At 42.6% G+C, this 288,358-nt stretch overlaps 1 protein-coding gene across 1 annotated transcript; it reads left to right on the top strand.

Annotated features, from left to right (window-relative positions):
* Positions 1-104,757: 104,757 nt before the first annotated feature.
* igsf9bb (immunoglobulin superfamily, member 9Bb) lies at positions 104,758-260,644 on the top strand. The gene is made up of 21 exons (XM_038988473.1): positions 104,758-104,848; positions 104,976-105,014; positions 135,503-135,694; positions 149,228-149,374; positions 174,846-174,997; positions 187,061-187,178; positions 195,038-195,179; positions 201,431-201,576; positions 210,686-210,828; positions 211,906-212,046; positions 212,217-212,336; positions 213,269-213,419; positions 218,137-218,248; positions 230,067-230,242; positions 230,578-230,804; positions 241,375-241,459; positions 245,326-245,490; positions 245,645-245,690; positions 254,553-256,214; positions 259,475-259,605; positions 260,430-260,644. The coding sequence occupies exons 1-21, from the start codon at positions 104,758-104,760 to the stop codon at positions 260,642-260,644; spliced, it is 4,401 nt and encodes a 1,466-aa protein (XP_038844401.1).
* Positions 260,645-288,358: the final 27,714 nt, after the last annotated feature.

Below are 288,358 nucleotides of genomic sequence, written 5' to 3'. Positions count from 1 at the left end.
CCAAGATAATCCATCCACCTGACAGGTGTGGGCTATCAAGAAGCTGATTAAACAGCATGATCATTACATCGGTGCACCTTGTGCTGGGGACAATAAAAGGCCACTGTAAAATGTGTAGTTTTGTCACACAACACAATTACACAGACGTTTTGAGGGAGTATGCAGATGGGATGCTAACTGCAAGAATGTCCACCAGAGCTGTTGACAGATACTTTTATGTTCATTTCTCTACCATAAGCCGCCTCCAATGTAATTTTAGAGAATTGGGCAGTACGTCCATCCAGCTTCACAACCGCAGACCACGTGTAACCATGCCAGCCCAGGACCTCCACATCCGTCTTTTTCACCTGCAGGATTGTCTGACACCAGCCACCTGGACAGCTGATGAGCCACCTGGACAGCTGATGAGGACAACCATCTCTGCAGCACTCTTCCAATCAGGCCTTTATTGTAGAGTGGCCAGACGGAAGCCACTCCTCAATAAAAGACACATGACAGCCCGCTTGGAGTTCACCAAAAGGCACCAAAAGACTCTCAGACCATGAGAAACAAGATTAGTTGTTCTGATGAAACCAAGATTGAACGCTTTGGCCTGAATGCCGAGCGTCACGTCTGGAGGAAACCTGGCACGATCACTACAGTGAAGCATGGTGGTTGCAGTATCATGCAGTGTGGATGTTTTTCAGGGACTGGGAGACTAGTCAGGATTGAGGCAAAGATGGAGCGCTCAGTACCTCAGACTGGGGTGAAAGTTCACCTTCCAACAGGACAACGACCCTAAGCACACCGCCAAGACAACGCAGGAGTGGCTTTGAGACAAGTCTCTGAATGTCCTTGAGTGGCCCAGCCAGAGTCAGGACTTGAACCTGATCGAACATCTCTGGATAGACCTGAAAATAGCTGTGCAGCGACGCTCCCCATCCAACCCGACAGAGCTTGAGAGGATCTGCAGAGAAGAATGGGAGAAACTCCCCAAATACAGGTGTGCCAAGCTTGTAGTGTCATACCCAAGAAGACTCGATGCTATAATCACTGCCAAAGGTGCTTAAACAAAGTACTGAGTAAAGGGTCTGAATACTTATGTAAATGTGATATTTCTTTTTTTTATATACATTGCAAACATTTCTACCTGTTTTTGCTTTATCATTATGGGGTATTGAGTGTAGATTGATTGAGGGGAAAAAACTATTTAATCAATTTTAGAATACGGCTGTAACATAACAAAATGTGGAAAAGTCAAGGTGTCTGAATACTTTCTGAAGGCACTGTATACACTAATCTTCCTTGGGTTCAAAAACTGAATGTGGCAATTTTCAGAATGACTCAAACCACAGTTTTCTTTCTTTCGTGTGTAAAGGCTCTCCTAAACTGTTTTTTTTATGATTCATAAATACTTTCCTAACTCTAAATAATCAACAAGATCAGATTATTAAAACTACCAATTGGTGTTGAAACAAAGACGAATATGCATATACATTACAAGACCAAAAGTATGTGGACACCTGCTCGCCGAACATCTCATTCCAAGGTCATGGGCATTAATATGAAGTTGGTCCCCCCTTTGCTTTCTGCTCGATGTTGGAACATTGCTGCGGGGACTTGCTTCCATTCAGCCACAAGAGCATTAGTGAGGTGGCACAGATGTTGGGCGATTAGGCCTGGCTCGCAGTCGGCGTTCCAGGTCATCCTAAAGGTGTTTGATGGGGTTGAGGTCAGGGCTCTGTGCAGGCCAATCAAGTTCTTCCACACCGATCTCGACAAACCATTTCTGTATTAAAATCTTCTGTTCTTTCGACCAATCGATTGGTCTACATTTTTAAGTGTATTTTTGACACACCCTATGTGTTTTAATGAAATCAACTACATGCGTTTAGCTTGTCTGATGCTTTAAGCTTTCAGTTAGATGAAATAATAAAAATGCCTCAAGAGGACGCCAGAGATCTAGCTAATCAGAAGAAAAAAACCTTAACCTGACCCAATTACGCTCCTCCAGCTCCTGCTGGCTTTCACAGATTATGTTATTACTCTCCCGAAGTTGCTGTTAATAGGCTACATGTGGAGTCTGCAACTTTTCTCATGTGAAATATCAATTTATCTCACCATTTCTGCTGATCTGCGTGCCAGTTATGGTTTTCATATGCCTATTTTCGTGAAACCGTTTCATAACATTTTTGTCACGTCTTCATATCTCAAAATCATTGTCATGTGGTTAATAAAAAATCTATTCATTCTAAACTAAAATGAAAGTAACTTCTACTGCCATTGCCAACTATGTAAAAATAGCATACATAAAGTCAACAAATAAAAACATTGCAGCCTGCAGGTAGAAAATATCCCGATTAAAAACAAATATCCCATAAATCACATTGGCTACAAATGGCCTGTCTGCAAATAACTTGAAATATTGTACAATCTATTAATTTGTGTCTGGCCTGAAGCTTGCGCTAGTGAATTTAAAACATTGTATACAGTGCCAAAAATATTCATCCCCCTTGGCGTTTTTCCTATGTTGTTGCATTACAACTTGTAATTTAAATGGATTTTTATTTGGATTTCATGTAATGGACATACACAAAATAGTCCAAATTGGTGAAGTGAAATAAAAATAAAAAACTTGTTTCCCCCTTTGCTATGAAGCCCCTAAATAAGATTTGGTGCAACCAATTACCTTCAGAAGTCACATAATTAGTTAAATAAAGTCCACCTGTGTGCAATCTAAGTGTCACATGATCTGTCACATATATATATATATACACCTGTTCTGAAAGGCCCCAGAATCTGCAACACCACTAAGCAAGGGGCACCACCAAGCAAGCGGCACCATGAAGACTAAGGAGCTCTCCAAACAGGTCAGGGACAAAGTTGTGGAGAAATACAGATCAGGGTTGGGTTATAAAAATATATCAGAAAATTTGAACATCCCACGGAGAACCATTAAATCCATTATTAAAAAATGGAAAGAATATGGCACCACAACAAACCTGCAAAGAGAGGTCCGCCCACCAAAACTCACAGACCAGGCAAGGAGGGCATTAATCAGAGAGGCAACAAAGAGACCAAAGATAATCCTGAAGGAGCTGCAAAGCTCCACAGCGGAGATTGGAGTATCTGTCCATAGGACCACTTTAAGCAGTACACTCCACAGAGCTGGGCTTTACGGAAGAGTGGCCAGAAAAAGCACACTCAAGTTTTCAGTTTTTTTGTGTTATTTCTTGTTAATTTGACAGTAAAAAATATTTTGCATCTTCAAAGTGGTAGGCATGTTGTGTAAATCAAATGATACAAACCCCCCAAAATCTATTTTAATTCGAGGTTGTAAGGCAACAATATAGGAAAAATGCCAAGGGGGGTCAATACTTTTGCAAGCCACTGTAAAATATTCTGGGCCCTCAGTTTCCTGGCACCCGGTGAGCTCAGGACAGACACAGCTCAGGTTATGAATGTGTCACTGCAACCTTAAAGGTCCTCAATGATGTCACCATTGCCCTTGATTCTAAGCAATGTTGTGCTGCTATTTTTATTGACTTGGCCAAAGCTTTTGATACGGTAGACCATTCCATTCTTGTGGGCCGGCTAAGGAGTATTGGTGTCTCTGAGAGGTCTTTGGCCTGGTTTGCTAACTACCTCTTTCAAAGAGTGCATGTATAAAGTCAGGAAATCTGCTGTCTCAGCCACTGCCTGTCACCAAGGGAGTACCCCAAGGCTCAATCCTAGGCTCCACTCTCTTCTCAATTTACATCAACAACATAGCTCATAGCTCAGGAAGCTCTCTCATCCATTTATATGCTGATGATACAGTCTAATACTTAGCTGGCCCCTCCCCAGATTTTGTGTTAAATGCTCTACAACAAAGCTTTCTTAGTGTCCAACAAGATTTCTCTACCCTTAACTTTGTTCTGAACACCTCCAAAACAAAGGTCATGGGGTTTGGTATGAAGAATGCCCCTAACCCCACAGATGTGATTACTACCTCTGAGGGTTTAGCATTTGAGGTAGTCACCTCATACAAGTACGTAGGAGTATGGCTGGACAGTAGTGTTATTCTCTCAGCACATATCAAAGCTGCAGGCTAAAGTTAAACCTAGACTGGGTTTCCTCTATCGTAATCGCTCCTCTTTCACCCCAGCTGCCAAATTAATCCAACCTATACTAGATTACGGCGACATGATTTATAGATCGGCAGGTAAGGGTGCTCTCGAGCGGCTAGATGTCCTTTACCATTCGGCCATCAGATTTGCCACCAATGCTCCTTATAGGACACATCACTGCACTCTGTACTCCTCTGTAAACTGGTCATCTCTGAATACCCGTCGCAAGACCCACTGGTTGATGCTTATTTATATAACCCTCTTAGGCCTCACTCCCCCCTCTCTGAGATATCTACTGCTGCTCTCATCCTCCACATACAACACCCGTTCTGACAGTCACATTCTGTTAAAGGTCCCCAAAGCACACACATCCCTGGGTCGCTTCTCTTTTCAGTTCGCTGCAACTAGCAACTGGAACGAGCTGCAACAAACACTCAAACTGGACAGTTTTATCTCAATCTCTTAATTCAAAGACTCAGTCATGGACACTCTTACTGACAGTTGTGGCTGCTTTGCGTGATGTATTGTTGTCTCTACCTTCTTGCCCTTTGTGCTGTTGTATGTGCCCAATCATGTTTGTACCATGTTTTGTGCTGCTACCATGTTGTGTTGCTACCATGTTGTTGTCTTGTTGTGTTGCTACCATGCTGCGTTGTCATGTGTTGCTGCCTTGCTATGTTGTTGTCTTAGGTCTCTCTTTATGTAGTGTGTGTTTTGTCCTATGTTTATATATTTTTAATCACAGCCCCCGTCCCCACAGGAGGCCTTTTGCCTTTTGGTAGGCCGTCATTGTAAATACGAATTTGTTATTAACTGACTTGCCTAGTTATATAAAGGTTAAAAATATATATATTTTAAATGTAGTTTCACGACTCAGGATATCACCCAGATGCAGACACAGGATGCAGATAGTACAGTTCTCAGATAATTTATTATAAACACAGGGCAGGCAAAGGGCAGGTCGAGGACAGGCAGAGGTTCGTGATCAGGTCAGAATCAGGCAGGTACAGGACGGCAGGCAGGCTCGGAGTCAGGGCAGGCAGAGGTTCATAATCAGGTCAGAGTCAGGCAGGTACAGGACGGCAGGCAGGCTCGGAGTCAGGGCAGGCAGAGGTTCATAATCAGGTCAGAGTCAGGCAGGTACAGGACGGCAGGCAGGCTCGGAGTCAGGGCAGGCAGAGGTTCATAATCAGGTCAGAGTCAGGCAGGTACAGGACGGCAGGCAGGCTCGGGGTCAGGGCAGGCAGAGGTTCATAATCAGGTCAGAGTCAGGCAGGTACAGGACGGCAGGCAGGCTCGGGGTCAGGGCAGGCAGAATGGTCAGAACCGGGAAAAACTAGAAAACAGAACTTGAGAAACAGGAAGACGGGAAAGCACGCAGGTAAGACCTGGCAAGAAAAGACGAACTGGCAACAGACAAACAGAAAACACAGGTATAAATACACACGGGATAATTGGGCAGATGGGAGGGGGGTGGAGACAAGCACAAAAACAGGTGAAACAGATCAGGGTGTGACATGTAGGCTATTTGCGCCAGGGATAAGAAGCAGTGGTTGACTTGGGCAGGAGCTCACTGGAGCTGAGTACCGACACCTCAAATGTTCTATTGCTTGATCTCCTGTTCCTCTTATAGAATATAAGCTCAAAAGTTTTGTGGAGCTCCTGCATCTAAATGTAAACAGTACCAACACCCAAAATGAGTACCGGAACCTATTTCAGTCCAAGTCAAGCACTGATAAGAAGTAATCAGGTAGGCCTATTTTATGACGTTTCCACTGGATCAGGGCATGACATTTTCCCTTTCATGCTGAGTAGTTATCGAAAGGGAGAGAGCTGGAATGACTTTTCAAATACATTGAGGAACTATTGTATTTCTCAATGGATGTAAAAACAGACTTTGTTTGCTTGCTGTTTGAGGTGAAGAAAACATTTACCTTGAGAAGCTCCACAGGTCATTAGTGGAAATACTATCAGATCCCCAAATGGGCACATTCATATGCCTATTTTAACGCGCAGGCCAGGTAGCCTATATGCGTACTCCTATACATGCGCATCCTTACTCAACATTGACAGGAGTGCTCCAAACAAAAGACAACTACTAAATTGACAAAACTAGTAAACAGAATGAAATAAACCAAAACTTGTTTCTCAAGTGTATTATAGGTTGTGCACCTTGCAAACAATGTGTCCACTCCGACAATGAGATTGGGAAGACTGGAATAATAATATTAAATACATTCAAATAAATTACCATAACCAAAGTAACAAACATTGTAGATTAGAAATGATAGGAATTAATGTTAAATGTAGGTGATATATGTAATGGGGAATTGATATACATTAACAATCAAACGCAAACAATTCACACAATGAAGTTATGAAACAATGAATGTGCACAAATTGGCAGTTTAGAGTGCATTCTGGAGAGTGAAGTGCATTGTGCTTCTGGGCACATGGACAAACCGAAGTCCGCATTGGCGTAGGGCGGCAGGTAGTCTAGTGGTTATAGGGTTGGACTAGTAACCGGAAAGGTTGCAAGATTGAATCCCCGAGCAACAAAAATCAGTTGTTCTGCCCCTGAACAACTGCAGTTAACCCACTGTTCCTAGGCTGTCATTGAAAATAAGAATTTGTTCTTAACTGACTTGCCTAGTTAAATAAAAGTTAAATAAAAAATAAATATGGCCTTAGTAATAGTTAGGGCATTCATGCTTCATGGAGCAGTGCAAAGCTGTTGTCAAGGAAGTGAGTTTGTATTTACACAGGATGTACCGCCCCCACCTACCATCAACCAATCATGTCAATGTGGAGCTATACAGAGCCCTCCTCATTGTTACAAATTCCGCAATTGCAATTGCGTCACAGCCTCCATATGGAGCCTCTGACCACATTTTCAGATCAAACATAAATTGGCTTATAGTCTAGGCCTCCGCAATGGATTAGTTCAGTAAGATGGACCCAAATATATATATATATATATATATCTGCTACTGCTCGATTAAAACAATCTCGGTCAACCAAAAGCCTGACAACCAAACAAAACTAATTGGGGTCAGCCCTAAATGGAACTAAGGGGCCTAGCCCAAACCATAAAAACAGCTCCAGACCATTATTCCTCCTCCCCTAAACTTTACAGTTGGCACTATGCATTAGGGCAGTTAGCGTTCTCCTTGCATCCACTAAACCCAGATTTGTGCGTCGGACTGCCAGATGGTGAAGCGTGATTCATCACACCTGAGAACGTGTTTCACTCCAGCCGACGCTTGGCTGCTTGGCCATGGAAACACATTTCAAGAAGCTCCCAATGAACAGTTCTTGTGCTGACATTGCTTCCAGAGGCAGTTTGGAACTTGGTAGGGAGTGTTGCAACCAAGGACAGACAATTTTTACTCTGTGAGCTTATGTGGCCTACCAATTCGCAGCTGAGCTGTTGTTGCTCCTTGATGTTTCCACTTCACAATAACAGCACTTACAGTTGACCGGGACAACTCTGGCAGGGCAGAATTGACGGTGCCAAGTTGAAAAGTCACTTAGCTCTTCAGATAGACGAACATTGCCAGTAGAATGGCCTGTGGAAATTGCATGGCTGTGTGCTCGATTTTATAAACCTGTCAGCAACGGGTGTGGCTGAAATAGCCAAATCCACTTAGGGGGGGTGTCCACATACTTTTGTATATACAGTGTATTTACAGTATTTACAGTTACAGAAGTCTGAAGTTTACATACACTTAGGTTGGAGTCATTAAAACTTGTTTTTCAACCACTCCATACATTTCTTGTTAACAAACTATAGTTTTGGCAAGTCGGTTAGGACATCTACTTTGTGCATGACACAAGTAATTTTTCCAACAATTATTTACAGACAGGTTATTTCACTTATAATTCACTGTATCACAATTCCAGTGGGTCAGACGTTTACATACACTAAGTTGACTGTGCCTTTAAACAGCTTGGAAAATTCCAGAAAATGATGTCATGGCTTTAGAAGCTTCTGATAGGCTAATTGACATACTTTGAGTCAATTGGAGGTGTACCTGTGGATGCATTTCAAGGCCTACCTTCAAACTCAGTGCCTCTTTGCTTGACATCATAGGAAAATCAAAAGAAATCAGCCAAGACCTCAGAAAAAACATTGTAGACCTCCACAAGTCTGGTTCATCCTTGGAAGCAATTTCCAAATGCCTGAAGAGACCACGTTCATCTGTACAAACAATAGTATGCAAGTATAAACACCATGGGACCACGCAGCCGTCATACCGCTCAGGAAGGAGACACATTCTGTCTCCTAGAGATGAACGTACTTTGGTGCGAAAAGTGCAAATCAATCCCAGAACAACAGCAAAGGACCTTGTGAAGATGCTGGAGGAAACAGGTACAAAAGTATCTATATCCACAGTAAAACGAGTCCCATATCGACATAACCTGAAAGGCCGCTCAGCAATGAAGGAGCCACTGCTCCAAATCCGCCATAAAAAAAGCCAGACTACGGTTTGCAACTGCACGTGGACAAAGATCGTACTTTTTGGAGAAATGTCCTCTGGTCTGATGAAACAAAAATAGAACTGTTTGGCCATAATGACCACCGTTATGTTTGGAGTTAAAAGGGGGAGGCTTGCAAGCCGAAGAACACCATCCCAACCGTGAAGCACGGGGGTGGCAGCATCATATTGTGGGGGTGCTTTGCTGCAGGAGGGATTGGTGCACTTCACAAAATAGATGGCATCATGAGGGAGGACAATTATGTGGATATATTGAAGCAACATCTCAAGACATCAGTCAGGAAATTAAAGCTTGGTCGCAAATGGGTCTTCCAAATGGACAATGACCCCAAGCATACTTCCAAAGTTGTGGCAAAATGGCTTAAGGACAACAAAGTCAAGGTATTGGAGTGGCCATCACAAAGCCCTGACCTCAATCCCATAAAAAATTTGTTGGCAGAACTGAAAAAGTGTGTGCTAGCAAGGAGGCCTACAAACCTGACTCCGTTACACCAGCTCTGTCAGGAGGAATGGGCCAAAATTCACCCAACTTATTGTGGGAAGCTTGTGGAAGGCTACTGTCACGCCCTGACCTTAGAGAGCCTTTTTATGTCTCTATTTGGTTTGGTCAGGGTGTGATCTGGGGTGGGCATTCTATGTTCTGATTTCTATGTTTTTGTATTTCTATGTTGTTGGCCGGGTATGGTTCTCAATCAGGGACAGCTGTCTATCGTTGTCTCTGATTGGGAATCATACTTAGGCAGCCTTTTTCCCTTTTGTCATTGTGGAAAGTTGTCTTTGTTAGGGGCACTATAGCCCTTGTAGCTTCACGGTTGTTTTTGTTATTTCTTGTTTTGTTGGCGACATTTGACAAATAAAAGAAAATGTAGTGTATAGACCAGATCTAGTATGCAGGGAAGATTTGGACATAAAGTATGGACATGATAGATTGGAGACTATATCATTTGATCCAGTTCTCATGCAATATTTCATACATTTATTATATTCTAACTCTTTATATCAGTATGTAAAAATGAATTCAGAACCTAATTAGGCCTAACATAAGTAATATTTCCTTTTAAAATCTCAAAATGAATCAAAAAGAGGCTTGAGATGATATTGTTGGATAAAGCTGTTACCAAAGTTATGCTCCGCCCTGTATGACCTTCACCTATACTTCATAAACAGTGTCAGAGGATGGGTTTGTGTTTGGGACCACCTGTGTAGACGTACCCTTCATATACAGAGCTGTGAGTCAGTCCTCTCCCCCACTCTGCTTGCTGTGCAGTCAGCAAACACGTAGAGTGAGAGGGAGGCAGAGTTTGAGTAGGGAGCTTCCCGCACAGTGCAGTGACGAACACGCTGGAACCCATGGCAACGCCGGGGAACAAATGTCAGCCATTCTTCATTCTCCATGTGAAACAGCCATACATTGACGGCGGGGCTGACCACCGTGTGCCATAGGTAGGTAGGTGGGTGGGCAGGGCTGCTGACTAACTCACCGTTGGGGGCTTCTCGATGAGTCCTTTATTCCTACACCTCCTCTGTACACAACAAGGGGGTTGAGGGAGTATGGAGGAGGGGTATAGTGACTCACTCACTGGATGAAGCACATTACAGTACGAAGCCGCCTGTTTTATTATATTTCACGGAGGAACAGATGGATTCAGTGGGTGGCTCACTATAAGACGTCAGGTAGAGTAGAGTACAGTTCACAATGTAGTGTGTGGGTGGGTGGTGGGTACATGACTGGTTAAGGGAAGGCTCGTGCTGTAAGAGGTTTTGAAAGACAATGTCTGGCGTCGTTGTTATTCGGTGTGGTTCTGATGAAAAAGGTCATTAGTCTTCATCAGTCATGGTCACAGCCCACTCATCAAAATATCATCCTTTGAGTCAAGGTACGTTTCTAGCAGGCTGCTATTTCAAATGGAGGAATACAAAATGTATTCATTCCCATGTGTTTCTCTGCACTAATAATGCTAACTTTTTTTTTCTTAAGTAAACAACATATTTTCCATATTTGTAAATACATAATGTACTGTATGTATTTATGTATTTCATAATGTAAACCTATAGTATTCATCTCCCACAGGATGAAAGCCTTTGCAAGATCATTCCACAGGCTCAAGATAGAAGTAATATTGTACCCAGACATGTACAACTTTTGCCAGAGAGAGAGAGCTGCAATTGGGACTCAAACCATGGCTACTACACATGTATATTGTGTTACAGTATTCCCCCTCAAGAAAGAAGCCGACACTGCGCCTCAAACTCGTACAAGTGCACGCTCCCCAACTCGTTCTGGAATGATCCCTCCACTGCCACCAATGTAGCGGGAGAGAAAAAGCTGCAACAGGAACTCGAAACAATGCAGAGGCAATAGTCCAATAGACTGTTCCACAAAAGCCCAGGCCTCTGGGCAGAGGCAGTACAACTATTACATACGTTGTGTTACACAAGCAACTGAAAATTAAGAAAAAGAGCAAACCTGGCATGACAGAGCTCACCCTCCTTGTTATTTTGTCTGCCCCCCAGGGCTCCATGTGCTACCACATGCCACCCCCCCAGAATATCAGAATCTGTCTCTCCTCTGAGTCCAGCGCGTTGGGGTATCCTGGAGTGTGCGTGAGTGGGCCCTCCAGCATAGGTCAAGACCATGGGCTGGGGGTGGAGGAGGCCAGTACACTCACCCAATGACTCATGGGTATGGTGAATGGCAGTACCTCTGCCTCACTCTACCAACCCCACTTTCTCCCCAGTAGTGTCCTTCAGGACTCATGCTGGCTGTGGTAACCGTATGCCGAGGGCAAGACGACGAGGAGTAGGTAAATCAATGCTCACCTGACATTCACTTCACTGTGGCAAATGTACAGTATCCATGTAGAGTGGCATTACCTGGAATGGAAGAGAGGTACGCATAAGAGCATCTTCTAAATAGCTAAAAAAGCAAATGTGTGAGGAGAAAGGAGATAAAGGAGGTGGTTTGTTGTCTAAATGGGAAAAAAATGTAATTTTTTACTAAGCAATATGCATAGAAGTTGGATATAAATGGATGTGCCTCACATTTATAAAATGTAAACACAACTAGAGACAAGCTAGCAAAAAAAAGTGCGAAAACAGTTCCTAACTAACTGTAAACAACTTTGACTAGACAACCATTTTGTCTAACTGTGAGGCGAAGCGATTCACTTTTTTAATAAGCAGCAGCAGCACCAGTCTTCGCTAGCAAATGTGATGCTAAACTACAAGTTGTCTCCAGTAATGTTTACCTTTTGACATTCTATGACGTCTATTGTCACTTAAATGATACAATTCTCAACCAAATGTTAATCTTACCGGAATCAATGTGAGGAATTATCCCCACACCTCCAATATGTAGCTATTGTACTTTCCGCTGCTAGATTATCTTCTAAAGATAATAGAATGGTTCTGCCCTCCATTATCGTAGCTGTTCCTTTAAGATCAGCTGGCAGAGGAACGAATAGTAATAACGCAACACAAACCATGTCTGAACAGAACTGGAAGTCATACATTATTGCACCCTGTTTGCTTAATAACCCATTCAGGCATGTTTGAGACGGATTTATTTTGATTTATTCCACCCCAACTATGCTATTTACCCAGTGTTCATATCAATAAATGACATGCTTCCCTCGAGACTGACACAGCACATGGTGGCTAATAGAATATGGCATTACCATAATCACTCCAAGACAGCATTACTGTACAGCACAATGCAACAAAAAACAATTTGGCGTTCTACATCTCCCTGGTGAATATTCAGGCATTCAAATTATGTGGGAGAGTTTGAGTTGCATTGGCCTATTTCAGTTCAAATGAAAGTTGAGTTGCATTGATCTCTTCTGTTCAAATGAAAGCAACTTTGTGTCATGTTTGCCATTTTGCCTTGTGTCCATCCAATCCAAACCTCTGTAAATATATTTACAGTAGGGTCCATAAATATTTGGACATTGACCAAGTTATTATTATTTTAGCTGTCTAACACAACTTGGTGCAGACGTTAAGCTTTAAAATGAAGGTATTTACGTCCAAATCCGGTGAACGGTGTAGGAATTACAGCACTTTTTATATGTGGTCCTACCCTTTTAAGGGACCAAAAGTAATTGGACAATTGGCTGCTCAGCTGTTCCATGGCCAGGTGTGTTATCCCTTCATTAGTTCATTTACAAGTAAGCAGATAAAAGGTCTAGAGTTGATTTCAAATGTGGCATTTGCATTCGGAATCTGTTGCTGTTAGTCCTCAATATGAAGCCCAAAGAGCTGTCACTGCCAGTGAAGCAAGCCATCATTAGGCTGAAAAATCGAAACAAACCCATTAGAGAGATGGCAAAAAAATTAGGTGTGGCCAAATCAACTATTTGGTACATTCTTAAAAAGAAAGAATGCACGCACTGGTGAGCTTAGAAACACCAAAACGCCCAGAAGACCACAGAAAACAACTGTGGTGGATGACAGAAGAATTCTTTCCCTGGTGAAGAAAAACCCCTTCACAACAGTTGGCCAGGTCAAGAATACCCTCCAGGAGGTATGCATATCTGTGTCAAAGTCAACATTCAAGAGAAGACTTTACCAGAGTAAATGCAGAGGGTTTACCACAAGATGTAAACCATTGGTACGCCTCAAAAACAGGAAGACCAGATTAGAGTTTGCCAAACAACATCTAAAAAAAGCCTGTCCAGTTCTGGAACAACATCCTGTGGACAGATGAGACAACGATCAACTTGTACCAGAATGAAGAGAAGAGTATGGAGAAGGGAAGGAACTGCTCATGATCCGAAGCATACCACCTCATCTGTGAATCATGGTGGAGGTAGTGTTATGGCGTGGGCATTTATGGCTGCCAATGGAACTGGTTCCCTTGTATTTATTGATGTGACTGCTGACAAAAGCAGCAGGATTAATTCTTAAGTGTTTAGGGCTATATTATCTTCTCTGATTCAGCCAAATGCTTCAAAACTCATCGGATGGCGCTTCAGTGCAGATGGACAATGACCTGAAGCATACTGCAAAAGCAACCCTATACTTTTTTAAGGCAAAGAAGTGGAATGTTATGCAATGGTCAAGTCAATCACCTGACCTGAATCCAATTGAGCATGCATTTCACTTGCTAAAAGCATAACTGAAGCCAAACTCCCCAAGAACAAGCAGGAACTGAAGACAGCTGCAGTAAAGGTCTGGCAGAGCATCACCAGGGAAGCAACCCAGCATCTGGCGATGTCTATGGGTTCCAGACTTCAGGCAGTCGTCGACTGCAAAGGATTTGCAGCCAAGTCTTTAAACTCACAATTTAATTTATGATTGTTTGTTTGACCAATTACTTTTGATCCCCTAAAATTGGGGGGACCACATATAAAAAGTGCTGTAATTCCTACACCGTTCACCCGATTTGGATGTAAATGCCCTCAAATTAAAGCTGAAAGTCTTTCAACTCATCAAAGATTGTTTCCTTTCAAATCCATTGTGGTGGCATAGAGCCAAAATAATAATAACTTGGTCAATGTCCAAATATTTATGGGCCTGACTGTATGTATGATATGACATGCCTTTTGCCTGAGGCACAACCCTAATTATTCCCTCCCTGGTATCCATTCATGTTTCATTGACCATTAAGAACAATCATCCAAAATGTAAAAAATGTATGAATTGTACTCGATAAAAGTGACAGGGCGATATTGTGGTCTAAAAACAGCCTGGGTGGGCAACCAGAATGGCCGTAATGTAGAGATTTTAACATGGGGCATAATCTCCTTTAAAACAGTGGAATCACTTATTGAGGGTGTGTGTCACGGCTGTTGAAAGGAGAGGACCAAGGTGCAGCGTGGTCAGCATACATTTTCTTTTATTTAATCAAAATGACGCCGAACAAAACAATAAACACTACAAAAACAAACCGTGAAGCACAAAGGCTATGTGCCCTAAACAAAGTCAACTTCCCACAAAGACAGGTGGAAAAAAGGGCTACCTAAGTATGGTTCTCAATCAGAGACAATGATAGACAGCTGCCTCTGATTGAGAACCACACACGGCCAAACACAAAGAAATAGAAAACATAGAAATAAAGAAACTAGAATGCCCACCCTAGTCACACCCTGGCCTAACCAAAATAGAGAATAAAAACCTCTCTATGGCCAGGGCGTGATAGTGTCTCTCTGTTTAGGGAGAATTTAGATATAATCTCTCTTAGCAAGGTCAGACTGTACACTGGCTTTCACTTAAAAAAGGAGATAATTTGGTACAGTAGGCCTAATTGAGCAGTTTGTGCGATCTGACCTATAAGGACTACTGTATTCCCTCTCCTCAACCTGTCCTGCTCTGAATGAGAGAAAAACAGTAGTGATATTAAACTTTTTTTTCTGATATGAAAATGACTTCTCTAATAATCAGTACCTTAGGTCTCATCTCATATTTACTGTTGTGCCTTGTCAATGAAGCTGTTATTTTGTATTGTGTATTTTCGGGGTAAACAGTGGTGATCTCTCTGGGCAAAATCTCAAAGAACACCCTATTCCCTAAGTCATCATCACTCATGGTCATATCATTCTTGTCAGTGTCGAATGCTCGAAGTTGGAATATGTGAACTGTAATCGAATACTTCATTGGTTGACCTGTGTAGCCAACACTAATATAACAATAAACAATAATCCGTTTTTATTTTGTAATTTTATTTTCATATGCAAACATTGGTGACAGGCTACACTTAATGAAATGCCTTATCTTCTTACAGGAAAAAACAATTGTGGCTCACCTCTGGCTAGTGATGCCTCCTCCATTCCCTGACACTTTAGGTGGTCCCAAATCGCCAGTTCCCATACTTTTCTCTTGTCTGCACTTTTATTTTCCTTCAGCTCCCATCCCCTTATGGTAATACATGTGGACAGGTCTATGATTAGATTTTAAACTCTTAGCTCCAGCGCCCCTAACCCTCTCTTCTTTGATCAACCTGTTCTCAGAGCATTTCGTATTATTATTTAAGAAAATCCGAGACACTCCATTTAGTATGATATGTTACGTTTCGGATTTACATTTACTATGTTACGTCTAGTCTATGAGACCAAGCTGCTTTGGTACATTTCTCCAATTCTCTCACTTTAACTACATGGGAGCTGCGTCCTGTGCTGCACCCTCCGATGCCTCCATTCCAGAGAATGACAGTGTAATATTTGCACCTGGTTTGCCTGGGCAGCGGCGTCCCTTCAAGGAGGCGCCGATGGCCTCGTTGATATTCTGAGTCTTGCCTCGGATCAGAGAAGGATCAGAGGAGATTGAGCGGCCCAACTTGAGGAAGTGACAGGCAGGAAGCAGGCTCTGCTGGGATAATGAAGATGACTGCTCTCCTTGAGTGTCTGTCCTACCCTTTACTGCCCCCTGGGAAATACGGTAACCATTTTTGTATCCCCCCCTCATAGTGCAGTGGTGTGTTCTGGTGTGTCCAGTTTTTCAGAGAGCTCCTATTGGAGCAGACGTCATGTCGACCCTCTTCTGCTGAGAAGGCCCTGAACCATGTTTGATGATGTCATGTAGTATTACAGTTGGAGCATAGGTATCACATATAATAATTTGGTTTATATTTGTCCTATTTCACACATGTACGAGCCAGGGTCACAGCCAGGGTCTGACATTATGAACAGCGACCCTGGAGCAATTAGGGTTGAGTGCCTTGCTCAAGGGCACGTCGTGGATTTGAACACTCTAACCACTAAGCTACCTGCCGCCCCTCCTAATATCATCAAGAGTTAGCTGGAGTACATCTTTACCCCTTCAAACAACCTTAAAAAGGACTGCAGAATAGAATGTTTTTTAGTGCAGTTGGCGTTATGCATGTATTAACATCTTTTAATATTTGGAGAGGTATCCGTCAATGTCACTATCTCAAGACTAATTGTCTTGGGAGCTTTGCACCTCCGAGTGACTTTGCAAAATCATTTTGTTCACAAAGGTTCTCTTATCATACATTTCCAACACATTTTTCTTGACAAGAGGAAGACTCAGGCCAGCGTAAAGGCATGGCTACAACATTGCTGTAATGTTCAAGGTGGAATCAGTGAGATAGTCTAGTGGATATTGGGGATAGAATATTCCTACTGTTGAAGGTAGATACTTAATGCCTGCTGCACCAATCTAGGTATTTGCATTTGATAATTGCATTACTGAATAATTTATTGGACAGTCACTGTGTGAGCCACGGCGTTTCGACACATTCTCAGTGTCATTACGGTGTGCACAGTTTGTAACACATGAAGGTTGAGGCTACAGCCAAAAGGAGATTAAGTGTCTGAAAAAGAAGGATTGAGATAATGGCTTTGATGATGGACAACCATGACCATTGTCCTTTGAAACACGCACCATATGTCCGGCTTTTGCATTGGCAGCTCATCCGAAAAGAGTTCACTCGAGTTCAGTTTTTTACAAACAATGATGAATGGGTCATCCAATTTCATACTGTACGTCATCATTTGGGTCTGTGTGGCCGTGGTCTTTCAAAACCTAGCTGACATACTGACATACAGGATCATCTTCCATCCAGACGTTTCAACCAATAAGGTGGTGTTCCAACCCCAGTGAGGTAGATCTGTATTCTTCCGCGTCCATAGAGAGAGCTCTGATAATATCAGTTAGGATCTATTAATGGAGAGTCCCAAAGTGTCCATATTTCCTTTAGGATAAGTTACATTAGTCTTGTGGTTTGAAGATAGTGTGATTATTGTCTTTGCATGCGATCCAGTAGTACTATCAGTGTCATCCTTATTTGTGGAGTAGTGCATTGTCTGATTCTGAAACAAAACAAATGCACATTTTCGTGGATTCACTTTCAGCTCAAGAAATTGAGGCCGATTTCAACCTCTTCGGCTCTTTCAAGTTTGATTAACTCACACAATCTGAGAATTAATTAGCTCGCTCAATCAAAGCCATCTCCCTCTTGACATTCTTTGTTTGCACTTAAAAGAGAATCGTATACTGGAGAGGGTACCCACCTCAGAACCACAACCACAAACCACTGGGCCCTATCCTACTTCGGTGATTAACCTGACTGGGTGACAGTGCATAGCTACTCTAGTTTACCTTCCATTGAGATTGATGGTGTGCTGTAATAAACCGCTCCTCCACTAAAATACATAATTCCCACCCCGTAAAGGAAATGGCTTCTTCACAGCCACTCTTAGCGTTGCCATGAGAGATGAGAGGACCCACTGGCTCTTGAATGGAGATAGAGCACGTCAATTAGTCCCCAGATAATTACTGAAGGAGATAGCAGTGCAAGGCCACAGATCATTCACATGCACACTCTAACACGCACGCGCACACACACACACACACACACACACACACACACACACACACACACACACACACACACACACACACACACACACACACTGCAACAACCCCGCTGCTGTCAAACGGTGTGTGGGGAGTTTGTGAGTAATAGAGTTTGTGGGAGTGTGGCGAGAATGTGAGTCAGTGTGTTGTGTGGATGGGTATTAGTGTTTGCATGAGGAATGTATGTGTGAATGGGTGTCATAATAATTAATGGTCTTTCTCAATTCATGGTCTCACTGTCTTATCTATGACTTGTGAACTTTCAAACCACTCATCTGTTGGTCTTCGCTTTAGTTTCAGCCCGTGTTGCCCTTCATGCCTCACAATCCTCCTTGTTTTATACAGGATTGCTTTGCTCAAACTCATGGTGCATATACCCACTGCTGCATTACTTCTACTGTACAGCACAATACAGTCGTGTGCGATGAAGATTGTGAGTGATCCTACCAAGAGATGAGGACTGGTCAGACTTTGACAGAGGGGAAAGAAGAGGTCAGCTGCATATCCCTATCATCATTGCCTCATACCCGTTCAGAAGCCTCACTGTCAGACGCAGCACCTTGAATTTGGGTGACAACACTGAATCGTTACGATTAGCAGCTTTAAGATGAATGAAATTCAGCCTCTCTGCGATCCCGCTCAGCATCTTGACGTAGCCTCATGGTAGCAGCTGTCAACAAGGCCCGCTCATCTCTTCTCCTGCCACCTTTGTTTTGTTTCATAAAAAAGGAGGTAGAGCTTCAAGGCGTATGGACAGGTGACAGAACATGTGAAGTCCAGTCGCCTATATTGTTCTGTTGCTGGACAACTGTCCTTGAAGATCGCTTGTCAAGCAGATTAGACGGTTTGGTAAGTCAGGTTTAGTGTTTGTTTGCGGTAAAAACCCTCATTGTAACAATCCAAAACCTAGAAATAGCGTGCAAGGAGTTTTACTATAATTTCGGCAATCCATGACCAGACGAACCAAGTCTCGGGCCCTGCAAAGCAACATTTTAAAGGCCACACCACTTGTCATCGGAGAGAGAATGTAGCAGTTTTCAAGCTAATTTCCTGCAATTCTACATGCCTCTTTTTTGGGAAAAGGGGATGGGCTTGGAGAAATGTAACCACTTTCAAATGCATAGACGGAGCTATGGATGCAAGGACTGATCATCCATGACATCAACATTATCGTTTTGACAATGTTTTGAGACTATATAGTGTTTGTTTACACTGTTTACAAACATTGGAGTAAAACAAATTTCTATTTTGGATTCTGATGGGTACCCCAGTTGAACTAAGAACATTTTATTACACCATCTAAACTTATTCCACTGATTTATATTTGAGATCTGGCCGAGGACCGCCTGCAGTACCTCCGCGGACCCCACTGAGAACTCCTGGACTAGAGGACAGCCTCCTTAGTCCGTAGCACATATGGACAAGAGCACAGCGTGGCCCGACAGGGTAATGTTAGCCCGCTGTGTCTCAGGATCATCTTTTTTTTTTTTTTTTTTTTTTTTTTTTTTTAATTATCCCATTCGCTAGTAATTACTATCTTGTCTCATCGCTACAACTCCCGTACGGGCTCGGGAGAGACGAAGGTTGAAAGCCATGCGTCCGCCGAAGCACAACCCAACCAAGCCGCACTGCTTCTTAACACAGCGCGCCTCCAACCCGGAAGCCAGCCGCACCAATGTGTCGGAGGAAACACTGTGTACCTGGCCCCCTTGGTTAGCGCGCACTGCGCCCGGCCCGCCACAGGAGTCGCTGGAGCGCGGTGAGACAAGGATATCCCTACCGGCCAAACCCTCCCTAACCCGGACGACGCTATGCCAATTGTGCGTCGCCCCACGGACCTCCCGGTCGCGGCCGGCTGCGACAGAGCCTGGGCGCGAACCCAGAGACTCTGGTGGCGCAGTTAGCACTGCGATGCAGTGCCCTAGACCACTGCGCCACCCGGGAGGCCTCAGGATCATCTTTTAAGCACTGTTTGTTTTTCTGCATAATTAAGCAGAGCGTCGCAACTGTCCGACGTACTGGATCATGTGGAGTCAGTCTGTCTACACTCCATCTCTCACCAAACACTTTTGCCTCCCTCTAACATTGGCCATCCATCTGGCCCAGGGGCCATTTGTCCACTTTAGTGTGTCCACTGCCAGACACTGGACCTTCATTAACCAACTTTTGATATTAGTTGCTGGAAATGAATGTACTTTTCTGTGCTTTTAGGCAACTATCAGAGATTACATATGATGTAGCCTGACTCTGACTGTCCAGGCTATACATAGACATATTGTATGATCATCATGACCATAGGGTTTGCTTATGTGCCAAAACCAAAACCCTCTCTTGGCTCTTCACTGAGCATGCCAACAATTCTGTGCATTGAGCATTTTTCAAAAGACACAACTTCCCACTTGTACGACCAGAATGACTTGAAGCTTGGCTGTGTATCATGCTTGTATTAGCTTGGGAAGTGTTATTAAGAATTATGAACATGTTATTAACCTACAGATACCCTGCATAAGAATATCATAACTACCCTGACATTGCCACCATAAGCTCTGGGCTTGGGACCAACGTCATTACAGGCCGTGACCTGTTGAAACAAGGACATGCACTCCATTCGCCCTGCTTATGTAGAAATGCATTACCTTAGACTGAGTAGATACAGCACACATATTTACGGTGCAAACAGAATTCCCATTTAAGCCATATCAAGGCTTTACTATCAACTGTTGGGACAGGGAGAAGCTGCCGTCCACTTTTGCGTACAGTATTTTGTACAGAAACTCAGCTCTGCTAAATCCTCTTCCAGGCCATTAGCCTGTGACGAGACAGACAGTGACATATTTCTCCTCCGCTGATTACGCATCGAAACTTGACCAGGGTGAGTGGGTAAATTGTAAGAGTAACTGATTCCATGCCAAGTCTCTGCCAGCGATTAAGCCATAGTTCTGCCTGTCATCAGGAAGGACCTAGTTGGTTGGCTGTCTTATAACCTTGTCATGGTGGTCACCTGACTTGAGATCAGCCAAGATGATGAATGGCACCATTAGAGAATTATTCTTTTGAAACCATCAATCACATTGGAAAGTATAACGCAAGAGTACGGTGACACAACTTCCATTAGCACACGTCCTAATATGGACACCGTATGAGAGTGAACATTCCTTTTGTGCTGATAGAAAGACTATAATTCAATACCAAATCTTTTTAAAACTGTTTCATGTCTTGAGATGTCTTCTGTTAAAGCTTAACTATGAGCTTAATTAACTGTATCACTTATTTTGATGTTTTATAGTCACTTTGTAAATCTATATGATTTCTTGTATTCTATTTATACAGTATAATAAGATATCCTTCCTTTCAACTGTCAGTCATTTCTGTTGAGGGGACACAGTGGTAATGCTCACATTTAATAATAAGTCATATTAAATTATCTACTCCTCTTCACTCTGAGACAGCTCACTGTCACCAAAACATATCACGAGCAGTGTGAGTACCCGATGCAAGACATTTATGCATACAAAAATAGAGCTGCTCACAGACTGTGCAAAACGAATGCATCTGAGTTGTCCAGAAATATCTGATTGTGATGACATGTACAAAATATATTCAAAAGTATGAGGACACCCCTTCAATTGAGTGAATTCGGCTATTTCAGCCACACCCATTGCTGACAGGTGTATAAAATCGAGCACACAGCTATGCAATCTCCATAGACAAACACTGGCAGTAGAATGGCATTACTGAAGAGCTCAGTGACTTTCCATGTGGCACCGTCATAGGATGCCACCTTTCCAACAAGTCAGTTCGTCAAATTTCTTCCCTGCTAAAGCTGCCCTGGTCAACTGTAAGTGCTGTTATTGTGAAGTGGAAACATCTAGGAGCAACAACGGCTCAGTCCTGAAGTGATAGGCCACACAAGCTCACAGAACGGGACCGAACAGTTCCAAACTGCCCCTGGAAGCAACATCAGCACAAGAACTGTTCATCGGGAGCTTCATGAAATGTGTTTCCATGGCCTAGCAGCCACACACAAGCCTAAGATCACCATGCGCAATGTCAAGCGTCAGCTGAAGTGGTGTAAAGCTTGCTGCCATTGGACTCTGGAGAAGTGGAAACACATTCTCAGGAGTGATGAATCACGCTTCACCATCTGGCAGTCCGACGGACAAATCTGGGTTTGGTGGATGCCAGGAGAACGCTAACTGCCCGAATGCATAGTGCCAACTGTTAAGTTTGGTGGAGGAGGAATAATGGTCTAGGGCTATTTTTCATGGTTTGGACTAGGCCCCTTCGTTCCAGTGAAGGGAAATCTTAACACTACAGCATACAATGACATTCTTGATGATTCTGTGCTTCCAACTTTGTGGCAACAGTTTGGGGAAGACTCTTTATATTCAGCATGACAATGCCCCTAGGCACAAAGCGAGGTTCATACATAAATGGTTTGTCGAGATTGGTGTGGAAGAACTTGAATGGCCTGCACAGAGCCCTGACCTCAACCCCATCGAACATCTTTGGGAGGAATTGGAACTCCGACTGCGAGCCAGGCCTAATCGCCCGACATCAGTGCCCGACCTCACTAATGCACTTGTGGCTGAATGGAAGCAAGTCCCCGCAGTAATGTTCCAACATCTAGTGGAAAGCCTTCCCAGTAGAGTGGAGGCTGTTATAGCAGCAAAGGGGGGACCAACTCCATATTAATGGCCATGATTTTTAAATGAGATGTTCGACGAGCATGTGTCCACATACTCTTGGTCATGTAGTGTATGTTGCAATTTAATCTTTTCCAAACTATTTTGACTGTTCATGACTTATGGAACAGTAGTGTTTTGGAAAATCCTAAATATACTCCATGAAGTTGTGTTATCGAGGATTTTGGAAGGACAGCCTTTAAAAATCGAACACACAGTATTTTTTTGCCCCAGTAAATAATTTCTGCTTTGTTTGTTACATTTCTTTTATCTTCCTACCCAATATCCATCCCCTTGTTTACCAGCCCCAGTCCCTCCACTCCTGTTACTATCATCACTGCGACCCTTCGGCTGTTTTGCACGGAAGTTCCCTCTTAACAAAAGGGATTTCTAAAATTAGTCAATGAAAATCTCTGGTCTGCTGCGATATCCCTCGCTATCCCTCCGATGCAAACGAGATGGCCACTCCAGCTTTCCCCACGGTAGCAATTAAGCCTAAGCACTGCCATAAAACATTAATCGTGGCCGCAAAGCATGCTGGGCTCTGATTTATAGGGCCGCTCTCCATTGAGAAAATGTGAATATTTTTGTGCTGGAAGTCCCCAGCTAAGATCCTAATAGAAGGCACTCTAGGGCTCTTAGCACAATGTTGACTATGACAGAGCTCCATCTCGTATATATTGTAAAATACTGGATGTATGTCCAGGGAGTTGACATAATATATACAGTATATAAATAATGATGTTGTTGGGTCCAGAGTGATGTGTGACTCCACTGTGTAGGTTTTCTTTTATATTTTATTGAACCTTTATTTCACTAGGCAAGTCAGCTAAGAACAAAATCTTAGTTACAATGACTGTCTACCCCGGCCAAACCTGGACGATGCTGGGCCAATTATGCGCCGCCCTATGGGAATTCCAATCACGGCCAGATGTGATACAGCCTGGATTCAAACCAGGGACTGTAGTGATGCCTCTTGCACTAAGATGCAGTGCCTTAGACCGCTGCGCCACTCGGGAGCCCTGGGGGTGGTGTGCCAAGGGGTGGTGTGGGGTGTGGGTTGGGGAGGAGGGGGGTTAGAGGATGATGTGCATATAAGCACATACATATTGAATGTCTGTGGTGTACACAGTGTTCACGTATGTGCAAACAAGAACACTGTGTATGCTACAGACAAACAAACTGATACTGCATTCATTCATACACATTATATGCTACCACTGGTTTATTATATTACCATGCTAACAGAATGTATATGTCACAGCGATTGCAGTGATTGATTTTATATCAAATGTCATATATTGCAATGTGCAACCCTCTCACGGACCGCTGACGATCGCGTTTAACATTTCTGAGATATGTTAAGGTTCGCCCACTGTCTCTGCCTTACTCAATTTATCTGGAAGTTGGAGAAATATAGTGAAATCCAATCATGTTTTCTGGACAGTGTATTTATTGAGGAACCTTGAACACATGCTAACTACATGTCCGATTCGGTCCTTATCGGGAGTTTGCATGTGAAATCCCATAAATCCATGAAGTGTTAGCCGAAGGGGTCTGTCATTAATCACTTTGTTGTGGACCCCCAAGAACACACACACACACACACACACAGCCCCTGACAGTGGAAGACAACTTAAACTGGCTGACTGGCGTTCTGAATCTGTCTGTAAGCTGCTTTGCAGTACAGGTATGCTTAGCTTGGACCTGACAACATGGAGTTCATTCATGAATTCCCTTATCTTTGGTGTAAAGCTCTGAGGCTTACACAAATCCATATCTTTCTCAGGTTTTCAGTACTTTCCCCAGACAAAATAGCCCCTACATTGAACTAAGCCACATTTAATTATGCTGCAAAGTGCACTTTGGGCTTTACAATAGCTCAACCAAATGGTGGTTTTAGTACCTATGAGTGAAAAGTTGTGTCAGGGCCAAATAAAACACATACTACATTAAACTGTAATTATGCGCTGGAGACATTGTGATAGCGCGTTCCAATACAGTGGACTGCAATGGTAATCACTCACGGAGAGCCAATGATAAACAGGCAGACAGCGTTATCAACATTGCTGGTTTCACAAGGCAGCCCAACAATGGAAGAAAGTGGAAGGAGTGAGGGAGAGTACTAAACAAGGGCTAGGTATAGGAGGGAGGGAGAGGTGGGATGATTTCTGTGCACAGGTGTTCTTAGCTCCAGGCACTACTTCTGAATTCTAAATCGACCCCTAAACCCTACCCCATAGGCACTCCTGTAGATCTGAAAGCATATTGAATAGGTTTTATACAATATGTAAATTGCTTGCCTTTGCCTTATATGGGCTGGGTGTAATTTTGTGCCATGTTGTGCTTACATCTATCCAATTGTTTTAGATCTTCCAAGATGAGTAACTGGGAGTTGGAGTAAATTTGCAATTCTGCATATCGATATCAATGATAGATGTAGATAGAAGCTGTTAGCAATAATCCATAGCGTTATACTTTTCATCATTATAGGGGAATTCCAACCAATAGGGTGTGCATACCTTGGTCCTAACCAAGTAACACACTTGGTTCAGATAATTGAGATCATTGAATCTTTCAGCTTTTGATCCCAGCCCTTGAGGTGAATCAGGTGTGTTAGTTAGTTATATATATTAGTATATTAGAAAAACTCTATCCTCAGGGCTGAGGGTTCAGGGGGTCCAGCAGAATTGAGATGTGCTGATAGTGCATCAGTAGCAGGGTGCTTGAGATTCACAGCAGCACGCGTCTGCCTCAGACACTGTCCCAAATGGCCAGCTGGGCTAAGGCAGCAGACTCACGTGTGATGAGAGAACTGTAATTACAATACCAAGGGCAGGGGGGGGGGCATCACTCTCTCTGCTGGTGACCACTTCTGTCAACTCAGCACAACTGGAGGGGGAAAATAAGAGAGGGAGAGAGAGGGCTCAGTCTGTAGGCTAATGTACAGGAGCAGTCTGGTGGTGCAGATATTCCATCTCACTCTCCTTGCCGAAATGACTTGAAGTGGTGAGAGTACTCACTACACACATATCGTTACCACCCTCTCCTCCTCAAACACTGATATTGTCCCCACGTGTTGATATGTGAAAAGGTAAGGTTAGAAGAAAGGTTAATAAGAAAAAAAGTGTGGTCAGGTGTATTTGTCAATTTTGCGCTTCAATGCAGTGTTAGACTACCATACGGTTCCTGTAGGACTTGACACAGTACTGCACAGGGAAGATGAATTGATTGGTTAATTGTATCATTCCAGATGGCTTTGTTGCAAACCTGCAAGGACTATGACAAACGTTTTACCTTTTGAATATGTCATAGTGTTTTGAATTGTGGCACCTAAAACCTTACACAATCAAACAAATGTTGGTGTCTGTCAAAAAAACATTTATTTGGTCTCAAACATTCCTCAAAATATCTTATTTGGTTCCTGATAATAGTATTTTGACAACAGAGTTTACACTTAAATGTTTTGTTTGTTACAAGTAAGTAAGACAGACAGACCAACAAGGGCAGGTTCTGTAACCTACTGTTAGGAGTGCTGCACTAGATTTGGAGTGTGTGAAGTCCCTTTCTCTAGTACTGCAATAAGAATACCTGCCCGTGCCCTCTCCCTATGGTATTTCATCCTTGATCTACCGTTTGGTTTGCTTTAACATGGTGGCACATCACACAAAACATCAAGTTCTGACTCTACAGGGTTACTAAAGTCGCATGGCATCCAAAGCAATGTTTTTGTTGTGCTAGCAAACAACACTGAGTGCCTAACTTCTCACAAGGAATATAAGGGAAAGAACAAGCTTACTCGCATAACTTCATTCTTGCATTTTTAACAACATAGATAGATGTCTAATATTAGTTGTAGATTCAGCTCACACATGGCCAATTGTGTATATTAAGTAAAATACTAAATATTTTGTTTGTTTGTGTGAAAGGAGACATTTAAATAAAATATAATCTGCTTCAATTTTGGGCAACTGTGACTCCAATGCATGTCAGAGAGGACTTTATATCCCACAAGTTCCTGCCCCTAAACAGGAATCACCAGGTGTGAACATTTAACAATCATCCTCATGCTCTGCTGCGGTCCACCCTGGGGAAATTGTTGAAAGAGCAAAACCTTTCTGGATCAAGAACAAGATATTGAGAATTGTAAGAATTGTTATTTAGTAGTTGGAGCATAAAGAATTCTAATCACTTAGGTTTTGCAACTAACAAACAGAGATTATGTTTTTACCGAAATATCCAAATGATGCATACTTAAGTGATAATGCCCGAGAAGCCAGTGTTTGGAGGATATATTGTCACGGGTTTTGTCAAAACGTCCCAATATATCCTCCAAACACCGGCTTTGAGGGCATTATCACTTTTATACAATGAGTTACCAACATATTCAAATAATGATTGACATATTTTCATTAAATAAAATTTATTTTGATGAATTAATTCATACTATTCCATCCTTCCACAAGATATAGTAAATCTAGGTTTGCTACCCAAGCCAGAGACGCGACCCAGTCGTTCATACTTTTTGCTCTGTATCTATGGATGCGATCCAGTCGTTCATTTTAAATGTTCCATTGCCATATTGGCTGGTAATATTCTTATCCCTTGCTTGTTAGCTAGCCAACTACGGCTAACTTAGAGTCACATCTAACAGTGCAGCCAGAATAACAACGAAGTAGGTTCATTTGCATTTATTTAAGCTGTTTCTAGTGACATTTATTTGGATACATCCATAACAATGTGCTAATAATGTGCGATTTCACCTGGCATAGAAAATGTGCTCTCGTTAGCACACAGTTGTTCAGGGAAGCTGGCCAGCACAGCTAACACAATCAGTTCAAACTGAAGCTGGAAAGACTTCAAACTAGCTGCACTTAGTTTCGTTTGACATGTTTTCTATTGATAGTTCTTTGTATATATCCATAAAAATGATGCTGATTCCTGATTTCGACTGGCTGAGAAAAGCTGCCTGCCTGTGTGTCTCATCCCGACACGTTCTTTACTATACAGCTGGAGATTGAATTTGAATATTGAAACAATGTTGCAGATGTCAGAGAGACAAACAGCAAGGTTTATACAAATCTCTGCTGTTGAAAACTAAATGTTAGTCTAAAAGAAATGAGACAATGTCTAGATGCTTTTTATAGTGGAGATAAAGTTTATAAATTGCCTGGCTGGTCTGATGAGGCAGTGGATTGCGCAGTCAGATGGAACAGAGTCAATAGGCATTTCCTAGTATGACAAGCTAAAGAAAATATAAATGTTTATGAAATGTTTGTTTACTTTTTGAAAAAAATTATATTAATGGACCAAAATACCAACACATCTCAAAATTGATAGGTAGATGCAAAAATGTAATTTCAGCCTGTGGTGCCTGGCCTTAAAGTGAAAAATCTGAGTCTCACTCTTACCGTGCATTTACGCTTACTGAGACTCCCACCATCGCTCTCTCTCGACGTTCACAGCTGCTGAGGAGGTGGGCAGCTGACGTCCTTTCTCATGTTCCATTAGCAAGCCAGTTACACCATCAGTCAACGACACAGAATGAGTAACAGGTAAGAGTGGAGTACGGGCAACTTATTTTCATTAGTGTCCTTAACAGTTGCATTCCATGACGTCCGTGAACGAATAATTGTAACTGTGTCATCCATCATCATTGACAGATGGCTGATATCAGAGAGCAATGTGACATTGGGAGTTTTCCGTTTAAAGACTGTATTCATATCAAGCAGCACCCTTTTTGATGTAATTTATTTTTTAAACTGTATTATAACCTCTTGTCATGTGAAGGTGTGCACTAAACCATTTTCATGTCAGTTTACAGGAAAATAACCACTTCAGGTCAGTTTTATTCCATTCACTACTTACAGCCAATCTGAAAACAGACAGCTCATTGGCACTGTACGTAGCCTGTGTTATAGCCACATTCAAATGTAGCCTATGCCTCCAAAACAGTAAGACCAGTTAACTATGTCCAAAGCCAGAGGCAACAGAAGTGAACACCTTTCCCCTGGTTGTGGTTCCTCCTGGTTCTCAAACGGCAGTGGATTTGTCCTAAGAACAGATATAGCCCTTGGTTCACCCCAGACTTGACTGCCCTTGACCAGCACAAAAACATCCTGTAGCGTACTGCATTAGCATCAAATCGCCCCCGCAATATGCAACTGTTCAGGGAAGTCAGGAACCAATATACACATAGCTTGTTCAAACAGAAATTTGCATCCTGTAGCACTAATTCCAAAAAGTTTTGGGACAATGTAAAGTTCATGGAGAATAAGAGCACCTCCTCCCAGCTGCCCACTGCGCTGAGGCTAGGAAACACTGTCACCACTGATAAATCTACGATAATCGATCATTTCTATAAGCATTTTTCTACGGCTGGCCATGCTTTCCACCTGGCTACCCCTACCCCGGCCAACAGCTCTGCAGCCCTTGCAGCAATTTGCCCAATTTGCCCCCCCCCCACTTCTCCTTCACCCAAATCCAGACAGCTGATGTTCTGAAAGAGCTGCAAAATCTGGATCCCTACAAATCAGCTGGGCTAGACAATCTGGACTCTCTCTTTCTAAAATTATCCGCCGAAATTGTTGCAACCCCTATTACTAGCCTGTTCAACCTCTCTTTCGTATCGTCTGAGATCCCCATAGATTGGAAAGCTGCCACGGTCATCCCCCTCTTCAAAGGGGGAGACACTCTAAACCCAAACTGTTATAGACCTACAGTTGAAGTCGGAAGTTTACATACACTTTGGTTGGAGTCAATAAAACTTGTTTTCCAACCACTCCACAAATTTCTTGTTAACAAACTATAGTTTTGGCAAGTGGGTTAGGACATCTACTTTGTGCATAACACAAGTCATTTTTCCAACAATTGTTTACAAACATATTATTTCACTGTATCACAATTCCACTGGGTCAGAGGCTTACATACACTAAGTTGACTATGCCTTTAAACAGCTTGGAAAATTCCAGAAAATGATGTCATGTCTTTAGAAGCCAGCCTTACGCATGGTGTCCCCGGGTTCGCCAACACAGCCCAGTGCGGGTTATTCCACCTCCCCGCACTGGTCGGGCTACGGGGAGCATTCAACCAGGTAAGGTTGGGCAGGCTCGGTGCTCAAGGGAGCCAGTACGCCTGCACGGTCCGGTATATCCGGCGCCACCTCCCCGCCCCAGCCCAGTACCACCAGTGCCAACACCACGCACCAGGCTTCCAGTGTGTCTCTAGAGCCCTGTTCCTCCTCCACGCACTCGCCCTGTGGTGCGTGTCTCCAGCCCAGTACCACCAGTGCCTACACCACGCACCAGGCTTCCAGTGCGTCTCCAGAGCCCTGTTCCTCCTCCACGCACTCGCCCTGTGGTGCGTGTCTCCAGCCCGGTACCACCAGTTCCGGCACCACGCACCAAGCCTCCTGTGCGTCTCCAGAGCCCTGTGCGTCCTGTTGCTGCTCCCCGCACTAGCCTTGAGGTGCGTGTCCTTAGCCCGGTACCACCAGTTCCGGCACCACGCACCAGGCCTACTGTGCGCCTCAGCCGGCCAGAGTCTGCCGTCTGCCCAGCGCCGTCTGCGCTGTCCGTCTGCCCAGCAGCCAGAGCCGCCCGCCAGTCAGGAGCAGCCAGAGCCGCCCGCCAATCAGGAGCCGCCAGAGCTGCCCGCCAGACAGGAGCCTCCAGAGCTCCTATATCGACATAACCTGAAAGGCCGCTAGGCAAGGAAGAAGCCACTGCTCCAAAACCGCCATAAAAAAGCCAGACTACAGTTTGCAACTGCACATGGAGACAAAGATCATACTTTTTGGAGAAATGTCCTCTGGTCTGATGAAACAAAAACAGAACTGTTTGGCCATAATGACCATCGCTATGTTTGGAGGAAAAAGGGGGAGGCTTGCAAGCCGAAGAACACCATCCCAACTGTGAAGCACGGGGGTGGCAGTATCATGTCGTGGGGGTGCATTGCTGCAGGAGGGACTGGTGCACTTCACAAAATAGATGGTATCATGAGGGAGGACAATTATGTGGATATAATGAAGGAACATCTCAAGACATCAGTCAGGAATTTAAAGTTTGGTCGCAAGTGGGTCTTCCAAATGGACAATGACCCCAAGCATACTTCCAAAGTTGTGGCAAAATGACTTAAGGACAACAAAGTCAAAGTATTGGAGTGGCCATCACAAAGCCCTGACCTCAGTCCCATAGAACATTTGTTGGCAGAACTGAAAAAGTGTGTGCGAGCAAGGAGGCCAACAAACCTGACTCAGTTACACCAGCTCTGTCAGGAGGAATGGGCCAAAATTCACCCAACTTATTGGGAAGCTTGTGGAAGGCTACCCAAAACGTTTGACCCAAGTTAAACAATTTAAAGGCAATGCTACCAAATACTAATTGAGTGTATCTAAACTTCTGACCCACTGGGAATGTGATGAAAGAAATAAAAGCTGAAATAAATCATTCTCTCTACTATTATTCTGACATTTCACATTCTTAAAATAAAGTGGCAATCCTAACTGACCTAAGACAGTGTCACGTTCCTGACCGGTTTTCTGTTATTTTGTATGTGTTTGACGGTCAGGGCGTGAGTTTGGGTGGGTAGTCTATGTTATGTGTTTCTATGTTTGTTTAGGGTGACCTGATATGGCTCTCAATTAGAGGCAGGTGGTTTTCATTTCCTCTGATTGAGAGTCATATTAAGGTAGGTGTTTTCACATTGTTTGTGGTGGGTGGTTGTCTCCTGTGTCTGTGTTATGTTACGCCACATGGGACTGTTTCGGTTTTGTTTGTTTGTTCGTTTTATGTAGTCAGTTTTCCTGTTATTGCGTTCTTCACGTTATATGTAAGTTCGTGTCCAGGTCTGTTGACTGCGTTTGTTATTTTGTAAATTCTCAAGTGTTTCGTGTTCGTCGTGTTTTCTGTTTGGTTTAATAAATAATATGTTGAATTCAAACGCTGCATTTTGGTTCAATCCCTGCTCCTCCTCTTCGGATGAAGAGGAGGAGGAACGCCGTTACAGACAGGGAATTTCTACTAGGATTAAATGTCAGGAATTGTGAAAAACTGAGTTTAAATGTATTTGTCTAAGGTGTATGTAAACTTCCGACTCCAACTTTATATCCATCCTGCCCTGCCTTTCTAAAATCATCGAAAGCCAAGTTAACAAACAGATCACCGACCATTTCGAATCCCACCGTACCTTCTCCACTATGCAATCTGGTTTCCGGGCTGGTCATGGGTGCACCTCAGCCACGCTCAAGGTCCTAAACGATATCATAACCGCCATCGATAAAAGACAGTACTGTGCAGCCATCTTCATCGACCTGGCCAAGGCTTTCGACTCAATCACCGTATTCTTAACTGCAGACTCAACAGCCTTGGTTTCTCAAATGACTGCCTCGCCTGGTTCACCAACTACTTCTCAGATAGAGTTATGTGTGTCAAATCGGAGGGCCTGTTGTCCGGACCTCTGGCAGTCTCTATGGGAGTGCCACAGGGTTCAATTCTCGGGCCGACTCTTTTCTCTATATACATCAATGATGTCGCTCTTGTGGCTGGTGATTCTCTGATCCACCTCTACGCAGACGACACCATTCTGTATACTTCTGGCCCTTCTTTGGACACTGTGTTAACTTCTTATGGCTGGGGGCAGTATTGAGTAGCTTGGATGAATAAGGTGCCCAGAGTAAACTGCCTGCTACTCAGGCCCAGTTGCTAATATATGCATATTATTAGTAGATTTTGATAGAAAACACTCGGAAGTTTCTAAAACTGTTTGAATGATGTCTGTGAGTATAACAGAACTCATATGGCAGGCAAAAACCTGAGAAAAAATCCAACCAGGAAGTGGGAAATCTGAGGTTTGTAGGTTTTCAACTCATCGCCTATTGAATATACAGTGGGATATTGGTCATATTGGTCTTCCTAAGGCTTCCACTAGATGTCAACAGTTTTTAGAACCTTGTTTAATGCTCCTACTGTGAAGGAGGGGGTAATGAGAGCTCTTTGAGTCATGGGTCTGGCAGAGTGCCATGAGCTGACCAGGTGCGTTCACGTGAGAGAGTTAGCTTGCGTTCCATTGCATTTCTGAAGACAAAGGAATTCTCCGGTTGGAACATTATTGAAGATTTATGTTAAAAACATCCTAAAGATTGATTCTATACTTCGTTTGACATGTTTCTACGAACTGTAATATGACTTTTTGTCTGAACATTTGCATGGACTTGCCCGCGCGTCGTGAGTTTGGATTGTGTACTGAACGCGCAAACAAAAAGGAGGTATTTGGACATAAATGATGGACTTTATGGAACAAATCAAACATTTATTGTGGAACTGAGATTCCTGGGAGTGCATTCTGATGAAGATCATCAAAGGTAAGTGAATATTTATAATGCTATTCTGACATCTGTTGACTCCACAACATTGTTTGGGCTCTGAGCGCTGTACTCAGATTATAGCATGATGTGCTTTTTCCGTAAAGTTTTTTGAAATCTGACACAGCGGTTGCATTAAGGAGAGGTTTATCTAAAGTTACATGTTTAATACTTGTATCTTTTATCAATGTTTCTTATGAGTATTTCTGTAAATTGATGTGGCTCTCTGCAAAATCACCGGATGTTTTGGAGGCAAAACATTACTGAACATAACGCGCCAATGTAAACTGAGATTTTTGGATATAAATATGAACTTTATCGAACAAAACATACATGTATTGTGTAACATGAAGTCCTATGAGTGTCATCTGATGAAGATCATCAAAGGTTAGTGATTCATTTTATCTCTATCTGCTTTTTGTGACTCCTCTCTTTGGCTGGAAAAATGGCTGTTTTTCTGTGAATAGGTGCTGACCTAACAAATCATTTTTTTTTATTTGTCACATACACATGGTTAGCAGATGTTAATGCGAGTGTAGCGAAATGCTTGTGCTTCTAGTTCCGACAATGCAGTAATAACCAACAAGTAATCTAACCTAACAATTCCACAACTACTACCTTATACACACAAGTGTAAAGGGATAAAGAATATGTACATAAAGATATATGAATGAGTGATGGTACAGAACGGCATAGGCAAGATGCAGTAGATGGTATAGAGTACAGTATATACATATGAGATGAGTAATGTAGGGTATGTAAACATAAAGTGGCATAGTTTAAAGTGGCTAGTGATACATGTATTACATAGAGATGGCAAGATGCAGTAGATGATATAGAGTACAGTATATACATATACATATGAGATGAGTAATGTAGGGTATGTAAACATTATATTAAGTGGCATTGTTTAAAGTGGCTAGTGGTACATTTTTACATAATTTCCATCAATTCCCATTATTAAAGTGGCTGGAGTTGAGTCAGTATGTTGGCAGCGGCCGCTAAATGTTAGTGGTGGCTGTTTAACAGTCTGATGGCCTTGAGATAGAAGCTGTTTTTCAGTCTCTCGGTCCCTGCTTTGATGCACCTGTACTGACCTCGCCTTCTGGATGATAGCGGGGTGAACAGGCAGTGGCTCGGGTGGTTGTTGTCCTTGATGATCTTTATGGCCTTCCTGTGACATCGGGTGGTGTAGGTGTCCTGGAGGGCAGGTAGTTTGCCCCCGGTGATGCGTTGTGCAGACCTCACTACCCTCTGGAGAGCCTTACGGTTGTGGGTGGAGCAGTTGCCGTACCAGGCGGTGATACAGCCCGACAGGATGCTCTCGATTGTGCATCTGTAGAAGTTTGTGAGTGCTTTTGGTGACAAGCCGAATTTCTTCAGCCTCCTGAGGTTGAAGAGGCGCTGCTGCGCCTTCTTCACAACGCTGTCTGTGTGGGTGGACCAATTCAGTTTGTCCGTGATGTGTACACCGAGGAACTTAAAACTTTCCACCTTCTCCACTACTGACCCGTCGATGTGGATAGGGGGGTGCTCCCTCTGCTGTTTCCTGAAGTCCACAATCATCTCCTTTGTTTTGTTGACATTGAGTGTGAGGTTATTTTCCTGACACCACACTCCGAGGGCCCTCACCTCCTCCCTGTAGGCCATCTCGTCGTTGTTGGTAATCAAGCCTACCACTGTAGTGTCATCCGCAAACTTGATGATTGAGTTGGAGGCGTGCATGGCCACGCAGTCGTGGGTGAACAGGGAGTACAGGAGAGGGCTCAGAACGCACCCTTGTGGGGCCCCAGTGTTGAGGATCAGCGGGGTGGAGATGTTGTTACCTACCCTCACCACCTGGGGGCGGCCCGTCAGGAAGTCCAGGACCCAGTTGCACAGGGCGGGGTCGAGACCCAGGGTCTCGAGCTTGATGACGAGTTTGGAGGGTACTATGGTGTTAAATGCTGAGCTGTAGTCGATGAACAGCATTCTCACATAGGTATTCCTCTTGTCCAGATGGGTTAGGGCAGTGTGCAGTGTGGTTGCGATTGCGTCGTCTGTGGACCTATTGGGTCGGTAAGCAAATTGGAGTGGGTCTAGGGTGTCCGGTAGGGTGGAGGTGATATGGTCCTTGACTAGTCTCTCAAAGCACTTCATGATGACGGAAGTGAGTGCTACGGGGCGGTAGTCGTTTAGCTCAGTTACCTTAGCTTTCTTGGGAACAGGAACAATGGTTGCCCTCTTGAAGCATGTGGGAACAGCAGACTGGGATAAGGATTGATTGAATATGTCCGTAAACACACCAGCCAGCTGGTCTGCGCATGCTCTGAGGACGCGGCTGGGAATGCCGTCTGGGCCTGCAGCCTTGCGAGGGTTAACACGTTTAAATGTTTTACTCACCTCGGCTGCAGTGAAGGAGAGCCCGCAGGTTTTGGTAGCGGGCCGTGTCAGTGGCACTGTATTGTCCTCAAAGCGAGCAAAAAAGTTATTAAGCCTGTCTGGGAGCAAGACATCCTGGTCCGCGACGGGGCTGGTTTTCTTTTTGTAATCCGTGATTGACTGTAGACCCTGCCACATACCTCTTGTGTCTGAGCTGTTGAATTGCGACTCAATTTTGTCTCTGTACTGGGACTTAGCTAGTTTGATTGCCTTGCGGAGAGAATAGCTACACTGTTTGTATTCGGTCATGTTTCCGGTCACCTTGCTCTGGTTAAAAGCAGTGGTTCGCGCTTTCAGTTTCACGCGAATGCTGCCGTCAATCCACGGTTTCTGGTTTGGGAATGTTTTAATCGTTGCTGTGGGTACGACATCGTCAATGCACTTTCTAATGAACTCGCTCACCGAATCAGCATATTCGTCAATGTTGTTGTTGGACGCAATGCGGAACATATTCCAATCCACGTGATCGAAGCAGTCTTGAAGCGTGGAATCAGATTGGTCGGACCAGCGTTGAACAGACCTGAGCGAGGGAGCTTGTTGTTTTAGTTTCTGTTTGTAGGCTGGAAGCAACAAAATGGAGTCGTGGTCAGCTTTTCCGAAAGAAGGGTGGGGGAGGGCCTTATATGCGTCGCGGAAGTTAGTGTAACAATGATCCAAGGTTTTACCAGCCCTGGTAGCACAATCGATATGCTGATAGAATTTAGGGAGTTTTGTTTTCAGATTGGCCTTGTTAAAATCCCCAGCTACATTGAATGCAGCCTCAGTGTGTGTGGTTTCCAGTTTACAAAGAGTCAGATAAAGTTCGTTCAGGGCCATCGTTGTGTCTGCTTGGGGGGGAATATATACGGCTGTGATTATAATCGAAGAGAATTCCCTTGGTAGATAATGCGGTCGACATTTGATTGTGAGGAGTTCTAGATCAGGTGAACAGAATGACTTGAGTTCCTGTATGTTGTTATGATCACACCACGTCTCGTTAATCATAAGGCATACCCCCCCGCCCCTCTTCTTACCAGAAAGATGTATGTTTCTGTCGGCGCGATGCGTGAAGAAACCAGCTGGCTGCACCGACTCCGTTAGCGTCTCTTGAGTTAGCCATGTTTCCGTGAAGCAGAGAACGTTACAATCTCTGATGTCCCTCTGGAATGTTACCCGTGCTCGGATTTCATCAACCTTATTGTCAAGAGACTGGACATTGGCGAGTAGTATGCTAGGGAGTGGAGCGCGATGTGCCCGTCTCCGAAGCCTGACCAGGAGACCGCTACGTTTGCCCCTTTTACGGCGTCGCATAGGGTCGCCGGCTGGGATCAGATCCATTGTATTGGGTGGAAGGCAAAACACTGGATCCATTTCGGGAAAGTCATATTCCTGGTTGGAACGACGGTGAGTTGACGTTGCTCTTATATTCAGTAGTTCCTCCCGACTGTATGTAATGAAACCTAAGATTACCTGGGGTACCAATGTAAGGAATAACACATAAAAAAACAAAATACTGCATATTTTCCAAGGAACGCGAAGCGAGGCGGCCATCTTGGTCGGCGCCGGAAGTCTATCCGGAAGTCTAACATAATGATATGTTGTGCTTTCGTCGTAAAGACTTTTTGAAATCGGACACTGTGGTGGGTTTAACAACAAGTTTATCTTTAAAATGGTGTAAAATACTTGTATGTCTGAGGAATTTTAATTATAAGATTTCTGTTGTTTTGAATTTGGCGCCCTGCACTTTCACTGGCTGTTGTCATATCGATCCTGTTAACGGGATCCCAGCCATAAGAAGTTAACTAACCTCCTGACCAGCTTCAATGCCATACAACACTCCTTCCGTGGCCTCCAACTGGTTTTAAATGCTATTAAAACTAAATGCATGCTCTTCAACCGATTGCTGCCCACACCCGCCCGACCGACTAGCATCACTACTCTGGACGGTTCTGACTTAGAATATGTGGACAACTACAAATACCTAGGTGTCTGGTTAAATTGTAAACTCTCCTTCCAGACTCACATTAAGCATCTTCAATCCAAAACTAAATCTAGAATCAGCTTCCTATTTCGCTACAAAGCGTCCTTCACTCATGCTGCTAAACATACCGTCGTAAAACTGACTATCCTACTGATCCTTGACTTCGGCGATGTCATTTACAAAATAGCCTCCAACACTCTACTCAGCAAACTGGATATAGTCTATCTGTCAGAGCTGCTAGGAGTACTGGGTGGAGGAGTCAAGCGCAGAGAGCAGGGTTTCAAGAAAGTGGATTTATTTTCCAATTGACAGGGAAAACGATCATGCCCTAAACACACGGGCGCATGAAAAGACGAGTCCAAAAACACCGGACTAAACTGTCCCGAGAAAATAATAAAATCCACATCACAATCCAACACCAAATAACAGATAAACAAGCCCGCACAAAAGCCAGCGGGCTACCTGCCCTTAAATAGCCTACCCACCAAACTAAACTCAAAACAGGTGCACCCAAACAGCCCAAACTAACAGAAACAAAAAGAAAAGAATCGATGGCAGCTAGTAGGCCAGTGACGACGACCGCCGAGCGCCGCCCGAACAGGAAGAGGCACCATCCTCGGCGGGATTCGTGACACTATCACAGTGCCATCCGTTTTGTCACCAAAGCCCCATATACTACCCACCACTGCGACCTGTATTCTCTCGTGGGCTGGCCCTCACTACATATTCGTCGCCAAACCCACTGGCTCCAGGTCATCTATAAGTCTTTGCTAGGTAAAGCCCCGCCTTATCTCAGCTCACTGGTCACCATAGCAACACCCACCCGTAGCACGCGCTCCAGTAGGTATATTGCACTGGTCATCCCCAAAGCCAACACTTCATTTGGTCGCCTTTCCTTCCCGTTCTCTGCTGCCAATGTTTGGAACGAATTGCAATAATCACTGAAGCTGGAGACTTATATCTCCCTCTCTAACTTTAAGCATCAGCTGTCAGATCAGCTTACCGATCACTGTACCTATGCACAGGCAATCTGTAAATAGCACACCCAACTTCCTCATCCTCAAATTGTTATATATCTTCTTGCTCTTTTGCACCCCAGTATCTCTACTTGCACATCATCATCTGCACATCTATCACCCTGGTCAAAAGTAGTTCATCATAAAGGGAATTGGGTGCCATTTGGGACAAAACCAGTGTAGTAGTTGCCGAGAAGATTGACTTAACCCCTGACCCATTTATGAAGACAGAGGGGTATAGTACGAAGGAAGGTAGATTTACTCAGTGTTTTCTAAAGCTAGCTAGCTTCAGTTAGCTTCACATTCCAACTCCGGCTTCATCCGTACTATGACGGTGGATATTGATTTTTCGTCTGCCGCCAACTCTAGCAGGCTTGTAACTGCACATGCATGTCGCACATGGCTTTTCGATTGCCGAAATATTCATTGAGAAAATGCTGAAAGATCAATCCATGGGTGAGTCAGTGACACATTTTTTGCCAAAATCAAAATGAAAGAAAAATTATCTCGCAAATTCAGCAGGTTATGGTGTGAAATAGGCTTTCACAAGTGCCGTATTTATTTTATTACTTATCCGTTAATGGAGTCTTTGGTGTGCTTATCAATGCACAGGCACCTTTTTTTCCATTCATACAGAAGTCGTACACACTTTTACTGTGTGTGAAGTTTTAAATGCATTCTGTCATTAGTAAATGTGTAATGTGATAACATTGCTATTTTTTACACACAAAAAAATATTTTACACACAAAAAAATATTTAATCAGTCGTCTTCCTCAAATGAAGGGGATGATGACCAATCTTTGCAAGAGGGAGGGATTTTCACTTCATTCAGGATAAATGGAGTTAGCCCAAAGTTAGCCTGCAGGTTAGTTCTGAAGGATTTGTTGCAATAGAAATGTACCTGGCTAAAAGGTGAGCCAATTTTGTGGTACTGGTTATCCCGAGTTGAACTCAGAGTTGACCAAGGTTACCTCGGAAACTTCTGAGACCTGATTCGTAGTATAGGGTCAATAACATGAAGCCAGACATTTATAACTAATTTCACCCCCAGATGGTACTCAGAGGTGTGTGTGTGTGTGTGTGTGTGTGTGCATGTGCAGGTACATGCACAGATGTAGTACACATGTCAATCATGAGCTCTCCATGGGCAGTCCCAGCAGTTGTCTTATATACGCTGTGGCGTACAGCAGGTCAGCCACCAGGGGGAGACTCGTCGAGGCCTCGTGACAGACGGCGTATACATCACAAGGCGATGGCTCCATCTGTTGGACGTGCCAGGTCTCGACGGGCTCTCCGCCCAGGACTTATTGGGGCTGATTAGGGAGTTGGTGAGTAATCATGGGCTGATTGCTCACCAGCTGTACAAGCCCCATAAAGCTGCCAGAAGGGCAGCACACAGGAGAGGACTGGGGAAGTAAGGTGACTTCCGTGTAGTTGGGGACGGGGCCCGAGCTAAGATGTTTGTGTGCCAAACAGGATACAGCAAGACCCGGAGCCCAGAAAACGGTATCCCGGAGAGGGTCTCATGGGGGAGACATGTCCTTTTCTTTTGATTTATTATTTAATAAACACCCTTGAAACCGAGCTAATCATACTCTGTCCGTGTCTGATCTGTGTAAACGTCTTGACCAAACCCCCTGGTCTGCCACAATATATATATATTTAACCAGGCAAGTCAGTTAAGAACAAAATCTTATTTTCAATGACGGAACAGTAGGTTAACTGCCTTGTTCAGGGGCAGAACGACAGAGTTTTACCTTGTCAGCTCAGGGATTCGAACTTGCAACTTTTCAGTTACAAGTCCAACGCTCTAACCACTAGGCTACCTGCCGCCCCAGATTGCTTTGTAGGTGACATTTTTCCTGTAGTCCTTTTGTCATTATATGCAGTAACACTTTATTTGGTTAGTCCATGTTACCTTATATTCTTTAAGTCCTGAATAGTGTTATTCTCTTGTCCTTTCCTTCATGATCGCTGATCTGAAGGGTATCTGATAGGTTCTAGCATGTTGCTTTTACCTATGTCCCTTTCCTTGAATGACCAGTCAACAGATATAGAGGAAAGGCCACAAGTTAAAGGACAGGCTTCCATCCCTACTGTATGTCCATAGCTTATTGTGTAAAGTCTTGGATGTGGACGCATCACGGTCCTGTCAGTAACACATAGGCCTACTGGTACACAACTCAGTCTGTCGACAGTATGTCAACGCATCACGGCCAGCTGCGAGCTTTTGCGTGTTACTCATCCACCTCCAACCACCCAGTCAGCAGTGTGGGATCCCACCTACTGGCTCAAACTGGCACCAAATATCAACCGTATCAACTGACATGTATCAGCACCCATGCGTTATTAAATACGACTGGATGATTTGAAATGGGAACCAAGTGCACAGTGTCCATATTAGGACAGCCTCAGGTTAACATAACGTATATAATAATCTAAGCACTATTTTAAGATTTACAGAGAGCAATCTCCAAAATAAAGAAATAGCACGTCTGAAATGGATGAGCGTCTCAGGTGGACGGCAGTGGATTTGAAAGCAAACATTCTTTGTCACTGACAGAAAACCAGATATTTTGACTCCTGGTTGAGAAACGTAGCTTTGGTATATAAAAGACTTTGCAATCGCAGTCCATTCTGGGCCACAGTATTCTCATTAGGCAACTGCGTCATGTAAGAATGATTGTCGGAGTTCAGTGTCTCAGCCATCCTCAAATTAAACACAAGCTTTACCTTTGCCATGGTTTAGAAATGTCACCACTGAAACGAGACAGACCCAGATCTCTAATCTCAATAAGTTTACCCTGTTTCTCTGCGAGAGAAAACAAAATCAACATGCAAGCGAGCGGCTTGCCTGCTCGACAGAAGAACCGCGGCTAACACATTGAACAAACTCATTTAAAACAAATCTATTCATGTACTATGAATGCACGGATGTGCAAATTGCAGAAAGAAACAAGTTTGTGCGTACGCCTGGGGGAGGTAATAATTTCAATATCTTCAAATAACAACTGCAAGTGGGACAAAGAGGGTCACATGAAGCCTGTTTTGTTCCAAGTTAGGCCTGTGTCTGAAGAGTTGGATTAAATTGGCACTGGCTATAGTTAACGTTGTGTGCTGCTCCTCTGTGGTAACATGGAGTTAGAGGAAAGACACGTGTTGATAGATATTACCATCCACTGTTGGTTTGTAAGGAAAAGATGGGGTATGAATAACACTGCAATTCAATCCAAAGAGCTCAACTCTGATGCTAGTGTATGTACTGTATTAGAAATGAAGGCTGTACTTCCAACAGTCTCTCTAAATTGCACTCAGTGGAGTCTAACCAACCAAGTGGCAGAGTAAGGTCTTTCAAAAGGTCCCCAAACTACAGGAAATGTCCTCTTTTTTTGGTTGGCCCTAATAAACTGTGAGTCAATGAGTTTGTGTAAAGCTTGAGATTTTGGCGAGTTTCAGTTCCAAAACTCGGTTGGAATAGACTTGAATTTGTCGTAACTGTTACGTAACCAGGTAACTCAATATTTTCCCTGAGTTTTGTTTTTCTATTAGTTTTCTACTTTCTATCCTTCTAATGTTTCAATGGGTTTGACACTTTGATGCTTGTTTTGAAATTCCAAGGGTGTCTTAATCACGTCCTACTGTAAATAGGGAGCTGGGCTGATCCCTTTTAAGGGGCCTAGTTGGCTGTGTTTAGAATCCTCAAAGTCCTTTTTGGCACTCTCTCCATTGTTGAGGCCAGAAGAAAGAAACAGCAGTGCTGGAATTAATCAGCAGTGGGAAAATGCTGCCACTTGACCAAGGCTGAACATTATTTGTAGTACAACTAACTGGCAACCTCATTTGGGATGGCTGGAAGATCTCTTTCCATGCTCTGTGAATTGTCCATCCAAGAGGATTTTATGCTTGATGGTGAGGTAAATTGAGCCAGTAGCTAAATAGTTATGTTTCCCATTTTGAGGCCCAATGACAGTGTAAGAGGTTTTCTCCAAACAGCCCCAAGTCCAGTGTGTCTTCCTGTGAGGGGACAACTACCATGTGTATTCTACTCCCTTCCATACTGAATCATGGTTCGTCACAGAGCTCTCCAAGGACGTTGCACGTCATTACAAAACCACTCGAGAACCCGACACACTCTAGTTAAAAAGAAATTGAAGACAGGTAATCCTATGCTCAGGGGCATAGCACTGCATGGCCATTTCCAAAGAGCAGGGCCATTGGGGAATGAATGTGTCAGCGTTATTCAAGATAAGCAACAAGGAAATGGCAATATTACATGCTTCTTCACCTGCAAGGATATAGATATTATGGTGAGAGCGGGAAACGGCTAGACAGGGCAGAGCCTGGACCGATTGCTATGAGTAAATCCTAAAGGTGAGTGGAGAAAGTCCATCTTGGGAAAAATACTATCTAATGCCACTGCTAGCACAATGGCCGCCGATGGCAAATCCCCTTGAAATGGGCTGAGAAAATGTATCTTATCACCACAGAGACAGACATGGCCCAATGACACGAGGGCAAGGAGGGGGAATTATGTCCAGAAAATGTATTATTTATTAACTGAAAATCCACAGGAGAGGTCTGACCGTCAGAGGTCTGACCGTGATTTTGCTTGAGAGGTCTGACCGTGTCTGACCGTTGTCTCAGACACATTGTACTGTATATATATTTTTTGTGGACTGATGGCCTACATCTGACGGGCAGTCTGAGGGGAGGGAGGTAGCAGCGGCGGGGCTGCCTCTCACCTGACTAACCGTCCCTCCGCTCTCCCTTCATTGAGAAATGGGACACTGGCTGCGTTTCAAACTCTTAAAAGACACACCCTATCCCCTCAGCCCTCAAATTAAGTGGATACTTCTGATGATGTATCATGACGTCGGACGAGTATACACTTGCAGGGCAAGGGGCGAGGGAGGAAGGAATGATTTTTAAATGTACCTCCCTTGCCTGGAAATTCGTCACTCGTTCATCCCGCGATGATTGTGTTTTCAGCCACCGGTAGCTTGTGGGTGCTTTATATGCGCTACAGTCAATTATGATTGCATGTCTACTTACATAAACTATATAATTAATAATATACGCATACTGTATGATAGCTAGCAAATTAATTAGCTAACTAACGTTAGCCTGCCTAGCTGGAACTTCTAAAGAAGGAAAATGTTTTATTTCTACAATTTCCAAAAGCTAACCAAACAAAAACATAATTACTTTTACGAGACGTGTTTGTGCCGTCATGTGCATTAGTAGCACAATTTCTAACCTTGTACACTCGCAAAACTCGATCAAAAACGAGGGCTGAGAGGCTTACGTTGCGAACTTCCCTTGTTTGGCTAATCGTTTGGAGCGACATCCAAGATGGTGACGGGGATTCCCCCAAGGGCATAAGGTGAGGGTAAGTGGACAAGGTTGTGTCTTTTCTGAGTTTGAAACGCAGCCACCGTCTTCCAGCTGATGGTGAAACTCAAGTCGTACTGCCTTATTTCTGCCTCATGCACCAATTCATGTTGTTACTCCTATGATCAGAGAAAGTTAAATATTCCTTGATATTAAAAAAGACACACGCCGCTAATAATAACAAGCTTATCGGAACACTTTGCTATACTCATTCATTGCAGCTGCAGTGCTGGTTGTAGGGGGAACGCGCATTTTATGGCTTATAAAAGTCTTGAACAAATTGTTGACAGTGCTGAAAAACAACTTAAACATGAACTTACTCATAAAACAGCAGCTCTTTGCTGTATTCGTTGACTCGCTCTCTAGCCACGGTTTTAAATAACTTTTGAAATCTCACAGTATCAACTTTGATGTGTGTTCGAGGCTTCTTTTTACAGTCTACGGCTCGAGGAAACTGTGCAAACACAGTGATCTGAACTATCTGATTGGCCAGCGGTAGGCCTATAGGTGCACTTGATTTGCTCTCTGGACCTGCCGGGTATGCTACCTAGAATACACAGGGTATCAACCACAGGGTATCAAGTATTTTAGTCAGGGGACTCCATGACAAACCATCTCTCCTGTCCTCCATCTGTAGAAAATCAAGGTAGAGTTGATACACACAGCACTGCTTACATTATCAATGGTTGTCAGGTGAATTCCAAGAGAGACAAGTGATAGTATTTTGATCTATGACCAGATCAAATGTGACCAACCTGAAGTGGGACTGGTGGCTGGCCACGTACTGCCTCTGCCTTCTGCTCCTGATTGTAGGGCGGTTCCCACAATGCTGCTGAACAACAAATCCACCAGGTTTTGTAAGTATCCTGTGAATTATACTGAACAAAAATATAAACGTAACATGTAAAATGTTGGTTCCTTGTTTCATGAGATGAAATAAAAGATCACAGAATTGTTCCATACGCACAAAAAAGCCTGTTTCTCTCAAATGTTGTCGACAGATTTGTTTACATTCCTGTTATTGAGCATTTCTCCTTTGCCAATGTAATCCATCCACCTGACAGGTGTGGCACATCAAGAAGCTGATTAAACAGCATGATCATTACACAGATGCACCTTGTGCTAGAAACAATAAAAGGCCACTCTAAAATGTGCAGTTTTGTCACACAACACAATCTTACAGATGTCTGAAATTTTGAGGGAGCGTGCAATTGGCAAGCCAGGGCCTGAGTTATCGAGAGCAAGTGCTAAGTAACCCAAACAACATGCCTGTTCTCATAAAAGTAGCAAGCTACCAAACTTGCAAATCAGCAATAGTTATCAAATTGTGTAATTTCAATTTTTTTCCCGAGTTGAAATTAATTGGCTAGCTAGTTAACGTTAGCTCGCAGAGATTTTCTTAGCGAGCCAGTTCGAGTTGAAACATTATCGATAGCAAGCTGGGTAACGTTACATCCTATCAAACCTTCTCGTCAGGTGCAACGTTAGCTATACAAATCTTTGTCTCTATGACATTCCATCTCATTACACGTTATGGAGAGGATACAGTATGTATTTATTTAGTTGCATCACAGTATCATAGCTAGCTAACTAGCTAGCTACTCAACACACACCAGTCACAGCCATTCCTTGCCATCTTGCACAATATTGTTGAAGAGTGCGTGCGTTGCAGACTTGACAACATGTTCACAACACATGGCAGCTGGGGGCAGACCACATCTTTTTCTCTGGGCATTCGTACATCATTGGCAAAGTGGGCATGTAAGTAATCCATACCCAACCCATCCATACCCATCGTGACGCACGCATACTCACTCGTTTTGGACGAGACTGACTTTATGACAGAGATTATTCTATTAAACTGAGCAAAAATATACACGCAACATGTAAAGTGTTGGTCCCATGTTCATGAGCTGAAATAAAAGATCCCAGAAATGTTGCAGTTCGACGTCGTAACCGTCTTCAGTGGACAAATGCTCACTGTCGATGGCCACTGGCATGCTGGGGAAGTGTGACCTTCACAGATGAATCCTGGTTTCAACAGTACCGGGCAAAGTGCCCCATGGTGGCAATGGGATTATGAAATGGGCAGGCATAAGCTACGGACAATGAACAAAGTTGCATTTTATTGATGCCTATTTGAATGCACAGAGATACCGTGACGAGATCCTGAGGCCCATTGTCGTGCCATTCATCCAGCAACATCACCTCATGTTTTAGCATGATAATGCACGGCACCATGTTGCAAGGATTTGTACACAATTCCTGGATGCTGAAAATGTACCTAGCCTGCATAATAACCAGGCGTGTCACCCACTGAGCATGTTTGGGATGCTCTGGATTGACGTGTACTACAGCGTGTTCCAGTTCCTGCTAATATCAAGCAACTTCGCACAGCCATTGAAAATAATTGGGACAACATTCCACAGGACACAATCAACACCCTGATAAACTCTATATGAAGGAGGTGAGTCTCGCTGTATGAGGCAAATGGTGGTCACACCAGATACTGACTGTTTTTTTTGATCCAAGCCCCTACTTTTTTTAAAGGTATTTGTGACCCACATATGCATATTTGTATTCCCAGTCATGTGAAATCCATAGATGAAGGCTTAATGAATATATTTAAACTGACTGATTTCCTTATAGGAACTGTATTACTCAGTATAATCTTTGAAATTGTTGCATGTTGAGTTTATATTTTTGTTCAGTGTAGCACTTCGTAGTCAAGTTTGACACAAATTCATGTTTCTGACTCATATCGATGCCACATAGGGTGTTTATAACCAGAGAAGTTGGCTCTAGGAGGCAGTTCCCATTGACGGGTTCAGTTTCTCATGTATTCAATCAGTATAGAAAGTTGTAAAAACTTAAATTATCCGATATGTAGCTGGCTTCTGTGCTTTGGCAGTAAGGCCAATTCACGTTGCCTGTAAATTCAGCTTATTCTTACACTGCAGTCCCTTGAATTCAGCCCCACTATATGCATATTCACTGACCATTCCTTTGTGATGAAATCATTTGAAAGGCAATGCAGTATTTCATACATCCTCTGCTGGCACAGCCAAGCAATTACAATGCTGTAGTGATGGAGGTGAAAATACATTGGGGAATAGGAATACATACAGAGCATAGAGTGCCTTCGGAAAGTATTCATACCCCTTGACTTTTTCCACATTTTGTTATGTTACAGCCTTACTCTAAAATTGATTAAATAGATTTTCTTTCTCAGCAATCTACACACAATATCTCATAATGACAAAGAGAAAACTGTTTTTTAGATTATGTTTTGTTTGTTGCATTATTTACCATAAATTAGTGTGGAAGTACCAGGTTGTTACTGTTACTGACGCTACACCCGTTTACACAGAGACACACATACACAGACACACAGCCACAAGGCAGTGCACAGACATTTCAGGGGGAAGGTGCAAAAATATATATATAAAAAAATAAAGAGTACCCACCATTTTTGAACATAGGGCTATTTATTTCTGCAACAACACACTCATCACTGATTGTGATCTTCGATGCTCTTAAATAATAGTTTCATAATATAATATTCTGAATCTTCTAACTCATTATACAGAGCCTTCGGAAAGTATTCAGACCCCTTCACTTTTTCCCCACCAAGTTTCACCTCGACTGGTGCTTTGGGCCTCATCAAGCAGCGCTTTAGAAAGACCAGAGTGAAGACTTTGTCTGAGATTGCAGGTGTTGTGAAAGACAGCACTATGACAGGGGTCAACTTCCCACAGCTGGTTGGACTGATGATGGTACGGTGCTGGTGGAAAGCTATGGCTGGCAACAACACCTGACTCCGTATTTCAGGCCGCTGCCACAGTTCAAGCAGTACCAGCACTTCAGGTCAAAATCATTTTCATTGCATTGTATGAGGGTATTCTGCTTATCTAAACTTGGGAGGTGAATTGATGTTGTGCAAGGTTGTAATGTCTTAATTGTTTGGGTTATTTCCTGTTTTACAGCTTCGATGCTCTTGAGCCTGGTGTTGTTGCCGCCAGGAAGCGTTCGGACTCAGTCGGGACCAAGTTTCAGCTGCTGCGCATCGCTGACATCCTTCACCCCATAGATGGTCTGCCAGTACAAGCATCACCTGGACTGAACACAGCTTGACAGAATTATGTTTTTGAGAAGATCGGGGAGTTTTGTGACGAAGAGGCTATGGACATCACATGCCCTGCACCAAAGTCAAGGGCAGGACAGAAACAGGCTCTCCGAATATAGATTCCCTTGTTCATGCGTGCTTCAGACAGACCAGTCATCAGCACTATCTGCAGTGCCTCTATTCAAATGACTCTCTTCTAACACACACGCCACACATTGCTGCTACTTTTTTCAATCCTGCTGCTCAGCTACTTTACCCCTGATTGTATGCATATAACTTCCTCATCTATCACTGACAGTGTTATTGATTTTGTTCTTGTACATGCTGTATATTATTTTATTTGTATTGACACTATCTATTTCTGATATTGCTACTATGCAAGTAACCATTTGGCTGTACCGTTTACACCTTCTGTAGAGACCCATCCACTAGGCAATATGTGAATGGGGGTTATAGCGTTTCTTTCACATGACCCATCAATTTAGACAAGTGTGTCTGTGTAAGCGTCATGTAATATTTATAAAATATTTTTATCTGGACACTTTCTGTTTAGCTGGAATTTTTCCTTATTGTAGACTACTACTTTTACCACTTTTAGTCTTAATCTTTACTACACTACTCACTGTTTAGCACATGACCTCATATGTGAATCCTTAAAGAGATGGGTGGTGCTGGCTTAAGAGGGTGTGAACAGTGCTGAAAGTGTGTAGACAAAGGAGAGCTCTCCAGTAGGTACCAAAACATTCAAAGGCAATTTTCTTAAAAGTGAGTTTACAAGTTTGTCAACTTTCAAAGCAGAATTACTTTCCCATTGTTCCTCAAATGCAGTGTATGATATACCATTTTGTAGCTCTGAGTCTCTACTTTTATCCAATGTAAAAAAAATACAATTTCTAATTTTGGTACATAAGACCGATTTGAGCCGGTCGGTCACATTTTGTTACGTTAAAGCCTAAAATTGATTAAATACAAAAAATTCCTCTGCAATCTACACACAATACCCAAGAATTACAAAGAGAACCAAGGTTTTTAGAAATGTTTGCACATTTAGTAAACATAAAAAACAGAAATACCTTATGACAGTTTGAGATTGCCATACATTTGTATATCCTCTCATGAGCTCCTCAAGCCAGAATGTTGAATACAATTTAATTTCAACTTACGCTACCAGTTTTCTGTGCAGTTTGTCCTTTTGTGGGTAGGAATCTGAGAATAAATATCCACAGGAAAGTATTGTTAAACCGACTTTGCATACATTCCATGTATGTACCCCCGTCTTGCGTGTGTGTGCTTCAGGTGATGAGCAAACAAATCATGATAGTCACACACAGAGAACGGCGTTTTGAAGAGGTTTAATAATACTTTCCTATGTCAAATGTCTACCCACAAAAGGGCTAAATCAGCTGACACCCGGTAAAGTCAGTTCAAATGGAATTTGGGGTTTTCGTCAATACAAATGAAAGTGATTATGTTGTCCAAGGGGCAATGCAGGCTAGCCTCGACGTTCCTATGTTATGAGAAGGTGTAACATCAAAATCATATGCATTTTATGCATTCTTTAGTTATCCCTTATGGTTACTGCGCCAATGTTTAAAAAGTATGTTGACTAGTATGGCCTTATTACAAGACATCCCTCTCTGTCAATCTCATTGACAGCTCTATTTGAAAAAAGTATTGGGGTTGGAAACTTGAGCATTAAATACATTGTTGATACTGACACACATATTTCTAGCTGAGTGGAGAGAATTCCAATCTTCCGTGCAGATATTGGCTTTCCTCCTGTCCAAACAGATTAGATAGAGTTATTATAAACAATTTAGAATGTGTTGCTTTCTGCACAGCAGGAGACATCACTTTGTCATGCACTTGGATAAAATGATCTAATAAAGTCCAATGACAGCTTGACATTAGGTTTACCCCTCCACCCCAAAATAGAAAGCTTAAATCCTCTTTCAGCATGTTTCAACAGCTTTTTATGATCACTGATATTTGCCAAGTGACAGATCACGACCCAAGCTTACCAGTGCTAACCTCCCTACCCATGATTCCCCAGATTACTGCTTTCTAATACTCTGCAGTAAACATCAAGAAGCCCTTTAACTCTGATGGGGGAGAAGGTTGTGGTGGCCGTTTTTTTCCAGTTGTCCTTTTTGGGGAAGTGCTTGAAGCCAAAAAAATGCAGAGTCAGGCACTCTACACTGTTGTTTTGGCTTCTCTGGGTATGATGAATGAGGTAAAGATCAATGTATTTGTTAGACTGATTCTTTGAAGGAATTATCACTGACAATAGAGTCCACCTTATTGCAATATTCATGATACTATATCCCATCCAGAGGCATCTCAACATAGTCAGAAATATCATGAGTAGCCTACAATGTTACAAATAAATAGACCTACTCTCTATAGATGGGTTGGTTGTGCGCAACTATAGGGAAAAACAGACTGGGTTGGCTTAGATTGTTGACAACATGTAAACTATATTTTGTCTCCAAATGTTTATTGAAAACATAAATACATTTGCACAATGAGTACTTGTCTCTCAAATACATTGTTACATTTGTTGGATAGCTAGGTAGCACAGTTTTGCCATATTAGCATAGACTTGACATGAGTCAAAACACCTCAAACAAGACATGGTATCAATTACACGACGTCATTTCTGAAACTAGCCACCTACTAATCAAATCAAATTTAATGAATCACATGCTTCGTAAACAACAGGCTTGGACTAAGAGCTTACTTATGGGCCCTTCCCAACAATGCAGAGCGAAAGAAAATAGAGAAATAATAGAAAACTAAAACCCGAAATAATAAAAAATAATTACAGATAAACAATTACTAATGATGACTTGGAAATAAACAAGGGGTACCAGTACCAAGGTGATGTGAAGGGGTACGAGATAATTGAGTTAGTATTCATATCCCTTGACTTATTCCACACTTTGTTGTTACAGCCTGAATTCAAAATGGATAAAATATATTTATTTCTCACCCATCTACACACAATACCCCATTATGACAAAGTGAAAACATGTTTTTAGAAATATTCCAAATATTCCAAATGAGCCAATACTTTATTGAAGCACCTTTGGCTGAGATTACAGCTTTGAGTCATATTGTGTTGGAAGTTGGATGGGGAGTGGCGGTGAAGCGCAATCTTCAAGTCTTTCCACAGATTTTAAATGGGATTCAAGTCCGGGCTTTGGCAGGGCCACTCAAGGACCTTCACATTTTTGTTCTGAAGCCATTCCAGCGTTGCTTTGGCTGCATGCTTAGGATCATTGTCCTGTTGGAATGTATATCTTCCCCCCAGTCTGTCGTTTGCACTGTAAAGCAGGTTTCATCAAGGATGTGTACTTTGCTCCGTTCATTTTCCCCTCGATCCTGACTAGTCTCCCAGTCCCTCCATTTGAAAAACATCCCCACAGCATGATGCTGCCACCACCATGCTTCATCGTAGGGATGGTGCCAGGTTTCCTCCAGACGTGACGCTTGGCATTCAGGCCAAAGAGTTCAATCTTGGTTTCATCAGACCAGATAATCTTGTTTCTGATGGTCTGAGAGTCCTTTAGGTGCCTTTTGGCAAACTCCAAGTGGGTTGTCATGTGCCCTTTACTGAGTAGAGGCTTCTGTTGGCCACTCTGCCATAAAAGCCTGATTGGTGGAGTTCTGCAGAAATGGTTGTCCTTCTGGAAAGTTCTCCCATCTCCACAGAGGAACTCTGGGACCAAGGCCCTTCTCCCCCGATTACTCAGTTTGGCCGGCGGCCAGCTCTAGGAGGAGTCTTGGTTGTTCCAAACTTCTTCCATTTAAGAATGATGGAGGCCGCTGTGTTCTTGGGGAACTTCAATGCTACAGACATTTTTTAGTACACTTCCCCAGATCTGTGCCTCAACACAATCCTGTCTCAGAGCTCTACAGACAATTCCTTTGACCTCATCGCTTGGTTTTTGCTCTGGCATGCACTGTCAACTGTGGGACCTTATATAGACAGCTGTGTGCCTTTCCAAATCATGTCCAATGAATTACATTTACCACAGGTGGACTCCATTCAAGTTGTAGAAACATCTCAAGGACTATCAATGAAAACAGGATGCACCTGAGCTCAATTTCAAGTCCCATAGCAAAGTGTCTGAATACTTATGCAAATATGATATTTCAGTTTTTTACATTTCCTTTTTTTTACATTTCTAAACCTTTCTAAACACCTGTTTTCACTTTGTCATTTGGGGGTAATGTGTGTAGATTGATGAGGGTAATTTAAAAAAAAAACATTTTCGAATAAGACTGTGACATAACAAAACGTGGAAACAGGGAAGTGGTCTGAATACTTTCCGAATGCACTGTACATATGACAAGTAATAATGTGACAGTAAACAGTAGCAGCAGCAAATGTGATGAGTCAAAGTTAGTGCAAAAAGGGTCAATGCAAATAGTCTGGGTAACTATTTGGTTAACTATTTAACTTACTATTTAGCAGTCTTATGGCTTGAGGGTAGAAGCTGTTCAGGGTCCTGTTGGTTCCATACTTGATGCATTGGTACCGCATGCCGTGTGGTAACAGAGAGAACAGTCTATAGCTAGGTTTTCGTCAAATTGGTGACAGATTTTTATGCAAATGTTTTAATATCTGCGTAATATCTGTGCATTTTCCTACCAGAGGTGAGTTTACATTAAATTGACTTGTTGCGGGTAAATGGCTGTGCGTGATGACGTAGTGCACATAGAAATCCCTAGCGTGGTTAAATTCCCATCTACTGAATAAAAAATAGTTACAGATTTTTTTTTTTCTTCGTTAAAGTTAAATGGGTTTCCATTGTATTTTCAACTATAATGATGGTTTTCTCACAAAATAAATTGCGTTATACACCTGCTCTTTCCATGACATAGACTGACCAGGTGAATCCAGGTGAAAGCTATGATCCCTTATTGATGTCACTTGTTAAATCCACATTTGAGTGTGTCAAGAACTGCAAAGCTGCTGGGGTTTTCACTCCTAACAGTTTCCCGTGTGTATCAAGAATGGCCCACCACCCAAAGGACATCCAGCCAACTTGACGCAACTGTGGGAAGCATTGGAGTCAACATGGGCCAGCATCCCTGTGGAATGCTTTTGACACCTTGTAGAGTCCATGCCCCGATGAATTGAGGCTGTTCTGAAGGCAAAAGGGAATACAACTCAATATGTTTTGTCCATTCAGTGTCTAGCAGGTGTGCCCATTCTGGTATTGGCACATGCACTCTAGCTAACAGCTCGCATATACAGTGTGGGTATAGCCTACATTAGAATATTATGGACAAAAGCAAGATTATTTTATTTGTCAAATGGCAGCCAAGCATCGATGATCATGTCACCAGAATAAGACCCTCAAAATGTATTGGAAAGGAGCATCAAGCTCATCACCATGCACTTTCACCACCCTGTGAAGTTCATCATAACTTATTTCATCTGTAGCCTAATGAACGAGTCTTAGTCAGAGGACCACACAACATGTCATCACGTAACTCCAAGTTTACGTCAATATGATGGTTATTATATCAATATTTGCGCATAAAAGCATTTCCACCGACATTTCTTGCATAACTAATTTTACAGAAACCTAAAGATCCCACCTTATCTTGCATAATTAGTTTTGAAAGTTTACAGACACATTTTCTGTTTCCATCTGGCCTGTCATGACATGTACTTTACTCGCATAAAAAGGATAGATGGAAACCTGGTTGGTGACATGGCAGTTTCTTGTCATTATTGCTAGCTATCTGACCATTCAGAATCATAACACCACACATCCTTCTGCCTCATCGATGCACGCACATCATTTTTATGATGTTGTCAGCCGACCCCAAATACCCCACGTTAACATACGTAGCTTAAGAAACAAGGTTCATGAAATTAATAACTTGCTAGTAACAGATTACATTCATATTCTGACTATCTCTGAAACTCCCTTAGATAATACCTTTGATGATACAGTGGTAGCAATACAAGGTTATAACATTTACAGACAAGACAGAAATGCCAATGGTGGAGGTGTTGCTGTTTATATTCAGAACCACATTCCTGTAAAGCTTAGAGAGGATCTCATGTTAAATACTGTTGAAGTAATATGGCTACAGGTTCATCTGCCTCACATAAAGCCCATTCTTGTGGGAAGCTGCTATAGACCACCCAGTGCTAACAATCAGTATCTGGATAACATATGTGAAATGCTTGATAATGTATGTGATATCAACAAGAGGTATATTTTCTGGGTGATTAAAATATTGACTAGCTTTCTTCAAAGCTGCCCACTCAAGAAAAAGTTTCAAACTGTAGTGCCAGCAACCAGTGCCTGCAACCTGGTTCAGGTTATCAGTCAACTTACCAGGGAAGTTAAAAACAGCACAGGAATTAAATCATCAACATGTATTGTTCACATCTTTACCAATGCTGCAGAAATTTGCTTGAAAGCAGTATCCAGATCCATTGGATGTAGAGATCACAATAGAGTAGCCATATCTAGGAAAACCAAAGTTACAAAGGCTGGACCTAATATAGTGTATAAGAGGTCATACAATAAGTTTTGTAGTGATTCCTATGTTGTTGATGTAAAGAATATTTGTTGGTCCGTGGTGTGTAATCAGGAGCAAACAGACACTGCACTTGACACATTTATAAAATTGCTTATCCCAGTTACTAATAAGCATGCACACATTAAGAAAATTACTGAAACAACTGTTAAATCCCCGTGGATTGATGAGGAATTGAAAAATGGTATGGTTGAGAAGGATGAGGCAAAAGGAATGGCAAATAAGTTTAGCTGCACAACCAATTGGCAAACGTACTGCAAATTGTGAAATCATGTGACTAAACTGAATAAAAAGAAGAAGAAACTACACTATGAAACAAAGATAAATGACAAAGAAAGACAGTAAAAAGCTTTGGAGCACCTTCAATGAAATTTTGGGAAAAAGGGTAAACTCAGCTCCATCATTCATTGAATCAGATGGCTCATTCATCACAAAACCCACTGATATTGCCAACTACTTGAATAATTTTTTCTTTGGCAAGATTAGCAAATTTAGGCATGACATTCCAGCAACAAATGCTGACACTACACATCCAAGTATATCGGACCAAATTATGAAAGACAGGCATTGTACTTTTGAATTCTGTAAAGTGAGTGTGGAAGCGGTGAAAAAATTATTGTTGTCTATCAACAATGACAAGCCACCGGAGTCTGACAACATGGATGGAAAATTACTGAGGATAATAGCGAACAATATTGCCACTCCAATTTGCCATATCTTCAATTTAAGCCTACTAGAAAGTGTCTGCCCTCAGGCCTGGAAGGAAGCAAAAGTCATTCCGCTACCTAAGAAAGTAAAGCCCCCTTTACTGGCTCAAATAGCCGACCAATCAGCCTGTTATCAACCCTTAGTAAACGTTCGGAAAAAATTGTGTTTGACCAGATACAATGCTATTTTAGTGTAAACGAATTGACAAGACTTTGAGTATGCTTATAGGGAAAGACATTCAAAAAGCACAGCACTTACACAAATGACTGATGATTGGCTGAGAGAAATTGATGATAAAATTGTGGGGGCTGACTTCAGTGTGGCTTTTGACATTATTGATCATAGTCTGCTGCTGAAAAAACGTGTGTGTTATGGCTTTACACCCCCTGCTATAATGTGGATAAAGAGTTACCTGTCTAACAGAACACAGAGGGTGTTCTTTAATGGAAGCCTCTCCAACATAATCCATGTTGAATCAGGAATTCCCAGGCCAGCTGTCTAGGCCCCTTACTTTTTTCAATCTTTACTAACAACATGCCACTGGCTTTGAGTAAAGCCAGTGTGCCTATGTATGCGGATGACTCAACACTATACACATCAGCTACTACAGCTACTCAACACTTAACAAAGAGCTGCAGTTAGTTTCAGAATGGGTGGCAAGGAATACGTTAGTCCTAAATATTTCAAAAAAATAAAACCATTGTATTTGGGACAAATCATTCACTAAACCCTAAACCTCAACTAAATCTTGTAATAAATAATGTGGACATTGAGTAAGTTGAGGTGACTAAACTGCTTGGAGTAACCCTGGATTGTAAACTGTCATGGTCAAAACATGTTGATACAACAGCAGCTAAGATGGGGAGATGTCTGTCCATAATAAAGTGCTGCTCTACCTTCTTAACAACACTATAAACAAGGCAGGTGCTACAGGCCCTAGTTTTGTCGTACCTGTAGGACTACTGTTCAGTGGTGTGGTTAGGTGCCACAAAGAGGGACGTTGGCTCAAAACAGGGCAGCACGGCTGGCCCTTGGACGTACACAGAGACCTAACATTAATCATATGCATGTCAATCTCTCCTGACTCAAAGTGGAAGAGAGATTGACTTCATCACTACTTGTATTTGTGAGAGGTATTGACATGTTGAATGCACTGAGCTGTCTGTTTGAACTACTGGCACACAGCTCACCCATGCATACCCCACAAGATATGCTACCAGAGGTCTCTTCACAGTCCCCAAATCCAGAGCAGACTATGGGAGGCGCACAGTACTACATAGAGCCATGACTACATGGAACTCTATTCCACATCAAGTAACTGATGCATGCAGTAAAATTATATTTAAAAAAGCAGATCAAATACACCTTATGGAACAGCAGGCAACACAAACATAGGCACAGACACATGCATACACACAAATTACAACATACGCACTATACACACACGTACACATGGATTTTGCGTTGTAGATATGTGGTAGTGGAGTAGGGACATGAGGGCACACACTTAGTGTGCTGTTGTGAATGTATTGTAATGTTTTTAAAATTGTGTAACTGCCTTAATTTTGCCGGACCCCAGGAAGAGTAGCTGCTGCCTAATTGGGATCCATAATAATTACAAATACAAATACAAACCTGTCTATGTATTGTTACATGTTTAGCAGAAGGCAGTTAAATGTGCGTACACCGCCACACCGTATTCAAATTACCACAAAATGAATGTCCATGTAAATGGACAATAAAGTATATTGTATCGTATTACACTTTAAATCTATCGTGGCCTCTATTCATTGGATTTATTTTGTTAACGTTGCTCCCATTGATTTTCCAACAGCCCTTCTAAAGAGCTCTCCGCTGGTGTTAAAGGAGATAAGGGGAGTGTTCACATTTCTATTTCATAGGCCTTTTTCTCCTTGGTGTGAGGTCACAAGAGAGATGTTATCATGTTCTGCCCCAGATTCCACGCTTTAGGCTTTCATGAGGTAATCGCACTGCTTTATGCTTGCCAACCCCCTTCCTCTCTCTTTATGCCCTCTCTCTCTCTCTCTCTCTCTCTCTCTCTCTCTCTCTCTCTCTCTCTCTCTCTCTCTCTCTCTCTCACTGTCTGTCTCTGTCCACTCCGTCCCCCTCTCTCCCTCTCTGTCTCTGATTTTTCTTCCCCCTCTCTCTTGCTCTATATTGCAGCCTCCCACGCACGTGTGCTATGTATCTCAGCCCCACCCCTCTCACTCTCCTCTCTTTGTCCCGTCTCTCTCCCTCCTCTCTCTGCCCCCCCTCTCTGTTCCCCCCTCTCTCTTTCTCTGTGTCTGACTTTTCATCCCCTTCAATGTGTCTACAGGCCCCTCTCTCTCACTTCCCCTCTTTCATGTTTCTGTGGCTCAGCATTTTTTGCGTTTAAAGATCCCTTCCTAAATAAACTCCAATTAGTGGTGCCTCCTCCAATAAATATATATAGGCCAGTGAGCTGGGAACCACCCATTAATCTTGGACTGGTGACAGCTCACTTCGTCCTGCAGCTGCTTCGTAAAGTGCTCAGGCCAGGGGTGGGGAGTGTAAGTGTGGGTGGGGTGGGAAGTGTGTGTGTGTCGGTTATGGGTGGGAGTGTCAACAGAGAGACTAACGCTGCACTTCTCTATCACGATGGCCACAAAAACAGGGAGGGACTACCTGGACTTGTCCAATAAGAAAAACAAATTTTTGTTTCCTTTTGCAAAACGCTTTTAATCATTTTCCGTTGCTTGTCCTAATGAACATGACCCTGGTCTACTCTCCATCATGACCACTGATCTGAAAGCACCTGATGACTGACAGCTCTATGGTTATAACCTATCTGCTTCTTTCATTTAACAGTGGATTTGATATCAGTTGATTCAATACAAGGAGAGCAGGATTGTCCAGAGGAATAATTTTCCATTGGGTGGTTCTCTAGAGTCTTCTGTTGTGCTATCCCCTGATACAGTGACAAGCTAGCTGAGAATTTGTAGGGTAAATAACAGCTTGCTTTTCCCATAAGGGACAGAGACTGCCGAGATATAATTTTCCAAAGGCTTCTGTCACGCAGTGTATTATTTCCATGTGAGCAGGTAAAGGAGGCCTGTGCAGAAGTGACATTGACATCTCTCCCTGTGCACTTTATCTTCCCTGAGCCATCATGTACAGTGCCTTCAGAAAGTATTCACACCCCTTGACTTTTTACACATTTTGTTGTTACAGCCTGAATTTAAAATGTATAAAATGTAGATTGTTTGTCAACACACAATACCCCATAATGTCAAAGGGGAATTATGTTTTATGTTATAAATTAATAAAAAATAAAAGCTGAAATGTCTTGAGTCAGGTATTCAACCCCTTTGTTATGGCAAGCCTAAATAAGTTCAAGAGTAAAACTTTGCTTAACAAGTCACGTAAGTTGCATGGACTCTGTGTGCAGTGATAGGTTTTCCAATGCCTCGCAAAGAAGGCACCTATTGGTAGATGGGCATGGTGAAGTTATTAATTACACTTTGGATGGTGTATCAATACACCCAGTCACTACAAAGATACAGGCGTCCTTCATAACTCAGTTGCTGGAGAGGAAGGAAACCGCTCAGGGATTTCACCATGAGGCCAATTGTGACGTTAAAACAGTTACAGAGTTTAAGGAGAAAACTGAGGATAGATCAACATTGTAGTTACTCGACCAAACTAACCTAATTGACAGAGTGAAAAGAAGGAAGCCTGTATAAAATACACACATTCCAAAACTTGCATCCTGTTTGCAATAAGGCATTAAAGTAAAACTGCAAAAAAAGTGTCAGAGAAATTAACTTTATGTCCTGTATTCCGCCATAAGCAAACAACGTGATCAAGACAAAGGAGATGATTGTGGACTACAGGAAAAAGAGGACCGAGCATGCCCCCATTCTCATCGACAAGGCTTGCAGTGGAGCAGGTTGAGAGCTTCAAGTTCCTTGGTGTCCACATCACCAACAAACTAACATGGTCCAAGCACACCAAGACAGTCGTGAAGAGGGCACGACAAAACCTATTCCCCCTCAGGAGACTGAAAAGATTTGGCATGGGTCCTCAGATCCTCAAAAGGTTTAACAGCTGCACCTTTGAGAGCATCCTGACTGGTTGCATCACAGCCTGGTATGGCAACTGCTCGACCTCCGACCGCAAGGCACTACAGAAGGTAGTGCCAACGGCCCAGTACATCACTGGGGCCAAGCTCCCTGCCATCCAGGAACTTTATACCAGGCGGTGTCAGAGGAAGGCCCTAAAAAATGTCAAAGACTCCAGCCACCCTAGTCACAGACTGTTCTCTCTGCTACCGCACGGCAAGCGGTACCAGAGCGCCACGTCTAGGTCCAAGAGGCTTCTAAACAGCTTCTACCCCCAAGCCATAAGACTGCTGAACATCTAGTTAAAGGGCTACCCAGGCTATTTGCAGTGCCCTATCCCCCCCATCCCCTCTCACCCCCTCTTTACACCACTGCTACTCTCTGTTGTCATCTATGCATAGTCATTTTAATAACTCTACCTACATGTACATACTACCTAAAATAACCGGTGCCCCCGCACATTGACTCTGTATCGGTACTGTTATTTCACTGCTGCTCTTTAATTACTTGTTACTTTTATCTCTTATTCTTATCTGTATTTCTTTGAAACGGCATTGTTGGTTAGGGGCTCGTAAGTAAGCATTTCACCTTAAGGTTGTATTCGGCGCATGTGACCAATAAAATTGTATTTGATTTGAATACAAAGCGTTATGTTTGGGGCAAATCCAACACTACACATCATTGAGTACTACTCTTCATATTTTCAAACATAGTGGAGGCTGCATCATGTTATGGCTATACTTGTAATCGTTAAGGACTGGGGAGTTTTTCAGGATATATTTTTTTTAAATTTTTATCCCATTTTCTCCCCAATTTTCGTGGTATCCAATCGCTAGTAATTACTATCTTGTCTCATCGCTACAACTCCCGTACGGGCTCGGGAGAGACGAAGGTCGAAAGCCATGCGTCCTCCGAAGCACAACCCAACCAAGCCGCATTGCTTCTTAACACAGCGCGCCTCCAACCCGAAAGCCAGCCACACCAATGTGTCGGAGGAAACACCGTGTACCTGGCCCCCTTGGTTAGCGCGCACTGCGCCCGGCCCGCCACAGGAGTCGCTGGAGCGCGATGAGACAAGGATATCCCTACCGGCCAAACCCTCCCTAACCCGGACGACGCTATGCCAATTGTGCGTCGCCCCACGGACCTCCCGGTCGCGGCCGGCTGCGACAGAGCCTGGGCGCGAACCCAGAGACTCTGGTGGCGCAGTTAGCACTGCGATGCAGTGCCCTAGACCACTGCGCCACCCGGGAGGCCCCCAGGATAAAAAATTAACGGAATGGAGCTAAGCATAGGCAAAATCCTAGAGGATAACATGCTTCAGTCTGCTTTCCAACATACACTGACATATTCACCTTTCAGCAGGACAATTACCTAAAACACAAGGCCAAATATACACCGGAGTTGCTTACCAAGACAACATTGAATGTTCCTGAGTGGCCTAGTTACTGTTTTGAATAAATCAAGGGGTACGAATACTTTCTGAAGGCACTGTATATGGTTTGTATACTGTATGTATACTCACATACAGCTTTCTCACTCTCTCTCTCACACACACACACACACACGAGAGAGACACTCAAGGCTGTGACTTAACACAACATGATGCAGTGATGCTCGGGAAACCTCCAGCCCACATAAAACAAACCTGGGTCAAAATACTATTCACCCCATTTCACAAGAACCAAGCATTTTTACAAAATCCTTAGGGCCGGTTTCCCAGACACATGGTCTAGTCCTGGACTAAGAAGAGCTTGCTTTTTACCCCAGGACTAGGCTTAATCTCTGTCCGGGAAACCGGCCCACTGTGTCTTTCTTGTTCACTATCTGTAGCTGGCTTCTGTGCTTTAGCCAACTCCTGTGACTATTGTGGCTAAAGCACACACAGTTCTAGGACCAGTGGTGTCCTAATAGCTCTACCTTGGATGGTCTTCGGGACATAATCTCTGTTCTGTCAGGTTGAGGGAGAATGATGAGACAAGGTTGTTGTTTTTATGTCTGGACTGATGAAAATAGATTTTTGTAATATCTAGACTAAGTTTCTGCTGTTCCAACCTGGTCTTTTAGCATTTCGTATTATTCTGTAAGTAAATCCGAGACACTCCATTCAGTATGATATGTTAGGTTTCGTATGGTATGTATTCATTTGTGGATGTCCATCATCAATTTCGTACGATATGTTATGAATTATAATTAATATTATATTTTACGAATACGCAAAACGTACAATATTGCAAAACGTATATGTTACGAGTAAGTAACCACCTGTCTTATGTAACCATACCAAACGTAACATATAATACTAATTTGACTGTGATGGATTTACATTTACTATGTTACGTCTAGTCTATGAGACCAGGCTGGCTGTTCTATATTGTGAACTACTTTTGACTGGGCCCAAAGGGCTCTGTTCCAAAGGAGTGCACTATATAGGGGATAGGGTGCCATTTGGTATGCCGACACTGTTGTCAAAACAGACAGTAGTGTCTGTGAGAAGGGATAGGAGGCCTTTTTGACAGAACACTGGGTTCTATCACCAAGTACACAGACAGACACCAAGATGGACACACTGTAAATCCATTCCTTTTGTTCATCCATACATTTGCATTTGTAGGAATTCATGCATCATTTCAAAGAGTCGGGCATGCATAGTGAGTGGACATGCATATGCAAATCGTACACGCTAGGTTTGAATATTTTCCCGGTATTTTACAAATGTCCCATCCTGACAATAAATCACTTTTCTCCCAGGTAACCCAATATTTCCCGCCAAAAATAAGTGTCATTCAAAAGCATTATAAAGCATATAAATATGTCCGGATTTGATGCGGAGCTTTGATCAGCATGAAAATTCTAACCTAATGCTACCTGAGCCTGATGAGCCATATATTAAATATATTTTATGAGCCCTACATTAACAACATTTATTGAGCCCAAGCCCAAAAAAGCCCAAATGATTGTGCTGTTATCCAATACATATATGATATAGGTTACTGCACATTATGCACAACAGAAAAACATAAAAGTCCATAGATAGCTACATGCTCTCTTGGGTAAATGAATGAAACTAGCTCTGGTAAGCTAATCTTTTTGAGTATGAACTGTATTACTGTACTGTATTGTATTATACTCGTTCAAACCATGATAAAGCAGAAGAGACATGTGATTCTGGTGTAGAATGTGCGGCTGCAATGTTACAAGTATAGGCTAGCGAATTTGATTTTAATTTTGAAATATAACACAGCTTATTTGTATAGGCTATTTAGTAGGCTGACGCATATATCCCTTTCATAATATTTCCCCAAATGTTATTAGCCTACCTCCTCTTTCTCTCTCCATTGTTGCTTCATTCCTTCCTAGCTTTCAACAGTTAAATGAAATATGTATCATTGTCCTTATCTATTAGCTAAATATAAGGCTAAATATTAGGCTAATAAGGCTAATACTACATTGCATTTATTTTCTGAAAGAGGTAGGCTAAGACATATATATTAGGCTATATAACAATCTAGAACAGGAGTATCTATCTTGAATGCAAGTTGAAGGGAATTGATGGAGAGAGAAAGACTGTGAGAGAGTGCTCGTGTGTACACCGATTTAAAGAAATGATATTCAAGCGATAGGCTGTTTTAAAACTCTGCAGCTGCAATTAAAAACCGAGGTGACCCCAAAAAGCCAGATGGAGATGGGTAAATTTGACACTTATTCGTTTTTTATATTACTGTAGCATAGGCTGTGCTGCAGCAAATGTAGGCCTACCTGTCACAAGAAAAAAAAGTGACCATGATGAGATGATACTGTAGGTCTACATGCATTGTGAACTGCGCTCCATACTGAGATGGGCTGTCTGTCCCCACCCTGAGCAGTAGTGCACCGGGAACATTTGCATTATGGACAAATGACATAGATAAGAGAAAAATAGACAAATCACCTTAAATGCTGTGGCCTTGAATGGCTGTATCTTATTCGCTGGTGTGTTGAGTCAATTGAGTGATATCAGCAGTGTTCTGAGTGACAGCTTGTGGATTGGGAAGTGACGTGGATCCATTTTACAGCTTTGGGCCTTTGATTGACACTATTGATTGTGTGCATTGACAATCAATCAATTGATTGTGTGTGGTTGCACCATTGACTGAATATAGTTTGTGTCTTGTGATTTAAGTCACATAAGGAGCCATTGCACTATGAATGAGACTAAAGTGATTAATTGGCCTTCACCTTGGCTCAGCATGGCTCGGGGTATAAAGTAGTTCAAAATGTGCAAATGATTATAAGATCCAGGACGTTATTGATCCCGGCCATTGGTAGCACTTTATAACTCTATGCTGGCATGCATGCCTCTCTGCAATATTATCAGATGCCATAATCAACTAATGCTAGTTAATTACAACAGAGTTCAGCTTGTGAGTTAGCCGACCTTCTAGCTATGAGCTAGCTTGCCAACTGCTGAATTTGACCATATCAGTGTTAGTAGTCCATTTGACCTATGCCGACACGGTTATGATATGACATATGTTTTCTCTGTAAGCTTATGACCGCGTAAATAAGGCACTCTGACAAAGGATTCAAACCAAGTGAACAGCCTTTTTGAATATGGTAGGTGGAGGATAGAGAGAAGTTCCCCTTTGGCATGGTGCCTGTCCGAAAGCCCAGTGGCTTAGATGTCTGGAGCTCAGTGAGACTGATGGAGAGTGATAGATGGAGAAAGAGGCCAATGTTTTATGCTTGTATTTGTTGCTATTTCACTCCTACTTCATTTAGTTCTGTCTTTGTTTCTTTTTCTTTATAAAAAAAAATCCTAAACTATTCAGTTGTTCTCCTCTCTCCTCACATCTCTCTCTCTCTCTCTCTCTCTCTCTCTCTCTCTCTCTCTCTCTCTCTCTCTCTCTCTCTCTCTCAGTGTCTCCTCTGTCTGAAACAATGCAGCACGAGACGCACCAGTCATCCAAGAAACAGCCAAGACTAGGAACTAACCAACACGTCAAAACATGGCATGTCAAAAGCTTTAAATGTAGCTTTGCACCCCACACAGTGCTCCAAGACCAATTTGGCTCACTTCAGAGCCCAGTAGACAGACAGATAGTCATGGAGCACTGCTGAAAAACAGGACTCTCAATGTTTCCCAACAGACATAGCCGTGTACTGTACTAAATTCCTAAATGGAGTGGCTTGGATTGTCGATTGTTGACATGTGTACTAAACCAGACTATGTGGATGTCCCAATCAATTCCGATTTGAATTAGTTGAACTGGTGAACTGAACTGATGAACTGAGTTGCACTTGTCCAATGTGCACTTATCAGGAGTGGAGTCGTTGTGCTCAAAGCACTGAATTCCCAATGTTTCCCAACAGAGTGTATTAATCCAAAAGCGTTATTGGTGGGTAGGTAGCACACACACTCACCACCCCCACACCTCTCGATCCAGGCAACCCAGAGGGGGTAGGAGTGTGAGCTTGGCCCACTCTCTATTTGACCTATTTAACTCACTCCCCCACTAAAACAATCCAGTGCCACACAATGAGTGTTTCATGCCAGTCTATCCCTGGGTACAAAGAAAACGGGGGGGTGAGGGGTGGAGCTGTGCCAGGCAAATGCGGAGCAAAGTCAGCCATCAGCTATGCAATTATTTGTTCAGCCCCAGACAGAATGAAGGGGGATTGCTCAGGCTTGGCTTGTTCGTTTGAAACGTTTCTAAAAGGTGCCCTTTGTGTTTTCGGACAGAGCAAGAGATACCTGTTGAAAAGTCACAAGGCGTGACGGTACAGCAACTGACACCCTGAAATTTTCTGATTTAAGACAATAAATCTTTAAAGGGTTACATGTATTTTTTTTTAAATTACCCCCTTTTTCTCCCCAATTCTGTGATTACGATCTTGTGTCATCGCTGCAACTCCCCAATGGGCTCGGTAGAGGAAACGGTCAAGTCATGCGTCCTCCGGGACATGACCCGCCAAGCTGTGCTTCTTAACACCCGCTCGCTGACCCAGAAGTCAGCTGCACCAATGTGTCGGAGGAAACACCTTTCAACTGACGACCGAAGTCAGCCTGCAGGAGCAACGGTTACATTTTTGCAATTAAAAAGGTTACGTGGCAGGAAATAATCTCCCCAAATGTCTCCCCTAAAAAGACGTCCTTACGTCCTTGCAAAACGTACTTACACAACCGCTGTATACAACTAGTATACAACCAGACCATTGTGTCATAAAATAAGTCATAATGGCATTATTGCAACCAGTTTTTCCCACTTTTGCATGGGAATAAACTTTGTTCATCGCAAACACTGCATTGGGCCTTCTTGGAATACATGTGTTTCTTGTGAGCTCCCTGCTGTGAGAAGTGGCTAGTGGAAGCAGCTTTACCACACGGCTAGAAGCACGCATTCCAAAAAAAGATCAATGTTCTTTCCCCCCCAGCAGAATTTCTCCCGCATTTTATCAATACGCTCCTAAAATGGTGCCAACACAGCACTCTCAAATTCCACAGCTCCTGTCTTCTCACAACAGTTTCCCCAGTAGTCCTAAATGCAAGACATTGAACTTGTGATTTTGCTGAAAGAGGTCAGTGAGGGTAAAAACATTTGAAAGCACAACTGTAATATGGCTTGGCTGTGATGCCTGTGTGGATGTTGTTTAATTAAGCAATAAGGCACAAGAGGCAGTGCTGTATCATGAGTAGCGGAGGGCCAGTCAACCCATTTGCCTGTGACTGTATTCATGATACAAGGGCTGTTCAGAGTACAAACAATGGCACCCGTAGTGTAATGACTCGTTCAATAAGAGAAAGTCCTGCAAAAATTACATTTATAATGGTCCAATGTCATATTATGTCATCCTGAAATTCAAGAGCAATTCAAGTCTTCCTCTCTAACACACAAGGTGTCCACAGGGTACCAGCTGAACTTGAAAAATGCCAGAATGAGAATTGTATTATTTTTCTTTATCATAGATCAATGCCGTCAGCCACATGGGCTGGTTTAGATCAATTTGTAATTTTTCTCTCTGAACGGTGCTGGGATTGTTGAGGAGTAACTCAAATAGAATGTCAACAGACAGAGAGAGAGAACAGACAGGCTGAACTGAAGGTAGAGACAGTCTGGACTGTGGGCAAACTCCATTGCATCAGAACCCAAACTGCAGGGATTCAGAGAACCCCATCTACCTCAATCAGAGGAATGCGGCTCCATTCCTGTTGTAACAGATTCCCTTGTAGCCAAGGAAGCACTGGGCTTAGCTTCAACCAGCTAGCCGGCAAGCTGTTTATGGCCCTCCCTTTATACAGTGCATTCGGAAAGTATTCAGACCCCTTGACCTTTTCCACATTTTGAAACGTTACAGCCTTATTCTAAAATTGATTAAATTGTTTTTTCCCCTCATCAATCTACACACAATATCCCATAATGACAAAGCACTTTTGGCAGCAATTACTGCCGTGAGTATTCTTGAGTAAGACTCTACAAGCTTGTGTCGTGACTTGACTTTCATTAATCTGATGACTGTTATTTATTTAATCCACTAACTATGTTTAATTGTTACCCAATTAAATTAATCATGTAACAATTAACTCATTAGGAATTTGGGGCACCACGGAAGAAGTTGTTTAATAGGTTACCATCTCCCGAATTAAACTCTGGAAGATATATACATTATATATCGATAACAGTCACTTATTAATCATTACCTCATATCAGTCTCATTCTGAACAGTCGTAACCTTCTTGGATCTGCAAGAACCCCAACTGTTACTCATCATTCAGTACTACACAAATTGATTCAATTATTTATTTACTAACTAACTAAATAATAACACAGAATACACATACATACACATACACACTTACATGAGAGATATGATATGACGGCTTATTACACAGAGATGGAGAAGGGTGTGGGGAAAATAGAGAAAGAGAAATAGGGACATGTTACGCGTAGAGAACACAGGGAACCTAAGAGCGGACTCAGATGCGGAAGCAGGGATGAATGAACCAAAATGTTTATTGTACACAGAGAGATATGGAGTGCAGAACCGGGGTAGCTCAGATGAGTTGCAGAAAACCCTGAAGTTGTAGAGTGAGGTTGAAGTTGACTGAGTGAACAGGGTAAACAGGTCCTGAGGTGAATCCAAGGTGGTGGTGGTGAGTGAAGTCCAGAGCAAGGTGGTGAGATGTGGTACAGGAGACAGGAGCCAGAGACAGAGCGGTAACTGCATCGAAAAGACAAAACGGTGTAAGGCAGGGAAACAAACACAGCAGGGCAATAGGATCTTGAGAACTGACAAAATGCTAGGATAACGACTGACTGAGCAGAGTTTACGATCTGGCAGAGTGGAGGTGGCAGGAATGCGTATATGTAGAGGTCTTGATTATGGGACAATTTGCAGCTGGTAGGGATCTGCTCTGACTCCAGCACACCTGTCTCCAACCACACAATCACACCGAGAGAGAGAGAGAGAGAGAGAGAGAGAGAGAGAGAGAGAGAGAGAGAGAGAGAGAGAGAGAGAGAGAGAGAGAGAGAGAGAGAGAGAGAGAGAGAGAGAGAGAGAGAGAGAGAGAGAGAGAGAGAGAGAGAGAGAGAGAGAGAGAGAGAGAGAGAGAGAGAGAGAGAGAGAGAGAGAGAGAGAGAGAGAGAGAGAGAGAGAGAGAGAGAGAGAGAGAGAGTTTACAGGGGGAGAACTGCAGGCTAGGACGACACCGGATGAACACCAGAGGGCATAGTGAGAGCAGATGTAACAGGACATTTATCATGGATACATTATATAACTATTCTCACGTTAATAATATACCTTGCATGAACCACCGCCCGTTTGGGGTAAGAAAATAACGAATGTATTTACGTGTTGAATTCTTCGTTAGTCGTCTATCTCGGTCAGAACAAAACCCTCTCGGAACGTTGTTTCAGGGGGCTCTGCCACGGGTATAAGGCTCTGATTGTCCGCCAGAGGTCACAATGTCCTTCTTCTTAGTTGTCTGTGCTTGTAGTGGAGTGTTTTCAAGGCAGATATTCAGATGCACCAACGATTATCTGAGATGGGATTATCTCCTTCCCACCTCGTATCTTTAATCAGTTTGAAGCACTTTAAATGCACAGCTGCAGACTGGCAATGTTCAGGTCTAGTCTGGGAGTTATCTTCTTCACCTCGGGTTGAGGTTAAGTTCTACTTATAACCATTTCCAACATGTAGCTAATGCTCCACGCTTTCCTGGTCTGGTATGTTAATTCTTAGCGAGTCCTTTTAAGCACTCTGGCCAAAGGGGGTGTTCCGTCATGCTGACAAAAACTCTGAACTCACTCGGGGCGTGGCTACTGTCATGACGTTGGCCTGTGGGTAAGGTTTATGACCCCCCCCCCCATAAATACCTTTCTCCCTTCCCTTTCTCTCTGACTCTACTGAGGGACTCTTGAATAGCCTTTGTTAAACATAGAGAGTCTGGGAACATCGAACAAGTGGAGGGAAAGGAACCATATTTCGGTAATAGAACCAGTTGAAAATATGTGTTGGTACTTAATGAAATTGATGTCAGTTCGGTTATCATCTGAGACATTATGACTGATGACAGGACGACATAAACTGTATCTGGGAAAGTCTACACATTATAGTTATCAGATTCACATGGAATTGTTGTGCAATTTAAATGCAATTTAAATTAAACTATTTGTGAAAAGATTAAATGTAATTTTAGCTTCCAAATTAGAGAATTGGGTTTTCATAAGATTAGAGCTCTGCTCAATCAGTGGCCCGCCCCTGTGAAGAGACATGGGTTATAAACTATGAAACACACCCTTCTCTCCCTCCACTATATAAGCCCTTGATGAAAATGTTACCTCCTGTTCCGGGTACATTAGGACGACGGTCCGATGTCAGAAGGATTCAGATAATAACTACAGAACGAAGCCAACCTCAGCTTGAGCTTTGGTTGCGAATGGTATGAACTTTGAACTCTTATTCGCTACAGAAGTGATACCTCCTAGCCCTTGAGTTAGCAGCGGCCGCTGTAAACATGGGCTAGGAGAGGACAGACAGAGTATCCCATCTACCACACAACGACGACACTACAACATTTCCTGTTCACCACCAGAGACACTCTTCAAAGGACAAAGGACTCTGTTGGGCAACACGGCCTTCCATCGACCACCAACCTATTGAAGCGCAGCTCAGATTAAATATTTATTGCATTTTCCTTTTCCAAATGGGCGGTAATTTAGAATGCATAAAATTCTTTATTTACGATAGAGTAGCTGCCTACGGCCCGATAGAGACATAGCTTCTCCCTTTGTTCTTCAGTCTTCCAGCTCTTTCACTCAAACCCAACCCCATTTTCTTTGTGTAACCAGCTGTCATGTCTGTTCCGTCCGCTAGGGACGTTTTCCTTTATGACATAATTTGTAATCAAGGTATGATTCATTCTGTGTGTATGTAATTCTGTGCGATTAGTTAGGTATTTAGTAAATAAATAATTAAACCCAATTTTGTATTGCTGATTCAACTTGTTAGCCAGGGTTCGTGAAGATAACCAAGAATTTACAACTTTCAGATGAGACTGAAATAAGGTGACGATTAATATTGACTGCTATTGATGTAAAATATTACTAGGTCTTTAAGAGTTTATTCGGAAGATAACTGCTCTATAAATATTATTTAGTGGAGCCCTGACTTTCTAGTTAATTACATGTTTAGCTCAATCAGGTAATATTAATTACAGAGAAATGATTTTATAGAATAGCATGTCATATCACTTAATCCGGCATAGCCAAAGACACGACACTAGTCACTGTGCATAGTTTACATGAAAAATTATTATCTCATTAGAAACTAAAATCACATTTCTATCTTAACAAAAATGGTTTAATCCATTTTCATATCACATAGACAACGTATTTGATGGAAACTTGACAGATAAAATGTGTATCTTTCCCTAGTAACAGTATTTTCTTGATACCATTCTTAATGACGTCACAAAATAATAAACAATGTGACATGATTATTCTTTAGATCCCCACTGACCATTCCAAACATTCGGATGTCAGAAATATTGTGCAGGTGTTTACTTTTTGGACGTTATTGTTTTGGTGGCAAAGGTCTTCTGTAGACAAAGTTCTATTTGGTTTATTAGGGGGTGGGGGGGGGGGGGTTTAAATCTCGCCATTTCCTCTGGGCTTTGTGCGGGATTGTTTTGTTTGCTGTCAGTTAGTTTTGGGTTGCGTGTTCTTGGGTTCCTGTGTAACAGGTGGGTTTTCCCTGGACTATGTCTGAGTGGTTTTTGAGGCTACTGTTGTAGTCTGGTTTCCTGTTATTTGGACTTGTTAAATAAACGCCCTTTTCGGAACTTGCTTTCTCCTGCACCTGACTCCACACCAACATCTCCTTGGGGAGAATCTGACAGTTGGACCACAGAGTGAAGGAAAAGCAGCCAAAAAGTGCTCAGCATATGTGGGAACTCCTTCAAGACTGTTGCAAAAGCATTCCATATGAATCTGGTTGAGAGACTTTGAAAAATCTCAAATGTATTTTGATTTGTTTAACACTTTTTTATTGTTACTACATGATTCCATATGTGTTATTTCATAGTTTTGATGTCTTCACTATTATTCTACAATGTAGAAAATAACAAAAAAAAATAAGAAAATCCCTGGAATGAGTAGGTGTGTCCAAACTTTTGACTGGTACTGTATGTAAATAAGGTATTTCTGTTTTTTATTTTTAATACATTTGCTAAACCTGTTTTTGTTTTGTCATTATGGGGTATTGTGTGTAAATTTATGCGGAAATAAAATGTATTTAATCAATTTTAGAATAAGGCTGTAATGTAACAAAATGTGGAAAAAGTCAAGGGATCTGAATACTTTCCTAGTGCACTGTATGTCTTGGACCCAACTGATTTGCATTATTCCATTTGTCGAGACGATGGCGGTTAACATTTCACCAGTGGCGTGTACTAATGCATTTCGCGAGGCACTGTCACAACTTCCGCCGAAGTTTGGTCCCTCTCCTTGTTCGGGCGGTGTTCGGCGGTCGACGTCACCGACCTTCTAGCCATCGCTGATCCATTTTTCATTTTTCATTGGTTTTGTCTTGTCTTCCATCACACCTGGTTTCAATCCCATCAATTACATGTTGTGTATTTAACCCTCTGTTTCCCCTCATGTCTTTGTTGGTGTTTGTTGTATGTTTTGTGCAAGTCATGTTCTGGTGTGCGACGGGTTTTGTACCCTTTTATATTATTTTTGTATATATTGGTTTTCTGAGTTTTTTGGCATTTATTAAACTGCTCCGTTTCTTCCAAGTTCACTCTCCTGTGCCTGACTTCCCTGCCACCAGCACGCACCCATTACAGGCACAGTTCGGCCTAAATGGATCCCTTAGCGTGGATAAGTGACGGAGTCGTGCAAGAGACTCATTCGCTGTCCTTTTGAAATATGAAAATCCTCTCAGTGTGGAAAAACACAGAACTTCGATCTATTGTACACGAAGAGACAAAAATGTTTACATCTCCTCCTCCGTAATTTCTGAATTGGCCCATTACCCGTGGGAGCTTCGTAGATCTGTATTTGCGATGTATGTACGTATTAAGTCCTTTACTTATTATATCGTAATGCTAACATGAAGGTCATCGTTTTAGGTTTATGTTTGGAGTTCTCATTTTACCAACATGGGACTTAGAGAAAATACTATGGTGAAATGCCAAAGCAGTATGAGAATGTTTAAGCTCCAACAGACATATTATGTTATGCAGGGTGAATATATCCAATACCTTGAAATCCCAGTTATGTATTTCATTTTTTTAAAGACAAACCTTTGTATAAACTGACCTGAAAAAGGTATTCCCTCTCAAGGGCAAAGTACTATACGCTTCTCTTTCTTATGGGCCTCCCATGTGCATGAAACTCCGGATTGGGGTTGAGGTGAGCAATCTGGATTGTCTGCTGGCTCTCTCCCCCTGGCCAGCCCAAAACCCAGGAGAGCAGAGGATCCAGCTGGCAAGAGGCCGTGGCGAGGTACCCCCACTCCCCTATGTCCCACTGCGGTGAGAGCACAGACTGAACAGCAGCTAACCCACACACACACACAAACAGACACACAGACACACACACAGATTCCAGGTCACACACACACACAAACACACACACAGATTCCAGGTCACACACAAACACAACTATGGCATGGTGACACATGCCTATGACAGACACTGGGATTCATTTCCACTGAGCCTCCCTATGTTGAGAGCAAACATAAGACATGGCCTGATTTCACATCCCCTGAACCTAGAGCCATATACAGTATATGGCTCATGGCTGAAGCTTGAGTTTATGAGCAAGTACAAAACCTGGTCTGTGGATCCTGTTTTGTAAGGGAGTGAACATTATTTATAATAAGGGTTACATGGAGAAAATTGGACCTCTGAAATGAAAATGGATGGCCCTTCCTTTAGCAAAATATATTGTTCCTAAACCCTCTTTGTACGCTTAGAAAAAGCAAGTGACCCTCCCCTATACCCAAAAGAATAATTAAAACATAAAGTGGATAGCAGAGAACATGTCTACCATTTACCCTCACTTCTTCGACAGACCAGAGCCTTAGATATGCAGTTTTAGAAACTGTCCTTCGTCCTGTAAGCATTACATGGCAACGTTTAATCCTTCGTCCTGTAAGCATTACATGGGAATGTTGATAGCACACAGGGCTACGGGACAGAAGGTTGTGGGTTAGCAGACCACCTTGGACACATCAATATACTATATAGCCTAATAAGCAACTAATTCTAAAACAGTGAGAAATATTGACATTTCATCAATTACAAATTACATGACCCTCCCCTGGACTAGATAACAAAAAAAAAACATTAAACCCTCCCCTTGACTAAAATTGAAAAAGCATGACCCTCAGCCATTTTCCTCCAGGTCCCCATAATGTACATTTCAATCCATCCCAAATGATGGGAGAGTATTGGTCCACACATATTTGTTGTCTCCCATGTTCTGTCTCGTACGTTTACACACAAGGCTAAGCAGTCAGGCTGTAGTTACAGTCCCATTGAAGACAATGGCTCAGCTCACAGCCAAGCACTTGTAAGGAACACAATCTCCAAAGTATGACCGCTGAAGTAGTGTCTGTTGAAGCGGCTCATATGTTTTGGGTCTTTTTGGCATTCCATTTTCAACACGCTCGGCTACGGCTGAATAGACTTGGATGTGAAGTTAGGACTTATTTGTCTGGCACCTGGGAGGTGGGGACGTGAGCTGTGTTGTCCTGATGAATCGTGTGAATGTTTCAGGCTCTGTGTCTAGAGTTCTTGTTAACCATAATGTACTGGGGGTTTGGGCTCACGGAAATGAAATTAAGGGCTGTAATATTACTGCTCTTACCTACAGGGTTGTCAGGGGAACGAGATTGTAGAGCGCCACTCAAACATAATAAAGGAAATGCTTTTTGCAAGTATTCTCCCACTTCAACTGCATGCAGATACAGTACAGAGACTTAGGCATGGGTGGAATAGCGAGGGTTGTGTTTTCATGGACTCCTATGTTTTTCAGGCTGTGTAACTGTACATCCTGAAGTTGAGTCATTTTCAACTATGTAAAACCACCCCCAAAACAATGCTTTTTAACCTTGGCTATTGCAATACCCCTAATGAACTGTTGGAATTTACCATCTCTCACTTTGGCAAATGCCAGCCATGTACTGTGCATATGTATTATGACTATTCATATTATTATCTATGTCATCTATTTTTATAGCATACAATGATAAATAATGAGTATGACTATTAACAGAGGTGGGATGCAAAAACATCAAGGGAACAGTTGAAGCCAAACTCATGACTTAAATTTTTTTTTAAATTAAGGACGAGTTACAGATGTAGAATCTTAATTTGAACCCACTGTTGCAGGAGCACTTTCCTGCAATACAGAACTTTTTTAACAATTGTACAATGGTGCCAGAGGGGATAGCGGATGATTTACGGGCTCTTAACCAACTGTGCTATTTTGTTAGTTTTTTCGCATTGTTTGTAACTTATTTTGTACATAATGTTGCTGCTACCGTCTCTTATAACCGAAAGGAGCTTCTGGACATCAGAACAGCGATTACTCACCTCGAACTGGACAAAGATTTCTTCTTTAATGAATCCGACGCAAAATATATACTGCTTTCCCGAGCAGGCACAAATCCCAGTCATTTACGCGAAGAAAAGACGGAGATACCGGGGGGGTGCCTTGTGAGAATTTCTTGGCGAGTGGGTAAACCGCCACTATCCTCTGTCCTATTAGCCAACTTGCAATCACTGGAAAATAAACTGGATGATCTACGATCAAGACTATCCTACCAATGGGACATTAAAAACTGTAACATCTTATGTTTCACGATGACGTGGCTGAACGACGACACGGATAATATAGAGCTGGCTGGGTTTTCTGTGCATCGGCAGGACAGAGCAGCTACGTCTGGTAAGACGAGGGGCTGGGGTGTGTGTCTATTTGTCAATACAGCTGGTGCGCGATGTCTAAAAAGTCTCAAGGTATTGCTCACCTGAGGTAGAGTACCTCATGATAAACTGTAGACCACACTATCTACCGAGAGATCTGTATTATTCGTAGCTGTCTATTTACCACCACAAACCGATGCTGGCACTAGAACCGCACTCAAAGAGCTGTATAAGGCCATAAGCAAACAAGAAAATGCTTATCCAGAAGCGGTGCTCCTAGTGGCGGGGGACTTTAATGCTGGCAAACTTAAATCTGTTTTACCAAATTTTTTACCAGCATATTACTACATGTGCAACCAGAGGGAAAAAAACTAGACCACATTTACTCCACACACAGAGACGCACTCCATTTGGCAAATCTGACCACAATTCTATCCTCCTGATTCCTGCTTACAAGCAAAATCTAAAGCAAGAAGTATCAGTGTCTCGCTCAATACGGAAGTGGTCAGATGACACGGATGCTACGCTACAGTCCTATTTTGCTAGCACAGACTGGAATATGTTCCGGGATTCATCCAATGGCATTGAGGAGTATACCACCTCAGTCACTAATCCGGACTCTTATAAGTAATTCCGCTATGCCCTCCAACAAACTATCAAACAGGCAAAGCATCAATACAGGACTAAGATTGAATCCTACTACACTGGCTTGTGGCAGGGCTTGCAAACTATTACAGACTACAAAGGTAAACCCAGCCGTGAGCTGTCCAGTGACGTGAGCCAACAAGACGAGCTAAATCCCTTTCATGCTTGCTTCAAGGCAAGCAACACTGAAGCATGCATGAGAGCACCAGCCGTTCCAGATGACTGTGTGATCATGCTCTCTGTTGCCGATGTGAGCAAGACTTTTAAACAGGTCAACATTCATAAGGCTGCGGAGCCAGATGGATTACCAGGACGTGTACTCAGAGTATACGCGAACCAACTGGCAAGTGTCTTCACTGACATTTTCAACTTCTCTCTGACCAAGTCTGTAATACCTACATGTTTCAAGCAGACCACCATAGTCCCTGTGCCCAATAACACTAAGGTAACCTGCCTAAATGACTACCGACCCGTAGCACTCATGTCAGTAGCCATGAAGTGCTTTGAAAGGCTGGTCATGGCTCACATCAACACTATCATCCCGGAAACCCTGGACCCACTCCAATTTGCATACCGCTCCAACAGATCCACAGATGATGCAATCTCAATAGCACTCCACACTGCTCTTTCCCACCTGGACAAAAGGAACACCTATGTGAGAATTCTGTTAATTGACTACAGCTCAGCGTTCAACACCATATTGCCCACAAAGCTCATCACTAAGCTAAGGACCCTGGAACTTAACACCTCCCTCTGCAACTGGATCTTGGACTTCCTGACGGGCCGCCCCCAGGTGGCAACAACACATCTCAACAATTCTCAGGATGGTAAGTTGGTGGTTGAAGATATCCCTCTAGTGGTGTGGGGGCTGTGCCTTGGCAAAGTGGGTGGGGTTATATCCTTCCTGTTTGGCCCTGTCCGGGGGTATCATCGGATGGGGCCACAGTGTCTCCTGACCCCCCCTGTCTCAGCCTCCAGTATTTATGCTGCATTAGTTTATGTGTCGGGGGGCTAGGGTCAGTTTGTTATATCTGGAGTACTTGTCCTGTCTTATCCGGTGTCCTGTGTGAATTTAAGTATGCTCTCTCTAATTCTCTCTTTCTCTCTTTATTTCTCTCTCTCGGAGGACCTGAGCCCTAGGACCATGCCTCAGGACGACCTGACATGATGACTCCTTGCTGTCCCCAGTCCACCTGTCCCCAGTCCACCTGGCCAACTGTTCTGCCTGCGGCTATGGAACCCTGACCTGTTCACCGGACGTGCTACCTGTCCCAGACCTGCTGTTTTCAACTCTCTAGAGACCGCAGGAGCGGTAGAGATACTCTTAATGATCGGGTATGAAAAGCCAACTGACATTTACTCCTGAGGTGCTGCACCCTCGACAACTACTGTGATTATTATTATTTGACCATGCTGGTCATTTATGAACATTTGAACATCTTGGCCATGTTCTGTTATAATCTCCACCCGGCACAGCCAGAAGAGGACTGGCCACCCCTCATAGCCTGGTTCCTCTCTAGGTTTCTTCCTAGGTTTTGGCCTTTCTAGGGAGTTTTTCTTAGCCCCCGTGCTTCTACACCTGCATTGCTTGCTGTTTGGGGTTTTAGGCTGGGTTTCTGTACAGCACTTTGAGATATCAGCTGATGTACGAAGGGCTATATAAATAAATTTGATTTGATTTTGATCTGCCATGATGATCCTCAGCACTGGGGCCCCTCAGGGGTGTGTGCTTAGTCCCCTCCTGTAGTCCCTGTTCCCCCACAACTGAGTGGCCAAGCACGACTCCAACACCATCGTTATGTTTGCCTGACGACACAACAGTGGTAGGCCTGATCACCGACAACGATGAGACAGCCTATAGGGAGGAGGTCAGAGACCTGGCAGTGTGGTGCCAAGACAACAACCTCACTCTCAATGTGAGCAAGACAAAGGAGCTGATTGTGGACTACAGGAAAAGGAGAACCGAACAGGCCCCCATTAACATCGACGGGGCTATACTGGAGTGGGTCGAGAGTTTCAAGTTCCTTGGTGTCCACATCACAAACATATTATCATGGTCCAAACACACCAGATCCTCAAGAAGTTATACAGCTGCACCATCGAGAGCATCCTGACTGGTTGCATCCCCACCTGGTAAGGCAACTGCTCAGCATTCGGCCTTAAGGCGCTGTAGAGGGTAGTGTGTGCGGCCCAGTACATCACAGGACCTATATACAAGGCGGTGTCAGAGGAAGGCCCAAACAATTCTCAGTCACCCAAGTCATGTTCTCTCTGCTACCGCACAGCATACCGGAGCGCCAAATCTAGGTCCAAACGGCTCATTAACAGCTACTACCCCCAAGCTATAAGACTGCTGAACAATAAATCAGATGGCCACCTGGACTATTTACATTGACACCCCCCCCCCCCCCCCCACCCCATTTGTTTTTACACTGCTGCTACTCACTGTTTATTATCTATGCATAGTCACTTCACCCCTACTTATATGTATAAATTACTTCGACTAACCTGTACCCCTATACATTGACTCAGTACCGGTACCCCCTCTAGAAAGCCTCGTTATTGTTATTTAATTGTGTCACTTTTTATTAAATTGTTTACTTTAGTTTATTTAGTCAATATTTTCTTAACTCTATTTCTTGAACTGCATTGTTGGTTAAGGGCTTGTAAGTAAGGTTGTATTCGGCGCATGTGACAAATACAATTGAATTTGATTTAAACGTGTAGTGTTTTTGACGTTTTAAAATACTTAATTTTCCCTTATGAAAAATCTATCAACCCCTACAACAATGTCTATTAATTATAATCCACATAATAATTCACATTTCCTGTTGTTGCAGGATTATTTTCCTGATGTAGCAAACTGGCTCAAATTAAGAGCCGTCATCTGTAGACGTAGCTCATTAGGCTACCAGCAGAGTATGAATCATTCCTTTAAAAGTTATGTCTTTGTATCTTGAGCTTGTTAAATGGCTTTATACTGTATAATCAATCACGTTAGGCTAACAGTGTGCGAAAATAAATCTTACATTATGACATGTTTACATTGATTAGGCACAATATTTAGTTTTGAAAGGGCTGTAGTTGTATAGGCCAATACAAATGTATTATATATTGTTATGCATTCAACTTTATTTGCAGAGTGCATTTTGATGCCAAATAACTCTTGGGCCCGGCTCGTAGAAATAAACATTGAAGATGAGAGCTACAGTGCATCCTAAGTGTCACCTGAGTGCTGCCCAGCTGTAAAATGTCATATAGAAAGCATTGGCAGTCCACCACTACTTCCATTAAAAACATTGGCTGAAATGGATTGCATAGCAAACCATTCCCACTGTAGGCCTAGTAGCTGTGGAAGAAAGATGCCACAATTACCACTGAAGTAATGTGTATTTAGGGATGATTTTGTATTGTTGTTTGCATAGAACTCCTTTGCAAATCATACACAAGTTCCTTTCCTACTTATTGTTTTAACAATAAATCCCAATTGTTTTTAAATTGTCTATTTTGTAGTTCAAAATTCCTCCAGTGAACTAAACAAATATCCTTTACATGCTCTTATGATGGTATTTAAACCCTCACGAGTTAAAAAAGACAATTACTTCAGATTAGTTGGCACGTGCTAACGTTTCAAAGTGTGTTCTGCATGTAGGCTACATTAAAGCCTTGTTCACACTGCAGGCCTAATTCTCAAATCTGTTTGTAAACAATTAACAAGCTAATTAGCTACCACATGTTCTTGTCAAACTGTCAACAGAGTAGCTAGCAAGCAACACTTGAGGGCAAATAAATCAGATTTGACCATTCAGACACAAGTCACATAGCCAGGAATCAGATTTGTATCTGACTTTAAACCAACTACTAAGGTGGTTTGAAATGTGGCTTGAAATATCCTATTCCATGTGCTTTTTGGCTGTTCAGACTGCAGGGAAAAGAACAGGATATGCAAATAGGATTTGAGTCACTTCAAACTGCCAATGTGAACATGACGTAAGACTCCTGAAATCTTCTGTCCACTTTGTTAACACATTAGGCTAGGTATGCATTCATAAAGCCTTTCTAACTGCCTACATAGGACATTAACCAATCATATTGTACACACTATAGTGCCTATACATAACACTATCAAAATCTCATCAAGTACATGTTGTTATTACACCAATGGTTAATAACTTATTACAAAAGCTAATACTATGCCTGGTGGGATAAATATTAATAAATATAATAACTATTATCTTGTCAACGATGTATGTATGGTTGGGCGCAATGACAATTCGAACAATGGAAAAGAGAACTATCCTCATAAAACATAAACCTACGAGATCAACTATAGAGACTCTTCTTCACGGACGTGTGGGCATCCAGCATCGTCGGACGTCGGTTTATTCTTGACACTAACATTAAGGCTAGATCAGGATGACGGATGTTGCATTTCGTTTGATGGCAATATTGAATGTGTAGGTCCATGTTGGAAATAATCAATATTCCTGAACGCCCAGTATCATTAGAAACTATTTAAATTTAAGGCTCTGTCAATAACGGATTACCGGTTGGTTAATATTATAAAGTACCCTATGCAGGATCGCTCACGTACACGAGTGTATGCGCGCGCGCTCAAATTGCACCTGCAAGATGTCTCAAAGTGTTTTTGCATAAAGTCCTGTAAAGATAGAATACATATTTGATTATCCTAATTTGTGACTGCATTTAGGGTTTGAGATGGGTCCTTGTAACGAAGATGTCATTGCGGCTCCGATGCAACTTCACGCTCCAACTCACCTTGAAACAGGGTTTGTCTGGTAGTGCCTCCAAACCGACAGTGGATAAACCAATCCACGCCCCAAAGCCTCCTAAACTCACCAATGAAAAGAGTGCGGAGGCGGATCCAAAATCTAAATGGTCATGCCTGGTTTCATGTTGGATTTACCATCTGACGTCGTCTGCTCTCGTCTCACTGGTGCAGGTGCTCTGTCTCAGCGAGAGAGGATGAGAAGGAGAGCAGGGGAGGGATAAAGCGAAGGGCGCCGGTGAAAAAGTGTGCAGGGCATGATTTAAAGGATATCAACCGCAGCAGATAGCGCGTTTATCGACCCGGGGACTCAGCAATGAAAGGTTTATTGAAAGGGGCACTTTGAGATATGATGAGGTTTCTTTCTGGTTGGCAATAGTACTATGATTTGGTATGTGGCCACTTTGATAGCAAGTGTATTCAGCACCCGAGGAACGGCAGCTCAAGGTGAGTTGAAGTGCAATATTTTATACTGCTTCCTGCTGAAGTTTTATTGTGGCTATGTTTACTAGGCTATATGGCTTTCGGATCATTGGTTGTTTGCCTGTCCACAAATGTCTAACAAAAGTAGGCAAAATTTAGTTTATTCAATTCGGTATCCATTGTGTTTAAATTGCTTGCACCTGTTTCAAAGTGTAATGATAAGACGAGCACAAATTAGGAGGAAAAGTAATATAAATGCATTTTATTATGAAGAATATCCACCCCATGCCCTGTATCTACATTGGCATAAGGGGGTGGATAATAAGAAATTAAGAGCACTAATCCTGATTTACTACTGTATCTAATAATACGGTTTGGGAATGGATTGTCATGCTGCTATAAACTAATTTGAATAACCTTTAGGTAGCTGCAGAGGCGCGTGCAAAACACCATCCTGGTTCTAAGTAGTGCTGTTAGCTATATTCCTGACTCGACAATAGCGTGTTGTATGTTTAAAAACGCAACTCAAATTCTTAGTGGTTTTGTAAATGGTTTGTTTGTGTTATACCTTAAACACTTGTCGTAGAGTTTTCTTTTGACACTTTCATTTCTTGATCGCGAAAGGCAGGCCTACTTATATGTTTGTGCCACCAACTATGGTTATACATAGTGCCTTGCAATACAGGTGAGGTGATAAACTGATTTTTCATCCCAATTTACCTGTCTCATATTATGGATTCAGTTAGCCCCGTACTTCCATCTATGTCCACTGGAGGGAGTTTTTTTTATATATAGTATCGCTGAGCAACATGGTACAGTATGTTCAAGAATGGTCAAACATGCTCAGTTAAGTTTATACTGCATATATCCAATGACAGTTCATTTGGATTGATAATCATGGGGTTAAGTTTACATTGATAGTTAGTCTTTGCTGCTATGTGCAGAATAGTTGCACGAAGCCTACAGTATATACTACAGTAGTAGTACAACAATTCTTATTTTTCCACATTTTGTTATGTTACAGCCTGAATTTAAAATGGTTTAAATATAGATTCATTTTTACGAATGGAGAAAAAAAGGAAAAGCTGAAATGTCTTGAGTAAATAAGTATTCAATCCCTTTGTTATGGCAAGCCTAAATACGTTCAGGTGTAAAAATTTGCTAAACAAGTCACATAAGTTTCATGGTGTGCAATAATACTGTTTTTGAGTGACAACCTCATCTCTGTACCCCACACATACAATTATCTGTAAGGTCCCTCATTTGAGTAGTGAATTTCAGACATAGATACAACCACAAAGACCAGGGAGGTTTTCCAATGCCTCAGAAAGAAGGGCCCTTATTGGTAGAAGGGTAAAAAAAAAGCAGACATTGAATATCCCTTTGAGCATGTTGATGTTATTAATTACACTTTGGATGATGTATCAATACACCCAGTTACTACAAAGATACAGGCGTCCTTCCTAACTCTTTTGCCAGAGAGGAAGGAAACCGCTCAGAGATTTCACCATGAGGCCAACGGTGACTTTAAAACAGTTAGAGTGTAATGGCTGTGATAGGAGGTAACTGAGGATGGATCAACAACATTGTAGTTACTCCACAATACTAACCTAATTGACAGAGTGAAAAGAAGGAAGCCTGTACAGACAAAAAATATTCCCAAACATGCATCCTTTTTGCAACCAGGCACTAAAGTAATACTGCAAAAAATGTGACAAAGCAATTAACATTTTGTCCTGAATATCAAATAAAATTGTATTTGTCACATGCGCCGTTAGCCAACAACGCATTTTTAAGAAAAATAAGTGTTAACCTCTACTTCCTCAGAAACCCGGGTCCGGGAGCACCCCCACCAGTAAAAAAGCTGACTAGCATAGGCTAGCATAGCGTCACAAGTAAATAGTAGCATCTAAATATCATTAAATCACAAGTCCAAGACACCAGATGAAAGATACACATCTTGTGAATCAAGCCATAATTTCTGATTTTTAAAATGTTTTACAGGGAAGACACAATATGTAAATCTATTAGCTAACCACGTTAGCAAAAGACACCACTTCTATACTCCACCATTTTTTTTACTCCATCAGTAGCTATCACAAATTCGACCAAATAAAGATATAAATAGCCACTAACCAAGAAACAACCTCATCAGATGACAGTCTGATAACATATTTATTGTATAGCATATGTTTTGTTAGAAAAATGTGCATATTTCAGGTATAAATCAGAGTTTACCATTGCAGCCACCATCACAACTCTCACCAAAGCGACTAGAATAACTACAGAGACCATCGTGTATTAGCTAATTACTCATCATAAAACATTTCTTAAAAATACACAGCGTACAGCAGATGAAAGACACAGATCGTGTGAATCCAGCCAATATTTCAGATTTTCTAAGTGTTTTACAGCGAAAACACAATATAGCGTTATATTAGCTTACCACATGTGCAAACATCACCCCAGCATTGATTCAAGGCAAAAAGAGCGATAACGTATAAACCACCAAAATATATAATTTTTTTCACTAACCTTCTCAGAATTCTTCAGATGACAGTCCTGTAACATCATATTACACAATGCATATAGAGTTTGTTCAAAAATGTGCATATTTAGCGGCACAAATCGTGCTTATACAATGAGAATAGTGTCCAAATACTCAAGCAATCTGTCCGGCGCCATCTTGGAAAGGCACCTATTCTTATCGAAAACTATTCATAAACTTGACAAAAAAAAACAGGTTGGACAGCAATTGAAAGACAAATTAGTTCTTAATGCAATCGCTGAATTACATTTTTAAAATTAACGTTACTGCGCAATACAGGGTGCGATAAAGCAAGGCTACACTGCAAGTAATGGCGTCTTATGCATTTGACTTTTTTCAACAGAACAATGAATTATCAGCATAAATAGTTCTTACTTTTTGATGACCTCCCATCAGAATCTTGGGATAGGTGTCCTTTGTCCAAAAGAATCGTTGCTGGGTTGGAGAAAGTCATCTTCCACGTTGCAATTAGCAGTAAACAATGGCATGCGAGAGAGAGATACCCAACTTCCTACAACGCCAGAAAATGAAATACCCGAAAATCGCAATATACTGACATAAACTGATATAAATCGGTTTAAAATAACAAGATTATGATGTCTTTAAAGCCTATATCGAATAAAAACAGAGCCGGATATATCTAGGAGCTAAAACAGGAGCTTCTAAAACGACATGCCAAGGTCCTCACTGCGTCAGCGCGAAGAATCAAAAGGGGGGACACATCGATTCCAATCAATTTATAGACTTTCGGATCTGCCTAGAGACTCCATTTCAAGGCCCTCTATTCGCTGACACCCAGGGGAAGGCGTATGCAGTGCATCTCAACCAATAGAAGACAGGCAGAGTTATACACAGGTCTGAGAACAGGTTGGAAAAATCTGCATTCTCAACTCCACATAGGGAAATTGCTCTAAGTCCAGTTCTGTTTCACGCACAGACATAATTCAAACGGTTTTAGAAACTAGAGAGTGTTTTCTATCCAATAGTAATAATAATATGCATATTGTACGAGCAAGAATTGAGTACGAGGCAGTTTAATTTGGGAACATCAAGAAAAAATAGTGCTAACAGCTCCCCCTATTGACAATTAAGTAAAAAATAACATAGTTAAAGAGCAGCAGTAAAATAACAGTAGCGAGGCTATATACATGGGATACCGGTACAGAGTCAATGTGCGGGGGCACAGGTTAGTTGAGGTAATTGAGGTAATATGTACATGTAGGTAGAGTTATTAAAGGGACTATGCATAGATGATAACCAGAGAGTAGCAGCAGCATTTCCGGGGTGGGGGGGGGGGGGGGGGGGCAATGATTAGCTGTTCAGGAGTCTTATGGCTTGGGGGTAGACGCTGTTCAGAAGCCTTTTTGACCTAGACTTGGCGCTCCGGTACCGTGCGGTAGCAGAGAGAACAGTCTATGACTTTGGTGGACCATTTTTAGGGCCTTCCTCTGACAACACCTGGTATAGAGGTCCTGGATGGCAGGAAGCTTGGCCCCAGTGATGTACTGGGCTGTACGCACTACCCTCTGTAGTGCCTTGCGGTCGGATTCTTCCATACCAGGCAGTGATACAACCAGGCAGGATGCTCTTGATGGTGCAGCTGTAGAACATTTTGAGGATCTGAGGACCCATGCCAAATCTTTTCAGTCTCCTAAGTGGGGATAGTCTTTGTCGTGCCCTCTTCACGACTGTCTTGGTGTGTTTGTACCATGACAGTTTGTTGGTGATGTGGAGACCAAGGAACTTGACGCTCTCAACCTGCTCCACTATGGCCCTGTCGATGAGAATGGGGGTTGGCTCGGTCCTCCTTTTCCTGTAGTCCACAATCATCTCCTTTGTCTTGATCACATTGAGGGAGAGGTTGTTATCCTGGCACCACACAGCCAGGTCTCTGACCTCCTCCGCATAGGCTTCCTCATCGTTGTCAGTGATTAGACACTGTTGTGTCGTCGGCAAACTTAATGATGGTGTTGTAGTTGTACCTGGCTATGCAGTCGTGGGTGAACAGGGAGTACAGGGGGGGACAGAGCACACACCCCTGAGGGGCCCCCTTGTGTTGTTGAGTATCAGCGTGGCAGATGTGTTGTTTCCTACCCTTACTACCTGGGGGCGGGCCATCAGGAAGTCCAGGATCCAGTTGCAGAGGGAGGTGTTTAGTCCCTGGGTCCATAGCTTAGTGATGAGCTCATCTCATATGTATACACTGTATTTTATACCATCTATTGCATCTTGCCTATGCCGCTCGGTATTCCATTCCTTTACTTAGATTTGTGTGCATTTGGTAGTTGTTGTGTAATTGTTAGATTACTTGTTAGATATTGCTGCACTGTCGGAACTAGAAGCACAAGCATTTCGCTACACTCGCAATAACGTCTGCTAACCATGTGTATGTGACAAATAACAGTTGATTTCATTTGAGCTTTGAGGGCACTATGGTGTTGAACGCTGAGCTGTAGTCAATGAATAGCATTCTCACATTGGTGTTGCTTTTGTCCAGGTGGGAAAGGGCAGTGTGAAGTGCAATAGAGATTGCATCATATGTGGATCTGTTGGGGCGGTATTCGAATTGGAGTGGGTCTAGGGTTTCTGGGATAATGGTGTTGATGTGAGCCATGACCATCCTTTCAAAGCACTTCATGTCTACTAAGGGTAGTTCTACGGGTTGATAGTCATTTAGGCCGGTTACCTTAGTGTTCTTGGGCACAAGGACTATGGTGGTCTGCTTGAAACATGTTGGTATTACAGACTCTGTCAGGGACAGGTTGAGTGTCAGTGAAGACACTTGCCAGTTGGTCAGCGCATGCTCGGAGTACACGTCCTGGTAATCCACCTGGCCCCGAGGCCTTGTGAATGTTGAACAATCTGCAACAAACACTCACATTGGACAGCTTTATCTCAATCTCTTCATTCAAAGACTCAATCATGAACACTCTTAGTGACCGTTGTGACTGCTTTGCGTGATGTATTGTTGTCTCTACCTTCTTGCCCTTTGTGCTGTTGTCTGTGCCCAATAATGTTTGTACCATGTTTTGTGCTGCTACCATGTTGTCATGTTGTGTTGCTACCATGCTGTGTTGTCATGTGTTGCTGCCAATGCAATGTTGTCTTAGGTCTCTGTATGTAGTGTTGGGTTTTGTACAGTATTTATATTTTATTTATTTATTTTATTTTTAATAGGCCTTTTGCCTTTTGGTAGGCTGTCATTGTAAATAATAATTTGTTCCTAACTGACTTGCCTAGTTAAATAAAGGTAATAACAATACTTTTTTTTACCTGTTTAAAGGTCTTACTCACATCGGCTACGGAGAGCGTGATCACACAGTCATCCAGAACAGCTGATGCTCTCATGCACGCTTCAGTGTTGCTTGTGTCAAAGCGAGCTTAGAAGTAATTTAGCTCGTCTGGAAGGCTCATGTCACTGGGCAGCTCGCGGCTGTGCTTCCCTTTGTAGTCTGTAATAGTTTGCAAGCCCTGCCACATCCGACGAGCGTCGGAGCCAGTGTCGTACCATTTGATCTTAGTCCTGTATTGATGCTTTGCCTGTTTCATGGTTCGTCGGAGGGCATAGCGGTATTTCTTATAAGCGTCCCGCTCCTTGAAAGCGGCAGTGCTACCCTTTAGCTCAGTGCAGATGTTGCCTGTAACCCATGGGTTCTGGTTCGGGTATGTACGTATAGTCATTGTGGGGATGACGGCATCGATGCACTTATTGATGAAGCCAGTGACTGTACTCCTGGTGTACTCCTCAATACCATCGGAAGAATCCCGGAACATATTCCAGTCTGTGCTAGCAAAACAGTCCTGTAGCTTAGCATCTGCTTTATCTGACCACTTTCTTATTGACAGAGTCACTGGTGCTTCCTGCTTAATTTTTGCTTGTAAGCAGGAATCAGGAGGATAGAATTATGGTCAGATTTGCCAAGTGGAGGGCGAGGGAAAGCTTTGTACGCATCTCTGTGTGTGGAGTATAGGTGGACCACAGTTTTTTTCCGTCTGGTGGCACATTTAACATGCTAGTGGAAATGAGGTTAAACAGTTTCCCTGCATTAAAGTCCCCGGCCACTAGGAGCGCCGCCTCTGGGTGAGCGTTTTCCTGTTTGCTTATGGCCTTATACAGCTCATTGAGTGCTGACTTAGTGCCAGCATCGGTTTGTGTTGGTAAATAGACAGCTTTGAAAAATGTTGATGTAAACTCTCTTGGTAAATAGTGTGGTCTACAGCTTATCATGAGATACTCTACCTCAGGCGAGCAAGACCTCGAGACTTCCTTAATATTAGATTTCGTGCACAAGTTGTTGTTTACAAATATACACAGACCCCTTGTCTTACCTGAGGCAGCTGTTCTATCTTGCTGATGCAGCATAAAACCTGGCAGCTGTATTTTATACATGTCGTCGTTCAGTCACGACTCGGTGAAACAAGATATTACAATTTAATGTCCCGTTGGTAGGATATTCGTAGCTCGTCTATTTTGTTATCCAATGATTGTACGTTGGCTAATGGGACTGATGGTAGATGCAGATCACCCACTCGCCGTCGGATCCTTACAAGGCACCCCGACATCCGTCCCCGATATCTCCGTCTCTTTCTCCTGCGAATGACAGGGATGTTGGCCTTGTCGGGTGTTTGTAGTAAATCCTTCGCTTCTGACTCGTTAAAAAGAAAAATCTTCGTCCAGTACGAGGTGAGTAATCACTATCCTGATATCCAGAAATTATCGGATCATAAGAGATGGTGACAGAAACACACACAATAGCACAATTGGTTAAGAGCCCGTAAAACAGCAGCCATCTCCTCCGGCGCCATCTCCTCCGGCGGGGATTTGCCCCAAACATAACAACACATTACTGAGAACCATTCTCCATATTTTCAAGCATAGTGGAGGCTGCCTCATGTTATGGGTATGCCTGTAATCGTTAGGGACTGGGGAGTTTTTCAGGATAAAAAAGAAACGGAATGGAGCTAAGCATAGGCAAAATCCTAGAGGAAAACCTGGTTTGGCTGTTTAGCAATGATCAACAGTCAATTTGACAGAGCTTGAAGTATTTAAAAAATAATAATGTGCAAATATTGTACAATCCAGGTGTGCAAAGCTCTTAGAGACTTACCCAGATAGACTCACAGCTGTGATTGATGCAAAAGGTGATTCTAACATGTATTGACTCATGGGTGTGAATGCTTATGTAAATTAGATATTTCTGTATTTTATTTTCAATAAATTTGCTAACATTTCTAAAAACATGTTTTCACTTTGTCAGTATGGGGTATTGTGTGTAAATTTGTGAGAAACAACATATATTTAACCTATTTAGAATTCAGGCTGTAACACACCAAAATGTGCAATAAGTCAAGGGGTATGAATACTTTCCAAAGGCACTGCATATCCTCCTCAAAGTATGTTGTCCCATTCAGCCAGGAGGGCAGCAGACTGTTGTTATTGCCAAGGAGACGAGGACAGTACAGTGAGTGACGCTGTGATGCTGGTGTCATATGCCTCTGAGCGACTGAGAACTGACTGTCACCTTGCTCTGCCGCTCATGTGCTCCTCTGCATATGTTCCCCATCTCCGACGTTACGGACGGACGTCACAAAGCTCTAGAGCCCATATACACACACCCACAGAGACTGCGCTGTACTCTGTTCTCCTGCCTGAATGCTGCTCTCTCAAGCTGTCAGCTGGCAAACGCCTCGACTCTGGCCAGCGATAACCCTGGACACGAGCCAGAGTGCTCTCTGTTCTTCTCTCGGTCTCTCTCTCTCTCTGCCCTCCGTCTAATCTTTCTCTCTCTCTCCCCATCTTAACTCTCATCTTCTGTTTTTGTCTGCTCCTCTTTCTGTGTGTGCATCCTCTTTATACCCTCCATCTCTCCCCGACCTTTGGTCTCAGGTCCTTTCTCTAACGTCTTGCTCGCCACACAAACTCAACACCCCCACCACCATTTAAGTTGGCTCTTAGCAATATGGGATGGCAGAGTGAGGGGCATGGGAGCATGGAGAGCGATGTTAATGGAGGCCTGGAGGGGTGCGTGGCAACCGTCTGCTCCCATCCACACTCCACTTGTTACGCCCCCCCCCCGAGGGAATAGTGCGTCTTTAAACATGATATGAGCATATGTCCACTAACAGGAAGGCGCTCTCCCCCTGTTAGACTGATTATGACTAAGCTGTGCGTTAAATGCCACTCTGGTGCCTGACCGTAATGCACATGGCACGGGTACAGAGTGGGCAGGTTGTGTTGGGGCAAGGGGTGGGTTTTAACATCGTTGCCCCCCAGGATAGTTTGTCAGGACTGTGTGCGCGTGTCTGTGCGTGTGTGCATGTATGTGCGAGTGCATGAGTAGGCTATATGTTTTGTGTGTGTGTGTGGACCGTGGAGGGAAAATAATGAAAACACCTAGGAAAATATTTAGTTAAAGGCATAGAGATTTCAGTAAACCTTTTCTGCCTCAAAAAATTCTGTGGTATACATATTACAAAAGAGCAGGTTGGCGACTGTTGATGACCACACAGAAACCTGCAGAGTAGTTACTAACTAACCACAGATAGGAATGCTGAGACAGCAAATTCAAAGCAATCGATTTCATTGTCAAGGTTCCAAGTATTTGTGGTGTGTGTGTGTGTGTGTGTGAGAGAGAGAGAGTGTGAATTTGTGTTTGTGTGTGTGTGTGTGTGTGTGTGTGTGAGAGAGAGAGAGTGTGAATTTGTGTGTGTGTGTGTGTGTGTGTGTGTGTGTGTGTGTGCGCACACATTTAGTGCATTCTAAATAAAGATGAACACTGCTGACTGGTCTTAATCCTAATATTTTTGGTGTGGGTCACTTTGTCAGTGGTCCACATACACACAACAAATCACATAACATACATTGTATTCCATACTACTGTATTTTTTGTATAATTAACTAATATGCATATTAGTCCAGCAGTATAGCTTCTTCCTCATTAGTATATGATATGGCAGCACAGCTCCTCACTTTGTAATATGTTGGACGGGCTAGACTATCTTGTCTGGCCCCAATTCCATTTCTAAGCTCTCAGCACTTCAAAGATGGCTTCCTGTCTGCAATGTACTTCCTACAGAGTGCTCTCTCTAGCCCTCAGACTGGTATCATTGCCAGGAGTGTGTGTGTGCATGTCAGAGAGCGAGGATCCTTACTGGATATGGGAGGGTGGGAAATTGGGATGAGGAAATGTGGCTCAGAAGTGTCCCTGTTCCCTCAGATAAAGTATTCCTCTAATACCTTCCTTCAACTGCCCTGGTTTTGAGGTCGCACTTAACAGTAGCTCTCAAAGAGTGAGATCTTGGCCAGTATTTGAACCTGCATAGGTTCATAGGTTATTCAAACCTTTTATTACAGTCATTTTTGCATGTGGTTCTTTATTATGCTATCTAATGGATGTCTTTTCTAGTAGTTAACCAGTACACTGTTAGAAAAAAAAGTGCAATCTAGAACCTAAAAGGGTTCTTCTGTTGTCCCCATAGGATAACCCTTTTTGGTTCCATGTTGAACCTTTTTGGTGCCAGGTTGAACCTTTCCACAGAGTGTTCTACATGGACCCAAAAAGGGTTCTACCTGGAACCAAAAATGGTGCTCCTATGGGGACAGCCGAATAACCCTTTTGTATGAGAAAGAAGTCAGTTATGGAGAGACGTGGGTCACTGCTTATTAAGATATTCTTGATATTGTTCTTAAATAAAATGCACTAAGTAAGACGTAAAGCTTTAGTTTTAAACTTTCCTCTGCTTCATGGTGTGTTAGTCGGCATGGTAATCCTCTCGCCCGGGGCAAATGGCACGCTCCATAAGTCACCAACCTTCATACGTCAATCAGCTGGTATTTGGACTAGGAAGGATTGACTCAGGGGTCCATCTTTCACCAGGGCTCTGATGCGAGAGAACGCTGGTGAAAGATGCTCCAGATATACATGGATGGGGGCCTTGTGGAATGTCTTCAATTATGCATTCTATTCCACAAAGCTTTAGTTTAGAAGTAAGGTCAGTGTGTTACTATTTCAGTCTTGTCAACACTGAAAAATACCCAGTTCATGTTGGCAACATAGTAAATGGCTGTTTTATTCATGTTGCAGGAGTTGATACCACCCACTTTTTACCTGTCTGTTTCCTCTCTCCATGTCTGCTTAGATGTCTGACCATTTTGAGTAGAAAATTACTAATTGATCGATCTAGTAGCCAGTGGTGATTTTTAGCATGTAAATCTTGGAGGGGCAAACTCCCCCAATTTGTTTTAGATACAGGCCAGCAAAGCCACAACACTAAACAATACATGAATTGCACTATAACAGTGACAAACAGTGCCCACAAACTGTTAGGGCCTACATAAAGCTGTCCCAACAGCAGTTCCAACTAGAGGTCGACCGATTAATCGGAATGGCCGATTAATTAGGGCCTATTTCAAGTTTTCATAACAATCGGAAATCGGTATTTTTGGAGACCGATTTGTCCGATTTTTAAATATTTTTTATTATTATTATTTTTTTTAAATGTACACCTTTATTTCACTAGGCAAGTCAGCTCGAGGATTCAATCTTGCAAACTTACGGTTAACTAGTCCAACGCTCTAACCACCTGCCTTACATTGCACTCCACGAGGAGCCTGCCTGTTACGCGAATGCAGTAAGAAGCCAAGGGAAGTTGCTAGCTAGCATTAAACTTATCTTATAAAAAACAATCAATCAATCATAATCACTAGTTGACTACACATGGTTGATGATATTACTAGTTTATCTAGCGTGTCCTGCGTTGCATATAATCGATGCGGTTATATGTCGTTGCTCCAACGTGTACCTAACCATAAACATCAATGCCTTTCTTAAAATCAATACACAGAAGTATATATTTTTAAACCTGCATATTTAGCTAAAAGAAATCCAGGTTAGCAGGCAATATTAACCAGGTGAAATTGTGTCACTTCTCTTGCGTTCATTGCACGCAGAGTCAGGATATATGCAACAGTTTGGGCCGCCTGGCTCGTTGCGAACTAATTTGCCAGAATTTTACGTAATTATGACATAACATTGAAGGTTGTGCAATGTAACAGGAATATTTAGACTTATGGATGCCACCCATTAGATAAAATACGGAACGGTTCCGTATTTCACTGAAAGCATAAACGTTTTGTTTTGTAGATGATAGTTTCCGGATTCGGCCATATTAATGACCTATGGCTCGTATTTCTGTGTGTTATTATGTTATAATTAAGTATATGATTTGATAGAGCAGTCTAACTGAGCGATGGTAGGCACCAGCAGGCTCGTAAGCATTCATTCAAACAGCACTTTCGTGCGTTTTGCCAGCAGCTCTTCGCAATGCTTCAAGCATTGCGCTGTTTATGACTTCAAGCCTATCAACTCCCGAGATTAGGCTGGTGTAACCGATGTGAAATGGCCAGCTAGTTAGCGGGGTGCGCGCTAATAGCGTTTCAAACGTCACTCGCTCTGAGACTTGGAGTAGTTGTTCCCCTTGCTCTGCATGGGTAACGCTGCTTCGAGGGTGGCTGTTGTCGATGTGTTCCTGGTTCGAGCCCAGGTAGGAGCGAGGAGAGGGACGGAAGCTATACTGTTACACTGGCAATACTAAAGTTCCTATAAGAACATCCAATAGTCAAAGGTATATGAAATACAAATCGTATAGAGAGAAATATTCCTATAATTCCTATAATAACTACAACCTAAAACTCTCTACCTGGGAATATTGAAGACTCATGTTAAAAGGAACCTCCAGCTTTCATATGTTCTCATGTTCTGAGCAAGGAACTTAAACGTTAGCTTTCTTACATGGCACATATTGCACTTTTACTTTCTTCTCCAACACTTTGTTTTTGCATTACTTAAACCAAATTGAACATGTTTCATTATTATTTGAGGCTCAATTGATTTTATTGATGTATTATATTAAGTTAAAATAAGTGTTCAGTATTGTTGTAATTGTCATTATTACAAATAAATAAAAGAATTGGCCGATTAGTCGGTATCGGCTTTTTTTGGTCCTCCAATAATCGGTATCGGTATCGGCATAGAAAAATCATAATCGGTCGATCTCTAGTCCCAACACCTTACTACTGCTACACCTGACTATCAGCGGAGCCTTGTCAGGCAGCGAAATAGTTAATTCAGCCTCATTTACAGCTCTAGAAAGAGGCCAGAGTTCCCGACTTGGAATTCAGAGTTGGATGACCGTTCAATACGTATTTTCCCAGTCAGAGCTTGTTTTTTTTCATAGTTCCCAGTTGTCTTGAACTCAATGAAATCTGAGTTTCCAGTTGTTTTGAAAGCGGCAGAAATCATGCTGGATTGACAGCATGGCCAATGTTGAATGTTTATCCTTTTAAGCTTGGAAAAGAGACCCTTAAACCCAGACTTGGACCATACACCCGCTCCACTGAATAGCAGGCTAGTGATTGCTTTGCAATGCTTGTAGTTAAATCAAATCAAATTTTATTTGTCACATACGCCGAAAACAACAGACCTTACAGTAGACCTTACAGTGAAATGCTTACTTACAAGCCCTTAACCAACAATGCTTTAAATAAGTGTTTATAAAAAAATTGAAAATAAAAGTAACAAATAATTAAACAGCAGCAGTAAAATAACAAGTGAGGGTATATAGGCAACAACACGTCTGCCACACTGATCCTCAACACTGAGTTCCTCAGGTGTGTGTACTTAGTCCCCTCCTGTACTCCCTGTTCCCCCACGACTGCGTGGCCAAACACGACATCAACACCATCATTAAGTTTGCTGATGACACAACAGTGGTAGTAGACCTGATCACCGACAACGATGAGACAGCCTATAGGGAGGAGGTCAGAGAACTGGCAGTGTGGTGCCAGAACAACAACCTCTCCTTCAATGTGAGCAAGACTAAGGAGCTGAACAGGCCCCCATTAACATCAACGGGGCTGTAGTGGAGCAGGTCGAGTGTCACGTTCCTGACCTATTGTTCCTTTTTTATTTATTTAGTTGGTCAGGGCGTGAGTTGGGGTGGGTTGTCTATGTGTGTTTTTCTATGTTGGGGTTTTGTGTTCGGCCTGGTATGATTCTCAATCAGAGGCAGCTGTAGATCGTTTGTCCCTGATTGAGAATCATACTAAGGCAGCCGGGGTTTCACGTGTGTTTTGTGGGTGGTTGTATCGCGTGTCTGTGTTAGCACCACACGGGACTGTTTGCGGTTTGTCACGTTTGTTGTTTTTGTATGTTAAGTGTTCAGTCTGTTTTCATTAAATAATCATGGACACTAACCACTCTGCATATTGGTCTGATCCTTCTCGCCTCTCCTCCTCGTCTGAGGAGGAGGATTACGACGATCGTTACAGAACCACCCACCAATCTAGGACCAAGCGGAGTGGAGAAGGGAGGCGACAGCAGTGGGAAAAAACCCAGGACTCCTGGACTTGGGAGGAGATCCTGGACGGCAAAGGACCCTGGGCTCAGCCAGGGGAATATCGCCGTCCCAAGGCGGAGCTGGAGGCAGCGAAGGCAGAGAGGCGCTGGTATGAGGAGGCAGCGCGGCGACGCGGTTGGGAGCCCGAGAGTCAGACCCAAACATTTCTTGGGGGTGGGCCACACGAGGAGTGTGGCAAAGCCGGGTAGGATACCTGAGCCAACTCCCCATGCTTACCGTGGAGTGAGAGGGCGTCGTACTGGTCAGACACCGTGTTATGCGGTAAAGCGCACGGTGTCCCCAGTACGCGTGCTTAGCCCAGTGCGGGCTATTCCACCTCGCCGCACTGGTAGGGCTAGGTTGGGCATCGAGCCGGATGTCATGAAGCCGGCCCAACGCATCTGGCCTCCAGTGCGTCTCCTCGGGCCGGCATACATGGCACCAGCCTTACGAATGGTGTCCCCGGTTCGCCAGCATAGCCCAGTGCGGGCTATTCCACCTCGCCACACTGGCAGGGCTACGGGGACCATTCAACCTGGTAAGGTTGGGCAGGCTCGGTGCTCAAGAGCGCGTGTCCTCCTTCACGGTCCGGTATACCCGGTGCCACCTCCACGTACCAGTCCACCGGTGGCAGCCCCCCGCACCAGGCTGTCTCTCCGGGTTCTCTCTCCAGCTACTCCCACCTGTCCAGCGCTGTCAGAGCCTTCCTCCTCTCCAGCGCAGCCAGTGCCTACACCACGCACCAGGTCTACAGTGCGTCTCAGCCGGCCAGAGTCTGCCGTCTGCCCAGCGGCGCCTGAACTGCCCGTCTGCCCAGCGCTGTCTGAGCTGCCTGCCTGCCCAGCGCTGTTTGAACTGCCTGCCTGCCCAGCGCTGTCCGTCTGTACTGAGCTTTCAGAGCCGTCCAGCCAGGACCAGCCAGAGCCGTCCAGCCAGGACCAGCCAGAGCCGTCCATCCAGGACCAGCCAGAGCCGTCCAGCCAGGACCAGCCAGAGCCGTCCAGCCAGGAGCTGCCAGAGCCGTCCAGCCAGGAGCTGCCAGAGCCAGCCAGTCAGGAGCTGCCAGAGCCAGCCAGTCAGGAGCTGCCAGAGCCAGCCAGTCAGGAGCTGCCAGAGCCAGCCAGTCAGGAGCTGCCAGAGCCAGCCAGCCAGGATCCGCCAGAGCCAGCCAGCCAGGATCCGCCAGAGCCAGCCAGCCAGGATCCGCCAGCCAGCCAGGATCCGCCAGAGCCAGCCAGCCAGGATCCGCCAGAGCCAGCCAGCCAGGATCCGCCAGAGCCAGCCAGCCAGGATCCGCCCCTCATTCCGGTGTTGCCCCTCATTCCGGTGCTGCCCCTCATTCCGGTGCTGCCCCTTAATCCAGTGGGGTTAATTTGGAGGGTGGTCATTTTGAGGAGGCTACGAAAGCGGGTAGTGACTATGGTGGGGTGGGGACCACGACCAGCGCCAGAGCCGCCACCGTGGACAGACGCCCACCCAGACCCTCCCCAAGACTTTATGCTGGTGCGCCCGGAGTTCGCACCTTAAGGGGGGGGTTATGTCACGTTCCTGACCTATTGTTCCTTTTTCTTTTATTTATTTAGTTGGTCAGGGCGTGAGTTGGGGTGGGTTGTCTATGTGTGTTTTTCTATGTTGGGGTTTTGTGTTCGGCCTGGTATGATTCTCAATCAGAGGCAGCTGTAGATCGTTTGTCCCTGATTGAGAATCATACTAAGGCAGCCGGGGTTTTACGTGTGTTTTGTGGGTGGTTGTATCGCGTGTCTGTGTTAGCACCACACGGGACTGTTTGCGGTTTGTCACGTTTGTTGTTTTTGTATGTTAAGTGTTCAGTCTGTTTTCATTAAATAATCATGGACACTAACCACTCTGCATATTGGTCTGATCCTTCTCGCCTCTCCTCCTCGTCCGAGGAGGAGGATTACGACGATCGTTACATCGAGAGTTTCAAGTTCCTTGGTGTCCACATCATCAACGAACTATCATGGTCCAAACACACCAAGACAGTCGTGAAGAGGGCACAACAAAACCTTTTCCCCCTCAGGAGACTGAAAAGATTTGGCATTGGTCCTCAGATCCACAAAAAGTTATACAGTTGCACCATTGAGAGCATCCTGACCGGTTGCATCACCGCCTGGTATGGAAACTGCTCGGCATCTGACCATAAGGCGCTACAGAGGGTAGTGCGTACGGCCCAGTACATCACTGGGGCCAAGCTTCCTGCCATCCAGGACCTATATAATAAGTGGTGTCAGAGGAAAGCCCATTAAAATTGTCAGACACTCCAGTCACCCAAGTCATAGACGGTTTTCTCTGCTACCGCACGGCAAGCGGTACCGGAGCGCCAAGTCTAGGACCAAAAGGCTCCTTAACATCTTCTACCCCCAAGCCATAAGACTGCTGACCCACCCCCCTCCATTTGTTTTGTACAAATGGAGGCTGTTTATTATCTATGCATAGTCACTTAACCCCTACCTACATGTACAAATTACCTCAACTAACCTGTGCCCCTGCACGCTGACTCGGTACCGGTACCCCCTGTATATAGCCTTGTGTGTTACTTTTTTATTTAAACAAATATTTTATTTTTTATTTTATTTTCTTTGGTAATTTTTTTCTTAACTCTTCTTGAACTGCACTGTTGGTTAAGAGCTTGTAAGTAAGCATTTCACAGTAAGGTCTACACTTGTTGTATTCAACGCATGTGACAAAGTTTGATTTGATATACAGGGGGTGCCGGTACAGAGTCATTGTGGGCACTATGGTGTTGAACGCTGAGCTGTTGACAATGAATAGCATTCTCACATAGGTGTTCCTTTTGTCCAGGTGGGAAAGGGCAGTGTGGAGTGCAATACAGATTGCATCATCTGTGGATCTGTTGGGGCGGTATGTAAATTGGAGTGGGTTGAGGGTTTCTGCGATAATGGTGTTGATGTGAGTCATGACCAGCCTTTCAAAGCACTTCATGGCTACAGACGTGAGTGCTACGTGTCTGTAGTCATTTAGGCAGGTTACCTTAGTGTTCTTGGGCACAGGGACTATGGTGGTCTGCTTGAAACATGTTGGTATTACAGACTCTGTCAGGGACAGGTTGGAAATGTCAGTGAAGACACTTGCCAGTGGCGGTTCTAGCTTGTCTGGCTCCCTGGGCGAACCCCCGCCCCCCCCCCCCCCCCATTTAAAACTAACATTTAAAAATAGAAAAATATATAGAAAAATAAGACTCAGAAATTTTAAAAAGAAGTAACAAAGACAAATAGAAACAAATTGTAGTCTATTGCTAACAAAAAAGACAAGTAAAACAAATGTTAGTGTTTCATGTTGTTAGTATGATTTCTATGATTAGCTATTATAGCCTTGTTGGAAGATGTCTTTTGCAGACAGGAGTGCCAGGACAACTTGCCAAACTGCCTGAAGGTCAAGCAAGTGTCTTGTGTATCAAAGGACAAAGCTGTGGAATTCAATGTCCTAAAAATATCTTGCACCTCAAACAAAGGCTTTCCACAGCAAAAGAGAGATCTGAATCAAATTATAGCCTACTCCTACCGAGGCGCGTTTTTCAAGATGCTAAAGAGCTCCAGATGTAGCCTACGAGTCTGTGTGTGAGCATGATGTGCTCTGCAGTGGCAAGATGAGAGAGCATAGTGAGTAAGATGGACAATTCGAAACATTGCTTGTAGCTTGGCTAGTTAGCTCACTCGTTAGTTAGCCAGTTAACTATTTAGCGATTAAATTATTTGGTCAAACAGTAAGGTGCAATATCTTCATAAATCCTGAAATGAAAGTGTCTGCCCTGCCCATATGCCTGTTTCTCTGTGGCCTGTTGCAGTGATAATGAGCAAGCCACTTTTTACTGCCTTTCCCACTGCGCTCCTTCCTGTATATATTTTTGTTGTTCATCTGATTCTAGTTATAAGAAAAAAACAGCTATCCTGTGTTATACTCAGGGCCTAAAATTATCACCGTCCACCTGCCAAACCCGAGTAGATTTTGGCATTGGCTCGTAAGAATGTCTAATTTACCAGCCACATTGGTGCATGGTAACACTCTGGGCTAAACAGTGTGAGCATTTCATAAAATTGTCAAGTATGGGAACATGTGCGAGTTGTGATTTATAGCAACGTAAATGCTGCAGTAGCTGTTTTCAAGGTATTTCTGACATTTTGTTTCATTTCTGGTAATGCACAAAGAAATCTGAATCCTAACATTATAGCTATCCCACCTCGCGCTGCAACACTGCCTGTCTAGGGGTATGGGAGCAATGTCAGTGCTGAAAGATTCATTTTTAGAAGCAATGGGCACAGGCATAAAATTTGGTCTAATTTCCTTGACAGTCTACTAAACTGAAACTTTGTGTTTCTTGGCTATTTACATTGTTTTGTTCACAAGCTAAGTTGCTTTTCAATGTTTTATTTTTTATTATTAGAATATACACTAGTTTGGGGTCACTTAGAAATGTCCTTCTTTTTGAAAGAAAAGCAAATTTTTGGTCCATTAAAATAACATGAAATTGATCAGAAATACAGTGTAGACATTGTTAATGTTGTAAATAACTATTGTAGCTGGAAACGGCAGATTTTTAATGGAACATCTACATAGGCGTTCAGAGGCCCATTATCAGCAACCATCCCTCCTGTGTTCCAATGGCACGTTGTGTTAGCCAGTCCAAGTTTATCATTTTAAAAGGTTAATTGATCATTAGAAAACACTTGTGCAATTATGTTAGCACAGCTGAAAACTGTTCTGATTAAAGAAGCAATAAAACTGGCCTTTAGACTAGTTGAGTAAATGGAGCATCAGCATTTGTGGGTTCGATTACAGGCTCAAAATGGCTAGAAACAAAAAACTTTTTTCTGAAACTCGTCAGTCTATTCTTGTTCTGAGAATTGAAGGCTATTCCATGCGAGAAATGGCCAAGAAACTGAAGATCTCGTACAATGCTGTGTACTACTCCCTTCACAGAACAGCACAAACTGGCCCTAACCAGAATAGAAAGAGGAGTGGGAGGCCTCGGTGCACAACTGAACAAGAGGACAAGTACATTTGAGTGTCTAGTTTGAGAAACAGACGCCTCACAAGTCCTCAACTGGCAGCTTCATTAAATAGTACCCGCAAAACACCAGTCTCAACGTCAACAGTGAAGAGGGGACTCCGGGATGCTGGCCTTCTAGGCAGAGTTGCAAAGAAAAATACATATCTCAGACTGGCCAATAAAAAGAAAATATTAAGATGGGCAAAAGAACACAGACACTGTCTGAATCGCCATGTCTCCAGCTCGCCTAGCTACTCACTGGACCCTATGATCACTCGGCTACACATGCCTCTCCCTAATGTCAATATGCCTTTTGCAATATGTCTATTGATGTTTTGGTTTGTGATCATTGTCTTATTTCACTGTAGAGCCTCCAACCCTGCTCAATATGCCTTAGCTAGCCCTTTTGTTCCACCCCCCACACATGCGGTGACCTCACCTGGCTTAAATGGTGCATCTTGAGACAAAACCTCTCTCATCATTACTCAATGCTTAGGTTTACCTCCACTGTATTCACATCCTGCCATACATTATGTCTGTACATTATGCCTTGAATCTATTCTTCCGCGCCCAGAAATCTGGTCCTTTACTCTCTGTTCCGAACGCTCGAGATGACCAGTTCTTATAGCCTTTAGCCGTACCCTTATCCTACTCCTCATCTGTTCCTCTGGTGATGTAGAGGTTAACCTAGGTCCTGCAGCCCCTAGCTCCACTCCCGTTCCCCAGGCGCTCTCATTTGTTGACTTCTGTAACCGTAAAAGCCTTGGTTTCATGCATGTTAACATTAGAAGCCTCCTCCCTAAGTTTGTTTTATTCACTGCTTTAGCACACTCCGCCAACACGGATGTCCTAGCCGTGTCTGAATCCTGGCTTAGGAAGGCCATCAAAAATCATGAAATTTCCATCCCTAACTATAACATTTTCCGACAAGATAGAACTGCCAAAGGGGGCGGAGTTGCAATCTACTGCAGAGAGAGCCTGCAGAGTTCTGTCATACTTTCCAGGTCTGTGCCCAAACAAGTCGAGCGTCTACTTTTAAAAATCCACCTTTCCAGAAACAAGTCTCTCACCGTTGCCGCTTGTTATAGACCCCCTTCGGCCCCCAGCTGTGCCCTGGACGCAATATGTGAATTGATTGTCCCCCATCTATCTTCAGAGTTCGTACTGTTAGGTGACCTAAACTGGGACATGCTTAACACCCCGGCCGTCATACAATCTAAGCTAGATGCCCCCATTGTCCTGTTGAAAAACAAATGATAGTCCCACTAAGCGCAAACCAGATGCGATGGCGTATCACTGCAGAATGCTGTGGTAGCCATGCTGGTTGCTGGTTAAGTGTGCCTTGGATTCTATGTAAATCACAGACAGCATCACCAGCACAGCACCATCACACCTCCTTTTCCATGCTTCACGGTCGTAACTACACATGCGGAGAGCATCTGTTCACCTACTCTGCATCTCACAAAGACACAACGGTTGGAACCAAAAATCGCAAATTTGGACTCATCAGAACCAAAGGACAGATTTCCACCGGTCTAATGTCCATTGCTTGTGGTTCTTGGCTCAAGCAAGTCTCTTCTTCTTATTGGTGTCCTTTAGTAGTGGTTTCTTTGCAGCAATTCGACCATGAAGGCCTGATTCACGCAGTCTCCTCTGAACATTTGATGTTGAGATGTGTCTGTTACTTGAGCTCTGTGAAGCGTTTATTTGGGCTGCAATTTCTGAGGCTGGTAACTTTAATGAACTTATCCTCTGCAGCAGAGGTAACTCTGGGTCTTCCATTCCTGTGGCGGTCCTCATGAGAGACAGTTTCATCATAGCGCTTGATGCTTTTTGCGACTGCACTTGAAGAAACTTTCCGTTATTGAAATTTTCCACATTGACTGACCTTCATATCTTAAAGTAATGATGGACTGTCGTTTCTCTTTGTTTATTTGAGCTGTTCTTGCCATAATATGGACTTAGCCCTATTTGGTAAAAGACCATCTTCTGTATACCACCCCTTTCTTGTCAGAACACAACTTATTGGCTCAAACGCATTAAGGAAAGACATTCCACAAATGAACTTTTAACAACGCACACCTGTTAATTGAAATGCATTCCAGGTAACTACCTCATGAAGCTGGTTGAGAGAATGCCAAGTGTGCAAAGCTGTCATCAAGGCAAAGGGCAGCTACTTTGATGAATCTCAAATATAAAATATATTTTGATTTGTTTAACACTTTTATATAGTACCAGTCAAATGTTTGGACACACCTACTCATCCAAGGGACTTTATTTATTTTTACTGTTTTATACATAGTAAAATAATAGTGAAGACATCAAAACTATGAAATAACACACATGGAATCATGTAGTAACCAAAAAAAGTGTTAAACAAGTCAAAATATATTTGCGATTCTTCAAAGTAGCCACCCTTTGCATTTGCCCACTGAAGTCAGTTACGATGCCGAACCTCAGTCAGGTTAAGACTGGTGAGGGCAATGAGCAGATGAGCTTCCTTGAAGGTTTCTGACAGTTTGTGCAGAAATTCTAGGGTTGTACAAACCCACAGTTGGTGGACATTCCTGCAGTATGCATGCCAATTGCACACTCCCTCAACTTGAGACATCAGTGGCATATTGTTGTGTGACAAAACGGCACCTTTTAGAGTGGCCTTTTATTGTCCCCAGCACAAGGTGCACATGTGTAATGGTCATACTATTTAATCAGCTTCTTGATATGCCACACCTGTCAGGTGGATGGATTATCTTGGCAAAGGAGAAATGCTTACTAACAGGGATGTAAACAAACTTCTGCACAAAATTTGAGAGAAATGTGTTTTTGTGTTTATGGAACATTTCTGGGATCCTTTATTTCATCTCGTGAAACATGGGACACTTTACATGTTCCAATTATATTTTTGTTTAGTATAGTTACCACCACAACCGAAGCCAGGAGTAAACGAAGCACACAGGCCAATTAGGTAGAGAACACTAGCGTGAAATTCCAAACACGGCCCTTCAAATCGCGGGCATGGAGGATAAGATGTCTTAATCTCCTTATTCAGCGTGTGGACAGCTGCCGCAGAGTTGGCCCAAGCTGCCAAATAACCGCAGGCTAGGGGTACTGGTGGTGCTTGGCTGCACATACAGTGCCGTGAAAAAGTGTTTGCCTCCTTTCTGATTTTCTCTATTTTTGCATATTATTTTACACTGAATTTTATCAGATCTTCAAACAAAACCTAATATTAGTTCATGGGAACAAATAACAAACATTGGATACTTATTTAATTGTTTTAATAAACAACGTTATGCAACACCCAATGTCCCTGTGTTGAAAAGTAATTGCCTTCTTACATTCAATAACTGGTTGTGCCACCTTTAACTGCAATGATTGCAACCAAACATTTCCTGTAGTTGTTGATCGGTCTCTCACATCACTGTGGAGGAATTTTGGCCCACACTTCTATGCAGAAGTGATTTAACTCAGCGACATTAGTTGGTGTTCGAGCATGAACTGCTTGTTTCAGGTCCTGCCACAACATCTCAAATCAGGTTTAGGTCTGGACTTTGATTAGACCATTCCTCCACAGCGATGTTAGAGACTGATCAACAACTACAGGAAGTGTTTGGTTACAGTCATTGCAGCGAAAGATGGTGCAAACAGTTATTGAGGGGCCAAATACTTTTTTACACAGGGGAAATGGGTGTTACAAAACTTTGTTTATAAAAAAATCCAAATTGTTGTATTATTTGTTCAATCAGGTTCCCTTTATCTAATATTCGTTTTTGGTTGAAGATCTGATAACATTCAGTGTCAAAAATATGCACAAATGGAGAAAATCAGAAAGGGGGCAAATACTTTTTCACAGCACTGTACATACTCCCAAAAACAGGTAGTGTGTTGAAATGCATGTACAGTATGATGGCGAGTAATACATGGTTCTGGATAGAGGCGAGGCCGCTGCCAAAGAGGTGTAGATTACAGGCAGTTAGTGGGTTGCCATGCTTGGGGCCCTGGATTTCTATCTGTGGCGCATATGCCAGCCGCCACAAAATGCAGATGGAGGCTTAAAGTTGAGGCTTTCCATCGCCATGGATGCATATGAACCCTCACACGTATGCTCTAAAACACACGCTTCACGAAGGCGTATGCAATACAAACGAATCTACAACAGTCACTCACTCCTCCACACACAAACCCATGTACCCACTTCCGCATATACCAACACTCATGTACACATTTTTGAATGCACACGTCATAAAAACATATGCACAAACCAACAGAAACACATTCTTGTAATCACTGGACTGTGTCCTCCTCTATTATTCATCATATACGGCAGATCATAGACAAAGAACTTGGCTGAGGGACAGACGGACAGAATATAGAGAACTAGGCTTATCAGTTACTGGCCAGACATTTCAGATATATTACATCCATTACATTACCTAGACTATTTGCTTGTATTGAATACTTTAGTCTTAATCAGCAGATGTGGTTTTGACACTAAATGGGTCCAATTCATCCCAGCTGTTCCTGCCAGGTACTATTCATCATTTCCACCTATCTTTTTGAGTGGGTTATAGCACTGAGCAATGGCATATTGTAATTCATTTAACATATTGGAATGAATCTAACATTAAAGGGATACTTTGGGATTTTGGAAAATCTACTTCCCCAGAGTCAGATGAACTTGTGGATCCCATTATTATGTATCTGTGTCCAGTATGAAGGAAGTTAGAGGTAGTTTTGTGAGACAATGCTAACTAGCGTTAGCCAATGGCTGGAAGTCAGCAGATACCATAGACATCCAGTCATTGCGCTAGCACTAGATATCAACTACCTTCAAACTGCACGCAGACACAAAACTTGTATCCACGAGTTCATCTGACTCTGGGGAAGTAGATAAAGGGCATTGCCAAAATTCCTAAATATCCTTTTAACAGGCCTATAAACTGTAATTTATGCCATAAAACACATTGCAGTACAGTGATGAAACTCAAGATGTGGGCTACTTTGATCTCTGCTGGAGAACATCTCAACTTTTTAACCCATGTACTTCTCTGACACTCAGTTTCTGGTACTGGGTAGGCAAATGCTATTCACTTGGGTCTATGGCACCAACAGAGACAATGAATCAATGATCACTTTTGTGAAATCGACAAGTCAGTCAGAGGAATGGTACCATACCAACCTGAGGGCCTGAGGAGTAATCTCATGGTTCAAATGAGTTCAAACAAATCACTACAGCACAGGCAGGATGGCCAACCACCAGCGGGCATGGCGTTTAACCGCATCAAGCTCGTGTCCATCAAGACAGGGCAGTTCAGCAGGAGTGGGGAGCCATCCTCACGCCATCGACAGCCAAGCTGTGAACTGAAAAGCTAGGAAAGACGTTTAGTTCAAACAGCGTGTGGGACTTCTCACCATTGAAAAAGCCTCTGCCACAACAATTGATATTCTGGACAATCTGCCTGATCTGTATTCTCCCTTTGCAGCCTTTGACCCAAGTGATTACAAGCTTGGACAGCTCGAAGGTGACTGAGCTGTGACAAGAGGACATGCTTCGCAAACATATGAGGGCACAATTGCTCCTCTAAACAACACCCTTACAGTCGACTGCGAGTCAGGTAATAGGCCGGAAGCAACCATGGCTCAGAGTGCGATCCCTCCGCAGGTATCGGTGGGCCATGCAACAGGCCGGTTGATGCGTATTAGGACAAGTATAGCGTGAACACGCCGATCAATGGCTACAAACTATCAGCTTCAGTCTCCATCCTTTAGGAGATCAGAGTGGCTGCAGCTGTGGGGGTGTTCCACTGTGGCAGAGTAGGAAGCAGACATGTTGTTTGTACACAGGCCAAGAGACTACTCGCACACTACCGCATCTCCCTCCACACTCAAAAACGCCAGCAAAGGGCTGAGCGATATGGCCAAATGATCATATCACAATATTTTTCAAATTTTGGACGGTAGGACTGTATTTAACGGTATAAAAGTTCTAAATATGCTTTGTGAGTAGTTCATGACCCTAAGGTGGAAACACAAATTATAAGTGATTTAAATGGGGCTTTCACTGTTCTGAATGTTTTATACTGTTCAATCCAACTTAATTTTCAGCATTTTCATAAATTTCTGCGTTTCCACTATGTGCCACATAGAGCTACATAATATGGGCAAAAGATCTAGGCCTAGGTAATTGGTGAACTGTTGGAATCATGGAAATAGAATGATTCAAATAATTTTATAGTTGGAATATAGTGGGCATCACCTGGAATATATTGAGTACGTTTAGGTGCACAGGAATAATTCAACATTAAACTGATTATGGCAGTAGGCAGATTATGCAATAGTCATTTAAACACCTTACTCTGCTTATCTTAATTGGCTTAAGGTCAAAATCGAAGTAAGCATACTCCGATTAAAACACCTGGTTTTCTGAGAAATCTTTTGAATTATTAGGACATGTAAGCACCTTAAACGGTGTTCCAGCGGTGTATTTGATTTGCACATGTACTAGCACCAGCCGAGGGAGTCGCCCTCTTTTTAGCACGGAGAAGTGAGTTTCGGAACAACTGAATGTATGCGTCTTCAAAGTAGTTTTCACATACAAACTTTATATGTCCGAACTAAGAATCAGATCTGCGTCCCAAAAATAACATGGTCGCTGTGGAAGAACGTTTATTTTGATTGGAGATTTTCAGCATTTATCAGAGAGCCATCAGGTAGCCTGATTTCAGATGTATCCATGTAATAAGGATTATTAGGGAAATCGTTCTTCTTGCAAAGCATGTAAATGTTTAAATCAAATTACATTCATCTGACAGAGCTTTTTGCCAGAGAATTTTATGTTAATTTCTCTACCATAAGAAGCCGACCAACGTCATTTTAGAGAATTTGGCAGTACGTCCAACCGGTCTCACTATCGCAGACCATGTGTAACTACGCCAGCTCAAGACCTCCACATCCGGCTTCTTCAAATAGGATTGCCTTGGAATGCAGTTTTGTTCTCCCAAAAATTACGGTTCATATAAGGAAATCAGTAAACTGAAATAAATTCATTCGGCCCTAATCTATGGATTTCACATGACTGGGCAGGGGCGCAGCCATCGGTGGGCCTGGTAGGGCATAGACTTGGGAGCCAGGACCAGCCACTCACAATGAGTTTTTCCTCACAAAAGGGCCGAGTGGTCTCACAGCTGATGAAACTGTATTTCTGTCTGTAATACAGCCCTTTTGTGAGGAAAAACTCATTCTGATTGGCTGGGCTGACTGATTTCCTTATATGAACTGAAATGTTTGGGAGAACAAAACTGCATTCCAAGGCAATCCTATTTCGGAAACACCTTGCAATGTGCTGTCTGTGCACAAACGCGTGCCAATATGATGATGTTGGAGGGAGCTGTGTTGCACATTACAATAAGACACCTGTTGGATTTACAGTAGGCCTGTGTCTCAAAAAAGAAAAGAAAATCGGGCTAGAGGGCTTTGGTGTTCTGCCATTGATGATCTGTTCAATTTAAACTAACACCTGAGAACTGACTATTGATCAGTCCCTCCAGGATTTTGCAATTGCCATTTTTTTATTAAATTGTTTTATTTAGCTAAATCAACAGTTCCTGCATATTATGCGATGGCTTGAAAATGTGTCCAATCACTGCATTAGCCCCACATAAAACAGTCAAATCCTCATAATATAACCGCATGTAACTGGCCGATCACTACAAAAATAGAGCTCTCAATTTTAACCAATCACCACACTTTTACAGAATAAAATGGTTCAATCAAGATCATGTCAAGAAACGTTTCCCCAGTCAGCACATTTGTGAAAGTCATCGCAAATTGCCATGCAAAATGTTAGAATTGTTACAGAAAATTCAAGCTTTTTGGGCCGCAACCATCACAACAAAATGCTGCGGAATCCTGGAAGGAATGAAACTGATGTCGGATAACTACGGTATCTGATGGACCAGTCAGTAACGTCACACAGAACACTGGTCTTGGGTGCTGCAACAGTCAAATGTACTGCACCGCAGTGCTGAGGCGCCACTACAGCCTGGGGTTTGATCCCACAACCGGCCGTGACGGGCAGCCCCATAGGACGGGTCACAGTTGGCTCAGTGCCGTCCGGGGTAGGGGAGGGTTTGGCCATTGGGGCTTTCATTGGCTCATTGTGCTTTAGCAACAACTTGTGGCAGGCCTGGGCGTCTGCAAGCTGACTCCGGTTGTCAGTCGAACAGTGTTTCCTTTGACACATTGGTGCGGCTGACATCCGGGTTAAGCGAGCAGTGTGATAAGAAGTATGCAGCTAGGCGGGTCATGTTTTGGAGGACGCATGACTCGACCTTTGCCTCTCCCGAGCCCATTGAGGAGTTGCAGAGATGAGCAAAGGGATGTATTTCGGGGAGAAAAATAGTGTAACATTTTTGGGGGGGCCATACCACCCTGAACACGCCTGGTTAGTACTGGGACGGGAGACTGCCTGGGAATACCAGGTGCCGTAAGCTAAAAAATAAAGGACCCTGTTACTGGTCCATGTACAGGAGGGTTTAGAAACACTGTCATAATTATAAAAATACAATATTTTGTATTTATTTTCCAGTTTTATTGATAGGGATAGCCTAGACAGAGATTAACTGGGAGAAAGAGGGAACATAGTATAAAGACCAAAGGACGGGGATCATATTAGCCTCAACCAACCTCAGGCATGACGCTGTGATAAAATCAGGCATGATTTTAGACATTTGTCATTCAAGACTCCAGACTGTGACTCCAGACTGTGAATCTCCTCAATGCTGAACTTTGTTAGTGGGAAGCAGACAGTTTGTTCCTCGATACACGGTGTCCTCCTTTGAAAGGTTGACAGAAGCTGGAGGCTTCCTCTGAGCACTTTTTTGCTCAGAGGAAGCACTTTGCCCGGGTTGTCAGTGTTCTTGTTCCCATCAGAGCCCTGGCCAGACACAAGGAGAGAACACTGCAACACTGCTTGCTCTGTCATCACTCTGTGAGCCTAGCCACTGTCAGTCACTCACACAGACAGACAGACAGAAAGGCAGGCAGGCAAAGCGGTTAGAAGGGCCTATGAACTGCCTTGCACTCCGATAAATGCTTGAATCCATTTGTTAGGCGTGTGTGTGTGTGTGTGTGTGTGTGTGTGTGTGTGTGTGTGTGTGTGTGTGTGTGTGTGTGTGTGTGTGTGTGTGTGTGTGTGTGTGTGTGTGTGTGTGTGTGTGTGTGTGTGTGTGTGTGTGTGTGTGTGTGTGTGTGTGTGTGTGTGTGAGAGAGCCCGAGCCCTGCATGTTTGCACTGTAAACTATCTGTGCTAGTTTGTAGCTTGCACAATGCATTTTGGTACTGTATCTTCCCATACGCAGAGCGAGTGCTGTGCCTCCCCCTCTGCACCTAACCCCCCTCTGGCGGGCCCACTTCCTCCCCCGTCTCATCTTACAGCCTGCCACTGATGCAGTGCAGTCAGCTTCCTCCGCGCCGGCTCCTCCAGCCCCATTAAACATTCATGGGACCCAGGCCATGAGATACTGTGGCCCATCCCAGCTGCACCGCACTCAGCCCGAGAAATTAGCTCCCCTCCCTCCCATCAGCAAAGTACCGGAACCAATCCACCCATAGACACAGTCTGGATTGAAGAGACGGTTCTGTGTTCCAGAAAGAGACACTATTTGATGGGCCATCGTAGAATTTGGCCCACAGGTGGTTTTATTTAGCACACCAAGTTTTCTGAGCCAGAAAATCAGCTCCAATTGATTTAAATTTTGGAAATGTATTCCCACGCTCTCCCATTATAGAGCGACACATGATCGTATACCAATATAAGCAAGGTTTGATAATATTGTTTTAGTCAATAATTATATCTATTTGTAATTATGTTCCGGCCCCCCGATCATCTACTCAAGAAAAAAATGACCCGCGGCTGAATCTACACTGAACAAAAATATATACGCAACATGTAAAGTGTTGGTCCCATGTTTCATGAGCTGAAATAAAAAATCCCAGAAATGTTCCAAATGTTCAAAAAGCGTATTTCTCTCAAATTTGTTTGCGTCCCAGTTAGTGAGCATTTCTCCTTTGCCAAGATAATCCATCCACCTGACAGGTGTGGCATATCAAGAAACTGATTAAACAGGATGATCATTACACAGGGGAACCTTGTGCTGGGGACAATAATTGGCCACTCTAAAATGTGCAGTTTTGTCACACAACACAATGCCACAGATGTCTCAAGTTTTGAGGGAGTGTGCAATTGGCATGCTGACTGCAGGTATGTCCACCAGAGCTGTTGCCAGACAATTTAATGTTAATTTCTCTACCATAAGCCACCTCCAATGCCGTTTTAGAGAATTTGGCAGTATGTACAACCGGCCTCTCAACCGCAGAGCACTTGTATGGAGCAGTTTGCTGATGTCAACATTGTGAACAGAGTGCTGGGGTTATGGTATGGGCAGGCATAAGCTACGGACAACGAACACAATTGCATTTTATCTATGGCAATTTTAATGCACATAGATACCGTGATCAGATCCTGCAGCCCATTGTCGTGCCATTCATCCGCCATGATAATGATAATGAACGGCCCCATGCCGATGAACGGCCCCATGACGCAAGGATCTGTACACATTTCCTGGAAGCTGAAAATGTCCCAGTTCTTCTATGTCCTGCATACTCAACAGATGCATATCTGTATTCCCAGTCATGTGAAATCCATAGATTAGGGCCTAATTTATTTATTTCAATTGACTGATTTCCTTACATGAACTGTAACTCAGTAAAATCTTTGAAATTGTTGCATGTTGCGTTATATATTTTTGTTCAGTATATTTGTTGATCCCTGTTCTACAGTTTAGAAGCGGTAGAAGAACAGCACTTAGATTGATTCACCTCGCAGTGCATTGGTGAATTAATGCGTGCAGTAAGCAATGCACATCTTCCTTTCATACATCCGTGCTATAGGCTCAGTAGTTGAATGCAGAGCCTCCTCTGGTCCACGTGCTGAATGAGAGTGAGAGTACACAATAACATCATCAGTCGTTCCCAGCCCTGTCACCGGCCGTGACGCACTCCAGACGCTCCCCGTCACTCCCAGAAGGCCACCGCTGATGGATCAGCCCCTCACATCCTGTCTATCCCTCCTCTTCCCTCCCTCCCTTGTCTTTCTTTGCTTCCTCTGTCGAGTTCAATCTCCTCTCTTGACTTCACCATCTCTGCTCTCTGTATTGAAAGCACTACGTCTGGGGCCAGCTGAATGTGTACAGGTCTGTCTGTCTGTCTGACTGTCGTCTTCTGGACATAACTGCACACACATACACCATAGCTTTTGGACACGCGAGCACGCACACACACACACACACACACACACACACACACACACACACACACACACACACACACACACACCCCTGTGGAAGTGCAGGTTGGCTTTTGGATACATGAGCTACTCTATCACACTGAGAAGTCCCAGAGCACCAACAGGAGCAGACCTCTCATTCTGTTTACACGGACCCTCAACAAGCTCACAGCTAGGGTCAGAGCCAGAGTTAGAGGAGTATGTGTATGTTGGGCTTGATTTTATGGGTGCCGTTGGACGTGGCCAGTTATCGTTTTATTTCAGAGTGCTTTACTTAGTCAAAATCCAGGGCAACCTTTTCACGGTAAAAAACATGTTCTAATCGGCGCATGTGACAAATAAAATGTATTTCATTTGCTCCGGCCTTGAGTATAAGAATGTAAGGCAACATTTAGAATGATAGGCTGATGTCTGGTTTGTGGTGCTGTTTTTGATTGCTTTAATTGGGATGCTATCCTCAGTACTAGTATCAGTTTGCCTTAATTGTTTTGATTACCCTGAACCAAAAAGGTGGATAATGATCGGCCCGAATCCAAATGAACCCTAGATCCTACGCCCTATGCGCTTATGGAGATCAGAGAGGTTTTGATTGGTAGAGGCAATATGGTGGACCTTCCACTTACCCTATCAGAGAGCAAGGTGGAGCAATTACCATATTGATTGCACCTGTCAAATCCTCTCAGATCACAGGTGCATAGGGTCCTGGCTTAGGGGTGTATTTGGGATTGGGCCCAATAGTTCCACGCCTAGTCAGAGACATCCCTTCCCCTAGCAGTAGAAGGTGAACTTAGTGGCGGCTAGCAGAAGAAAACAATGTGCCACTGAAGGTATGGGCAGAGCAGTAAGTGCTGCTACGAGATGGCTGGAGCCAGCTCCATATCACTGAGCAGCCGCAATGGCCTAAAGGCTAAACAACAGCTGTTTGAAATAATGATATGGAGAGAGTAAGAGAGATAATCCCTAGCCATGTTATTTAGGGCTGGGAATTGCCAGGGATAACCTGATATTTACCTGCCGATACACTATGTATTGGGATTCTCAACATTCTCCATGTATTGTGATTCGATACTCCGATTGTATTGCCTTTTGACGTTCCAAACATATTGCACACTATACACTGAGTGTACAAAACATTAGGAACACCTTCCTAATATTAAATTGCACCCCGTTTTGCTTTAGAACAGCTTCGATTTGTCAGAGCATGGACTCTACAAGGTATCAAAAGTGTTCCACAGAGATGCTTGCCCATGTTGACTCGAATGCTTCCCACAGTTGTGTCAAGTTGGCTGGATGTCCTTTGGGTGGTGGACCATTATTGATACACACGGGAAACTGTTGTGTGTGAAAACACAGCAGTATTGCCGTTCTAGACACAAACCGGTGCGCTTGGCACCTACTACCATACCGCGTTCAAAGGCACTTAAATATTTTGTCTTGCCCATTCACCCTTTGAATGGCACACACACAATCCATGTCTCAATTGTCTAGAGGTTTAAAAATCTTTCTTTAACCTGTCTCCTCTCCTTCATCTACACTGATTGAAGTGGATTTAACAGGTGACATCAATAAGGGAGCATAGCTTTCACCTGGATTCACCTGGTCAGTCTGTCATGGAAAGAGCAGGTGTTCCTAATGTTTTGTACACTCAGTATATGTCTGCTGCAGAGAGACAAGAAAATGTGTTTTGATCAGTCATGGAAATAAAAGTGCTGAAAACATGTTGGCTGTTTTTAAATTTTTATAAGTACTGAAATATCATCCAAAATTATACCACAATATGTGACTGTATTGGTTTTCTCCCCTATCACTAATGTTAATGTAGTCCAGCCAAAGCGCTTAAAGGCCATTTTAACTTCCTGGATGATTATTATATTTTGATAAACCCATGGTCAGACTGGGTGAATCAGGGTTGAACAGTAAAAAGGTGGAACTGAGGCGAACGAGGGAATAACTGTCAGTTATAAATAGGGAGATGTATTACCTGGAAAGGAAACTGCAACTTTCGGACATATGGACTTTACCTGATGACTTGGGTTTTTGAATCACAGCTATTTTGGATTATACAGCAGTGCTCTATCTACCAAAATCAAAGAGTGTATTACTGATGTGAAATGACACACATTCTTCACAAGTTGCTAGTACCTGATATTACATATTGTTCCACCATGTTGCTCTAGTACTGCAGTTGGCCTGCTATATGACCGTATGAAGTGGCAGACCATCAGTAATACTTTAGATTCAAATAACAAAGATAGAGGAGAGTTCGGCAAAGAAAAGGAGGGGGTTGGGGGGTGGTAATAGTTATGACTGGGTTCTACTTCTTTTATCCCAGACTACCAGTAACACACCAGATTCAGGATGTTCTTTTCTCTCCAGAACCCTCCTCTATCCTCGATCATTGTTTCTGTCTGTTCATCTCTGGGCGGTGTTGTCTGACCTCAGGCGTGCTGAGTATGTGGTCCATGTATCTGCAGGGCCTACTGCTATTGCCGCCGAGCTAAAGTTAGAAAAGTTGTTGCCGTGGGGGGAGGATTGAAAACGAGCTCCTCTTCCTCCAAGCAAAAGTTGGACACTGTCAACATTTTGCGAGCAATAATATATTTGTGTTTTTCGTCTGACATAGATCCAATCATGTTTTACAATGTCATTTAGGAGAGCGTGTTTTATCTCGGCCGTTGTGAGGTTTGCAATCCCCTCCTCCCTTGACGCTGGCCAAGAATGCATGCTGATGAGGCACAGTTTTAGCTGTTTATGACTGGGAAGTATGCTCGGCGTGTGACATGGTGTGTGACATGTCGTTTGCGTATCGACTGAGTTTTGACTTGAAGTGAAAGAGATAAAGCCAGCGAGGAAGAGTCTGAAATGAACAGAGAGAGTTAGAGAACGAAGTCAGTTAGAGAACGAAGTCGCTTCAACCGGGCTCTCCATTTAGGCTCCCACTGTTTCCAGACTGCCTCTCTTCCCTCGTCTTGTTCCGCCCACTGACGTGACCTTCACAGAGGCGCAACAGGTACTCCATTATGGCCCAATCAACAGCCGTGACCAGCCAAGCTCATGTCCTTGAGTGGGAGACCCCTTTCGCTACCGTTACGGAGATCGCTGGCCGGTGGTGCCCCTGTTGGAGCACCGGCAGCGTGATTAATATGACCAGTGTGTCCCTGCTGCCCGCTCTTGCAACGCCATGTCTTGATATACTGTCTATAGATTCTGGGCTGAACAAATACTAGTCATTTCTGAAGAGAAGGGTTGCATTTGGGTTGCCATACAGATTTATATTTTCCCTCTCCCCCTTACAGTAGAAACTCTCAGCCAGCAAATGTTGTGGTTGACCACCTAAATTGCTCAAATGGCTTGGTAGAAGGGGATTGCTGTTAAATTACAGGTTTTTGATGGTGATGTATTAGCATGGCAACCACAATGTATGTGGTGCCCCTCTCTCTATATTAACAGTCATATGCACTTCTGTGGTTGACAGTGACAGTGCAATATTTGAAATTCCTTTTCATGTTTTTCTAAGAAAAATTATTTCCTCACTAAACTCATCTGCTAATCAGTTGTCCATTGGACATGAAAAACATGTGTACCCTTCAAAATAGTTGTACAGTAATGTTGGAATACTGGCCTCGTCTCTACATTTGTTGATGACTTCATGCACAAGGCCTTGCTCTTTAGTACAGTGAACTCAAGGGACACATGTCCATTGTTTTCCAATTGCATCGACATCAATTCAGCATCTGTTACCTCCATTCGCACAGGCCTGGTCCTTTTAATTAAGCACAGTGCAATGCACTCGTACAAGAACCACATCTGTCCCGGATGAGCTTATAGCAACTGATTGATTCTGAAAAGCAAATGACATTGCTTGAGTACTAAGAATGTTGCTGTTCTGTTCTGGATTTCTTAACTGCTAACAGCAGTTGACTCGTATCTATGATTACAGAACTGTAATTGAATTAGAGAAAGGATATACTGGGAACAGGCTCCTCTTTCTGAAATCTACTTTTCTCTTATGTAACGCAGTGTAAACCCCCTCTACTGTACATCTTTTGCATTTTGGCGAGAACATCAGGACATGCTGTCTTTTTTGTCTCAATTGAGTATCAGTTAAAAGACAACAATTAAAAAGCTATACGTGAAATCCAATATTTTTGTTTCTCTCTAGCATCATTCGTGAATCGAACCATTACGGCATGTGGAACGGCGCTCTACAGTATGAGACAATAAGATTACGGCCTGTGAAGCTGCATCTTAATCATAATGCACAGTCCCCCATCTGGAGCCGAGATTAACCTCTGCAGTCTCGGAGACAGAGGCACACAACAGCTGGAGGGAAGACCGTGATGGCATTGAGATATGAAAATGTGGCTATCCAGAGCGTATAGCGATGTACAGGGAATGTTTTCTTTCATCATTTCTCCATATTTTCTGTGAAGTGTACTTGCTTCAAGTTAAATGTTTTTGTCACGTGCACAAGTACAGTGAAATGTGTTTCTTGCTTGCTCTTTCCCAAAAATGCAGTAATCAATATCAGTAGTACTATATCAAAAATAAATAAAGTGAGGTAGAACAAAAACACACGAGAAATAGAAATAAGAACACAAGTAAGTAAGCTACACTACCTTTCAAATGTTTTAGAACACCTACTCATTCAAGGGTTTTTCTTTTACTATTTTCTACATTGTAGAATAGTAGTGAAGACAACCAAACTATGAAATAACCCATATGGAATCATGTAGTAACCAAAAGTGTTCAAAATATATTTAAGAAGGAAAGAAATTTGACAAATTAACTTTTAAGAAGGCACACCTGTTAATTGAAATGCATTCCAGGTGACTACCTCATGAAGCTGGTTGAGAAAATGCCAAGAGTGTGCAAAGCTGTCAAGGAAAAGGGTGGCTATTTGAAGAATCTCAAATATAAAATATATTTTGATTTGTTTAACACTTTTTTGGTTACTACATGATTCCATATGTGTTTTTTCATAGTTTTGATGTCTTCATTGTTATTCTGTAATGTAGAAAATAGTAAAAATAAAGAAAAACCCTTGAATGAAGTAAGTGTTCAAACTTTTGATCGGTAGTGTATATACAAGGTCAGTTCCAGGGCCAATAACATATTTACACTGTTCAGGAATACTGGAGTGATAGGGTTAGGTATGTATAGAGGTAAGTTGACTACGCAGCAGGATATATGATAAACAGAGTAGCATCAGTGTACAGTATATGATGATCGTATGTGAATGTGTGAAGGACTGTTGCCGTGACTGTATTCCCGCCACGCTGGTAGTCATGAGTCTTGACCGCAGTAAAATTCCACGTGACCGTTGAGTCATAGTTATCTCCTCTTATGCACTCTGGACATGCTTTGGTAGTACCCAACTCGCTAACGATTATCAGGTCCTAATGGACTGGTACTCAGGGCTCTATTGTCCCTCTAACACTCTGATATCGAAAATCACATCAAAATCACTTATCTAAACAGTATGCTTTTATAACTTACCTCACTGTGATTGATCAATTTGAAGAAAGAAGTTCAACAGATTGAAACTGAGTGGAAAAGATGTTCGTTGTGGATGTTTTTTCAAAGCCTAACACAATGAAATGGACAGCGCTTAGGCCTATGAGCCCAGGCCCGAAAAAATGTTTAAAAAAACTTTATTAAAATAATAATTGTGCCATTATACAACACATAACCTACCACATATTGCGTACGGCAGAAAAACATAACAAATAACTGATTTTAAGATGTCTTTGGTACATAATTGGTCTAGGGGATACTCCAGAATTAAACAAATTCTAGTAAACGCCTTTGAGGGTGGACTGTACCATTATTCATACTGGATGGACTGTTTACGTTATACTACACTCCAGACATTATATCCATGAGTCTGGGAGAGAACGTTTAGGCCTAGGCAATGCTGTTGGTTCATTGATTGTGCAGGGCGGCTAAGCCTACAATTATAGTGAATTTGATTTTGAATAGCCGAGTAATGGGACATTTAAAAAAATATTTTCATAATTAATAGGCTGACCCTTTCATATTTAGCTACAGAATATCTCACCACTGTACGTTTCCATCTCCTCTTTCTCCTTCATTCCTTTCTCGAGCGTGCAGAGAGAAGGGCTGTCAACAGTTTAATTAAATATGTTTGGTTGTCAAAACATGGTACTATCGATGTTCCCGAACAGATTTCACTTGGTTTCCCAAATTAAGCAGGAACAGATTTGGAGAGCCCATGGCATGCAGAGTTTGATCGGAATATCACCTGTTGCTCAGCGAGGCTCGCTATCCAAGTGCATACGGATGACATGTTTTTTTTCCCCCTGCCCCTGTTCCTGCCCATTTGATAATGGGCCATTCTAAATCAAAACTTATTTGACATATTAGTAAAGACAAGATTAAATTGTGAATAATGAAAATATGATCACTTGATGAGAGAACAGCTGTGCAGCCTGAGGCAAGGAAGCTTTTTTTGCGACTTTCTCAAATCATCAATCGCTTAAAGTCGCATCATGCACCTCATATGTTTTGATTTCTAAGACATTCTAAGGCTTGTATCATTTACAAATAAAGTTCCCAAATAACTCTAAACCTAGCGTATAGGACCTGTTTCAAATGATCTCTTTTACACACAACATAGCCACTTCATATATACATGTACACTAGCTGCGGAATGGGAAAAATATCCTTTCTATTTTATTCAGCTAAGTTCAATTATATTCTTCTTATTATAAAATCATATAAGATAATGGAATGTAGGTGTTCCAAAGGCGTGCATCAGCGGCTTGTATGTGTGGGAGCCTGTTGATGCTACACTTATTTATGTTATTTAACGGGCAATTACTGTGAGACCGGCAATCTTTTGCATGACAATAACCGTCTGACAAAAGTTAATGACCGCCACAGCCCTAGTGTGTGTGTGTAGAGTCTGTGTGTGTGTGTGAGCAAAATAAGTTTGTGTGTTGGTGTGTCAGTGTGTGTGTTGGAGTGTGTGTGTGCGCACAGGGTCAATGCAGATACTCCACGTAGCCATTTTGTTAGCTATTTAGCAGTCCTATGGAATGGGGATAGAAGCTGCTCAGGAGGCCGTTGGTGTCAAACTTGATGTTTTGGGGGGAACATGGGTTGGGTAGCTGGAGTCTTTAACAATTTAACGGGCCTTCCTTTTACACCACCTGTTATAGAGGTCCTGGATGGTAAGGAGCTCAGCCCCGGGTGATGTACTGAGCTGTCCGCATCACCCTCTGTAGCGACATGCGATCGAGGGTGGTGCAGTTGCCATACCAAGCAGGGATGCAGCCTGTCAAGATGCGTGCCAATGCCAAAGTTGTTTAACCTCCTTGCGGGGAAGAGGTGCTGTCGCGCCTTCTTCATGACTGTTTGCGTTCGTGTGTGGACCATTTTAAGTCCTTAGTGATTTGGACACCGAGGAACTTGAAGCTCTCGACCCGCTCTACTGTAGCCCTGTCAATGTGGATGGCGGCGTGCTCGCCCCCATGTTTCCTGTAGTCCACGATCAGCTCCTTGGTCTTACTGATGTTGAAGGAGAGGTAGTTGTCCTGGCACCACACTGCCAGGTCACTGACCTTCTCCCTGTAGGCTGTCTCATTGTCGCCAGTGATCAGGCCTACCACTGTTGTGTTGTCAGCAAACTAGATTATGGTACTGAGCGACCACGAGTGGGTGAACAGAGAGTACAGGAGGGGACTAAGCACACACCCCTGTGGGGCTCACGTGTTGAGGATCAGAGTGGCGGAGGTGATGTTGCCTACTCTCAACACCTGGGGTTGGCCCATCAGGAAGTCCAGGATCCAGTTGCAGAGGGAGACTATCAGTTCCAGGGTCCCAAGCTTGGTGACAAGCTTGGACGGGACTATGGTGTTGAACACTGAGCTGTAGTCAATTAACAGCATTCTCACATTGGTATTTCTCTTATCTAGGTGGGTGAGGGCAGTTGGAGTACAATTGAGATTGCGTGTCCTATGAATCTGTTGGGGCGGTATGTAAATTGGAGTGGGTCTAGGGCAGGGGACTCCAACGTTTTCTAGCATGAAAGCTACTTTTAAAAATTGAAATATGTTGTGAGCTACTCATTTGTTTATAGCTTTCAAAGAGGCACATTCTTCTCTTCTCTCCCGTTCAACTCTCAGGTCCTTACTGAACAAGATAAAGTAGTGCACTATGTTTTCTGTCAATTTACCTGGTAAAATAATGGTTAATTAACAACTATAAGTGGGCTGTTCTGTTTTATATTTTTCCAAATTATGTTATATTTTTCATGGATTTAGATTTGTTTAGTTTTTCACTCTCCAAATTGCAGTTGTTCCCAGAGAAACAACGAAATTGGATGTCCTGTAGATTTTTGAGTGTAATTGCCCTTTAATTGTGCGTCTAGCGAGTGAGGAATGTGCAGTCTGTGCCAGTCTAGCGATTGGTTCTGTACAGCTGCTGCTCATTTGATGGCAAAGTTTGCAAATAATAGATACAAATGATATACTTACTCATGATATACTTCTGCCAGGTAAGCCTACTTTGCAGTTAACATTTAATTGAGAAGGTTTTGGGGAAAGTATTTGTCAACCCACAAGATGGTTATTACATCAACTGGCTAAAGTTATCACATAAACTGAGTGATAGAAAAACACGCGCAAACATATTGCTGGAAATTAATTGGCAGATATTATGTTAGGTTTGGCTTTTTAAGCCAATAGTGGCTATCCAGGGGTGGGATAATGTCAATGTTGTGTTTGATTAGATATTAACTGGGAGATTGCGGTGTCTGGTAATTGTGAGATTTGATAATGACAGTTTGTAATGAAACATAAAAAATTACGGCAAGCTACCCACGTCGGCCTCGGCGAGTGAGATCACCCACTCCCCTGAGTCAGCGGGCGCCCTCATGCACGGCTCAATGTGATTTTTCTTGAAGCGCGCTTAAAATGTACTGAGTTCGTCTTGTATTTTTTGTTTTTTATTTTTTTATTTCACCTTTATTTAGCCAGGTAGGCTAGTTGAGAACAAGTTCTCATTTACAACTGCGACCTGGCCAAGATAAAGCATAGCAGTGTGAACAGACAACAACACAGAGTTACACATGGAGTAAACAATAAACAAGTCAATAACACAGTAGGGGGGAAAAATGAGTCTATATACATTGTGTGCAAAAGGCATGAGGAGGTAGGCAATAAATAGGCCATAGGAGCGAATAATTACAATTTAGCAGATTAACACTGGAGTGATAAATCATCAGATGATCATATGCAAGTAGAGATACTGGTGTGCAAAAGAGCAGAAAAGTAAATAAATAAAAACAGTAAGGGGATGAGGTAGGTAAATTGGGTGGGCTGTTAACAGATGGACTATGTACAGCTGCAGCGATCGGTTAGCTGCTCAGATAGCAGATGTTTAAAGTTGGTGAGGGAAAGAAAAGTCTCCAACTTCAGCGATTTTTGCAATTCGTTCCAGTCACAGGCAGCAGAGAACTGGAAGGAAAGGCGGCCAAATGAGGTGTTGGCTTTTGGGATGATCAGTGAGATATACCTGCTGGAGCGCGTGCTACGGGTGGGTGTTGTTCTCGTGACCAGTGAACTGATATAAGGCGGGGCTTTACCTAGCATGGACTTATAGATGACCTGGAGCCAGTGGGAGAGAGGCATCGTTGGGAAGATCATGTATGGGCCTTCCTTTGTAATCCATAATGGACTGTAGCCCCTGCCACATGCGACGGGCGTTGGAGCTTGTTTATTAGGATTCCACCTTGTTCCTATATTGTCCTTTTGCTTGTTTGATGGCTCTGCAGAGGTCGTAGCGGGACTACTTGTTCATGTAGCATTGTCCTTTAATTAGCGCCAACTTCGGTGTTAATCCAGGGCTTTTGATTGGGGAAGCACTGAACCTTCCCTGTGAGGACAACGTCAGCGATGCATTTCCTAATGAAACCAGTGACTGAGGGGGTTAGCTCATTGACGCTATCGTCGTAGTCTTGGAACATATTCCATTCCGTGCGCTCCGTTGAGAAATAGTCCTCCGAATCGGAGTGTGTCAGGGGTACTTTGTTTTTGAGCTTCTGCTTGTAGACAGAAAGCAGGAGTATAGAGTCATAATCTGCTTTGCCAAAGGGGAGATGAGGGAGGGCCTTGTATGCTTGCTTATGGGTAGAGTAATAGTGGTCTAGGACTTTATCGCCCCAAGTGGTGGAGACGTGTTGATGGAAGTTGGGCATTAAGTGTCCTAATGACGGGGAATTAAAATCACGGCAACAAGGAAAGGCACCTCCGGGTGCATAGCCTTGTACAGTTTAAGTGCCAGCTTGTTGTTTTTCTTCTGCTGTGGTGGAATATATACAGCAGTCACAATAACAGCTGAACAGTCTCTCAGGCATTAGAAGGGTCGGCATTTGACCATCAGGTATTCCAAGACGGATAGGTTGAGACTTCCACTGCGCTACAGTCAGCACACCATTTGGTGTTGATGAAGAGGCATACCCCTTCACCTCTCGATTTCACTGAATTCAATGTCCTGTCTGCTCTGTGTTTTGGCAGCAACGGGCCAACTCCTTTTCCTAGGCTTACCTTTGCCATTTTTTTATGCGATACATTAGACTAGTCAGTAGAGAGGAAATAATAATCCTTTGCTTTCCTCTTCTTGTTTGTGTGTGTGGATATCCTCTGGGCTCTCTCTCCATTGAGGGTCATGGCATGTAGGCCTTTGGTCCCATGGAGAGGTCCCAGTGAAGATGCCCTCCAGTATTAGTTACATGTACTACTCCAGGCCTGGAGGAAGCACCAAATTAAGTAATTTCCTCTCATTATACTTTGAGTGCTAGGTCTTTAGTGTTTGTTGTTAGCATGTAATGATCAAGAAAAGCAGCATTTTACCTTTGTAAGAGTTAAGTAAATATAACTCAGGATGTCAGTCCTAGACATGCCAAGGAGAATACGATACGACCGTTAACCAAAATACACTTTGTAATTGCACTCTTAGTCATTGTTATAGAACAGTAGGCAGCTAGGTCAACATTTCTCTCATGCCTTGTGTTCCAAGCCTAATACTTCAGTGAGACAGTAGATCTGTTCATTATATTGAAGCCATCTCTTTGTTGTTAGTTACAGTTTAGGATTCATGTTTGTCCTCACAGATTTTGGTCCAGATTAGGCTAACATGTTGTTGTTGAATGTTAATCTGCTAAACTAGCTTCTTCAGAAAATAGAGTACTCTAGTCAACTGAACTCTGGCACATTTTCAAGGATTTTCCAAAGCATGCGATTGATTGCATCTGTTCTCTTTCAGTCCGAAAAGTGTGCATGCTTAATCAAATAAAGTGGATTAAGTCCCCCGCATAATAAAGCGGCTTTAAGTGGTAGACACAGACGCTAACTGTGCCCACCAGTCTACCAGTCGCTATCCTGTGCCAAAAATCACAGGTCCATTTGAATGTAGAGATAGAAGCCTAACATTAACCGTCACAAGCCTAGTACTCCCACATACATATTTCAAGACATAACATACAGGTTTTTACCTCTGCATGATTGAATTGAATGTAGTAGAGAGTATCACTGTTTTCGGTGAAGCAAGAGATTCCTCGCCACCTATTTTCGGACGTTTGCGGATTACGTTTTTCATTAAACCTCAAATACCAACAAACCATCTGGATTAGCTGTACTCACCCTAAACCCTCTGCTGTGTTGTCTTTGAAGAGAGCATATGCAGATATAGTTTCTGTTTGGCCATGGAGTTGCACTGACTGTGCTGGTTCTCCAGCATTTTTCAGAAGTGTCCACTTGCACACTCATCATGGATTTAAAAGCATAGGAATTGTGTAAACATTTTTGTAAAAAGCCATGCAAGAAAGTTTGAGTGCACACTTGGTGGAGAATCGGGACTTATGGTGGAGAATCGGGACTTAGCCACTGTCCTGTGAGTATCCAACCTTAGTGGAGTAGAGGCCTGCTGATCCAACCTCCGCCATCTGCCCTTAATTCTGGCCAGACACCAGGGGGTAAGAGGCTCAAAATCAGACCCAGTTTCTTTGACCTCTTCAAAGACATTCCATGATGGGATCTTAAATGGAAGCTGGCAACAAGTTCAAATACTACTTTCTCCAAAATCTCTGCATGCATTTTCCCTGTTGCCTCATGAATACAGTTGACTCCTGACAAGTGTATTTTAGATACAGTGCCTACAGAAAGTATTCACACCATTAGATTTTTTGCCACATTTTATTGTGTTACAGCCTCAATTTAAAATGGTTTACATTAAGATTTTTTGGTCACTGGCATACACACAATACCCCAAAAATGGAAATGTGTTTTTCAAATATTTTACAAATTAATTGAAAAATGAAATGCTGAGATGTCAATCTCCTCTTTGTTATGGCAAGCCTAAAAAAGTTCAGGAGTAAACATTTGCTTAACAAGTCACATAAGTTAGACTGATAATAACAATAATAATAGTGTTAAAAAAAATGTTTAGGTCTAAGCCTACCTCATCGCTGTACCCCACACATACAACACATACAATTATCTGTAAGGTCCCTCAGATTCAACCACAATGACCAGGGAGGTTTTCCAATCCCCTGCAAAGAAGAGCACACCTATTGGTAGATTGGTAAAACAAACCAAAAAAGCAGACATTGGATATCGCTTTGAGCATGATGAAGTTATTAATTACACTTTGGATGGTGTATCAGTTACCCAGTCACTACAAAGATACAGGCGTCCTTCCAAACTCAGTTGCCGGAGAGGATGGAAAGCGCTTAGGGATTTCACCATGAGGCCGGTGGTGACTTTAAAACAGTTACAGAGTTTAATGGCTGAGATAGGCGATAACAGATGATGGATCAACAACATTGTAGTTCAGAAAGGGGGATACCTAGTCAGTTGTACAAGTGAATGCATTCAACTGAAAAATGTCTTCTGCATTTAACCCAACCCCTCTGAATCAGAGAGGTGCAGGGGGCTGTCATAATCAACATCCACTTATTCAGCTCCCGGGGAACAGTGGGTTAACTGCCTTGCTCAGAATAACAGATTTTTACCTTATCTCAGGGATTAGATCCAGCAACCTTTCAGTTTCTGGCCCAATGCTCTAACCACTAGGCTACTAACATAATTGACAGAGTGAAAAGAAGGAAGCCTGAACAAAAATATAAACACAACATGTTTTAGTCCCATGTTTCATGAGCTGAAATAAAATATCCCAGAAATGTTCCATACACACAAAAAGCTTATTTCTCTCAAATTTTGTGCACAAATTTGTTTATATCTCTGTTAGTGAGCATTTCTCCTTTGCCAAGACAATCCATCCATCTGACAGATTTGCCAAACCAAGAAGCTGATTAAACAGCATGATCATTACACAGGTGCACCTCGTGCTGGGGACAATAAAAGGCCACTCTAAAATGTGCAGTTTTGTCACACAATGCCACAGATGTCTCAAGTTTTGAGGGAGCGTGCAATTGGCATGCTGGCTGCAGGAATGTCCACCAGAGCTGTTGTCAGACAATTTAATGTTCATTTCTCTACCATAAGTTGCCTCCCACGTCGTTTTAGAGAATTTGGCAGTACGTCCAACCGGCCTCACAACCGCAGACCACGTGTATGGCATCGTGTGGGCGAGTGGTTTGCTGATGTCAATGTTGTGAGCAGAGTGCCCCATGGTGGCGGTGGGGTTATGGTAAGGGCAGGCATAAGCTACGGACAATGAACACACTTTTATCTATGGCAATTTTAATGCACAGAGATATCCTGAGGACCATTGTCGTGCCATTCATCCGCCGCCATCACCTCATGTTTCAGCATTGTAATGCACGGCCCCATGTTGCAAGGATCTGTACACAATTCCTGGAAGCTGTAAATGTCCCAGTTCTTCCATGACCTGCATACTCACCAGACATGTCACCGATTGAGCAAGTTTGGGATGCTCTGGATTGGCTTGTATGATAGGGTGTTCCAGTTTCTGCCAATATCCAGCAACTTTGCACAACCATTGATGAGGAGTGGGATAACATTCCACAGGCCACAATCAATAGCCTGGTCAACTTTCTGTGAAGGAGATATGTCATGCTGCATGAGGCAAATGGTGGTCACACCAGATACTGAATGGTTTTCTGATCCACGCCCCTACCTTTTTTTAAGGTACCTGTGACCAACAGATGCATATCTGTATTCACAGTCATGTGAAATCCATAGATTAGGTCCTCGTGAATTCATTTAAATTTACTGATTTCCATATATGAACTGTAACTCAGTCAAATATTTGAAATTGTTCCATGTTGTGTTTATATTTTTGTTCAGTATAATATTGCAAAAACAATGTTGCAAAGCAATTCACTTTTTGTCCTCAATACAAAGTGTTATGTTTGGGGCAAATCCAATACAACACATTACTGATGATCATTTTCATATTTTCAAGCATAGTAGTGGCTGCATTGTGTTATGGCTATGCTTGTAATCATTAAGGACTGGGGAGTTTTTCAGGATAAAGAAACATAATGGGGCTAAGCACAGGCAAATGCTAGAGGAAAACCTGGTTCAGTCTGTTTTCTACCAGACACTGGGAGATTAATTCCCCTTTCATCAGGACAATAACCTGAGGGAAAAAGGAAACCGCACACTGCTCTTGAAGAATCAATAATTTCCTCTTGAAACAAACATCAACCAGTAATAAGCTTACGTATCGGCCTCACAGCCTTCATCAGAGCTTTTGTGATTTTTTTTAATTTTTTTTGCACCCGTTCCACGCATCGAAAGGGGTTGGAGGCGAAGAAAAAACAAATAGGTGCTACTAAATATAACAATATGCATTTCATAAATATTCGAATAAAGTGTGTAAATAAGACGCTCCACCGCCAATGTTATTTACATTATTAAATGTCCATGTGCTATGTAAGTAAAAACCTCTCGTTCTCTCAAACAGAGAATCAGTGAACATAAAAGTTAAATCAGGAGAAACAAACAGGGATTATCCAGTCGCAGTACATTTTAATGACCTAAAACATGACATTTCTACCTTTTTAGATTTTGTGGCATAGAGAAAGTTAAGATATCAGACAGGGGAGGTGATATTAACAATACTGGGATTTTCACCCTCCAGACATTATTTCCTAAAGGTCTTAATGATGAAATGCCTATGTATGTTATGAATTTGAACATGAATTATGCCCCTATTTCAGATTACTCTGTTTTTCGTACAATGTACCCAATGATTTATGAAAACTTGCTCGGTAGGTCTATGTCCTCATTGTGGTTTTACAGACGTGTTTAATACGTCTTATTTACACACTTTTTTCGAATATTTATGAAAGGCATATTGATATATTTAGTAGTACCTATTTGTTTTTTCTTCTCCTCCAACCCCTTTCGATGTTTGGAACGGATGTGGGTGGAGCTAGGTCTACATAAGGCTGCTAATTTTTAAAAAACTCACAAAAGTTCTGATGAAGCCGTGAGGCTGATACGTAAGCTTATTATAGATCAGTGATACTATCAAGAGCAGTGTGCGGTTTCCTTTTTCCCTCATCTTGTCCAACTGTTACCATGCACCTGCAAAAAAGATTGCTCAAATGTGCGAGTGCCTTTTTGAATTGTGAATCAGGACAATAACCTAAAACACCAGGCCTAGTTACAGTTTTGACTTAAATTGGCTTGAAAATCTATGGCAAGACTTGGAAACGGATGTCTAGCAATGATCAACAGCCAACAGCGATTACATACTCACAGCTGTAAATCGCTGCCAAATGTGCTCTACAAAGTATTGACTCGGGTGTGAATGCTTATGTAATTTAGATATTTATGTATTTCATTTTCAATCAATTTGCTAACATTTATAAAAACATGTTTTCAACGATGCTTTGGTATTGTGCATGCCGTCTCAACTATCCCAAGCCTTAACATTCATCTGCAGTTTATGGTATACTGTTCACAGCCTGCAATTCCCAAAGCTTGATTGTGATAAATAGCACTGTATGCAAATTCGAGTGGGGAGTAAGATTACTATTTTACTGTCAAACTTTTTCAACATACTGTTTATCTCAATTCAATTCTCCTTTGCTGCAGTGTTTTCTGACCTGCTGACTTTACTGTAAAGTTTCAGATGGTCAGTAAAGCTTAGAAACCAGCACAAGCACCCTTTCCTGAACTATTAACAACCCCTTTGTCTGACCTTAGTCCAATAACATAGTTTGTTTTACTCAGTATCAACAGAGTGACCAAGGTCCTCCGAGAATTGTAAGCCACCATGAATCAACAGGGCAACTGCAAAGTCATGCACACCATATCAAAGCATTATAGTGGAATGAGATGGCAGGGGCGAAGTGGAGGGAAGAGGGCCAAGGAGATAGCATTAACAGAGCTGTCAGAAGCAATATCCATCATAAAGGATGCCCCTGCAGAAGCGGTGAACTGGTTAAGGTGAAGCAATCAAGCCGCACAAACGAGCAGCCGCTCATTGGGCACTAAAATGCTAATCGACGCTGAGTGGCTGAGTTGTGCACTGCTTCCTCCTCTCCTTTGTAATTTGAGGTCCATCAATGCTAACATGCTACTCTGCGGTTATTACTATGGTTATTTATAGGCGCTTATGTGAGATACGATCTGTCCACATTCGAAGAGCAAAGGAGCACTGAAAAAGAGTGTCAATTTTTATTAGTGAAGTTGTTAGGGCAGAGATAATGAGCATCAATACCACCCTAGTCATAGAACAGTCTATGACTAGGGTGGCTGAAGTCTTTGACAATTTTCAGGGCCTTCCTCTGACACCGCCTGGTGTAGCGGTCCTGGATGGCAGGAAGCTTGGCCCAGTGATGTACTGGGCCGTTCGCACTACCCTCTGTAGTGCCTTGCGGTCGGAGGCCGAGCAGTTGCCATACCAGGCTGTGATGCAACCAGTCAGGATGCTCTCGATAGTGCAGCTGTAGAACCTTTTGAGAATCTGAGGACCCATGCCAAATCTTTTTAGTTTCCTGAGGGGGAATAGGCTTTGTCGTGCCCGCTTCACGACTGTCATGGTGTGCATGGACCATGATAGTTTGTTAGTGATGTGGACACCAAGGAACTTGAAGCTCTCAACCTGCTCCACTTCAGCCCCGTTGATGAGAATGGCGGCGTGCTCGGCCCTCTTTCCTGTAGTCCACAATCATCTCCTTTGTCTTGATCACGTTGAGGGAGAGGTTGTTGTCCTGGCACCACACGGCCAGGTCTCTGACCTACTCCCTATAGGCTGTCTCGTTGTTGTCGGTGATCAGGCCTACCACTGTTGTGTCATCTGAAAATGTAATGATGGTGTTGGAGTCGTGCCTGGCCGTGCAGTCATGAGTGAACAGGGAGTACAGGAGGGACTGAGCACGCACCCCTGAGGGGCCCCTGTGTTGAGGATCAGCGGGGCGGATATGTTGTTACCTACCCTTACCACATGGGGGCGGCCCGTCAGGAAGTCCAGGATCCAGTTGCAGAGGGAGGTGTTTAGTCCCTGGGTCCTTAGCTTATTGATGAGCTTTGAGGGCACTGTGGTGTTAAACGTTGAGCTGTAGTCAATGAATAGCATTCTCACATAGGTGTTCCTTTTGTCCAGGTGGGAAAGGGCAGTGTGGAGTACACTAGAGACTGCATCATCTGTGGATCTGTTGGGGTGGTATGCAAATTGGAGAGGGTCTAGGGTTTCTGGGATGATGGTGTTGATGTGAGCCATGACCAGCCTTTCAAAGCACTTCATGACTATAGATGTGAGTGCTACGGGTCGGTAGTCATTTAGGCTGGTTACCTTAGTGTTCTTGGGCACAGGCACTATGCTGGTCTGCTTAAAACATGTTGGTATTACAGACTCGGACAGGGAGAGGTTGAAAATGTCAGTGAAGACACTTGCTAGTTGGTCAGCGCATACTTGCAGTACACGTCCTTGTAATCCGTCTGGCCCTGCGGCCTTATGAATGTTGACCTGTCTAAAGGTCTTACTCACATTGGGTGCGGAGAGCGTGATCACACAGTCTTCCGGTACAGCTGGTGCTCTCATGCATGTTTCAGTGTTACTTGCCTCGAAGCGAGCATAGAAGTAGTTTAGCTCATCTGGTAGGCTTGTGTCACTGCGCAGCTCTCGGCTGTGCTTCCCTTTGTAGTCTGTAATGGTTTGCAGGCCCTGGCACATCCGACGAACGTAAGAGCCGGTGTAGTACGACTCGATCTTAGTCCTGTATTGACGCTTTGCCTGTTTGATGGTTCATCGGAGGGCATAGCGGGATTTCTTATAAGCCTCCGGGTTAGAGTCCCGCTCCTTGAAAGCGGCAGCTCTAGCCTTCAGCTCAGTGCGGATGCTGCCTGTAATCCATGGCTTCTGGTTGGGGTATGTACGTACGGTCACTGTGGGGACGACGTCATCGATGCACTTATTGATGAAGCCAATGACAGATGTGGTGTACTCCTCAATGCCATTCAAGGATTCCCGGAACATATTCCAGTCGGTGCTAGGGAAACAGTCCTAAAGTTTAGCATCTCCTTCATCTGACCACTTTTTTATTGATATAGTCACTGGTGCTTCCTGCTTAAATTTTTGCTTGTAAGCAGGAATCAGGAGGATGGAATTATGGTCAGATTTGCCAAATGGAGGGTGAGGGAGAGCTTTGTATGCATCTCTGTGTGTGGAGTATAGGTGGTCCAGAGTTCTTTTCCCATTGGTTGCACATTTAACATGATGATAGAAATTTGGTAAAACTGATTTAAGTTTCCCTGCATTAAAGTCCCCGGCCACTAGGAGCGCCACCTCTGGGTGAGCGTTTTCTTGTTTGCTTATGGTAGAATACTGTGGTGGTATGTAAACAGCTACAACGAATATAGATGAAAAGTCTCTCGGTAGATAATGTGGTCTGCAGCTTATCATGAGAAACCCTACCCTACCCTCGAGCAAAAGCTCGAGACTTCCTTAGATATCGTGCACCAACTGTTGTGTACAAAAATACATAGACTGCCGCCCCTTGTCTTACCAGATGCCGCTGTTCTATCCTGCCGGTGGTTGAAAAACAAGTTTTAATGACTCCAACCTAAGTATATGTAATCTTCTGACTTCAACTGTATGAACTAGGGCTATCCATTCTGGGGTAGTTGGCAACGGGGCAAAGCCAGTGTAGCAGGGGTGAAGCTCTGCAGATAGACCGACTGCTAGCAAGCCGTGTACACAAGACAGACTCAACTCAAGGTTTCCTCTAAGGTACTATCAAACCGTAACTCAAATAACAATCTCTCACTTGGCCCTGTGAATGTATCTCACAGGTATCATAACTCACTGTGATGTTACAAGCAGCACATTTCCGTTTTCTTTAGCTATGTAGACTTGGATAGACATAAATGCATAGCATGATAATATGGCCATGACTACACTGCAGCAGTAATGGTGAAGGGATTAGATGCTCTCTGTGCATCCCGGCAGGGTCTCCTTTGAGTTGAAAATTAGTGAGTGATACTCGTTGGAGGGCATGTGAGCCGAAGTAGATCAAATCCTGCCCTTCCCGCTACGCTTCATTAGTTTCTCAAGCCACCATGATATTTGGGTTTTTGATAGTGATCTTGTAAAAGCCAATTTATGCTTGATCCAAAAATGTATTCAGGGGCTTCGTATGGAGGGTGTGACGTAATTGCGTTGCCTACGGAGGCATGTAGAGGCCAAATCGAGCTCCGTGCCGCATCGCCATGCACCTCACAAATTTTGTAACATTACGGAGGGCTCCGTATAACTCCGAATTGACATGATTGTCACGGTAGGTGGGGGCAGTACGTCCTGTATAAACAAACTCACTTCCTTGACAACTTCCTTCACAATAGCTCTGCTCCGCTAAGCGCAAGAAGTACGAAATCCCTGACATCTGTGGAGGCTGCATCACAGTAAATGCTGTACGGATTGACCAGGCAGAGCCTTCAATTTGACAAAGACAGATGAGCTGCCAAGGCGAAGCAATTGCATATTAAATTGCCCAGTTTCCTTCCCATTTGATGAACTGGACAAGTTCAACACCGCAAACGGACTGTTTCACGTCTGATTCCCTTTCATGGCGTGTCCCGCTGGATTCCTTCTCCCTGCAAGTGATAATCGGACAGTCAGGCACAATGAATCCAGTGTGCGTGGTTTTGCACATTTTCCCTTTATTGAGCTAAAACTGCTTCGTGCTGTATTTGATATTCAAGTGCTCAGCCTGTAAAAAGTACCTCTTTATTGGCTGGCACGACTCCTCTGGCAGTTTTGGGTTCGGTAATAAGGTTCGGTAACTTAAAATGTTTTAGTTTTACTTCCCTTTGGGGTATTCTAGATGAATAGATTGTGACTGTGCTCCATCATCAAATTGGTTGAACATTTTTAAGTTAATACATACTTAATTTTCTTTCTTTTTGAAACATCCAAACCAAAGTATTTTCTGTAGATTGTAGAGTTTACATTTCAGCTCAACTTCTCTGCAATCTACGATTTATTTCTCCTTCCTGAAATGAATCATTCTTTATATTCAGTGCAAGCTAGCTAATGGACTTTAGTATTCGACTATGGTACCGCTCAGTGAGTTTGGAAAGTCTTGCATAACAGGGTCAGGATTAAAGGGATGGGCACAGGTGTGCTCAATCAGCTTGTTAACCTGAAAATAACCAGACAAACATCAGTCCCAGAGCACATTCAACACAGTAGCAACACTTAAAATGACTTACTTCTTGTAACAGGGCAATCCTGACCCTGTTACACTTGCTGCATATTTAATATATACTTCTAATCTCTCGAGGAGTGTGATTGAGGGTGCTTAAAACTTCAGGCACAGTTCAGTAACAGTTCAGAAGCAGAGCATGTGAGTTGAGTGGTTGGAAATCCCGTTCATCACTCATGGAGTGTTCCGGTGCTCCATGTCCTTTCCTACTGCTCTGCAATCACAGGAAAAAAACTCCCACTGCACATTTGCTCCATTAATTAAAATCACAATTTAACCAACACCCATCTATTTTTGTGACTACCTGGAACTACCAATTGGTTTTTAAGTATTGAAACAAAACCATACGGATTTGAATGAAAAGTATTTGAATAAACATGAAAATGTGAATGTAAGAAGCAAATGTAACAGTATAACTTTAGACCGTCCCCTCGCCCCGACACAGGCGCGAACCAGGGACCCTCTGCACACATCAACAACTGACACCCACGAAGAGTCGTTACCCATCGCTCCACAAAAGCCGCGGCCCTTGCAGAGCAAGGGGAAACCCTACTTCAAGTCTCAGAGCAAGTGACGTAACCGATTTGAAACGCTATTAGCGCGTACCCGCTAACTAGCTAGCCATTTCACATCCGTTACACAAACATCATTTCAAATAGGCTACATCTCATATTAAACAGCATATAAGCACTCTAAATAGGTCAGAGTATATTATTTCAATTATTTCAAGGCTATAGCCTAAAACGAAATGCATTGTGAAGCATTTGCGAATGCGACACAATAAGCTGGTAGGGACAAAGTGCTCAGCATTTAAACATTTTCATTGTATTTAATCGTTATAGTTTATAAATTGCGCATATAGGCTGTGACTTGCAATTAAATACACATTAAACAAAACATTACTTGTTAGTGACATTTGAATTCATTTGTAGAATTCTTACTGCTTACTGAGGTATAGCCTACAGCAGGGGCATGCCCTGAGCTCGTGAAGTGAGTGCTACTGGAGCGCTACTGGAGCGAAATTGGAGTGGGCGAGAAGGCCGACACTCCAGCCTTTGGGATTCTCGCTCCACGCTCCAGTCAAATTGGGCACACTCCGCTCACATGCTCTGTTCAGAAATGAATGGTGTGCTGGATAAATAGTTATTGATATAATGACATAATGTACTCAAACAATGGTTAGAGACTTGTAAAGGACATTTGGGTTGGCTCATTGACTTCAAACAGAAACACAGTTGAGTGACCGCTGTCCAAATGTCGACCTTACAGCCGAGAGTGATAGAACGTTGGAGTAACAAAAATGAGTGGCTTGTCAGTTAGATTAGTAATTTTAGTGGTACATGATGCCCCAGCATTCCTTGAATTTGTGTGCTAAAGTCACTGATGATGTGCATGAATTCTTTGCAGCTTTAAATGGATGATTGCAGGACTGTCTCATCTGTTCTCTACGATCGGTGAATCTTCTTGACAGACAGACCGCACCGTGCTCAAACATTAGAGCCCCCTCTATATGCGGTCTGTGAACATCTTTGGAAGGATATGCAGTACTCTCCCCTCCTGCAGCTCAGAGATTAAAGCATTTGACCATTCCACTGTGTCATTCTTTGTAAAAATCCTGGAGATTTTGCTTACTGAGGAGATGATTACCTCTCGTTTTCCTCCCTCTCTCCCTCCCTCTAATCAGTATAAACAGTGAAGTCATACCTTCCAGGGGCCTGTTTTCGCTCTCTGGTGATGTCACCAGCAGCCAATCAACACATAGCGCTGGGCTAGGTAGAGGAGGCAGGGAGAGTCTCTTTCTAGGCCCTGGGTATATGTGTGGGGACACACTGCTGGGAGCAGTGCTTTCCCTCAGCCCCCATTATTATCTGCCTCTTCCGCCGCCAAGCAATGAAGAATACACACACACAGATCCATATAGCAAACCACCATCCAACATTACAGCAATGTTTTGGTAACTGTAAATATGACTGTTGTAATGTTAATAGTGTTCAATGTAAGTGCCTGATTTCTCTGTACTGTTTTGAACATCCTCCGACTGCCCAAAATGAAGCTGTTTTGCTTTCAATGTAGAATTAGACGAATGCAACGTAATTATATGATAACATCCTCTGTTGAGTGCAAAGTGAGGTAATTAAGCCAATTAAGCTATTATTTCATGTTGACCTCCAGCCAAGGTGACTGTTGAAGCTTTTCATAAGTCTGAATAGGGGCTTAATATGCACTTGAAAAGCTTGTGCTGTTTTCCTTTGGTTCACACCCATGAAATTGTGCCTCTTGCTGTAAACGTGAGTTAAGTAATTGTAACGTATATCTTTTTTTGAGTACATATTCCTGAATGGCCGAGTTACAATTTTGACTTAAATCCGTTTGAAAATCTATGGCATGACTTGAAAATGGTGGTCTAGCATTGATCTACAACCAATTTGATAGAGCTTAAAGAATTTAAAAAAAAATAATGTGCAAATATTGTACAATTCAGGTGTGCAAAGCTCTTAAAGACTAACACAACAAAGTGGAATAAGTCAAGGGGGATGAATACTTTCTGAAGGCACTGTATATACAATATATCTGGGGTTAGGAATGATTTCTCAACAAGTGTCCTTCACTTAGTTTTCGTGGTCACTGGCATTCTTTCACCCTACTGTTTGCATGCAGTAGTGCAGAATGTGATGTGTTAAGGTTTACAAGCATCACTGTCTCTGCTGCTCCCTGACAGAGATGGAAGAGAAGGCGAGACACTCCACATTTTGTCAACTGTAAAAGGCCTGACTGAGTGAACTATCTTCATTTATCCACAATCTTTGTCTTTGATTTGTCCTATTCACAGAGGTTCTTGCTAGGCCCCTGACTATAGGCGTACCTACTCTAGCCAGGCAGTTCATTTCCCCCCTCCCAGTAGCGGAAATGAAGAGTTGGTGAGACATTGGTCATTAAGTTACAATAACTGATCAATGATCAAGTATCAGGGCGAAACAAAAACCAGCATACAACGGCTGGAGGGCACCATGGACGTAGCACATTCCTATAGCAGTACACTGGCAGTGGGTCATCCTCATAAAGACAAACCCAATAATCCCCAGCATCCCTATGGGCCACGGGGGTGAGCAGAGCACCATTTAATTAGCTGTATTGACTGGTAAAATGAAAGCACACTTCTCTTCCGGTTGTAAAGCCAAGCCATGCGTGAATTAGTAGAGGATCAATGCTCTGGTAGAACGGATAGCCCTGTGGTCAACATGTGGACACAAAGCTTCATTGTAGTAAACCAACAACATCAAGTCCTCAGTCTGTGTCTGCAGAATTATGTATTGTCAATAAGGCAGTTGAGATATGTTCCATCAAAGTCTAGGACATGTAATGAAAGTGCAGTAAATAAACGTACAGACTGTCTGGCTCGTAGTAAGCCTCATGTAACGGCAGCTAGGGAATATAGTGTCAAGACAAAGTGCACTGTTTTTGTTTGCTTTCCACTCACAGAGTTATGACCTTTATCTTTCATTCCTCGTACTATTGGTCTTGGCTCAGGATAGAATTTGTTGTCGCCACCTTGAATAATGACACCCATAGTTCATGATTCTTTGTCATCAAAAACAGGCTGCTCTATGTGAGAGAAAAGTAAACCAGGTTGGTGGAAGTGGAAGAGGCTACTAAAATGGATGATATTCCAACTGAAAAGAAGCCATGGTTGAATACGGTTCCATAATCATTTCAGTGTTGTGTATATCCACTGTGTATATCATGTTTTGTTTTGTGATTATTGTACTTCATTAACATTTTTCAAGAAGGCTTTCTAATCTTACGTTTCTCGATGTGAAAAACAAACAACATGTTTGTGGTTGATGCTGGCACTCTAAGACACAATGTAGATGATATGCTAATGAAAGATGACTCTCTTGCTTCTAGGTTGCTTTCGGTTGGTTATTTCACCACAATTAAGTAATGTCCCTAGCTGTTTACTAGATACTCACAATTCACTCCCCCTCTCCGTTTCCCAGGTGCCCACGGCGTGCGAGAGGAGCCCCAGTTTGTGACGGTGCGCGCTGGAGAGAATGTCATCCTGGGATGCGATGTGGCCTACCCGCTGAATGGCCAGCCCTACGTGGTGGAGTGGTTCAAGTTCGGCGTGCCCATCCCCTTCTTCATTAACTTCCGCTTCTACCCGCCTCATGTGGGCCCGGAGTATGCCGGTAATAGGACACCTCTCCCTCTTTATTAGCCCAAACCATGGGTGTCAAAGTCATTTTGGCGTTGACAAAACCAATGTAATTTTGTACACCTACAGTTGAAGTCGGAAGTTTACATACACTTAGGTTGGAGTCATTAAAACTAGATTTTCAACCACTCCACAAATTTCTTGTTAACAAACTATAGTTTTGGCAAGTCGGTTAGGACATCTACTTTGTGCATGACACAAGTAATTTTTCCCACAATTGTTTACAGACAGATTATTTCACTTATAATTCACTGTATTACCCAATTCCAGTGGGTCAGAAGTTTACATACACTAAGTTGACTGTGCCTTTAAACAGCTTAGAAAATTCCAGAAAATTATGTCATGGCTATAGAAGCTTCTGATAGGCTAATTGACATCATTTGAGTCATTTGGAGGTGTACCTGTGCATGTATTTCAAGGCCTACCTTAAAACTCTGTGCCTCTTTGCTTGACATCATGGGGAAATCAAAAGAAATCAGCCAAGACCTCAGAAAACAAATTGTAGACCTCCATAAGTCTGGTTCATCCTTGGGAGCAATTTCCAAACGCCTGATGGTACCACGTTCATCTGTACAAACAATAGTAAGCAAGTATAAACACCATGGGACCACGCAGCCGTCATACCGCTCAGGAAGGAGACGCGTTCTGTCTCCTAGAGATTAACATACTTTGGTGCGCAAAAATGCAAATCAATCCCAGAACAACAGCAAAGGACCTTGTGAAGATGCTGGAAGAAACAGGTACAAAAGTATCTATATCCACAGTAAAACGAGTCCTATATGGACATAACCTGAAAGGACGGCTCAGCAAGGAAGAAGCCACTGCTCCAAAACCGCCATAAAAAAGCCAGACTACTGTTTGCAACTGCACATGGGGACAAAGATCACACATTTTGGAGAAATGTCCTCTGGTCTGATGAAACAAAAATAGAACTGTTTGGCCATAATGACCATCGTTATGTTTGGAGGAAAAAGGGGGATGCTTGCAAGCCGAAGAACACCATCCCAACCATGAAGCACGGGGGTGGCAGCATCATGTTGTGGGGGTGCTTTGCTGCAGGAGGGACTGGTGCACTTCACAAAATAGATGGCATCATGAGGATGGAACATGATGTGGATATATTAAAGCAACATCTCAAGACATCAGTCAGGAAGTTAAAGCTTGGTCGCAAATGGGTCTTCCAAATGGACAATGACCCCAAGCAGACTTCCAAAGTTGTGGGAAAATGGCTTAAGGACAACAAAGTCAAGGTATTGGAGTGGCCATCACAAAGCCCTGACCTCAATCCTATAGAAAATTTGTGGGCAGAACTGATAAAGTGTGTGTGAGCAAGGAGGCCTACAAACCGGACTCAGTTACACCAGCTCTGTCAGGAGGAATGGGCCAAAATTCACCCAACTTATTGTGGGAAGCTTGTGGAAGGCTACCTGAAACGTTTGACCCAAGTTAAACAATTTAAAGGCAATGCTACCAAATTCTAATTGAGTGTATGTAAACTTCTGACCCACTGAGAATGTGATGAAAGAAATAGAAGCTGAAATAAATATTTCTCTCTACTATTATTCTGACATTTCACATTCTTAAAATAAAGTGGCGATCCTAACTTACCTAAGACAGGGCATTTTTACTTTGATTAATTAACTGTCAGGAATTGTGAAAACTGAGTTTAAATGTATTTGTCTAAGGTGTATGTAAACTTCCGACTTCAACTGTATGTAGCCTCTTTACTTACAGTCGTAATTGCCTAAAATCTTTACTCTGAATTTCTGCCCAAGGCTGGTCTAGCAGGTAACGCCTCCACCTGCAACACCTGCAGTATTCAGACCCTTTGACTTTTATTTGACCATATTGGCCTATTCTAAAAATGTATTAAATACATGTTTTTCCTTATCAATCTACACACAATACCCCGTAATGACGAAGTAAAAATTGTTTTGGGGAAATGTTTGCAGATTTATTAAAATTATTAAACATAAATACCTTATTTACGTAAGTATTCAGAGCCTTTGCTATGAGACTCGAAATTTAGCTCAGGTGCATCCTGTTTCCATTGATCAACCTTGAGATGTTTCTACAACTTGATTGGAGTCCACCTGTGATAAATTCAATTGATTGGACATGATTTGGAAAGGCACACACCTGTCTATATAGAGTCCCACAGGTGACAGTGCATGGCAAAGTAAAAACCTTGCCGTGATGTTAGAGGAATTGTCCGTAGAGCTCAACGACAGGATTGTGTCGAGGCACAGATCTGGGGAAGGGCACCAAAAATGTCTCCATCATTGAAGGTCCCCAAGAACACAGTGACCTTTTTTATTTTATTTAACCTTTATTTAACTAGGCAAGTCAGTTAAGAACAAATTATTATTTACAATGACAACCTATTGGGGAACAGTGGGTTAACTGCCTTGTTCAGGGCCATAACTACAGATTTTTACCTTGTCAGCTCGGGGTTTCGATCCAGCAACCTTTCGGTTACTGGCCCAACACTCTAACCGCTAGGCTACCTGCCACCCCCATTCTTAAATGGAAGAAGTTTGGAACCACCAAGACTCTTCTTAGAGTCTGCCTGGCCAAACTGAGCAATCGGGGGAGAAGTGTCTTGGTCAGGGAGGTGACTAAGAACCCAATGGTCACTGACTGAGCTCCAGAGTTCCTCTGTGGAAATGGGAGAACCTTCCAGAAGGACAACAATCTCTGCAGCACTCCACGAATCAGACCTTTATGGTTGAGTGAAGACGGAAGCCACTCACCAGTAAGAGGCACTTGACAGCCTGCTTGGAGTTTTCCAAAAGGCACGTAAAGGACTCTGACCATGAGGAACAAGATTCTCTGGTCTGATGAAACCAAGATTGAACTCTTTGGCCTGAATGCCAAGCATCACGTCTGGAGGATACCTGGCACCCTCCCTACCGTGAAGCATGGTGGTAGCAGCATATTGCTGTGGGGATGTTTTTCAGCGGCAGGTACTGGGAGACTAGTCAGGATCGAGGGAAAGATGAACGGAGCAAAGCACAGAGACATCCTTGATGAAAAACTGCTACAGAGCACTCACGACCTCAGACTGGGTCGAAGGTTCACCTTCCAACAGGAAAACGACCCTAAGCACACAGCCAAGCTAATGCAGGAGAGGCTTCGGGACAAGTCTCTGACTGCCCTTGAGTGGCCCAGCCAGAGCCCGGACTTGAACCCAGTTGAACATCTCTGGAAATAGCTGTGCAGTGACGCTCCCCATCCAACCTGACAGAGCTTGAGAGGATGGGGGAAAACTCCCCAAATACAGGTGTGCCAAGCTTGTAGCGTTATACCCAAGAAGACTCGAGGCTCTAATCGCTGCCAAAGGTGCTTCAACAAAGTACTGAGTAAAGGGTCTGAATACTTGTGTAAATGTGATCTTTCAGTTTTTTTTTTTTGCCAATTCTTTTTTTTTTTTACTGCTTTTGCTTTGTCGTTATGGGGTATTGTGTGTAAATTGATGAGGGGGAAAACAATTTAATCCAGTTTAGAATAAGGCTGTAAAATGTGGAAAAGGTGAAGGGGTCTGAATACTTTCCAAATGCACTATAAATCCCGGCCGCCGGTACTCTGCATTTCCCTCCCTTCCTCCCATATCATTCGTATGTCAATAACAATTGACATATGAGGTTGGGAGACCAATGTTCTTTCAGATTCACAAGGTCAAGTGTGTGTAAGGAGGAAGCATGTTTGGGAATTAATTATGTTTAAATTCCTGTTGATAAAATGGATTGATGTATCATGATGGTAAAGAAATAAGGGTCTCTTCCTTTAAAACGGGATAATAAACAACTCTAGGTGACCTTTTTAACTATAAAAAAAAAAACTATCCTGGAATGATCACAGTACATGTTCACAGTGGATCAGAAAACAATCCGCTTCCCTTTGAGTTATATCCTGTAGAAATGACATCACTCCCATTAGATGCATTATACTGTTAATATGCCATATATAATTAGCGCACTATAATCCCTATTTGGTCAATAGATTAGCTGCAGTCTGCATCAGATAAAGAGGTTCCTGTTGAAGCGTCTTTACAATGCAGAGCCGGGCTCCCACAGCAAAAGCTTTCGGATTTGGAGTCGGAGGCAGTTGCTATGAATGTCCTCTTTATAATGTATTATAAACAGATGATTATGACCGATAATCCAGCTATGTAGCAGAATGGGGAATACTGTAGCCGAATAGCTAACTGAGCAGCCAAGTAGCTATTCACTTGTGTGTGGTGTCTGTGAATCAGGACTCTTTATAATGACAGGGAACAAGAGCAGAGGAAAGGAATACATAATCATGAGAAACAAGCGAGAAACTTGTTCCCTCAAAGGCGATTTTTATTTGTCTAAATCATGTATATAAGAAAAATATTCTGTTGAACTCTATTTATTTGTATTAAGCCATTGAAACTCATCAATAGCCTTCAGACAATCACTGGCCTTTGGGAAAAGAACAGACAATCTCTCAGAATAGCTGTGCTGACTTGAATAAACTGTGGGCAATCAGTTGTGGGAGAATACCCACCAAGGTGTTATGCCATTGCACTTCAAACAGAAGCGGAAAGGCATCCTCCAGACCAAAGGTGTGTATCGGTAGAGGTGACTGGTCAAAGGTGCTTTGGACTTTTCCCCCCCTTCTAAATCTGGAACATTACAGCATCGATACGGAGCTGAGACAGAAACGGGATGTGGTCATTTTACTGAGCATGTCAGTTTAAAAAAACAAAAAGAAACCCTAAAAATGTATCAGACGTCGCCAGGGGCAGGATATGCCATTTTTATGGTCGGTCCTGACAGTGAATGTTAATTAGAGAGCGGCTGAGGATTTCTACATCTGGCCAAAGTCAGAGCAGTTCTATCGGTTAGGTTACATCAGCATCTACTGTACAACAGGGTACACCGCACTCTGGAGACACAGCATGGATCATATGTATTGCTCCTTATTTTATTAGGTTGAAGCTGCAAACTAAATCCCCGTTTAGAGAATCATAATCAACAAAAGTATTATTATATGGGTAATTCATTCCCCAAGGGATTGTTTCAAGTTTTATCAAGTTTAAAGTTGTATTTGTCACATGCACAAGTACAGTGAAATGCTTAACTTGCAAGCCCTACCGAACATTGTATTATTCAATATAAAAAATACATTGATATTTTTTTTTTACACAAGAAATAAGGCATGTAGGCAGGGATTAGGAGAAAGTGACTGGTAGCAGGATAAATATAATAACAGTAAACAGTATGGCAGCAGCATAAGTGGTGTGTGGATGTGTGCATTGTGGTGAGTTTGTGTGTGTGCAACAGTGTAAGTGTAGGCGTGATAGTTGGATATACATGTAGACAGGGCTGAAAGTTGACTGGTAGCAGGAATATATAAATGCTTATGGTAATATACTAATAAACAGGAGTAATAATGTAGCAGGATAAATGGATGGATACTAATGGTAATGGGAATCAATAATCATTTTAGCAGCAGCGTAGGTGTGAGGGGGGGCAGTAGTTGTTAGCCAATTAACAGTCTTACGGCCAGGGGATTGAAGCTTTTTAAGAGTCTGTTGGTCTGAGCCTTGATGCACCGGTACTGCCTGCCAGATGGGAGCATGGAGAACAGTCCATGTCTCGGGTGGCTGAAGTCTTTGGCAATTTTTTATGCCTTTCTGAGACACTGCCTAGCATGTACGTCCTGGATGGCTGGCAGCTCACCCCCAGTGATGCCCTGAGCCATCCCCACCACCCTCTGTAGGACATTCCGGTCGAGGGCTGTGCAGTTGCCATACCAGACGGTGATACAACCAGTCAGGATGCTCTCAATGGTGCAGCTGTAAAAGTTCCTAAGGATCTGAGGGGCGGTGCCAAGTTGTTTCCGCCTTCTTCACGACTATGCTGGCGTGAGAAGACCATGTTAAGTCCTCAGTGATGTGGACACTGAAGAACTTGAAGCTCTTGACCCTCTCCCCTGTGTCTCCGTTCGAATGTGGTTGTTATTAAAAGCATTTTACTCGATCAAAGATGCCAATCATATGGACAGTGTTTTACTGCGCCAAGGGACAAAGAATTGCAGGTGGTAGAACCATTTTCAATCTTCTAAAATAGCTTCCAGCCTTTATCTCTAGATGGTAGGTGTCTTTTTTGTTTGGAATACCTTTCAAGGGATATATGCTGCTCCTTTAAAATCTTCCCTGGTGCTGTTTTTAGACTGCTCCTCGTACCCTGGTACAAATTACATTTGACAGTCCTCACTTCCGCCAATTTCTCCCTGCTGCGCTACAGTAGCTACAGAACAGGGGCCTTTTTTAATTTGTGCTACTGCGAAGCTCTAGTCGTCGCTCGCTAACTGACGGCCGCCCCCCACAGTGAGGATGGAACAGAGCCAGAACAGATTGATGGTCAGTGTCAAGGCTAGGGTTCAATACCATTTCTTATTCACACAGTGGCCTGAGTTGTGCCCGTTGTAGATTGGGCTGGTGCTTTTTTTTTGCCACAGTGAGCACTGAGGGGGCACTGCTTCCTCTGGTTGAGAGACTGCCCTCCGTCTGTCGTGCCAACAGAGTGTGTCTTTGTTTCGGGGTCGTGTCGTTTAGCCACCCCAAGCCAATGAAAAGGGTGTGTGTACTGGCAGCATGGCATTTCCACTTTGTCCGAGAGTGGAACATTAATCACTGGTGTTTGGCTTGTCCCATTAGGAGCTACAGAGTCTGTTTGTCACATGCCGTACTCTGGGCCTAAATGAGACCTCAATTCAAACACCATCGACTTGGGTCATGTCTGCATTTGACTGTCTTCATAAACAATGTGATACACTGCCTGCCTTTGACTGCAAATGGATTAAGATTGCTTCTGAAAGGTACGTTGTCGTTGCTGATGGTTAATGTAGCAGAAAAAAACGGATCCCCCAAAATAACCCAACATATGGAATATTCCAACCTTCATCACCTTGCAATTCCTGAGAACTTTGCTGTCGAAGATTGCACATGGTAACCTTAGAAAAATATTGACCCTGGTCTATCAGAATATCAATGGGAACCCCAAACTGATGACTTTCCTTACACTTGCCCTAATACCAAGCCAAACCCCATAGTACTGATATCTCTCCCTAGACTCTGTGTTTCTGTAAAAAGAAACTCTCATTTTTGGATCAGGCATCTTTTGCTGAATCCAAAAGATTGTGTTACTCTTGTTTCAACCAAAAAGAGCCACAGTAAAGGTTACATTTACTGTAGAAAAGAACCAAGGCAGTCCACCGAGCAGAGGGCTGTATTTACCTGTACCTACTCTTCCAGCATGTCCCCCAAACTTGTTACTGTCTTTAACCTAAATGTCTGTGTAGTTTCCCCTCTCTCCCTTCCCCCCCTTTATCACCCAGATAAAAATACAGCTGAATTTTAAAGCTCTCCTTCCTTTCTAATGGCCCGGCAGGCTGTGGCCCAGTTCTCCTTCTGCAGTATCGATCTCCAACACTGAACAAATATTTTCTACTTTGCTCAGAGGAGAGAGCCAACCCGCAACCACAGGCACGCTCCCTTATCTACGAGGAGAATCTCCAAGTTAGGCCAAAAAAAAGAGTGGCATCCGCATTGCCCCTCTTCCGTCAAAGTTCTTTACCAGAGAGGCCTCCCGAGTGGCGCAGCAGTTTAAGGCGCATCATCACAGTGCTAGAGGGGTCAGTACAGATCCAAGTTCAATCCTGGGCTGTCGCAGCCTGCAGTGACCGGGAGACCCATTAGGTGGGGTACAATTGGGCCAGCGTCGTCCGGGTTAATGGAGGGTTTGGCCGGCCGGGATGTCCATGTCCGCTCTAGCGACTCCTGTGGTGAGCCGGGCGCATGCATGCTGACACGGTCACCAGTTGGATGGTGTTTCCTCTGACACATTGGTGCGGCTGGCCAAGTGAGGGGTGTGTCAAGAAGCAGTGTGGCTCGGCAGGGTCGTGTTTCGGAGGATGCATGGCTCTCAACCTTCGACTCTTCCGAATCCGTACGAAAGTTGCAGCAATGGGACAAGACTGTAACTACCAATTGAATATCACAAAATTGGGGAGAAAAATGTGTCAAAAGTTTAAATATATAAAAATATATATATATATTTAGCAGAACATGTTAGGAGTCATTGGAGCTAGTGTGAATCATAGATGGCTCCTTTCACGATATCACCCCGTATGACAATCACTAGGTGTGTCAGACTGCCATGCACTGACAGATGTGAGGTAATGAGAGGAGAGAAGCGGGTAAGGTGGGTGTAACAGCTGGACTTGTCATCATTAGCTCAAAGAAGAGGGCCCACTTGAGTGGTATTCTAGACCTGAGGCTTCATGATGCTGCCCTACTTGTACACACACACACAGTTAAATAAAGATAAACCGATATATACGTTTAGACAAACGGTAGATACAGATATAAACATATGCATGTACAGACACTGATAAACAGACATGAGTACAGATGGACACATGGTATTATGATGACAAAAACTGATGGATAGACACTGCATACTTGCACACAGGCGAGGAAAAAATTCAGTGGTTCTATTAATAATTATTTCCTATTCACCCTGTTTCCCATTTTACTTCACTTGATATAACCTGGTGTGTTGCATACAGGGGATATAGTCGGCCCAAATGGATGTCACTCAAAAACATTGACTCTGGGGACCGCGTAGTGAGCCGTGGAGGGCTTTGATAATGTTGCTGTTGTGGGCCGTTGTGCCCTCAAAGCCCTTTGTTTTGCCCATATCGTCGGGCGCCATCTGTTATGAGCGGTTGCCAGATTGCCGAGAGCAAAATCATAAATCCCCCTCCCCCCTCCCTTTCACTGCTTGACCCGTAAAGAGTGAAAGCTGCTGTGACACTCTGGGCTGCTACTCAACTCCCGTAGTCTTAAGGCTTGGACCCACAAAGGATACTGACTGCCAAGAGGTACTTGGCACCTCTGCCTAGAGTGTCGGCAGTCAACTTTTTGTTGTTCACATAGCACAGATTGCCCACCGATCAGCCTCGTTAAAATACTCCAGACCACAAGGTGGCAGTAGCTTTAAGCTACCGATTTTGTTTGGCTTGTACCTGCTGTAGATAGCTAATGCTAGCTAACTAGCAAGCTGCACTAATGTTGTTTCTAGCGAACTAGAATGTGTACCAAGCCCTTGTTGATTCTAGCCAGATGGCCACAACTACACTACAGTATGTGGACACTTTCTTGTTTTTTCCAAAATCCTGTGCATTAATATGGAGTTGGTCCCCCTTTTGCTGCTATAACAGTTTCCACTCTTCTGGGAAGGCTTTCCACTAGATGTTGGGACATTGCTGCGGGGACTTGCTTTTTCCTTGTCACTCTTGTCAGCTCCCCCAGGTTTGTCGGTACCAGGTCGGTACACAGCATGTGCATCTTTTGTTCTAGCAAGAGAAAGAACGGCCTTCTACTCAGGGCCGATGCCAGAACAAATCAGTTGGATGGGCATTTGATTACCATAGAGGGGCACGTTTCTTAAACGTTTGTGTTTTTTTAATGGGTTTTATAGAAAGCACATGTCATTTAACTGTAAAAAATGTATTACCTTTAAATGTGGCATTTTTTTTTTTTTTTTTTTTGTGTGGGGTGGATCAGCTTAATATTGCGGAAAGAATGTTGCTTCCAATGTAATTGTCTGCATCATTTCCAATCCCCCATATTTTTTTGGGTAAATATATATATCCATTCACGTATGCATACATATACACATATATACATACACATACCTACATAGACATACATACTTTTTTAAAGAGTATACCTTTATTATTATTCCCTGCAAACCCTACCACCGATCCCCCAATTGGAGTAAACTGATAAACATTTCTGTTTTTACCTTCAATTTATACATCTTATACACATTTTACAGACACAGTCTACTTTATAATAGTTCTCTCTTGTTTGTTCTTAGTCCTTCCTCTATTTCTGTTGTCCATCCAGTTTGATTTCCACTTGTAACTGTGCTATTTCACAATAGCTCCGCACTTATACACATTTCACAGATCCCGTATGCCCTACATTGTTTATCTTGTTATTAGTCCCACCCTTCAGCTCCACTCAACCTTTCCCATCTATCTTCCAACATCATCCATTTCGGATTTTTATTTGCCATATATTTTTCAACTGTGCTGTGATGCTTCACAAAAGATTTGAATCTTCCTATTCTCATAGCTTCCACGGATTGTAAATTAAAAATAAACATTTTTGCTAAAATAATTATTATATTATTGATTGATTGACTATGGCTTTTCAAATCCCCCAGTATTGCTATCTGTAGCGTTAGTTCTACGCAAATGTTGCAATTCTTCAACCATTCCTGGACCTGTGACCAAAAACGAGCTACATGCGGACAATACCAAAATAAATGGTCTAATGACTCTGCCTCCTCACAGCAGAATCTACAGAGCTGAGAAGATTGTATCCCCCATATATATAACATTCTATTAGTTGCAAGAATTTTGTACAATAATTTAAATTGAAAAATTCGAAGTTTTGAATCCGGCGTTGTTTTGCGTATCAATTCATAAACCATGTGCCATGGAATGGGTACATCGAAAATCTCTTCCCAACTATTTTGCAATTTATATGGCACAGCTGTAAGTTTTTTGGTCCTTAAATGAAATTGGTATATGTTTTTATTTATCACACTTTTCTTTAACCATTTATGTTCTTTAATATAAGGCCGACATACAAGTTCCTTACTTTTATCCCCTTCCACCTGCCTCTTCCATTTTTGTGGTAATGCTGCAATTAATTGGTTGTAATTTTGGGTAGAGCAGACATTTCCATATGTCTGTGTTAGCTGCATGTGTGACATTACTCCACCAGTCCTATTTATGATATCATTCACAAAAATTATACCTTTTTTAAACATTTCTTCGATAAATACAGTTTTTTTATCAATTACTATATTTGAATTTAACCACAAGATTTGTTGTACTATTTGTTCCGTCCTTTCAGGTGGATTAAACTGAAATTGCAACCAACTTTCTAAGGCTTGTTTAAAAAATAAAGATATTTTGGAGATTATTTCCTTTTCAAGCAACCGAAAGTGAGCAGGTGTAATCTGAATAAAGGGAAAAAGGCCCTTCTTGAACATAGGATGAGACATTCGTACCAATCTACTAGAGAACCAGTTTGGATTTAAGTATAACTTTTGTATGACTGATGCCTTTAGTGAGAGGTCTAATGCTTTAATATTTAATAATTTCTGCCCTCCGAATTCATATTCATTATATAAATAGGCCCTTTTAATTTTATCTGGCTTGCCGTTCCAAATAAAATTGAATATTTTTTGTTCATATAATTTAAAAAGCAGGTCACTAGGTGTAGGCAAAACCATAAGCAAATAGGTAAACTGTGATATGATTAAAGAGTTAATCAGGGTGATTTTCCCACAAATAGACAGGTATTTTCCTTTCCATGGTAGCAAGATCTTATCTATTTTTGCTAACTTTCTATAAAAATGTATTGGAGTGAGATCATTTCTTTCTTTTGGGATTTGTATACCGAGTATGTCCACATCACCGTCAGACCATTTAATTGGTAAACTACATGGCAATGTAAAATGTGTATTTTTTAGTGATCCAATACGTAATATGGTACATTTATCATAATTTGGTTTTAATCCAGAGAGGATAGCAAATGTATCTAGATCCTCTAAGAGGCCGTGGAGAGATTCTAGTTGTGGTTTTAAAAGAAAACATGAATCATCAGCGTACAATGACACCTTAGTTTTTAGGCCCTGGATTTCTAATCCCTTAATATTAATGTTTGATCTAATTTTAACAGCTAACATTTCGATGGCAATAATAAATAGATATGCCGATAGTGGACAACCTTGTTTTACTCCTCTAGATAGTTTAAAACTTTCTGAGATGTAGCCATTATTTACTATTTTACACCTAGGGTTACTATACATAATTTTTACCCATTTTATAAGAGATTCCCCAAAATTGAAATATTCTAGGCATTTATATATAAACTCCAGTCGTACTTTATCAAAAGCCTTTTCAAAATCAGCTATGAAAACCAGGCCTGGTGTCCCCGATATTTCATAGTGTTCTATTGTTTCCAGTACTTGCCTTATATTATCTCCAATGTATCGTCCATGTAAAAAACCTGTCTGATTAGGATGAATAATATCTGACAAAACTTTTTTTATTCTATGCGCCAAGCATTTTGCTAGGATTTTTGCATCACAACACTGAAGTGTAAGAGGTCTCCAATTTAAATGTGGCATTTAAATGTGGCATTAACACAACCAATCATGATGTTTTCATCTGATTGTCAAACAAATCACAAGATGTTGGTTACCTTCGCATGTTCGTCCCAAAAAATCTACCATCCAAACAAACTGTGCCCCCGCTGACTTTCCTTTAATTCGCAAGTGGCTGAAACACACCGGAGAAAGCATCCGAGTGAGCGAAACAGCGCCCCTCTGTCTTACTATATGTATCACATGTATTTGATGCTGTCTGGCCAAAAATGCTTCCTCTTTTTGGACAGACAGCATCAGATACATGGGCTACATATACTGAGACAGAGTGGCGCTGTTTAGCTCGCTCTGATGTTTTATCTGAGATTGATGCGTCTTTCTGTCAGCGGGCGTCTCGGTCAAATAAATGATCAATATTAAAATATTTTTGTTGGATGGGTAAGGAGGTACGGTAGGGCGGGCCAGGCCCCCTAAGGCTGACCCATAATGCTTGCCCTGCTCCTACTTTGCTAAGTACCTATTGGCAGTCAGATTTCTCGTGTGTCTGACCCCTTAGTGTTATGATGGATTCAGATGGGGCAGGCTCTCGTGGCTCTGTGCTCTGTTTCTATGGGTCTGGTAGGGTGTTGGGGTTCGGAACTGCACCCTGCTTGCGCGACCCAAAATAAAACAAGTCCATCTAACGGCATTCCTTCTGCTTTTATAGACCACTTCTTTTCATCTGGCATGCAAACCTAATTGCTATCTAGCAGGCAAACTTCACTTGGGAGAATACTAAAACCATTTAATTTCGCCAATCTTGGAACCCTGGGAGCTATGCCTGATGCTAGCTGGCTGAATAATGAGGGGCTTTTATTATTAGCCTAGTTATTTCACCAAAGGCTATTTACTTACGTCACTTCTGTTCAAACTTCTCATGTAAATCGGGGTTAGTCCATGTGCTAAAATGGCTGTTATTATTGCATATCATGTCCATGTACGCTTGCTACTGTAACTACATAGGGTGCTCTCGGACTGGCATTGAAACGTTTGTGGCTACTGTCATCATATCAGAGATGTCCATCCAGTCGTGTACTTTTTTCACAAAAATGCTTCAGTGAGTAAGAGATGCCCTACTGGCTGCGCTGAGTTAATTGATTACTCATCCTTGCGCTAGGAAAAATACAAAATATTTATTTTTATGCCAAGCCCAGTGGCCTGGTAAAAAATGGTACTGTATACTAGCTATGTTTCCTGGTTTGAACCCCTCTTATTAATCTCTCCTTCCGTCCTTCCCCCAGGCAGAGCCAGTCTGCACGGCAAGTCTTCTCTGCGGATTGAGAAGGTGCGTTCAGACGACCAGGGCTGGTATGAGTGTAAGGTCCTGATGCTGGAGCAGCAGTACCACACCTTTCACAACGGCAGCTGGGTGCACCTCACAGTCAACGGTGAGTTAGGTGGATGTCACACACTCACACACACACACTTGCATGCACACACGCCCACACACACACACACACACCCATACACTCTTTCTCTTTGTCTCTCTCCATCATTCACTCGTACACACACGTACACACACTCCATCACTCTCTCATACACGCACATGCAACCCCCCCACATGCAGACACCTGTTGCTGTGGCAACAGACACCACAGACAGACACACGGCCTCCCCCGGTCCCTGGTCACAGCACATTAGCTCAGTGTCATCAGTGCTGTATGACTTACCCGGAGCTCTGGAGAGGTGCCAGTCATTTAGGCCCCGGGCCCCTCTGCTTTGCCGCTGTCACGCCTCTGCTAGACTAACCAAAATGGATTCACTGCAGCAGCTGTTGGACTGGCTGGACACCCCAGCCCTGACTGCTTTGGTTGGGATGAATGTCGTATAATGAGACTGTAGTTATCAACATAGCAAGTCAGTTTGGCTTCGTCAATGGGTCTTTGATGCAGCTGATTCTGTTTTTTTGGAGAGAGTGGTATTCGGTACAATGGATTCAGTCATGGGCTGTTTTGTCTACAGAGTAGATTTACTCTCTTGTGGTGGATGTTTTGTGTGGGACAGGTTTGGGTTGTATACGTATTCCAAGTATTATTTGAGAAAGTTGAGGGGCACTTGAGTTAGTTTGCCTGGCCTGCAGAGTTGCACTTTTTGGACTCCATTGCTTCAAGTACACCTCAAGTACATGTAATATTTGCAATACGTATTCGACTTGGTAATATGTCTGACATGTGATAGCTTTAGGAGTCCTACGTAGTCATACATGGTAGCTGGGTTGCTGAGATAAGTACAAACATTGTTGTCCACTACCAGAATGCATGTTGAGGATTTGTGTGCTCAATAAAGTGTGCTCAATTTGTGTGCTCAATAAAGTGTGCTCAATTTGTGTGCTCCTTTGTGTGCTGGAAGAATGGTATTTTTAACTGATCCAGGAAACCAGCTTTGATAGAAGAGAGCCCTTGACTATTGTGGCTGTCCTTGAATTCTGTGTTTGTCTAAAGCAAAACTTACCTGAGCATAAACTCCTCTTGACCCTGATCAGTAAGATTAGTTCCAAGATCGAATCAATGGATTAAATGTCCTAACCGCAACTGTAGCCAGCCACTGTGTGTGTGTGTTTGTCTGGGCATGTACTGTATGTGTACGCACGTGCCTGTGCCTATTTGTGTACGCGGAGGCTCCTCTTAAATCTGTCTGCTTAGCATAGACATAGTGGATTGTTGCCAGGTCAGTTTACCAGCTGAGTCACTTTTGACTAGGCACTGATAGCAGGGGCTCCGTTTAGCCCTGGCAGCAGGTTTAGAGCGCCTCACCTTATTAAGAGTGAGAAGGGGTCGATTGGTTAAGCCGACGTCACACCTCTGCAACTTTTTGCTAACGCTAACCCACGCTGGTGAAGTTCATGTGAAATCTGGTAGTTGGTCCAACTAGTTGGCTAACCTGTCAGTGGATAATGTATATCACTTTCAAATGCATTTTCCGTTTCTTGAAGTGCTATTAGCGTTTCATTAGATACCACGTGTTTCATATGCAAAATCCTCAAAGAAGATACGGTATGAAAAACTAACCAACCCAAAGGAGTCGTGTAATCGAGCAGCATTGTCGAGTCCCACGTTTGATATCATTGGGACTAGACAGAGATGTCAATCTTCAAGTAGGTAAACGGAATCAACTCCAAGCCCTTCAATCGGCACCGTGGCGACGGCCCTGTGTTGTTAGAATTTTTTTATGAGATGCCACTCAAAGAACTCATTACCATCCCTTCCAACATTGTGACTGCCTGCCTCCTGCCTGCCTGCCTCCTGCCTGCCTCTTGCCTTCAAATAACACAGCAAAATGCCTTATGTAATGCCATGAATATATTTATGGCGCCTCGTGCTGCCAGAACTCTCTCAGGGTTTGGGCCAGGCGCATAATGATGATGGATAAAGCAGCAACCTTTGCTTGTTGTGCCCTGTTCGTCTCGGTTGTCAGGACGCTATTTGGGGAACGTTGTTAATTAGCAGTTAGCTTCAGTAGCGTTGAGGGAGTGAGTTACAATTGGTTGGGCAATGGTTGAGTCTGTTGTGATGCTGATGTAGACGCTGCTGTTCAAGTTCCTGTGATATTCCTCGCCCCTCCCGCACCCTGTCAACCAAGGTGTGAGCCACGTGACATATGAGGGAAGGGGAGAGTGGTTCGTGGGAATGATGTCATGGCTAGCTTCTCTGTGTAGAGTTTAGGATTTTAGGATCCAGATAAGCTGATACATGGGGGACATGAGTGGACTTGAAGGACATAGGCTTCACTTCAGTCACATTGGGTCTGATACAGTATGTGCATAACCCTACAGTGCTGTTCAGTGATCTGAAGCTCCACCGGTGCCTCTCTTTCTCTGACAGTGCAGCCTCCTATGCCCTTTAGGTGATTCTCTCTGGTTCAGATCCCCAAGGCTTGGTCCCTACACCTCCTAAAATAGCTCTCATCCCTCCATCCCTCCTTTGCACCAGAGATCTGCAGTGCATATAAGCTGCACAGCTTCTCTAAATCTTGTCTCTCTCCATCGCTCCATTGCTCGCTTTCTCTTTCTCGCTCTCTCACTCTATCGCTCTCTCGCTCTATTTCTCTCTCTGTTGTGTTCACTTTATCTCTAGTTCTCTCTCACACACACTCTCACACAGCACTCTAGAAAAAAGGAAAAGGGGATGAAATGTTTAAAAAAATTCTCCACTCGTGCTCTGAAAACAGATTTACACATGACCCCTAGCCACTGTTTATCCATATAGGATTAAATAAACAACCCAGACTGGAGGAGCAAGGGCCCAATAATCTGCATAATGTTCCTTGCAACTTTGATGCAAAGAATGAAGACTGAGGAATCCAAAATGATGATAATAACCTACTTTATTTCAGTAGCACTCGTCCTATACTAGAGGAGACGTATTCACTTTGGTACAAGAGACATGTGAGGAGCTTTTACAATGAAAATGGACCAACTGCACAAAAAAAACATTACTTTTCAAATGTGTGGAACAACTTGAAAGGAAGGATGAAAAGAAAGAGGAGGAATGAAAAGTAACAGGTATTGGAGTGGGCTTGGAGCAGTGCTGCCACATCAGAACATGATGCCTCGCACAGAGTGGGAGGTTTTTCATTACTGTCATGCTTCAAAGTGGAAGGGACCATTACTCACAACAACCCACTTGCATCAGTTCCCCAGGCACACTCAACAAACTACCCCTCTCATCCTAACAAATGGTTCCTTCCTTCCTCCTCTGCAGCTTAATTATGAAAGCATTACAGCAGCACACTTCGAGACTGTACCACCCTCAAACTACCTCTTAAAGGGGTAGTTCACCCAAAATCAAAATTTGTCCGATTTTTCTATTGTATTTGGTTAACTATCCTTTCAATTGAGAGATCTGGGACTAGATCTGAGAGCGTACACTTTTTGGGGGTTTCTCGGGCAAATAGAGGAGTTCTGTGCCTCCGCATTAGACTAGAAGTTCAGTCATGCATATGCGGCAAAGGAACAGTGAAATATGTCATGTCTGTGCTGTACAATAAATGAAAAATATTTCCGGGTTTGATCTCGTAGAGCTAACTTGCCAAGCTTCTTCCCCTTTTCTTTGGTTGCACCCCTTCCATACTAGGAAATAAGGAACTGGCTGTTCTGTTCCGGGAGGACATCCTTCATGTATAGCTCCTCTAGTAGTTATTTTTATGCTTCTAGCAAACATTGAGAAGCAACAGTGGAATTCTAGTGTATCAAAACTGTTTTTCCTACTATATTCTACACTTGTGTTTCTCGGTTACCTATCATAGCCTATCATATTGTAGTAGAGCTTTTTTCAATGATGTTTGTGATGGTACTTGATTCTTCCTGTGCAGACTTTTATCGGCCAGAGTCCACTTGAGAGTGCTCTTTTTCTCCACAAGGCTATTTGAATCCAGAGGCGTCATGCCCATAGGGGGCACGTGATTTTTTGTGTTAAGAAAATAAATCAAACAATTATTTAATGAAGTTGACTTTAGGTAACGCAGATAGGTTCTCAATCTCCCAACCTTATAACTAGCTACCAAGAACCCATTTCAGGCTAGAGTAGCAATCAAATCAGATTAGCTAGCTTGTCTAACTATCTCAACTGGCATGCCTGCTGGCAAGGTTGGTAGACCTTAGAAAAGCAATCAATAACTAAATGTACTGAATAAGACTCACGTTCCTTTCAATATTTTACCCAGATTTTAGCAGAGATGCGGAAAAGCATATTTAGTTTCTTTAAAAAAAGAACCACCAGTCAGGAGGATACAGACAGCTTTTACGTATAATTAGGCATAATGATTATGACTCTAGATTGCAGAAAAAACTTTCAGGTGTTTGAAAAATATAAAATTCTACAACTTAAGGATGGGGAGCCCCTCCGGACCACCCAACAGCCATCTTCATCTACTTTGTGCCCCCTCAGAACTTGAGGGTGCATGACGCCCGTGTTTGAATCCCTCTTAATTGTGCCGTTGTGGTTTTCAATGTGATACAGTCATTCAGAGCAATGAGTTATTGAGTACCTAAATCAAAACACATTTTATTCGTCACATGCTTTGTAAAGTGTGGACTAACAGTGATATCCTTACTTACGGGCCCTTACCAACAATGCAGAGAGAAAGAAAATAGAGAAATAATAGAAAAGTAATAACATTTAATAATAAATATATGGGGTACCAATACCGAGTGTTCCTAGAAGTTTCCACTTCATAATAACAGCGCTTGAATTGACAGGGGCAGCTCCAGCAGGGTATAAATTTGACGAACTGACTTGTTGTAAAGGTGGCATCCTATGACGGTGCCACGTTGAAAGCCACTGAGCTCTTCAGTAAGGCCATTCTACTGCCAATGTTTGTCTGTGGAGATTGCATGGTGGTGTGCTTGATGTCATACACCTGTCAGCAACGGGTATGGCTGAAATTGCTGTATCCACTCATTTGAAGGGGTGTCTACATACTTTTGTATACAGTTGAAGTTGGAAGTTGACATACACTTTAGCCAAAAACATTTAAACTCAGTTTTTCAAAATTCCTGACATTTAATCTGAGTAAAAATTCCCTGTCTTAGGTCAGTTAGGATCACCACTTTATTTTAAGAATGTGAAATGTCAGAATAATAGTAGAGAGAATTATTTCCTTCAGCTTTTATTTCTTTCATCACATTTCCAGTGGGTCAGAAGTTTACATACACTCAATTAGTGTTTGGTAGCATTGCCTTTAAATTGTTTAACTTTGGTCAAACGTTTCGGGTAGCCTTCCACAAGCTTCCCACAATAAGTTGGGTGAATTTTGGCCCATTCCTCCTGACAGAGCTGGTGTAACTGAGTCCGGTTTGTTGGCCTCCTTGCTCGCACACACTTTTTCAGTTCTGCCCACAAATGTTCTATGGGATTGAGGTCAGGGCTTTGTGATGGCCACTCCAATACCTTGACTTTGTTGTCCTTAAGCCATTTTGCCACAACTTTGGAAGTATGCTTGGGGTCATTGTCCATTTGGAAGACCCACTTGCGACCAAGCTTTAACTTCCTGACTGATGTCTTGAGATGTTGCTTCAATATATCCACATAATTGTCCTCCCTCATGATGCCATCTATTTTGTGAAGTGCACCAGTCCCTCCTGCAGCAAAGCACCCTCACAACATGATGCTGCCACCCCCGTGCTTCACGGTTGCGATGGTGTTCTTCGGCTTGCAAGCATCCCCCTTTTTCCTCCAAACATAACGATGGTCATTATGGCCAAACAGTTCTATTTTTGTTTCATCAGACCAGAGGATATTTCTCCAAAAAGTATGATCTTTGTCCCCATGTGCAGTTGCAAACAGTAGTCTGGCTTTTTTTGGCGGTTTTGGAGCAGTGGCTTCTTCCTTGCTGAGCGGCCTTTCAGTTTATGTGAATATAGATACTTTTGTACCTGTTTCTTCCAGCATCTTCACAAGGTTCATTGCTGTTGTTCTGGGATTGATTTGCACTTTTCGCACCAAAGTACGTTCATCTCTAGGAGACAGAACTCGTCTCCTTCCTGAGCGGTATGACGGCTGTGTGGTCCCATGGTGTTTATACTTGCGTACTATTGTTTGTACAGATGAACGTGGTACCTTCAGGCGTTTGGAGATTGCTCCCAAGGATGATCCAGACTTATGGAGGTCTACAATTTTTTTTCTGAGGTCTTGGCTAATTTCTTTTGATTTTCCCATGATGTCAAGCAAAGTGGCACTGGGTTTGAAGTTAGGCCTTGAAATACATCCACAGGTACGCCTCCAATTGACTCCATTTATGTCAATTAGCCTATCAGAAGCTTCTGAAGCCATGACATAATTTTTTTGAATTTTCCAAGCTGTTTAAAGGCACAGTCAACTGAGTGTATGTAAACTTCTGACCCACTGGAATTGTGATGCAGTGAATTAGAAGTGAAATAATCTGTCTGTAAACAATTGTTGGAAAAATTACATGTGTCATGCACAAAGTAGATGTCCTAACCGACTTGCCAAAACGATAGTTTGTTAACAAGACATTTGTAGAGTGGTTGAAAAACGAGTTTTAATGACTCCAACCTGTGTATGTCAACTTCCGACTTCAACTGTACATAATAATGCCCAAGCACTGAAAAGACTTGGAATTCCAGGAATTTCCAGTGTATGTTAATCATTTCCAATATGAACTGTTACATGTTGTCTTTCTCTCTTTCGCTGTTAGCAGCTGCCCACTGTTATTCCTTTGCAATACGCCAACGCTTGACAAAGTGGCAGTGTGGAATAATCTAGAGTCTTCTGCGTATGAAGTGAACATACAAGTTGGCAGTTTCCAGATAGACGGAACGCCACTTGTCGCCTAACCATGTCGACTTCACACACACCTAATCTGATAAATAGCGTTTCTCCTCACTATTTAGTTTGACCATCGGTTCAGTCACACTGCCTCAATTGCTGGCTACAAATATAAAGGACGCGTCACATGTCAGCCGAGGTAAAAGGTTGTCGTCAAGTGAACAGTTTTCACAGCCCCAATTCTCACTTTTCTCCCCAGATCCTGTGTCAGAGAGATCCAGATCACAGTTAAATGATTTACCCAGGACTGTAAGCCAGGACAAAAGTGCTTGTCAGGGAAACCACTAGATTTGATGCTGCTGTTGTGATGTGGCTGTAGTCTAGGGAATAGACACAGATAGAAAGTGGAAGAGACCATTTTCTAGCCTGGTCTCAGATCTGTTTTTGCTCTTGCCAACTCCTTATCACTCATTGACACAGCAGACATGACAATTCCATAAGGATTTGTCAAGAAAGCAGAAACAGACTGGCAGCCAGGCAAACCATTTCCATCAAATAACGGACACATCTCTGTGAGCGAAGTGCAATGGGGGTAAAATGCCACGAGACAGGTGAATGATATCCACTCATATATGTTTTAAGGGCAGCATCATACTTATTGTCAAGTTATGTTTGGCGTAGAACCAGAACTACCAAAGACATAATCATAATCTTGGTTAATAATGGTTAAGACATTTTGATGTTTATGGCCTGCCATGCTAATCCTAACGATCCCACCAGATTAGCACAATGGGATGACACTCAAACATGAATTGTAGCATTCTTTCTCCCTGAGCACTCTAGCCTCACTATGTGATGTCATTGTCAGGGCAGAGAGGTGCTAAATGAATGGTAGACTGCTGAGGGCATATTAGAGACGGTGTTGTTGGGATGTCAGTCGGTTCATTCTGCTATCGACGACAGGTAAAATGAAGAACCTTTTTTAGCACATCATGGGGAGGCTGTGACGTTCTTGAGGATTACATAATTGTTTTAGTATAGTGCATTTCAAGGCTTGCTATAAGCACTTATTAGAGCTCATATGTAAGGCATAGAGACATTCCTAATGTATTGGATGCAGTTGTTTTCGAGTGTTGCCCTAAAGGTTAGTGTGTGTTTTCAGATGGACACAGTGTGCCATGGTATAGCAGCAGTGAGCGGTGATGCATGCAGCACAGGAGCTGTCCATGGCTCTAACCAACTCTCGCTCTGCTGGTGTTGGTGCTGGAAAAACAGGGACTTCAGAAGCACACAGTAGTACAGACTTCATCATTAGCCAGCAACTGAAGGATAGCTAAATGCACAACCCGATTGGTTGGAAAGACTCTGCAACACAACCCTATCGCAGTGTTTCCCCAGGATTCTTTTCAGAAGCGGTGGCAAAGTGACCTTGGGGCGGGTGCATGGTTGTGGGCATGGCCAATGGCACGGTCCTCGACCTAAGATTTTAGAGGCCCTCCTCTTGGCCGCAGAGTCAAAACGTTGCTGTTTTAAAGATAATTTCCTGCTGCAATTCTACATGTTTTGCCATGGGTCAGAGAGAAAATGTGCAGTTTTAAAGCAAATTTTCTGCAATTCTACACATTTTGCCATGGATTATGCTGTGTTCTTATGCTATCTGAGTTACTCAAACATTATAACGAAATCAATAGGGACCCCATGCCATGCCATTTTTTAAATTTTAGATTCTCCCTGACTGTCTAGTTTGTTAATTCTCAAAGATGATCTTATTAGAAAAGATATAGCTACATTATCTTTTCTACATACTTTAAATCAGCTTTTAGTTATTTAAGTTTACACTAAAAACCTTTTACCATCCCGGACATTATTTTAAAAAAAGCATAATTATAATAATGTTGTCATTTTAATTCAATCATATTTTTTGGAGTGGTGGCCCGCCACTGCTAAATGAATATAGGGGAATCACTGCTATAGGTTGGAGAGACTTTTAAGCAGTAGTAAGCATTATTATAGATTAAACGGAAGGACTTTGGTGTGCTTGTGTGTTAGTATGGAGGGGGGGTAGAGGCCACAAGATCCATCTCTAATGCAGTGACTTACTGATCATTCAAACTAAGGCTGAGGGTGACAGTGAAGTATTCATACCCCTTGACTTGTTCCACATTTTGTTGTTAGACTGAATTCAAAATTTGTTAAATATATTTTTCTCACCCATTTACACACAATACCCCATAATCTCTTGGTATAAACATGTTTTTATACATTTTTGCAAATTGATTGAAAAGGAAATAGACATATGCGGCCCATTTACAGTGCCTTCAGGAAAGTATTCAGATCCCTTGTTTTCCCCTCATCAATCTACACACAATACCCCATAATGACAAAGCAAAAATAGGTTTTTAGAAATTGCATATATATTGCATTTACATAAGTATTCAGACCCTTTACTCAGTACTTTGTTGAAGCACCTTTGGCAGCGATTACAGCCTCTAGTCTTCATGGGTATGACGCTACAAGCTTGGCACACCTGTATTTGGGGAGTTTCTCCCATTGTTCTCTGCAGATCCTCTCAAGCTCTGTCAGGTTGGATGGGGAGCATCGCTGCACAGCTATTTTTAGGTCTATCCAGAGATGTTCGATCGGGTTCAAGTCCGGGCTCTGGCTGGGCCACTCAAGGACATTCAGAGACTTGTCCCGAAGCCACTCCTGCGTTGTCTTGGCTGTGTGCTTAGGGTCGTTATCCTGTTGGAAGGTGAACCTTCACCCCAGTCTGAGGTCCTGAGCGCTCTGGAGCAAGTTTTCCTCAAGGATCTCTCTGTACTTTGCTCCGTTCATCTTTGCCTCGATCCTGACTACTATCCCAGTCCCTGCCGCTAAAAACATCCCCACAGTATTATGCTGCCACCACCATGCTTCACTGTAAGGCCAAATAGTTCAATCTTGGTTTCATCAGACCAGAGAATCTTGTTTCCTATGGTCTGAGAGTCCTTTAGATGCCTTTTGGCAAACTCCAAGCAGGCTGTGATGTGCTTTTTACTGAGGAGTGGCTTCCGTCTGGCCACTCTATCATAAAGGCCTGATGGTGGAGTGCTGCAGAGATGGTTGTCCTTCTGGAAGGTTCTCCCATCTCCACAGAGGAACTCTGGAACTCTGTCAGAGAGACCATCGGGTTCTTGGTCTCCTCCCTGACCAAGGCCCTTCTCCCCCAATTGCTCAGTTAGGCCAGTTGGCCAGCTCTAGGAAGGGTCTTGGTGGTTCCAAACACCCATTTAAGAATGATGGAGGCCACAGTGTTCTTTTGGACCTTCAATGCTGCATACATGTTTTGGGACCCTTTCCTAGATCTGTGCTTCGACACAATCCTGTCTTGGAGCTCTAGAGACAATTCCTTTGACCTGATGGCTTGGTTTTTCTTTCATGCACTGTCAACTATGGGACCTTATATAGATAGGTGGTGTGTGCCTTTACATCATGTCCGATCAATTGAATTTCTCCAATCAAATCACTCCAATCAAATTGTAGAAACATCTCAAGGATGAGCAATGGAAACAGGATGTTTTGTCATTATGGTGTATTGTGTGTAGATTGATTAGATTTAAAAACATATTTAATCAATTTTAGAATAAGTCTAATGTAACAAAATGTAGAGAAAGTCGAGGGGTCTGAATACTTTCCGAATGTACTGTGTATATACAGTATATATATTTTTCTATATAAACTCAGCAAAAAATGGAACGTCCCTTTTTCAGGACCCTGTCTTTCAAAGATAATTTGTAACAATCCAAATAACTTCACAGATATTAATTGTAAATGGTTTTAACACTGTTTCCCATGCTTGTTCAATGAACCATAAACAATTAATGAACATGCACCTGTGGAACGGTCGTTAAGACACTAACAGCTTACAGACGGTAGTAAATTAAGGTCACAGTTATGAAAACTTAGGACACTAAAGAAAGATGCCCAGGGTCCCTGCTCATCTGCGTGAACGTGCCTTAGGCATGCTGCAAGGAGGCATGAGGACTGCAGACGTGGCCAGGGCCATAAATTGCAATGTCCGTACAGTGAGACGCCTAATACAGCGCTACAGGGAGACAGGATGGACAGCTGATTGTCCTCGCAGTGACAGACCACATGTAACAACACCTGCACAGGATCGGTACATCTGAACATCACACCTGCAGGACAGGTACAGGATGGCAACAACAACTGCCCGAGTTACACCAGGAACGCACAATCCCTCCATCAGTGCTCAGACTGTCCGCAATAGGCTGAGAGAGGCTGGACTGAGGGCTTGTAGGCCTGTTGTATGGCAGGTCCTCACCAGACATCACCGGCAACAATGTCGCCTATGGGCACAAGCCCACCGTCGCTGGACCAGACAGGACTGGCAAAAAGTGCTCTTCACTGACGAGTCGCGGTTTTGTCTCACCAGGGGTGATGGTCGGATTCGCGTTTATCGTCGAAGGAATGAGCGCATTACACCAAGGCCTGTACTCTGGAGCGGGATCGATTTGGAGTTGGAGGGTCCGTCATGGTCTGGGGCGGTATGTCACAGCATCATCGGACTGAGCTTGTTGTCATTGCAGGCAATCTCAACGCTGTGCGTTACAGGAAGACATCCTCCTCCTTCATGTGGTACCCTTCATGTGGTACCCTTCCTGCAGGCTCATCCAGACATGACCCTCCAGCATGACAATGCCACCAGCCATACTGCTCGTTCTGTGCATGTTTTCCTGCAAGACAGGAATGTCAGTGTTCTGCCATGGCCAGTGAAGAGCCCGGACTACCTCATGAGGCTGGTTGAGAAAATGCCAAGAGTGTGCAAAGCTGTCATCCAGGCAAAGGGTGGCTATTTGCAAAATTTCAAATATAAAATATATTTAGATTTGTTTAACACTTTTTTGGTTACTACATGATTCCATATGTGTTATTTCATAGTTTTGATATCTTCACTATTATTCTACAATGTAGAAAATAATAAAATGAAGAAAAACCCTTGAATGAGTCGGTGTTCTAAAACCTTTGACCGGTAGTGTAAATATATTTGTTGATTCGGACACTGTGTTGTGTCCTTATACGTGTGCCTGACTCAATCTTGTCTTCTCTTTATGATTCGGGTCCACAGTCAGCACACAGCTTCTGAGTTTTGTGTGAGTCCCTCAAACAAATCGTTTGCACACAGTTTTCAAGGGTCTTGTTTCGTGTGCACCTGCCGCTGTTGTTGTAAAATCCCTCTGAAGCGATCGCGTGGCATGGTCTCTGCGAACAAGTCCACCCCATACCTATCAAACCAAAATGACTCCACATCCATACTTTTTCTGCCGTATGCCCCGCGGACATGCAAAAAGTGCAATAAATTCTTTGATTTCATCCTTAGACATGTCCCACGTACTGTTTCCTTTTCTGTGTGCATGAGCAACAGTACAATCTCTGATGTGCTGCAACGTCTGCATTTTACATAAACTCGTCATAGAAACTGGTAATATGTTTATCTGATTTCTATCGCCCATTCTACCATTGGCGACAGAATAGCATATTTTTGTTTTAAGTTCATTATGTTACAAGTTTTTGCTTAGTAGCCAGAACAATGCTGCCATGCGAGTGGTCATATGCTGAATGCATGGCCACCAGAGATATTCTTGGAAAAAGTGCAATTTGTAAATAGAGCTGCACCTCTTGAATTTTGAGAGTTATTTGACAAAGGATATTTTTTTTACCCTTATTTTACCAGGTAAGTTGACTGAGAACACATTCACATTTACAGCAACAATCTGGGGAATAGCTTCAGGAGAGAGGAGGGGGGATAAATTAGCCAATTGGAAGCTGTCATAAAAGGTGTCATAGAAGCTGAAGAATATGCTTTTTCTGATACTATATAGAAATAAAATGTGACTCTGAAGGAATATTTGATAAAGTGATTCTCCTTTCCCTGCATCTGTCAATTACAAGAGGTCCCCATCTCTTCATGTACAATTTGACAATTTATAGGCCTAATATTGTTGGTGTAGGAGTAGTTTCGATGGACCGGCTATGCAGGCTGACTGGCACCGTTTGTTTTCTGCTCATCAACCTGGTGTCACGTTCCTGACCTGTTTTCCTTTGTCTTGTATTTATTTTAGTTGGTCAGGGCGTGAGTTGGGTGGGTTTGTCTATGGTTGATTTTCTATGTTGGGATTTTTGTGTTCGGCCTGGTATGATTCTCAATCAGAGGCAGCTGTCAATCGTTGTCCCTGATTGAGAATCATACTAAGGCAGCCGGGGTTTCACGTGTGTTTTGTGGGTGTTTGTTTCCGTGTTTGTGTTTTCACCACACGGTACTGTATAGGTTTTCTGCACTTCGTTTATTTGTTTTGTAATTCAGTGTTCAGTTTTCGTTATATTAAATCATTATGAACACTAACCACTCTGCGTATTGGTCCGATCCGTCTCGCCTCTCCTCGTCCGAGGAGGAGGACGAATATGAAAGCCGTTACACCTGGATAGAGTAAAGGATATGTTTTGTATTATTCTAAAAGCCTACTGCAACACGTAGGATGTTTTTGTTTCCATTACAATACATTTGATTAGTAAAATAGTTACAGTAAGTAAAACAGTCCCATAACAGCTTCTTTTTACAAAGTAAAACGTGAAAAAGAGGTAGAAAGGCTCAATACTTTTTTGTCTGTGATTTCAAATGTCTGATCAGTGTAAAATACAAACATTTAGAAAGAGTCAGGGAAGGAGCAGGACATAGCTTTTCTTTTTGCAGATTTTTTCAAATGGACAAAATCAAACAGAAGTGGCCGTTGGCGTGTGGCGCTTCTATTGCTAACCGAAAGGAAACTCCACCAGGGCTGTACATCAGCTTGACATCATGAGCCAGGAACTAGCTGGACTGGACCAAGATAGGCTAGCTAGGCCTATCTTGATGTTTCTATTGTTATGTACACTGGATAGGTGCAGTGAAATGGGTTGTTTTACAGGGTCACCTATATTTGTTCAGATTCAGATCAACTTTATTTTGCCACCAGGGGGAGATTCATTTGGTCATGTGCTTAAAAACACAGTACATAAAACATGGAAACACAGAAACTACACAATGTAATTCATTCAAAGTGCTATAGCTACACATTTAAAGTGAAAGTTCAATATGCTGTGTAGTCGAGGGACCAACAGACTTTCTATTACACAGCCTTATTGCTGTTGGAATAAAAGAGTCCCCATATCTATCTGTTTTGATTTCCTTTTGAATAAGTCTATTTCCCCTACTGCTGTGACTGAGTTTTGAGTAAAGGGGATGAGTACTGGCATGTCAAATGCTTTCAAGTTTTAGGAGGATACGTTTTGTGTACAGTTGGTGTCTGATTCTTGATCTATACCAATTATCCTTCCAACCGTCTTAATCAAGCGCTGAATCTTGACTGGGTTTTGCACTTGCGTGTTTCCACACACTCTTTCAGACCAAAGGAAAAGACAGATTTGTAAGATATGGTGGTCGAAAAAAAAACATTTGCGTAAAAAAAACATTCTCTGTTGCAATTTCTTTCTCTTTGCAAAGGCACAGTCATTGAATTTTAGTTTGTAATTTCGATTCCTAGGTATTATGTGGTCACTCTATCGACTGATTCCCAATTGATCTTCGTAGCGGGTGATGGATTTTTGTTCCTTCTGAAATCAATTTCCATTTTGTTTGTTTTCTTAATGTTTATTTCAAGAAAGTTATCTGCGCACCACTAGACGAATTTCGCAGTTTCTCTGTCAAAACCTTGAAAAGAGGCTCAGTCTGGGTGGAGGAAACCCACAACAGAGGTGTCATCTGCATACTTAAAGAATTTATGGGCTGAGTCAGAGGCTTGACAATCGTTTGTGTACAGTACCGGTGAAAGTGCGAAACCTTGAGGGGCTCTGTGTTCACCATTCTAGATGTAGGGATGGCAGAGTTAAACTTCACTTGTTGAGTATGGTTCACAAGGAAACTATTAATCCACTTGATCAGTATAGAGTTGACACCCATATTCACCAGCTTATCCAACAGCAGGTGGGATTGGAGGGTGTTAAATGCACTACTGAAGTCCATGACTAGAATTTTCACTAGGTTATTTGCCTTTTCTAAATGTTTGGAGATTTTGTTCAACATGATCAGTAATGCATCATCAACACTCCTGGAGGCACGGTGGGTGAATTGGAAAGGATCTAATTGGGATGAGAGACCAGAGAGAATTTGTTTTTGAATCATTTTTTCAAACCATTGAATATGTACAGAAGTCAAGGCTACAGCGCGTAAATCGTTATTTTCTTTTGGCCTGTTGTTTGTATGTACTGGGACAATCAGCGACTTCTTCCATAAGTAGAATTATCCCACTTTTCAGTGACCGCTGGAACAGCTTCTGGAACGGTAATGCGAGCTGGTCTGTGCATGTCTGAACTGCCTTGCTGCTGACTCCTTCTGGACCATATGATTTTCGTGGGTTGACACGTTGAAAGTATTGCTTGACGTCATTCACAGAGATCTGTATATCAACAGCTGGTATGCTGTCTATACTGTCCAAGGCCACTTTCTGCTGCCATTTAAAATCACACGTCATATTGACAATGAAACTGTTCAAATCATTTGCAAAAGCAAGGTCATTTCGACGGTCATACAATGTCTCTTTTTGGTTTGTAGCCCGTGATGGTTTGTAGCCCTTGCCAGCCTTTCCTACTGTCCTTGTCTTTGTATGCTGCCTTGCACTACTTGATTTTGCTTTTGAGTCCTCTGAAATTTTACTGCCACCTGATTTAAACACTTGTTTTTTCTGGTTGAGGAGCTCTTTTAATTCCCGAGTTACCCACGGCTTATTATTGGGGAAGATGTTGACTTTCTTTTTGGGAAAACGGATGTACTCAGGAACAGTATCTGCTGCCTGTTCCAGGCTCCCTAGAGCAAATTAAGGTTAAATTCCTTGCTCAAGGACACATCAACATATTTTTCACCTCATTGGCTATTGGCTCAACGCTCTAGCCGCTAGGCTACCTGCCACCCATAGTCTATGCTAACTCAAGACAGGCTAGCTCGGCTAACTCAATCACAGGCTAACTAGGCTAACTTTAAATGGGCTAGTAAGACTAGTAAGTCAAAGTGATAGTGGGCTGGTATGTCAGCTGCTAAACTGTCATAGCTTTGACTGTGCTGGGTTTATGTACTGGACTGTGTTTGCCTCAATTCTGCTACAGTTAGCTGTGCTATATTTTACCTGGCAGCGTTAGTTAGATTCTCCAGAACAGAACTGGGGATTGAAACCGGACTGTGTGTGTGTGTGTGTGTGTGTGTGTGTGTGTGTGTGTGTGTGTGTGTGTGTGTGTGTGTGTGTGTGTGTGTGTGTGTGTGTGTGTGTGTGTGTGTGTGTGTGTGTGTGTGTGTGTGTGTGTGTGTGTGTGTGTGTGTGTGGGCGCTGTAGGACCAAGGGCTCTCTGCCAAGCATTGACTCTCCACAGTATTCCTGCCAAATTAGATCTCACCTGTGTGTGTGTGAACATCTGCACACACTTTGCAGGGCTCACAGCTACAAAGGCGTGTTATAGCATGCCTCCTCTCATGCTGTTTATTAATCCAACCCTGCGACACAAGCTTGCTATTTTATCACTCCCTCACACACAGACACACACACACACACCCTTTCTCTGTCACACTTGTTCTTCCTCTAGCACAAAGATGGTGTCATTCCTCCCTGCTGCCATTGAAATTGCTGTGACAATCCTCATGCAGCATTGATATAGGGCAAGTGTGTGAAGCTGCTCTTTAAAACACATGCCTATTTTCATTAAAGTGTGTGTGTGTGTGTGTGTGTGTGTGTGTGTGTGTGTGTGGGTGTGTGTGTGTGTGTGTGTGTGTGTGTGTGTGTGTGTGTGTGTGTGTGTGTGTGTGTGTGTGTGTGTGTGTGTGTGTGTGTGTGTGTGTGTGTGTGTGTGTGTCCCTAGTTTTCAAATGTACATTTTACATTTACATTTTAGTCATTTAGCAGACACTCTTATCCAGAGCAACTTACAGTAGTGAGTGCATATTTTTCATATGTAGCTTTAGAGAAGAAGAGGGAGAGCGAGAAAGCGAGTGATGGTAAAATGAGGTCAGAGCTCTTAGAAAGCCCCTTGCTGTGCTGGGATCAGGCCTTAACTCCCCTATCAGAAAGACTCCTAGCTCCCGGTGCAGTGTGGGGCCCCTAGAAGCTCTCGGTGCAGTGTAGGGCCCCTAGAAGCTCCCGTTGCACTGTGGGGCCCCTATGCCTAGCCAGGGCGCACTATCAAACACACACATACCAGGCTCCTTGGAACACATACCAGGCTCCCTGAGCTCCAAGAACCTCCCTCCACAAAGGGGGCTTTGATTCCTACCCACTGCCCGGGCTCGTCAAGTGGGAGGATGAGCCAGTGATGTTCCCCTTACCTCCTGCAGCCATGCCAGGTGTTCCAAGTCTGAACACTGACAGAGAGAGTAGATGGTAAGGCCTGCTGTGGGCCAGACTATAAAGCTCGCCGTTATCCTGCTACAGACCATAAAGCTAGCCTTTAGAGTCCCATTTAAAACCATTTTGGGGATCCAACTAATCAACTACTCATTCAATTTAGACTTAAATCAGGCTAGTTAGTACTGGGCTGGAACAAAAACCTGCATGCACCGTAGTCCTCCAGGACCGGAGTTGCTCACTATAAAACCAGTTGTAGGGGTAAAGTGGTAAAGCCATGGTATTGTTCCAAACTCTCCGTATGCAGCAGGCTAGTGGAGATGCAGTGGATGGACAGATGCTGAGCGTTCTTAATTACCTGCTTTGATAGCGCAGGGCCAGGTGCTGTTGGTTGTATTAGAACATGAGGCACAAGTCCTGCAGGGACAGTGGGATCCAAATTATGTAATGGAATTGAGCTCTGTCTGAATAATAATATAGCTAAAAGCTGTGATACTACAGCTACAGTACCTGTGATGTGGACTGCCTAAAGTTAGTCATTCACAGATGTGTAACGTGTCTAAAGCTGTGTTGTCATCGGCGAAATGGTATGATTACAACACAATATTGAGATATATGGGCAGTAGCCTGCTGTATAGCGGACAGCTCATAGGCCCCCTTAAGCTTGATTAAGACTCCATCTTCCTATGCCTTTCTGTCCTTTTGTTGACCCACATGGCATCCATTTTGGCTCTGATACCCGTAAACCTGAGAGTTACCTCATGGTACATCTAAAAGTGTGGTCACTGGGAGAAACTGTCACAAGTGTTCGCGAGCAGTAGAGTCAAGGTCAGATGAAGGTTTCAACAAATGCATTATTGAACTAAGGTTTTGACTAGTGTCAGGCCCTGAAGTACACTACGTCCGATCCCATAGAGGTACACTGACAACTGTTTTTCCTCGAGCGCACTGGCCTCTCGTCTAATGAAGACTGCAGTCTTTCTGTAGGAGAGTGCATTGCACTTTGACTGTTTTTCTGTAAATATTTAACTATGTTGAGGCCCCAGATATTTCCTTCCCCTGTCCCGTTTTCATCGACTGTGCTTTTTAGGTATTTGTTACTTAGCCAACATCAGGAAGACTTTTTTTGTGCAATATAAATCTTTCAAATACACAATGAAGTTGGGCTTTTCCGAAATGTCAGTGGATGAAGCATTCCTCCAAAAATGTTGTGCATGTTTAAGACTTTGGCCTGGAAATTATCTAATTTCAACCATGAAATATTTCGATCAGAATTGTGTTGACCACTAAAATACACAGTAAAGATGCTAATTGTAGTCATTGCCATGGTGTAATTGAAATTGAGCTTTTCACACAATGTTATGCGTTTCCATCCTCAGTTCCCCTGTTATTGGGTACTAGAGAAACCCTGTGCCAAATAATGCTCAATGCTGTAGTTGCTAGTCCAATTAACAATTTATGTTTGAAGCTGCAGCACAGGAAACTGAACCATCTCATCCAAAAAGTTGACTCAAGTTTGCCAAAAAGCACCTGGAAACTCCTGGATGATCATCAAGACTCTTGGAATAATGTTTTATGGACAGATGAGTCAAAAGTACAACTTTTTGAACAACATGGGTCCCATTATTCCTGGCAAAAACGAAACACTGCATTCCACATTAAGAACAACGGTCAAGCATGGTGGTGGTGGTGATGGTTTGGGGATGGTTTGCTGCCTCAGGACCCGGACGACATGCCTTAAAATAAGGAACCATGAATTCTGCTCTGTATCAGAGAATTCTACCGGAGAATGTCAGACCATCTGTCTGTGAGCTGGCTAAAGCTGAAATGCACCTGGGTCATGCCGCAAGACGATCCAAAACCCACAATCAAATCTACATGAAAATGGCTAAATAGACTCCCGAGTGGCGCACCGCTCTAAGGGACTGCATCGCAATGCTTGAGGCGTCACTACAGACCCGGGTTCGATCCCAGGCTGTGTCACAGCCGGCTGTGATCAGGAGACCCATGAGGTGGCGCACCAAATTATCAATGAACCTACCAGGTACAACCCCAAATCCGTAAACACGGGCACCCTCATAGATCTCATGCTAACTAACTTGCCCTCCAAATACACCTCTACTGTTTTTAACCAAGATCTCAGCGATCACTGCCTCATTGCCTGCATGGTAATGGGTCTGCAGTCAAACGACCACCTCTCATCACTGTCAAACGCTCCCGAAAACACTTCAGCGAGCAGGCCTTTCTAATCGACCTGGCCCGGGTATGCTGGAAAGATATTGAACTCATCCCGTCAGTAGAGGATGCCTGGTTATTCTTTAAAAGTGCCTTCCTCACCATCTTAAATAAGCATGCCCCGTTCAAAAAATGTAGAACCAAAAACAGATATAGCCCTTGGTTCACTCCAGACCTGACTGCCCTTGACCAGCACAAAAACATCCTGTGGTGTACTGCATTAGCATCGAATAGCCCCCGTGATATGCAACTTTTCAGGGAAGTTAGGAACCAATAAACACAGGCAGTTAGGAAAGCATAGCTTTTTCAAACAGAAAATTGCATCCTGTAGCACAAAATCAAAAAAGTTCTGGGACACTGTAAAGTCCATGGAGAATAAGAGCACCTCCTCCCAGCTGCCCACTGCACTGAGGCTAGGAAACACTGTCACCACCGATAAATCCACTATAATTGAGAATTTCAATAAGCATTTTTCTACGGCTGGCCATGCTTTCCTCCTGGCTACCCCTACCCCAGTCAACTGCCCTGCACCCCCCACAGCAACTCGCCCAAGCCTCCCCCATTTCTCCTTCACACAAATCTAGATAGCTGATGTTCTGAAAGAGCTACAAAATCTGGACCCCTACAAATCAGCCGGGCTAGACAATCTGGACCCACTCTTTCTAAAATGATCTGCCAAAATTGTTGCAACCCCTATTACTAGCCTGTTCAACCTCTCTTTTGTATCGTCTGAGATTTCCAAAGATTGGAAAGCTGCCGCGATCATCCCTTTCTTCAAAGGTGGAGACACTAGACACAAACTGCTACAGACCTATATCTATCCTACCCTGCCTTTCTAAGGTCTTCGAAAGCCAAGTTAACAGATTACCGACCATTTTGAATCACTCCATACCTTCTCCGCTATGCAATCTGGTTTCCAAGCTGGTCATGGGTGAACCTCAGCCACACTCAAGGTCCAAAATGATATCATTACCGCCATCGACAGGAGACATTACTGTGCAGCCGTATTCATCGACCTGGCCAAGGCTTTCGACTCTGTCAATCACCACATTCTTATCGGCAGACTCAACAGCCTTGATTTCTCAAATGGTTCACCAACTACTTCTCAGACAGAGTTCAGTGTGTCAAATCGGAGGGCCTGTTGTCCGGACCTCTGGCAGTCTCTATGGGGGTGCCACAGGATTCAATTCTCGGACCGACTCTCTTCTCTGTGTACATCAATGATGTCGCTCTTGCTGCTGGTGATTCTCTGATCCACCTCTACGCAGACGACACCATTCTGTATACTTCTGGCCCTTCTTTGGACACTGTGTTAACTAACCTCCAGACGAGCTTCAATGCCATACAACTCTCCTTCCGTGGCCTACAACTGCTCTTAAATGCAAGTAAAACTAAATGCATGCTCTTCAACCGATCACTGCCCGCCTGTCCAGCATCACTACTCTGGACGGTTCTTACTTAGAATATGTGGACAACCACAAATACCTAGGTGTCTGGCTAGACTGTAAACTCTCCTTCCAGAACTCACATTAAGCATCTCCAATCCAAAATTAAATCTAGAATTGGCTTCCTATTTCGCAAGAAAGCATCCTTCACCCATATTGCCAAACATACCCTCGTGAAACTGACCATCCTACTGATCCTCGACTTTGGCGATGTCATTTACAAAATAGCCTCCAACACTCTACTCAACAAATTGGATGCAGTCTATCACAGTACCATCCGTTTTGTCACCCAAGCCCCATATACTACCCACCACTGCGACCTGCACATTCTCGTTGACTGGCCCTCGCTTCATACTCTTCGCCAAACCCACTGGCTCCAGGTCATCTATAAGTCTCTGCTAGGTAAAGACCCACCTTATCTCAGCTCACTGGTCACCATAGCAGCACCCACCCGTAGCACGCGCTCCAGCAGGTATATCTCACTGGTCATCCCCAAAGCCTTTTCCTCCTTTGGCCGTCTTTCCTTCCAGTTCTCTGCTGCCAATGACTGGAACAAACTGCAAAAATCACTGAAGATGGAGACTCATATCTCCCTCACTAGCTTTAAGCACCAGCTGTCAGAACAGATCACTGCACCTGTACATAGCCCATCTGTAAATAGCCCATCCAATCTACTTCATCCCCATACTGTATTTGTTTATTTATCTTGCTCCTTTGCACCCCAGTATCTCTACTTGCACATTCATCTTCTGCACATCTACCATTCCAGTGTTTAATTGGTATATTGTAATTACTTCGCCACCATGGCCTATTTATTGCCTTACCTCCCTGATCTTACCTCATTTGCACACACTGTATATATACTTTTACTACTGTATTATTGACTGTATGTTTATTTATTCCATGTGTAACTCTGTGTTGTTGTATGTGTCGAACTGCTTTGCTTTATCTTGGCCAGGTTGCAGTTGTAAATGAGAACTTGTTCTCAACTAGCCTACCTGGTTAAATAAAGGTGAAATAAATAAAAAACTATTGGCCCAGCATCGTCCGGGTTAGGGGAGGGATCTGATAACATTCATTATCAAAAATATGCAAAAGGAGAATAAATTACAAACGGGGCAAATACTTCTTCACAGCACTGTAATTGATTTCCTAGGAGTCTACTCTCTCTTTCTCGATCTTTCTCTTTATTTTTCTTTCTTTCTCTCTTTCCTCTCTCTCTCTCTCTCTCTCTCTCCCTCTCTCTCTCAGCAAATTAAGGCAGCTTGTACACTCACCTTGAGAGAGTTGAAGAGGGGGGCAGCAGCTAACCCATAAAACTAATGAAAACCTATGAGAAAGTGTTATATCCCAATACCATAGTAGTGACAAAAGCAGAATATAAGCCCTGAATATAATATAAGCCCAGAATATAAACCCACCTCCATAGTGACAATATTAACGTTATAACTAGGGCGTAACCGACTTCTCATTCCATAAATGATCACAAAAGAAATGAGCCGGTGGGAGATTTGGGTTTCGTCTAGGCCACGGTGTTGGTCCTAAATCAGAAGCAAGGAGTAGGCCCTGGAGAAATGCAGAGAGGAGTAGAGAGGAGTAGAGAGGAGTAGAGAGGAGTAGAGAGGAGTAGAGAGGAGTGAGGAAAGAGGGAGATCAATTATTCACACTTAAAACGGCCCAGAGGAGTGGAGGATGGGGAAAGTGAGTGGAAGTGGCTAGCGGCAGCGGCTCATATGCAGTACACTTAGAGGCTATAAATGCCTGGAGATGGTGTACACAGAGGATTCATTGATGGTTGAATGAGTGGCTCTTTGGCACCATGTAACTAAGCACAACTGCCATAGATTCCAGCCGTACATGATGCTCCTTAAAGTGGAACTGACTGCGTTTTAACTACTTTACAGATATGAAACAAACAGAATAATATCAGTCAAAAATATCAAGTTGCCAGTGTATGCTTCAAAACCAACTTTATAAGAGGTTTATATTTTACTCATGACGTACAGTAACACATTGTTGGCAGAATAGATGGATGCAGTTCAATGCATGATTCATATAATTCACCAATACATTTTTTGGTAGTCAAAAAAAATTGCTATCAAGTTGTAAATCACAGCTGGCATGGTACATTGTTTGCTGCCTCCACCACTTTAGGATGAACTGTTTCAATGACTGTATGTCACGCCCTGGCCTTAGTTATCTTTGTTTTCTGTAATATTTTGGTTAGGTCAGGGTGTGACAGGGGGGATGTTTGTGTATAGTTGTCTCGTCTGGGGTGGTTGTATGGTATAGGGGGTTTTGGTAGAGTGTATGGGTTTGTGTTGAGTGTAGGTGTCTAGGTAAGTCTATGGTTGCCTGAATGGTTCTCAATCAGAGACAGCTGTCATTCATTGTCTCTGATTGGGAGACATATTTAAGGCAGCCATAGGCAGTAGGCTTTTGTGGGTAATTGTCTATGTGTAGTGTCAGCACTATTTGTTTGAATAGCTTCACGGTCGTCTGTTTGTTTGTTTTTTTGTTCGTTTGTTTCGTCTTCATAATAAAGAAGATGTCTTTCTATCACGCTGCGCCTTGGTCCACTCTGCCTCATTACGACGATCGTGACACTGTAACTTAGGCAGGGAATGTCAACACAGCAAGGGCAATGATCACCAGTCAGTCATAACATGACTTATAGGCTAGCGCACATGTGTCAAACATAAAGGCGAGTATAAATTAGTCAACAGTAGAAATTTGCTCGTGCATCAGCAATTTTTACTCTTATGTCAGTCACTGATAGTCAGTCAATTAGCCCATGTCAGCTAAATGTTTTTAGATTGCTAAATTAGTTTAGCGGCCAGTTATGTAAACTTGTTATCATGGTAAAATTACCGTTCGTCGGGCCCCTATTGATTTTTTTAGTCGGTCTCACTCAGATATCATATTAAAAACTGCAAAAATGTCTTTCCACCCTATTGTCAATGGTGAATTGGAGGCGAAGTCAGGTGCAGGAGAGCAGATTATAATGAACAGGCACACTTTTATTATAGTTACAAAAAAATGAGAGCACTACATAAATCAAGCGCGTTCAAAAAACGGAACATAAAAGTAAAGCGCATAAACTAACACCACATAACATGAAAACAATTACTCACAAAACATGATGAGAAACAGAGGGTTAAATACAAGTAGTATGATTGGGGAAATGAAAACCAGGTGTGTATGGAAACAAGACAAGACAAATGGATATATGAAAAATGGAGCGGTGATGTCTAGAAAGTCGGTGACGTCGATCGCCGAACGCCGCCCGAACAAGGAGAGGAGCCGACTTCGGCGGAAGTCGTGACACCTATGGCAAAATGTGTAGAATTGCAGCAAATTAGCTTTTAAACTGTAAAATTGTATTTTCACCCCAATGTATAGAATTGCACGAATTAACTCTAAAATGAATTGCTGTCAAGAGGGGGGGCACATTTTTTGGCTCGCAATGTGGGGGAGATGGATGTGGGTACACAGACCCGTGAGCTAACTTCGGCCCCTCATGATGCGTTCAGATTTTTTGTTGCCCACACCCTCATCAAAGTTGCCCATCCCTGGCCTAGAGTAACATAAACAAATAAAAATGCTATTATGTTCTTTAAAGTAAAAAAATATATATTCTAAAGTTACTACCTAATACCTTCATAAACACAACCAAATGATTATTCTTCAGATAGCATATATGAAATGTATTTATTCGACTGTTAGAATGTTGACCTGTCATTGGCTAGAAGGGGAGTTACATCGAGGCCAGCCGTATGCTAATGACGCTGTTCGACAACAATCTCTAGTGGATACGTCTAGGCTGAAAGGCCCGGTGGTTCAAGTGTTAAGTTCTCAAAATGACCTAGATAAAAACATATCAGTGGTAACATAATAACCACACAACACAAGATGTTTAATATAATTTATAAAAATGTGTGAATAACTATCTTCTAACCTTTACAAATAATGGGAGTAATGATTAAATGGTGAGCAAACTGTTTTTTAATACCTTACAAATGGTTTATTATTACTGAATGTTAATATAAAGTGATACCCTGGTTTGGCCATATTTTGGTATAAGCTTCAAGTTGAAGTAGTTTATTTGCTATTTGCAGATATTAAAGGTAATAAATGCATTGAAATTCTTTGTTGGAGCTCTCTCACATATACTACAGCACATGCACAGTAACATTAACAGAAAACACATTACTTGTGTGTGGTAATGGATACATCGTCCAAGCAAAGTTCATAAACATTCACTTGACTATGCACCTTTCCCAGCGACACATCTCGTTTTTTCTAGCTAGAACATGTAGTAGTGGATCCCAGGATTCATTGATATTAAACAGAATAGGACAAACTTTGTCCACATAACAGCTTCACACAATGTTAGATAGACAGACATATAAATGCAAATATCACACAAAAGCACAGACATTGGAACATTAGAGATATTGCATTAATGAGTTCCCTTTTGACATTTGACAAATACATTTTACTCACCATTTCTTTTCATCGTCCTTTTCACAGCTCCCCCCAATTTCACAGACACGCCACCGCAGTATGTTGAGGCCAAGGAAGGCGGCAGCATCACCCTGAGCTGTGTGGCGTCCGGCAACCCCAAACCTTCCGTCAGCTGGATCCGGGAGGGCGAGCCTGTGGAGGACAGCGACAAGTACAAGGTAGACCCCCGCATCACCATTTCCTGTGTTTGCCCCACCCACTTGGTATTCGCGATAATGGCCCAATGAAGTCCAAGTAGTTATACTAAGCACAGTGGGGATGGCCATGCTAGAAAGGACAACATTGGCTATATCATGCAAACTGTTGAGCAAGTCCAGGAGCGGTTCACATTATATGTGGGGATAATGTTAGAAGATAGATTACTGGTAAACATTACTGGTAAACATTTGACCTGCCCCATCTGTTGTCTAGTCTATGGCTCTATTCATGGGATTGCATAGTCTGCTCGTTATCTGGAGACGTTCTATCCCATTCCATTTACAACTTTAAAGGGGAATTTCACCCTGGGGGACCTTGGGTTTGTTTTGATCATGTCCGAGGGATTCCCAGGTCAGTGAGATGTTTCACACATAATTGGCCACGAAAAGGGCAGGACTGGGCTTCGCGTGCCTAACGATACACCCTATGGCGACTTACGGTGTATTGGGGGGGGGGGGGGGTACGAGATCTGAAAATAAATGTAGTCCTGCTTTGAGGCATTTAGCGAAGCCGTCTATGTTATACCGATCACACTATACATTTTTTGTGTGTAGATATGGTTGTCCTTGTTTGATAGAGCCAACGGGCGTCTTTCAGCGATGTTCCTATCTGCGGATTCATTGCTAAATATACAAGGTGACACATTTTTTCCAGTCTCTGAAAGTCTACAACGGCGGTGCTTCCTGCTCTGGCCCCGTCCCTTCCCCAAGATGGGCTTTTTTGAAAGGGAGGTGGACACAACACAAAATACTCTTGGCAAAACAGAAAGAACTGATCAGACCGCAGTAGCTTCAAGTGATTCAACACGAATTCAACGATGGAGCATTTTTTGATGTTCTATTAGCTAGATGGTGACATTCAACCATGCATGTTTCAGCCGGAATATAGCAAAGAGGATTTGAAACAAAGAGTTCGATTTAGCTCAGCTACAGCTGATGTCAGCACCAAGAGTAGGGTGTTAGGTTACGCGACAAACAATGGACACTATAAGAGAATTCTACAAAAAAAATGCAGTAAACAAATCTGTTTTCACTAAATATCAAATCTTTTTGTGAGTATACATATTAAATCATTTGAAAACATTAATGTGGCAGTTGTTACCCATGTCTAAAAAGACTGTACGTTATGATATTGTAACGGTTGTCCTCCTCCTCTTCGGATGAAGAGGAGGAGTAGGGATTGGACCAAAGCGCAGCGTGATAATTTAACATAATGATTTTATTAAAGAAAGACGAAAACCGAAAACACTTGAAATGATTACCAAAATAACAAAACGAACGTAGACAGACCTGAACTAAGAACTTACATATAACACGAAGAACTCACGAACAGGTACAGACTACATCAAACGAACGAACAAACCGAAACAGTCCCGTATGGTGCAACATACACAGACACGGAAGATAATCACCCACAAACAAACAGTGTGAACAGCCTACCTATATATGGTTCTCAATCAGAGGAAACGTCAAACACCTGTCCCTGATTGAGAACCATATAAGGCTAATTACCACTAACCTAAACATAGAAACACAAAACATAGAATGCCCACCCCAACTCACGCCCTGACCAACTAAACACATACAAAATTAACAGAAAACAGGTCAGGAACGTGACAGATATTTACGCGATATGAGCCCAAATGTAAAGCAAGTGCCGTACTAAGAACGTTCAAATCTATGGGACAGCCCTTTTTGTGAAACCCGCAAAATAGCTGTGTTCATATTTGCTCTTTGCGATGGGTATTCCTCAACCTATCAGAGTAAGATCAATGTGACATTGTATTGCCAAAAAGTATGGGGTAATCATGAGTGTGTTTCACGGTTATCGGAGGTCTTCTGTCTTAAATATAACGTCAAACGTTTTTCCTTCGCTTCTGTCATTCAGATGTTTTCCGAGACACCAGAAAACATAGCATGTTACAAAGTAGGGCTTCTTAGCTACGTTTTGATGTATGGGTTGTCAGGGATTCACGTTTCGCCACCCCCATTTCCATGACGACTGCTAGCTTGCTAGCTGTGTGGGAGTGCCTGACTCCGTTCGCTGAGCCGGGTGAGAGGCAGTGCTGCGCGGCATTGGCTGTATTGCGCCAGCAGCAAATTTTGTGATTGATGGTTTTATTCTTTCAAGTGAAAACTACCAGAATTCAGTGGCTACAGCCCTACAATCAATAAAAACATAGCTAAATACCAGTGAATTGAACATGTGTCCCATCAATCTTTCTGTGCAACTGGCTAACAGGCAGGTCACTCTCCTAGACTAATTATTTGCTGCAGGTTATATTCCCATCACCAGAGTAACTAAAAAATAACATTACAATATAACCCATCTCACGTGTAGGCCTACCTTAGAAGTAATCTATGTTGTTAGAATAGTATCGGTCTGTGTTACAGTTAAGAATTATCGAGAAGTGTGTGTCTGTGTTAGGCTGTGTGTGTGAGGGTGCTGTGTTGGGATGCTGAAAAGTGTCTGTCTGTGTTAGGCTGTGTGATGGTGGGGGTGCTGTGCGTGAGTGTGTTGGTGGGGGTGCTGTGCGTGAGTGTGTTTGCGGGGGTGCTGTGCGTGAGTGTGTTGGTGGGGGTTCTGTGCATGAGTGTGTTGGTGGGGGTGCTGTGTGTGACTTTGGGGGTGCTGTGTGTGAGTGTGTTGGTGGGGGTGCTGTGTGAGTGTGTTGGTGGGGGTGCGGTGTGTGAGTGTGTTGGTGGGGGTTCTGTGCATGAGTGTGTTGGTGGGGGTGCTGTGTGTGACTGTGGGGGTGCTGTGTGTGAGTGTGTTGGTGGGGGTGCTGTGTGAGTGTGTTGGTGGGGGTGCGGTGTGTGAGTGTGTTGGTGGGGGTTCTGTGCATGAGTGTGTTGGTGGGGGTGCTGTGTGTGACTGTGGGGGTGCTGTGTGTGAGTGTGTTGGTGGGGGTGCTGTGTGAGTGTGTTGGTGGGGTGCAGTGTGTGAGTGTGTTGGTGGGGGTTCTGTGCATGAGTGTGTTGGTGGGGGTGCTGTGTGAGTGTGTTGGTGGGGTGCGGTGTGTGAGTGTGTTGGTGGGGGTGCTGTGTGGTGGTGCTCACTCTATCCATTCGTAGCAGTAGGATCAAGTCACAACCCGCCCATTTCTTGACAGATAGCTGAACTAGCCTATTGAGTTATTTAAAATGTTATCATGGCAGCGGAATTGTTTAGTCAACTGAATGTATTTTTTTCCCGACCACAGAAAATGACTACCAATTCTAGTTTTGTAAGGATCCATGATCACAAATCATGACGTTAAGTTGGACCCATTTGCATTGAATAGGTGTTATTTTATATTCTCAAACTAACAGCAGTGCCTATATGATGTTTTTCCATACAGGCGTGACATGCTGGAGTGATGCTTCTATGCAAATGTTGTTGATCAGTAGGCTAATATAAGTCCCAAATGGAAGGCAAACAGATTGTTTGTCATCTGTAGCACCATAGACTCCACTGATCAGCCAAAACAAGCTCAATAACTCAATGCATGCACACACTCCTATTGAATATGCATTCACCTGTATTGTGAGTAGGCCTATGCCATCTTAATATATCCAGTTTATCAAGAGATTTACCATTCAAATACAAGTATTACCATTATGTTATGTAATTAGATTGGTAATAACAGTCAAATGTATTATTTGATTTTAAAATAGATGCATGAATGCATACATGATATTGAATATCGGCCTCCATGACCACCAAAAATCAGTATCGGCCCTAAAAAGTCCATATTGGTCGTTCTCTGAAGCAAAGTATCCAACATCTATTGCTTGCACACGTCCTGTTTTTTTCCATATCAGTGCAAATCAGCTGCCACTTTCCTCTACCGTGATCCGTTGCAAGAGAAGAGACAGCTTACTACCTTGTTTGTCCTCCTTCTCCCCTCAGGGCTACGTAGCCATCCTCCCTTTCCACTCTTTCATCCTTTTTTCATTTCATCCTCCCTTCCACTCTCGCGTCACTGGGCAGCTCGCGGCTCGGTTTCCCTTTATAGTCTGTAATAGTTTTCAAGCCCTGCCACATCCGACGAGCATCAGAGCCAGTGTAGTAGGATTCAATCTTAGTCCTGTATTGACCCTTTGCCTGTTTAATGGTTTGTCTGAGGGCATAGAGGGATTTTTTTTATAAGCATCCGGATTAGTGTCCCTTTCCTTGAAAGTGTCAGCTCTAGCCTTTATCTCGGTGCTGATGTTGCCTGTCATCCATGGCTTCTGGTTGGGATATGTACGTACAGTCACTGTAGGGACGACGTCATCAATGCACTTATTGATGAAGCCGGTGACTGAGGTGGTATACTCCTCAATGCCATTGGATGAATCCTCATATTCCAGTCTGTGCTAGCAAAACAGTCTTGTAGCGTAGCATCAGCATCATCTGACCACTAGGAGCGCCGCTTATGGATGAGAATTTTCTTTTCTCGTTGAGTGCAGTCTTAGTGCCAGCATCGGTTTGTGGTGGTAAATAGACAGCTACGAATAATACAGCTGAGAACTCTCTCTGTAGATAGTATGGTCTACAGCTTATCATGAGGTATTCTACCTCAGGCGAGCAATACCTCGAGACTTCTTTAATATTAGACATCGCACACCAGCAGTTATTGACAAATAGACACACACCCCCGCCCCTCGTCTTACCAGACGTAGCTGCTCTGTCCTGCCGATGCACAGAAAACCCAGCCAGCTCTATATTATCCGTGTCGTCGTTCAGCCACGTCTCGGTGAAACATAAGATGTTACAGTTTTCAATATTCTGTTGGTAGGATAGTCTTGATCGTCCAGTTTGTTTTCCAATGATTGCACATTGGCCAGTAATACGGAGGGTTGTGGTGGTTTACCTACTTGCCGGCAAATTCCTACAAGGCACCCCGCACCCCTCCCCCCTTTTCTCCGTCTTTTCTTCACGTGGATGATGGGGATTTGAGACGTGTCTCGATAAAGCAGTATATCCTTCGAGTCGGAAATCTTGAGTGAGTAATCGCTGTTCTGATGTCCAGAAGCTATTTTCGGTCATAAGAGACAGTAGCAGCAGCATTATGCACAAAATGAGTTACAAAACTAATAAAATAGCACAGTTGGTAAGGAGCCCGTAAAACAGCAGCCATCCCCTCCGGAACCATTATAGGTGAGACTAGAGAGAGACTCAACAAATACAGCAAAGAGCTACTGTTATGTGTAAGTTCTTGTTTAAGTTGTCATACAGCACTATCAACACTTTCATAAGCCATAAAATGCTCATTCTTTCTATTTCCACTCAGCGCTACAACAAGCACTGCAGCAGTAATGAATGAGTAGGAATGTGTATCGATAGGCTTGTGTTGTTGTTATAATTATCAGCTTGGGTCTTTTTTTTATATCGAGGAATATTTCACTTTCTCTGTTCATAGGGGTAACGACATTCATTAATGCGGTGCGACTCAAGTTTCACCATCAGCTGGAAGACGGTGTCCTTTTTGGTCAGTCTGCTGCTCTCTCCCTCGCTGAGACTGACCATCAGATGCAGGCACGGTTAGCCCAGTAAAATAAAAAGCGAATTATTTAAATGTATGCAACCTCAGCTGTGCCTCACAACTAATGCAACAACGGATCTATTACTAGTGTGATCACATAGCCTACCTCAAAAATGTTTTTAAAATGGCCTGAACAACGATGCATTGGCAGGGCAATTCAAGCAAAGCCAATATGCGGTGATAATGTATTGTACCTACAGCTTACTGCACAAACCTCATTGCTACAGTACAGTTGTTAATTGGCTAATGTTGCAAAGGCTTACGTTCTTAGTCATGTTAAAAAAAAATATCTGAGCGGCTTGCATTTTGACTCAGAAAGTGATCTTGACTCAGAATAGGTTGTTACCCACTGTTCAAGAGTTTTCCCTGTTAACAATATCAACATTTCCCTTTACTGTGGCGAATATTGTGAATCAACACAATATTAGACACTTTCAATGCAAAATACCGAAAGAAAACTAACTATGCAAGAGATTTTGTTGTAGGTAGAACGCATCGGAGTAGGATTCTATTGCATTGACATGCATGAATCAGCCCGTACTCTACACAGACCAGTGCGGCATAAGCAGAGCTGCAGTAGGCATATACCAAATAGACCATTGCCATATATGGATCTGTGCTGTTTTCATTGAACTGGACTGTGTTTACAGCATAAGCAGTCGTGAGTAGATGTGCTTGTTTTGAGATCAAAGCAAGAGCTGCATAAAGCCACGTGTGTACATTTTGTTCATATCCTTTGCTAGTTAGTGAGTTATTAGTCCAGTTATAAATAATTTGTTGTCAGCAATAGAGGAGTGATTGCCTCCTACAAGAGCACAAAACATTTACATTTCTAGACATCTTTGAAAAGCGAGTCATGTAAAGAGCTTTATTTTGTCTTAAAGGGGAAGTATTGTATTTTGAGACGGGCTTGAATAATCTAAGTAGCCAAAAGGCAGAGGGTAGCATAATTTGTCTGATTTGCTGTAATAATGGAATGGGAATCATAAGTGATTTAATTTTGTAAACTGGTTTCTTGCATCAAACAACACAACGATATTTTCAGTCACCTCCTTGTCTGAGTGGATAAACATGTTAATGTCAAGCTCTGCATGTTTTTTTCAAAAGTCTCATGGAATGTAGGCCTACATTGAGCACCACACATTGACTGCTACTGTAGGCTGAATGAGAGAATAGCTATTTCCATGTTAGAATGTTATGGGATGCATTTTCTCCATTGTGTTTGATGGTAGACCACTCTGGTTAGCCTACATTATGATCAAATAGCCACAGTTAAAACAGCAACTTAAAACAGATACAGACTCTGTGTTCACAGTAAATGCGCGCTGGAAGTTGCACAGAATTTTCTGAGCGTTCAAGTTTGCGCTCAGCAGACCTGATATTTGCTCAGTGCCCAACATTTTTTGAGGGAATATTGCATAGGAGTAACAACATGAATTGGTGCATGAGGCAGAAATAATGCAGTGTGACTTGAGTTTCGCCATCAGCTGGAAAACTGCCCTCTTTTCTTAGTGGAGAGAAGGTGGGCGGATGGACGGGGAGATGGGTGAGAGGCTAGCCTCACCGCTGCTCCGTCCCTCCCCTCAGACTGACCATCAGATGCAGGTCATCAGTCCAAAAATAAAGTAATACAACAAATGACCCATTACCAGTGTGATCATATACCAATAAATGTCAAAAAAATATATATACACTGCTCAAAAAATAAATGGAACACTAAAATAACACATCCTAGATCTGAATGAATGAAATATTCTTATTAAATACTTTTTTCTTTACATAGTTGAATGTGCTGACAACAAAATCACACAAAAATTATCAATGGAAATCAAATTTATCAACCCATGGAGGTCTGGATTTGGAGTCACACTCAAAATTAAAGTGGAAAACCACACTACAGGCTGATCCAACTTTGATGTAATGTCCTTAAAACAAGTCAAAATGAGTCTCAGTAGTGTGTGTGGCCTCCACGTGCCTGTATGACCTCCCTACAACGCCTGGGCATGCTCCTCATGAGGTGGCGGATGGTCTCCTGAGGGATCTCCTCCCAGACCTTGACTAAAGCATCCGCCAACTCCTGGACAGTCTGTGGTGCAACGTGGCTTTGGTGGATGGAGCGAGACATGATGTCCCAGATGTGCTCAATTGGATTCAGGTCTGGGGAACGTGCGGACCAGTCCATAGCATCAATGCCTTCCTCTTGCAGGAACTGCCGACACACTCCAGCCACATGAGGTCAAGCATTGTCTTGCATTAGGAGGAACCCAGGGCCAACCGCACCAGCATATGGTCTCACAAGGGGTCTGAGGATCTCATCTCGGTACCTAATGGCAGTCAGGCTACCTCTGGCGAGCACATGGAGGGCTGTGCGGCCCCCCAAAGAAATGCCACCCCACACCATGACTGACCCACCGCCAAACCGGTCATGCTGGAGGATGTTGCAGGCAGCAGAACGTTCTCCACGGCGTCTCCAGACTCTGTCACGTCTGTCACATGTGCTCATGTGCTCAGTGTGAACCTGCTTTCATCTGTGAAGAGCACAGGGCGCCAGTGGCGAATTTGCCAATCTTGGTGTTCTCTGGCAAATGCCAAAAGTCCTGCACGGTGTTGGGCTGTAAGCACAACCCCCACCTGTGGACGTCGGGGCCCTCATACCACCCTCATGGAGTCTGTTTCTGACCGTTTGAGCAGACACATGCACATTTGTGGCCTGCTGGAGGTCATTTTGCAGGGCTCTGGCAGTGCTCCTCCTTGCACAAAGGCGGAGGTAGCGGTCCTGCTGCTGGGTTGTTGCCCTCCTACGGCCTCCTCCACGTCTCCTGATGTACTGGCCTGTCTCCTGGTAGCGCCTCCATGCTCTGGACACTACGTTGACAGACACAGCAAACCTTCTTGCCACAGCTCGCATTGATGTGCCATCCTGGATGAGCTGCACTACCTGAGCCACTTGTGTGGGTTGTAGACTCCGTCTCATGCTACCACTAGAGTGAAAGCACCGCCAGCATTCAAAAGTGACCAAAACATCAGCCAGGAAGCATAGGAACTGAGAAGTGGTCTGTGGTCACCACCTGCAGAACCACTCCTTTATTGGGGGTGTCTTGCTAATTGCCTATAATTTCCACCTTTTGTCTATTCCATTTGCACAACAACATGTGAAATGTATTGTCAATCAGTGTTGCTTCCTAAGTGGACAGTTTGATTTCACAGAAGTGTGATTGACTTGGAGTTACATTGTGTTGTTTAAGTGTTCCCTTTATTTTTTTGAGCAGTGTATATATATTTCAAAATGCAGGGCAATTCAAGCATAGACAATATGCAGTGATAATGTTTTTATTTATTTATTTAACCTTTATTTAACCAGGTAGGCAAGTTGAGAACAAGTTCTCAATCTATTGGGCCTCATTGCTGCTTAACTGTTTTTAATTGGTTAATGTTGCATCGGCTTACGTTTTTTAATTCATGTTTTTTTTTTTTATCTGAGTGGTAGATCTCGATTTACACCCCTCAGTGTAATCCCTGCACACCTTACAATGGGTTGCTTGTAGTAAGTCCTGTTGAAACATCATTTTACCAAGAGATTATGGGGTAAATGTGATATTTCAGTTTTTTTATTTTTAATAAATTAGCAAACAATGTATTTTATTTTATCCCCAATTTCGTGGTATTCTATTGGTAGTTACAGTCTTTTCCCATCACTGCAGCTCCCGTACGGACTCGGGAGAGGCGACGGTATAGAGCCATGCGTCCTCCGAAACACAACCCAACCAGGCCGCACTGCTTCTTGACACAATGCCCACTTAACCCGGAAGCCAGCCGCACCAATGTATTGGCGGAAACACCATACTCCTGGCGATTGTGTCAGCAAGCATTGTGCCCGGCCCACCACAGGAGTCGCTAGAGCGCGTTGGGACAAGAACATCCTTGCCGGCCAAACCCTCCCCTAACCCGGACGACGCTGGGCCAATTGTGCACCGCCCTATGGGTCTCCCGGTTGCGGCGGGCTGCTTGGACTCGAACCAGGATCTCTAGTGGCACAGCAGACCACTGCGCCACTCGGGAGGCCATTAGCAAACATTTCTAAAAACTTGTTTTTGCTTTGTCATTATGGGGTATTGTGTGTAGATTGATAAGGGGGAAAAAACGATTTCCTCCATTTTAGAATAAAGCGGTAACATAACAAAATATTAAACAAGTCAAGGGGTCTAAATACTTTCCGAAAGCACTGTATGTGACAAAACAAGCAAGTATAGTGTAGATAATCATTGTGCCATCTTAACTGTTGTGAAATATCTTTTCCATAACCAAAAATATTGTTTTTTCAGCTGTTTCAAGCTGGTGTACAAAAACGAAAGTAGAAGACACAAAAACTAAACTTAAAAACAGGAAGCATAGGAATAGCGCAAATAGAACAGATCTACCTCTTCTTAGACTTGCTTTCAATGAGAATGACAGATCGATAACATACATTTCTATGTGAATTTGGTCAGGTCGCCCAAAAAACGTACATATTGCAACTTTAAAGTTGGAGCTAATTGACATAATGTTTTCCTTCACACGCTATTTACTCCTGCAGTGTGTGCTGTTCATCATCCAAATGGATAACACATAGTCAGACTTCTTCACTGCGCATGATGAAGTCGTATATTCACTTCATATCATCACTTTAAACTCGTATTATTCATATCCTTTGAGCATGAAAATAGTGTGTTTATAATATTAATAGATATGGATATTTCCATAGTCCCTGTAAGACATCTGTTGATGTCTCCATACTGTGGTGTTGCCTTGAAGACAAAGCACATCATAATATGCCGAAGTGACAAGCCTCAGCTGTCAAGATAGAACATTTCAAATGCAGCACGTCAAACAGAGCTTTCATTGGCTCAATACATCAATTGGTAGCTTTCAGTATGTGATGTATGCAGAGGATGCAGCTCTACACTTCTGCTTGTGTACATGTTGTGTGCACGTGTGCCTGCCCCTGTGTGCGTCTGTGTGGATCAAAACGGGGCAGGGGGCACGGTCGGCCCTCAGGCTCTGCTGAATTCCAGAAAAAAGGCCCCCATTTAGGTGCTGTCGTAGGGCTGTCCCCGACAAAAAAACGTACCGAAAGTAATCTGTCCTATCGACCAAATGATTGGGCGAAAAAATGTCACGTCTATGTTTCCATATATAGACACAACCGTATGTGTTTTAATAAAATCAACTATATATGCAGTAAGCGTCCAGTTTAATGAAATAAGACAGATGACTCAAGAGGGCACCAGAGATCTAGATCACCAGAAGAAAAAATCTTATCCTGACCCAACTATTCTCCTCCAGCTCCTGCTGACTTTCGCATATTCTGCCATTACGCTCCTGAAGATGCCGGTAATAGGCTACATGATGGTTCGGCAACCTTTTTCATGTGGAATGTCAATGTATTTTACCATTTCTACCGATCTGCGTGACAGTTATGGTTTTCATATGTACATTTTCGTGAAACAGTTTCATTTAATTTATAACTTATTCATATCTCAAAATCATTGTAATGTGGTTAATCAAAATTCGATCCAAATCTAAATGAAAATGATAAACCTAAAAAGTAACTTCTATTGCCATTGCCAACTATGTAAAAAATAGCCTACATAAAGCCAACAAATAGAAACATTGTGGCCTGCAGGTAGAAAATATCCCGATAAAAATAAATATCCCAGAAATTGGCTACACATGGCCTGTCTGCAACAAACTTGAAATATTGTATCAACTATTAACTTAGGCCCAGCCCTAAGCTCGCGCTAGCGAATTGGCGACATTTATATAAAATATTCCGGGCAGTTTCCTGTGCCAGTGAGCTCGAGACACACAGCTGTAGGCTATTTGCGCAACAGATAAGAAGCAGTGCTTGACTTTGGCAGGAGCTTACCGGACCTGAGTATCGACACCTCAAATGTTCTACTGCTTGAGCTCCTGTTCCTCTTATAGAATATTAGCTCAAAAGTATTGTGGAGTTCCTGCACCTAAATATAAACAGTATCAGCACCCAAAATGAGTTCCAGAACATATTTCAGTCCAAGTGAAGCAGGGAGCAGGGGAGTGGCTGTGGGTCTGATGAGTCACAAGCACTGGAGTAAAGTACTTAAGACTTTTTGGGGGGTATCTGTACTTTACTATTTATATTTAGGATAACTTTACTTTTATGTCACTACATTCCTAAAGAAAATAATGTACTTTTTACTCCATACATTTTACCTGACAGACAAAAGTACTAGTGACAAAAATACTTTTCGAATGCTTAGCAGGACAGGAAAATGGTCCAATTTAGCACTTATCAAGAGAACATCCCTGGTCAACAACAAGCTACACGCCCCACTCCTGTGACAAGCAAAAGCAGCAGTAGCATAAATTAAACAATTGTTTTTCTCAGATGTAGACCATCTGCATTGTAAATTCACATGGAACTTTATGAATTTTTCTTATTGTTTTGACAGAACCCCCCCCCTCACTTTTTCTATGGTGTCCTCTCCCTCCCCAGGTGTCTGATGGGAGTCTGACGGTGCTGTCGGTCAGCCGCAAGGACAGGGGGGCGTACACCTGCCGAGCCTACAGCATCCAGGGGGAGGTGGTTCACACCACACGCTTGCTTGTCCAAGGTAGCCCTGTCACAACTCAACATCTGTGTGAGTGAGTGAGTGCATGTGTATATGTGTGCAGCAGTAGAGTTGTGTGTCTTTGTGTTCGTTTTCTGCAGGGTGAAGGTTTTAGTAGGCAGGTGTACATACAGTTGAAGTCGGAAGTTTATATACACTTAGGTTGGAGTCATTAATACTCGTTTTTCAAACACTCCACAAATTTCTTGTTAACAAACTATAGTTTTGGCAAGTCGGTTAGGACATCTACTTTGTGCATGACACAAGTCATTTTTTCAACAATTGTTTACAGACAGATTATTTCACCTCTAATTCACTGTATCACAATTCCAGTGGGGCAGAAGTTTACATACACTAAGTTGACTGTGCCTTTAAACAGCTTGGGAAATTACAGAAAATTATGTCATGGCTTTAGATGCTTCTGATAGGCTAATTGACGTCATAAGAGTCAATTGGAGGTGCACATGTGGATGTATTTCAAGGCCTACCTTCAAACTCTTTGCTTGACATCATGGGAAACTCAAAAGAAATTGTAGACCTCCACAAGTCTGGTTCATCCTTGGGAGCAATTTCCAAACGCCTGAAGGTACCACGTCCATCTGTACAAACAATAGTAAGCAAGTATAAACACCATGAGCCGTCATACCGCTCAGGAAGAGACATGTTCTGTCTCCTAGAGACGAACGTACTTTGGTGTGAAAAGTGCAAATCAATCCCAGAACAACAGCAAAGGACCTTGTGAGGATGCTGGAGGAAACAGGTACAATATTATCTATATCCACAGTAAAACGAGTGCTATATCAACATAACCTGGAAGGCCGCTCAGCAAGGAAGAAGCCACTGCTCCAAAACCGTCATAAAAAAAGATAGACCATGGTTTGCAACTGCACATGGGGACAAAGATCATACTTTTTGGAGAAATGTCCTCTGGTCTGATGAAACAAAAATAGAACTGTTTGGCCATAATGACCATCGTTATGTTTGGAGGAAAAAGGGGGAGGCCTGCAAGCCGAAGAACACCATCCCAACCTTGAAGCACGTGGGTGGCAGCATCATGTTGTGGGGGTGCTTTGCTGCAGGAGGGACTGGTGCACTTCACAAAATAGATGGCATCATGACGGAGGAAAATTATGTGGATTTATTGAAGCAACATCTCAAGACATCAGTCAGGAAGTTAAAACTTGTTCGCAAATGGGTCTTCCAAACGGACAATGACCCCAAGCATACTTCCAAAGTTGTGGCAAAATGGCTTAAGGACAACAAAGTCAAGGTATTGGAGTGGCCATCACAAAGCCCTGACCTCAATTGCATAGAAAATTTGTGGGCAGAACTGATAAAGTGTGTGTAAGCAAGGAGGCCTACAAACCTGACTCAGTTACACCAGCTCTGTCAGGAGGAATGGGCCAAAATTCACCCAACTTATTGTGGGAAGCTTGTGGAAGGCTACCCAAAACGTTTGACCCAAGTTAAAAAAATTTAAAGGAAATTCCCTAAAATAAAATGGTGATCCTAACTGACCTATGGGTTATTTTTACTCTGATTAAATGTCAGGAATTGTGAAAAAGTTTCAATGTATTTGGCTAAGGTGTATGTAAACATCCGACTTCAACTGTATGTGTAACGCTCTCGTTTGTAGAAGGAAGAGTTTACCAAAGCGCAGCGTGGAAAGTGTTCATGATTCCTTTTATTCAAAAAACACAAACAAAATAACAAAAGCGAAATCGAACAGTTCTGTCAGGCACAGACACTAAACAGAAAACAAGATACCACAAAACCCAAAAGGAAAATGACAACTTATATATGATCCCCAATCAGAGACAACGATAGACAGTTGCCTCTGATTGGGCACCACACTCGGCCAAAAACAAAGAAAAAGAAAACATAGACTTTCCCACCCGAGTCACACCCTGACCTAACCAAACAGAGAATAATAAGGATCTCTAAGGTCATGGCGTGACAGTATGTGTGTGTGTGTGTATGCGCGAGTGTGTGTGTGTGTGTGTGTGTGTGTGTGTGTGTGTGTGTGTGTGTGTGTGCCTATGAGGTCTATGACTATAGAAAAATATTCAGGCAATAATAGACAGACATGCCAGGTCCAAAAACTGCCCTTTATCCATTCTGTCTAGTCTAGCCCCTTTGGTGTTGGTAGATCTAATGGAGCCGAGTAGGTGGGAGCAACAGGGTGGAAGCTCACCTAGACGCATTAGAAGGCTAGATGGAGTCATCACTAATGATGGAGTACATTTTCCTTTCTGTCACGGCAAATACTGAGTGCAGACTTTCCTAATTTTTCTGTTCATGATAGATTGAGCCATCACCATATTGCCTTGCACTTATCCAATCCCTTCAGATCTATCAGGAAACACCACGGGAGTCGATGCTAGCTAGAGTGTGGACTAGGAGTTGTTTGAGAGAGAGCGAGGATTGGTTTGATTTCCAGTTTTTAAGTATACATTTTTTAAGATGATTGACGATAAAAGTACCATCTAGTCCATTGGGTATCTCACTGACTCTCATATGCCATGTCTTGAAATAGGCAGACAGACGGATTAAAAATAAGTTTACATTGTAGTTTACATTACATTCTGACAGACAACTTTAACTCCACCCATAACTTTTGGACTTCATAGCATTCCCACAAGGCATGTATTATTGAGTAATTTATAGTTTTACATTTAAGACATGACTTGCCGTTGTGCTGTAGAATTTGTGAATTTTGTCTGTTGTGTAATAAATTCTATACATTAGTTTATGCTGGATTAAGTGTACATTTTCATTAACTGTCATTTTGTTAGTGATGTTCCAACATTCCCTCCATCTTGTGCCAACATCAGTTATTTTTAGTCTTGGTTCCAGTAGTTGATATTTTTTTCAAAGAGATTGTCAGTTGGATAGGCTTTCTTGCAGGTTTTGTATATCTTACCTATCATATGAACATCCTTTTCTGACTCACATAAGATTCCCTCAAGGTTGTTCTGATGTCCAAAATATTTCAAATCTAAATTTAGTGCTATGTTTCTTTTAATTAAGTTGCATGTATTTGAAAATATCTACATTGGTCAGTCTAAAATTGCTTTTTAATTATGTAATGGACAGTGGTGTAAAGTACTTAAGTAAAAATACTTTAAAAGTTAAGTCGTTTTTGGGGGTATCTGTACTTTACGGTACTATTCATATTTTTGACAACTTTTTTCACAACACCCAAAAGTACTTGTTACATTTTGAATGCTTAGCATGACAGGAGAATGGAAAATCACGCACTTATCAGGAGAACATCCCTGGTCAAACCTACTGCCTCTGATCTGGCGGACTCAGTAAACACAAATGCTTCATTTGTGAAGGATGTCTGAGTGTTGGAGTGTGTCCCTGGCTATCTGTAAATTAAAAAATACTTATACTTTGACTTGCAATTACATTTACTTTTGATACTTAAGTATATTTAAAACCAACTACTTTTAGACTTTTACTCAAGTAGTATTTTACTGGGTGACTTTCACTTGAGTCATTTTCTATTAAGTTATCTTTACTTTTACTCAAGTATGACAATTGGATACTTATCCCACTGGTCATGGAAATACATTTATTTCCTGTTACCACGTCATTTACGGTTTCCATGCCTTTAGTTTTCCATGTGATCAATTTATCGGTGAATTCTGAAAATCTATCCAAAGATTGTTCCCTATGGTTTTTAGGGAGTGATATTGGTTCTTGTAGAATACGTTTCATTTTGTTCCATATTGTTATAGTGTTCTTAACTATGAAGTTGTTAATGTTCTTAGCTTTGACAACCATTGTTTCCATTTGGACCTTTGTCGGTTTCTGTTGGTGCGTGTTTAAAAAGTGGTGGCTTTTGATTGGCAGATGACGCTGGGGGTAAGGATTATGGTAATTCAGTGTCCCTGTTGGTAAGCCACTGAATCCGATCGTCACTAGATCAACTAAGTAAATCTGCAGCGGGCAATGTTTCCAGCTGTGCCAATGCTACACACGCGCTCACACGGACACACGGACACACGGACACACACACGCCACACACACACTGGGTTTCCAGATAAGAACTCTCCTACTGTTAGAGGCTCAGGCCCTGGGCTCTGGATCAGAACTACCATACTGCCAGTCAATATCACCAAGCTGGCTAAAGGAGGGGGATGGACTCTGTGGGTGGGTGTGTTTGTGTGGCTTCTGTTATGCGATCAGCTCAAAATTATGTGTGGACATCTGCTAAATGATTAACATGTGTGAGTGTGTTTGTGTACGCACGTTATGACGTGTTTACGAGGATTTCCCACCATTGGTGCAGACAGATTAAATGAGCTGCTATGACTGATAAAATGTTATAGACTGAAAAAGGGAAAGATGGCCCATCTTTCCTTCTCGCCACTATTGCACCAAAGCTCACTTAAACCACTTCCCAACCGCTTACACATGTTAACATACATGCGTCCTTACCTGTAGGTACATACCCCATGTATTCCTCATAATGACATAGAGCATATCTCTCTCCCTATACTTAGGCATGTCCATGAAACATTATCCTATTATTATCCCAGACATCAAAGTTCCCGGAACGTTTCTATGACACATTATCATGCCTGATTCACAGACAAAAGCATTCCCAGAATGTTCCTGTTGGGCTAACAGTGGAGCGGCAGTCTCCTCCTCTCATTGCAGGGGATGGCAGGCAACAGTTAAGCACATTAGGCTGTGGAGAAGAACTGGAGGGACATGAAAAGAATAGGAAATGAAGACTGAGGCATACAATTATCTGCACTTATGTAATCCACACAGACCCAGACTTGTACTTTTTTACTTTGCGTCGTTGTGCATTTTTTAAATGTTTTTCTTCTGGACTGGCACTGTAATCGTGATGGGTGGTGTCGCTTCCGTCTCATCTGTTTTGTCTATTTACATGTTTTTGTAATGTTTTTTTCATATTTCATGGATGAAATGCATGGAGACTATCCGAATGGATGATGTGGCTAATTGGAGGGGCCGCACCCGCTCTACAGACGGCTATATCTGTCCCCTAATACAGGACTAGTAAAGGCCCAGTGCAGTACTTTTAGGAAAAACAAATTATTTCCAAAAATATATATTTTTATTATATATTTTTTTTTAATTAAGATTTTCAGGAGGTACTGCAGAACCCTCAGCACCCCTACTATGCTGGTATCCATGGAGACCTAGGTTGCAACTGCCAGCCAGCCGAATGGAGAGCCTAGTAGCTAGTTAGCTACTTCTATCAAGAGGGCAGACGGGCAATGACAACAACTACCAGCTGCCAAGCGGACATAACAACAAAATGTCCATATTTGGCGGGGTAGGAAGCAAGAATGTATTTGTCACATGCACCGAATACAACAGATGTAGATCTTACAGTGAAATGCTTACTTACAAACCCTTAACCAACAATGCCGTTTTAAGAAAATACCAACAAAAAAGTAAGAGATAAGAATAACAAATAATTAAAAGCAGCAGTAAATAACAATAGCAGGGCTATACACAAGGGGTACCGGTACAGAGTCAATGTGCGGGGGCACCGGTGTCGAGGTAATTGAGGTAATATGTACATGTAGGTAGAGTTATTAAAGTGACTATGCATAGATAATAACAGAGAGTAGCAGCAGCATAGAAGGGGGGGCAATGCAAGTAGTCTGGGTAGCCATTTGATTCGCTGTTCAGGAGTCTTAAGGCTTGGGGGTAGAAGCTGTTTAGAAGCCTCTCGGACAATGTTTTTATGTTTTTTTTTTATTGTTGAACCACACCAGACAAATTCCCTCACGGGAAAATAAAGACAGGTGGTCAGTCAACCCTACCGGGAGAGCTACTGTGGGTCAATAATAGATATTGTGGTTTCACAATAAAATAAAACTGCGAGAGCATTCATCAGTGTGCAGGTATTCTTCATTAGTTTAGTTTTGATACTGTAGGTCTGGATGTGCGTACACTGCTTTAGCGCTACTGTGTGTGCAGGCTTTTGCTCCAGCACTGCTCTAAGACCTCTGATTCTGTTGGTCAGCTGCTCCTCGGGACCTTAATTAGCTGAATCATGTGTGTCAACATGATCTCTGCTCCACCTGCCTTAATGAACTCCTTGCGTGGTGGTGGTGTGTGAGACTGTATCTGTGTGTATCACCACTGTGTGTGTCCACTGTGTCTATCTTCACTGTGTGTGCGCGCAGGTGTGCGTGCGCGTCCACTGTGTGTGTGTTCACGATGTGTATACTTTCCTCATGGCCCCATGGGCAGGGTAATCCTTCCTCATCTACAGCCTGTGTGCCATTATGATGTGATGTGGTCAGGTCGGAAGTTGTGATATCTGTGGGAAGCCTCCTCTTTCTGTCTCACACACACGCGCACACACACACACACACACACACACACACACACACACACACACACACACACAGACCCACTCCCCCTGTCATCTTATGTCATAACGTGCCCCAGCTTAACACAGAGATTGCGCTAGCATTAGCTAGTGTTGCACGGTATACCAAAGCTTCTGTACTTTTTCGATAATAGTACATGAAAAACTGTTCGTTTCTAAGATTTTTGTTACTCTCTGAACTTCTGTCCGATATGTCTCACGTTTTATACTGATTGAGGATCAAGTCTGTCTATCTACTCGACTGATGGCCCCTTTATTCGCTGAGCGCAACGTGCATACTTCGTGCCTGCTTCACTTACTCATTGCTAGAGCTTGCTCCCCACTCATGCTGCACAGAAGTTAACACACTTGAATAATGCAACACGGCATGTAGAACGGTTGAAACTGTTAATTACTGTTCACAAAACAATGTCCATACAGGCTAGAACACTTTACAATGTAAGATGATACCGATAGCTTCCAGCTTTGTAAGATAACTTTCCTTGCTAGCTAACAGCTGAACGTCAATACACAAAATTGTCACCACTTAATTCTCTCCCTCGAACTGACGGTGTATGCATGTGCCTCGTTAATTACATCATTACTGGGTCTTAAAGAGACAGCGCACACTTCTATTAAGTAAAAGATTGCTACTTCTATGCAAATGTTGTTGATTAGTACGATAAAATAAGTTCCAAATGGAAGGGAAAGAGATTTTTTGTAATCTGTAGCCCCATGAAATCAACCTCAACTCAATGGATGCACACACTCCTATTGAATATGTATTCACCTGTATTGTGAATAGGCCAAGGCTACATATTGATTAACCCAGTTTATCAATAGAGATTTACCATTCAAATAAATTACCATTATGGTGTTACGTAGTTATATTCGTAAAACAAAGTCTTACTGATTGTATGATTTGTATAATTGATTTATTAATTCATACATGGCTGTCTCTGAAAAATGGATGATATTGAACTCAAAAGATGCCCAACGATTGAACAGAGCAGTAGCTTAGTTTATCTGTCTGAATCAAGTGCCATTCTGTGACTTTAGCTAATACGTTGTTTTGGTTTTTTGCCATGGTCTTGCTTTGGTATCGAGTATCGTGATGGTATCATGATACTAAACCTAGTAACGGTATTGAAGTCGAAATGCTGCTATCTTGACAACACTAGCTAGCATGTCACCTTATTTCTGCTGAATAAGAAATTGGCCATTATGTTCATTGGAAAACTTTTAAAATTTGTTTATAATTTAAATTTGAAAGTGAATTTACCTACCAATCAGGTGAGGTTTTCCTTCAAACCTGCTTTGGGTTTTCCACCTCACACTTTTGCATGTACTTCCGATGTAGTCTACTTATATTCTGTCAATTCTTTTCTCATATCTTCTCCTATTAAAATCAAATCAAGTCAATGAGTTTGAGTACATGCAAATAAAGTGAATGTAAATAATTGCCTTTTTTTGTTGCTTTCTGTTCTCCCAGGGCCACCGTTCATTGTGTCCCCTCCCCAGAATCTGACGGTGAACATATCCCAAGACGCCAAGCTGGACTGCCTAGCTGAGGCCTACCCCGGAAACCTCACATACACCTGGTTCTGGGAGGATGACAACGTCTTCTTCAAGAAGTAAAGTTATGATTGGGTTCATTACGGTTCCATCCCTCATCCCCCACCACCCCACACACTGTACAACCGCTGGCCACATTGAATAGGCTCCCGGGCAGCATTTGGCTCGCGTGCCTGTAGTTTGAGACCCCTGCTATACATGGTCTGAGTTTTATGATGCATTGTTGCTATGAAATGTGTTATCATAATATATTCTGTACCATCCCACCACTTTCATAATTGTTTGTAATGTGGACTATTTTGGGGCATTTTGTCTAATGTAGAATATATTGAGGAGATTATGTCAGGGATATAATGTGCGTGTGTTTATGCGCGCATCCATGCATGTGTTTAGCGTACATGCGTGAGCCTCAGGGCACAGGGTCTTGAACAAGAGCCTGTAATCTGATTGGGCCCATCACTGTCTGACCATATTCAAGTGATGTGTGTGTGTGTGTTTTACATGTTTTACCTTTATTTAACCAGGAAGGGCTCATTGATATTTGAAATCTCTTTTACAAGAGCATCCTGCCAAGATAGACAGCACCTAGTCATTACACAATTACAAACAGACAACATGAAAAACTACAGGTAATCTAGTAAAAAAACACAGAATTCACAAGAGTATAACAAAATCATAAAACAGCAAATTGAAAACATTCACAGGTCAGTGAATCAGCCTCAAAATCCTTCATCAATGATTTAAAAACATTAATCGGGACACGTTCTTCCAGTGTTTGTGTGTGTTCCACTAAAAGATCTTCCAGGATAGGCACATCTCCTGCTACAGGCCATGACATCTTCATTGTCTATCACAAAGTGCTTCAGACAAAGAAAATGTAGTTGACAGTTTATTTTAAACATGTTCCATAGCTAGTACAACAAGGAACAGCAGCAACCATTCATGGACTGCGTTCAAAACTCTATAAGGATATGTCAAAATGTGTTGTTGTCATGTCAATGTGGACATCCTCCAATACAGTAGCTTACATTTATGGGTCCATGTATACATTAGTGTGCCTGGTCATCATTGTCCTACTTGTGCAGGCACGCAGTAACAATTGAGAGACATTGAAGTACTCTGAAATAAAATCCTGTCCTAACTCACATACACAATAAATATGGAATGCGCAACGCATTCAAGTTCTCTCATTTGAGACCGTTACACAGAGAAAGTGTTATGAGTTCTTGGGTTACCCGCGTTATTGTGCTTTTCTTCCTCTTCACATGAAGTGATGATGCAGTGGCATAACACCAGCAGTGCCTGAAATAGTGTCAAACAGAAAAGCTTAAATGCAAGGGAAGCTAGCCATCAATACTTGATAATGCCGTTTCCCCTACATGCACCTCGCTCAATGTGTCTTCTCGCTAGGACAGAAGGCTAGAAGTAGTAGTCTTCAATAGCGCATACACTGGAACACTTTCATTCAGTTTCTTCAGATCCACCATGCTTAGGGGATGGGCCCAGACGCTTAGCAAAAATATATCCACAGGGAAAAGCGCACACAGAATATAAAAGGTATATGCTTCGAATTTTCATTTATTTAGAGCCAGCACATAAACACCCAATGTTTCGACTAGGTTATTTGTTTTGCTCCACATCAGAGATCAATTCCTGGGTGGGGTGTCCCCTTACAGCCTAAGCTCTGGTACCCCCTGATCTAGTAGGTAGGGAATAAGGATGGGGGGGGGGGGTGTTAGGGAGAAGAGAGGTATTGAAAAATATTGAAAGAGAGAAAGGTAAAGAGGGACATGCCCAGTGTAGCTTATGTAAGCAAAGTAGGGAGTGGGGGGAGAATGTCAGAGGGAAACTAGTTAGACTGAAGTGGAGGGAGGTCGGGAAGGAGTAGAGATGGGACGATAAACCGAAAAGTACTGACACTAGCATTCCCTTCCTCTTACCAAAGCATTTAACTTACTTCTGTCATTTTCGGTGATTTTGCTATACAACGTTCCTGTAGATTGTTCTAAAACCATTATTTGGTCAATAGTAATAGCCTATGCATTATGTTGATTCCTGCTACGAAAGTATCTGCCTGTCCCTGTTTCGCTGTGGGCTGCTGACTCACTCTCTCTTCCAAATGTGCACGTGGAGGAGGGAGAGCTGCATTCTGAGAAGCACAAGCATTTGACCATTGCTCAAAATGCTATTGTGGGAAAAACATTTTTTTTTTAAAGCAACTACTGTTGTTTTAGTTACAGAGAGGAGAGTCAAAGCTTTCTGTGAGTATGTCATGTATTTCTCATGTTCAATGCACCACTTTACAACCGGAGTAGGCTGTGGTTAGTATGGTTTTGAGCCGAGCGGAGCGCGCCATTTGTAGTGAATAGGCCTACAGTATATCAAGTAGCCTAGGCCTAGTGTTGGAAAGTTTTTGTAGGACATTAGCCTACATTTACTGATAGATTAATCAATTTGCCTACATGGCTATCTAACAACACTATCATATTTAGAGTTAGCAACATAGCTTAGTGTTTTGAGTTCTCACTTCCTCAGCTGGTGAATAATATAACCTGTAGGCCATTATCCCCAAAGATGTGTGCAAATTCTCTGAAGAGCCAAAAAGAAATCTGATCATTCTGCATCCTATTTTGACAGGTTGCCTACCAAAATATCAATCAAGCATTTGCTGGATATGTTTGATGAAATAGCTTACTTTTTGAATCGTAGGCTACCATCTCAGTTGTTTTACTTGGCACTGGAAAAAGATTGTCTAGAGCCCTGCTGAAAATGTAAAGTAACTTTCAGCTCTAGCACCTCGCGAAAAAAAGTATTTCATGTCATTTAGCGCTGATTTATCGTTATCGCAGAAGAATGGGTCAATTTATCGCTAAATTGTTTCTGTCTATATCGCCCAGCTCTAGGAAGGAGGTAGAGCGACACGAGAGAAGGAAGATTGACTCTCTTATTTTCTCTGTCAGGGAAGGTGGAAGAGGATTGGACGGCGTCACCATAATGTAGACAGAAATACAGTGAGCAGATAAAGATAGAAAAAAGTAGAACAACATACTGGCTCTACGTACACACACATACACACATACATACATACATACATACATACATACATACATACATACATACATACATACATACATACATACATACATACATACATACATACATACATACATAGTGCCTTCAGAAAGTATTCACACCCCTTGACTTTTTCTACATTTTAGAGTTTGTCACTGGCTTACACACAATACCCCATAATATTGTTTTTAGACATTTTTACAAATTAATGAAAAGCTGAATTGTCTTGACTCAATAAGAATTCAAACCCTTTGTTCTTGCAAGCCTAAATAAGTTCAGGAATAAACATTTGCTTAACATGTCCCATAATAACTAGCATGCAATAATAGTGTTTAACACAATTTTTGAATGACTACCTCATCTCTGGACCCCACAAATATAATTATCTGTAAGGTCCCTCTGTCGAGCAGTGAATTTCAAACACAGATTCAACCACAAAGTCCCGGGAGGTTTTCCAATGCCTCGCAAAGAAGAGCACCTATTGGTAGATGGGTAAAAAAAGAAGCAGACATTGAATATCCCTTTGACCATTAATTACACTTTGGATGGTGTATCAATACACCCAGTCACTACAAAGATACAGGCACCATTCCTAACTCAGTTGCCGGAAAGGAAGGAAACCGCTCAGCGATTTCACCATGAGGCCAATGGTGAATTTTAAAACAGTTACAGCGTTTAATGGCTGTGATAGGAGAAAACGGAGGATGGATCAACAACATTGTAGTTGCTCCGCAATACTAACCTAAATGACAGAATGAAAAGAAGGAAGCCTGTACAGAATAACAAATATTCCAAAACATGAATCCTGTTTGCAACAAGGCACTAAAGAAATACTGCAAACATTGTGGCAAAGCAATTAACTTTATGTCCGTAAGTGTTATGTTTGGGGCAAATTCAATACAACACATTACTGAGTGCCACTATCCATATTTTCAAGCATAGTGGTGGCTGCATCATGTTATTGGTATGCTTGTAGTCGTCAAGGATTTTTTTTTTTAAACGTAATGGCGCTAAGCACAGGCAAAGTCCTAGAGAAAAACCTGGTTGTCTGCTTTCCATCAGAGACTGGGAATGATGAATTCACCTTTCAGCAGGACAATAACCTAAAACACAAATATACACTGGAGTTGCTTACCAATACGACATTGAATGTTCCTGAGTGGCCTAGTTCCAGTTTTGAAATAAAATTGTCTTGAAAATCGATGGCAAGACTTGAAAATGGCTGTCTAGCAATGATTAACAACCATCTTGACAGAGCTTGAAAAAAAAAAAAAAAAAATCTAAATCCAGGTGTGCAAAGCTCTTTGAGACTTACCCAGAAAAACTCACAGCTGTAATCGCTGCCAACAATGATTATAACATGTATTGAATCGGGTGTGATTTGCAAGTGTCTAAAAACATGTTTTCACTTTCATTATGGGATATTGTGTGTAGATAAATGAGATTTCTTTTTAATCCATTTTGAGTTCAGGCTGTAACACAACAAAATGTGGAATAAGTCAATGGTTATGAATACTTTCTGAAGGAACTGAACATTTATGCCACACGCATCACAACTGCTGCTACCAGACTCTTATTTGCTATTGCTAATACTGCACAATTTAAACGCTTCCCCTCCCAATCCCACCTTCCCTGATACATGTGTAAATATTGGAATATATATTGTGCCTTCCTGTATTCCACTGATGCTAAAATGTTTATTTAATTCTACTCAGCTATTTACTCTATGTTTTCGTATTCTTATCTTTTATTATTTCTTATTGTTGTTGCATTGTCGAGAAGGAACCTGCAAGTAAGCATTTAGTTGGACAGTTTATACCATGTGTATCCTGTACATATGATACGGCTAATAAAACTTGCAACTTGATAGAAGACCCCCCTCACCACCACCACCTCTTGTCCCGAGAGACAGGAATATCTAGTGACACAGTGCTTGTGTCATTCCACGCTCCACTAGCTGTGATTATGGGCCACCTACTGAGCCCCCAGCCATCCCACATCCACTCATGCGTGGCCTGTACACTCTATAGAACAAAATAGGATCTTATGGGCTTTTTCAACCCTCACACTCCCAGAGAAGGAACTTCCTAAGTGGAAGGGAGATGAGGAGCGAGGAGAGACAATGGAAGAACCCTCAGTTGGCTATAAGGAGACGGTTTCTCTGTTATTGTAGCACGGGGAAGTTGAGAAAATAGTATTAATGCGCAATGATATTTGAAAATGATTCAACAAGCTATGCCACCTGGGCACTGTACTGATGAAGCATTGTGAGTGAAGCCACATAATTTCAGCCTCACTATTCGGTGTTATTTTTTTTTTTTTATTTCACACATCTGTCTTAGTCATTAGCCAGGTTTCCATCCAACCATTTCATGCTAATGAATTTACCAGATGGCTGCCGCATGAAAAGATTCACGACAGGCCTGATGGAAACCAGGAATTATTGGTAAAATGTCCTTATTTCGACAAAACAAAATACGCAAGGGTGGATAATTATTTTGTCTTTGAAATTGATTATGCGACAATTTTGGTGGAAACGCCTTTATGTGCAAATATTGATATAATTACCATCATATCGAAGTAAACGTGGAGTAGCGCGATGTTACGTTGTAGGACTACCATCATGACTTGGAAAAGCATTGAGTTTATGGGTAGATGAAATAAGTTATGATGAACTTCAAATGGTGGTTAAGTGCACGATGATCATTCAAATTTCCTGAATGCTGGTGACATGATGATTGGTGCTTGGCTGCCAATTATCAGGTAAAATGATCTTGCTCTTATTCATATCTCATCGTATAACCTACCCTGTCCACTTTATCAGCAAACACTTGTCTAGAGAGAAAACGTTTTTATGACAAAACCATCGGTAGAGATGAAAATGCAACACAAACACATTGAACTTCTGTTTTTTTGTATTCAGTACATGGGAGTTAAGCGCAAAAGTGTTTTTTATGTGCACCAGTCATCACATTTTTATCCCTAACAAGTCAGTTTGATGGAAACACACCTCTGGTAGGAAAATGTGCATATTGTTTTTATGCATATTTTAGAATAGTCAGGTTAAATCTGTTGCCAATTGGATGGAAACCTAGCTATTTGGGTATATCTTAACTTCCACTTAAATGGAATTTTCACCTAATCTCCCATTTGCCGTGAATGCATGATAAAGTGAAAATTGTACTTGTGGAAGTGGTTATAGGCTCTATATTGATGCTCTTCCCTCCCTCCTCTGCAGTGGCCTGAGGGACAGAGTCAGTATTTTGGTGGACGGCTCGCTCATCATCGGCGGCGTGAAGCCTGAAGATGCTGGGAGATTCACCTGCAGCCCCAGCAACAGCCTGGGCCAGCCCCCGTCCGCCTGGGCCCAGCTCACAGTGCAATGTGAGTGTCTGGCCATATCCTCTACAGTCAACCCCTACCCCTTATGTACTTGTGTTCATTAGAATACACAGAGCTACTGTGTGTACACTACAGCAAGATCTATCCTAACGAACATACCTAATTCTGCTCATCAGCCATACAAAGGACATTGACTGATCCTAGATCTGTACCTATAAGAGCAACTTGAACCTGCAGCTGTGCTGTAGAGCGGTCCCACTGCAACACTCAGTCCTGCTGATGCTGTCCTGCTCTACTTAATGAGTGTTATACTTTACCTAACCACCCTAATGAGCCGCAACGAGAGCTTGGGACTATAAAATTCTATCTGCATTTTTGTCCAAATGTTGTTATTGACATAGCCTTGTTCTGTTCAATGTTCTCTACCTATATAGTAGTCTAAATACCCCAAATCATGTTCTGTGCAAAATAATACAAGAAAAAAATTGCTGACATTTTGGGTTTAGATGTGGAGGGGGCATAACCTGCCGGGGGTCTGGTTGGGCATCTAAAGCTAATTTCCTGCATTTTTACACAATTCAATATGCCGTCTCAAATTTAGAACAAAAATATAGCAAAAAATGCCCAAAGTCATCAAGCTAGGTAAGAGATCATTATTAAATATGTTTAAGTGATTATTAAGACTGAACTAGATCAACGGTAATTCAATAATAAATATTGTTGCACCTAACCAATACCCTAACAAAATAAGAACTCTTGAAAAAATACAAAGACTTTTGATTGTTTATTAAGACATCCTCTATATCAAATTTCAGCCAGACCGAGCAGCCAGCTCGAGCCGCCTGCATATCCGACCCCCACCAGTCTAGTCAATAACTCAACTCTCTCCTAACACAATTTCCTTCCCAGTTCACATATTTATTTATTTTCATTCACAAGGGAAAGGTTTGGAAACACAAAACAAAAGAAAAACCACATACACCTCAAATATACATTAACAAACAGAAACAGCAAATCCTCCTTATAATTCATATCACAGGACTAATGGTACTGTGGAGCACTTTTTACTTGCACACAATAAAGCTGGGTTGCCCTGTTAGGTTCTAATTTTTCAGAGTAAATAACTCACCAACACTAGAGAAGCTTAACCAAGTTTAATTCTTCCCAAAGGGTCGTTACAGCTGTAATTCAGACAAAAAAATGTATTCACACGTGCACTGATATTTAACCTTTTCTCCTAGGTTGAGTCTCCTCCAGAACTGAACATCCAATGCATCTCTGTTGCTAGACAGAACCTAAGTGATATCTGTTCTTCCTCACTTCATCTAACCTGACCTGTACCCCAAAGTGCTCACTCCTCCCCAACTCAAGGCTGTCATGGTTATTGATACAAGACTGTCTCTCTTCTCCCAGAGGATCCCTGATGGCTAACAATAACATATCCTGACAATGTAAACGTTATACATTACCTCAGTGGCATTGTTAGTTTCCAAGATCTCCACCCAACACATTCCTAAGCCATCTGGCTTTCCACAGAAAACCATTAACTTCTGACATTAAAACCCAGTCTTTTTCACTCCTTATATTCTATGCTTCTGACCAATCATGTATTTAATATCTCAATGTTCGAAGTTTAGCCTGAATCCAACAGTCCATCCTCTTGAACAATAGCGTCCTAATGTTCAATTTATATGAACTTGGAAATTACTTCTAAATGGACAAACGATGATAATAAAACATGAATTTAAAAAACTAACAAATGCTTATAAATGAACAAACAATGATAACAAACATTCAACGTGAGGTTTACAAACTCAGAGACTTATGGCCTCTGTACTATGATCACATCATACACACTTTTATTTCCATCTCTCATCACACAACAAAATGCCATTCCAGCTGAATCTGCTGTCTTGTTCCATGTCAGATGGAACACTTTTTGTTTCTCCACTTTCTCCTTCTGGTTCCTAAAGGAGTGATAGCATAAGACTTGGAAAGCAACAAAAAGACACACAAAACATAACAGTATTAACAATGTGATAAGCTATGCATAATTGTATATGCATGACAACCCAAAGTTTGAAAACATGACAAGTCCCACTCTGTCTTAGCCTGACTATGTCTTCAGGATACTTTTCTGCTGAGGTTGGCAAAATTAATGCTCTAAAAAAGCTTCCTCATGCTTTCACCCAGTCTTCCCCGTCAGACTACAGGATCCAAGAGGTGTTCCCAAGCCATGTCATTCTCACTTTACTCCCCATCATCTTTCTCCATAGCCACCCGATATACAGTTGAAGTCGGAAGTTTACATACACCTTAGCCAAATACATTTAAACTCAGTTTTCACAATTCCTGACATTTAATTCGAGTAAAAATGCCCTGTCTTAGGTCAGTTAGGATCACCACTTTATTTTAAGAATGTGAAATGTCATAATAATAGTAGAGAGAATTATTGATTTATTTCAGCTTTTATTTCTTTCATCACATTCCCAGTGGGTCAGAAGTTTACATACACTCAATTAGTATTTGGTAGCGTTGCCTTTAAATTGTTTAACTTGGGTGAAACGTTTCGGGTAGCCTTCCACAAGCTTCCCACAATAAGTTGGGTGAATTTTGGCCCATTCCTCCTGACAGAGCTGGTGTAACTGAGTCAGGTTTGTAGGCCTCCTTGCTCGCACACACTTGCGATTGAGGTCAGGGCTTTGTGATGGCCACTACAATACCTTCTATTTTTGTTTCATCAGACCAGAGGACATTTCTCCAAAAAGTATGATCTTTGTCCCCATGTGCAGTTGCAAACCATAGTCTGGCTTTTTTATGGCTGTTTTGGAGCAGTGGCTTCTTCCTTGCTGAGCGGCCTTTCAGGTTATGTCCATGTAGGACTCGTTTTACTGTGGAAATAGATACTTTTGTACCTGTTTCCTCCAGCATCTTCACAAGGTCCTTTGCTGTTGTTCTCGGGTTGATTTGCACTTTTCACACCAAGGTACGTTAATCTCTAGCAGAGAGAGCGCGTCTCCTTCCTGAGAGGTATGACGGCTGTGTGGTCCCATGGTGTTTATACTTGCGTACTATTGTTTGTACAGATGAACGTGGTACCGTCAGGCGTTTGGAAATTGCTCCCAAGGATGAACCAGACTTGTGGAGGAATACAATTTCTTTAGATTTTCCCATGATGTTAAGCAAAGAGGCACTGAGTTTGAAGGTAGGCCTTGAAATACATCCACAGGTACATCTCCAATTGACTCAAATGATGTAAATTAGCCTATCAGAGGCTTCTAAAGCCATTACATAATTTTCTGGAATTTTCCAAGCTGTTGAAAGGCACAGTCAGCTTAGTGTATGTAAACTTCTGACCCACTGGAATTGTGATACAATGAATTATGAGTGAAATAATCTGTTGGAAATATTACTTGTCATGCACAAAGTAGATGTCCTTACCGACTTGCCAAAACTGTAGTTTGCAAACAAGAAATTTGTGGAGTGGTTGAAGAACGAGTTTTAAGGACTCCAACCTAAGTGTATGTAAACTTCCGACTGCAACTGTACATCAGCCATTTTCTGCTCTGCTTGCTTTTACAAAGAGCGCAACTCATACAGACTGACCTAATGCTCAGCTCCCCCCCTATCCCCAGTTTAAGTTATGCCGCTGGCTGACACCATTCAAACCAATAAGGGTTTGGAACTTTAAGTCCAATTATCTCAGAATCATCTTTTTGCAGATAGAACCTTATAGTCAGTCCCAAGCTCTCAACAAGCCAAAGACAATTTTCCATCTTACTGTATGTACATTTGATGTAAGCTAAAGCCTTTTGAATCTGAATACAGGAAATATGGCACTATATCTGGCCGTGGTATAGAATAAGTTAGATAGAAACCCTCTCTCTCTATCCACTGCACTGTGTAATTGATTGGAGGTTACATTGGACTCCAAGCCAATTCCAGACCACCCAAGCTCGGGCAAGCGGGCATATTAGCCCCAACCCTGATCCCATCCAACCACTACACACACTCTGTGTCTCTTAACCCCAACACACGCACACCAATGCCGGGAGCCGTGCGGGTTAGAATTGAAACTGTGACCTTGAAGTCACTCTTCTTCCAGGTCACTCGAGTCACTTTCACATTCAGCAATATTCTCCTAGCATGATATGCTCTATTTAGTTTTCGGTCACACTGGCATTGATTAATCGATATTATTCGCAGCCCGCCTTTCATTTATGAGTCGTGACTTTCAAGTACGCCAGCCTAGTCATTCCCCTGAGGTAAATCAGCTATATTGTATTCCAAATTAATGGAGGCAGGGATGAGCGTTGAGCACCAGTAATATCCATCCACCGGCGAGAAATGTGGCCCCGCGTCTGCGGGTAGTGATGACTCGTTTGGGTAGCCAAGGCAACAGACATTTTGCATTCCCCCACTCTCTCCTCCTCTACGGCTCCAAATTGGATATTTATTTTCTCATGCGCCTGAGGAAGGGCAGGAGGGGCAGGCAGCACCAGTCAGGAGGGAGGGTAGCGAGCATTACATCATCGCTTTCAGAGACCAGACACTTTTTTGACACAGGCTGCAGAGAGAGAGGGAGCTTTTTTCTCTCAAGTAGCGACCAATTTCCCAAAGCAAGTCACTGCCTGAGCCAGAATGCAGAGAGGCAGAGACATTTCTAGCTAGCCAATGCTGTTCTATTTTTAGAATTTGAATGATATTCTTGTCTTCTGCCTGCCACTGAGGTCTTTGACAGCTAACGGACTGCTGAGCGATTGTTGACAATTAGGGGTGCGTAGTAGGTGTATAGTGTGATTATAGTAGGTGTATAGTGTGATTATAGTAGGTGTATAGTGTGATTATAGTAGGTGTATAGTGTGGCTCTCTGGTTTCTGGGGGCGTGGTGATGTACAGCCGCTAGTGAAAGTCTACACACCCCTTTCACAGGTTTCTCGTTTGGCTGCCTTAAAATCTAAAAAGAGATTAAACAATTTGAAAAAACATCGATGTCTAGATTTCATATGTCTTCACACCCCAGAGAACATTTTTGGTGGAAGTACCTTTGACAGCCATTACAGCTGTGAATAATATATATATATATATATATATATATTTTTTTTTTATCCCCTTTTCTCCCCAATTTTCGTGGTATCCAATCGCTAGTAATTACTATCTTGTCTCATCGCTACAACTCCCGTACGGGCTCGGGAGAGACGAAGGTCGAAAGCCATGCGTCCTCCGAAGCACAACCCAACCGCGATGAGACAAGGATATCCCTACCGGCCAAACCCTCCCTAACCCGGACGACGCTAGGCCAATTGTGCGTCGCCCCACGGACCCCCCGGTCGCGGTCGGCTGCGACAGAGCCTGGGCGCGAACCCAGAGACTCTGGTGGCGCAGCTAGCACTGCGCTGTGAATAATTTTTAACAAGATTCTACCAACTTTGCACAACTCTTAGGACTACAAATATCCATTGTTTTTGTCAAAATTCCTCAAGCTCAATAAACTTGGTTGGGAATCATTGATAGACAGTAATATTCATACCTTGTTTCTGATTTTCAAGCATATTTAATTCCGGACTGAGACTGGACCATTCAGGAACACTTAACACCTCTTGGAAAGCCATTCTGGTGTGTCTTTGGCATTGAAATTTATGTTATTGTCCTGCAGAAAAAAAACCTCTATCCCAGGCTTAGGTTTTCAGAAGACTTTCATATCATTTTTATCCTAACAAACTCCCCACTCCCTGCCGATGACAAGCATACCCATAACATAATGCTGCCACCACAATACTTGAAATTGCAAAGGGATCAACAACATTGCATGCACTTCACATTACTGGCCTTCATGACAAAATTAAAAGAATCCACTGTGTTAAAAAGAATCCAAGCGTCACGTCTGGAGGAAACCTGGCACCATCCATACGGTGAAGCATGGTGGTGGGAGAATCATGCTGTGGGGTGTTTTTCCGCAGCAGGGAGACTAGTCAGGATCGAGGGAAAGATGAACGGAGCAACGTGCACAGAGATCCTCTATGAAAACCTGTTCCAGAGCGCTCAGGATCTCAGACTGGGGTGAAGGTTCATCTTCCAACAGGACAACGACCCTAAGCACAAAGCCAAGACAACACAGGAGTGGCTTCGGGACAAGTCTCTGAATGTCCTTGAGTGGCCCAGCCAGAGCCCGGACTTGAACCCGATCGAACATCTCTGAAGAGACCTGCAAATAGCTGTGCACCGATGCTCCCTATCCAACCTGAGAGAGCTTGAGAGGATCTGCAGAGACGAATGGGAAAAACTCCCCAAATACAGGTGTGCCAAGCTTGTAACGTCATACTCATGAAGACTCGAGGTTGTAGTCAATGCCAAAGTTGCTTCAGCAAAGCACTGAGTAAAGGGTCTGAATACATATGTAAATGTGATATTTCCATTTTTTTTTTATACAATTTCTAAAACCTGTTTTTGCTTTGTCAATATGGGGTGTTGTGTGTAGATTGATGAGGGGGGGGAAACGATTTAATCAATTTTAGAATAAGGCTGTAACCTAACAAAATATGTGAATACTTTCCGAATTCACTGTATACTGCATAGGCACTGCATTGTCTGAGGTACCTGGACACTCTTTCACTCTCTGTCTCTTCCTCCTCTCTCTCCGTATTAATTTCTGTCTATTCCTATCATCTCATCATCTTATGCCTTTCTGAAGCCAAATTGTCAACTCTATCTCTTTCTCTCTCTCTCCTTCCATTGCTCCTGTTCTCACTCTTCCCCCTCCCTCTTCCTTTCTCTTCTTCCGCCTCTCTCAGGTGTGTCCCCCCATCTCTGTGCCCTCTCTGGGTTGGTTGGGCTGGGTTGGTTGGGCTGCAGGCTACCATGCTTCCATACCTGCCCCAGGAGAGCAGCCACACACACACTCAAACCCTTATATGCTACCACACGCACACGCACTCACACTCAAACACACACAAAATTAGATCGGCGCGACCGTGACCGGTTGTTTCGGTACTGTGTGCATGTGTGACAGGCGCTGCAAAAGTGAGGGAAAGGGAGCGCAAAAGAGGGAGGAGGGGGAGAGGTGACATCATTGTCTGTGGAAACCCTTTCCTCTGCAGTGACGTCAGCTACAGACGGTCGATGGGCTAGGCAGCGTGGGCGATAGCGGCCCCACTAGTCCACTGATTGCAGTGCAGCACTACGCCAAGATTTCAGGCAGTGTGTGTGTGAGAGAGAGCGAGAAAAAGCGAACACCTCTGCCCAAGCCAGTACAACTGTTCCTATTTCAATTTCAGTCCCCTTCTCTTCTTCCCTTTCACTGGTGAATTACGCATAATAATCAGCTTTGGTACATGTGGTAAAGCGAGACCAGACATGAAAATAAAGACGTGTGGATATGTACATGTTAGAGAAAGTGTGTATGCGAGCTATAGCGAGACTGGCATTACCCCACCTCCTCTCTCCCCTTCTATAAATAGACTGTGGCACTTCGCCAAAGATTAAGATGTTGAGAGGGATTTTTTTCCAAACCGCTCCTTTCCAAGCAGCACCGGCCGGTCTCTTGCAGCCACTTTCACCTGGCTCTGACTAGATAACAAAGTCTGAATCTGTCCTTTATTATTCACATCAGACATGACACACTGAGACCTGTCTGGTTAAAAGGTTAGACAACACAGAGGAAATTAATGGGGAGTGCAGACAAGTTTGTTGGTTTGTGCCATTGTGGTGTAATGTAAGGTCTAGTGGCAAATCTGTCATCTCTACCACATAGTGACACTAAACAAGATACCATGGACACTCTCACAGAATACACTACTGAGCCAAATGAAGTTGGACTGAGCTAACCTGCTTACACATCCACCAATTTGTGAAAATATGTGGCAAAAAATATGCAAGCCAGCACAGTTTTCTTCGGGTTGGCAAGACATCGCCCAAACACCTCTTTGAAACAACCTACTTTGACCTTACTTCGCTAAGCAGCACTACTATTCTCCTGCTTCCGAGCTTGTTCAAAGTTATAGACTAGGGCATTGACTTTAGTGCCAACACCTCTTTCCTCTCGTCTATCCATGCTGCCAGATAAAGTTATATCAGCCGTGACTCCACTCAGCCATCGAAGCCTCTGTCTGAATACTGAAGAGGTCATCCTGCTCTATACTAATTTTAATCCACACAATACCATTCTATATATTTGGCTAGGATTCTCCTTCCTTGGAAAATTAATTGACATACTCAAAACGTATTTCTCCGTTTACTAGTCAGTGTTTACGCATCCACTCCAAACACACACACAACCTCCACAGCTACTGCTCTCAGACCAGCTGCTACCGAAGCACAGTTTATCATGTAACGACATCCCGTGCTCATAAAACCTGTTATTTCCCCTGTCTCATGCTGCAGTACTGGTCCCATAATCACTACCAATGTTACTCCACCATAAAGATAATGTTTTACTATGATATTTATCTTGTGGCCTGGGCGATCTAGCTAGCGGTTAGTGCCGCTGTCTACACCTTGTACAAAACTTTTTCCATAATAGACCAGATGAATCCAGGTGAAAGCTATGATCCGTTATTGATATCACCTGTTAAATCCACTTCAATCAGTGTAGATGAAGGGGAGGAGACAGGTTAAAGAAGGATTTTTAAGCCTAGAGACAATTGAGACATGGATTGTGTGTTTGGCATACAGAGGGTGAATGGGCAAGACAAAATATTTAAGTGTCTTTGAACAGGGTTTGGCAGTAGGTGCCAGGTGCACCGGTTTGTGACAAGAACTGCAATGCTGCTGGGTTTTCCACACTCAACAGTTTCCTGTGTGTAACAAGAATGGTCCACCACCCAAAGGACATCCAGCCAACTTGACACAACTGTGGGAAGCATTGGAGTCAACATGGGCCAACAACCCTGTGGAATGCTTTGGACACCTTGTAGAGTCCATGCCCTGACAAATTGAGGCTGTTCTGAGGGCAAACGCGGGTGCAGCTCAATATTAGGAAGGTTTTCCTAATGTGTTGTACAGTCAGTGTATATTTGCCCATGTTGGTTTGGTTTCGAATCCAGCCCACTGCCTTTGTGACGAACTCTCTACCTTTCCCACCATCTCTCCTTTGTCCAATAAATACAGAAATAAATACAATACAAATTAACTGTATTTCTCTCTCTCGCCCCAGACCCTGCCCGTGTCAAAGATATGCCACCTGCCATCTACGTGGCCATTGGCCTGCCAGGCTTCATCCGTTGCCCTGTAGATGCCAACCCGCCTGTCACGCTGGTCAAGTGGACAAAAGATGGCAACCCCCTCCGGATAGAGAAGGTGAATCAAGGGTCATATTCATTAGAACACACTGTAGCAAAAGGTTTTGCAATGGAAAACGAAAATGTGCATTTTGTTATTGGACACGCTCAGGAAGCCCCTCCCGGTTTAAGTCCCTTTTCTTATGCCTAATGAATATGACCCATAACGTTCAGAGATAAATGTATTGTGTAAAACCGATATGATTGTCTGTTAGGTAGGAATAGGAATGGTATCAGCTCTATTTGTTCTATTTCTATCGCAATGTTCAGAACGTTTGACATCACTGAAACCAAAATCTCTCATGGACAGATGCACGTAACATAAGATGGTATCGTAGAGTTTGTCAACAGATTGTGGGATGCGACGTGTAACGAGGAACTTTGTTCTGCGCTCAGATTTTTCGTCAATGATCATTTGGACAAATCACGATTTCGCATCTTTTGAATTTCGGAAGAGGAGGGGACATTTAGCCCATAGACTTGCCCGAAACTTCCGTTTAGGGGGGTGGAGACTTTACTAGTCTTCGTATATTTTCGTATACATCTTCCCCCAGAACTGTATTCTTAGTGGAGTAGAGTGAAGTTGCCCCGCCTAGACATTGATCTAAAGTCAGTTTTGTGTTTTTCCCCCCTAATGGTTAAGTTTAGGGCTAAGGGGTAGGCTGATCGTAGATCTGTGCCTAGAAGGGCAATTTCTACCTGAGTTTGGATGACAGACTGTGAAATCTCCTCAGGCTTGGAACTGCGACAAAGGTGATGAACTAAGCTCTTCACATGTGCATTAAAGAGGACGTCCTAGTGGCTAAGTTTCCTAGTTTAAGGCTTTTAGGGGTGGATCAATTGTTGTGTATATCCCAGACAAAATCTAGCTGTTCTTTCTGTTTCCTTCCCCTACTTTTTGCCCTTGCATTCAGTCCCTTTTGATTCAGAACTTTTAACTACTGAGAACAATTGGGGACTGATCGCACCTCTCACTTCCTTGAAGCCACAGTCTCCTCAGCTCTATGCAGGATGACGGGATAGTGCTGTGTCACTGGTGAGCCCAACCATACAAACATTGCGATGTCATAGCGTTAGCCCCTCTTTGTTCCCACAGTACCCTGGTTGGAGCCAAATGGAGGACGGGAGCATCCGCGTGGCCGAGGTGACGGAGGACTCTCTGGGCACCTACACCTGCATGCCTTACAATGCCCTGGGCTCCGAGGGATGGTCCGCTCCCACTCCTCTGGTGCTAAAGGTACGCAGGCTGATACTAACAGTAATTAGCGTAACGTGCTAGTTAATATATCAATCATTAGGCATTTTCAATGGAAAGACTATCATGCTTCGAGTTAGCCTAACGGCTACACCCATCTCGGGTCTGTTACTCTAATCTCACCCCCATTGGGGAACACTCTCTCTGGGCAGGATCCCCCTAAGTTCTCGATTGTTCCCGGAGGGGAATACAGGCAGGAGGCTGGGAGAGAGCTGGTCATCCCCTGTGCGGCTGAGAGAGAATTTCCCTATCCCAATATCACATGGCGGAAGGTAAGTGAAGCGACCCTCCCACCATCCAAAGGACTCATGCTGTGGCCTGGTCTGACAGTCTTTACTCTATAATAGGACAGAGCTACAGCTCCTCTTCTCCATCCTTTCACTCTAAAGTTATGGGTATCAGGTAGAACGTTGCTGTACACTCACACAGTCTATTTGACAAAGCTACTCGCTGCTAGTAAATCCCCAAATGATGTAATGTTAAGTGATAACGGGTGGTTATTACTACCATGTCATTTCTAAACCAGACACCGCCAAATGTGGTTCGATGGTGATTGTTGATATTGGAGTCATCTTTTCCATCTTTGCCACAAGGAATGAGATGAGGTTGCAATCAAACTGGCTCCTAGAAATCACAATGTTTTAATTGCATTTTAATGGTGGCGTTATCAGTTGAAACAATCAAGGCAAACACATTAGCGTTAGCCTTCAATTGTCTCTTGATTATGGAGCTTCTTAATCTCTCCCAATGAAAACAATGTGATTTGCAGTTGTTTGTCTCCCTTTACCGTCGCCGTGATGCCGATGCCAAAATGTTTTGTTATATGAGTAGCTGAGGAAGGACAGTCTTTCAACAGCCACAGTGACTGAGGAAGCACACGTTTTAGTCTTTAGTGTTAGTCTTTCTGTTTTTCCTGTCTGTCCGTCTACTAGTCTACCTGTCTGTGTGTGTCTCTGTCTGTCTGCCTTCCTTTTTGTCTATCTTCCTTGTTGTCTACCTGTCTCTGTCTGTCTGCCTTCTTTTTGTCTACCAGTTTGTCTATCTGTCCTGTTCTCGGTCTCTGTCTGTCTCTGTCTATGTACTAATCTACTGTCTGTCTGGAGGCTATGTGGGTGGGTGATAATTACCTTCCTTGCCAGAACCAATACAGTATGTGCTGTTCTGTGAGATGTGACTCCTCTCTCTTGCCCTCTCTCTTTTTAAGGTAGGGAAGCCCAGTAAAAGCAAGCACAACGTCCTTCCCACCGGCAGCTTACAGTTCAAGTCCCTGGGCAAGGAAGACCACGGGGAGTGGGAGTGTGTCGCCACCAACGTTGCCACGAGTATCACTGCCAGCACACACCTCCAAGTTTTTGGTACAAGCCACTCCGCCGTACACATGCACATGAAGAGGCATAAACACTCATGCACACACACATCAAACACACAGGAACAGGTACATACACACACGCAAAGGAAACGTAATCAAATACAAGTAATAGGAAGCTGAGTAGTACTGGGTTGTATTCATTATGTGACAAACGGAGGAAAACAGACTGAAAGAGAGAGGGACAACCTGGTCTTGTCCAATGAGAAATGTGAATTTTCATGATCTGTTGCAAAATGTTTTAAAATGGTTTCCGTTGCATGCCTTAATGAATAGGACCCTTGTGTGATCTAAGGATAGTGAAGAGAGGCAGGGCTGTTCAGAGCAGCGTCAACAGCTGACAGTTTGCCAAAGCTCGACGCGTCAGCCAAAGCACCTGGGGGACATGTGCAATGAGCATTTTGCAAGGTCAATGAAGTCACGCCGGCTTTCGCAAATCACAGATGAGCGAACTGGGCTGGGCTCGCAGCATTGGGGAGGTAGACACAGAGACTGTTTCCACTGACGAAAGCTCTACAGTCGTGGCCAAAAGTTTTGAGAATGATACAAATATTAATTTCCACAAAGTTTGCTGCTTCAGTGTCTTTAGATATTTTTGTCAGATGTTACTATGGAATACTGAAGTATAATTACAAGCAGTTCATAAGTGGCAAAGGCTTTTATTGACAATTACATGAAGTTGATGCAAAGAGTCAATATTTGCGGTGTTGACCCTTCTTTTTCAATCCGCCCTGGCATGCTGTCAATTAACTTCTGGGCCACATCCTGACTGATGGCAGCCCATTCTTGCATAATCAATGCTTGGAGTTTGTCAGAATTTGTGTGTTTTTGTTTGTCCACCCGCTTCTTGAGGATTGACCACAAATTCTCAATGCTTAATCCCATTGGATTAAGGTCTGGAGAGTTTCCTGGCCATGGATCCAAAATATCGATGTTTTGTTCCCCGAACCACTTAGTTATCACTTTTACCTTATGGCAAGGTGCTCCATCATGCTGGAAAAGGCATTGTTCGTCACCAAACTGTTCCTGGATGGTTGGGAGAAGTTGCTCTTGGAGGATGTGTTGGTGCCATTCTTTATTCATGGCTGTGTTCTTAGGCAACATTTTGAGTGAGCCCACTCCCTTGGCTGAGAAGCACATGAATGGTCTCACACATGAATGGTCTCAGGATGCTTTACTGTTGGCATGACACAGGACTGATGGTAGCGCTCACCTTGTCTTCTCCGGACAAGCTTTTTTCCAGATGCCCCAAACAGTCGGAAAGGGGATTCATTAGAGAAAATGACTTTATCCCAGTCCTCAGCAGTCCAAACCCTGTACCTTTTGCAGAATATCAGTCTGTCACTGATGTTTTTCCTGGAGAGAAGTGGCTTCTTTGCTGCCCTTCTTGACACCAGGCCATCCTCCAAAAGTCTTCGCCTCACTGTGCGTGCAGATGCACTCACACCTGCCTGCTGCCATTCCTGAGCAAGCTCTGTACTGGTGGTGCCCCGATCCCGCAGCTGAATCAACTTTAGAAAATGGTCCTGGCGCTTGCTGGACTTTCTTGGGCGCCCAGAAGCCTTCTTCGAAACAATTGGACCGCTCTCCTTGAAGTTCTTGATGATCCGATAAATGGTTGATTTAGGTGCAATCTTACTGGCAGAAAAATCCTTGCCTGTGAAGCCCTTTTTGTGCAAAGCAATGATGATAGCACGTGTTTCCTTGCAGGTAACCATGGTTGACAGAGGAAGAACAATGATTCCAAGCACCACCCTGCTTTTGAAGCTTCCAGTCTGTTATTCAAACTCAATCAGCATGACAGAGTGATCTCCAGCCTTGTCCTCGTCAACACTCAAATTGTGTTAATGAGAGAATCACTGACATGATGTCAGCTGGTCCTTTTGTGGCAGGGCTGAAATGCAGTGGAAATGTTTTTGGGGGATTTAGTTCATTTGCATGGCAAAGAGGGACTTTGCAATTAATTGCAATTCGTCTGATCACTCTTCATAACATTCTGGAGTATATGCAAATTGCCATCATACAAACTGAGGCAGCAGATTTTGTGAAAATGAATATTTGTGTCATTCTCAACTTTTGGCCACAACTGTCTAGTTTCTTTGATAAATAAGGACAACCGATAGATAAACTGTCACTTGTTGTGTATAGGCCGTCCAGTTCCGATTATGCTTTTTTGGAGTAGTGTTTAGTGTCCATAGCTACAGCTGGCTATGGAAAAAGACCACTTAGTCTTCAGTTAGCTGTCTGCTGATATTGCCTGTATGGAGGTCTTTGTGCGTGGGGGCAAGATTCACAGACGGGGGTATTCGGGACGCTGTTAAGCTGTGTCTTTGGCGTTCTGTCTGGCATTCAACAGTCGAAGAACCAATTTGCAGGCGTTCCATTTGCCAATGAATTTCTCTCTCACATCCAATTGGATGATTGTGTTAATTTATACTGAACAAACATATAAATGCAACATGCAATAATTTCAATTGTTCTACTGAGTTACAGTTCATATAAGGAAATCAGTCAATTGAAATAAATGTATTAAGGCCCTAATCTATGGATTTCACATGACTGGGCGGGGACGCAGCGACCCACTCAGGAGCCAGATCCAGCCAATCAGAATTAGTTTTTCCCCACAAAAGGCCTTTATTACAGACAGAAATACTCCTCAGTTTCATCAGCTGTCCGGGTGGCTGATCTCAGACTATCCCGCAGGTGAAGAAGCCAGATGTGGAGGTCCTGGGCTGGCGTGGATACACGTGGTCTGCGGTTGTGAGGCCAGTTGGACATACTACCAAATTCTCTGAAATGACGTTGGAGGCGGCTTATGGTAGAGAATTGAGCATTCTGGTGGACATTCCTGCAGTCAGCATGCCAATTGCACACTCCCTCAACTTGAGACATCTGTGATATTGTGTTGTGTGACAAAACTGCACATTTTAGAGTGGCCTTTTATTGTCCCCAGCACAAGGTTCCGCTGTGTAATGATCATGCTGTTTAATCAGCTTCTTGATATGCCACACCTGTCAGGTGGATGGATTATCTTGGCAAAGGAGAAATGCTCACTAACAGATATGCAAACAAATTTGTGCACTAAATTTAAGAGAAATAAGCTTTTTGTGCATATGGAAAATTTGACACTTGACATTTTTGTTCAGTATATTTGGTGGATGATCAGAATATGTCCAACAATCAACATCTTTCCTCTCCTTTACGTTTCAGCACATTTTCGTGTTTAATTGGTAGGGGAGACTGTAATTGACCAGAGATTTCTCAAATCATCTACTAGAGATCTTCTACGGTTACTATGTCAACTAATGAAGATATTACATGACTGGACTGGCGGGACACCTGTCAACAATATCCGGTGAAATTGGAGGGCACGCAATTAAAATAAATAATTGTAATTTTAAACATTTATGAACATAGAAGTTTCTTATATTGTTTAAAAGCTTACATTCTTGTTAATCTAACTGCATTGTCCGATTTACAATAGGCTTTATAGCGAAAGCATACCATGCGATTGTTTGAGGACTGCGCCCCACATCAACATATTTTTCAACCAGCACAGGCTTCATAAAATCACAAATAGCGATTAAATAAATCACTTACTTTTGAAAATCTTCCTCTGTTTGCAATCCCAAGGGTCCCAGCTACAACATGAATGGTAGTTTTGTTAGATAAAATCCTTCTTTATATTCGAAAAGTCTGTTTAGTTGGCGCCATCGATATCAGTAATCCACTCATTCAACATGCAGACAAAGGAGTCCAAAAGCTACTACTAAGCTTTTTTCAAACAAGTCAAACTATGTTTCTATTAAATCCTCAGGTATCCTAAAATGTAAATAAACTTTAATATTTCATACGGAAAGAAGTATGTTTAATAGAAAAGTAAAATTATCAGGTGCGCCTTCGTCGCGCGCCGACAGACTGATTTTCCACTGGGACTCTTTGTACCAAAACTCCAACTTATTACTCGTTTTGGAAGAAACAAGCCTGAAGCCTTAGAATTGCATAGGACCCATAGCTTTCCATTATAAGAGCCTGGGACCTAAAAAAAAGATTCAGGTTGGTTTTTCTTTGGATTTTCTCCTACCATATCAATTGTGTTATAGTCTCATACATTATTTTAACATGTCTACAAACTTCAAAGTGTTTTCTATCCAATGCTACCAATTATATGCATATCCTGGCTTCTGGGCCTGAGTAACAGGCAGTTTACTTTGGAAACGTCAGTCAGGCAGAAATTCAGGAAATTAGACCCTAACTCTAAGAAGATGTTGTCTCACAATCAAATGCTATAATCTTTATCAGAGAAAAGTTCTCACCCAGAGTCACCTATATGGAGTTGTAAAGAAGTTGGCCACACTCAAACACACACACACAGTGTGGCTCTGATCAGGTCTAGTCCAGCTGGCTCAGAGGCCTAAGCTTGTTCTTTAGACACCATGCCAAGAGTTGCTGTGACCCATAATTTCAATGCACATAGATACACAGATTGAAGACCACTCTAATGAAACTCAGGCCAACCGCCTTAATATAGTCCTAACACAACCACACAAAGCCTACACATATGAGCAAGAGCTGACTTCCTTTCAGGCCGATGTGTGTGTGTGTGTGATTTAAGTATGTGTGTGGTTTATGCTTCATGCTTTACTCTCTCTTTCACTCCCACCCTCCTCACTATCCCCACTCCCCACATGACTCCCCCTCCCCAGGCACAAGCCCCCACGCCCCGGCCAACGTCCACGCAGCGGTCTCCACCACCTGGGTCAACATGTCGTGGGAGGCAGGCTACGACGGTGGCTTCGAGCAGACATTCTCAGTCTGGTATGGCCATGTGTGAGTCATCCCAGCATGCTTTGCTTCCTGCTTCTTCCTTCTTCAAGCGTTTTTCCCTCTGAGGCTACGTCCCGATTCTTCAGCATTCTCCCTCCAGTCAATGCTTCCACACCAATCCAGTGTTTTGAAATAAATGACGAGGAGTGTACACGTGCATACTTCTTGAATAGGGTGGAGAATGGGGATGCAGCCCAACTGTTTTTTTGGAAACCTTAGCCCCTCTCTGCCCCCTTCTGTGCTTTTATTCCTAGGGGAGGCTGCTGCACTTTGGCTGGGGAGGAGGGCGCTTGGATGGGGTAGTGGAGTAGAAGTTACCACTTGACACTGGTCTGAGTTCAGTCTCAAGTTTTAAGGTTAGGGTTTGGGGAGGGGTGGGCTGTTCCTCATTTCAAATCAAAGTTTATTGGTCACGTTCACGTTCAGATGTCGCAAGTGCTGCGAAATGCTTAAGTTTCTAGCTCCAACAATGCAGCAAATTCTAGCAATACAATAGTAATACACACATAATCCAGAAGTTAAAAAAATAACAAGAAATTAAGACATTTCAGAACGAGCAAAGTCTGAAATATAAAAATATATGTATATACAGTTGAAGTCGGAAGTTTACATACACTTAGGTTGGAGTCATTAAAACTAGTTTTTCAACCACTCCGCAAATGTCTTGTTAACAAACTACAGTTTTGGCAAGTTGGTTAGAACATCTACTTTGTGCAAGACAAGTCATTTTTCCAACAATTGTTTACAGACAGATTATTTCACTTATAATTCACTGTATCACAATTCCAGTGGGTCAGAAGTTTACATACACTAAGTTGACTGTGCCTTTAAACAGATTGGAAAATTCCAGAAATCGATGTCATGGCTTTAGAAGCTTCTGATAAATTATGTCAATTAGCCTGAGTCAATTGGAGGTGTACCTGTGGATGTATTTCAAGGCCTACCTTCAAACTCAGTGCCTCTTTGCTTGACATCATGGGAAAATCTAAAGAAATCAGCCAAGACCTCAGAAAATAAATTGTAGACCTCCACAAGTCTGGTTCATCCTTGGGAGCAATTTCCAAATGCCTGAAGGTACCACGTTCATCTGTACAAACAATAGTACCCAAGTATAAACACCATGGGACCACGCAGCCGTCATACCGCTCAGGAAGGAGACGCATCTCCTAGAGATGAAAGTACTTTGATGCGAAAAGTGCAAATCAATCCCAGAACAACAGCAAAGGACCTTGTGAAGTTGCTGGAGGAAACAGGTACACGAGTATCTATATCCACAGTAAAACAAGTCCTATATGGACATAACCTGAAAGGCCGCTCAGCAAGGAAGAAGCCACTGCTCCAAACCGCCATAAAAAAGCCAGACTACGGTTTGCAACTGCACATGGGGACAAAGATCGTACTTTTTGGAGAAATGTCCTCTGATGAAACAAAAATAGAACTGTTTGGCCATAATGACCATCGTTATGTTTGGAGGAAAAGGGGTGACGCTTGCAAGCCGAAGAACACCATCCGAACCGTGAAGCATGGGGGTGGCAGCTTCATGTTGTGGGGGTGCTTTGCTGCAGGAGGGACTGGTGCACTTCACAACGTAGATGGCATCATGAGGATGGAAAATGATGTGGATATATTGAAGTAACATCTTAAGACATCAGTCAGGAAGTTAAAGCTTGGTCACAAATGGGTCTTCCAAATGGACAATGACCCCAAGCATACTTCCAAAGTTGTGGCAAAATGGCTTAAGGACAACAAAGTCAAGGTATTGGAGTGGCCATCACAAAGCCCTGACCTCAATCCCATAGAACATTTGTGGGCAGAACTGAAAAAGTGTGTGCGAGCAAGGAGGCCAACAAACCTGACTCAGTTACACCAGCTCTGTCAGGAGGAATGGGCCAAAATTCACTCAACTTATTGTGGGACGCTTGTGGAAGGCTACCTGAAACATTTGACCCAAGTTGAACAATTTAAATGCAATGGTACCAAATACTAATTGAGTGTATGTAATTTTCTGACCCACTGGGAATGTGATGAAATAAATAAAAGCTGAAATAAATCATTCTCTTAACTATTATTCTGACATTTCACTTTCTTAAACTAAAGTGGTGATCCTAACTGACCTAAGACAGGGCATTTTTACTCGGATTAAATGTCAGAAATTGTAACGGCAGTCTATTTCGTCCTCCTCATCGGACGAGGAGAGGCGAGAAGGATCGGACGACCAATGTACAGCGTGGTAAGTTTCCATGATTTAATAACATGAAAACTAGAAAAAATACAAAAACAACAAACGTACTAACCGTCACTGTCCCGTGTGGCACAAACACTGACACAGAAAACAACCACCCACAAATCCCCAACACAAAACAAGCCACCTATATATGATTCTCAATCAGGGACAACGATTGACAGCTGCCTCTGATTGAGAACCATATTAGGCTGAACACAGAAACAGACAAACTAGACACACAACATAGAATACCCACCCAGCTCACGTCCTGACCAACACTAAAACAAGCACAACACATAAGAACTCTGGTCAGGACGTTACAGAAAATGTGAAAACTGAGTTTAAATGTATTTGGCTAAGGTGTATGTAAACTTCCGACCTCAACTGTATATGGTGAATAGACAGTGTGGAAAGTAAATGAATCTAAAAGGTGTGTACAGCAGTAGTTATATAGAATGAGCTGTGATTAGAATACAGTTTATACATATAAAGTGGGTGAAAACAGTATGGAAACATTATTAGACCTGTTCCTTTAAAAAGGGCAACTGTTACCCAGAGGGATGGGGAGGGGGGGGGGGGACGATGATAGCAGAGAGGGGGACAGTCATCCCAAATTCTTGGAGGATTCAGTCAGCTGCATAAAATACATTGAATGCTATGCCTATATAACTCTAATATGGTTGGATTGAGAAGCACAAAAAGGCCTCATTCAAAATCTTTAAGACACCAAATTACCAATATTTTCTGTTGGCTATCAGGAAAATGCCCTGTAGCAACACACCTTTGTTCAGAACAAGGCAAAAAGGCCTGGGAAACCATTTTAACAATAGTTTTGCCTGATTACCAACCCTTTTTGCCCATTGACTCCTCACTCATGCTTATAACATCTACCAAGACATGCTCAATTCCTAGCATCAATACAAAAGTATACATGATCCCAAAGGATCTCACTTGTATTCATAAAGTGCAAAGTAAGAGACCCAGATGCAGACAGTGTCGAAGTAACAAAAGTGTATTACTAGAACAGGGGGCAGGCAAATCAACAGGTCAAGGGCAGGCAGAGGTCAGTAATCCAGATCAGAATCCAAAAGGTACAGAACGGCAGGCAGCCTCAGGGTCAGGGCAAGCAGAGGTCAGATAATCCAGTGTGGTGGGACAAGGTTCAGGACGGCAGGCAGGGTCAGGGCTAGCAGAATGGTCAAAACCGGGAAAACTAGAAACAGACAGGAGCAAGGGGGAAAATGCTAGTAGGCTTGACGAACAAAACTAACTGGCAACAGACAAATAGAGAACACAGGTATAAATACACAGGGGATAATGAGGGGAGATGGGAGACACCTGGTGGGGGGTGGAGACAAGCACAAAGACAGGTGAAACAGATCAGGGTGTGACACTCTGAGATGCTTTGTGAATACAGACCCTAAAGCGTCACTCACTGAGCTCCTTATAGACCACCACCACATTACTCACCATCCAGACCAGACCTGTCGCCGGCTCGTCATCCCACTCCGAAACAGACACACAGCCAATGGGCTCGCCCCTTAACGACCCCAGATAAAAACCAGCGAGAAGAACTGTATCAGACTGTAACAATCCCTAAACGGGGTGGTTGTTATTACGAAGTGAATATAAATCACCTTATTAAGAACGAGGAGAACAATTAGCGAGAAGAGCACGGCACAATTAGTCCACTCTTTAAGCACTCCGGGCTTCTAAAAAAAGTAATGATATATTAATGTGCTTTAAAAGCTGTGTCGTGCCCACCCCCTATGCCCCCTTATGCCACGCCAACAGGCGCGTCATTAGACAACTCGTGTTGGCTTCGGAGACTCCACAGCACCATTCTTCGCCCACTTCCAAAGGCACTTACCATATCAAGTAGATTTTATTAATAGAATGCTGTACTACTTAAGTGGTTAGTTACTAAGTTAATTCATATGCCTGTGCTTCACACAATGTTGCGGTATTATCAATCAAATCATCATAATCTTTGAACATTTCCTTTTCAGTTTGAGATGACTGATTCCTTTAGAGGTGCTGTCTTTTAGTTCCTTTATTAGCACCAGGCAAGGTGTGCGATCAGATCTATTTATAACACACTGGAATTCCTGCCACTGATCTCTGTGGCATCGTCTGGCCCCCATTGTCATCAACAACACAACTAAATCAGTCCAATACGCTGCTGTACGTGTCATTCACGAGTTTGCTGATCACGCACAAGACAATCCTGATCACTCACAGAAGTCAACACATACTTCTGCTCTTTCAATGGATGTGTTCCAAATGATACCCTATTGGCTATATAATGCACTACATAGGGAAAAGGGTGCTATTTTGGGGGGACACACAATGAGTAGGCTACAACCTGTCCTGTAAGAGGATAGGCGTCATACTGTACTTAAGAAAACCTGTTACAGGAAAGTAATGTTGGGTTAGAGATAATCGTTCTCTAAAAGCAGCTCCGTGGGTTTCCAGGGTTTCTATTTTGCCAAGCAAGAGTGAACAGAGCTTCTCATCCATACTGTCCAGCCAACTGTCCCCCTTTACCCTCTCTCTCTCTCTCTCTCACTCTTTCTCGCCTAGTGCGTATACCTCCACCTAGTTGCTATCCCTAACACTGATGCAAGGCTAGCAAGTAGCAACCTTCCACTTCTAGTATTCCTGCCAAATGTCACTATTTTATGGCCCCTGCTGCTCTTAGCTCTATAGAAAGCCTGCTGGGTCACTGTTGTTTGTTTATTTGTTTTTATTTGTTTGATTATGTTTCAGGTGTGAAGGACTGATATTCTACTGAAACTTGGATCATGAAAATTTTGGCGACAAATGTGCCACAAACTCAGTGAACACCAGCCTCATATAACATTGCTTATTCTAACTCTGTTAGGTGATGATGCTGTTATAACAGGTCATAAGCTCCATTCATAACCCTATGTATTCTGTATGTAGGCCCATAGGCCCAGACCACTAATTCTAACCCCATGTCAGGACATTAGGTGGTTATAGCAGGTTGTAAGCCCCATTGATAGCCCTATGTTTTGGATGCAGTCATTGACTCTAAACATCATGTCATATTTATTTAGTTGGACTGCTTTAACACCTTAAGTCAGGTCACTATGGTGTTATAACAGGTTGTAAGCTACTCTCCAGAGTATAAAAGCATGGCGTGTGAGACTGACAGGTCACTGTGTGATGCAGAGCGCGTAGGCGTTGTCACGGTTACCGCGGTGACTGACAGGCAGCTGATGTTGGACCGCATCCCAAATTACAGCACCGTATTCCCTTTATAGTGAACTACTTTTGACCAGGGCCTGCACCCTATTCCCTAAGTGCACTACTTTTGACCAGAGCCATATGTCTTTGAGCATTAGGCAGGGAGAGGCTGGTTTTGGAGGACAGTGTCAGTATGCAGGGAGCACGGCCAAAAAGCTCCCCGATGCCTGCCGGGAGATCAACAATTCTCATTACAAGGTCCTCTAGCAAACATGATGGTCAGGCCTCCACCGTGATGCGTTTACACATGTGTGCACACACACATAGTCGCAGACAGACAGCCATAGCACACACACACTCTCAAAAGCTTTAATATGCATTGACATACTCATCAACGCGTAAAACACGTTAATGTGCTCACACAAGACACCCGTACACACATTTCCACACACTTGCGTGGACTGACACGTACACACGGTCTGGCACACGTGTGATTGACCTGTTATCGAACTAGTGTTTAGTTCCGCTCACCCACCTAAGATGACAGCATTTACTCGCTGCGCTAAAGGTTAGCCTCAGTCAACAAATAATATCACACACAATATCACACAGGTTCCATCTCTTTAGTTTTTTTTAGTATGTCATTATCAGCACTCAAGTCATTGTTCTTGGAAGACTGCTTTATATCAAATAAAAACAACTATTTCCCCAGAGACCACTCTCAAGTGCTTTTCAATTAATAGCCCCTTAAGTTGACTCATGGATATTGTTACAGGAAGTATCAGAATTGGTTAAAACTCAAATGTATGAAATATTCATAGTACCCTAAGTAGAGGTGCCCCACTTCTTGAAATCCCAAATAAAAATCCCAAATCCAGACTAAAATACTCTGCATGGTCAATCCGCTGTCTGCAGTGGCTTTACAATCATGTCAATATGGCTATATGGAGCCCTCCGCATTGTTACAACATTTGGGAAGCGCCCAGGGATGCGGTGCAGAGCTCAATTTTGCCTCCACAAGCCTCTGGAGGCTCCGCAATTGTGTCAAACCCTCCGTACGGAGCCTCCCGATCGCATTCCCTGGAGCAAGCATAAATTGGCTTTTAGCCTCAGAAGGTAGGATGTACCGTCTTTATTTGTTTCATGTGTCAATCAAAGATGGTATCATGACACAAGGCGCGACCCAGATGCAGACACAGGAGGCAGATGGTTGGAGATTAAGATGTTTAATAATCCAAAAATGAGTAGGCAAGAGAATGGTCGTGGACAGGCATAAGGTCAAAACCAGTTCAGAGTCCAGGAGGCACAGAGTGGCAGACAGGCTCAAGGTCAAGGCAGGCAGAATGGTCAGGCAGGCGGGTACAGAGTCCAGAAACAGGCAAGGGTCAAAACCGGGAGGACTATAAAAAAGAGAATAGCAAAGGCAGGAGTACGGAGAAAAACGCTGGTTGACTTGGAACATACAAGACGAACTGGCACAGAGAGACAGGAAACACAGGGATAAATACACTGGGGAAAACAAGCGACACCTGGAGGGGGTGGAGCCAATAACAAGGACAGGTGAAACAGATCAGGGTGTGACAGATGGAACCTCCACCAAACAGCACCCCGTGACCACAATACGAACGCACCGATAGGCTAGCCACCATATCCTATTGCAATGACACCCACCATATGATTTACTCACTGACAACCAGTACATTATGGACACACTGACAGCCAATGCACCGTGATATACACACTGACAATTAAAATATTGTGCTATATAGCTACATTTCAACTGAGAAGATCATATGCACCGAAAGTGAATATACGGTAATATATTCACTGACAAGCATAACAGCCAACCTAGCACAATAAACCCATTGACGGTGAAGTAATATACACACCCTTGTAGTGAACGCATCATAATACACACACCCTCATAGTGAATGCATCATAATATACACACCCTCATAGTGAACGCATCATAAAACACACACCCTCATAGTGAACGCATCATAAAACACACACCCTCATAGTGAATGCATCATATTACACACACCCTCATAGGGAATGCATCATAATATACACACCCTCATAGTGAATGCATCATAATATACACACCCTCATAGTGAATGCATCATAGTACACACACCCTCATAGGGAATGCATCATAATATACACACCCTCATAGTGAATGCATCATAATATACACACCCTCATAGTGAATGCATCATAGTACACACACCCTCATAGTGAATGCATCATAATATACACACCCTCATAGTGAATGCATCATAATATACACACCCTCATAGTGAACGCATCATAAAACACACACCCTCATAGTGAATGCATCATATTACACACACCCTCATAGGGAATGCATCATAATATACACACCCTCATAGTGAATGCATCATAATATACACACCCTCATAGTGAATGCATCATATTACACACACCCTCATAGGGAATGCATCATAATATACACACCCTCATAGTGAATGCATCATAATATACACACCCTCATAGTGAATGCATCATAGTACACACACCCTCATAGGGAATGCATCATAATATACACACCCTCATAGTGAATGCATCATAATATACACACCCTCATAGTGAATGCATCATAATATACACACCCTCATAGTGAATGCATCATAATATACACACCCTCATAGTGAATGCATCATAATATACACACCCTCATAGTGAATGCATCATAGTACACACACCCTCATAGTGAATGCATCATAGTACACACACCCTCATAGTGAATGCATCATAATATACACACCCTCATAGTGAATGCATCATAGTACACACACCCTCATAGTGAATGCATCATAATATACACACCCTCATAGTGAATGCATCATAATATACACACCCTCATAGTGAACGCATCATAAAACACACACCCTCATAGTGAATGCATCATAGTACACACACCCTCATAGTGAATGCATCATAGTACACACACCCTCATAGTGAATGCATCATAATATACACACCCTCATAGTGAATGCATCATAGTACACACACCCTCATAGTGAATGCATCATAATATACACACCCTCATAGTGAATGCATCATAGTACACACACCCTCATAGTGTATGCATCATAATATACACACCCTCATAGTGAACGCATCATAATATACACACCGTCATAGTGAACGCATCATAATATACACACACCGTCATAGTGAACGCATCATAATACACACACCCTCATAGTGAATGCATCATATTACACACACCCTCATAGGGAATGCATCATAATATACACACCCTCATAGTGAATGCATCATAATATACACACCCTCATAGTGAATGCATCATAGTACACACACCCTCATAGTGAATGCATCATAATATACACACCCTCATAGTGAATGCATCATAGTACACACACCCTCATAGTGTATGCATCATAATATACACACCCTCATAGTGAACGCATCATAATATACACACCGTCATAGTGAACGCATCATAATATACACACACCGTCATAGTGAACGCATCATAATACACACACCCTCATAGTGAACGCATCATAATACACACACCCTCATAGGGAATGCATCATAATATACACATCCTCATAGTGAATGCATCATAATATACACACCCTCATAGTGAATGCATCATAATACACACACCCTCATAGTGAACGCATCATAAAACACACACCCTCATAGTGAATGCATCATATTACACACACCCTCATAGTGAATGCATCATAATATACACACCCTCATAGTGAACGAATCATAATATACACACCCTCATAGTGAATGCATCATAATATACACACCCTCATAGTGAATGCATCATAATATACACACCCTCATATTGAATGCATCATAATATACACACTGTCATAGTGAACGCATCATAATATACACACCCTCATAGTGAACGCATCATAATATACACACCCTCATCGTGAACGCATCATAATATACACACCCTCATCGTGAACGCATCATAATATACACACCGTCATAGTGAATGCATTATAATATACACACCCTCATAGTGAACGCATCATAATACACACACCGTCATAGTGAATGCATTATAATATACACACCCTCATAGTGAACGAATCATAATATACACACCCTCATAGTGAATGCATCATAATATACACACCCTCATAGTGAATGCATCATAATATACACACCCTCATAATGAACGCATCATAATATACATACCGTCATAGTGAACGCATCATAATATACATACCGTCATAGTGAACGCATCATAATACACACACCCTCATAGTGAACGCGTCATAATATACACACCCTCATAGTAAATGCATCATAGTACACACACCCTCATAGTGAATGCATCATAGTACACACACCCTCATAGTGAACGCATCATAATATACACACTCTCATAGTGAATACATCATAATACACACACCCTCATAGTGAATGCATCATAATATACACACCCTCATAGTGAATGCATCATAATACACACACTCTCATAGTGAATGCATCATAATACACACACCCTCATAGTGAATGCATCATAATATACACACCCTCATAGTGAACGCATCATAATATACACACTGTCATAGTGAACGCTTCATAATATACACACCGTCATAGTGAATGCATCATAATATACACACCCTCATAGTGAACGCATCATAATATACACACCCTCATAGTGAACGCATCATAATATACACACCGTCATAGTGAACGCATCATAATATACACACCCTCATAGTGAATGCATTATAATATACACACCCTGACAGCTGCCATGTCACTTAACATACATACGCACAATGGCGAAGACGAGAGAGTCACTAGATGTCGCCTCTGACGCCGTTGCACAATGATTTGCCGGGATTGGGAACAGCGGAAAAACCGTCTGCGCTTGGCGTGTGCTGTAAATCACTGGGAGGCTTGTTGACAGACAGTCAGCACACCGTAATCATGTTGTGATTTTTCCCAGTCCCTATCATGTACACCATCACACAGCTATTCATGCATGTCTGTCAGGGGAAGTTATGCCTACGTATCACATGGCACAGGGACATGCTATACGAGGATTATGACGCCCCCCTTAGGTTGATATACATAGTGTATAGTGTTATCATTCTGACCCATTTACATTGAGATAAACCCATGGTCCCACAGTGAACTCGTCCATTGTTATCTATTAAGGCCTACACTATGCTACAATACGAATGGAGATTGATACCATGCATACTGACTGGAAAGTATAACATGGATGCAGACACGAGTATAGAACTCGTTCCCCAAAAATATTTTTTAGGGGAGATTTGTTGCATTCAACTTCAGAAAAGTTGTGTTGTACCTAAAGCATGGCCCATCTTTGGCTTCCATGAGAATGTGCACGGCTGAGCACAGCATGGGCTTGCCACCATCAACTGTATGACTGTGTAAAATGATTTGACTGAAATACTGTGAAATGACATTCTGTAATTGAAACGCTGTAACAGAAATTATCTTACTGAAATGACACGGTCATAATGACGTCACTGAATTGACTGGACTGCAATGGTGTTACTGAAATGACATTACAGAAATCCTGTTACAAGTGGTGTTACTGAAATTACATACTATAAAGCCTGTTAATGAGATAATGAGGCAGAAATCTTGTTACAGAACTGACCAGACATTTATCATGTTACAGAACTGACCAGACATAAATATTGTTACAGAACCGTCCAGACAGAAATCTTGTTACAGAACTGACCAGACAGAAATCTTGTTACAGAATTGACCAGACAGAAATCTTGTTACAGAATTGACCAGACAGAAATCTTGTTACAGAACTGACCAGATAGAAATCTTGTTACAGAATTGACCAGACAGAAATCTTGTTACAGAACTGACCAGATAGAAATCTTGTTACAGAACTGACCAGATAGAAATCTTGTTACAGAATTGACCAGACAGAAATCTTGTTACAGAACTGACTAGACAGAAATCTTGTTACAGAACTGTCCAGACAGAAATCTTGTTACAGAATTGACCAGACAGAAATCTTGTTACAGAATTGACCAGACAGAAATCTTGTTACAGAATTGACCAGACAGAAATCTTGTTACAGAACTGACCAGATAGAAATCTTGTTATAGAATTGACCAGACAGAAATCTTGTTACAGAACTGACCAGATAGAAATCTTGTTACAGAACTGACCAGACAGAAATCTTGTTACAGAACTGACAGGACTGAAATGTCCATTACTAAAAAGACTGGGTGCATTGACTAAAAGTCTAGGTCCTCCACTTCCATTCCTATGTGTATTTTTCTCATTCCCCTCTCCCATGCCCATTCTCCTCTCTCCTTCCTTGCGTGCTCCTCTTACTCGCAGGGTGAAGAGGGAACAGCTGGGCCCACATGACTGGTTGTCTATGCCCGTGCCCGCTGGCCAGACGCGGCTGGTAGTGCCCAGCCTGGAGCCCCAGACAGCCTACCAGTTGAGTGTCCTTGCGCAGAACAAGTTGGGCACGGGCCCCTTCAGCGAGGTCGTCACTGTGAACACACTGGGTGGGTATTACGGTATTCACCTCTGACTTATGACCTATTGGACTGGGGAAGAGAGCTAAGCGTAAGTGACATTACCTGGCGGGCACATGACACAACTGTGTGGTGTGATTGCAAGATGCATTGAGAATGAATGACGTAAGTACTGGTGTTGGTTGCAGCAGCTGTAGTAGTAATGTTTTGTGGTTTTAAAAGTTGCCTAGACTTTCGAAATAACTAATACCAACAATTGCAGTTACATTGTGGGCCACTACTACTGCATTTAAATACAGCTCTCTAACCCCTCATCTCTTTCCATCGCTCCCTCTCTCTCTTGGCCTTTTTCTCTCTCTGTCCAGTATTTCCTATAAGTACCCCTGAACCATTGGTGCTGCTTACCCCACCGCGGTGCCTCACAGCCAATCGGACGCAGCAGGGTGTCCTGCTCATGTGGATTCCGCCGGCCAACCACACTGCTCCGATCGAGCGCTACGTCATGGAGTTCCGCCTGGGGGAGAGGTGGGACATCCTTGATGACGCCATCCCCGCTGGAGAGACTGAGCTGCTAGCCAGAGACCTCATTCAGGTAACTAGCCTAATGTATATACACTGCTTCATACGGAGACAGAGCTGCTAGCCAGAGACCTCATTCAGGTAACTAGCCTAATGTATATACACTGCTTCATACGGAGACAGAGCTGCTAGCCAGAGACCTCATTCATCTAGCTTACTGTATATACACTGTTTTATGCAGAATGGCAGATGGCCAGTTATCCGCAGGGCTGGTGTGGGCGCACGCTTTGGTTCCAGCCAAGCTCATTAACACACCTTGTGTCACGTTCCTGACCTGTTTTCTGTTGTTTTGTATGTGTTTAGTTGGTCAGGACGTGAGCTGGGTGGGAATTCTATGTTGTGTGTCTAGTTTGTCTGTTTCTATGTCAGCCTAGTGTGGGTTCTCAATCAGAGACAGATGGTAGTCGTTGTCTCTGATTGAGACTCATATATAGGAGGCTTGTTTTGTGTTGGGATTTTGTGGGTGTTTGTTACCTGTCTCCTGTGTCAGTGTTTGTCGCACCATACGGGACTGTTCGGTTTGTTTGTAAGTTCGGTCTTTTGTGTAGTCATTTTCCTGTTCGTGAGTTCTGCGTTTTATGTAAGTTCGCATGTCCAGGTTTGTCTACTCCGTTTTGTTGTTTTGTTAGTTTATAGTGAAGTTCGTGTTTTTCGTCTTTTCTGTAAATAAATATGTCATCACAACCCGCTGCGCCTTGGTTCAATCACTACTCCTCCTCTTCGGTTGTAGAGGAGGAGGAATACCGTTACAGAACCACCCACCAAACCCGGACCAAGCAGCGTGGCAACGGGCAGCAGCAACAGCAGCAGCAGTACAAGGAGGAATGGACATGGGAGGAGATTCTGGACGGAGAGGGACCCTGGGCAGAGCCAGAGGAGTGTCGCCGTCCCAAAGCGGAGCTGGAGGCATCAAAAGCGGAGAGGCGGCATTATGAGGCGCTTGCAAGGCAGATTGGCTGGAAACCCGAGAGGCTCACCCAAAAATTTCTTGGGGGGGGGCTAAAGGGGAGTGTGGCGAAGCCGGGTTGGATACCTGAGCCAACTCCCCGGGCTTACCGTGGAGTGAGAGGGCGTCGTACCGGTCAGACACTGTGTTATGCGGTAAAGCGCACGGTGTCCCCAGTACGCGTGCTTAGCCCAGTGCGGGCTATTCCACCTTGCCGCACTGGGAGGGCTAGGTTGGGCATCGAGCTGGATGTCATGAAGCCGGCCCAACGTATCTGGCCTCCAGTACGTCTCCTCGGGCCGGCGTACATGGCACCAGCCTTACAGGTGGTGTCCCCGGTTCGCCTGCATAGCCCAGTGCGGGTTGTTCCACCTCGCCGCACTGGCAGGGCTACGGGGACCATTCAACCTGGTAAGGTTGGAGAGGCTCGGTGCTCAAGAGCGCGTGTCCTCCTTCACGGTCCGGTATATCCGGCGCCACCTTCCCGCCCCAGCCCAGTACCACCAGTGCCTACACCACGCACCAGGCTTCCAGTGCATCGCCAGAGCCCTGTTCCTCCTCCCCGCACTCGCCCTGAGGTGCGTGCCCTCAGCCCGGTACCTCCAGTTCCGGCACCACGCATCAGGCCTATAGTGCGTCTCAGCCGGCCAGAGTCTGCCGTCTGCCCAGCGGTGCCTGAACTGTCCGTCTGCCCAGCGGTGCCTGAACTGCCCGTCTGCCCAACGCCGTCTGAACTGTCCGTCTGCCCAGCGCCGTCTGAACCGTCCATCTGCCCAGCGCCGTCTGAGCCATCCGTCTGCCCAGCGCCGTCTGAGCCATCCGTCTGCCCAGCGCCGTCTGAGCCATCCGTCTGCCCAGCGCCGTCTGAGCCATCCGTCTGCCCAGCGCCGTCTGAGCCATCCGTCTGCCCAGCGCCGTCTGAGCCATCCGTCTGCCCAGCGCCGTCTGAGCCATCCGTCTGCCACGAGCCATTAGAGCCGCCCGTCTGCCACGAGCCATTAGAGCCGTCCGTCAGTCAGGAGCCGCTAGAGCCGTCCGTCAGTCAGGAGCTGCCAGAGCCGTCCGTCAGTCAGGAGCTGCCAGAGCCGCCAGCCAGTCAGGAGCTGCCAGAGACGCCAGCCAGTCAGGAGCTGCCAGAGACGCCAGCCAGTCAGGAGCTGCCAGAGACGCCAGCCAGTCAGGAGCTGCCAGAGACGCCAGCCAGTCAGGAGCTGCCAGAGACGCCAGCCAGTCAGGAGCTGCCAGAGACGCCAGCCAGTCAGGAGCTGCCAGAGACGCCAGCCAGTCAGGAGCTGCCAGAGACGCCAGCCAGTCAGGAGCTGCCCTACAGTCATGAGCTGCCCTACAGTCATGAGCTGCCCTACAGTCATGAGCTGCCCTCCAGTCATGAGCTGCCCTCCAGTCATGAGCTGCCCTCCAGTCATGAGCTGCCCTCCAGTCATGAGCTGCCCTCCAGTCATGAGCTGCCCTCCAGTCATGAGCTGCCCTCCAGTCATGAGCTGCCCTCCAGTCATGAGCTACCCTCCAGTCATGAGCTGCCACTCAGTCCGGAGCTGCCACTCAGTCCGGAGCTGCCACTCAGTCCGGAGCTGCCCCTCTGTCCTGAGCTACCTCTATGTCCTGGGCTACCTCTCTGTCCTGGGCTACCTCTCTGTCCTGAGCTACCTCTTTGTCCTGAACTACCTCTCTGTCCTGAGTTGTCTCCTCTATTGTAGAGGGGAGTTGGTGAAGGTTCCTGGACCATGGTCGGGGGCGAGGGTCGCCACTCAAGGGACGCTAAGGAGGTGGACAAAGACAATGGTGGAGTGGTGCCCTCGTCCACCGCCGGAGCCGCCACCGCGGACAGATGCCCACCCAGACCCTCCCCTTGAGTTTTAGGGGTGCGCCCGGAGTTCGCACCTTGAGGGGGGGGTTCTGTCACGTTCCTGACCTGTTTTCTGTTGTTTTGTATGTGTTTAGTTGGTCAGGACGTGAGCTGGGTGGGAATTCTATGTTGTGTGTCTAGTTTGTCTGTTTCTATGTCAGCCTAGTGTGGGTTCTCAATCAGAGACAGATGGTAGTCGTTGTCTCTGATTGAGACTCATATATAGGAGGCTTGTTTTGTGTTGGGATTTTGTGGGTGTTTGTTACCTGTCTCCTGTGTCAGTGTTTGTCGCACCATACGGGACTGTTCGGTTTGTTTGTAAGTTCGGTCTTTTGTGTAGTCATTTTCCTGTTCGTGAGTTCTGCGTTTTATGTAAGTTCGCATGTCCAGGTTTGTCTACTCCGTTTTGTTGTTTTGTTAGTTTATAGTGAAGTTCGTGTTTTTCGTCTTTTCTGTAAATAAATATGTCATCACAACCCGCTGCGCCTTGGTTCAATCACTACTCCTCCTCTTCGGTTGTAGAGGAGGAGGAATACCGTTACACCTTGATCCAAGACTATGGTTATGACTATGATGATTGGGGATGGGAGTCAGTTGTAGAAAGAAGTAAGTTCTTCAAAGAAAACATCTATTTAACATTATATTTCAACAATAATTGTATCTTCCTTGTCAGACCCGAGTCTGTCTGATATCTCAATGAAGTCATAAAAAGTTTTAGGATGCATCTCCAATGGTACCCTATTCCCTATTTGTAGTCCACTACTTTTGACCAGTGGCCCATAGGGCTCTGATCAAAAGTTATGCACTATATAGGGAATAGGGTGCCATTTGGGACATATCCTGAGTCTTATGTAAGCACACCATCTGGGTAGAGTTATATGTTAAAGTATAGACATTTATTTTCCCACCAACATTGAAAAAAATCCATATTCTTTTGTTGTATGTCGGATTGCGCTCCTGGCGTGAAGTGTTTACTCTCATTCTAACCATCAGTAACAGGATGCATCCCAAATTGCACCCTATTTCCTTTATAGTGCACTACTTTTGTCCAGGGCCCAAGTAGTATACTTTATACCATATCAGCACTATAAATATAATAGGGTGCCATTTGGGATGTAGACACATTCTATGCAGGTACATTATTCTCGCTTGACTCCCAACACCCACACACACTTCTCTATCACGTGTTTCACATTTAGCAGTACAATTCACATTTAGCAGTACAATTCACATTTAGCAGTACAATTCACATTTAGCAGTACAATTCACATTTAGCAGTACAATTCACATTTAGCAGTACAATTCACATTTAGCAGCACAATGTAGCACAATTCTGAAGCTCGCTTTTTACTCCAGCTATAGAGGTAATTGGACCACAAGGGACCGTCTATTTGGGGCTCTGTCTTCCTCTTCTTCAGTAACATACTGTTAGAGATGTGACACGTTTTCATGTCCACTTTGACAGGTCGATTTCCTTGTGGTTTTCCTCCTAAAACGAACAAACTTTGGTTTCTTTTTTGTGAACAAAAGTTTTTATTGACTGTAAGAAGTGTTACATGAATGACAGTGTACAACTTTAAACAGATGTTGTACACACACACACTTCTTTAAAAGCATGTATCTATATTTTATTGCATGAAATGTATCCGCTATCATTTCCTATAATCAACAATAACATTTGAACATCAGATCGTCAGTTACTAACTATCAACGGGACTATCGTTACTGCAATATTCTCTGTTTTCTGAAATTTTGCCTTTCGGACAAGATACCCTCATGGCTATCCAACTCGATGGATTCTCTATTTACCGAGCGGACAGGACATCGGATTTAGGGAACTCCAGAGGTGGAGGAGTTTGTCTCTTCATCAACAGCAAACGGTGTGCAGACTCGGGAGTCTCTACCTAATTGTTTACCCATCTTGGATTACCTGATGGTCAAATGCAGACCCTTCTACTGCCAGAGAGAGTTTTCAGCTGTTATTGTGAGTGCTGTATATATTCCACCTCAGGACAACAACAACAACAACAAGCTGGCACTTGACAAACTGTACGAGGCTATAAATATTCAGGAAACCATGCAGCAGGAGGCTACTTTTCTTGTTGCCAGTGATTTTAATTTCTGCATCACCAAGACACACAGTGGTGTAGTGCAGTTTCTTTAATGTAATGGAGCACCATCGTTTCTCAAAGTTTGTAGCCTACTGACAGATCTAGCGTATTGAATATCATTGTACAATAGGCCTATGCATAAAATGCATCATCCAATTGCAACGTCTGCCTAATGCCCACACATATTGTCTCAAGAATATGCTATATTTTGAATATCCTCAAACACCAAGTTAGGCATACTTAATCTCAAAATAGGCCGTCATCACTGTCAATCGTGAATGATAATTCTTCACGTTTTACCTGTGAAAGGTCAATCTGTATCTGCAAGCCAATCATTTGATCGCAATCAGTTTCATGAGGATATGCATTTAGATCTTCTTGAATGAGAATTAAAGCAGATGGTGTTAAAAAACTAATAGCCTTGTAGGCTTATTTTGTTTCAATCAAAACATGTATCCTGCCTGGTGGCGCGCACTGAGTTTTAGCCGCATGAGGTCATTTTTTTACTATTCAGCTTCAGATAAGAAATGACTGAGGAGGTGTTTTTGGTGTAACAGCATTGTCCTACTATGCTATAGTATATGCTATTATTTTCAGTTCTAATTAATCATTATGTGATCTTGCAAGACAGACATTGATTCCGCTCTGATCTAACTTTACTAAACATGCCGTCACAATTGTAAGAAGTGATAATCTTCTATTTGTAGTAATAATACAATAGTTGAAAAGTTTTGAACAAATAAATTTCTTCCGAAATGAAGGAAAAGCAAGAGAGAGAGAGCGAGAGAGCGTGGGAGAGAGAAAGGTTGTCATTTTTTTCAGTTTCACTGACTTAGCTAGAAAATGCAGCTAGTTTTGCCTACTCAAAACACCCTGCTCAAACAGAGGGATGCTATGCTATGACTATCCAACACAACACTGGAACTCTTCCAATACAACGTATGCTTTTGGTTTTACTAATTTATTGCCACCGGGCCCTGCCTGTGTAAGTGCTAAACTGCTTACACTGTAACATTACTGCATGATTGAAGCGAGTTTACTAACGCGAAGACAGGGAAGAAACCACATTTTATCTACCTATAGGCTGCTATAGCGTACATGTTTATTTGGTTTGTCATTCTATCGTTTTCATGGAATTTTTTTCGTAATTAAATAGAATGTATTTAGAATTTATCAGAATACATTTAGATGCATCACTGACGTTGTCCCCACAATGAAGGTTTGCTGCTTCCCCAATCAAAAGACCCGAATTAACATGACGTGTACACTAAGCTTAAGAAGGACAGAACTACTGCTCGCATGGCTATCACAGCCAACCCCGAGGCTACGGCTGAGGACACGAACGCATAAAATAAGTCCCGCTACGACCACTGCAGAGCCGTCAAACAGGTAAAAGTACAATATCAGAACAAGGTGTAATCCTATTATAATGGCTCTGGCACTCAACTCACATGGCAGAGGCTACAGTACAATAAGGACTACAAGGAATCCCTAGCCGTGATCTGCCCAATGATACCTCTCTACCAGTCGAACGCCATGCAAAAAAAAAAATTATGCACACTTCGATGAAAGCAACACAGAGCCCTGCTTGAGGGTCCCCGCTGATTCGGATGATCTCTCTGGGTGATCTCTTTTTCCGAGGCTGATGTGAGTAAGGTTTAAACGGGTAAATACTTGTAAGGCCGCAGGGCCAGACATTATTCCAGGGCGTGTCCTCAGGGCTTGTGCAGACCAGCTGGCAGGGGTCTTCACAGACATTTTGAGTCTCTCCTTGTCCCAGTCTGTAATCCCCACATTTCAAAGTGACTACCATCATCCCTATTCCCAAAACCTCTAAGGCATTCTGCCATCCTAGCACTTGCATCTGTAATAATGAAGTGCTTTGAAAGGCTGGTCATGGCTAGGGTTGCAGAATTATGTGAACTTTCAATAAATTCCCTGGTTTTCCTGAAATCCTGTTTGGAGGATTCTGGATTTCATGCTTATTCCCTACTGATTCCGGGAATCTTCCAACTGGGATTTTGGGAAAGTTCGCTGATTTTGCAACCCTAGTCATGGCACACGTCAACTCCATCCTCCCAGACAAACCACTCCAATTTGATCCACAGATTATGCACTCAATACTGCCCTCTCCCACCTAGAAAATAGTATGCTGTTTATCGACTATAACTCAGCGTTCAACACCGTAGTGTCCTTCAAGCTCGTCACCAATCTCAGGACCATTGGACTGAACACCCCGCTCTGCAACTGGATCCTGGAATTCCTGATAGGCCAACCCCAGGTGGTAAGAGTAGTCAACAACACCTCCACCATGCTAACCTTCAACTAGGGGGCTCCCAGGGGTGTGTGCTTAGCCCCCACCTTTACTCTCTGTTCACTCACAACTGTGAGGCCGAGCACGACTCCAACTCCATCATCAAGTTTGCTGACGACACGATGGTGGTTTTCCTGATTATTAATTATATTTATTTCCACCACAATGCTGCTGTTAATAGATTATTGATTTCCATTGACATTAGTATCTATCTATTTTTCAGATACTGGTCACAAAAACTCTTGTTTACATGCATATATTACCATTAGTATATTACCATAGGCATTTATATATCACCGCTACCAGTCACTTTTCAGCCCTACTCACACCCCTTGAATTTTCACACATTTTGTTGTGTTGAGGAGTCTGCATGATTCCCCTCCGGAACTGTTCGTGCATACAGTACCAGTCAAAAGTTTGGACACACCTACTCATTCCAGGGTTTTTCTTTATTTGTACTATTTTCTACAATCATGTAGTATCCAAAAAAGTGTTAAATCAAAATATATTTTATATTTGAGAATCTTCAAATAGCCACCCTTTGCCTTGATGACACCTTTGCACACTCTTGGCATTATCTCAACCAGCCTCATGAGGTAGTCACCTGGAATGAATTTAAATTAACAGGTGTGCCTTGTTAAAAGTTAATTTGTGGAATTTCTTTCCGTCTTAAATGCGTTTGAGCCAATCAGTTGTGTTGTGACAAGGTAGGGCTGGTATACAGAAGATAGCCCTATTTAGTAAAAGACCAAGAAAAGCTCAAATAAGCAAAGAGAAACAACAGTCCATCATTACAAGAACTTTGAAAGTTTCTTCAAGCGCAGTCGCAAAAACCATCAAGCGCTATGATGAAACTGACTCTCATGAGGACTGCCACAGGAAAGGAAGACCCAGAGTTACCTCTGCTGCAGAGGATACGTTCATTAGAGTTACCATCCTCAGATTGCAGCCCAAATAAATGCTTCACAGAGCTCAAGTAACAGACACATCTCAACATCAAATGTTCAGAGGAGACTGCGTGAATCAGGCCTTCATGGTCGAATTGCTGCAAAGAAAACACTTCGAAAGGACACCAATAATAAGAAGAGACTTGCTTGGGCCAAGAAACACGAGCAATGGACATTAGACCATTGGAAATCTGTCCTTTGGTCTGATGAGTCCAAATTTGAGAGTTTTGGTTCAAACCACCATGTCTTTGTGAGACGCAGAGTAGGTGAAGGAATGATCTCCGCATGTGTGGTTCCCACCGTGAAGCATGGAGGAGGAGGTGTGATGGTGTGGGGGTGCTTTGCTGGTGACACTGTCAGTGATTTATTTAGAATTCATGGCACACTTAACCAGCATGGCTACCACAGCATCTGCAGCAATACGCCATCCCATCTGGTTTGTGCTTAGTGGGACTATAATTTGTTTTTCAACAGGACAATAACCCAATACACCTCCAGGCTGTGTAAGGGCTATTTGACCAAGAAGGAGAGTGATGGAGTGCCGCATCAGATGACCTGGCCTCCACAATCACCCAACCTTAACCCAATTGAGATGGTTTGGGATGAGTTGGACCGCAGAGTGAAGGAAAAGCAGCCAACAAGTGCTCCGCATATGTCGGAACTCCTTCAAGACTGTTGGAAAAGCCTTCCGAGTAGAGCTGGTTGAAAGAATGCCAAGAGTGTGCAAAACTGTCATCAAGGTGGCTACTTTGAAGAATCTAAAATCTAAAATGTATTTTGATTTTTTTAACACTTTTTTGGTTGCGACATGATTCCATATGTGTTATTTAATAGTTTTGATGTCTTCACTATTGTTCTACAATGTAGAAAATAGTACAAATAATGAAAAACCCTTGAATGAGTAGATGTGTCCAAACTTTTGACTGGTACTGTATATTATGACAAAATGTTGTGATGTTTTACTTCGTTTTGGTCTTCGGCAAGGGTTTTTTCGGCTGTTCGTGCACACAACATTTTTTCTCGAGGCAAGCCGAAGTTCGGAGCCGAAGTCTACGCCCCTTCGTCGAAGAGATTCTTAAATTAAGTGTTTGTTGTCATTCAACGATAGACAACTTGTTTTCATGCAAATAAAATATTTGAGAAATACTGCACCAAACATCTTTGTTAGATATAAAATTGTGTGACTTAGATCTCCTCTTCAAAAACATAAATTAATGACACTTCTTGAGTTAGCTTAGATTCATTCTGACTATTTTGAGGAAGTGTATACTGGCTACAGCGTCTAAAGATGGACAAACAGTACTATTGCCGCTTTTTCAAAATTTTCAAGCAAAGGTCTTTCAAAGGAGTATGTGAGTACACTCGTTCAGTTCGCCTCGCCAAACCACATTTTTTGTCAACGATCTACACAAAATACTAGAATGTCAAAGTGGAAGAAAAAATCAAACGAGTTAAATTTATTTATGGAAAATAAAACACATATCTTGATTAGATAAGTATTAAAACCCCCTGAGTTTGAATGTTAGAATAATATTTGGCAGCGATTACAGCTGTGAGTCTTTCTGGGTAAGTCTCTAAGTACTTTGCACACCTGGATTGTACAATATTTGCCCATTATTCTTTAAAGAATTCTTCAAGCTCTGTCAGGTTGATTGTTGATCTTTGCTAGACAGTCATTTTCAAGTCTTGCCATAGATTTTCAAGACGATTTTAAATCAAAAGTGTAAGTAGGCCCCTCCGGAACATTCAATGTCATTTTGGTAATAACTCCTGTGTATATTTGGCCTTGCGTTTTAGGTAATTGTCCTGCTGAAAGGTGAATTTGTCTTCCAGTGTCTGGTGGAAAGCAGACTGAACCTCTAGGATTTTGCCTGTGCTTAGCTCTGTTCTGTTTCTTTAATTTAAAAAAAGAACTCCTTAGTCCTTGCCGATGTCAAGCGTACTCATAACATGATGCAGCCACGACCATGCTTGAAAATATGAAGTGGTACTCAATGATGTGTTATGTTGAATCTTCACAAAACATAACACTTTGTATTCAGGACAAAAATGTAATTTCTTTGCACACTTTTTTCCAATATTACTTACTTTAGTACCTTATAACAAACAGGATGCATGTTTTGGAATATTTTTATTCTGTACAGACATCCTTTTTACTCTGTAATTTACAGTGCATTCGGAAAGTATTCAGACCCCTTGACTTTTTCCACTTTTTGTTGGGTTACAGCCTTATTCTAAAATGTATTCAATTGGTTTTTTCCCCCTCATCACTCTACACACAATACCCCATAATGACAGGTGTTAATGACAGGTGACACTTATGGATACAGATAGCACCTTCATCTCCACACAGCAATGCTGCCCATGACCGCTGATGCGTGTGTGTGACTCTCTGTCTTAGGAGGCATGGTATGAGTTCCGGGTCATGGCGGTCATGGAGGAGCTGGTCAGCGAGCCCAGTAACACAGTTGGAGTATCCAGTACAGGTGAGTGAACAACACACCTCTGCATACACATACAAGTGTATGGACACCCCTTTATCACACAGAACATGTCTAAAATGAGAGAGACACAGGTATGGGGCAAGTTGCAGACTAAAATGTTGATATGGCAATAAGCTTTAAGACAAAACAAAGCAAATCGGAAATAGTTTTAAGGGTCCATCATTTTTTTTTTTTTTTAAATACTTAAATATAAATGAGTATTGCCCAATGCAGGCATACTTCTAGTCTGGTCCCAGAACTGTTTATACTGTCTTGCCAACCCTTATGTGTCAACACAGCACAAACACATCTGGGACCAGAAATTGGGACTGTGAGCAACTGTGAAGGCATCACCAGAGCAGCAAAAAATTCACGAGAGCAGCAAAAAATTCACGAGAGCTTACTTCCTAACATTGGAAGTACTTTACTGCCCCCTCCTGATGAAGTAGTTGCACTACAGCATCAGATTGTTTTAAACAATATTTGGACAGTCATTATTTTTTAAAATGTTTTCACCTTAATTTAACCAGGTAGGCTAGTTGAGAACAAGTGTAACTGTTTTCTTCTGTGGAAGAAGGAGAGGACCAAAGCGCAGCGTGATTAGTGTTCATCATGTTTAATAAAAGACAATAAACTGAACACTTCCAAAAATACAAAACAACAAACGTGAAAACCGAAACAGTTCTATCTGGTGCAGACACACAAAGACTGAAGACAACCACCCACAAAACCCAACACAAAACAGGCTACCTAAATATGGTTCCCAATCAGAGACAACACAAAACACCTGCCTCTGATTGAGAACCATATCAGGCCAAACACAGAAATAGGAAAACATAGAAATATAAACATAGACTGCCCACCCCAACTCACGCCCTGACCATACTAAATAAAGACAAAACAAAGGAAATAAAGGTCAGAACGTGACAACAAGTTCTCATTTACAACTGTGACCGGGCCAAGATAAAGCAAAGCAGTGCGACACAAACAACACAGAGTTACACATGGAATTAACAAACGTACAGTCAATAATACAATAGAAAAAGTCTATATACAGTGTGTGCAAATGAGGTAGGATAAGGGAGGTAAGGCAATAAATAGGCCATAGTGGCGAAATAGTTACAATATAGCAATTAAACACTGGAGTGATAGATGTGCAGAAGATGAGTGTGCAAGTAGAGATACTGGGGTGCAAAGGAGCAAGATAAATAAAATTAATAACAGTATGGGGATGAGGTAGTTGGATGGGCTATTTACAGATGTGCTATGTACAGGTGCAGTAATCTGTGAGCTGCTCTGACAGCTGGTGCTTAAAGTTAGTGAGGGATTTATGAGTCTCCAGCTTCAGTGATTTTTGCAGTTCGTTCCAGTAATTGGCAGCAGAGAACTGGAAGGAAAGGCGGCCGAAAGAGGAATTGGCTTTGGGGGTGACCAGTGAAATATACCTGCTGGAGCGCGTGCTACAGGTGTGTGCTGCTATGGTGAAAAGTGAGCTGAGATAAGGCGGGGCTTTACCTAGCAAAGCCTTATAGATGACCTGGAGCCAGTGGGTTTGGCGATGAATATGAAGCGAGGGCCAGCCAACGAGAGCATACAGGTCGCAGTGGTGACAAAACGGATGGCACTGTGATAGACTGCATCCAATTTGCCAAGTAGAGTGTTGGAGGCTATTTTGTAAATTACATCGCCGAAGTCAAGGATCGGTAGGATAGTAAGTTTTACGAGGGTATGTTTGGCAGCATGAGTGAAGGATGCTTTGTTGCGAAATAGGAAGCCGATTCTAGATTTAATTTTGGATTGGAGATGCTTAATGTGAGTCTGGAAGGAGAGTTTACAGTCTAACCAGACACCTAGGTATTTGTAGTTGTCCACACATTCTAAGTCAGAACAGTCCAGAGTAGTGATGCTGGACGGGCGGGCAGGTGCGGGCAGCGATCGGTTAAAGAGCATGCATTTAATTTCACTTGCATTTTAGAGCAGTTTGAGGCCACAGAAGGAGAGTTGTGTGGCATTGAAACTCGTCTGGAGGTTAGTTAATACAGTGTCCAAAGAAGGGCCAGAAGTATACAGATTGGTGTTGTCTGCGTAGAGGTTAATCAGAGAATCACCAGCAGCAAGAGCGACATCCTTGATGTATACATAGAAAAGGCTCGGCCCGAGGATTGAACCCTGTGGCACCCCCATAGAGACTGCCAGAGGTCCGGACAACAGGCCCTCCGATTTGACACACTGAACTCTGTCTGAGAAGTAGTTGGTGAACCATTTGAGAAATCAAGGCTGTTGAGTCTGTCGATAAGAATGTGGTGATTGACAGAGTCGAAAGCCTTGGCCAGGTCGATGAATACAGCTGCACAGTATTGTCTCTTATCGATGGCGGTTATGATATCGTTTAGGACCTTGAGCGTGGCTGAGGTTCACCCATGACCAGCTTGGAAACCAGATTGCATAGCGGAGAAGGTATGGAGGGATTCAAAATGGTCAGTGATCTGTTTGTTAACTTGGCTTTCAAAGACCTTAGAAAGGCAGGGTAGGATAGATATAGGTCTGTAGCAGTTTGGGTCTAGAGTGTCTCCCCTTTGAAGAGGGGGATGACCGCGGCAGCTTTCCAATCTTTGGGGATCTCAGACGATACGAAAGAGAGGTTGAACAGGCTAGTAATAGGGGTTGCAACAATTTTGGCGGATACATTTAGAAAGAGAGGGTCCAGATAGTCTAGCCTGGCTGATTTGTAGGGGTCCAGATTTTGCAGCTCTTTCAGAACATCAGCTATCTGGATTTGGGTGAAGGAGAAATGGGGGAGGCTTGGGCAAGTTGCTGTGGGGGGTGAAGGAGAAATGGGGGAGGCTTGGGCAAGTTGCTGTGGGGGGCAGGCTGTTGACCGGGGTAGGGGTAGCCAGGTGGAAAGCATGGGCAGCCGTAGAAAAAGGCTTATTGAAATTCTCAATTATCATGGATTTATCGGTGCTGACAGTGTTTCCTAGCCTCAGTGCAGTGGGCAGCTGGGGGGAGGTGCTCTTATTCTCCATGGACTTTACTGTCCCAGAACTTTTTTGAGTTTGTGCTACAGGATGCAAATTTCTGTTTGAAAAGGCTAGCCTTAGCATTCCTAACTGCCTGTGTATATTGGTTCCTAGTCATGCTGAAGGCTGTTATTTCAAATACAGTGATATAGTAAAGAAAGTACAATTCTCCCCAAGTAAAATGAGGAGGGTGGGAACATATCCTCTATCGAGTCCTCTCGAGTCTGTGTTCATGAAAGGAAAGTAGATAAGGAAAGGAGATGAGGAAAGGAATTGACTCATGAGTTTTGGAATGCATTCCCTTGACTCAGTCAGGTCCTATGGGGAGCTGCATCAATCCAGCAGAGTTTCTAAATCCATTTCCATTAAATGTGTTTGGGTGTATCGATCGCTTTCGGGCCATAAATGATGAGTCGCAGAATCAGGTGAATTGGACAGCCAGTTGCTGTGGTGATTGGCAGGGGCCTGCCAGGGACACACACATACGCAAACACAGAACACACACAGTTAGTGTGATGACTGGCAGTAGCCTGCCAGATACGACCTGCCCTGTAGATGTCAGGCCCTCCCTTTCGTAATCAGCTACAAGCCTAGTTCAAAGGCTATGTAGAGTTACTTGAGTAATTTGCACATAATGTAATGTTCTTTGCTCACAATAATGCAGGTTTAAAGGCTAGCCTGGAAGTATTTGTTTTCTAATATACCTATATACTTATTATTGTGTGTTGATATCGGTCACAGTATTGTTTTGAGTCAAACACCTCTGTCCAAGCCTACAGTCTACTGGTAGACAAGTAATTTCATGTTCCCCCCCATATCTCTCTCACTCTCCCCCCTCCTCTGCCTCAGACTTCTTCCCGCCCCCGGAGATGGTAGATGAGGGGGGACTGACGCGGCCGGTGGTGGCTGGCATCGTGGCCACTGTCTGTTTTCTGGCGGCCGCCATCCTCTTCAGCACACTGGCAGCCTGCTTCGTCAACAAACAGCGGCGACGCAAGCTCAAGAGGAGGAGAGGTGAGACACATACAGTATAGACACACACAAGGATTCACAGACAGACACACAAGCATGATTTGATAGCTCTCTATCGACATCTCATTGAACTGACATTGATGGCATTGATACATTAATGATGTCTTATTCTGTGTGTCCCCCATCTCTTTTTCAGACCCCCCTCTCTCGATAACACACTGCAGAAAAAGCATGGAAACTCCGTAAGTAACCCAAGCCAACAATGCATACATTTTTTTTCTCCCTCCTTCGCTGCAAATTACAGACACACCCATCAAATAGAGAAAGCCTATTGGAAGGACCACCAATTACTGGCCAACGATTGGCCAAATATTGATGGACAGGGGGCTGTCACTATTTAACTAGCTATTACGCATAGTTCATCTCAGCAAAGCCAATACTTGGTCTTTAACGGTCAAATTTTGAACCAACACATTCTCAATTCTAATCAGAGATATTTATCGTGTACAGTAAAAATAGTTTTCTATAATGTCATTTAAATAGACTAGTAACTAGTAGAGCTGAGCTTGTACACAAGCGTGCGTATGTCACGGCCCAGAAACTTAAATCCATCGTTATTGACCTTGTTTTCCTAATTACAGTTGTTTTCCTAATTACAGTTGGATTGAACGATCAATACTCCTGGGTCACAGAAAGGTTGTCACGACCGTGTTCACAAACATTGACTACCAAGTCTTTGTGTGCGACCGAAATGACACCCTATTCCCGATATAGTGCACTACTTTTAACCAGAGTCATAGGGGGGCTCTGGTCAAAAGTAGTGCACTATAAAGGGAATGTGATGCCATTTGAGACACTGGTCAAGTCTTTTAGTAGTTTAACAAAACAACCCTACATGGAGACATCAATAAAAAAATCCCTCACATGAAATGCAGAACATTTGATCATTATTTGAGGGTGGCGCTTCAGATATCTGACAGAATATTGGATTGGAGAAATGTTTCTTGCTCAGTTCTCACAGGGTCTCATTTGGCTCATGTGGCCTCATTAAAATAGCATCTTAATTGCCACATAAATTCTCTCTCTTTCTCACAATCATTCCTTCTCTGGGCTTTGAGGACTGAACAAGCATACACCATAGAGCTCCATTCCAATCTCTATCTGTTTTGCTCCACTCACTGTTTTTACAGAGCATGTCTTGTTGATCTCCTGGTGTGACGGTACAAACATTGTAACACGATGGACAACCACATTTTAGGAGAAGATAATATTTTATGTCTGTAAAGTTATGTTGTTTTGAGTGTCATTTGAGAGGTAAAAACAAAAACAAAGGTAGGTATCCGATTTGTCACCATAGCCTGTTATTTTTCCAAAAGCTTCTACTTGATTCTGATGTCTGTCTTTAGCCCTCGTCTTGGGGCTCCTTTTGACCCTTTTCTCACTAAAGTGCCAACCCGAACGGTACTGTCCTGGCTTGGATGTTTTTCTTTCACATTGTCCTATCCAGCACAGTTTCAGCAACTATGGTGGGTGTGTAACCAGGCAAGCCCAGTAGAGCATGGCTCGGGTTGACATGGCTCGGCTCAGTAGTAGTGTGAAAAGGGCAATAGGATATAAAGTCCAACATTTTAGGAACATCAAACCAGTTTTAGGCTATTTTGTATAATCCACCCAAGATGATGTGCAATGATAAATCAGACCACTAGGGGGGACACAAGAGCTAACATGGTATAGCAAATCCATATCTGAAGTCCATGGATAAAATATGACCTCCTGTGAAAGCTATGATCGGAGACCAGCTTCAGATACTGAAAGGGGTTCAATCCCTCTCTCGCTCTCTCTGTGTGTTAGAATTGGTGTCGGATGAAATTGCCCGTAGACACTGATCTTGGGTCAGTTTTGCATTTACCCCACCAATGGTTAAAGTTAGGATTGGGGAAGGGTAAGTTGATGCTAGATCTGTACCAACAGGACACTTCACCCCGTAACGTAAGTATTCAGTCAGGACTATGTTCTGTTCTATCCCCTATCTCCTCTATGCTCACTTTGTCGATGACTATAGGTTAGCAGAGGCTGTGGCTGAAAGGCTGCGGTTGAAAAGTGGCGCACTGGCAAAGTACGGCTGGTACATGTGAGTTTCTATGGCAACGTGCCCCCGGGGGGAGGGTCTTGATATTCTTTTGCCTGATGAGCTGCACCGGTGGCGAAACGCGCCGCATCATGTGTACAGGTGCACATCTACCGTGTGGTGAATGTTGCGCTTACACATGGAGCTAACCCCTCCTCCTCTCCCCCTTTCCCATGATGCAGTATTAAAGGCACAACTACGGCAAGGAGGATTTCGACCTGTCGCGTGTTGATTTGTCTTCTCAGTAGACAAAAATACCCGGTGGAGAATCCCCTGACTTTTTTCATTATTCCTCTTTTCTACACTGACAGCGATGTTGTTCTTTGATCTTTGTCGAGAATACTTTTATGGCGCTGGCAGGAACTTGAGCTGTAAACAAATCCAATTGAAGTTTACCATGGTAAAAAAAACATGCATGCTGTGAATGATGTTTCCTAGCTGGCTATTTTCATTTGGACCCAGGGGCCTCCCTCATGCTTCTTTCCACCTGGCTTTACTACCCATGCTTCTGTGGCAGGCACTAACTTTACTCTGCTCAGCAGTTTACCATGGTACACTAAAACGGTTTACTTATCAATGTTATCATGGAGAGTTTTTTCAACTTTTCCTCACACTTCAAAAGAACAACGCACAAACTGCTGACTGAGCCTAATTCATTTTTTTATCTCTTATTCTTGAATGAATTATTATTTAATTATAACCCCTCTTTTTTGTCTGTTTTCTTCTCCCAGTTCTAATAACTGCAGCCTTTGATGACTTTTGGATATGATTTACACACCGTGTCAAGCAGCAGCACTCTCTTGTATTGGATGATCCTATTCGTTTTGCAATATGCAGTACTCATCATCAACAACATTGCATACTTTCCAACCACTTGTCAATAAAGTGAAAGTGAAGGAGTTTACATTGACTGACTATGGTTATGCACTTGAACGTTATCCTCCAAATCTCTTTTGTCACCGTTGAACCATGTAAGACTTGAACATAGTCACAGCAAATAGAGAACAGAAGTTCAAAAACATCCATGATAAATGTATTGTTTTCAGTGTGGTATTTTTATCCAATACCACATTTTACATGGAGGCCAAGCTGTCATTATTGGTTTCTGTAAATGTTGACCCAAGCCAATTGCACTCCAGCTCACTACATATCACGTTAGAGTAATAGAACGTACTTCAATGCCAGAGCCTCCCAACGGTGTTGCACTAAAAGTGATGTTAAAACCTCTTCTGACTCTAAGAATAGAGCATAGGTGCAAAGACATGCAACTAAGAAATTGCTGATATGTTTTTGGTACCACTTTATCGTATGTGTCTGTTCTACAGTTAAATCAATTACTAAACTAACTCCTACTACTAACTAGTAAATTATGTCGGCAGTTACATGTACACACCATGCTGATTTTAACGTAACAGCTGTATCCTTTCCACTTGCTCTTAATCAGTTAAATATACTCTTTTGCTTACTCTCCATCCCACCAATATGAACTATTAACTGCCGATAGGTTTAGGGTTGAAAGTACAAAAGGGGAATGTCTCCCAGAAGTCATAGGAACAAAGGTGTGCATGTGCTGCTACCAAAGCCAGACAGAGGGTAGGGATACCCCCGTTCCCTCTGAAATGCATGACTTCCACAGTACTCAGTATTTCTTCCTGTCATGTGTGGGTTTCTAATTGTACGCTGTATAATTGTGCCTAATAAATGGAGATAATAAACTTGTCAGACGTGCACCGGCCAAATCTCTTCTTGTATCTCTCGCTCCTTCCCTGTCTTCTCTTTTCCCCTCTGTTTGTTTCTGGCTCTTGCTCTATATTTCTCTCTGTCCTCTCCTCCCCTTTCTCTGTCTTGCTTACACCCTTTTTCTCTGACTCAGCTTCTCGCCATCGTTCTCCTTCCTTTTCTTAGTATCTTCCTCATGCCCCTGTTTCTCTGACTCTCTCTTACTTCCCCTTTCTCTGTCTTTGTATCTCTCTCCATCTTTCTCTCCCTACCCAGCCTTTTATTTTGGACTCTCTCACACCCTCTGTCCCTCTCTGTTTCTCTTTCTCTCTTTCCCTCCTCTTTCTTCTCTCTCTTTCTGTGTTTGGACATGTGGAAGCTCTGGAGCCTCATTGACAGCATTCCTCCTCCTCCCTCTTCTCCCCTCTTTCTCTTCCTTCTCTTCCCGTCTGTTGTTTTTCCCACCGCAGGACTCCTCTTAGCCCCTTGCCCGGCATAGAGCCCTACTGCGAGGGGCAAGACGCCAGCAGCTACCGGCCCCCGCCCTCCAGCCCTCAGTGAGTGTGGCTACCTGCACCTTGTTCAGCCCGCCCCTCAGTCAGTATGCTGCTGGCTGGCTTGGCCGTATGCTTCATGTGCTGGGCACGGTCACACGCCGGTTCGAGCAATTGGGGCCCTAAGCACCCTCGCGGTCCACTCACAGGAGATGCAAAATGATTGAAAAATTACAGCTGTAAAAAGATATGCACTAAGCAACCTACCTGGGGTCATAGTGTTTTATAGTCTCCAGAGATGTCATAGTCTAGGTGTCCAGCTGGGGGTGACGTGTGTACAGCATTGTCGGGTACAAAGTGCCCTTCTTTGAGAAACCTGTTTAGCTGAATTTAAATACATTCAAATTGGGATGAAAGTCCTAGATCCCGATATCTCAGATTTTTTCCCGAAATTGATCAAATAGCAATTTAAACAAGTACGATTAATGGTGTCCCCTGAGCTGTGTACAAACGTAGCGCAATGTTAGCTGGGACTGACAAGGATTTTCAGATTCAGGGAAAAAAAGGCATCTGACTCGCGATCAGACTGCTCCAAACTCTAATTGACATATAAGCCACGGTATGTGGTGTACCTACAATCAATATAAATAATGAATTAATAAAAGTGCCTGATTCAACGTTGCACAGGAGGCAATGTATTCAGTTTTCCAGAGATGGTCAAAATTGCCCCCGATGTTGACCGCCATGCTGTACATGTAAGATGAAACCACTCCAGTGTTGAGAATGATCCAAAATCCCATTTTGCCTATAATTTGAGTCGACAGCCAACCTCGTCCCATTAAAGGTTTCCACTGGGCGTACATACCAGAATCTTCCTCTCTCTCTTCCCATCTTGTGGGGTTCATTGGTCGGGCTGCTGCTGCTTCTTCTCACGCCCCACCCCTAACTGCCCTCCTGTGCCATGCACAGGGAGTAGCCCGGCTCGCCATGCTACCGGCCCGACCTGTTTAAAACCTAGCACAGGTGGACCAATGGCATTTTAAGTCTGGGATGTATTTGGAAGTCACCATATGGCATGGCTATACAAAGCGAACAGGTCTGGTGTACAACAACTGGAAAGCAGTTGATTTGGTTTATTGATAACATCTAACATTTATTGATAACATCGGCGAGATCGATATTCAAGAGAAGCTGACAGTTATTCACGAATTATGACAATGTGTTATTACTGCCCCATTATCTGTAACTTTCTTTCCCTGTCAAAAGTGAAAATTACTCCCAGAGTTATTTGAAGTCTGGGCTATCCGGCTCCAAAACCACAGTTTTAACACATCATTCAAATAACTCTGTGGCAGTTACATTTGCCAAGACCCACCCACACAGTTTACAAACAAATGCAAGGACAGCACTTTTGACTGGGAATGAATGTTACAGATTGTGACTTTAAACATAGCAAATATGTTTCCATAAAAATGTCATCATTCAGTACCGGTAACAATTTACTTAAACCGTGCAGGTGTAATGCATTATGCTGTTATAATGCATCATAGGACTCCTTTCATAGCTAGACATATTATAAGCGTATGATAAGACAAAGGTTCATACATGCTTATAACAAACATGCATGTTTTCAGTAAAGTGTTACCAAAGTACATAAATTATTATTTTTACAGCATAAATTTGTGACTTTTGGACATGTTCATGTGGCTGTCAGCAGTACGTAGTCACACAGTACATAGTGGTTATACACTGAGTGTACAAAACATTAAGAACAGCTTCCTAATATTGATTTGCATCCCCCCTCTGCCCTCAGAAAAGCCTCGATTCGTCGGGGGATTGACTCTACAAGGTGTCAAAAGCATTCTACAGAGATGCTGGCCCATGTTGACTCCAATGCTTCCCACGGTTGTGTCAAGTTGGCTAGATGTCCTTCGGGTAGTGGACCATTCTTGATACACACGGGAAACTGTTGAGTGTGAAAAACCCAGCAGCATTGCAGTTCTTGACACAAACCGGTGCACCTGGCACCTACTACCATACCCTGTTCAAAGGGACTTAAATCTTTTTCCTTGCCCATTCACCCTCTGAATGGCGCACATACCCAATCCATGTCTCAACTGTCTCAAGGCTTAAAAACCCTTCTTTAACCTGTCTCCTCGCCTTCATATACACTGATTGAAGTGGATTTAACAAGATACATCAATAAGGGATCATAGCGTTCACCTGGTCATTCTATGTCATGGACAGAGCAGGTGTTCATAATGTTTTGTACACTCAGTGTATGTCAGTTCTAACATAAATATTTAATCCCAGGTCATTTCGCTGTGGTCTCACTAGTTTGTCTCATCTTCAGACAAGCAAGTTTTTTCACTGTTCCTTTGTTGTCATTAACAATAACTATTTTTGAGGCAGAACGGACAACATACTGTAGAAATCTCCCTCAGGTTGGTATGTCACAAAAAGTCTTAGCTGAATGTACCTTGTGTCCTTCCAGATTGTTTGCAGCCAAGCAGCCCCTGAATCTCTTTGTGACGACCCCACCCCTGCACACCTGATTTTCTCCTGGCAGTTACGTTGTCACATCCTTGTAGAAAAGTTGCCCTCTTTTCTATGCTTTGCTGTTTTACTCTCAGCTATTCTGTTAGATTCCTTGAAAAGTAGAGTATTTAATGTTAAGTTTAGTAGTGTATGTGTAATAGTAAGCATACAGCGATGGTGCCAAATGGTGCTCATGGTACTGTATACAAGCTCATGGCACAGTACAGAACATACAGTAACATACTAGAGGTATACTGTTTTATTCGTAAGCACCTGTAATTTTACAGCATTGTATTCAAACCAGAGATGATCAAGAGAACCCTCATGAGGTTGTCACTTTTACATGCATGTATTGTCCTCATCTGCTTTACTGCTAAAATTCATTCTATAACCAGTGTGAATACATCTTTGTCTCATAATAATTTGAGCGGTGAAAATCTTACCATGAAAAATGGCACATTCAGCAAATGCCAAAAAGTGATTTTTATAGAAACAAATAAACAAGCCAGCGTACAGTATAACATTTTATAGCTGTGACGAGTTCTATCTAGACTGAAATATGTGTATAGATAACATTGCTTCTAATAGCTATTTTCTATGTATTGAACTTGTGGATATAGTTTTAGATATTATGAACCACATGAGTAGTAGATATTGAATATTTAGCTGGAAGCGTCTTGAATGTGGGTGTGCTCTGTGTCCAGTGGAGGCAGATGTGTTTGCCTGTGTCACTCTACTTGAAGAGCACCACGGCAGACGGTGCCTCCTGCAGCTTTCCATACGTAGCAGAGAGCGGGAACGTCATTGTTTTTCAATACGGGTCATCGACTGTCAGTTGCCTTGGAAACTCAGCCTCTCCATTGCCACCGCAGCCATTACAAGCACAGCTAAGCCTTAGTGAAATACTAAAAAGCCTCAGCCTTGCATTGTATTTTGGTACTCAGAATAAAGTATTATTAAAACGTATTGATTTTGCTCTCTTGTTTTCTGGAAAATGCTTGTTATTCCTAATTTCTTGGTGTAACATAAATACTCTCTTGACTAAATGGTATTTCACATTTCTTCCAAATGAATTAAACCCATACTAATAAAATACATATAGTCTGATTTCTACAATGATGACCTTAGAATTGACTGTATTCTAAGTTGATATTCTGAAAGGTTTGCCTTATATTCAAAGCACAATTTGAAATGCAGATAACATGTAAATATAGCCACCACAAATACATATAGTGAGAATGAGGCTCGAGAGTATGTGGTCCAGGGAAGTTGGAGTAATGACAAGACTTTTCCAGAAAAAAGGATGGAAAAAGGGACGGATGCCCACTGCTAAAGATGGTCACCTGAGTCCTAAGGATGACGGTGTCTGGGCAATGGGAATGTGTGGATGGGGTGAGGGCATGTTAGTCATTGCCTCTGGTTGGCTCTATCATAGGTTTATGAAAAGTCAATGGAAATTTCAGGTTATACTGAAAACACATTAAGCATTGTTTTTCCACTGAAATACACTTTATTATTGTGACTGACTTCACATCAATTGCACTGCCATGACTGAGAAAAATATACTGTACAATGGAAATGTATTACTCAATCAGACATGATTCATGATCAGCACAGTCTCCTTATGAGCTGTTCAAGTGATGCAGTTGAGCAAATGGAATGTTAATAGACAACATAGTCTGTTAACCATGTACACCAAGGAGACTTTACTCAGTGTATCATCTGACTCCCTACCAAGACCATGAACCTACAGTATAACTCAATAGTGTCTGCATATCAAGTAATGTATGACGTTGCGAAGGAGAGCAGTCCAAAACCCTAAAGTTGCTGCTGTACATGGTCCCTCCATATCCATCCTCTATTCATAACCAAATGATAAACATCCAATCCCTGCTTTGTCAGATCAAATCATTGGTGCATGGGAGCAGTGCCTGAAATCCCCAATTGAACTTCAGGCTCAAACTAAACTTGTAACTGCACATAATCTGATATGTATTTTGTTACCTAAAGCATGGCTCTTTGAAAAGCCTTTTTTTGTGGATGAATGGCTTGTCATCTCTTACTGGAGACTTTATTTAATATATTTGATCGTAATTTTCAGCTAAAATGATGCCTGACAGTAAAGGCATCGACTGATGGGCTTAGTTTGGGTGTTTGCCGAGTCAAGTTGAAGGAGGTCATTGAGCAAACCTTGACTGGCCTTCTGTCTTTCCATTGTTTCTCAGGTCCTCCTCTGGTAAGGTGAGTCCGGAGAGTATGCGTTCCATGGAACCACCATCGGAGGGTTCAGAGGACGGCCATGGCATGAGCATGAAGAAAATCCCTCAGAGTCCTGCGAAGAAGGAAGAACTCTCCCTGTACAAGAAAACCAAGCGAGCAATAACAAGCAAAAAGTACAGTGTCTCCAAGTACGAAGCGGAGGCAACCACACCCATCGAGCTGATCAGCCGAGGCCCCGACGGACGCTTCGTCATGGACCCCAGCGACATGGAGATGATGTCCATCAAGCCCAGGCGAATCGAGGGCTTCCCCTTTGTCGAAGAGTCGGACCTCTATCCCGAATTCCGCCAGTCGGACGAGGAGAACGATGATCCCGGGCCCATGCCCCCTGTCATGGCAACCCTTCGACCTCACCAGATCTCCCCAATCTCCAGCCAGGAGTCTTACCTGCAACCACCGGCCTACAGCCCCCGCTTCCAGAGGCCCATGGAAGGTATGACCATCATGGAGAGCAGTCGGCTCCAGGCCACGGGGCAGATCCGAGGCTCCCTGCACCACAGAGCCTTCTCCCATGGCCATGGCCACGGTCACTTCTACGGTTACCGTAGCAGCCCTGGGGAACCCGAGCCTCCACCCCCTTTCTACATGCCTGACACAAGCCCTCTGAGCTCTGTCATGTCATCCCCCCCTTACCACCCCGAAGGGCCCTTTGGTCACCCCCGCATCCCCGAGGAGATGGGGGAAGGAGATATTCTACATTATGGCGTCTCAAGCTTCCCTCTTCCCCTGACGCTCACCTCTTCCTCTCGCTCCCCGGAGATCTGGCACAGACCCGATTTCCCCTTTGCGAGTCTGGAAGGGCCCCACTTCATTTTTCCACCCCACCACCCTTTGCATCTCCACCGGGAACCCTTCTTTCCTCCTCCCCATGTTCTTCCCCCTGCTGCTTTCCAGCCCTCCTCCCTCCAGGTGCCCTCATACCCCGGTGTCCTGCAGCTTGAGGCCCCAAAGAGCCGTCCAGGCAAGTCTCCCAGCACGGTCAAGCCTCGGGGCCTTCCAGCCAAGCGTTTAGCTATGCAAGAGGCACAGAGTCTAGGGCAGCTAAGACACACAAGCCACGGTATGGGTGTGCCAGTTTTGCCTTACCTCGACCCAGCAGCCCACATGGGTGGCCCTAGCACATTCAGTAGCTTGGACACCCGGTGGTTCGAGCCCACCCCCCGGCTCAGCCCCAGGCAGGCTCGTAGGATGGAGCCTAGCATCATGGTTCTCCAACCTTCCCGCCTCTCGCCCCTCACCCAGAATCCCCTTAGTTCCCACGAGGGCTCCCCAGAGATTGTAGTGCGACCCCGTCCCCGACCCAGCATCGTCCAGCCCTCCATACCTCCAGAGATGTCTGAGATTACCCTGCTTCCCCCCTCTTCAGCCAGCTTCTCCTGGAGGTCCTCTCCCTCGTCCTCTCCCGCCCATGGCCAGGGTAGCAGAAGGGCAAGTCCCAGCTACCGCTCCCACATGGCCTTTGCCACCTCCGCCACAAGCTACCCGTCCCAGTCCCCATCACCCCCTGTGGAAAGCAGCAACATGTTTGGGCAGATGCCATCCCAGAGGAGAACTGAGGAGGAGGTCCTTCCGTGTGAGCCCTCTCCACCCCAGTTGTCAGCTTCAGGGTAGGTGCACTAGGCCTTCAGGGAGGGATTTACTTATCTGCGCTAGTATACATTTATTTAAATTGTTAGGTTGCTTTGTGTTCTGAACACAGGGACATTGAGGACCATTATGGTTCTACTAAATGCACTTGTCAGGACAATTGGGGTAATTAGGGTCAAATTGGGGTTGGACTTTATATCAATGTAAGCATATTTTAAGTAAAGATCGATTGCTTCTTGTTTTTAGACTTGAGATATGATTTCATCAAGGGATCGAGTTCTTGACGACAAATTGACCGGGGACTCTTACATTATTTATAGCAATGGCATTTTGCTGTATAGATTTATTTGATGGGCTTAGGAGTTCTGTCATTCTCAAATCGATTAACGCTGCTTTTCATATCAGAAATCAACTTTCAAATATCCATCCATGGAATCTGTGAAGCAAGTACTGTACCAAACTTGTCTTTTAACAAATCACGATTTGCACATTTTCCTCTAAATTCGGTCTTGGTGGAACAACTATTTTGTGACCTGAGAAGATACATGTTTTGCTTCACAGATGACCTTACAGACCTTTCAGGGCTATAGTAAGTCTTTGGAGAAAATGCCATTATTATCTAAACCATTTCAAATGCATTGTGCAGTTTGTTTGATACAAGCCCCTAAAAGCCTGGAATATGAGAGACATCACCACAGGATCCCTGGTTTTCCATTTGTTTCATGCTTTACCCTGCTTTCACCCAACAGGAGGAATCCCATATGTGCATCCCAATTGACTCTCAGACAAAACAAACGCCATTGCTGTGTCTAACTCTTAGGCCTTTTAGGACTCCTTATTTATAATGCAGAGGGTGCTTTTAGGAGAGTCCATCTCAGCAGGCACAGGGGGGCCCATCATCATCCTTAGTAACCTGACTGCATGAACCGCCTCTTCCCTGAACCTTTCACCCCAACCCCACCCCTCCATTGCCCCCAGGACACCCCCAGGTCTGACTGCCAGGGGAGGCTTGTTGGGCGAAGTGTGTTGCAGGGATCTGTCCGCTTTCATGTGTTGCAATGTCTCCATCATTATTGATTAGGGGCAGTTGGTCGTTCTTGATGGCTCCTGGAGTCTTACCTGCTTTGTTTTTTATTGATCTCAGCTATCTGGGCAGCGTTGTTGTGACCAGGTCCTCTACACCACAATAGGTAAGGGTTGGATCCATGTCTGAAAGGGGGGGGGGCAGCAGGTGGGGCTTTGAATCACCTCGTCCTTTAAAGGGGAATACGAGTCATTGGGTCTTGCTTTGTTAAGTTTGTTACTCCAGTCCAGTTCATTTCCGTTTTTATTTTCCTTTTTTTCAAAGTAGCTATGCATTTTGAGTTCTGCAGTATTCAATAATGTATGCATTCTGACATAAGTATGCATATGTCACCTTTTATGACAATTGATTTGGAGATTAGACACGTATCCCTGACACAACGTCATGCTTGAGAGGTGTATGCTAACAACACTTGTCATTTTTCGATGAGGATTGTTTTGATTTACTGCCATGACAGCTGACATGTACACAAGAAAGGTGCAAGAAAGTCCTTGCACAAGCAAGCCGCAGACAAAGTGTTTGTCTGTTCTTTTGACGATAGAAGCATTATGATGTATGATGGTGTTACCTTGGCAGCTTAGCTGCACTTATCCTTCTTTTTTGTTCCTACTTTTGTGTCTTCAGTAAGAATGAGTAGTAGATATCAGAGGAAAACAATATTTATCTGACAAATAATATGATGACAATTGTCACAGCCCTTTTCTAAGCCTACCCAAGTGTATATGATAGGTTGTCCAGGCAGTACACACTTAGAAAAAAGGGTTCCAAAAGGAGAACCCTTTTTGGCTCCAGCTAGAACCGTTTTTAGTTTCAGATAGAAACCTTTTGGGATCCATGTAGAACCCTCTGTGGAAAGGGTTCTTCATGGAATCCAAAAGGGTTCTACCTGGAACTAAAATGGTTCTATCTGGAACCAAATAGGGTTCTTCATAGGGTTCCCCTATGTGGACAGCCAAATAACCCTTTTAGGTTCTAGATAGCACCTTTTTTCTAAGAGTGTAGTAGTATAACTCTCTCATCTGGTCTTATGGCAGTGGGCACTCTGTTAGGTCCTCTTTAACGTAGTAATTCTTAGCATTCCTCTCAAGCAGGAGACATATTATCCTTTCTTACTCGAGGTGTTTTTGTATGATGACGCCTAATGAAAATATTTTGGACCTATACTCTTAGGAAATATTTTATGTGATTAGCCATCTGAACTCGCTTCGCTCCAGTCAGTATGAAACAAAGTACGCAAATAACATAATTACGCTTGTAAGTTTGGACTACAGAACAGTTCTCACGACCAGGTGAAGCAAGTGTCCTTCCAAAACTGTTGATGCACTTCTTTGATATTGTGTGGAAAGTAGAATTTTTAGGTCCACACCACAGCCCTTTGAAGTGCTTTTCACAGTATTCCCCTTTAAAGTCCTGTTCCATGTGCAAACTGCCATGCATGCCATCGCTAAATATTGCTATTCATTATTTTATTTTTAAGAACAAGTATCTGAATAAACTCTTGTTACATTTGTTGTCCGAGTGCTTAGTTTTGGTTTTGACTTACCTTTCGTTATGTGACTGTTCCCAAGTAGCCATTTCCCCTCCCGCCATCTCTCCCCCTGTCAGCATGGTGAAGCCCATTGTAGACAGTATCCACGTCTATGAATACATATTGATGATGCTTTGTCGCTCAGCTGTGATTTCCCCCTCCACTAACAGCCTTCAATTTCTCTCTGCAGCCACAGCTGGAGGACAGCCCCTTTGTGAGGCTATTTGTTTTCTGTGCCTTGTGATAACCTGTTGTGTTTGTGGCAGAGTCTGTGGGCTGCCGTTTTAAAGTGCCTCACTATCTGGATAGGAAGACTGCAGACAAAAGAGATGGCTGAGAATACTCATTCATGTTCTACAAATTGCAATATTCTTTCAAATGTGCACCTGTTATTTTCAGATTCAACAAATCATAGAACAGATTGTGTAAAATACAGTAACACTGTAGATTCAAGTCACACAAACATTCCTCTTGATTTTGTTTGACCAAACTATTAGCTGGTTCAGTCAAAAACCTCAGGTGTGTCACATTGCTCCAAACTTTAGGTAATGTGAAGCTGACTTCAGCAGGTTTGGTTCTTGAACTTTTAGAGCCTCATGTAGAAGGAAAGGCCCACTAGACAGAAGTTCCTCAGGGTTACATGTGTTCTCCCTCCTTTTTTTGTTCAGAAGTCGTCGAGGTGCGCCGAGTGCCCCTGCGGGGTCTGAGAGGTTTGATGCACTGAGATACCAACGTATTAAAAAGGCCAAGAAGATGATGGTGGTCAACAACAACAACTCCAAGTCCAGAAGAAAAACAGGTGAGGCCTCTGACATTGTGGATGTATGGTCCTGACGTAAGACACTGGTTGATTAACATGTACATTTTGAGGCATACCACACATTTGACAGATATTGTGTCTGGCAGACTCAAATGTGTTTTCAATTGCCATCTATGTTTTGAGAGACTTGATCACAACAGGATTATCAAGGACTTCCTCTTTCACAGGCGTCAATCAGATTACATATATGCATCAAACTATGCTATCTACTCAGCGGCACGTCACTATGGTGTGATAAGGTAGTATGGTGTGATACTTTCCTCATCTCTACTACTCTGCCGTAGTGGTGGGAACACCAAGGTAGTTCCCTAATCAGTTCTGCAATTCTCCAGAAACCTAACTTTGACACCAACTTTCTCCATAATCATGACAGAAATTATAGTAATACTTACACCGGTATCAAATGACTGTAGATGATCAGTTAACAGCATTTATCTTTTGAATCATACAATTCAATGTCTCACTTATTCATGTTGCATTTCCAACTCATGAACTTAGTTGAACCCTCCTAAGATAAGTGTCCACTTTCCAAGGGTATTGTGCACAAATAACCATACATGGTATGGTATGGGGAGTGGTACAGTGTAAAGTATTTACCCTGGATTGGAACTGAGCTCATTTTCTAACTCAACCACCCTGTCTTCTGACCCATTGTTTCCTGTGTGTTTTGCATTCCTTACCTTCCCGCCCAATGTCTGTCCGATAGCACCCAGGACCCTTATTCTCTACCTCTGCCCTCTTATCCTGACCTAAGGCTCTCTCACCTCTGACCTGCCTGTCGCTATCCCCCTCCCATTCTCCAGGTGTCTCCACCTCTCAGACCCAGCAGGACTACACCTCTCAGGTACTCCAGCCCGAAGAAGTTCTCTACCTCCGCAAGAAGAAGAAACGGCCCATCAGACAGGACCCGTATGCCCGCTTCTCCGCTCTGCTGTTCCGCCGCCCGCCCCGGGAAGACCAGAAGGCCATTTTGGCCAGCATGGACAACATGGACCCAGACCATGTCACTTTCCTCTGAGCCTGTGGGGGAGTCAGGTTACACTCTTCCCCAACATGCCACTAAACCCCACCTGGAAAATGACCCCTCAGTCTAAAATGTTGCTCATTCCCCAGCATCAATCAATGATTTAACTTTTTTTTAAGAAATTGAAAGTAAAACGGTGGCTATCCAATGTCTTCAAAAGTTTTACTCCAGTGCAAAACATTTAATTTGAGGAAAGCAATACTGTGTGCTTCAACATTTATTATTTTCAAACACATTTTCTAACCATCTGTCTGAGCTTTTCATTTTCTATCTCATCTTTATACTACAGTATTACTTTGTTGTTTGCAGAAGAGGCTTAGCTCATGGCCCCAGTGTCAAAACAGCCCATGAAGCCTAGTTAGGTCTCAGTTTACAGCACCTTGCTCACCCTAGTCTCCTCACCTGCCTCACTCTACCAGCCCTCTATCACTTCCCAGAGACTCATCCCATCCACACAAGGTTCTCACTTACATCCTACAAAATATACCTCAGAGCACAGGACATGGCACCGCAATGACAAGGCTCAGCTAGCTGAACACAACTGTACTGGCATATGTTTTTATTATTCTTATGACTTATTTAATCATTTTATTTGTTCAAATTTCACACAATTTGAATAATTCTGAATGTAAAAGAAAATCTAATTGGTCACAATATATATACCATAATATGTTTGGGTTGATGTAGGTCTACTTACAGTTGTAGAATGATATCATGCTAATCAAAAATCTATCTGGTCTCGGGTCTTTTGACACACCATAAATGAGGTGTTCATAATGGCTATTAGGGAAATGGAGCATGTTATGCTTTACATACAGGATATGATATATTGTGGACATACAGTTTCCGCCATCAATCATTCTGTTGGAATCATTTAGAAGGTGATTGTACATTTTAGTTATTCTGTATAAACATAAATTCCATTTCATTATCACTTAACCCCATAAAGGAATGGTCAGTAATTCCCCCTGTGGGGAAGATCTGTCGTAAACTAAGCACATGGGCTCATAGATCTATTTTGAATAGGGCGAGGGGAAGGGATTAAGTTGGGATTAGGCTCCATTTAAACAGAAGTGTACTGTACTGTATGCCACTCAAGGCATGCAACCACACACATGCAACCTCACACATTCTATACAACACATGCTACTGCCCTAGTTACTATTCAGGTTGGACTTTGGGTGTGTCTCATTGTCTGGGAAAGGATTTTGCACTGGAGCAAAATCTTGGCTTTTACTGCTCTTTATTTGATGCCATCTTCACTTCTACTAGCACACTTTGTAGCCTTGTGTAGTAGTTCTGAGGGTTCCATCTCCTATTTAAAAAGTACTATAGTAATGCCAAAAATACTATAACTTCCTTAATCAATAAAAACAACGTGTACTGTACTGAGAGGAGGATAGGATTTTGTGCCATAGTATACTATAGTATTTTTTTTTCATTCATATAGGAGGGCCTGATTCAATGAACAAAAGGCTTATGATGGCCTTTATAGGGCTTCTTCTGGTTGCCTGCTTCGGTTTAGTTTATTTTTTTCATTATTTTTTTCTATTTGTTTATGAAAGTAACTGCCTTTGTTGGCCATTTCCTGTATTTGTAGCCTTGGCATTTTTGTCTCTTCATGTGCTTGTATTAATGTTGTCTATTCCCCTATAGAAAGATCAATGGAGGGGCGTCTTGTGGCATAACAGGGCTACGCAGAGCTGCTAAAGTTTTTATTTTCTAAAATGTGTTTTTCTGTCATCGAAGGGTGCTTCTTTTTTATAAATCGACATGTTTCATTATCATGTAGATGTAGACATATCTGGACTCATTAAAGCTGAACCATGTGGGTCATGACAATGGGGGGTGATCTGGTGATGGTCAGAGAAGGAGAGGGGTGTTAGGAATGGTTTCACCCATACATGTAGGAACACAGGTGCTGCTGTGCACTTGAGACCTATTGTTCATATGTTTTGGTTCAACTGTCTGGTTCACTGTTGGTTTGAAATGTCTCTGAATTATGGAAAGCTAGCATTTAGATTCGTGTATATTAACAAATCTCCAGCAAGCCGATACTTTCCAGCAAAGTCTCTCATTGGGTATCTTATTGATACTGTACAATAAAGGCACTTAAGAGTTGCAACTTCAGGTGCTAACAAGATCATTGAATCTGAAAGTGGTATTGCTACTTTCAGAGAGATGAGCAATTTCAGAGGAATGACAGCTATACCACCAATCTGAAATGATACTGTAATTGATCATACTTGATGTTTTAAGGTTGGTGCAGTATAACCATTAAACAACATGCTCTGTACATACGCCTTTCAACATCCATCTTGGTGCTTTTTAAGCAGGATGTGTAGATTGAGTCTGAATCATGGATGACAATGCTCATGTTTAATTTATGTTTTGGTGTGTTGAACTTTTATACTTTGTCTGCGTATGTATTTTACAGCATAAACATATTACATATTGTGGAGGGCTAGATGCCAAGTCGTGTACCTTAAACATTTAAATGAAGACAAAAACTTAGCTAAAGAGGAACGTATCAAAGTTATACTGTGGTTTTATGGAGCCAGGTTAGTGTGTTCGGTTGGACTTTTTTTGTGTCAAATGGCCACCATTTCTTGATTTTTGTTTGACAGTACAGGACTTCGCTGGTTTAATACCAATTTGTGGCTAAACTGAACCCGAGAGTTACCTTTGGTGCAGACAGCAGGCTCAGGATATTGTAATAATCAGTTAATCCCCAACATTGCACCTGTAAACACAATGACACTGTTGTCAGTATAGGATGATACTTTCAATAATAGCATACTATTCTCTTCTGAGTCTGGTGATCTTGAAATCTTCCTTAATTTGTGTTGATCCAACTGGATTTATCGAAGCTGTAAAGCTTTAATCAATTCAACTGTTTGAAAGGTAGATATTTCAACACAAATTCTACACGTGAAGTCAAAATCAAGGTGTTTTTTTGTTTTTTTAATAAATGTTATCCCATTTTTCTCCCCAATTTTCGTGGTATCCAATCGCTAGTAATTACTATCTTGTCTCATCGCTACAACTCCCGTACGGGCTCGGGAGAGACGAAGGTCGAAAGCCATGCGTCCTCCGAAGCACAACCCAACCAAGCCGCACTGCTTCTTAACACAGCGCGCCTCCAACCCGGAAGCCAGCCCCACCAATGTGTCGGAGGAAACACCGTGTACCTGGCCCCCTTGGTTAGCTCGCACTGCGCCCGGCCCGCCACAGGAGTCGCTGGAGCGCGATGAGACAAGGATATCCCTACCGGCCAAACCCTCCCTAACCCGGACGACGCTATGCCAATTGTGCGTCGCCCCACGGACCTCCCGGTCGCGGCCGGCTGCGACAGAGCCTGGGCGCGAACCCAGAGACTCTGGTGGCGCAGTTAGCACTGCGATGCAGTGCCCTAGACCACTGCGCCACCCGGGAGGCCCAAGGTGTTTTTTTTATGGCAGTAGCATTCAGAAATATGTCAAATGTTTTACAAGAAAATATGTATCTGCTTATTATGTCCCGGCCATTTATTTTCAAACCCTCCGTCAGAAGAATTATATCAAAATTAAGATCCAAAATGCAAGGAACATGTTCTATAATATGAAATATATTTATAATATATGCAATATATGCAGGCAGTTACATAATATTTAGGATTTCATAAATGAAAATCGTATTTATGTAGAACACTTTTTCCACAAGGGTGACTACTTGCGCCAAAGCAATTGGCAGTGTTTCAGATAAGGAACAATTAATATAATTGTCGAGGTAACTCACACTTTAAAGAGTATCATCTCTCAACTATTGTCCAGTTCTAGTAAGAATATGTAATATTACATGCAATGTTCGTTTTAAGATGCTTTTGTTGTGAAAATGGCCAAGCTATTATTTAATGTAATACTTTCAAAGGGAATGTTATTATAGTTTAATTCCTATTCTGGCTATGAATCCTTATTATTATCACAATTTGACAAGTTTGTTAGGTCTAGTTGGGCTGTGTGGTTTTGATACTGGAAGCTTATGGCAGATTTGATCACCCATTGACTTAGTATTGACTGTATTTCTAACAGTCACAGTGTCACAGTACTGTCATCAGTATCAGAGAACTACTCCGGGCAAGTCATTCATTCTGGTGAAATAACAGCGTTGGTATTGGTGCTGAATTTAGTTGCTGGTGAGGGCCGAGGGACATGTGAATAATTAGGACTCACAATAAAAACAAAACATTTTGTTCCATGCAAGAAAATAGGACACTCTGTGGGCTCTTTGTTAGCCTGTGCCAGGTTCAATGGAAATCTTTGAAAATGTAAGCCTCTTTCATAAACCCATTTGACTTTGCCTCACTTAAATGTGAGTTAACTTAAGTTAAAAGACACACACTACTGTTCAAAGGTTTGGGGTCACTTAGAAATGTCCTTGTTTTTGAAAGAAAAGACAATTTTTTGTCCATTAAAATAACATCAAATTGATCAGAAATACAGTGTAGACATTGTTAATGTTGTAAATGACTATTGTAGCTGGAAACGGCAGATTTTTTAAATGGAATATCTACATAGGCGTACAGAGGCCCATTATCAGCAACCATCACTCCTGTGTTCCAATGGCACGCTGTGTTAGCTAATCCAAGTTTATCATTTAAAAGGCTAATTGATCCTTAGAAAACCCTTTTTTAAATTATGTTACACAGTTGAAAACGGTTGTTATGATTAAAGAACTTCTTGTAGCCTTCATTTCTCAGAACAAGAATAGACTGACAAGTTTCAGAAGAAAGTTCTTTGTTTCTGGCCATTTTAAGCCTGTAATCGAACCCACAAATGCTGATGCTCCAGATACCCATCTAGTCTAAAGAAGGCCCGTTTTATTGCTTCTTTAATCAGAACAACAGTTTTCAGCTGTGCTAACATAATTGCAAAAGGGTTTTCTATTGATCAATTAGCCTTTTAAAATGATGAACTTGGATTAGCTAACACAACATGCCCTTGGAACACAGGCGTGATGGTTGCTGATAGTGGGCCTCTGTACGCCTATGTGGAAATTCCAGAAAAAAATCTGCCATTTCCAGCTACAATAGTCATTTACAACATTAACAATGCCTACACTGTATTTCTGATCAATTTTATGTTATTTTAATGGACAAAAAAAATGCTTTTCTTTCAAAAACATGTACATTTCTAAGTGACCCCAAACTTTTGAACGTTAATGTATATTATTGAATATTAGCTTTGTTTCTGAGAGAAACCAAGTCCCATTTAAAATGGCACAATTCTATCTCTGAATTAAACCGTCATCCCAGTCAAAAACTTTGTCAGCCAAAAGAAACCTATTGAATGACCATGGTCATTTTAGGCATTTGCCTATGTTGAAACATGAACCACAGCAAATATATTGATACATTGTTGCATTATTTACACAGTAACTCTACAATACATTGTGGCCCTTAAAGTACCAGCAGAATAATGTAGAAATCAGACGAAAATGCAAACTGGCCTTTTGCAGATATTTGTGGAATATCCTAAGGCTAGCAAGGCTAGCAAGGGCTCTGTGTGTCATATTCTGTTGTTTCTGTACATGTGTCTGCTATGTTAGTAGCTAACTAAACTCAACTCAATGGTGAGGGAAGTTTCTGAGGACAAACATAGGTATAAGGCAAGCGTTTCAGTATTGACTCTGGGCAAATCAATGTAATCAGAGCTGAATTCCACAAATCCTGGTCTGTGCTCAAATCCGTTAGTGGAGTTCATCAAAAACTTTCTTCGCCAAGGAGTTGAGTTTAGTCAGCTACTATGTTAGCTGAATGTAGAGAAGATGGTAGAAACCTCTCCAAAGTTAATAAAGATGACACAACTAAAGTGTCGAATAACATTAGTGTTTTTGCTTACAGCAAGCACACAAAAAATCACCAACATTCAAAACATTTAAAATGTTGAAATATTGACCATAATTATCCAGATAGGGCGAGTAACCCCATTTCTTTTTTTCAGAATGTAGTCATTTAATCATTAATGGCCTTCCCAAGAGATTTCCACAGAGTCAAATTCTTTTGATGTTTAAAATTAAGAATAAACTGTATATAAAGCATGAGGGAAGGGGAGCAGTAGAATGTCCCTCTTGAAAATACAAATATATACAATTTAATGTGCAATGTATATGGATTAACATGTACATAGTGTATAGCAGAGAGATCATTGCATGGTGAAGTGTCTGAATGTTGCTGTGAAAAGAGAAAGAATGCATATACGATACTGAAAATATATATATAATGTATATATATATATATGTGTGTATATATATATATATATATATATATATATATATATGTGTGTATATATATATGTATATATATATATATATATATATATGTGTGTGTTTGTGTATATATATGTATATGTGTGTAAGAGAAGAGAGGATGTGTAAAAACAAACACTCATTTAGAGGTCATTATAATCAATATTTTTGGGAATATTATACATTTGCCCATATACTGAGTCACTGGATATAAGACAGCTTTTGATATTGAGTATGGAATTCTGTCGCAGTAGAGGGATCTTGATATCACAAAACTGACAAACCTGAACATTTGAATGAAATAATAGCTTTTTGTTACATTAAGATGCAATCAAAGCACATACATTGACCCACCTCTCCCACAGTTGGGATTTGAAGCAGAGCCTGCTATTGTATATCACAATGGATAGGGTCACTTCCCATTCAAGGGAATGTGGACCAATGATTGGTTGTCTTAGGCGAAAATATGATGCTTGCCTAATATTTTTGCTTTAATAATGAGTTCAGTGATTCAGACAAAACGAGTTGCTGCCTAATCATGCCACGGACTAAAGCAGTGGAATGTATTGTACCATTTATAATGCTGAAATAAGTTATTTAAGTTAAAGTGAAGTCTAAATATTTTAAGAATAATATATAGATCTAGTTTTTGAAATTTCAAGACAATGCACTGAATATCACATGTAATAACCAAGCTCTGTGTGTTGTGTGTGAATACACTCCGATTTGACTATCATAATAATAATAATATAATATATTACATTTAGCAGACGCATTTATCCAAAGCAACTTAGTCATGTCAAAAACAAAAAAACGTGTGGTCCCGGGAATCGAACCCACTATCCTGGCATTGCAAGCTCCATGCGCTACCAACTGAGCTACAGAGGACTGTAATCGATTATACAGTGTATTATTTCACCCACTTAATCATGTGTAACTGGGATTGTCCTTTATTTTTTTAAAGATATTTGGGGCATTTGTGTACATGACTTTAGTCACAAAGGAGATATACAAGCTGTAATATGATATAGTGGTGCACATCCGAACTGTACAGTTGAAAATTGTACAGTTATTAATGACATGATACTGTCTGTCATTAGCAATAGCTATTTTTGTGGTGTATCTGGACCATTCTCAGAGGTCGTCTGATATCGGTCATATTGGGTTGGTAAAATAACTCCGGTAACACTTTACTTGACACCCAGCGTCATAACATGTTATGACACGGTCATAACAATGTCATAATATGTCATAACAGCTGACATAACTTGTCATAACACTGTCATAACCCATATATTTACACCTGTTGTGACACATATTACATTATTTTATGGCTGGTTATGACACCTACATAAGTGTCATAACCCACATTTATTCAAATGTATTTTTTCCCTGCCAACAAGTTTCCTTTTATTTGAAAGTTTGTTAAGTCCTTTGTTGTTATTGTAATTCATTCTTAACAGTCATGTTTTTTTTTCATAATCTTTTAAATAACTAGCAGAAAATGCCCTTTATGACACTGTCAAGAAGCATTATGACCCTCCTGTGTCACTTTACTTGGAATAAGAAAATACACTTTATGACCGTCATAAGCCAGATAGGCCTATCACGTACATGCCCTTATGTCAGTCATCAGTCAAAAAGAGGGTGTCTTGTCATGCTGAAACCTGCATTCATCCCAGTCATCAGCAAAACAAAGCATTGGGGTAGGTGCAGGTCTGACATCAATGTGTGCGCAATTACAATAATTTAATATGGTCAATTTCAGAAAATTGAATATAACATAAACATACTGTTGACAAGTAGGCTATGGTGTAATGGAATGTTTTGCCTTGTGTGATAGGTTTTGTGGGTTTTGACACTCTTATGTAGGTGTCATAACCAGCCATAAAATAATGCAATACTGCATATGTCACAACAGGTGACAAGTTATGTCAGCTGTTATGACATACGGTATGACATGATTATGACTGTGTCATAACGTGTTATGACGCTGGGTGTCAAGTAAAGCGTTACCATCACTCTATGTAACAGGAACTGTCATCATAATTGTTTGCTCTATGGAAGAGGATTTGTTCGGTCCTTATTTCTTCTAGTACTTGGTTGGTTTGAACTTAGATATGAGCGCAATTGTGGTTTGCTGTCCCCAAGGATTGATGTTACTACTTCATAGCAAAACAGATACCATTAGAGAGCATTGTAAAGCTATGTCTTTTGATACTTGTTGTATGCCTAATTCATTAAATAAGTCTGAAGAGTAAGAACATCTGGTGCTAAAACACACGTTTTCAAGGACTGTGTTATTTGAGTAATTATTTTTGTCATTTTACTTCATCTGGTAAAGCACACTTTGTTGTTGTTTTGAATATATATTGCTGGTGCTCTCCCATACTCCAATCTCTGAGTTCCACACTACATTTTGTAAAATCAAAACATAGCCGTATAACAAAATGCCAAACCGTTATGCCTCCCAAAGAAAATGACAGTATGAGGAATTTGAAGACACTGCACAGTACTGTACACAGTCAAGTCGAGGCCTAACAAGATATACGGTATACGATTATACGATTATACCTTGTGGGTTACTAGTAAACAAGTAAACACAAATGTGCTAATGTGCTAATACTCAAAAGACTACAGAAGATGCAAGTGAAAGCATACACTTTTGTCACACAGTATAAATAATGTTTTAAAAAAGTATACCTTGTCATATTTTTTGTATATGAGAATATGATGCACACCGAGTATATGGCTGAGTGAGTAGGAACTGAGTAGTGTACGGTCTGTTTCAGTGGGACATTGTAACATGAAGCAGACCAATAGATCTCTGTGAGTGACTGAATTCTTCTAAAAGCTACAAATTAGTTTAATATTTAATGTTATAAATCAAACCAATATAGAATGCAAAAATATTAAATATAGTATTATGTACCAAAGTGGATGGTCGAATCTACATTTGGGGTTAATTGTTTTCATTGTGTATTATTTTGTTGTTTTATTTTTTATATCCATTTGTTTCTTTTTTAGCAAAACAGAATCATACAAGTAGAGAATATTTATATTTCACTGACTCATAAATGCCTTTGAGACAAACCATTTCAGTTCTGTACAAAATAAATAACAAAAAAATTGTGCAAGTGTCATCAGTTTATTACAGACTACGATAAAGATACAGAGTTTTACATCTTGAAGCATAACTGGAAAGCACCAGAATGAATTATTCACTTAATTTTACCCACAATGAATCGTTCCTGTCAAGTTGATCTTGGGATATGCTAACATGGCTAGCTTGGCCAATGGGGATCATGTAGGACTATGTGGCTCTACAATAGGTCCATCATTATACCAGTTAGTTCCCAAGACTACCACAGATCCCCAGCTCCAAATGTTGCTGCTGGCCTGCTTAAGAACCCTGTATGTTGTCTTAGACTCAATTGGCTTTTGGAAAGAGTACAATGGTTTTCATTCAGGTGCTCCTTTGCATTCTGTATAGCAGCAGAGTACAAACAATGTGTAATCTATATTCCTCTAGTCAACAGACTGTGCAAGTATGGTATTTTACAGTGCATGTGTACATATTTTCACTGCTGCTTTGAAAAACAATTTTTGTTTAGTTTCCAACGTAGCCACATTGTTTATTGTGTAATGTATATTTGTCTGCCTCTAACTCTCAATAGTTGCAAAGGTTTGATTTGTAAAGTTGCAGCAAACTATAAAGACGCTCTGGAATTTGGAGACAGTACATGACAGTAACATTTTCTAGAGATCCATAAGTGGAGCATATTGACTTTGTGATTCCATCATGACAACAACTGGTGCTATTGTCAATCCATTCTGTGGTGCTTTAAGTGGCGAGTTAACTCCTTGCTTCACACACATTGTGAGCACCCTGCTTATTTACCAACAAATGATGTTGTAGTCTATTGTAGAACCGTCCTGAAATGGTATATTGTGGTTAGACCTTTGGGCAGTAAACAAACCCTTCTTGGTGTTGTACTGGTATTCGACATACAAAGATAGCAATTTCATTGAAAGTTTAGTAAGGTATCAAATGAGGTAAACCTTTAGATGTAGGGCCATTGTTAGAAAAATGACTGCGTCATAGTTATTTGGCAAAGATTCATTGTTTTTGTGTGTGCGTATACTGTATGTAATGGATATTAATGTGTCAGAAGAATTTGTGTTGCATCAGGGAATAATCAGATGAAATGAACTTACATCCTCAGCGTCCATTTTATGAGAAGGCAAATTGATGTGGCATAAATTTGAAACACATTTCATTATTATGACCCCATGGTGTTCTTGGTACAGAGTACATGGGTGTTAATGCTGGACAAAATTAGACATCGAGTGCTATGTTCTATATGTCAAAGTATTGGTCGTCATTATAAAGGTTTTACATGTTTGTACAACACTGCTTGACAAGTCAGTTGACAAGCACTCAACTGCAGTAATGTTAACCCTTTTGGTGTAGCCTCTGTATGATTTAAGTCCACGCCATCCATCCGTCTTTTCTCAACATTATGCCTCACTAAATGCAATACGAGTGTTCAAAGGACTGTTCAGATGTACTTTGCTAAATATTGTTCCATCCTCATTTGGTCTTCCTTTATAGCTCTCTGGATTTTTGGGTCATGTTCAATTCTATCTATAATAGGATTGTGTTATCGGGCTTCTTAAAAAAGCCGGAGACAACTCAGTACCTCAGAATGCCTCATCGTGGATATCTTCACATAGAGATGTTATGTTACTATCAAATGTTCACCTTCATCTGGCCATTTGAGAGCATTGTGTACTCACAATCATCATGCTGTACACTTTTTACATATGCCAGCACAGACACAACAACCAGAATGTATTGTCATCTACTTCTTTCTCACTTCTGGTCATTGTAGACATTCTAAAGCTTTCCATAAACTGGCACAAAGAAATACTATTTCTAATGTACTGGTATGTTTGGTGTTGAAATTTGCAGTAGGTTCACTGACCACTCTTTTTTCTTATTGTTTTGTGTTTTATAAAATCATTTTTGAGTGATTTCTAAGCAAATGGATCAATGTCATTTAATGCACCTGTCCATTCAGAAAATATTTTATAGACCATTTTTATATTTATTTTCAAAGTGACTAAAATCAAACCATTTCAATTATTTTCTTTTTTCTTTTAACAACAACTTTTTTCTTTGCTTTTCTAAATAAATAATTTACAAATACAAGAGGCACCACCCAGGGGGTTAATTGTTCACCATTTTCTGGTATTATTGTTGTATGAGAAAAAAACATGTATATGGTGCTGAACTAAAGCCTTATGTGTCATACTGTTTTTCAGTTTTTCCCACCATTTCACCCGTGCTCTCTGGGCAGATCAATGCCTCCCCCAGGAATTTATGTGAAGCCTTAGAAAGGGCATTCTACTAACACATGCCGTCGCAAATGACAACTTGTCATCCTGCATCACTGACTTTTACATGAATTGTGATGAATCAATCAGTTGTGTTCAGAAATGCACAGAGTGAAATAAGTCATTCTTTTGGTGTGAAACTATGATTCAGTCACTAAGGAACGAGACAAAAAAATCTAGACTGTGTAACAGCCCATGCAGCATTACAGGGGATGCTTATGTACTGTAAAGGGGAAATGTGACCATGCAAACAAACATGTTTCCTGTTATCTGTGGTTGATAGTGGAGCAGTATGGCGAGGAGTCTCGTCCAATCTCACGTCAACCTCTAGCCCTTTATCCCCACCTGGCACTTGTGTAGATATCAAAGGATTGGATAGGTGCAAGCAGGCGCAGAGCTTGAGTTTCGCCACGGGGGGGATGAAAAACATTAGATAGGAACACTAACCCTAACACTATAAAGGTGTGTATCAATTTAACCTTATTTTTTTGCTGATATGAAGGATAAGGTCCTTATGCTTCCAAAACCATACCGCAAGCGACGCGTGTTCATGTTCAGACCGAGCGCCAGAGCTCTTAACAAAACTCCCCCGTACAGAAGACGCCTTCGTCCAATGACTCTTACAGTATGTGTAATGTAATGGAACTTATGGTCATGATTAAGGGCTACAGTGCAACCTAACTCATTCGATATAGAATAGCTTACTTTTTCTTTCTCATGCCATTCAAAAACAAGTTTTTAGTTTCCTAATGTTAAGACCTGCCTCAATACAAACAATGGATTATTTATGTGATGGTATACAGTGCATTCGGAAAGTATTCAGACCCCTTGACTTTTTCAACATTTTCAGAAAGAACACAGTGGGCTCCATTATTCTTAAATGGAAGACGTTTGGAACTACCAAGACTCTTCCTAGAGCTGGCCGCCCGACCAAACTGAGCAATCGGGGGGGGGGGGAAGAGCCTTGGTGACCATGAACCTGATGGTCACTCTGACGGAGCTCCAGAGTTCCTCTGTGGAGATGGGAGAACCTTCCAGAAGTACAACCATCTCTGCAACACTCCACCAATCAAGCCTTTATGGTAGAGTGGCCAGACGGAAGCCACTCCTCGGTAAAAGGCACATGAAAGCCTGCTTGGAGTTTGTGAAAAGGCACCTAAAGACTCTCAGACCATGAGAAACAATATTCTCTGGTCTGATGAAACCAAGATTGAACTCTTTGGCCTGAATACCAAGTGTCACATCTAGAGGAAATCTGGCACCATCCCTACGGTGAAGCATGGAGCATGAAGCATGAAGCATGCATGGAGCATGAAGCATGCTGCCACCAGCATCATGCTTTTGGGGATGTTTTTCAGTCGTAAGGACTGAGAGACTAGGACAACGACCCTAAGCACACAGCCAAGACAACGCAGGAGTGGCTTCGGGACAAGTCTCTGAATGTCCTTGAGTGGCCCAGCAAGAGCCCGGACTTGAACCCGATCGAACATCTCTGGACCTGAAAACAGCTGTGCAGCGACGCTTCCCATCCAACCTGACAGAGTTTGAGAGGATCTGCAGAGATGAATGGGAGAAATTCCCCAACTACAGGTGTGTTAAGCTTGTAGCGTCATACCCAAGAAGACTCGAGACTGTTATCGCTGCCAAAGGTGCTTCAACAAAGTACTGAGTAAAGGGTCTGAATTCTTTTGTAAACCTGTTTTTTTCTTTGTCATTATGGGGTATTGTGTGTAAATTGATGGGGGGGAAAGTATTTAATCAATTTTAGAATAAGGTTGAAACGTAACAAAATGTGGAAAAAGTAAAGGGGTCTGAATACTTTCTGAAGGCACTGTATTTTACATTGATTTATTAGCTGTTTAAAATGTAGACAAAAGGCATCATTTGGCTGTTCCTTGTGTAGGTCTATCTCAAGTCCCGGCAGTGTATTAACTAAATTAAAACTATTAAAAGTACTAAATAACTCAAAACATTATTTTATGAAAAATACTTTTGAAGACCCACGATGCTTCGGCAGCCGCCAGGCCGAGGCCAGGGGGCCCCTCAAGAGGGAATAGCGACAGACAAAGCTGTACATAGATTTATAAAATAAGCAACACCAGGTCGGACCAATTCCCGAATTTAATGAAATCATATTATATATAAATGTAGCCTTGTTTTATAGTGTTAAATGTTTTTTCTTTGGTACATCATCGTTGAAATTGTTATTTAAAGATTTTTAAGGTGGGCCCTCTAAGTGCGACACCCTTCGCCCCCCGCATTGGCTCCGGTTCTGGCAAAATGTCCAACTAGCCCATCAGAGAACAAGGTGAAGCTGTTACCCTATTGCTCTAGCTATCTGATGCTTTCAGACTTACACAGGTGCCAGGAGGTAGGGCCAAGGGCTCGATTTGGGATTGGCGTCCGTTTTCAGTCCGTTGAATCGCCAGAGAGGCTCATGAGAAATAGCAAATCATGTCTACTGAGATGTTTGCCCTGCTGTCCAAGGTACTGTAGCGTTGTATTGGATAATAGTACCAACTAAAGGCCCCTTTCCGTCTCACCTACATACATACACATTTCATGATGGCTCTGCTGAACTTATTGAGTTGACATTTTCAGATGCTAAAGTCTCATGTAACCTTTACTCTGCTTTAGATATGTTTTGTATTTTGATATAATAAAATTTGACCAAAAATTGCTTTTTGTTTTTGTCATTTGTACAGTAGCTCGCCTCTTATTTGCCCCAGGCACCAAAATGCTACTGTACTGCCTTTGGGGACACAGACGAAGCCAAGCCTTTCCTGAGCCAATTTGGTGTGGTGGCCAAAACAATGTGTGGCACTCTATCTAAACAGGCTGCAATCAAGGATTGATTGACGTTTAGGTAGAGTGCCAGACTGCGTTTACCCATTACCTCGCGACAGATGTAGGCCTAGTTGAAGGCTCATCTACTGTCAATGGAAAGCATTGACAAGTCCATATAGGCAAGCGGGGGCATCATGCACCCCAAAAATCTGTTGGGGCACAAAGTACGTGAGGATGGCTAGGCCCCCCTGTCTGGAAGTTGGAGAATTGTGCATTTTTCAAACACCCCAAACAGCTTTTCCTCTAGAGGCATAATCATTATGATTAATTCTGTGTAAAATGTCAATTTGTCTGCATATCTAAGCATACCTCTTGAGTTGTCTAGCCTCCTGACTGAATGGTGGTTCTGTTTTTAAAGAATCTAAATATGCTTTTCCGTATCTCTGCTAAAATATGGGTAAAAGATTGAAAGGAATGTGAGTCTGCGGCAGGTAGCCTAGTGGTTAGAGCGTTGGACTAGTAACCGAAAGGTTGCAAGATCGAATCCCCGAGCTGACAAGTTAAAAATCTGTCTTTAACCCACTGTTCCTAGGCTGTCATTGAAAATAAGAATTTGTTCTTAACTGACTTGCCTAGTTAAATAAAGGTAAATTATTTCTTGCTTAATTATGTCTTGCTTTTCTAAAGTCTATCAACCTTGCCAGCAGGCATGCCAGCTAAGATAGTTATACAAGATAACTACTCTAACTTGATTGATAGCCTGAAATTGCTTCTTGGTAGCTAGTTATGAGGTTGGGAGATCGGGAACCTATCTGGGCAAGCTAAATCCGACTTCATAAAATTGCTAGGTGGCTAGCAATTTTGACGAAGACATCAATTTTGACGAAGACATCAACACTATGAAATAACACATATGGAATCATGTAGTAACCAAAAAAGTGTAAAACAAATCAAATCAAAATATATTTTAGATTTTAGATTCTTCAATGTAGCCAGCCACCCTTTGCCTTGATGACAACTTTGCACATGCGTGGCATTTTCTCAACCAGCTTCATAAGATAGTCACCTGGAATGCATTTCAATTAACAGGTGTGCCTTGTTAAGTTCATTTGTGGAGTTTCTTTCCTTCTTACTGCGTTTGAGCCAATCAGTTGTGTTGTGACAAGGTAGGGGTGGTATACAGAATATAGCACTATTTGGTAGAAGACCAAGTCCATATTATGGCAAGAACAGCTCAAATAAGCAAAGAGAAACGGCAGTCCATCATTACTTTAAGACATGAAGGTCAGTCAATCATGAAAATATCAAGAACTTTGAAAGTTTCTTCAAGTGCAGTCGCAAAAAGCATCAAGCGTTATGATGAAACTGTCACTCATGAGGACAGCCACAGGAAAGGAAGACCCAGAGTTACCTCTGCTGCAGAGGATGAGTTCATTAGAGTTAACTACACCTCAGATTGCAGCCAAAATGTAGAAAACAGTAAAAAATAAAGAAACCCCCTTGAATGAGTAGACGTGTCCACATTTTTGACAGGTACTGTATATTATTTTTATTATTTATTTTTTAAACAGGACAAATCTTAGTGGGCATGTGCCCCTGTGCCTTCTATGGGCAATATACCTCTGTGGGCAAGCCTCTTTAGTCATTTTGAAGCAAACTATGAAAGGAGACTTTCCTCTCACAGTCATACCTGCCATTTTTCTGACTTTTTATGGTTTATGTTTCAGCTCAATTCAAGTAAATTTAGGCTATTCTCCAAAGCAACATCTACAGTAACTACCAGTGTAAATTATGGTAATCTAGATGATGCCATTTAGACAAGATCCAGAGGATGGCAGAGTTGTCGGGTAAAAATACACTACAAAGATGATAGTTTCAGAGCTGGGTTTCCAACCTAATTAGTGTATATAGTGCATAATAAAGAATGCATAAAATGTAGCCAACCACATTTTCCCAACATATTATGAAGGAGTATCCTTGAGGATTATATATTTTTCATTTAAACAAACGTCTTCAGTTCATACAATATTTAGCCTACACCTTGCAGCCTAGTAAAATATAAAGTGGCTTTTTTTCTAATTTTGTGTATTAGTGTTTTACAAAATTGCAATCTGATTGATGCGCAATGTCCTGAGACAGAGTTTGCTGGTCTACATACGCTCATTCCACGAGAGCGCGCACACGGTCACGAACTGTACACCTCTGCGCGTTCTCAATCACGATTCACTCCGCAGCAGATTCTCTCTTGGAAGTGGCGTTACAAATCGTTTAGCGAGAGGCTCCAGTTTGATAGCAAGTTTAGCTGTAAAACTGCCCTTAAAATAGCTGTAAAGGGAATTTCAGTCAACGTTTTCTCAATGAATGGACTGTGAAGTACCATCACATTTTAAGGAAGTTTAGATTTACTTACAAAACACGATAACAGCTGGTTGAACATTGCCCACGAGTCGTGTCCAGCGGGAGTTTTTGAACAGACGGACAGAGGTTGAGGCGATTTGGTTAATGGAACGTGCCAGTTCAGGAAAAAATGTAGCTAGCTAGCTTAACGTTAGCTATTAGGCTATACACATATCGCGTGTCCTTTTGTTTTAGCTCGGAAGGATCAAGCTGTGTTTATGCAGCTGGCGTGGAAGACACCGGCAGGAGGAGAAAACAGTGGTGAAAAGCGACAGTGATAACCCGAAAAACATCTCATCACCAGACACCGGTAAACACACATTTTTCTCACTTCAGTTAAGGCTATCTGTGTGGTTCCGTAGTCTGATAGATAACATTACGTGCATTAAAACTAGCAATAAAAAAGCATACACATGCGCTAACACATCATGACATGCATGTACGGTCTAGTCAACCACTGGCTATGGGGCTAATACTATGCGGCTCGACATAACGACTTGCCCAGCGTTTCCCAAACTCGGTACTGTGGTTAACGATTAACTAATTGAATCAGCTCAACACAGGGTAGTGCTAGGGCAAAACCATGGCTGTGTTTTGGAAACGCTGGTCTAGTTTATCCAGCAATGGCATTACGCTACAGCCTAGCTAACTAACCAAGAATATACGGTATTAGGATGCTAACTAGTAGGAGGTTTTGATTGATAATGGCTAGTTAACGTTACCTCCTTTGCTGGACCCTAAATTAACAGAACTATTTACAAAAATGATAAGACAGCGAGGTAACTAAATTGATAATGCAATACAATTTATCCTAGCTAGCGTACAGCATAATTGGTAGGGATTTGAAATCATTCTCAGGAAAACAGATAAACTATAGCTTAATCCAGTCCTAATCCTTAGGTGCGGCAGATAGTTTAGTGGTTAGAGTGTTGGGCCAGTAACCGAAAGGTTGCTAGATCGCATCCCCGAGCGGACAAGGCAAATATCTGTCGGTATGCCCCTGAACAAGGCAGTTAACCCACTGTTCCTAGGCCGTCATTGTAAATAAGAATTTGTTCTTAACGGACTTGCCTAGTTAAAGGTTAAATAAAAAAACTGCTCAAGCCACATAACTAGCTGTTCACAAGACCAGAAAGACTAGCTAACTGGAATATTAACAAAAATTATAGTTGATTTTAGCTAGGTCCATAGCCTAGAGTAGACGTAGTTGATCATACAATTATTTCTTACTGCACATCTCTTGCCCTGCTTTGTTATCCGTCTAGTTTACATTTGACACAAAGATGTAAAACAATTGTCAAGTTATTCAATAACAACATCATGGCGATCTAACAGGGTACCAACATCAGTCTAAGAAGCTGTCACCAATACCCTTGCTCTCCAAACTGTCAAGCAAAGCCAGTCTCACCCCCTTAGTAATTTCATGCTCACATCAGAATGATTTTCCTGGAATTTCCCACTGACGGATAACAACATTATGTCTGTTTTGCATAAATGCAAAGTTGCATTAATCATCCAAAACACCTCTGCTAAATCGAGGTAATGAATATAAAGTACACTTTTTGCTCATGGTCAACCTTTGATTCATATGGTGGTGTATACTCCCTTATTACCACTGTATACCTCTTTTGATATTACTAAGGGCTTCCATCTATAGCCTACAGTTTCAGCTAGTCCATGGCTCCAATCTGTCTAACCCTAAAAGCATGTCAGCCTTTAAAGCACTTGAGAGTAGCCCATCAATGTTTTACAGAGTAAAACTATATTGGTTCAGAATGTAATGAAAAGGTTCAGGCTCTCCAATGTGTGCCTTCATTGACAGCATTTTAAGCAGACAAGTGCATGAGAAATGGTAAGAGAATCCTTGCATTTCTATGATTAACTTGTGCACAAAAACAGTCTGAGTCTAATGGCCCTCATTAAGATTGTTACATGATGCACTAAAGTCTCCAAGGCTTCCCAAACCTTTGACCCTAACTAACAAGGAGTTCCTTACTCTTGAAAGATCAGATCATGTGATCACTACCAAGGGACACTACCAAGTGACATGACTGGCTCTAGTCAATCTTTGTTGGATTTTCCAGTGCCACATCATCTAGGCCTATATCAGCCATCATGGCTAAGAAAATACCGGCCCGGAATTTCCATTCCAGCTGTGCATTCCTACAAACGAGCACAGTTGGATAGTTCCTGTCTTCCCCTCCCTCCAACTATGGATGCTTCTTAGGAGGGTTATCTGTGACCATGTTTCATAGAGGACACAATTAATTAAGGCAACATTTATCACAGCTGTTATGTACTAAATTATCTTTTGATGTGCCCGTTTCTCTCTCTCGAATACAGGAGTCTGGCTGCTGTAAATTGCGGACACAGTGCGCAGGGCACTGACGCAGTATTAGGTGTGAAATTAGAAACTGTTCAACGTAGGGCTACATCATAAAACAACTGTGCAGTCTTGTGGAAACTGATATCAAATCTAATGTGGTCCTACAAATTGTTTTCAAATTGTTTATAGCCCATAATTTACACTCTATGAAGCTAGAGATAAAATGAGTTACTTACAGTGCTTTAAAGTATTCACACCCCTTGACTTTTTACACATTTTGTTGTTATAGCCTGATTTTAAAATTTATTACATTTAGATTTTGTCACTGATCTACACACAATACCCCATAATGTAAAAGTGGAATTATGTTTTTAGAAATGTTTACAAATTCATGAAAAAAATCTCAAGCTGAAATGTTTTAAGTCAATAATTATTCAACCATTTTGTTATGGCAAGCCTAAATAAATTCAAGAGTTAAAATGTGCTTAACAAGTCACATGCAGTGCATTCGGAAGTATTCAGACCCCTTGACTTGTTCCACATCTTGTTACGTTACAGCCTTATTCTAAAGTTGATTGAATAAATAAATGTCCTCATCAATCAACGCACAATACCCCATAATGACAAAGCACATTTTTGCAAATGTATTAAACACAGAAATACCTTATTTACATAATACCTTATTTACATCAGACCCTTTGCTATGAGACTCGAAATTGAGCTCAGGTGCATCCTGTTTCCATTCATCATCCTTGAGATGTTTGGCGTCCAACTGGATTGGCGTCCACCTATGGTAAATTCAATCGATTGGACATGATTTGGAAAGGCACACACCTGTCTATATAAGGTCCCACAGTTGACAGTGCATGTCAGAGCAAAAACCAAGCCATGAGGTCGAAGGAATTGTCCGTAGAGCTTTGAGACAGGATTGTGTTGAGGCACAGATCTGGGGAAGGGTACTAAAACATTTCTGCAGCATTAAAGGCCCCGAAGAACACAGTGGCCTCCATCATTCTTAAATGGAAGTAGTTTGGATCCACCAAGACTCTTCCTAGAGCTGGCCGCCCGGCCAAACTGAGCAATTGGGTGAGAAGGGCCTTGGTCAGGGAAATGACCAAGATCCCGATGGTCACTCTGACAGAGCTCCAGAGTTCCTCTTTGGAGATGGGAGAACCTTCCAGAAGTACAACCTTCTCTGCAGCACTCCACCAATCAGGCCTTTATGCTAGAGTGGCCAGGTGGAAGCCACTCCTCGGTAAAAGGCACATGACAGTCTGCTTGGAGTTGGCCAAAAGGCACCTAAAGGACTCTAACACCATGAGAAACAAGATTCTCTGGTCTGATGAAACCAAGATTGAACTCTTTGGCCTGAATGCCAAGCATCACGTCTGGATGAAACCTGGCACCATCCCTATGGTGAAGCATGGTGGTGACAGCATCATACTGTGGGGATATTTTTCAGTGGCAGGGACTGGGAGATTTGTCAAGATCGAGGGAAAGATGTTGATGCTGCATGATGAAAACCTGCTCCAGAGCGCTTAGGACCTCAGACTTGGGTGAAGGTTCACCTTCCAACAGGACAACAACCCTAAGCACACAGTCAAGACAACGCAGGAGAGTGGCTTCTGGACAAGTTTTTGAGTGTCCTTGAGTCCGGACTTCAACCCGATCTAACATCTCTGGATAGACCTGAAAATAGCTGTGCAGCGATGCTCTCCATCCAACCTGACAGCTTGAGAGGATATGCAGAGAAGAATGGGAGGAACTCTCCAAATACAGGTGTGCCAAGCTTGTAGTGTCATACCCGAGAAGACTCAAGGCTGTTATTGCTGCCAAAGGTGCTTCAACCAAGTACTGAGTAAAGGATCTGAATACTTATGTAAATAAGGTATTTCAGTTTTATTTTTAATACATTTGCAAAAGTAAATCACTTTTTTTGCTTTGTCATTATGGGATATTGTGTGTAGATTGAGGGGGGAAAAAACGATTTAATAAATTTAGAATTAGGCTGTAACGTAATATGTGGAAAAGGTCAAGGGGTCTTTTTTTTGTGTGTGTGCAATAATAGTGTTTAATGTGATTTTTGAATCATGTTCTCATCTCTGTATCCACAAACATACAATTATCTGTAAAGTCACTCAGTCGAGCAGGGGATTTCCAACACAGATTCAATCACAAAGACCAAATTGGTAGATGGGTAAAAAAAAGAGTAGACATTGAATATCCCTTTAAAAATTGTGAAGTTATTAATTACACTTTGGATGGTGTATCAATACACCCAGTCACTACAAAGATAGTCGTCTTTACTAACTCATTTGCCGAAGAGGGATTTCACAATGATGCCAATGGTGACTTTAAAACAGTGTAATGGCTGTGATAGAACTGAGGATGGCTCAACCTCATTATAGTTACTACACAATAGTAACCTAACTGACAGTGAAAAGGAAGCCTGTACAGAATACAAATAATCCAAAACATTCCTAGTGTTTGCAATAAGGCACTAAAGTAAAACTGCAAGAAATGTGGCAAGCTTGGTGGTGGCTGCTTCATGTTATGGGTATGCTTGTCATTGGCAAGGACTCAGGATTTTTTGGGGGATGAAAAGAAACGGAGTAGTGCTCATCACAGGCAAACTTCTAGAGGAAAACCTGGTTCACCTTTCAGCAGGACAATGGCCTGAAACACAAGGCCAAATATACACTGGAGTTGCTTGAAGAAAGTAAAAAATAATAATGTGCAAGTGTTGTATAATCCAGGTGTGCAAAGCTCTTAGAGACTTAACAAGAAAGACTTGCTGCCAAAGGTGATTTTTTTGTTGTTGTTGTTGTGACTGGTGTGAATACTTATGTAAACTAGATTTCTGTATTTCTGGGCTCCCGAGTGGTGTAGTGGTCTAAGGCACTGCATCTCAGTGCAAGAGGTGTCACTACAGTCCCTGGTTCGAATACAGGCTGTATCACATCCAGCCTTGATTGGGAGTCTCATAGGGCGGAGCACGATTGGCCCAGTGTTGTCCGGGTTTGGCCGGGGTAGGCCGCCATTTGGAAATAGAAATGTGTTTTTAACTGACTTGCCTAGTTAAATAAAGGTAAAAAATATATATAATTTTCAATAAATTTGCCCACGTTTCTTAACATGTTTTCACTGTCATTATGGGGTGTTGAGTGTTAAGAAACATGTCAATTGAATTCATTTTGAAATCAGGCTGTAATACAGAAAAATGTGGAGTAAGTCAAGAGGTATGAATACTTTTGGAAGGCACTGTTTCTCACTGCAAAAACAAGGGAGGCCATCTTTCCAATTCCTGTTTACCACACAGACTGAGTCATGCCAAATAGCTGCCACTGTGCCAATGACAAAGCAGAAGCCTTAATAGTCACCATAGTCATTTTAGTGGGATTTATGTTCCCATTAGTGATGTGTGGTTTGACTCATAACCGTGGGGCGGGCGAGTTTAGGGTAGGGATGGGCACGAGTACTCGAACGGTCGTCAAAACTCTATCTTTAACCAGAGATAACATTATTTTTCTCAAATACTGTAGTACTACATTTTTTTGTCCCCCCTAAAATGTAAATGTTGTCTTGAAGATGTTATTTTTCTTTGACTCTAGTGTTCCACTTGTACATGTGCATTTGCAGGGCACAACATAAAAGCAACCATGCCAAGCATCTGTTTTTCCTGAATTCCCTTTCCCCACAATGTCGCACTCAGTCAATTGCGTCCCGACTGCTCCTTCTACACACACGTGCTGTGTACGTGCTTCCCCCCAGTGTTCTCCTTTCTCTCACTGTGACTGTATTGCGTCATCACAGAAAAATCTACTGTGGTTGGCGCATGCCGCTTGTGGAATGTGGGACTTGTAGTTTTTAAGCAATTAGCAGCGGGGGAAAATGGATTATGGTTGGTTGTAGTCTTTACTCACACGCTGTGCTCGTAAATCATTTTTTCAGTTCGACATATCTATTTTTAGGGGCAAATGCTATTGAAATACTCGGACTGTAGAGCCCTGCTGTATTTGGCGAGTTTCTCCCATTCTTCTATGCAGATCCTCTCAAGCTCTGTCATGTTGGATGGGGAGCGTCGCTGCACAGCTTTTTTTCAGGTCTCTCCAGAGATGTTTGATCGGGTTCAAGTCCGGGCTCTGGTTGGTTCACTCAAGGACATTCAGAGACTTGTCTCGAAGCCACTCCTGCGTTGTCTTGGCTGTGTGTTTAGGGTTGTTGTACTGTTGGAAGGTGATCCTTGGCCCCATTTTGGCGGTACTAACCTGCTCCAGAGCGCTTTTCATCAAGGATCTCTCTGTACTTTGCTCCGTTTCCCAGCCCCTGCTGCTGAAAAACATCCCTACAGCATGATGCTGCCACCACGTGCTTCGCCTTAGGGATGTTATTGGACAGGTGATAAGTGGTGCCTGGTTTCATCCAGATGTGACGCTTGACATTTAGGCCAAACAGTTCAATTTTGGTTTCATATGACCATAAAATCTTGTTTCTCATGGTCTTTAGAGTTGTTTTGGTGCCTTTTGGCAAACTCCAAGCTCCATGTGCGTTTTATTTAGAAGTGGCTTCTGTCTGGCCACTAGCATAAAGGCCTGATTGGCGGAGTGCTGCAGAGATGGTTGTCCTTCTGGAAGGTTGAGTCACTGTCGTGTTCTTGGTCACCTCCCTTACTAAGGCCCTTCTCCCCCGATTGCTCAGTTTGGCCATGCGGCCAGCTCTAAGAAGAGTCTTGATGGTTCCAAACTTCTTCCATTTAAGAATGATGGAGGCCACTGTGTTCTTGGGGACCTTCAATGCTGCAGACATGTTTTGTTACCCTTCCCCAGATCTGTGCCTCCACACAGTCTCGGAGCTCTACGGACAATTCCTTTGACCCCATGGCTTGGTTTTTTGCGCTGACATGCACTGTCAACTGTGGATCCCTATAAAGAATGTGTGCCTTTCCAAATCATGCCCAAGCAATTGAATTTACCACAGGTGGACTACAAGTTGTAGAAAAATCTCAAGAATGATGAATGGAAACAGGATGCACCTGAGCTCAATTTCGAGTCTCATAGCAGGTTCTGAATACTTAAGTAAATAAGGTATTTCTGTTTGTTTTTTTCGGAACCTATTTTCACGTTGTCATTATGGGATATTGTGAGGTAGGTTGATGAGGAAAAACATTTTTTAAATCCATTTTAGAAAAAGGCTGTAACGTAACAAAATGTCTGAATAAGGGGTCTGAATACTTTCTGAATGCACTGTATGTTCTCAATTTCAAAACGATACCAGTAGACAATGTATATGAGCCTAATCATTGTACTAGATTTTGTACATGCCTTGTGCTGACATGACATTTTTGGGTGCAAATCCAACCCTTGTTTCCGAGATGGTGAAATGTCTGGAAGCAGGAGATTAGATCCTTAGCTTAAAACATACACACAACTACCACTACCAAGTTCAATGCCAGAAGGTCTGATTGGCACTTGGAAATACAGTTAATTGCCTGCATTGACTGTTCAATGAAACCAGTGGTAAGTGCACCGCAGACTTCTCATTATTATTGGCCAACACCTATGAATGTCAATGGTTAACCGTCAGTTCTCACGGAGTTGGATACTGAGTGGAGGTATCGCCTCCGCTTTTATATTAGGGCCAGTGTAGTGTGTCTCAAGTCATTATGGCTATTGGTCCTTTTCCCATTACCAGAATCTGCCTCCCAGACTTGTGGCATCTTGGCCTCATTTACCCATTGCAAAGTGTAATAATGACTCCAGTTAAGTCTGTTTCAAACACTTGCTTGGTGATTTAAGGACATCTTAGCAGACATTGAACTAAGTGGTCACATTACTGGTTACAAATTATATCACTGGTGCATAATTAGCATAGGATGTTTGTTGATGGTTCCACAACTGGATCTACCACTACTCAAGTCGTTGCACTCTACCCGATGATGTGAAATCAAGTGTGTTACATGCTTAATTCAACATGCATATGAGTAACAGACCCTGCAGCAAAGATTACCCTATTGTGCTGAGAGAGTGTGAGAAGAATCAAATCCTCTGGGATGAGTGTGATGAGTTTAGCTAGTATTGTAAAGACAGTCCAGTCTATGTTCCTCCACCACCTAATTAAGAAGACAAGTGTTTAAAGAACAGTTATTTGAATATATGTGGGTTATGGACCATGCATTGTCATGTTACTTTGTATCAATAGTTTTGTTTAGACATTGCTATCATTGTAGCAGATGTCTGACTATTTCCATAAGCTTGAAGCATTTTGTCAGTTTGCATTTCTTGTTTACCTGGGAAAAGCTCCCTGACTGTAGCATGGCTCTGTCGCCAGTGTAGACCATGTCTAGAATGTAGAAACTGAGAACACTAAGCCACACTTGCCTGTCTTCCCTTTTTATTTTTTTTATACATAGACTACTAAATGTCAAGCTTCCTTTTCAATACAGCCAAATAGAAAACGTAGTCAGCCAGGTGCCTCTGGGCAGAAATATTTAGCAGAAGGAGCTCTATTTTGGTGGCAGCCTTTTGTACATTCGAATGCCTTGATTCCATGCGAAATACTTTGTTGAATACTTTATCGAGTTTACCTCCCAAATTGGAAACATTTGATGTTGTGTAGAAAGATATGTTTACCATTTGAATGACTGACAATGTATGAACTCTGTGTATTGTTATTTTGGATATCGTCTAGGCATACAGTTGAAGTCGGAAGTTTACATACACCTTAGCCAAATATATTTAAACTCAGTTTTTCACAATTCCTGACATTTAATCCTAGTAAAAAGTCCCCGTCTTAGGTCAGTTAGGATCACCACTTTATTTTAAGAATGTGAAATGTCAGAATAATAGTAGAGAGAATTATTTATTTCAGCTTTTATTTCTTTCATCACATTCCTAGTTGGTCAGAAGTGTACATACACTCAATTAGAATTTGGTAGCATTGCCTTTAAATTGTTTAACTTGGGTCAAATGTTTCGGGTAGCCTTCCACAAGCTTCCTACAGTACGTTGGGTGAATTTTGGCCCATTCCTCCTGACAGAGCTGGTGTAACTGAGTCAGGTTTGTAGGCCTCCTTGCTCACACACACTTTATCAGTTCTGCCCACAAATTTTCTATAGGATTGAGGTCAGGGCTTTGTGATGGCCACTCCAATACCTTGACTTTGTTGTCCTTAAGCCATTTTCCCACAACTTTGGAAGTCTGCTTGGGGTCATTGTCCATTTGGAAGACCCATTTGCGACCAAGCTTTAACTTCCTGACTGATGTCTTGAGATGTTGCTTCAATATATCCACATCATGTTCCATCCTCATGATGCCATCTATTTTGTGAAGTGCACCAGTCCCTCCTGCAGCAAAGCACCCCCACAACATGATGCTGCCACTCCCATGCTTCACGTTTGGGATGGTGTTCTTCGGCTTGCAAGACTCCACCTTTTTCCTCCAAATATAACGATGGTCATTATGGCCAAACAGTTCTATTTTTGTTTCATCAGACCAGAGGAGATTTCTACAAAAAGTATGATCTTTGTCCCCGTGTGCAGTTGCAAACCGTAGTCTGACTTTTTTATGGCGGTTTTGGAGCAGTGGCTTCTTCCTTGCTGAGCGGCCTTTTAAGGTTATGTCGATATAGGACTCGTTTTACTGTGGATATAGATACTTTTGTACATGTTTCCTTCAGCATCTTCACAATGTCCTTTGCTGTCCTTTGCTGGAATTGATTTGCACTTTTCGCACCAGAGTACATTCATTTCTAGGAGACAGAACGTGTCTCCTTCCTGAGCGTTATGACGGCTGCGTGGTCCCATGGTGTTTATACTTGCGTACTTTTGTTTGTACAGATGAACGTGGTACCTTCAGGCGTTTGGAAATTGCTCCCAAAGATGAACCAGACTTGTGAAGGTTCCAGAATTTGTTTTCTGAGGTTTTGGCTGATTTCTTTTGATTTTCCCATGATGTCAAGCAAAGAGGCACTGAGTTTGAAGGTAGGCCTGGAAATATATCCACAGGTACACCTCCAATTGACTCAGGCTAATTGACATCATTTATCAGAAGCTTCTAAAGCCGTGACATAATTTTCTGAAATTTTCCAAGCTATTTTAAGGCACTGTCAATTTAGTGTACGTAAACTTCTGACCCACTGGAATTGTGATACAGTGAATTATAAGTGAAATAATCTGTCTGTTAACAATTGTTGGAAAAATTACTTGCCATGCACAAAGTAGATGTCCTAACCGACTTGCCAAAACTATAGTTTGTTAACAAGAAATTTGTGGAGTGGTTGAAAAACGAGTTTTAATGACTCCAACCTGTGTATGTAAACTTCCGACTTCAGCTGTATATGATCAGAACATTTTTTTTGGAGATTGGTCTTATTTACGCTTTTACTGCAAGATATGAATTGCCACAATGTTTGTTCTTAATAAAAACACTTAAAAAATATTAAGTAAATAGCCACATTATGTTGAAGATTTAAGTTAAATATAGAAAGGGTTCAGTCTTAATTATTATATCTTTCTG

The sequence above is a fragment of the Salvelinus namaycush genome, chromosome 3 (assembly GCF_016432855.1).
Source record: "Salvelinus namaycush isolate Seneca chromosome 3, SaNama_1.0, whole genome shotgun sequence".
Lineage (NCBI taxonomy): Eukaryota > Metazoa > Chordata > Actinopteri > Salmoniformes > Salmonidae > Salvelinus > Salvelinus namaycush.
The sequence above is the reverse complement of the archived record's forward strand: the minus strand, read 5'-3'. Positions and strand labels throughout refer to the sequence as shown.

What these genes read in the sequence shown, in the direction of transcription:
- igsf9bb (XM_038988473.1), top strand. Translation starts at nt 104,758, where the DNA reads ATGGCGTTTAACCGCATCAAGCTCGTGTCCATCAAGACAGGGCAGTTC. An exon ending in CACACGCTTGCTTGTCCAAG is followed by an intron (nt 187,179 to 195,037) that starts GTAGCCCTGTCA and finishes CTGTTCTCCCAG; the next exon opens with GGCCACCGTTCATTGTGTCC. An exon ending in GACAACGTCTTCTTCAAGAA is followed by an intron (nt 195,180 to 201,430) that starts GTAAAGTTATGA and finishes CCTCCTCTGCAG; the next exon opens with TGGCCTGAGGGACAGAGTCA.